Genomic DNA, 288358 nt, shown 5'->3' on the forward strand with positions numbered 1-288358 from the left:
ACTCTATTCCCATTTTAGCACAATTCTAATTCTTAAATATCAGCTCCCAATACCATAAACCCATTCTATCCAGAACATTCAGTGGCCACATCTAGCAGGATATCAGATAATTTCCTTAACAGGCAGTACAAAGACTGCCCCCCAACTTTCCTATGAACCAGACAGAGGAACAGAAAACAAGGACAAAACACACACCCAATAAAGTAAAGACCAGATATGAATATCTAGAATTATATTTATCTTAAGTTCAGATTTGTAGACAACACATACATATGCAATAAGTAACAGACAGGGCAATCAATATGTGGTCTCCAGAGCCTAGGAGCTCTACTAAAGTAGGCTCTGTGAAGTGTTTGAAGCTCAAGACAAGCAACTTAAAATTGTCTTCATGAGTATAATAGAGGTCCTTTAAAGAAAATAACCAAATCTGTGAAAACATACAATGCAGAAAAATGAATAAATCGTTCAAGACATGAAAGTATGGGTAGAATATATAAAGAAAGTCCAAACTGAGAAAACATATGGTAATGAAAAATTTAGGAAATGAAACAGAAAACTCAGAGTCAAGCCTCACCAACAAAAAGCAGGAGATGCAAATGAGAATCTCAGGGACTGAAGACAAGATAGAAGAAATCAAAACTTGGTCAAAGAAAGTGTACAAACCGTAGAAAGTTAATGTCCAAGAAAACTGGGGACACTAAGTATAGAATAAATATACAAATAAAATTATAGGCATAGAAGAAGGAAGAGAAACCCAGGACATAGGCACAGAAAATATTTTCAGCAAAATAGTAGAAGAAATTTTTCTAATTTACATGTAGAAATGTCAATAATTGTACAAAAAACATAATGATCACAAAATAGACTAGACTAGACCAGGAAAGAAACTCTTCTTGGTACATAATGATTGAAAAACTAAACACACACACACACACACACACACACACACACACACACACACACACACTCACACACACACAATAGTGAAAAATATAAAAACTGAAAGGAAAAAATTAGAGTAAGTAGCATATAAAGCCTAGTTTGCCCTCATGCAGAATCTTCCTCAACTCAACCCTTGTCTCTTTTTCTTATTTATTTTATTTATTTACATTCCAGTCATTGCCTCCCTCATTCCCTCTCCCACAGTTCCTTATTCCATTCTTCCTTCCCCTTGCCTCCAAGAGGTTGCTCCCCTCCCCACACCAGGTCTTCCCCTTCCCTGGACCTCAAATCTCAAGGATAAAGAACATCTTCTTCCACTGAGGCCAGAGCAGTCAGACCTCTGCAACATATATGCCAGTGACTTCAGAACATCCCATACATATGCTCCTGATTGGTGTCTCAGTCTCTTGGTGTTCCCTGAGGTCTGGGTTAGTTGAGACTGTTGATCTTTCTATGGGGTCACTCTCCCTTTCAGCTTCTTCAATCTTTCCCCTATTTCTGTCCAATGGTAGGGTATGAGTAACTGCTTTTGTTTCAGTCAACTGCTGGGAAGGCGTCTCAGAGGACAGCCATGACAGCCTTCCCTCTGTAAGCACCTCATAGCATAGCAGTGTTAGGCTTTGGTGCATTGTTTCCCCTTCCCTCCTCCCCTGCCTTAGATGGATTGCAAGTTGAGCCAGTCATTGGACCTCCTTTCCTTCAGTTTTTTCTAATCTTTTATCCCTGTGGTTTTTTTGGGAAACAATTATGGGTCTGAGTTTTTGACTGTGGCATGGCAACCCCATTTCTCTGCTTGATGCCCTATCTTTCAAATGGAGGTAGACTCTACAGATTCCCTCTCCCCACTGTTGGTCAGTTTATCTAAGTTCCCTACCATTGAGTCATTGAGTCATGATAGTCTTTTACCTTCTAGGTTTCTGGAACTCTCTAGATGGTCCCTCCACTTTGCATCCCCCACCCTTGAAGTTACATATTTCCATTCATTCTGCTGGCCTTCAGGGATTCTCTTCTCCACAAACTCCCATATTAGATCAGGTCCACCTTTTCACCTCCTGCTTTCCTTTCCACACAGCTCCCACCTCCCTCTGGCTACTGTGATTATTTTCTCCTCCCACCCAAATGGGATTGAAGTGTCATCACTTGGGCCCTTCTGCTAATTGTACTTGCCTGTGAAATTAGAAAGCATATCACATACTTTCAACAAATGATGGCACAGAATATACATTATCAGCTCAAAAGATGGAAAAGTGAGCATAATGAGGAAATATTATAACAAAGTAAGATCTAAAACCAGAATGGCAATCTCCAAAACTTGCATCTTTGTCTGATGTCAATGCACTCTACCGAACTAAAAATTCTTGCAGCTTTGTTGACTGGAAACACATTTCTTTCTTGGCCTTCTACCACATTTTGTCCATCGCTTTCCTTATCATATGTACCACAACCCTGGTATCTCCAATTTCTAAAGGTTTCTAAGGCATTCCTGGCCTCACATTCAGACCTTTACGCAATGGTTCCTCTGGGCCTCCTTGTGGGGACACCCTTAAAGCTGGCCTCAGTAGTAGCTTTCTTTAGCTGAAGAGGGAGATTCCACAACCCCTTTCATGTATCTGTGACTCTAAATCAGAACTACATGCCAAAAGCTTCCAAGATTTATTGTTTGCTGGAGCTGAAACTTGGTCCCCTGATTCAATTAATAAGCTTTTTCTTTTCAGTAGCTTCCTTCAATACATAAGTTTTTCTTTCATTCATTTTCATAAGTTGAAATCTTAGCTGAGTGAGGTAACCATTACCTTATTGCATTTTGTATCAGGGTGTTCTTTAAACTTTTTGTCACCTTTAGCCCTTGAATTAACTTTATATACTTGTTGATTCTTCTTTTCCCTTCAATGTGTAAATTTTATATTTATACTTGCTTAACTTCTCCTTTAATTATAGGTCTGCATGAGACTTCCCACTAAAAAGTGCACAACTCAATTTAAGTATCTAGAATTCTCTTCTATCAATGCCATTGATCCATATGCTTTTACTTAGCTTCAGGAAGATGTTTTGGACAAAGGTAGAACACAGCCATATACCTCTCCAAACTATTACAAGATCAGTCTCTAGACCATTTACTAATAGTCTTCTCCTCTGAAGCTCTATAAGCCTGGCTCCTAGAGGCCACATTACCACCCTCAGTATCACTGTCTTCCTAAGCCATGCTTAAAGCATTCAACTGTCCAAGCAACACAGTCAGGCTTGTAACAGCAATACCCTAATGCCTGGTAATGAATTCTGTCTCAGTGCTGCATTACTGTGAAAAGATATTATGAGCATCTCCACCTGTATAAAGGAATTCATTTAGTTGGGACTTGCTTATAGTTTCAAAGGTTTAGCCCATTGCCATCATGGCAGGTAGCATGATTGCATTTAAGCAGTTATGGTGCTGGAAAAGTAGCTACGGAGTTCTACATCTGAATCTGTAGGCAGCATGAAGAGATTGGAATGTTTTGTTTTAAACCTGAGCTTGCAATCGTCTGTTTCAAACATCAAAGCCTATCCCCAGTCACCCACTTTTCCTGTAAACCCACTCCTATGAATCCTTTCAAATAGTCCCACTCCCAGGTGACCAAGTATTCAACTCTCTAATCTAACATGGTCCATTTTTGTTCAAACCAGGACCATCATAAAAAAAGAGACATTGTGATTCTTAACATCTATGTACCAAACACAAAGGAAACCACGTTCATAAAAGAAGCACTACTACAGCTAAACTTACATATCAATTCTCATAGACTAATACTGAGTGACTTTAATGCCAGGCTCAGGCTAATAGACGCGTTGTCCAGACAAAATCTAAATAGAGAAGTGATGGAGCTACACCCTGCATCCCATCAGACCACCATAAATTAAACCATTTAATTTTCAACAGCCAAAGGAAGAGAGCTAACAAACTCATGGAAAATGAACACCTCACTACTGAACAAAAATAAATGGATTCAGACTGAAATAAAAAACTTTCTAGCAAAAAAAGTAAACAACAACAAAAAATGAGGAAAAACTTTCTAGCATCGAAAGAAAATAAAGCATATGCAAGCTTATGGGGCACAATAGAAACACTTCTAAGGAGAGGAAGTTCATTGCAATAAGTGCCTAAATAAAGAACTTGGGGAGATCTCATAAAAGTACTTTAACAATGAACTTGAAATCCCTAGAACAAAAACAAGAAATTACAGCCATAAGGAGTAGTTGGCAAGAAACAGTCAAACACAGGGCTGAAAAAAAAATAGAAATAGCAGCAACAAGAAGAGAATTTTAAAAACAATAAGTGAAACAAAGATTTGGTTGTTTAAGAAAATAAATAATGCTGCCAAACACTTAGCAAATTTTGCTAAAAGGTGGGGATAGAAGATCCAATTTAAGGGAACAGTAAATGAAAAGGGAATGGTGGTAGATAATGAGAGACACTGGCAATTCAGAGAATCATAAGGACATTCTTTAAAAACATGTATTCCATAAAATTGGAAAATGTGAAAGACGTGTAGTTTTATCTGTCTGTCTTTCTATCTATCTATCTATCTATCTATCTATCTATCTATCTTTCTATATCACCTACCAAAGTTAAATCAAGATCTGAGACGCGTAGATCTGTACCTCACAGTGAAATTGAAGCAATAATAAAAATCTCGCAAGAAAAAAAAAGAAGCAGATGGTTTTAGCATAGATTTTAGCAAATGTTCAGAGAAGAATTAATGAAAACACTCTCAAAATTATTCCACAAATAGAAATAATTGGAATATTGCCCAATTTGTTTAGTGAATTACCCTAATACCTTAACCACTTAAGCCATCCCCAGAAGAAGGTAAGTTAGGCTATATACTGTCATGAATATAGATGTAAAACTTCACAATAAATTTCTTGCAAATGAAATTTGAGAGCACATCAAAGAGATGATCCACCATGGTCAAATAACCTTTATTTCAGGGGTACAGGGATGGTTCAAGATATGTAAATCAATAAATATAATCTACCATGTAAACACACTGAATGACCAAATCTACATGATCATTTCATTACATACACAATGACCCTTTTCCTCCATTGTTTCATTCATTTATTCACATTGCATACCAATTACAGCTGCCTCTCTTCCCAGTCTCCCCTCACATGATTTGTCTCCTACTCCTTCAATTCTGAGAGTGGGAGGTAGCCCTTGGGTAGTAATTCACACTGTCACTCAAAGTCACTGCAGGACTAAGTAAATCCTCTCACACTGTGGCCAGTCAAGATTATCCCAGGTAAGAAAACAGGGTTCACAGTCAGGCAACAGATTCAGGGGCAGTCCTCTCTCTATCTTTGGTGAGACTCACAGGAAAATCATACTACACTGCACATTTGTTCTATATGTACAGGGGGCTTCAGTCCAGCAGTTGTATATTCTTTGGTTGGTAGTTTAGTCTCTGGGAGCCCTAATAGTTAGGGTTAATTAACCCTATTGGTCTTCTAGAGTCTCTACTTCCTCCAGATCCTTCAGTCTTTCTCCCAACTCTTCCACAAGACTCCTTGGGCTCCATCTAATGTTTGGCCATGGATCTGCATCTGTTTAAGTTAGCTACTGGGTGGAACCTCTCAGAGGAGAGTTATGCTAGGCTTCTGTCAGTGAATCCAAGCTGACAGATGCAAACATAGACTGAGGCTCAAAGATAGCTGAAGAAAGAAAGCAGACCTACAATGTGTGCCTAGTGATACTCTGATGGCAGCTCAGCACATTACCCTGCCCCAAATTGGCAGAGGTTGCTACTGCATTCATTTATGTCTGTGCCACAAAGAGTACTTGTGCTTCCAGGTCAGCAGTGAGAAATATTGCTCACAAGAGTGGCTTCACATGTTGTATTATTGTGAGATGGCTTTGGCAACTAAATGGCATCAAAATCTCAGTGTATCCCTGTGAATTGACTACCCATGCAGTAAGAGCAGTAGTTTTTTTCCTCCATCCTCACTTAGACCTCCGTGGAGATATGGCTGAACAATGATCAAAGTTGATTTTACAGTAGTCTCCAAGGACTCTTGGTACCTGGTTACATAAGGAAGCCACAAGAGCATCCTGAAATAAGGGGCACACTGTAGACATGGCTGGGGTAATTATTCATCAATTTCCCACACATAGCTCACACCAGAGTACTTTTGCAGATAAAAATGCCAGTGTCTTCCTATGTCATTGAAGCACATTCCTCATTCATGCAGGGAATAGAAACACATTCATTTCTACCAAATCACAGTGCCTGCCTTGCTATCCAGGCACACAGTACTAGGAGTAGCTATACTTTCCACCCAGAAGTAGCCTCTTTGTGGCAAGGGCTGGAAATACACTCATTGTGATCCGTCTCACAGAACATTCCTCCGTCACCAGCAGGGCAGATACAGGCATAATCGTTTCAATAGATGCAGAATAAGACTTTAAAAGAATTCAGCACTCCCTCAGTTAATTAAAGTCCTGGAGATATTATGGGTACAAAAGGCATATCTTAACATCATAAAGGTAGATACATAAATCTGACAGATAACATCAACTTAAATAGAAAGAAACTCATAGGCATGCCAATAAGCTCAGGAACAAGATTATACCTAATCTAAACATAACTTCAAAGGGTTCCTCAACATAAAACCAGACACACAGAGTCTGATCAAAGAAGAGTGAGAAAAGACGGCCTTTAATTCATTGGCACAGGCAGACATTCTAAACAAAACATTTTTAGTGCAGGTACTAAGAACAACGATTAATTAATAAGATTTCCTGATCCAGAAAGCCTCTGCATGGCAAAAGACACAGTCATTGAAAATAAGCAGCAGTCTGAATAATGGAAAAAAGGGTTTTGTTGTTGTTGTCGTCGTCATCATCATCATCATCACCATCATCATCATCATCATCATCATCATCATTATTATTATTATTACACATATGATAGAGGGCTGACATCCAAAAATATAAAGAACTAAAATACCTAGATATCAAGACAACAAATATCTCTATTAAATGGGATACAGATTTAAACAGAAAATTTACAAAAGAGGAGATTCAGATTTCTATGAAGCCCTTAAAGAAATTATCAACATCCTTGGTCACCAGGGAAATTCAAATCCAAGAAGCTGGGCAGTCTATAATGAACATTATATATATATATATATATATATATATATACATTTATATATATATATAAACATTTATATATATATATATAAATGAACGTGTGTGTGTGTGTGTGTGTGTGTGTGTGTGTGTGTGTGTAGTATCTTGTTTGTATGTCTTTGGTCACAGAACTTTGAAGGTTTTACCTACTTCTGTTTCTAGCCTCATTTTCACTCCCTCATCCTCTATTGTGTTGAGAGTTAACAACAGAAAGTCCCATTAGATTAGACACATCTAATCCTTGTTCCATGCCTGACTTGCCATGATAAACAGAACTCTCTAAAGCAATTAAACATAGAACTACTCTACTAAGTCTTTCTTCTCAGGTCATTTCTCACTATCAAGAGAGAAGTAGCAAATGCAAACACAGAACAAATTTTTCCCCTTCAAGAGATGGCATTATTTGGATCTGTGTGTTGGTATGTTTGGGAGAGCCTGTTAGAAAAACAAACACTTGAATTGAGTTTACATGAAAAATAAAATATTTTTTAAAAAAACCTGTAGCCCACGAGCGAACCTGAGCCTCGGGACCACAGGTAAGACCAAATTTTCTGCTGCAAGAAAGCTGCCTGGTGAGCTTGGGACACAGGAAAGCAGAATTTCTCTAGGACCGGGCACGTTCTGTGTTTACCGGAAGTCCCACAACCACGGATCCCGGCCCGCAGCAGCTCTCTGCTCCCAGACCCGGTGAGAGAGAGACCCAACCGCCTGGTCAGGTGGGCACTCCTGAGGCTGCAGAGCGGAAGAGACCACCAACTCTGCTCACCCCTGCCCACATCCCTGGCCCAAGAGGAAACTGTATAAGGCCTCTGGGCTCCCGTGGGGAAGGGCCCAGGAGCGGCAGGAACCCTGTGCCGGAGACACCGCTGGAACCTGAAGGAAACAGACCGGATAAACAGTTCTCTGCACCCAAATCCCGTGGGAGGGAGAGCTAAACCTTCAGAGAGGCAGACAAGCCTGGGAAACCAGAAGTGACTGCTCCCTGCACACACATCTCGGACGCCAGAGGAAAAAGCCAAAGACCATCTGGAACCCTGGTGCACTGAAGTTCCCGGAAGGGGCGGCACAGGTCTTCCTGGTTGCTGCCGCTGCAGAGAGCCCGTGGGCAGCACCCCACGAGCGAACCTGAGCCTCGGGACCACAGGTAAGACCAAATTTTCTGCTGCAAGAAAGCTGCCTGGTGAACTCAAGACACAGGCCCACAGGAACAGCTGAAGACCTGTAGAGAGGAAAAACTACACGCCAGAAAGCAGAACACTCTGTCCCCATAACTGACTGAAAGAGAGGAAAACAGGTCTACAGCACTCCTGTCACACAGGCTTATAGGACAGTCTAGCCACTGTCAGAAATAGCAGAACAAAGTAACACTAGAGATAATCTGATGGCGAGAGGCAAGCGCAGGAACCCAAGCAACAGAAACCAAGACTACATGCCATCATCGGAGCCCAATTCTCCCACCAAAACAAACATGGAATATCCAAACACACCAGAAAAGCAAGATCTAGTTACAAAATCATATTTGATCATGATGCTGGAGGACTTCAAGAAAGACATGAACACACTTAGGGAAGCACAGGAAAACATTAATAAACAAGTAAAAGCCTACAGAGAGGAATCGCAAAAATCCCTGAAAGAATTCCAGGAAAACACAATCAAACAGTTGAAGGAATTAAAAATGGAAATAGAAGCAATCAAGAAAGAACACATGGAAACAACCCTGGATATAGAAAACCAAAAGAAGAGACAAGGAGCTGTAGATACAAGCCTCACCAACAGAATTCAAGAGATGGAAGAGAGAATCTCAGGAGCAGAAGATTCCATAGAAATCATTGACTCAACTGTCAAAGATAATGTAAAGCGGAAAAAGCTACTGGTCCAAAACATACAGGAAATCCAGGACTCAATGAGAAGATCAAACCTAAGGATAATAGGTATAGAAGAGAGTGAAGACTCCCATCTCAAAGGACCAGTAAATATCTTCAACAAAATCATAGAAGAAAACTTCCCTAACCTAAAAAAAGAGATACCCATAGACATACAAGAAGCCTACAGAACTCCAAATAGATTGGACCAGAAAAGAAACACCTCCCGTCACATAATTGTCAAAACACCAAACGCACAAAATAAAGAAAGAATATTAAAAGCAGTAAGGGAAAAAGGTCAAGTAACATATAAAGGGAGACCTATCAGAATCACACCAGACTTCTCGCCAGAAACTATGAAGGCCAGAAGATCCTGGACTGATGTCATACAGACCATAAGAGAACACAAATGCCAGCCCAGGTTACTGTATCCAGCAAAACTCTCAATTAACATTGATGGAGAAACCAAGATATTCCATGACAAAACCAAATTTACACAATATCTTTCTACAAATCCAGCACTACAAAGGATAATAAATGGTAAAGCCCAACATAAGGAGGCAAGCTATACCCTAGAGGAAGCAAGAAACTAATCGTCTTGGCAACAAAACAAAAAGAATGAAAGCACACAAACATAACCTCACATCCAAATATGAATATAAAGGGAAGCAATAATCACTATTCCTTAATATCTCTCAATATCAATGGCCTCAACTCCCCAATAAAAAGATATAGATTAACAAACTGGATACGCAATGAGGACCCTGCATTCTGCTGCCTACAGGAAACACACCTCAGAGACAAAGACAGACACTACCTCAGAGTGAAAGGCTGGAAAACAACTTTCCAAGCAAATGGTCAGAAGAAGCAAGCTGGAGTAGCCATTCTAATATCAAATAAAATCAATTTCCAACTAAAAGTCATCAAAAAAGATAAGGAAGGACACTTCATATTCATCAAAGGAAAAATCCACCAAGATGAACTCTCAATCCTAAATATCTATGCCCCAAATACAAGGGCACCTACATACGTAAAAGAAACCTTACTAAAGCTCAAAACACACATTGCACCTCACACAATAATAGTGGGAGACTTCAACACCCCACTCTCATCAATGGACAGATCATGGAAACAGAAATTAAACAGTGATGTCGACAGACTAAGAGAAGTCATGAGCCAAATGGACTTAACGGATATTTATAGAACATTCTATCCTAAAGCAAAAGGATATACCTTCTTCTCAGCTCCTCATGGTACTTTCTCCAAAATTGACCATATAATTGGTCAAAAAACGGGCCTCAACAGGTACAGAAAGATAGAGATAATCCCATGCATGCTATCGGACCACCACGGCCTAAAACTGGTCTTCAATAACAATAAGGGAAGAATGCCCACATATACGTGGAAATTGAACAATGCTCTACTCAATGATAACCTGGTCAAGGAAGAAATAAAGAAAGAAATTAAAAACTTTTTAGAATTTAATGAAAATAAAGATACAACATACCCAAACTTATGGGACACAATGAAAGCTGTGCTAAGAGGAAAACTCATAGCGCTGAGTGCCTGCAGAAAGAAACAGGAAAGAGCATATGTCAGCAGCTTGACAGCACACCTAAAAGCTCTAGAACAAAAAGAAGCAAATACACCCAGGAGGAGTAGAAGGCAGGAAATAATCAAACTCAGAGCTGAAATCAACCAAGTAGAAACAAAAAGGACCATAGAAAGAATCAACAGAACCAAAAGTTGGTTCTTTGAGAAAATCAACAAGATAGATAAACCCTTAGCCAGACTAACGAGAGGACACAGAGAGTGCGTCCAAATTAACAAAATTAGAAATGAAAAGGGAGACATAACTACAGATTCAGAGGAAATTCAAAAAATCATCAGATCTTACTATAAAAACCTATATTCAACAAAATTTGAAAATCTTCAGGAAATGGACAATTTCCTAGACAGATACCAGGTATCGAAGTTAAATCAGGAACAGATAAACCAGTTAAACAACCCCATAACTCCTAAGGAAATAGAAGCAGTCATTAAAGGTCTTCCAACCAAAAAGAGCCCAGGTCCAGACGGGTTTAGTGCAGAATTCTATCAAACCTTCATAGAAGACCTCATACCAATATTATCCAAACTATTCCACAAAATTGAAACAGATGGAGCACTACCGAATTCCTTCTACGAAGCCACAATTACTCTTATACCTAAACCACACAAAGACACAACAAAGAAAGAGAACTTCAGACCAATTTCCCTTATGAATATCGACGCAAAAATACTCAATAAAATTCTGGCAAACCGAATTCAAGAGCACATCAAAACAATCATCCACCATGATCAAGTAGGCTTCATCCCAGGCATGCAGGGATGGTTTAATATACGGAAAACCATCAACGTGATCCATCATATAAACAAACTGAAAGAACAAAACCACATGATCATTTCATTAGATGCTGAGAAAGCATTTGACAAAATTCAACACCCCTTCATGATAAAAGTCCTGGAAAGAATAGGAATTCAAGGCCCATACCTAAACATAGTAAAAGCCATATACAGCAAACCAGTTGCTAACATTAAACTAAATGGAGAGAAACTCGAAGCAATCCCACTAAAATCAGGGACTAGACAAGGCTGCCCACTCTCTCCCTACTTATTCAATATAGTTCTTGAAGTTCTAGCCAGAGCAATCAGACAACAAAAGGAGATCAAGGGGATACAGATCGGAAAAGAAGAAGTCAAAATATCACTATTTGCAGATGACATGATAGTATATTTAAGTGATCCCAAAAGTTCCACCAGAGAACTACTAAAGCTGATAAACCACTTCAGCAAAGTGGCTGGGTATAAAATTAACTCAAATAAATCAGTTGCCTTCCTCTATACAAAAGAGAAACAAGCCGAGAAAGAAATTAGGGAAACGACACCCTTCATAATAGACCCAAATAATATAAAGTACCTCGGTGTGACTTTAACCAAGCAATAAAAGATCTGTACAATAAGAACTTCAAGACACTGAGGAAAGAAATTGAAGAAGACCTCAGAAGATGGAAAGATCTCCCATGCTCATGGATTGGCAGGATTAATATAGTAAAAATGGCCATTTTACCAAAAGCAATCTACAGATTCAATGCAATCCCCATCAAAATACCAATCCAATTCTTCAAAGAGTTAGACAGAACAATTTGCAAATTCATCTGGAATAACAAAAAACCCAGGATAGCTAAAGCTATCCTCAACAATAAAAGGACTTCAGGGGGAATCACTATCCCTGGACTCAAGCAGTATTACAGAGCAATAGTGATAAAAACTGCATGGTATTGGTACAGAGACAGACAGATAGACCAATGGAATAGAATTGAAGACCCAGAAATGAACCCACACACCTATGGTCACTTGATTTTTGACAAAGGAGCCAAAACCATCCAATGGAAAAAAGATAGCATTTTCAGCAAATGGTGCTGGTTCAACTGGAGGGCAGCATGTAGAAGAATGCAGATCGATCCATGCTTATCACCCTGTACAAAGCTTAAGTCCAAGTGGATCAAGGACCTCCACATCAAACCAGACACACTCAAACTAATAGAAGAAAAACTAGGGAAGCGTCTGGAACACATGGGCACTGGAAAAAATTTCCTGAACAAAACACCAATGGCTTATGCTCTAAGATCAAGAATCGACAAATGGGATCTCATAAAACTGCAAAGCTTCTGTAAGGCAAAGGACACGGTGGTTAGGACAAAACGGCAACCAACAGATTGGGAAAAGATCTTTACCAATCCTACAACAGATAGAGGCCTTATATCCAAAATATACAAAGAACTCAAGAAGTTAGACCGCAGGGAAACAAATAACCCTATTAAAAAATGGGGTTCAGAGCTAAACAAAGAATTCACAGCTGAGGAATGCCGAATGGCTGAGAAACACCTAAAGAAATGTTCAACATCTTTAGTCATAAGGGAAATGCAAATCAAAACAACCCTGAGATTTCACCTCACACCAGTGAGAATGGCTAAGATCAAAAACTCAGGTGACAGCAGATGCTGGCGAGGATGTGGAGAAAGAGGAACACTCCTCCATTGTTGGTGGGATTGCAGACTGGTAAAACCATTCTGGAAATCAGTCTGGAGGTTCGTCAGAAAATTGGACATTGAACTGCCTGAGGATCCAGCTATACCTCTCTTGGCCATATACCCAAAAGATGCCTCAACATATAAAAGAGACACGTGCTCCACTATGTTCATCGCAGCCTTATTTATAATAGCCAGAAAATGGAAAGAACCGAGATGCCCTTCAACAGAGGAATGGATACAGAAAATGTGGTACATCTACACAATGGAATATTACTCAGCTATCAAAAACAACGAGTCTATGAAATTCGTAGGCAAATGGTTGGAACTGGAAAATATCATCCTGAGTGAGCTAACCCAATCCCAGAAAGACATACATGGTATGCACTCATTGATAAGTGGCTATTAGCCCAAATGCTTGAATTACCCTAGATCCCTAGAACAAACGAAACTCAAGACGGATGATCAAAATGTGAATGCTTCACTCCTTCTTTAAATGAGGAAAAAGAATACCCTTGGCTGGGAAGGGAGAGGCAAAGATTAAAACAGAGACTGAAGGAACACCCATTCAGAGCCTGCCCCACAGGTGGCCCATACATATACAGCCACCCAATTGGACAAGATGGATGAAGCAAAGAAGTGCAGACCGACAGGAGCCGGATGTAGATCGCTCCTGAGAGACTCAGCCAGAATACAGCAAATACAGAGGCGAATGCCAGCAGCAAACCACTGAACTGAGAATAGGTCCCCCGTTGAAGGAATCAGAGAAAGAACTGGAAGAGCTTGAAGGGGCTCGAGACCCCAAAAGTACAACAATGTCAAGCAACCAGAGCTTCCAGGGACTAAGCCACTACCTAAAGACTATATATGGACTGACCCTGGACTCTGACCCCATAGGTAGCAATGAATATCCTAGTAAGAGCACCAGTGGAAGGGGAAGCCCTGGGTCCTGCTAAGACTGAACCCCCAGTGAACTAGACTATGGGGGGAGGGCGGCAATGGGGGGAGGGTTGGGAGGGGAACACCCATAAGGAAGGGGAGGGGGGAGGGGGATTTTGCCCGGAAACCGGGAAAGGGAATAACACTTGAAATGTATATAAGAAATACTCAAGTTAATAAAAAAAAAAAAAAAAGAAGAAAAGAGACTTCTTTGGAAAAGATTTATAGAATATAAAAACAAATTATGAATGGTAGAAATTGAAATTTCCTTCAAATTATATTTGTATTAAATAAAAATTCAAAGTATATATGTAGACTTACATAAAGACAAATACAATGAGAACATGGATAAAAAAAAAAAAACAAAAAAAACAAAAAAAAAAACCTGTAGCATATTAACCATAAAAATACAAAAAAAACCTTTATGGCTTTCTAGAAACTTGTTGATAAGAAAGGCTTGAGAATTTAATATAATTTCTTATGAACTTACCATGACCATATTAGTATGTATGTTTTAAATTTTAAAGCAAATAATGCTAAACACTTTAGTAAAGTGAAAAGCAAGGGGTTTCAACGAAGTCACTACAATAAAATATTTTATGTCTATGGTGATGGATTTTCCAATTGCCTAGAGTTTTGAGTATGCAATGTTCAAATAAACCAAAACATGATACTCTATCCCCCAAATAGCTAAAATATCAGAACAACCCATGGGCTTTTAAAAAAGAATTCTCCAAAGTAAAACTTAATAAATTTATTTCATAATAAATGTTAAAATATGATATATGTAACAAATCATACTCATTATCATATAAAATATACCATAACATGTTTCAAATGTAGGAAATATAATATCAAATATTTTATTTTATTTAAAATAGTGTATTTAACTAACTTTAAACTTTTATTTTCCATTCATAAACTATATTACTCTCATATAATTTTAAGGAAAATGCATGCTGTGTGATTTTAAGTTTTAATGAAAGAGTGAATTTTGTGCACCAAATAAAATGTAATTTTATGGAAAACAACAGGATTATGTTGGCTACTATTTGTTTACAATAAATGTTCAAAAGCATGAAGTACTATTAAATGTAAATTATTACTGCCATAACAATGTATAGAATAAATCATTCCTACAGCTTAAATCAGACTTATCCTGAAGACTTGGAAGGATGGGTCAGTGAGTTTGTCATTTTAAACTCCTAATTAAGTGAACCTCTTTTGAATATTGTGCTGTAGAGTTGATGTCAACTTGATGCAAGATAATGTCATCTGAGAGGGCAGAACCGCAATAAAGAAAAAATCCTTTACATAACCAGGCTGGAGGCAAGCCTATAGAGCATTTTTCTTAATGAGCCACGGGAGAGGACCCATCCCTGTGTGGGTTTTGTTATCCCTGGGCTGTTTGTTCTGGGCTCTATAAAAATGTCCCAGGGTAGGGGAATACCAGGGAAGGGAAATGGGAAGGAGTGGGTGGGTGGTAGAGCACCCTAATGGAGGCAGGAGTTTGGGGCATGGTATAGGGAGTTTCAGGAGGGAAAACCACCAGAAAACGGGATAACACTTGAAATGTAGAAATAGAAAATATCTAATAAAACAAAAATGCAGCATCAGAATCCAATGAAAATCTAGTCAGTATAGAGTATTCTTCCATTGTTTCTGTACCAGTTCTGCCTCAGGTTCCTGGTCAGCTTCAGTTCCTGTCCTGACTTCCTTTGATGAAGAACCGTGATGTGGAAGAGTAAGCTGAAAACTCCTTTCTTCCCACACTTCCTTCGTCATGGTGCTTCATGACAGCAATAGAAACTATAACTAAGACAAATCTGCTAGGAAGCTTTAGAATCACACACCCGGAACTAACTAGCACAAATGATGTTCCTTTGAAACTTGTACTTATGTATCAAAATAAACTTTTGCTGCCTATAAAAAAGATTTAATAACTCAGTCAACTGAAGGGCTGGAATGAATAGTCTATCATGTGATTAAAATAATGAAAGGCAATGTATCAGCATAGTTTTGTGAGAAAAAGGTTATTATTAAGCTAAAGAGCTAAGTACCCATGTTATATAAGAAGTTTTTAATCTTAATAAAAGTATTTTAAAATTTAAAATAACATTGTCAGAGACATTGACATTAATTTCCAAATGCATTTCAGAAAAGCCTATGTTGAATGCATTGTTTTTACAGTTCTTATGAAGTAAAAATAATTTCTCTTACAAATATTCTTTGTAATTCTTCATAAATTCTTCCTAACATTTATATTAATAATGCTACAAATTATTTATTATGTTAAGAAGGGTGTTATCATGTATCTCATGATATAATTTTGGAACTTTAAACTTTTATAGGCATAGAACTGCATATATTTTATTCAGATATGCCTGATACAGATCTCAAAAGGATAAATGAAGGAAAAATTAATTTTCCTTTTGGGAGTATTTCTCATTGCTAGGACTTAATAAAAGCCAGGACTCAATTTTAATTACATAAAAATTATTTGAAAAGAAATCTATAAAGTAATACCAAAGGCTTTTCTACAGAAGAGTGAATTCCTCATTTAAGAACCTGCTATTAGCTCTCATGTCCTGCGAGATCCTTCTTAAACTATAACCCTTGCCTCCAAGTGGTCTTAGTATACTTTCAATCAATCAGTATTATTTTGAACATGCTTTTTAAATATTCTATAGGTTGCCACCATGCTCTGAACAGTTTCAAACATGTCTTTGCTGTGTGCTACATATAGCATTGATTTTTCTATTTCCACATAAAAATAGTCTCCCCTAAGATGCAAGTCTTCATCACTTCTAATATTATTTCTCATCTGTGTGATTCTCTTAGAGGTGACTTTTCTTTACAGTGTATTTGGAAGTTGAGCTCACTGATCTTATGGCATTGCCGTTTAGCCATTCAGTATTTTGTCTGCATAGAAAGGCATGTTTCAGTGTCTCAAAGTCAGGGACACTCTTCAAATTTCATAATTTCCAAAATTCCTAACAAGTGGAAAAGCTTACCGCATTCAGAAACTTTATACTAATTCAGGTTAAGAATTTGCTTTCTCAGGAAAAATGTCAGAGGAACTCTAATCACTTAGCTAGGAAAAGCTTGAAATATAGCACAGTACATGAAAGTTTCCTGGTGTTAGCATGGAATAATAAAAAGCAGACCGAAGTAATGAAATGAAACTTGGGTGATAGAAAAGAATTGTAATTGTGGATTTCTGCCATTTCCAGATGTTTCTCTTTTTAGATGGTCAAATCAGGCAGTATTGTAGTTCATAAAGTGATGTTTCTTTTGTTTTTATGTTTGTTTTAATGTGGTTCTCCAGTAGAGGATATACATTTAGTAGTATTACGCCAGATTTATTCTATTCCTGCATTTACATGCTCCAGAAAAATTGCAGGATAGCTATGATAATTGTAGAAAGTAGAAGACAGCTGAAATTAAAATGGTCATGACAACTTTTGGTGCATGAAACTGAATCTCCAAGACAATATGTAGTGTGTTCTTTTTATCACTAATACACGTGCAGTAGCACGAAAGAAATTTTGCAACAAGGTCTGTCAATGTCTCATTTGCTGTAAAGTCACTCTGCTTATTATCATATTATTTATAAGAGTTTAGATTTTAATTAAGAAAGTAATTATTGACAGTGATAGGTGAGAATTCATAAATAAAACTATTTCCCTATTTGAAACATTAAGTCCATGTCCAACACTGAAATAATTTAAAGAGTTTTTCAAACTTTTAATGACCTAACTCTCTGCTCTGTCTTGAAACTTTCACAATGCTTTCTAAATTGAATATTATGACATGTGATGTTCAGTCAAAATTACTCAGCTTTCTCTATTGAAAAAAGTTGCTAATGTTATATCTTGGGCAAGTAATTAAGCTTCTATTGCAATAAATCATGCATACAGTGACCACATATGCATCTGTAAGTATATGTGAATATCGTCCTATCGTCATGGGCATCTGGATGGCCATTGTCTCAGACATTACTCGAGATTCATTTGAATTTATAATAGATGGGAGCTTAATCATTTCAGATAGATCCAAATTGGAAGAAGCCAGGAATACCTCTTACATATATGTGAAAGGATATTGTATTTAGGATCTGGTAGTCATTTCAAATATTTCTGTAAGTCTAGACTCTTCTACCTTTGCCCCAGTTTCCAAATAATGACTCAGAGGCTTATGATTTCTTAAAAAATTAAGTATTTATTAATTTAATGCTTAGACCATAAGTTGTAACTGTTACCACCACCCAATAAATTATATTCACCTGTTTATACTATTCTACCTTCCTCATGCCTAGTTACCTCTCCTGTTTTATATTTCCAATTTGCTCTGCAGTCATAATCCTCCAAAGAGGGAATCATCCCTTGCTTGACTCTTTTCCAGAGTTCCACTTTCTCATTCTACACATGCCTCAGCTTATTGGCCACCAGGCTTTTAATGACAAATGATGCTTCCACACAGAACCAAATGTGGAGATTATCCCTCTACATTTCACAACATCCTAGTGTAATCTTTGTGGTTGCCTGTGCTTGCCACACTCATTTAAGGATGAATTGCCTATTTCATGTCACTAGAAGGTTTAGGGTAATTTTACCAGCAAAGTTTATTGTTTTACTCTGGAAGGTAATAAATAAACATTTTGATATGGGGGCTTCCTAATGGGCAGAGAAGCCCTGTCAAAGTTCAGACATTAAGGCAAATAATACAGATAACCCATAAGGAAAGTGCTCACAAAACATTCCTCTGAGTATTACTGTTGAAAGGGAACGGAGGGAGACTGACTATCTTAGTGCCTGGGATAATTTTATGAATAAAATCATATTAAGGGTAGAGAAAAGCTGCATTTAACCATAATGATACAGGTTGAAGGCAAAGACTTGTTAAATGTATTGAAATACTATTATTAGTGATTATGAGTGCCTCCTATTGCCATACCTTTACTTTAATTGTATTAATATAAGTGCATAATGTATGCGGTGACATAATCCTATCTATGTCATTCATATATATGACCACATCCTTAAAACACACACACACACACACACACAAGCACACACACACACACACATATATATATATATATATATACATATATTTCTTCAATTGTAGTCAAATAAATTGTGTTATCATCTCAGCTATTCATCTGGGATATTCTCATGTTAAATCCCAACTACAATGTGCAGTGTTCCCTCCTTCTCCTTTTCCACTTCCTATCTCCCATCTCTGTTTTCAGGTAGACCCACTCTTTTTGAGTTTTTCTTCAGAAAAAGAGTAGTCATCCAAGGGATCTCAACCAAATATGGCACGAGAATTTATAATAAGTCTAGGAATATACCCTCTTATCAAGGCTGGAAAAGATAACCCAGTCAGAAGAAAAGGTTCCGAAAAGCAGGCAAAAGCATTAGAGACACCCACTGCTCCTCCTCTTTGGAGTCCCACAAGAACCCAATCTAAACAACCATTTCATACTTGCATAGAAAATAGGTCTCCGGTTCCCTGATTGCTGCTTCAGTCTCCACGAGCCCATTTGAGCCCTGTTGATTCTGTGAACCATGTTCTTCTCAGTGCCATAAACTCTCTGGCTCCTAAATAAATCCTGCCCTTCTTTTGTAGGATTTCCCAAGCTCCACCAAATGTTTGGCTGTGGGTATCTGCAGCTCCTCATTTAGATGATGCATTAAACCTCTCTGATGATTATGCTAGCTCCATTCTAAAAGTATAACAGAATATCATTAGGAATCATTTCATTGACTTTTAAAAATTAATCCTTAAAATGAATATTAATATTTCAGTGTTTAACAGTTATAATTCCAGTATAACAACTTCTTTAATACATATCCATTTTAAATGAAACATGCTAATAAAGCAAAATAAACCTGTGAAATTCTAATAAAATATTTATAGTAAATTTATGATTTCTGTATGATAAAATATCAATGAAGTGATTTAAGTACAATTCCCATTGGTTTCCATTGAGTTAATAATATGCCATTAGTATAGTATAATATATTCTATAATATATATATGTATATATAATATCTGTAATTTATTTGAAACAGGTACTTCCATAGTAATCAATTAATTTATTTCAGCAGAACAAATGTTTATTACTCAAAAGTTAACATCTAGTTTCAGAGAAGATTAATAGTTGCTTAGATAGCCTTTTTTACCTATAACCATTTACATTGGTATTATAAGGCTTAATATATTATGGATTTATTACATGGATACACATTATAAAGTATGTACACATGCATGCCTATAAATCACACATCAATCAGAAGTTCAATATTGTTGTTTTTGATATAAATAAAAAGGAAAGAATCTAGAAAAATCATTGACATATCAAACTTCCTATGCTCTGTAAAGACATTAACTCTTCTAGATTTATCTGATAATGAATACACTGGACTAAAACAGACAAGCTAAGATTTTTATTCTGAAAGCAATAACTTTTCTAATTATTATACATGATACTGTCCAGTGTAATTGACCAAATAACATAGCCTTATAAGATTTATTAAATACGTATTTTTTTGCTTCAATGACCTTCCTATATGGTTCTTACATTTGGATGTCTATGGGGATCACCCTGATCCATGACTTGTTTATAGCAGCTGAATCATGAATCTTCTAAAATAAATACACTTCTTACAATGTACTATGCTGGGGTTTAACTGTTTTAGCTGTGGTAATGTTAAATTTATACCTTGGGTATAGGTAACATTCTCTTGAATATATTATACAGATGAACCATGCTATTGAACTTAGAGTTGTCATGATCCTCATTCTCTGGGAAACTCTTTCCACAGTTATTCTGGATGAGCCACCTTATTGTACATTGCATGAACCCCTTTTCTTTTGGCCTCATATACTGGGACTAGAGTGGACACCCAAATTAGGAATGGTTTAGTCAGAGGTAAATAAGAATAATCTGGTTATCTTTGAGAAGATTATACTTAGATAATTAGATTGTAGGAGGTGACATACATGAAACTTGAAATGTATTGAGGAGGTTGTAATAACCGTGATAGATTACTTTATAATTCCTACATTTATGATTTCCTACATTTCTTCCAAATGTTGCAAACAACATGATTTTTGCAGAAATCTATCATTCAATTTCCTGAATAAGATGTTTTCTCTCAGTCACTTCTATTAATTTTTAGCAAGGAGCCTTATGATATAATCAGTTCATTCTGTTTCTTGCAATTTTGAAAATCTCATTCCTCTTAATTTATAAGAATTTTGCACCCATGAGAAATATCTTTCACTGTGTTGGTCCTATACTGTGATTAGTGTTTATTTTTTTTTTTTGTCTCTGAACTTCATCTCTCATTTCTGTGTTGATTCTTTGTATATGTCATTATATTATGTGCATAGCTAAATCTAAATATTACAGTAAGAATCACATGGTACAATTTAAATTAGGTAAAAATTAAGTTGCGTATGTCCTTAATTTCCATTGCTTCCTAACTGAACCAACAAACTGTTCAATAGTACTGTGTGGCTGTATCGGCCGTCATCTTATTGCCACTGACTGCTGTGTCTTATCCCACTGTAAATCTCATCACGTTTTATTAGTGGAATGTGTAAGGAATGGAAAACTATGCTAATGCATTCTCTATTAAGTGTGTGCTGATGTGTCTTATTTAACTAATTACTAACAGATTGTTCTCCACAAGAGCAATTTACATATGTAGTCTTATGTAACAAACCCACTTTGCTAATTAATGCATTTGATTTTTGGCTTCTCCCCATTGCTACAGTATATGCTTATAGGAACAGAAATATTCTTATTTGGTAATCTTTCTTTCTATAGCACCAACTTCATTGTGCCAAAGCTATACATGCTATTCAAAAGGTAACTGCAGAGAATAAGGAAAGAAAACTTTAAGATAAAGCTCTATGTTATTATATTTTATTTAAGATGTACTTACAATATCTCTTCTAAAACCACTTACTACCTTATTTTGAAATTATACTAGAAAGTTTTGGTAATATAGAATCATCTCACTTTAAGGATACTGTGCATATAATGCCCTGAGTTCAATTCTGATTGTACAAGCATGCACGCAGACACAAACACACAATCATACATACATATACATACAATCACTTGCAAAACAATATGCTCTAATTTAAAAAATAGTTCAATTTACAGAAACAAATAATAGAATACAATATGGGATGTTTTTGTAAAAGGATTCACAATAGAGTTCTTTAATATATGTTCTTGTAATTTGTAATTAGCCTATGAGTGTTGAAAGGAGATAATTGAATTTTTGGTAGAATGGTCAGAGAGTGAAGAAAGTTAATAAGAAATCATTCCATTTGTTGCTGCAGACTATTACAAGAAATATTAAATATTTGTAGACATGTAATTTAATAGATTCAACAAATTTATTTACAAAAGAATTCTCTCCATAATAAGCAGCATATAGAGGTAGTGTGTAAAAGCCTTTTCAGTTTATAATATTTCCAATACAAATACCTTTTCCATCTATCTTCAAACACTTTTCAGTCCTGAGGAGTCATGTGACATCATCATTAGAATACAAGTGACATGGGCCATAATGCAGCCAGCTTTACGGAGTTATAATTCATTCTTACAGTGATAGCTATTTGAATTTGAAGATTGTTTCAGGTTAAAAACTCCCTTTTCAATGAACACTTGAGTAATTACTTCAATTTTATGTTTCATGGAAGAGCATAGCTTCCAGTTGTCTTCCTGAATGTTATGATGTGAAGGAGTTACTGAGTAATTCAGTGGAGCATCGAGGAAAAGAACACAGAGAATTATTTCTTTTATTCTGAAAGAGTTGACTGAGGGAAGGAATTTTAGACTAAAGGACAAGTCATTGCTTCTACAGATTAAAATAACTTGGTAATAATATGACTTGTAGACTATATCATAAGAGTATTGTTTAGAGATAGTTGGATCAATAAATTTACTATTCACATGTTTTTATGATTATCTGTTTTTTTAAAAATGTTGACATTTGAAGTATTGCTTCTTATAAAGCATAATAACATTTAAAACCACCAATTACAAAATATTGTCAACTGCTTTCTATAATTCTAAAATGACAGAAAGGACAAAAGTATAGTTTATGAAGAAATTTTATGACAATAGTAGTTGGTAGAAAAATATGCACTTGTTAATTGATACCGATGAAAACCTTCTGGACAATGAGAAGCTGATGTTAGAAACTAAACATTCATCCAGAAACAGAACTTTAAAATAAGGTATGTACTAACATCCAGAATGCTTCATTTCCATCACCTAGAATGTAGAATTCCTATTGTGAGTGAATATAAAGAATCTAGATACTTATCTCTTTCCTATGTCACTGTGTATGTGTGTGCATGTGTATGTGTACATGGGTTTGTATGCCCATGTCTGTGTATGGTTTCTTGGATATGCTGTGTAAATATGAAGACTCAAGATTGGTAGCTAAATTTTTGGTATGGATGAAATAATATCAAATACACAAAAAGTAACTGATAACTCAGAGTCACAGCAGACTGAGGAATACAAGACATATCAAGAGTATTTGATTTTTTTTAATTGAATTACCCTGAATCTTGTAAAATATGAAAAGAAATTTGAAAAATGAAAGCTGGGGATGAGGAATCTGAATAATATTAAGGGTGATTAAGAATAATTAGATGTGGTATGTGTGTGCATGTGTGTGTGTGTGTGTGTGTGTGTATGTATGTGTCAACAAAGAAAACACTAAGGTGCTAACAGAAGCTACAAATTCTAAGCATATTAAGAGACAGAAGCTGAATATGGAAATTATATCATGAAGGTGTACAGTGACCTAACTAAAATTTTATTAAGCACTCTCTGAATCTGTCAATAGACACTGGACCATTTATAGAATGTGTATTTGCATTATTGAAATAAACAGCAGTGATACCCAACACAGTGCTCTTCCTATTTTTATTTTCGTTTTAGTGGAGAGGTCCACAATGCTTTTCTGACCTATGTTATGTGGACGGATCTGTATGGTTCAAGAGACAGGCTATATCAGTCTTGAGAATATGCAATTCAAATCTCTAACTACATACAGCACAGGTGTGAGCTGATGTAATCTAAAACTCTTTACTTCATTGTTCTTCTATTTTCATGTCTCTTTCAAGTTACGGAAAATCAGATACTTAAGTGCAATAGGCTACCTGAAGCAGCTTTCCTATTAGATACAAAGAATTTTGCTGGTAGTCAACTTTGCCCTGATGAGTTGATCAACTTTTAAGTTTCCTGAAGTGTGCAGTGTGTCCATAAATCTTTTATTTTCCCTAATGGTCAGAGTTCATTGAAGTCTGATAGCTCTACGAGTTTTGACAACCTTGTTTTACTTTCTTTCCACAAGCAGTTCCCTTTATAAAATCATGCACAGCCAATCTCACACACCTTCTTGAGGCTGACGTCCAAGTAAACAGTAAAATAAAGAAAGAAACAAATGGGGCTGCAAGAGCCTATATGGGATTTGATTAAATATATTTTTTAAGTCTTCAATCCCCTAGGGAAATGTTCAACCTGGTGATTTATTCAGATGCTCAATGGTCAATAGATGTCCACTGGCGTTTGTGACATGGAATGTACATAACATCTTAGACTCTGAAGCAGATACAGAGTGTATAAAAAGTAATTTTGTAAATTAGTTACTAAGTATCATCTTTGCAATGCTTATGAAACTAAAACTTAATTTCTCTTTATTAAAATTTTCAATGGTGGATAAGTACAAACTAAGATCTCAGTTGAAGTACAGGGAAGGAGAAGATAATAATGCGAATGAAGTGGTTCTAGCACTTCAAGAATGAGACTTACAGAAAGTTGGAAGAATATAGAACTCCTTTAGTCCCATACATGTGTCATTTCAGTAACAACTTTAGTAAATTTTACTTGAACATAAGATAATTAAGAAAATATCCCTGTAAAAAACTTGTATTCCTTCCTTGTTGAAAATACTACCAACAGCTTTCCCTACATGATTTTCCTGGAAAGTCGTTATTGCAGATATTTCCAGAAACATTTTTTATGAGAGGACTTAGACCCAGCAACAATTAGAGAAAGGATTGAAAGAGCTGAAGGGGATAAGAATAACAATGCCAACCAACCAGAGCTTCCAGGGACTAAACCACTACCCAAGGACTATACATGGTCTGACCCATGTCTGGAGCTGCATATGTAACAGAAGATGACCTTGTTGGGCACCAATGGAAAGAGATGCCCCTGGTTCTGCCAAGGTTGGACTCCCCAGTGTAGGAGAATGTCAAGGGGGGCAGGGAGGCGGAGTGGATGGGGAGGGGAACACCATTATAGAAGAAGGGAAGAGGGATGGCTTAAGTGGCTTATATGCAGGAAAAGGGAATAACATTTGAAATGTAAATAAAAATATTTAATAAAAGAAAATTTGAGTTCTTTGCTACAAAAAACGAAGCAAAACAACAAGCCAACAAAAAACTCTAAAAACTTCCTGTCTTAGAAAATATTTCAAATCTTTAGGCAAACCAATTTAGAGTCTTTTTCTTATTTAGCAACTAATTTGACAGCTAATATTCAAAAATATTGTAATTTATTCAGACACATCAGACTCTTCTGGGAAATTTTAAGATACTTTTCAATTCATAATCAAGATTGACTTTGCTTGAATTAAATTCCATTAATATGTGGAAACACCATCTTAAATAAAAGAATGAGCCTGTTACATTTTCAAAATTGATTATGTTAATATAGATGAGTAGTAGTAGTGAAGTTTTTGATATAGTTGCAATTAGATTTTAATCATATTGATTCATTTCATTTTCCTCCCAAATAACTCTTCTAATTAGAATTCATTATCTTTGGGTTACAATCCTAAGATTAAACTTTTCAAAAATTAATTTTATAATCAACTAAATTTAATTATTATTTCAGAATGAGTATAGTAGATGAAATATATTCTTAATACTTAGATAAATAAGAAGACAATGTAGGTTTTAGTCCTTTGTACTAAATATAGATTGATAGTCCATGCTCTCAAAACAATAATCACTGGTAACTTCATTGTATCTCAGGAGTCTGAGAAGGTTGATTTTCTAGCATTTGTGATAGTCTTTAGTCTTGTCTATCAATTTGTAATATCTTTTATTTTAGGTCACTAAGTAAAAGAACCTAGCAGTCTTAAAACAATATGATTTTTCTTCCCAAACTTTCTTCCACTTAAGTCAGTCCCTCATAGCAGCTATGATATTAAGCTGACTCTACTTCCCTTTCTGAGGAAATGTAAATATGTTTGTAAAATCCCTAACATTTTGGTCTTCCTTACTCTTTTTTTTTTTTATTAACTTGAGTGTTTCTTATATACATTTCGAGTGTTATTCCCTTTCCCAGTTTCTGGGCAAACATCCCTCTAATCCCTCCTCCTCCCTTTTTTTATGGGTGTTCCCCTCCCCATCCTCCCCCCATTGCCGCCCTCCCCCCAACAATCACTTTAACTGGGGGTTCAGTCTTAGCAGGACCCAGGGCTTCCCCTTCCACTGGTGCTCTTACTAGAGTATTCATTGCTACCTATGAGGTCAGAGTCCAGAGTCAGTCCATGGTCTTCCTTACTCTTTTTCTAAAGCTCCCACCTCTGATATGTGGCTGATAGTCTGGATGCCTTTTCTTTCTTCTCATCTTTAGTGTCCTCCCCTAATGCAAGTAACTGTGAGAATTACAGTTAGCCTGCCCCGAAATTTTTCTTTCAATAAATTTTCTTTATGTTTTAAAATTACTCTTCTCTCATATATCATATCACAACTGCCGTTTCCTCCCCTTCCTCTCTTCCAAGTCCCCCATCCACCCTCCCTTCTCCCCCACGTCCACCTCTCCTCTATTTCTTCCCAGGTATGGCAGCCTAACATGACATATCAAGTTGTAATAAGTCTAGACAAATTCCCTCAGGTTAAGACTGGGCAAGGCAACCAGTAGAGGAAAAGGGGTTGAAAATTTGTGAAAAGAGACAGCCCTCACTCTTGCTGTTTATTGAATAACTATAATATAAGTGTAAGGGACCCATGACAGATCAATGCAGGCTCCTTAATTGTCAGTTATGTCTTTGTGAGCCCCTGAGAGCCCTTGTTAATTGATTTTGTAAATCATTCCTTGTGGTGTTCTTGACCCTTCTGGCTTCTGCATTTTTCCTCCTCCTCTTCCACATGATCCTCCAATTTCTATCTAATGTTTCTTTGTGCTTTTAATGCATTTTAAAAATATTTTTTTTATTGAGGTTAAAACACTGGAGTGAGATACCCAGTTTCCATAGTATTTTATGGTGGCTCTATTGCAAATCAAGCAAAGTTCTATTAACATCTCTCCTCTGGCTTTTAAATTTTACTTTAAGAAAATATAGATATATTGTGTAATCTACTTCCACACTTCTATTCTTTCTCTCCCTAATTCATGTCCTCTTCCTTAATCTTTAATTTCAGAGACAGAACTGACAATTAGGAAGACTTCAGTAGTTATTACTCATACAAATAAACAAATGAATATATAAATACAACTTGTTAAACTAGCCTAATTCTAGCATGACTCTTCATATTGGATAGTCAGGGGTCTCATCTTTAGTGAACAGTAATTCTACTCTTAAAAGTTATTAACTGATTGTAGTTAATCATCTAGGGGTGGAACCTTGTGATATTTCTTATACCAAAGGTTATGTGTCAAATACTTATGTAATTGTTCATGTTTTATTTAGGCAGACAAGTTGTTGAGAGGGCATGAGTGCTACTTCATATCATAGATAAAAGGAAAAATCTCACTGAAGATTTCCTGGAACTCAGGTCTTTACAATCTTTTCATTTGACCCTTTAATAGACGGATAAAATGAAACCTTTCCTGGCATATGTTGATGACAGAAATATTACTTCTTTTATTCTCTTTCTACTCCTGCCAAATCATTGCTTTGCCCAGTAAGTCTCTGATTTCATGTGTATTTTTCAAATAGATATAGATATAGATATAGAGATAGAGATAGAGATAGAGATAGAGATAGATAGAGATAGAGATAGAGATAGAGATAGAGATAGAGATATTCAAAACTTGTAACTGTTTGAATTATTTAAGTTTCATATGGGGCTACAGAATATTAATTCAATAGGCCTTTGCAGTGTCTCTTATGTAGAGAAATTCTAGTCTTTCCTTACTTCTAATTACTGATTACTTTAGAAAACTGCTTAACACCTTTGTATAATTTTTCTGAAGTGGAGTTCATCTGATATCTTTTTTATAATTATGTAGTGATTATGTATTTCAGGTACCCAATAACAGACTTACTGACCACATTTCATCTCATTATTTCAGTAGTAATAGTGCAACTGTGTACTATTCTAGCGAAGAATGCCAGTTGGCAAAATGAGGACTAATTAACTAATGTCTGATGTAAAGAATTTCTAGAGAGGATAGCACCTAGGTGATAGTGTCTCTACTGCTAACTGGACTAATCCTTGTTCACTATAAAAGAACAAAATGTAAAATAGTTGAGGAGATTGATGCCATTCTGGACAAAATATATTTGCTTAGTTAGAAGGGATGATGCAACAAGGGAAACAAACTACCAATGGGATCACACAGAAATTTCGAAGGATCTCAGTTTAGTTCCCAGCACACTTGTCCTGTGCCTCACAAAGATCTGTAACCACAGCTCAAGAAGGCTTTGATGCTCTTTTGTGTCATCCACATGCATATGTAGGGAAGTGTATGGAAGTGATAGATGCACATACAGGTGCATATGTTAAAAAGTAAGTCTTTTGTAACAAAGGTAATAATATGTCACCTAGCAAACACTTCATTTTTTAAAAATGCTAACTCATTTGAAGGAAGGGATTCTAAACTAAGACTGCCAATGAAGGAGGTACTGTTCAAACAATGACCTAGCATAGAGTTTCTGCTGTGTCAGACTGGAAGGCACATAGAGACTATTGTGGCTCAAAGGGGCTAGATTTTATCCCAACTTAGCAATGTTCTTTTGCAGCTTAATCCACGTGGTATTGGTTTTTCAGGGAAAAGGAAGCATAATGGAGAGGTGTCATCGAATCTAGCACCACAATTTCGGTAAGTCACTGATGTGCCAGGTTGTATGTGACAGAATTTTTTTGTCTTTGCAAGGAAAAACCTAGAGGTCACTGTGCAAAAGTCAAATCTGAATACCCTAATTTGAAGTAGGGACACCCAGAATTTGAAAGATTCTAGGACAATGAGATGCTTCTAAGAGCAGATGCAAGTGTAGAGTTGAGTTACCTGAAGCAACAGACTGTGTCATCTGCATAGCAAAGCCAGATTTGGAGATACACAAGTCAGTTAAAGCATAGCTGATTTAGTCACAGATTCCAAATTCTGAAATGCTGGAAATGGGGCTGCAGGATTGCATAAATGGGGTGTGTGTGTGTGTGTGTGTGTGTGTGTGTGTGTGTGTGTGTGTGTGATTTTCCTGATTTTTTTCCTATCCTTGCTTTGGTGTAATCATTCTGTGTTATACATTCATTTATTCTCTTTTGTAATTGCAAAATTTATTACATGATGTACATTTTATGTATAGATTATTGTATGTATGCATGTATGTATGTACATATATAGCTTGATGATATTTTACTTTATATGATTCCACAGTTATAGTTACAAGATTAACCTGGGTTTCAGACGAGTCTTGAGTTAAAATTATGTGATAGTAAATGTTTTCTCTTTTAAGATTCAACGAGTGAGAAAGAGTCCTCAGGTACACACATTTCACCATGTGAAGTGGAGTGTTTTCGTATACTCAATTTTCTTTAGTTTTTAAGAACTCATTCCTACAATTATAGGCATGAGTTGATTTAAGCTCTAATATTTCTAGTTATTAGAAAAATCAATGACAGAATAAGATCATCACAGTAATATTAGATGATCAGATTCTATGTAATTGTAAATGATTTTTTAAAAAAAATTATAACTTACTGGTTGAATATTTTCATGGTATTATGTACCTGTTTTTTTTTTTTTCATGATGCCACTTACAATATCACTCTTTCCATAATATGCCCTCTGTAGCCTTGGCAACCACTACTCTTCTTTATTGTGAATTTAGCTTTTTCTCTTCCAAAATGTCACATGATTGAAATAATATGAGATTATAAAATACTATATTGACTGTCAGAATAGACCTTTTAATTTAGAGTCTTTCATGTGTTAAGCATTTATGATTTTCTGTGTCTTGTAGCTCACAGCTTTATAATGCTGAATAATTTTTCATGGTATAAATTCAGCACAATTGATTAATCCTTTATACTTATTGTACAAAAACCTAAATCATTTAAGCGTTTTTTATTATGAAAAAAGCTACTATGCACCTCAATTGACAGGTTTTTGGCTCAGAAAAGGTTTTATAACTGAAAGATAAATATGGAGGGAAATCTAGACACTATTTATGAGTATGTAATAACTATGTGAGCAGAAGATGTGAGTTCTCATGTGATATATCAAGTCATTTATTACAACATTGTGAAGAATATGTATTTTCAAAAAACTGAAATCACAAAGCTATATAATATATAGATCTACAGGGGAGAGTAAAAAATTGAGGATAATTTTATATATTTGGCAATTTTTTCTATTAAAATGAGTATAGATTTTATTTTTATTTTCCACTGAAAGAGTTTTTTATACTAACCCCCCAAACACCCCTTAATTCCAGTTGTGGTGCCTCATAACCTTTCCTTCCATACTTCCCTTTGCCACATGATCCCTCCCAATCCCATTTTACTTTGAAAAACCACAATAAATATCACATATTAAATAGAAAATAAAGATATTAAGGATGAAGACAAGGATGACTTTCTATTCAAAGTATGGTGATTAGCACATGATATTAAATCAAAATATGAATAATGTTTAACTATTTCAGATTGAAAACTTGGTATAAAGGTAAACAAATTGCATATTTTTTATTAAATAGTTCCAAACAAGATGCATCCTGAAGACCCAACAATACTCTTGGGAATATACCACAAAGATGTCCCACTGTGGCACAGGGATACATGTTCCACTATGTTCATAGTGACCTTATCTGTGATAGCCAGAAGTTAGAAACCACCCAGATGTCCCATAACCGAAGAAAGGATACAGAAAATGTGGTTCATTTATACAATGGAATACTACTGAGTTATTAAGAACAAGGATATCCTGAGTTTTGCAGGCAAATGGATGGACTTGATTCTAATGAGGTAATTCACAACCAAATGAACATGAATAGTATGTACTCACTAATAAGTGGATATTAGGCAAAAAAAATGCAGAATACCCAAGAAAAAGTCCACACAGAACTCAAAAAGGTCAACAAGCTGAAGTGAGGATGCCTCAGTACCACTTGGGAGGTAGAAGAAAGCAACCACAAAGGGGGAGCAAGAGACTTGGGAGGGAGAGTGGATGGGAGCATTGAACATGATCTGGTATTGGGGGGGGGGGAAGGACTGAAGCCCTGAGGGCCATCAAAAAGACTGAAAACAGGCAATCTCGGGATGTAGGAGGTTGGAAGGATCCTCCAGAACATATCAGATACCTGAGAAGTGAGAGGCTCTCAGGACTTAAAGTGAGGAGGACCCTAGATGAAATGCCCTACAGTGGGGAGGGGTAACTTGTAGAGCACACCTCCAGCAGAAAGACAGGGTATCAAGTTAGGGATAGGGTTGCTATCCCACAGTCAAAACTCTGACCCATATTTCTTCCTGTCTGAAAGAAATGCAGGAATGGAAATGGAGAAGAGCCAGGGGGAAAGAAGGTCAAGCAACAGGCCCAAAGTGGGATCCATCTCAAGGGGAGGCCCAAGACCTGACACCATTACTGAGGCATGGGGCATTCATAAAATGGGACCTATCATGCATGACTGCCCTCCAAAAGACCCAACACGGAACTGAAAGAGTCAGATGCAGATATGTGCACCCAACCAATGAACAGAAGCTGCTGACCCCTCTGCTTGAATTAGGGAAAATCTGGAGGAATCTAAGGAGGGCAATTTTGTAGGAGAACCAGCAGTCTCAATTAACCAGGACCTCCAAGATCTCTCAGGCAGTGGATCACCAAACAAGCAGCATACACCAGCTGATAAGAGCCCCCTCCCCCTCCAACACACACACACACACACACACACACACACACACACACACACACACACACAGCAGAGGACTCCCTGGTCTGGGTTCAGTAAGAAAAGTTGCAGCTAACCCTCAAGAGACTGGAGGACCCAGGGAGTTTAGAAGTCTGGTGTGGTGGGTGGGATAGGGAAATCGTCGTGGAGACAGGTTGGTGGGGTAGGGCGTTTTTTGGGGTTTTGGGGAGGAAGTATGGGATGTGGTATTATCAGAGGGGTGGACTGGGAGAAGAATAAAATCTGGAGTGTAAAAAAATAAAGTAAAATTAAAGCAAGAATTAGCTAAAGAAAGAAAACCTTCACACAAAACAGGAAGACTTCTTGATATTATTACCTGATATTAAACCAGATAATGATATAACAAAAAAAGAAATTTTAAAAAAGAGGCATCCTTTTGATTTCTACCGATAATAAGATTTGTCTCCAAAGGAAATATAATTTATAGGATAAATAGAGAGAACAAAAGAAGGGATTTCAAAAATTTTAAAGAGTACATTATTAATTGGTGTCTTCTAGAATGTGTTTTCCAAAACTTAATAATGTCTAGACACTAATGTCATTCACTGTGGGTATACTGAATAGAATTTTATGGAACTTTGTCATTGTGTTTTATATGGTAAATAATTGGTACAATTTTAAGTTTTCTTATTATATCTCAAAGATCAAGTACAACCACACCACCAAAAATTGTACATATCCTGTTCACAAGATTTTGATAACCTATATTCATAATAAATTAAGGAAGCATGTCTATTCCCTCCCCTCCCCTTCTTTTATAAGTGTGTTCCCCTCCTCATTCACCTCCCTTCCTGCCCCCTGTTGACATTCCCTTACACTGGGGGTCCAACCTTGGCAGGACCAAGGGCTTCTCCTTCCTTTGGTGCCCAATAAGGCCATCCTCTGCTCCATATGCAACTGGAGCCATGAGTCAGTCCATATATAGTTTTTTTTTTTTTTTTTGTAGTGTTTAGTCCCTGGAAGCTCTGGTTAGTTGGCATTGTGGTTCTTATGGAGTTTCAGGCCCCTTTAGTTCTTTAAATCCTTTCTCTAATTCCCCCAATGGGCGCCTGTTCTCAGTTCAATGGTTTGCTGATAGCATTTGCCTCTGTATTTGACATGCTCTGGCTCTGGCTCTCTGGAGACATCTATATGCAGTTCTTGTCAGCATGCACTTCTTAGCTTCATCAATCTTACCTAGTTTTGGTGGCTGTATATACATGGGCCACATTTGGGACATAGTTTCTTAATATGATATTTGACCGAAATATTTGTTCCCTAAAAAATCGCAACCAAATATGTAGTAAGTGTTTATACATATCAGACTTCTTCAGCTTATCAAGTTAAATGTGATTTATCTCCTTTCAAAGTTGAGTTGCAAACCACATACTAGAAAATTTATTTCTGAACACATAGTTTGCAAGACTAAGGTTGAAGACTAAGTCAATGGAAGAAAGGAAAGGAACTGAAACATATGGAGAGTCACTTAGCACTCATTCAAGAATAAATGTTGATAGCTTTGATATATATCATGACCAACTTACATAGAAGCTTCAAATGTCATTTTAAAAAGTACATACATTTAAATATTTTGGAAAGTATCATTTACATAGGAATTTTGCAGCATACATAGTATTTCCAATTTAATTTGAGGAAACTTTATTTAAAAGTTTATCACTCCTTTTATTATTCTGCCAGTATTTAATGCTTACCGGGGTTTGAACTCTGTGTCGCTGTGACCAGTACCCATAGTTCATGTATTAAAACAGTTTTTAAATGACATCTATATGCTCTAAATGGTGCTCTTGTTTATGTCAGCTCATTTATCAAGCTCTTCAGGAAGAGGCAGTTGCTCAAGATTAACACATTGCACCTGTGTTTTGAGCAGAGCCTGCCTCTCACAATTGATATCTGAGGTTGCAGATGAAAAATTATGCTCCGAAACACATATAGTAAAATTATAACTAATCTTATGTCTAAAAATGAAGGCAAAATAGTATCTGTCACCTTCTGATCTTCCCAATGACAACCCTACTAAATTACATTTTAGGTACCCTTTATGGCAATATTTACCAGCATTTCAATGAGTCCTTCCTCTACTACCCATAGCCCATTCTTTTAGGGTTTTTTTTGAACTTTATTTAGAGTCCTTATCATGCTTTATTTTTGTGTCTTTTTACTACATTAGGATTGAAGAGTCTAGTATGGGCCCAACCCATACCATGAGAGACAGCGAGTCCATCCCTGACACTATAAAAATACTATACTATTTTTGCAGACAGGAACTGATGGAAACCAAATACAGGAATCAAAATCAGGAGAGGGCGAATATGGATCTCCACCCACAATGGCATATCAAGTTTGAGTATACTAGGTGTATTGTCTTCTGTAGACAAGGAAACTCAGTTAAGCTAAAGGGATCTAAAGACAGACATCAAAATCAGAGACAGCCCATTCTCCTGCTGTTAATGGAACCACATCAAGTGCACATTGTAAGTCTCTTACATAAGTGTAGGGGTCCTAGATCCATCCCATGCTTGTTCTCTGGTCGGTGGTTCAGGCTCTCTTTAGTACCTGTGGGCACAGGATAGTTGATTCTGTAGGTTGTCTTTTGGTGCCCTTGACCTCTCTGGGCACATTATTTTCTGAGTTCCACCTAGTGTTCGGCTATGTGTCTCTGCATCTGTTTTCATACTTCTGTACTGCTAAAGATACCCAGCTTTGTGACTGACTAACCACACAAGTTGACTTAGGTGATGCAGTCATCTTTGAGTCATTTCTGTTCCTGTAAGGATCCCCTCATCCATATAACTGTAGGTAGGTCAACCCATAAATCTCATTGACTCACATGACATTATGACATCTATAAGTAAAAACCTGGTACGGAGGATTGTCCAGACAAGAAAATATCAAATCCACTTTCATAACAAAGAGTGGGGTTACAAGATAATCTTGAAGCATTCTGAAAGTCCATTGTCATCTGTTCTCAACAAGTGTCAGGTGATCCCAGAAATTCCCAACTAAGAAGACACTAAAATGGAACATAAGAAAGATATATATCAGAAATTTTCCATCCATATGTATCAGTTATTTTCTTCATAGTCTGAGGTTGGAAACAAAGCATGGATAGGAAGTGGTTATTTAATTAGCTCCTTGTAGCCCTCAGTTATTTTCTCTGAGCCATTACATTCCCATATCCTAAAGTTCTTCCACTGAGCCTCCCTATATTTCTCTTCCCTTGACTTAATATGCTCAGGCTTATTCAAGGCCAAACATGGCATAACAAGACTCAATAAGACTAAGGTCAAACTCTTGTATCAAGAGTGGATGAGGCAACCCAGTATTCCATAACAAGTCCCACAATCAAGAAGAATCACTTCCAGTGTTTGGAGTCCCACAAAAACTACAAGCTAAACAACCACAGCAAGGGTCTAGCACAGTCTCATGCAAGCTCAGTGGTTGCCATTTTAATATCTGTAAGCCCCATATGAGTCCAGTTTACTTGATGCTGTGGCCTTATTTTTTTAGTGTCCTCAACCCTCTCTTTCCTCTTCTTCTGTGGGGGTTACTGAGCTCCACCAAATATTTGCCTCTACCTTCCTGTCTAAAGAGCTTTTCAGAAGATGGAATGTTTCAATCTCAGAAGACGTAGTTAGACAACAGATGTAAGACTGGCAAAAACTTTTCCTGCTTTCTAACCTGTGTTTTGTTAGAATGTTGGTGTCCTTTGTCATACAGAGTTTAAGATTCATGTGGTCTCCTTAATTAATTGTTGTTCTTAGCCCAGGTGTGTTGTTGTAAAAGTATAAAAATATAAAAGTAATGGTTGTCTTTTACCTCTCTGGGTCTACACCTCGGGTGCCCCAAGATATCTGCTAGATATCTTGGTGGAAACACATCCCAGCCGCACACTCTCCTACACTCAAACCCTCACATAAAAGAACACACAACACAGTAATCTTAGATCCAATTAATAAGCTATAATTCCCCACCTAAACATACAAAGCCTGGTACCATCCATCCCTTAGGAACATTGATAACAACCTGTAAATACATAGAGCAGAATCTTAACATCACCTGCCATGGCTTCTCTCTCTCTCCTCCGCCCTGTCTCCTCCTCTCTCGCCTCATCTCCTCCTCTTCCTTCAAACTTCGCTCCCGCCCATCCTTCCTTCTCCTCCAATGACAGGCCTCCTTCTATCCTGTACCTGCCTCACCTGTGACATCATCATACACAGGTGCTATCAGTGTTCTGTGTGAAAATGTGATGTAGAATCTATATATGCTCCTTGAACATTTTATTTGCTCTCTTTCTTCTGTTTTATATTTGTTATGTTTTATATTATTTTTAATATATACCTTTGTATGTCCTATTTCATTTTATATTTTCTCTTCATGTTCTTGGTTTTGCTCTTCTCTTTCTTCTCTTTTCTTCATTTATGATCTTTGTATTTTAATGAGAGAGAGAAAGGAGAGATATGAGTCTGAGTGTTTGAGGAAAGCACAGAATTTGGAAGGATTTGGAGAAGGGAAGATTATAATCAGAATATAATATGTGAAAAATGTAGTTTCAGTAAAGAAATAAATAAAAGTTAGTAGGTCAGAAATAACAAGACATATCCCAAAAAATGAAGACAATTTACAACAAGCCAGAAGTTAATATTATAAATAGAAAAAAACCTCAAACCAGTTTTACTATAATCAAGATTAGACAAAGATGTCCACCTTCTATACCTTTTAAGTATAGTGCTTGAAGTTCAGCTAGAGCAAAATTACAAGTGAAGGAGATACAAATAGGAAAAGAGGTCAAACTATCCTTATTTACACACAATACAAATTTGAATATGAAACCTTAATGAATGATTCTACCACAATATTTGGAAAACTCATAAATCCTTTCAGTTAAGTAACAGGATGCAAAAATCAACATGTAAACATCTCTTGAGAGAGAGAGAGAGAGAGAGAGAGAGAGAGAGAGAGAGAGAGAGAATGAATTATGGAAAATAATGTCTCACAATAACCTAAGACAAATCAGAATAAAACACTTCGGAATAACTGTGTCTAAATAAATGAATGAGAACATTTTAAGACATTGAAGAAAGAATTTGGAGAAGATAACAAATTATAAGATATCCTATGAATTGAGGCTTATGGACTGAAGGATTAATATAGTTAAAAAAAGCCACACTAACAAGCACTATCTACATATTCAGTGAAATCCTCATCAAAGTTTCATGCAAAGAAACATGTAAATAATATTCACTTCAATTCATCTTATACATTGTTAAAATATCTTTATAACTCATTTACAATAGAACATCTCTGAACACATAAATCTAAAAAAATAATCAGTATATCAGTTAGGGACATTTAATCCTAAATCAAGCAACAAAATATTCATTATCTACTAATTAAATATTTTCTATGTAATTATACTTTAAACTGTGTGATTTACTATAACATGATTTTTTTTTGGTTCTTTTTTTCGGAGCTGGGGACCGAACCCAGGGCCTTGCGCTTCCTAGGTAAGTGCTCTACCACTGAGCTAAATCCCCAGCCCCATGATTTTTTTTATAAATTGAATCAATGTGAGGTCAATAACCTTAGCAATTTTCAAAAAACATTTATAAACTTTAAGTTTTAATAAAGAATTATATATATCTAGCAGAATCTAACAATGTTTTGTCAGCCTGTTGAATTTAGGGTTTATTTGACAAAACGTCATATAGTTTTGCATTTTATGACTCACATGAACTTACTTGTTCTCTAAATTGAAGTACAAGACAACCTAGTGTTCTTTCTGCTCTGTCTTTAATGTACTTTGCATTTTAAGAATATGTCATTTAGAGACAAAGTTGTATTTGTATATTGTAAAAAGGCTCTAAAATTTGGATAATATAATATTGACTTGTACAATAGATCATTTTGCTCTTATCTTTTTAAATTTTCATACAGTGTTCCACAGTCTAGGCTAGAACACTGTATAATTTACTGTGCAGTACAGACCTGACTCAGTGCAATGCCATCTCTTTGTGTCAGCCTTTCAGTTGCTGGGATTATGGGCATGTACCATAACATCAGCTTTCCATGTTTCCATGCTGTACTTCCCTCTCTAAATTCCACATATTAATGCCAAAATGTGACTGTAGTTTGTGTCTTTGTGATGTTAATTTTGGATTGCACTAATTTACCTACAAAGGAAATTAAAATTTTCTTTTGGAATCACTACTACTCACTTGTGCACATGTGCCACATGTATTGTGTATATGTTTCTTCTCTTGTTAATACTAAAACTGACTTCCTATGTGGTTGATGAAAATCCCTTTACTAAAATGGCATATGTCTTCTCACTTTCCACACTGAAAGATTTGATTAGCCACAGATAATTTTACTTATAGACACTTGACATGTCTTTTTGTTGACCTTGAATCATTACGGTTTGGGTATAGATTTCGAATTCCAGGTTAGTATCTTTCCCCAGATACATAGATACTTTCTTAATTATTGTGGATAACAACTTGTTATAAAAGTACTCTTTTCATGTGAAAAATTGAAGACATTTGGAATAAATGTACAGAACAATGCACAACTTATAGAAACTTACTTTAAGATGCTTTTGCCTAGAACAAGTTGAACAAGAGAAAGAAAAAATATGCCCTTGACATTTCATTGAGTTGTCGACAAGTAGACCTTGAGTATTCATAATTGCTTAAAAACTCTTTCTGAAAGAATTAAGATGTTAATAGAATAATTGAATAGACAGCTTAAAAACTCAAATATAATTTTAAATGTAGTACCAGAAGATTATTTACTTTTATAATCAGATTTAGTGTAGGAGTGAAATATTCATCAAAACTGGTCAATTAAGTAAAATTTAGTTGATTATATGTTAAACAACAAAATTGTTTTACAGGCACGGTATGGGAATATTTTTTAGGATTTAATGAAGTAGTGTTCTCTGAATTGTATTTTAATTAATTACCTTCCATAGAGGTTTCAATCAATAATAACATTTACAACTATAAAAGATTGTTAAAATGTCTACCTTACAGTATGGAAAAATAATTAAATTAACCTTTAGAATCATAGGTAAAAGTAGGAACTTCTTTGCTGGCCTAGATGTTTCTCCTACTCACAAAGCTCTCAGTAGTGTCTCAGGTCAGACTTTCTGAGGGACTTTTTTTTTGTTTTGTTTTGTTTTTTTATGCGTAAAGATTTGAACAATCCCTTGTCCCTTTGGCAGGTCACAACCTAGAAATAGGCTTATGATATTCTGGGAATAGAACATTCTTGCACTGTTCTAGTTGTAGAAAAGTATTAAAATAGTTTATCTCCCACCAGCTGCCATAGGTATTGTTCTTTTTCTGGAGCAACTGGTTTGTGATGTCTGAGAGTCTGACTTATAGGTGCTGGCATAAAGGGGAACAAGAGCTTGGATTTTCTTCCTGCTTTGGACCTGCAATCCAGTTTCCTCTTTGGTCCTAAAACACACCTGAGGCATGGAGTGGATGTTTTGTTGTTTGTTTGTCTTACTTGACATCTTTTCTGAATAACAAGAAATGACAATTTCCTGGAGAAATTTCCTTAGAACTGATCCCAAACAAGGTAACACCCTCTTTACTACTTTATAATCTTCCCTTTGTGGGGCTTTCTTTTCTTGGCAACCCATGTTCACATAAAGCAGTGCATCAGAATGCTAGGTGCCAGTCCCAGCAGTCAGACAGGTCCCAGAAGAGAGAAGCTAAGAATAAGGCAGTGTGGAGTAATGGATGAATGAGTCAGAAACTGTGCCTTAGAGAATCTTGCATCTCTCACTGGCTAGAAACCAGAATGTTTATTTATACAGATTCCAGAACAGAGGCAAACTTCATATTTCAAGAGCAATGGAGATCATATTATATTGTCCTTGGACACGTGTTACAATATACAGACAATAGGTATTATCAATCTCAAATAATTTTAAATTGCATGAGCATTTATGACATAGGACAGAGGGTTCTTTAGGAAAGTTAAACATTTAACAGGAAAATATCTGAATTCAGTCTAGACAAGTTCTCAAACCTTGAACAATGCATAGTGGTTGAAGTACAACTTGCGAGTGAGCCTGGCTTAAATGTTTGACAGCTCTGCCAGGCTACAGGCTGACTTATTCTATTAATTTGTTTTTCTTATATTCTTTAGTTAAAAAAATCTCACTACAATATTATAGTATTACTATATATTATATATACTATATTATTTTATACTATAGTATTATATATACCATACATAATAGTGTGTGTGTGTGTGTGTGTGTGTGTGTGTGTGTGTGTAAACAAAGCTTATTTTAGGCAAACTAATTTCGTATTAAGTCTTTATTTTCTGGGGGGCAATGTCCTGTAGACTTTTCATAGGAGGAATCCTGTAATCTGGTCTGTTACATCATTTTCATATTCTATTGTCTGAGTTTGCTTAGGGTAGGTGTGTCAAGAGAACTTCTGGGCTATCCTTTTATCCTTTTATATTTCCACTGCAAGGTAGACTCCAAAGCAGGATGAGGTAAGGCTACTTCTTTGAGAGCAGAGATTGTTTCCAAGGGAAAACATATAAATTAATCATGTTAAAATTCACCAACAAATACAACACGTAGAGATCAGAAAGCCAAGGTGAAAGACAGGACAATGATTCAAAGAGCACCAAGCTCAGCTCTGTTGGACTGTATCACACAGGCGTGATGCCTTCATCTTTCTTGCTATTTTTCACTAGACATGGTTGTGCCACTGGAGGGTCATTTAGATATTTTAAATTTGTGTTTTAATTGATATGTATTAATTGTAAACATCTCTACAGTACACTTGTGACTTACCTAGTCTATCTCTTTGAACTTCTGTTATTTCTTTGTGTTGGGAAATTTTTAATTTCTTTCTTCTCCCCCTCTCCCTCTTTTCCCTCTCTATCTCTGTCTCCATCTTTGTCTCTCTCTCTCTCTCTCTCTCTCTATATATATATATATATATATATATATATATATATATATATACATATATATATATATGAGGGTAAACAGGGTTTATGTTTATGTACCTGGCTTTCTTAATGTAAGATGTGGTTCCATTTCTGTTGTCACAAGTGACATAATTGTTTACATTATGATTGAATCGTGTGCAATTTCGTGTACACATTGTTTTTCCTGGACTGAGGTAGTAAAGTTTTGAATTTTGTTCATGCATGAAAATGAGAATTCATATATAGTTGTTAATTATTTTTGTCATTCTTCAAAATGTCTATTCTGTTAAATGATCATCAAAGTGAACATCTAACACAAAGAAGAAAGTAAATGTTGTTAAAGATAAACCTTTAAATGTGGATTAAAATGAGGGTAGTAACAGTCACATCTTTACAGATTTTCTTATCCCCATACATTCCCTCTTTTTCAGAATAAAGAAACCTAAGCTTTCTTAGATTATTACTGTAATAGTTATGTACCTTAATTGCTCCCTCTAAGATGCTTTAATTAATGCACACACACTGTATTTGCACAATATAGAATAATCTGTACACAGACATGACCTGGGATTTACCTTTTGCAAATTGTACTGATAAAGTTTTTAAAGGACTAATGAGATTGTGCTAGTCAACTAAGGTACTAACTCAATAACCCAAAAAAGTGATTATCCCATCATATGAATTGTGTACTAATTAAATAAGTAGTTGTTTTAATTTCTTGCTTATAACTTAGTAGTATTTCTAATTTAATGGGGATTCAAATATAAAGACTGAAAGAAAAGAAAAATATTTTACAATTGGGGAAAGGAACATGTACATTATATAAACTACACGAATGTCTTTATGTCCTTTTTCAGGGACAAGGTTACAAATGTCCTGAGCAGCATGCATCCACTGATACACTCAGTTTCTCACCTGGTGCACATCAGCCATCTGGAGAAGAGATGAGAGCTCGTTCCAGTTTACTGTATTTCTCTGAGGGTGAAGGATGGAGAGAGAAACACTTAAAGAAATAGGGGGTGGTGGAGATTCAAAGTGGGATGTGGGGTGAGAAAGCCCATGTTCCTGGTGACTAGAAACTTGAAATAACTGTGTTGCTGGTGGGAATTTGTGCCATTATCAGTCATAGGTCATTTAACTTAATCCTTGAACACACTGAGTAGTGAGAAGTCAGATCCATTGAACCTCAGGGCTCCCAGTAAACTCAGAATTGACCATTAGCCTCTGACTGTTCAAGTTCTTATCCGTAGGTTCTCTCAAGAGAAAGGACACATTAGACTTTGAAGAAATATGTCACAAATATTAGAAGTGCCCTTTTCCCCAATTACTAACCAGACAGTGGCAAAACTTCACTATATAATAAAAGATTACTCTCAAATCATGATTTTCAAAGAACAAGCTTCATAAAGACCTTATATGCTCAGAAATGTTATCAGTTCCCAGTATCCCCCGGTGACTAAGATCCAGGGCTCCCAGTCACACTGTGCACACAAAGAGAGGTGACTGCTAAGTGAGGATACAGCCTTGAGAATATCTCTCTGGGTCCTCTTATGGTTAAAATAAAGATAATAGTATTCAACGTTACCAATTTTTACTGTTTGATTAGGCATGCAAAGCAACTGAATTCTCCGTGATAGGATATAGAGATGGCTCAGAGGTTAAGAAAAGTACAGATTTTAAAGAAAGACATTAGATTCCAAGCACCTATGTAGGGCAGCTCACAGCTGCCTATAACTCTGGCTTTATGGGTTTCTTATGCCCCATGATAGCCTCTCCAAGGCACGTATTTGCTCTCAAACATATAATTGAAAAAACTTAAACATGAAATCTTAAAATTCTCCTTCTGCCTTCTTGCATCAACTCTGTCCTTGAGGACTGACTAAACTCTATTTCATGAATGTTCTCAGTCTAAATTTAAATATATAAACACTCTAGTAAGTAACTTTAGACAATGTTCAATTATAAAGGAATCATGGGAGTACTTTTTTTATAACTTACTTGAGGATAATTTATTCAGTTCTGCCTATACCCTATACTCTTATTTATTTAGTTTTTACCTGTTTCTTTTTAACATCTTTTCCCACCCAAGAAGGTTCATTACCTTTACTGTGATTTTATTTTGGCTGCTGGCTAAAAATGACTGAATATTGCTAAAAGTTGTTGGCTATGAGGTGCTCTTGTATCTCGGGTACTTCAGATTTATGTCTGTCACCTAGAACGTTTAGGTTTAGCTCTATTCCAGTATACTACGTCCTCAGTCCTTCTTGGTTACTGTCTAGCTCTGAGTCACTTATCACAGAATGCCAGGATTCTTGATTATAAATCATATTAGAGAACAATTAGAAATCAGGTTTTAAAATCATTTCCTACTTTTGCTTTACTAACCTGTAGAGGTCTGAAATAAAGGCTTTCATATACTTGACAAGTGCTCTACTGAGCTGTTTCCAGACCTATTTGTGCCTTTTTTTTTGAGACACTCTTTGTTTTTCATTTGTTTGGTGACTTGTTTTAAGCTGCCCTGGCTCTCCAGGAAGCCAGTGTACACCCCTAGGGATGTTCTGAGGTTTTTATATCCTTATCTTTGCCCTCTTCATAGTTGGTCTCAGAGCTGCTCCGTCAGGGCTGCTGTGCCCTTTTAATGAACCACGTGATGTCCCCCTTGCTATTGGTTATTGTTTGTGCTCTACTTCTGAGCCACTTATCACAGAATCCCAGGATTCATGATTGTCAATCATATTAGAGAACAATTAGAAACCAGGCTTAATGTGTGGGACCCTAAGTTCTGTTCTCTGTATCATAAATATAAGTGGCAAAATAAAGTTACAAAGGTCTAGGCAGGCATTCCTTGTAAATATTCTAATAAACTATTTTATATGGAAATTTATTTCAAAGCTTTTGTTTTCCTAAAATACATGTAAATTTAAACTAAATATAAACTCACATTCAAGTTTCTATGCTATTATGTAAACCAAGACTTTTAAAAACAAATTCTGAATATTTAACAAATTCTGCTGGGAAGAAAGATATATAAATATCAAATAATGGTATCAATGATTTTATTGCTTATGGTTTTAGTACAGTAAATTATTTTAAATACAAAATTGAGATTTTTCCAGACTTTATTTAATTTTCAAACTCTTAATTTCATTTATATTTTATACTGTCCAAATTATAGTTTGCATTGATCCTTCAGCATAGTTGAATACTAATGTTCAGATATCAAGGGTTCATGCTCAGGTTTAACCATCATGACTCATGATAAGTAGTATCTGGGATCCATATTGCAGTTTTCTGTTACTACTGTTCTTACTGAATGAGAATGGCAAAAAATTTATTAGGTATAAAAATTACCTGAGTGTCTTACTGATCATAAAGATTATGGTAAAGCTTGCACCTTTTTTCATATTTCCTATAACAAGCAATAAGTATATAATGGCTTAAAAACATGCATATATTGCCTCACAGGTTCAGTGATTCCAGACTGTGAGTACAAGATATCTAGCTCTCTGCTTAGCATATCAATGATCTGAAATAAAGGAATCATGAGGTACTACAATTTCATATAATGTATGAAATCCTCTATTAAGATTAATGATAAATATACTTTCCTTTTAGTAAAAGAATCAATTGTCTCATATACAAGGCCCTTCATCCAGTCCTGGTATGAGATAATCTTCAAAGAGTAGTTTTTTTTTCAACCAGTGAAATCACAGTACTTTTTTAAAGCTTCAGTGGCCTCATTAGTTTGGAATGAACCTTCCAGCATACTTGCACTTTGGAGTGATTCAAGAGCAACTAATTAGGAACCTTTATTGTATATATCTAAAATTCTTTTGAGCTTTTCAACATAATGCAATGAAATCATTAGAATGAACTTAGCTTGTTAAAAACTCCTACTCGTAGCCATTTGCCTGTGTCACAGTATTGGAAATGCTCATGTCATCTTAATGATTATTAATGTATCAGAACACAGAGAATAAATCCTAGAGTTAGGAATTTCTGACATAGTTGCCACAAAAATAACTTTCAAATGATTCATAATATTCTAATTAATGGTGTCACATTCCTCAGAAACACTATGGATATATATATATATATATATATATTCATTGGCACATACTACATGCATGAACAAAGACACACAGACACATATCATGTTCACTGTGTATCCTGACAATGGGAAAATTACATATTTTTATGAGAAAATAGGAGGAATCAGTTATCTATAGAAACTTTAAGGCAGGTTGTTAAAGGCAATCAGAGACAAATATCCTATAGCAACACTAGAAGTATCATCATTTATTTATTAGATATGGAGCAATGAATGACCACTCAGATGCTCCAGATATATTTTCTTTGCCCAGATCCCTGTGAAAGATTATTGTGATATTTATTTTACAGGGAAGAACATTGAAGCTCTGAGAAGTGAAATTGTACACGCTATGCCAGAAAAGAACATGTGCCTACTTAGAACTTAGTACACTGAGTTTTATGTTATGGCAGATAACTAAATGTGACTCTGACCCAGAACAGTGGCTAAATGGAAGTTCATCCCGAGAGAGTTGCTCAGAATGCAGGGAAGCATAATGAACTGTGAGATGAGTCTTTTGCCTGAGGTGATGCCTACTGTGCCTGCCACAAATGCACTCCAGCTTCCCTGCCATGCTGGCAGCGAAGGGAAGAATATGAAGAACTCACATCTGTCTTGTCTTCTCCTTCATAATCATTAGAAAGGAGCCAGGGTAAAAATAACATACAGGAGGGAAAATAAGTCAAAGACAATTTCAAGAAGTTGCCAAATGAAAGGAAAGAAGAAAAAAGAAAAAGAAAAGCTCCCCATTAGAGTTAAACTGAACATGCATGACTATTTCCAAACTCAATAATTATAATCAGTTTTTGGAGAATTGTTAAGGAAAAACAATTTTGTGGGAAAGGTGGCATTGTTGTCAACTGTAGACATGTAAGTGGATTGCTCTAGTCATGTTTAAAAATTGACAACTAAAGCTAATTATAGGTATGTTATGTCCCAGAAATATGTTTTTGTTTTGTAAATGAATGAAACGTATCTATGTTTCAACTACATAGATACACAAAAATATTCATTAGCCTCAATCTGGAACCTGCAAATGTCCAACACTGATACATAGATTAAGTTAGTCAAAACAGCAAATAAGAATGGATTTTATCTACCAAAGCTGAATAATGATGTGGAACTAATATCAAACAAGAAAAAGTCGCATGTGCCATACAAAAACTAAAATGGACATAAATTTAGTGAAATATACTGTAAATAAAAGTCACATTTAGTTTTTAGAATATACATTAAGTGAGGGGTCTGAATGTAAATATTTTTCTACCTTTTGATCTGGATGCATAATTATGGTATATAATATAAAGATTACTTTGAGGATACTTCCTGACTTGTTCTCTTGAATAGATAGATAATATGACAATCGGTTTTTCAAAAAGCATTAAGGTTTTCAATTTGCTATTGTGATAATAAATTCTAGTAAAAGTTGTAACCGGACTAAAATGAGAGTTCTAAAATAAAGTTCCAGTCCATGGAGTACTATTGTTAATTACATACTTAGAGATTGCAGTACGACCAAACTGTGAAAGAAAATGTTCCTTCAGATGGGATCACACATATGTTGAAACTATTATCTATCCATGTGCATGCTTAAGGATATATTTTAGAAGTCTAAGGCATACACTGAGAAGCTTGGAAAATGTTATGTGCAAAAAAAGTAGTTTGAACTATTAGAAGTTAAAAAGAAGAAAGAGAAGATGAGGCCAACATTTATTGCAATGAGGAGAGGTAAAATTTTTAAATTTCTTTTGCCTCTTTGTGTGTATCTTGAGTGTGCTCAGATATGTAAATGTGGAAGGTACACATGTGTGCACCCACTCATGCCTGTAGAGATATGAATTTGATGTGCTCCGATAAGATTGTTCTCCCTTTATTTTTTGAGACAGTTCTCCCACTCAGCCTGATGGTTCACATTTTTAGACACTTTGCTGTGTGTCTACACCATGTTTTTCTTTTACTGAATACAGAGTTGAAGAACAGGGTATTCATCTGGAAAAATACATTGTATATGCTCTCACAAATTAATATTACTATAAGTAACCAACTAAGCACCAAGAGGATTCTCTGTGTTTGCCCTTATAGAGATGCTTCTGAAAGGAGAGGTTTCTGATTTTAGACTCCCCCAAGTCCACTCATCCCCGCTCAATCCAGAAAACCTATTCTAATTCTCCATTTTAAGAAAAATCTTTTTTAGCAGCATATGTAGGAGAGGACAGCCTTATTGGGCACCAATAGGTGGAGGAGCCCTTGGTCCTGCCAATGCTGAACCCCCCAGTGTAGTGGAATGTCAGGGCAGGGAGGCAGGAAGGGGTGGGTGGATGGATGGGGGAGCACCCTCATAGAAGAAGGGGGAACGGGGATGGGATGGAGGTTTATGGATGGGAAACCGGGAAAGGGGATAACATTTGAAATGTAAATAAAAAATCCAATAAAAAGTAAACAAAGAAACATAGTTTAGTTAATACCACAAAACAAAAACAAACAAAACAAAACAAAAACAAACAAAAAAACCCTGTCTATGAAATGTAGCATGACTTATCTTTTATTTTACAACTAATATCTGCTTATAAGTGCAGACATATCAGAACATGTCAGTTTTTGTGGGTATCGTTCTATGGGTACAGGTGTATAATTCACCTATAAGGATAAATGTTTAGAAGACATTTTAAAAAAATTCTTCTCTTATATTTTTACATCCAACTACAGTCTCCTGTACTTTCCCTCTCTCTGTCTCTCCCCTCCACCTCCACACCCTCCCACCCCCATGATCCAACTCCCTCAGAAAAAAGCAGATCTTCCACCGACATCAACCAAATATGGTGTATATCATCAGCAGGGCTGGATAAGGCAATCCGGGATGAGGCAAAGAGTCCCAAAAGCAGGGAAAAGAATCAGAGACAATCTTTCCTCACACTATTATGTGATTGCACAATGATAGCCAACTACATAATCATAGTATATATACAGAGGAGCTAGGAGAGACTCTTGTTGGCTCCATGAGCTCTTCTAGCCCATGGAGCTCAGTTGGTCCAGTGCACCCTGTGATTTTTGTGTTTTTGATTTCTCTGATTCCCACAAGACTTCCTCCCTCTTCTCTGCATGACTACCTAGTACCATCTAGTATTTGTCTATGGGACTCTGCATCTGCTCCCATCAGTTGCTGCATGAGTTCTTTTTGGTCACTCTCTCTGATAATGATCATGCCGGGCTATGGTTCCAGTACATCCTGTAGGCGTGACAAAATACTGTAAGTCTGAGGTTTTCTGATTAGGTTGGCACCACAGTTACTTCAACTGAGGCCTTGCCTGGTTACAGGGGATGGGTGGCTCAGTCTCAATGTCACACTGTACTAGGATTATTCGCTTGTATCTCATTTGTAGACTCTATGGAGTATCCATTGCATTAGGTTTTTATCTTAGCCCTGAAAAGCCTCCAGTTGCCTCTCGCAATATTCTCTCCCTCATCTTCAACTTCACCTCATCTCTCAAGTTTCTATCCAAATTCATCCTCACTCAATGCAGAAAATCTATTCAAATTCCTTTCAAAGAAAAAACTTACTTTTCCCACATAAAACCACCTTTTTGTTTAGCCTATCAAAGTCGGTGGAATGTAGCATTATTTATATTTTATTTTACAACTGATATCCACTTATAAGTGAGTAAACGAGGAAATATCAGAACATAAAGGACCATGATAGTTTTTGTGGGTCTGGACTACCTCACTGGAGATTTTTTTTTCTAGCTCCATCCATTTGCCTACAAATTTAATGATGCCATTGTTTTTAACAGCAGAATAAACACTCCATTGTGTAAATGTACCATATTTTCTTTACCCATTTTTGGTTGAGTGATTTTTTTCAGTTTTTGGCTATTATGAATAAAGATGCTATGAACATAGTTGAAGGATTGTCCTTGTGCTATGAAAGAGCATAGGCTATTTGCCGAGGAATAATGTAGCTGGGTCTGGAAATAGATCAATTCCCAACCTTCTCTGCAACCAACATATATATTTCCAAAGTAGATACACAAGTTTGCACTGCCAAAAGTAGCACACAAGTGTTCTTCTTGCTCCATGTCTTCACCAACATGATATTGATCTTAACCATTTGGAAAGGTATAAAATGGAGTCTGTGCGTTCTTTTGACCTGCACTACTTTAATGACTAACAGTATTGAAAATTTCTTTGTTTCTCTGTAGTTTCAAATTGTTTTATTGAGAATTCTTGTTTACTCCATGATTTAATTGGATTATTTGGTTTGTAGATGTCTAGTTTTTTGAGTTCTTTACATATTTTAAAAATCAGCTCTTTCTCAGAAGTGGGGTGTATAAGAGCCTTTCCCTTTCTGTAGGCTGCTGTTTTGTCTTAATGATAATGTGCTTTGTCTTATAGAAGCTTTTCAGTTCCATAAGGTCCCATTCATTGATGATCAATTTTAGTACCTAGGCTATTATGCTATTTTCATAAAGTTATCTCCTGTAAAATGTATTTAAGACTATCCTCCACTTTCTCTTCTATTGGGTTCATTGTGTCTGTTTTTATGTTGAGGGATTATTCCATGTGAACATGACATTTTTGCAAGGTGATAGACATAAATCTGTTTGCATTCTTCTACATTCTTTTATCCAGTTAGACGATCAATATTTGTTGAAGTTGCTGCCTTTTTTCATTGTACATTGCTGGCTTCTTTGTTAAGAATTACGATACCAAAATTATGTAGATTTGCTTGTGGATCTTCCATTTAATTCCATTGATCTTTTTGTCTGTTCTTATGGTACTGGGATATAGTTTTTATTGCTATAGCTTTGTAATAGGGCTTAAATTCAGGAATGGATATATCTCCAGAAGTTCTTTTATCATACACGATAGATTTAGCTACCCCAGGTTTCTTGTTTATCCATTTAAAGTTAAGTAAATGGTTGTTTTAGCTATTCTCTACTTTGGTTTATGCAGACACAGTTGGGTGCTATTCTTACAAGATCTGTAAAGAACTGTGTTGAAATTTTGATGGGGAATCAATTGAATCTGTATTTTCCTTTTGATAAGACACCCAATTTAGTACAACCTATCTAAGATCATGGCAGGTCTTTCCATCATTTGAAATCTTCAATTTCTTTCTTCAAAGGCCAAAAGTTCTTACTATACAAGTTATATACCTGCTTGGTTAGAGCTACACTCAAGATATTTTATATTTTTTGTGGTTATTTTAAAGGGTATAGTTTTCCAGATCTTTTTCTCAGCCTACTTCTCATTTGTATAAAGGGGAACTACTAATTTTTTGAGTTAACTTTTTATCTAGCAAAATTATCGAAGGTATTTATTAGCTGTAGAAGCTCCTTGGAAGAATTTTTGGGATCACTTAAGCATAATATCATATATCTGCAAATAGTGATACATTGAGCTCCTTCTTTTCAATATATGTCTACTTGATCTTTATTTGTCCTTTTGCTTCAACCAGAATTTCAAACAGTATATTGAATAAGTATTGACAGAGAGGGACAGCCTTACCTTGTTGATGATTTTACTGGAGTTGATTTCAGCTTCTCTCTAATTTGTTGTTGTCTATAGGCCTCATATACATTGCCTGTTGTTTATGTATATCTCTTATATATCTGACCCCTCCAAGACTTTTACCATGAATAGATGTTGGATTTTGTCAAAAGGCTCTGTAAAATTAGCTTTTGTTCATCTGATATAATTTTCATCTCTGAGGCTCACTGCCTGTGTCTGCTTTCCTAGGCCTATTTCAGGAAACTTCTGGCCTCTATACATTCTGATCTAGGCTTAGAATATTTTAAGCCTCTGAGACTTACTACTGAATATACTTACCTATTCTAGTTTTCTGAACTCTGTTAATTTGTTTAACTCAACTAACTTGTTCAAAAATTTCTTCAGGATGACTGATTCAAACTGTAACCTTTCTCTGTGGCACTGTTTTGGTAAGACTCTCTCTCTCTCTCTCTCTCTCTCTCTCATGTGTATGTCTCTGTCTCTGTCTCTCTCTGTCTCTCTCTCTCCCCCACCCCTTTCCTGCATGCTATGCTACTCACTTAAATAGCTTCTCTTTTTGTGCTGTACTCATGAGAGTTGGGCATATTATGTCTCTTAGTCTGTCGAATCTTTTTCTGATTTGTCATTTTGCCTGTGCCTCAATTAGACAGCACTTTAAACATGGGTGCTTCCTTCTACAAACTAAATTTACCTTCCTTGTTTTGAGTTAATGGTTTATAATAAGCACATGTCTGCATTCTAAGCAGAGGGATTAAAAAAATGTGCTCAGGCTAGAGCCACAGAAGCACTAGAAACAGGTAGTTCATCTGTTTTTGTTTTTTGTAGATTTGTTTTGTAAGCTTGTTACTTTATTTTGTTTTTTGGTTTTGTTTTTTGTTTGTTTGTTTTATTTTTTGCTTTCCTTTTGTAATAATCTCAAGATTATTTATTTGGTGAATTATATAACAGATTTTCACATGTTGAGCCACCCATGCATCTCTGGGATGAAGCCCACTTGGTCATGAAGGATGGTCTTTTTGTTCTTAATTTTGGGTGGCAAGTATTTCCTTGAATAATTTTGCAAAAATAATCATGAGGGATATTGGTTTACAATTTTCATTCTTTGTTCTGTCTTTGTGTGGTTTGAGCATCAGGATAATTATGGCCAATGTTTCTTCTTTTTCTATTTTGTAGAGTAATTTGAAGAGTATTATTATTAGATATCCTTTGAAACACTGGAGTTATTCTTCTCTAAAACAATCCAACCAAGGGATTATTTTGATTAGGGGATTTTAATGAAATCCTCTATTTCCTTAGGGGTTATAAGTCTAATTATATTCCTGATCTTTCTTTCCCATATTTTTGTTTGATATTATTTACATTATCCCCCTTCCAAGTTTCCCCTCTGGAAACCCTCCATGTCATTCCATAGTTCCCTGCTCCTATGAGGGTGCTTCCCCACCCACCGCTGATTCCATCCTGCCTCCTTGCCCTGGAATTCACCTATATTGGTGCATCTAGCTTTCACAGGACCAAGAGCATTGGTGCCACTGGAGCCAGGGATCACTCCATGTGTACTCTTTGATTAGTGGTTTATTCACTGGGAGCTCTGGGGGTCTGGTTGGTTGGTATTGTTTTCCTTCCTATGATGTTGCAAATCCCCCTCAGGTACCTCAGACCTTTCTCTAATTTCTCCATTGGATAATTTGTCCTAAGTACAATAGTTGGCTGTATGCATCTGTTTCTGTATTTGTCAGACTCTGATAGAGCCTCTCAGGAGACAGCTATATCAGGCTCCTGTAGGCATGCACCTATTGTCACCACCAATAGTGACTGGGTTTGGTGACTGCATGTGGAATGAATCCCCATGTGAGGCAGTCTCTGAATGGCCTATCATTCAGTCTCTGCTTCACACTTTGTCTCCATATTTCTTCTTGTGAGTATTTTGTTTCCCCTTCTAAGAAGCACTAAAGCCTCCAGACTTTTGGCATTCTTCTTCTTGAGCATCATGTGGCCTGTAAATTTTATCTTGTGTATTCCAAGCTTTTGGGTTAATATTCACTTATCAGTAAGTATATATCATGTGAATTCTTTTGTGATTGGGTTACCTCACTCAGGATGCTAGAAAATTACTTCCATCCATTTGCCTAAGAATTTCATGAAGTCCTTGCTTTTAATAGCTGAGTAGTACTCCATAGTGTAGATCCATATTTTCTGCATCCCTTCCTCTGTTGAAGGACATATGGGTACTTTCCAGCTTCTGGCTACTATAAATAAGGCTGCTATGAACATAGTGGAGCATGTGTCCTTGTTATATGTTGGAGCATCTTTTGGGTATATGGCCAGGAGTGGTATAGCTGGGTCCTCAGGTAGTACTATGTCCAATTTTCGGAGGAACTGCCAGACTAATTTCCACAGTGGTTGTACCAGTTTGCAATCCCACCAAAAATGGAGGAGTGTTCCTCTATCTCCACATCCTAGGCAGCATCTATTGTCACTTGAGTTTTTGATCTTAGCCATTCTGACTGGAGTGAGGTTGAATTTCAGGGTTGCTTTGATTTGCATTTTCCTGATGACTAAGGATATTGAATATTTCTTTAGGTGCTTCACAGCCATTTGATATTCCTCAATTGAGAATTCTGTGTTTAGTTCTGTATCACACTTTTAATAGGGTTATTTGGTTCTCTGGAGTCTAACTTTTTGAGTTCTGTGTGTTTTTTGAATATTAGCCTTTTTATTGGATGTATGATAGGTAAGAAACATAGGGAACACTACACAAATCATTCTATTCAGCCACAATTATGATTATACCTAAACCACACAAAAGCCCCACAAAGAAAGAGAATTTCCAACCTATTTCTTTTAAGAAAATTAATGCAAAATACTCAATAAATTTCTTGCAAACCGAATCTAAGACCACATCAAAATGATCATTCATTATGATCAAGTAGGTTTCATCGCAGAGATGTTTGGATGGTTCAATATATGTAAATCTATCAATGTAATCCCCTATGTAAACAAACTCAAAGAATAAAAACGAAACAAAACAAACAAACAAAAAAACCCACATGATCATCTGTGTTGTATACCTGATATTAATTTAACTTTGTTAAGTGGTTTTTATTGTAAATTGTCCACTTTACTTAGATTCCCAAATTTTGTTCAAGTCAGGCTTTTTTTCAAGATGATAATTATCCTTATAGATTTTTCTCAATGCCTCCTACTGTGAATCCCCTTTCTTTTCTAATTTCATTAATTTGAATACTCTGTCGTCTTTCAGTTTATTTAGAGAAGGTTTTATCTATCTTTCTTTAATTTTTTTTTCATAGAACCATCTCTTTGTCTCATCGATTCTTTGTATTGTTCTTTTTATTTCTTTACTGATTTCTGCTCCGAGTTTGATTGTTTTCTGATGTTTGTTCTTCTTGGTTGTGTTTGCTTCTTTTTGTTCTAGAATTTTCAGGTGTGCTGGTAAGTCACTAGGAGTAGATCTCACCAATTTCTTTATGAAGGCATTATGTGCTGTGTACATTCCTTTTAGCACTGCTATCATTGTGTTCTATACATTTGGGTGTCTTGTACCTTGATTTTCATAGAAGTCCAGTTTGTTTATTTCTTCAATAATCCAATAGCAGATTGTTCAGTTTCCATGAGTTTGAAGATTTTCAGTTGTTTTTGTTGATGTTGAAATGAAGCTTTAATCCATGTTGGTCTGATAGGATTCATGGGGTTATTTCAATGCTTTTGTATCTGTTGAATTTTGCATTGTGACCAATTATCTGTCCTATTTTTGAGAAAGTTCTGTGAGATGCTAAGAAGAAGGTATATGTTTTTGTGTTAAGGTAACATGTTCTATAGACATGTATTTTAGATGCACTTAAGTTATAATATCTATTAGCTTTGATATTTTCCTATTTAGTTCTTTTTGGATGACTTGTTCATTGCTGACATACTATTAATGTATGGAGTTCTGTGTATGATTGTAGCTTTAGTAATATTTCCTTTTTAAAGGGGGTACTCTTGCATTTGTAAATAGATGCTCAGAATTAAGATGTCATGTTGTTGGAGTTTTCCTTTGATGAATATGAACTGTCCTTCCCCATCATTTTGATGATTTTTTTTATTTTTACTTCATTTAAAAGATAATAGAATGACTGCACCAGTTGGCTTCTTGGGTCCATTTGCTTGGAAAGTCTTTTTTCCAACTCTTAATTCTTCTGTAATATCTATTTTAAATACTTAGGAGTGTTTTTTTGCATTCGTATCAGAATGAAACCTGTTTGAGCAACCATTCTGTTACCCGGTGTAATTTATTGGGTAGCTGAATGCATTTATATTGAGAGATATCAAAAGACAATGACTGTTAATTCCTGTTATATTATAGATGTTGCTGCTGCTGCTGGCAATGTATGTGTGTGTGCCTTTATTAGGTTTCGCTGGTGTGGGATTATTTATTTTCTGTGTTTTCATGGGTGTAATTAACCACCTTGGGTTGGAACTTTTCTTCTAGTAGTTTCCCTAAGGCTGAATTTTTGGAACGAAATTGTTTAAATTTAGCTTTGTCATGAAGATCTGGTTTTCTCCTTCTATGGTTATTGAGATTGTTGCTAGGTAAACAAGTTTGGGCTGAAAGCTGGAGCCTTTTAGAGAATACAGGATGTCTTCTCAGGTCATTTTGGCTTTTAGATTTTATTGAGAAATCAGATAAAATTGAAATTGGTGTGACTTTAAATATTACTTGGTGGGGGAAATTTTTTTTCTTGTCCAAAATTTTGGTGTTCTCTAAGCTTTTTGTAATTTTAGAGTCATGTCTTTCTTTAGGTTAGGGAAATTATCTCCTGTGATTTGTAAAATATATCATCTGGGTCTTTAAGCTGGTAATCTACTCTTTCTTCTAATATTATTATTAAATTTGGTCTTTTCACAGTATTTTAGTTTTCTTGTTTGTTTTTTGTCAGGAACTTTTAAGGTGCAAAATCTTCTTGACCAATATATCCATTTCTTCTATTGGGTTTTTGATATCTGAGATTGTCTCTTCCGTGTTTTGTATTCTGTTGATGTTTGAGTCTATAGATTCTGTTTTCAAACATAGAATTTTTTCATTCCAGGAATTCCTCAATTTGTATTTTATTTATTGCTTCTAATTCTAGTTTTAGGTCTTCAACTGTTTTACTAACTTCCTTCACTTGTTTGTGTTTTCCTGGAATTGTTTATGGTATTTGTTCATTTCTTCTTTAAGGGCTTCATAATCTTCATAAGATTGGATTTTTGGTCATTTTCCAGTGATTCAGCTATGTTGGAATATGGAGACCTTGTGTGGTAGGATACGTAGGCTGGGCTGGTGATGTAGTGTCCTGGGAATTATTGATTGTATTCTTATGCTAGCTCCTTACCATCTGGTTTTGAGGTTACTATAGGATTAGCTGCCAGTTTCTGAGTTTATCTTTGATGGATTTGTGGTCCTTAGATGTTTTCTCCCTTGCTTTTTGTTTCCTGTTTATTCTTTTGGCCTAAGTGGCCTATGAACAATGACCCTTCAATTCTAGTAATGTGTCCCTATTTGGAATTTAGGTTGCCTGAGTGACCTCTGATGATTTGGGTGTGTACGTTGCTGTTGGGATTCTGCAGTTCTGGATACTACCATGACTTCTGGGTTTTTGGATATTGGTGTACTCTGGAGTTCCAGGTACCTGGAGTTCTTAGTAATGGTATGGCTTCCAGTTGAAGGTAAGTTTTTTGCTGGTTGGCTGAGACATTGAAAACCTGTGTGTGTGTGTGTGTGTGTGTGTGTGTGTGTGTGTGTGTGTGTACATACATATGTATATATTAAACAGAGTAGTTTAAAACAGGAGGAGCAAAGCTCAACTAGACAGACATCATGCTAGGAAGTAAAAACCATAGTACCAGGAATAGGTTATTCTTTCTTCTTTTAATTTTAGTGAGTGTAGTTCTCTAGACTCCTCAAACATTACAGACAATAACTACTTTTCTTATTAACCTTTCAGAACTTGATAGTAGGACCCAATTTCTGAGGACAGCACATACTTAAGACAAAGGATATGCAAAAGTTAAGCTATGTCTTCTAAGCTTCAACCTTCTTGGTTTGCTTTTTTAGTGATGGAAAGTGTTGTGGATACTTTTGGGGAAGAAAATTAATCATCAATATTATTTGACTGTAAATTCTATGAGAAACAATAATGATTGATCTAGTGTGATATGCTCACTGACATAACAGTGACATTAAAATTATGAGAGAAACAATAAATTTATGATTTAAGGGCTGCTTCTAAAAGAGATAGCATACCTATCACAGTAATAAGTTTCACTGTCCTGTTACTAAATAGGTCGCATGTTCTAGTGAGAAACCTAATCTTCTGGGTCATTTCCATTCTCTAGCTTGTTCTGCCAACACCTGAAAACTGACTTGGTCAAACTGTCCCAGTAAAACTGCATTCAACACTCTTCATTTTTCGGCACTGTTTTCTTAAATAGATTCTCTTTCCTGTGCTGTTCTTGTGAGAGTTGAACATATTCTACCCTGACTAATTCTGTCAAATCTTTCTCTGATTCATCACATTATCTGATTCTCAATCAGACATCACTTTTAAACATGGCTGCTTCCTACTACAAACTAACCTTACCTACACTACAAAATTTTGTACTAAGCATGTGTCTGTATTCCAGCTAGAGGAATTATATAGGTTTGTGGTGTATCTGCACTCCAGACAACTATACAGACAATGATGGTTTAGAGTGTGGTTTCTTGTCAAAGCAGCCATTTTGCTGGATTAAATTTTATCTAAAAGGCATGACACTAATTTTAATTCATAATGATATCAATGCTTGATTAGTTAATGTTAATACATAGTTTGTGCACTATTTCACATTAGATATGCTTAGAAGTTGTGAATTTGGGTCACAGTATTGTTTTTTCTTTCATGTTGCATTACTAGGCAAATAGTATATATAAAATACACTTTAACATTTTTGTCTCACGGGAAATGAATCAAAATAGTATTTTAGGGAAGTATATATGTAGATTAATATCACAGCTAAACATTTTCTAAAGTATTCAAATTTTTAAAACATTATCAGGGTATTGTTTATTCCTTAGTTAGGACTATTTCCAATTTTCCGAGAAACCTCCAAATTGATTTCCAAAGTGGTTGTACCAGTTTGCAATCCCACCAGCCCAGCACGCTTAGAAATATAACCAAAAGATGCCCTACCATGCCACAGGGCACATCTTACACTATGTTCATAGTGACCTTATTTGTGATAGGCAGAAGTTGTAAACAATGCAGATACCCCATGACAGAAGAAAGGATAAAGAAAATGTAGTTTGTTTACACAATGGAATACTACTCAGCTATTAAGAATCAGGACATCCTGAGTTTTGCAGGCAAATGGATGGAACTAGAAAATATCATCCCGAGTGAGGTAACTCAGACCCAGAAAGACATGCACAGTATGTTCTCACAAATAAGTGGATATTAGCCAAATTTAAAAAAATGGACAGAATACACAAGATACAATCCACAGAACTCAAAAAAATTCAACAAGCTGAGGATTTCTCAGTTCCACTTGGGAGGTAGAAGAAGGCAACCAAAAGGGGGGAGGGAGGGAGGAACAGGGAATGCAAAGGGGATGGGGCATGCGGGGAGAGAGGAATATGATCTTCTATTGGCTTGGGTGGGGGGACATTGAAGCCCTGAGGGCCAGGAGAAAGAATGGAAACAGGTGACCTAGGAAGGTTGGGAGGACCCTCTACAATGTACCAGAGACCTGGGAAGTGAGAGACTCTCAGAACTCAAAGGTGGAGGTGCTAGATACAATGTCCTACAGTGGGGAAAGGGAACTTGTAGAGCCCACTTACAGCAGAAAGATAGGGCATCAAGTTAGGGATCAGGTTGCTATCCCATAGTCAAATCTCTGACCCATATTTCTTCCTGTCTGAAAGAAATGCAGGGGTGGAAATGGAGAAGAGTCTGCGCAATAGAAGGTCCATCAACCAGCCCAACGTGGGATCCAGCTCAAGGGGAGGCCCCAAGACCTAACACCAATACTGAGGCTATAGCACACTCACAAAAAGGGACTTATAATGACTCCCCTCCAAAGGACCCAACAAGCAGCTGAAAGAGTTAGATGTAGATATGTGCACGCAACCAATGAACAGAAACTGCTGACCCCTCTGGCTGAATTAGGGAAAAGCTGGAAGAAGATGAGGAGCGGGATAACCCTGTAGGAGGACCAGCAGTCTCAATTAACCTGGACCCCTGAGATCTCTCAGACACTGGATGATCAACAAGGCAGCACACACCAGCTGAGATGAGGCCTCCAACACATTTATAGCAGAGGACTCCTGGGTCAGGGTTTAGTCAGATAGGATACACTTAACGATCAAGAGACTGGAGGCCCTAGGAATTGAGAGGTCTGGTGGGGACACCCTTGTAAAGACATGGGGTGGGGCAGTCAGTATGGGATATAACTGTGAGGGTTGGAATAGGAGGAAAATAAAATCTGGAGTATAAATAGAAATAAATAAAAACATCAGTGTAGTTTTGCACCTTTCCTATACATAATATTAATTGACATCAAACATTGGCAAGTTACTGGCCTACCGCATTATATAACCCAGGTCCTACATTAATGTCTTTACTCAGTACAGTTCTAAATAAACAGTGTTCAGCCCCAGTCACTCTTCTTTCTACATAGAGGTATACTCTCATATTGTATAGCAAACATGACATCTAAAGCCACAAAGCATTGCATTTTCTGTTATATGTCATTCAGTATATGACTGCATTCAATGTGCTACTTTTAATTTCTTAGTTGCTAAGCTTGCTAAGTCATGGGAAGAAGGAAATGGCCTATTAGGAATAAGAAACAATAGATAGAAAAGACTTAATAAGAACATAGAATAATATAGTATAGGTGAAGTTCAGTAGCCCTTTACCAAGAAGATCATAAAGAGCTTGAATAACTATCAAATATATAAGTGCATTTTATTTTCAATAAGAAATACCATATTTAAGGTTGAGTAAGTATCTATATCACATGCAGAATTGTTTGTTTGTCTGCCTGTAATTTACATAGAAATGCATATATATTCCTGTCAATCAGACAAGCAGATGACATATAACACACTAGGGATAACTATTACAAAGAGTTGTAGTCATAGAATATACTTATAGACAAAATAAATTATGTTTATGATTTTTAAAATTGTGCAGATGATAAAAGGCACCTCATTGAAGGCAGGAAACAGAAGGAGATAGAGAAGATGGTAGTATTCCAGAAACTCCCTCAGGTGTTGAAGAGTCTTTGACAAGTTAGGAAAACTGAAGTCTGGAAATCAAGAAAAGATTAAATAAAGTCATAATTGTATCTCCAAGTATCCAAAGACCTTTCATTTGGAAGTGGCTCTGTGTATCATGTGCCCTTCTGGAGCTTAGAACTAGAAGCAGTAGTCAGGAAAAAATTTAATCCAAATGATACAGGACTTTATGAGAATAATTTATGTCCCAGTAAAGAAACCATCTCCACAACACACTTGGCACCATGGACTTACTTAACCGGAAATGGATGAGTACTTCTTATAATAATATACCAGGCATTCCATCAACCAGATGAAGGTTGGACTGAATGACCCTTCTATGTCTTAGAGGCAGGCTGCAATTATGTGTTCTTGTACTGTTGTCCTCTGTATTGTGCTGTAAAACAAGGACAGTAAAAGCTTGATGTGTTTTCAAACTAATGTCTCCATTGTAAGTTTCTGATGTCAGGACACTAGATGCTGTGGTTTAGTTGATGAGTCAATTTTTTTTTAGAGATAAAGGTCTTGAATGTGATTATTATTATTATGTAGGAGAACCTTATGTCTAAGTGACATTTTAATGGTATGACTGATACAAAAAAGCAAGTAACTACTGTTCTGTGAACTAAGTCAGATCCACTATCCAGTGTGGCATGATAATCAAGAAAAAAATACTTAGAGCAGTATGTGGTTCCATATTTATTATCTGGGTGTATAAACATTTCAAATGGTTTAAGTCTGTATTGCACTTGATATTATACATTTTAAGATATTCGATCACAGAAAGGTCATATTCTCCCACAGCTTCCTAGTTACTTAAAGTTTTATGTTTTATGTTACTATGAATATATATATACGCATATATAAAATATACATATATGATTGTGTTTATGAGTGATATGCAAAGTGTTTATTGAATAATCTAGTACCCAATGGTTGCCTCTGAATGGTAAAAAAGACATACTCAAAATATGGATTCACAATTATGAAGTCAACATGCACAAGTCTATTTTCTAATACTAGGTTTAGACTTTTCTCAAATTTACATTTTAATTGAAGCTTTAAAATAGTTTAATTTTTAAAAGAAATATACTGATAGATATATGAGTTTAATATTACATGAATTTTAGTTGGCATAGTAGAATTTGGTAACTCACCTAATGAATTAATAACAGCTCATAAGTTATCTTAATTTTAGGTATGCTATCAGGAATGAAGTAGCATGAAATCTGAAAGACATGTACATTACTTTGGTAATATGTTTTGTAATGTCTCATTATAATTATTATAATTAGTAAATTCAGCTACAGAATGGCATTGATTTGGCATTTTAATTCTGTTTTATGTTTTGCTTAATTTTACATTTGATTACTTTATCAGTGTTTAATTTGACAAATTATTTTTCATGTATTTTAAGCTGGATAAGAAATATATATTCTCATTGTAACTTGCTTTTCTCACCAAGAATAGCTAATATACTTGGGAAACACTCTGATGATGGTGCTAACTTGCATGTTGATTATTTTATTTTGAAGTCTATAATTCATATTAAGCTATTCTTCAGAATCTCTGTTAATGTGATATGTAGTATATCAAAAAACATAAATATAATGTATCACAAAAATTATTACTTTCACTGCATATATGAAGAGTATAATTTTAAAAGTAGAAAAATTGAAACTCAGACTTGGATTCAGCTCTCTAATCTACTATATTTGGAACGTTGTTCACATGAAGAATTTGAATCTGTGGCAAAATAGAACTCTCACCTCTATTATATGATATTCATGATACCAGACCACACTCTGAATGCTGCAAAATAGAAAAGTAGCCATTACTGTACTGTGCATGCTACCAAAGGAGAAAGGTAAACACCCACCCAGGTACAAACCATAGGATCTATAACTGATCTACCTGCATGAAGTGCAGGTGTAATAATGACATAATCATTATGGGAATAACCCATCACCCTCTAATAGGATTTTTAACTCATTCCATGAGATGGGAGCAATGATGAGTTTGCCAAGAATTTGAGATTAAATAGTTTATAGTCCTAGGGAAAAATAAATACTACTATTCTGTTAAAGTAATGCAGCCATTAAACAATACTAATGACATTCTGCTACACTCATAGATCAGTACCACAGTCAATCATCATCAGTGAAGCTTCATCTTATAGGAAATGAGAACTACAAAAGATATCCACAATTAGACAAAGTGCTGAAAGTGAAAGAATTTGGAACACTGAGTTGTAATGGGATGTCTTTATCAATGCTCTCCTCTCAGGCATCAGGAAGCTGTGAGGAAGAAAAAGCAGAGTGGTTGTAAGAAGGGATGGAAGAAACCAAAGAAACAATTACTTCCAGGTACAGCAGGACTGATGCACATATGAACTCATAGACAATGTGCAAGCATGCACAGGGCTTACACAGGATTAAGGAAGATGGGGTTGCTGAGAGGAGAGTGAACAAAGGTTCCCATCCCTAAATAAAAGGGCATTTCCGATTGACCAACATTTGTAAAGGAAAATTTACTTTTCTCCAATGTAGTCTCATTGGATATATTAGTCACACTTAAAAATAGGTCCATGCCCAGCTGTAGATGGCAATCAAAAAAAAATGAACCCAGTAGTGTTTCTGTAGATTTTTTGGCCCATATTGTTTTTAGGGGGGATTTTTTTTTATCTTACTGGTTTTATGCTTACATATTATGGCTTCTAACTTAGTGATTTTATGGGTTTTGTTGGTGTGTGTGTGTGTGTGTGTGTGTGTGTGTGTTTCTTGTGCATTTTTTGTATTTTTTTTATTTGTTTGTATGTGAGTTTTAATTTACCTGTTTGAGAGAGAAAGAAGGTTTGTATGGGTGGAGAGGTGAAAGGAGATGGAAGAGGCAAAACTGTGATCAGAATCTATTCTATGAAAAATGCATTTTAAAGGATAAAAATATGTTATGCTTTTTAAAAAGAAATTCAAACCCTTTTGCATTGCGAAATAAACTAAAACCTGCTTTGTTACTCGGTTGCCTTCTCAAGACCCATGCATTCCCCTCTTTCTGCCTCAGTCCACCTTCACAGTGTTCTTTAACTATGAGCAACTTTGTTCAAAGTCACACTTACTTCTGCTGATTATATAAAATCTTAAAAGTCCTAATATCTCAGCTTAATCCAAATCATTAGGAAGTCATATTTGCATGAGAGTAGAAGTCTACTGCATCAATTAATAATAATAATAAAAATAACCCTGTAGACATGGCATGGGCCAATCTGAAGTAGGCAATTCCTCAGCTGGTATCTCATTTAACTCTGGGTTATATCACGCTGACAGCTGAAGATAAGTAGGAGAAATACCAAGTGTTCACAACCCATTTTACAGTGTATATGTTTGTTTCAGTGTAGATGTATTCTGTAAGAAGAACATTTAACCATTTCAATATGCTTCTATTTAAAATAGCTAATGTTGTGTATTATTAAAAGCAACAAGTTGAAGCATATCTGAAATAAACTTAAGAATGTATCCTGCTATATGTACCTTCTGATACTTTGTTGTGGAAATATTTCTAGTTATACAGATACCTGATGAGTCAATTAATTGTCTGTTAGGAAGTGAATTCATAAAATATCTATATTTTATATAAAATGTTTAATCAACGATTTAAATGTATAAACCTGTTTTGTCAAAAACTGATTTCATATGACCCCAAGTACATTCTCTACTGTAGAGATAGTGAGAGTAGCTATAAAAACAAATGACTTTTTATTGTACTTTCACATGTCAGGATAAAAAATAAAGAAAAGCGTATACTTGTCTGAGATGCATAATTTACATTAAAATTTGGATGGTTTACTAACATGAGCAATGACTACATAGTTTTTATTCAACACCATTTATTTCTTAATTGCTTTTTTTCTGTGAAAAATATTCTGCTTAAACCAGTTTATGGTTTTCTACTATTTATCCTTGTTTCAAAGGTAATAAAAATGTATCAGTAAAACCTTAATCACTCATTAAATATTTGTAGAAAGTCATGACATTTTTTCTTTGTCTCCTCATTTCATTTCTAACTGACTCTAAATTATTTCAATTTTTCTCATTTGATATAATTTCCCCTTTTCAAACAATTCCCTTGTTCATCTTTTCAATTTTAATATGATCTATGGATCCAAATGAGAAAGTACTAACACTCGTAATGTGAGAAGAAGCAAACAAATTTGGAGAGCTCTGAAATTGCCTTATGCCAGTTTTGAGTGGAAAACTTATTTTCTAAAAGAGCAACATATGCTTCATTCAGCTTTTCAGAAATCTGATTCCCCACACTCTCATTACCTAACTTAGGTTAGGGTAGTTGAAGTTTTTTCCTCACAATTTGATTTTGCAGCTTAATAGTTATTAGAACATACAGCTTTTCAATTTATATCCATTTGCATTTTCTTTTATGTGTATGCATTTAAAGTAGAAAAATCATTTATGTAAAACTGCAGCATCATGTTTTCTTTTTCTTTTGCCAAGGTCAAGTTTTATTGTTCGACCTAACTGATGTCATTAGTCTGCTAAGTAATCCGTCCCACATCACTATGCATTCTTGTAGACATGCACTGTATTATTTTTATAAAATATACTGGTACTTAGCATTTTTTTACATTTTATATTTCAACTTTAGCTTACGTTTAAACCATTACCGAAATGTTGGTGTCATACCTATACAAGTAGCATTCAGAAACCAAATGTGAGGACTCGGGAGCTGAGCACCGTTGACCTACAACTTGGGCTTCTGTTGTGAATATGAGCATGGACAAGCAAAGACTGTTTTCCAGTGTGCCTCCCCATCTGCCTGACTGCCACACTGACTGCTATGGGGGTTGTAACTATTTGAAACTACTTTATCAAAATATATTTACTAAATTAGAACCTGTGTTCTACAGAGAATTTAACAAACCATCTAATCAAATACAAACAAATTGAAAACAAGTACACCAAATTTCAGTATGGTTACCTTTTTTCCATAATATTAGAGTATCACATTTTCCATTTAATTTAAGTCTTACATTAAATCTCCGATGACTTGCTGATAACATCTGGCTACGGAAACAATGACTGTATTTTCTTAGAAAGTACACTGATTTTGAGTTTGAGTGAGAGAATAGAAATATTCACTTACAAATTTAACAAATTCACAAAAGTACCCATTATTCTTTATAGGAATAATTTTTTTATTGACTTAGCTAAGGAAATATTGAACATGAGGAAGGACTTTAAACTTGTCTTTCTTATCTTCATTGTGGAGAAATAAATAAGAACATTTAAATTTTTAGCTTCTTTCCAAGAATAGAATAAGAAATTTCATGAATTTTCTAAAGCATTGTTAAAATCACTACTTAATTATTTTTTTGTAATAGCAATTTCTCAATTGACCAAGAAGACAAAAAATATAGTTTATAAGCTACTATAAAAAAGAGCTTGAAGGGCCTTGAAACCCCATACGAACAACAATGCCAACCAACCAGAGCTTCCAGGGACTAAACCATTACCCAAAGACTATACATGGACTCACCCTGGGCTCCAACTGCATAGGTAGCAGTTAATAGCCTAGGAAGGGCACCAGTGGAAGGGAAAGCCCTTGGTCCTGCCAAGACTGAACCCCCAGTGAACGTGATTGTTGGGGGGAGGGCGGTAATGGGGAGAGGATGGGGAGGGGAATACCCCTAGAGAAGGGGAGGGGGAGGGGTTAAGGGGATGTTGACCCGGAAACCGGGAAAGGAATTAACAATTGAAATGTAAATGAGAAATGCCCAATTTAATAAAGATGGAGAAAAAAAGTTATGAAACAAAAAAAAGTGTTCAATATTGTTTATTGTTCTGCCAACGGGGCTGCAAATGCCTTCAGCTCTTTCAGTCCCAACCAGATCCCCAAGGAGCTCCCAAGAACTAAACTATCAACCAAAGAGTACACATGGAGGAACCCTTGGCTCCAAAGCATATGGTGGCTTTGTCTGGCTTCAACAGCAGGAGAGCCCCTTAGTCCTGTGACAGCTCAATGCTCCAGTGTTGGGGAACGCCAGGACGGCAAAGGGGGAGTGGGTGGGTAGGTGGGTTGTGGAGTACCCTTATAGAAGCAGGGGGAAGTGGCGAGTGATAGGAAATCAGGAAAGGGAATAATATTTGAAATGTAAATAAATAAAATATTCAGTAAAAAAGATGTTTAATAAATGCTCATATTGCAGACAACTATTAATATCTGGTGACAGTTAATTATTAATTTTCTTATTTGTTTTCTAGTTAGTACCTTTAGAAACTTTGTTGTATTTCATAAGGAATAAAGTACACAACATATTTGAATGAAAGTCCAATAAATATTGCATTCCGTTAACCACGAAAAAAAAGTATATGTTTTATAGGCTGGGAATATTTTCTCCTCCTCCTCCTCCCCCCCCTCTCTCTCTTTCTTACTGTCTTTCTTTCTTCTCCCTCTCTCTGTTCCTTCTACTTCTCTTCCTCCTTCTTCGTTTCATGGCATATTATTAATTACATTTTTATTAGGAGGTAGAAAGTAACTATATTATTTTACTTTATGTTTACTAAATTATATTTTATTCTTTCTTATATGATTATATGTATGCAAGTAACAAGGCTCTTTTTTTAAAATAAAATATGTTTTAAATCTATAATAAGATATATATATATATATATATTTCTGTGAAATAGCTCTGAATTGGAACATAACACCTGTCTGTAATATTATGACTTTAGCGTGCTGTTATTTTAAGAGTGTTTCTAATTTATATTTCATCTTTTGATCACAACAACATGATCATTCACAGACCTGTGTTTCCCTGCAAATCACACTTTCTCTGCAATCTGTGTTGCTGATCAATAGAGTTGGGATTTAACAGGTTAGGTTACATGAACAGGGAGAGAATTCAGGATATGTAAAGATCCTCTTGCCTATGTCTAGATAACCTTGATAAATTCAAATTAGCAATAGTTATTCATTCATGCCTGCCCTAATTCATATTTGGCATTGATCTGTACTCAGTAGTCTCTTTTGCTGTGAGACTGAACCTTTGTGTGGTTCTTTTATTTCCTCAGATGCACTTCTAATGGATCCTCACCCTGTATAACCAAGGGAAGATGTCACTTCCACCCATACGGAATATGAGCATGTCCTACTCACATATTTTTATTTAACTTTTTATTAGATATATTTCTTTACTTATGTTTCAACATTTTCCTTCCTTGTTTCCTGTCCATACTCCAACTGCATGTATAGCAGAGAATAGCCTTGGTGGGGCATCAGGGGAAGGGGATGCCCTTGGTGCTGCTCACTTTTACATGGGGCCTTCCTATTATGAATTGTCATTGTTTTCTAGAAAGCATTGCAGAACATAGTTTCAATCTGCAGGAAATAGTCTTATAGTTTTAGTGTACAGTAGGTCATTTGTTGAAAAAACTCTTAGTAATATATTTATTCTCATAATTACTATATCATAGTATTTGAGAGTTATAGAAAATAATGGCAAAAAAGGATTTTAAGAATCATCCTCAGATAAATAAATTTCAGCTTTCTGACATTAAGTACATGCACTAGATACAAACTGTGAAGAAAACAATCATATTATTGTCTTAAATCTCAGCTCGGCTCCTATATCTAAGGGCTCACTGATAACCTAATCATACTCTGTCAATAGATCCAAACCTATTTACTTATTTGTATGAATATAGTAATTGCCCATATTCTCAAAGGAAGCCAGGTTTCTGTGGGAAATTAGTTATGCTATGGTATTCATTTCATTTCAGCAAAAATTCATAATATTAATAAGTTCTTTTATTTCGGAGGCAATTTCATCCTTATGTTTTTCAATGATGTTGATAAAATTAGACACAGTTTCAAATCAAACCTTGAGTTGACTCATTAAAGTAAATTGATACTGGAATAATTAGTTTTCTCACATCGTAGCATATGTTGTAATTTCTTTCTGAAAAATATTCTTTATTTACTCGTATTTATCTTATTACCAGAGTCATATGAACATCTGTGCCTGCTGGTCTGTATATTGCAGAAGCTTTTCAAACTTTGAAAGCTTCCATTTAAATATCAGAAAACATGTAATGAACTTTGTAGATAACATCAAAGAAAATGGTGATGTAGATCATGTGAAAATTAATTTTTTTTCTTCACCAATTTCAATGTTTATAATTTTAAATATATGTAAATATTTCTGGGTGTTCATGTAGGGTGTTCATGCACATGAGTGAACATGTGATAATACCTTTCTGCCTGTCTGCATCTCAGAAAGAAATAGCTAGAATTGATTTTTGCCTTCTAGCATATGATTCCAGAAATCAAGCTAAAGCTGATCTTCAGGCATGACAGGAAGTACCTGCTCAGACTTCCTGTCAGACTAATATTTTCTGATTCATTGATTATAGAATTATTGGCTTGGCAAATGCTATTGCAGTGCTGTACATATTTCCCCTCAAATTTTTACTTGTTTTGCTTCAGTCTCGTTAAGTTACACTAAGCATATTTGCCCATAGGGAATACAAAAGAAGCTAATTTGCATGTACGCCAGTCAAAACAAAGACTTTACTATAACCAGGATCAGGAGCCCCATTTTGTTTTCTCTGTTTATGGTGGTTCTTTGGAGTTGTTTTTTATGTTTCATCTATCTGCATTTCATCTTCAATAAAATACCTCTTTAGAAGCTCTACTAAATTTAAAAAACTAGGTTATTTCCTCATTATTGAGATGATTGAGTTCTTAATTTTCAGAATCATGTCTTTATTAAATGCATAATTCTACTTCAACATTTCATTAAGTTACTTCCTTCTTTTGAAAAACTGTGTATATGCACATGCACTTTGTCCACATGCCCTTGCTATGGCCAGAAGACAACATCTGTGAATCAGTTTTTCCATTTACTTAGTTTGATTTTTTTGTAATGGCTTATACTTCACAATGTGCAGGAATGTCTCATTGCTGAATATTTGATTTTTTGATACTTAATACATATGGAAAGCTTGATATTATAAAAACAAATAAAACAGTGTGAATACCATCACCAACGCTGCTCCTTACATATATTGCAAGGCCAGGAAAGAACAGAATGAAGTATAGTAGTCTAAGGAAAGAACCAGGAAATGATTTAAACCATTTCCTTATGCCATAACCCAAGAATACTGAGGCTTCTGATAATTATGACTTCACTTTTCCCTCTTTCCTAAGCAGCACATGGTTCATAGGAAGCAGAGTTCTGAACTTTACCTTTCAACTCAGTTAAGCTGTGCCGGGTATTTCTCCCATAGGTATTCTTTTTACCTCTTTTCTATTAGTCTGTTTCTTCTGTTAATTTTTTACTACTTACTGATACTTTGTGAATTTTACATTATGTATTTTAAACCTACTCATTGTCCCATCCTTCCTCCCATTATGCCCTATGTTCTTGCAAAAAATAAGAAATAAAATAAAGTAGTCCCAGATGCCAGGGAAGCAAGAGGTTGTCAGGACCGAATAGGGATGATATCAGTCAAAATACCCAAAACAGGAGAAATAGAACCTTTAGACGCCATATCCACTGGATAGGAACAGCCTCCAGTTGAGGGATTGAGCCATCCAACCATCTCAAAAATTTTAACCCAGAATTGAGCCCTTCTAAAGAAAATAAAGGGACTGAGTGGAAAAGAGACTGAAGGAAAGGCTGTTCAGAGACTGACCCAGCTTGGAATCCATCCCATCTGCAGACATCAAACCCAGACATTATGGCTGATGCCAAAAGGTACATGTTGACAGGAGCCTGTTATAGTGGTCCCCTGAGAGGTACTGCCAGAATCTGGCAAATATAAATGTGGGTGCTCACAGTCAGCTATCAGACTGAGCATGGGGACCCCAAGGGAAGAGTTAAGAAGACTGAAGAAGCTGAAGTGGATTGCAACCCCATAGGAAGAACAATATCAAGTAATAAGATCCCCTGACCCAGAGTTCCCAGCCTATAAACCACCAACCCAGGAATACACATGGATGACTTCAGCTACGTAAGTAGCAGAGGAAGGCCATGGTCCTGTGGAGGTTCGGTGCGTCAGCATGGGGGTATGCTCAGGTGGTGAGGTGGGAATGGGTCTTGCAGAGGGGAATCATGGAAGGGGAACATTTGAAAAGTAACAAATAAAATAACCAATAAAAATAAAATAAATCTTGCTGGTGAAACTGTGGTATATCATAAAGTGTCACCTAGCATACCATTTTTCCCCCAAAGAGCTTTATTTGCAAATGTTCATTGAAGTGAGTCATTGTCCTGTTTTTGAGGACTCTGACTTCTGCTACACTAGCAATACTGGACTACTTTTGGATATTCTCTTGTTAGTACATTGATTTATTAGGTGTTAAGACTAAGGTTTCTGTTTCCTCACCCAGACTATTATAAACCCTTCATTCCTGTGCTCTAGACACATTTCATGCACTCTTTCCCTTCCTATGTCTTTTCCACTCTTCCTCTCATCCTTACTGCCTTTCTCCTCCTTAATTACAACATTCTCAGCTTTAGCAAGCTCTAAAACTCTTTGGATCATTAACAGTACACTGATGCCTCCCTCCCAGCCATGTAACTCACTTAGTTATTTTTTTTCTTTTTGAGGTTAATTGAATACTTTATCCTTAACATTAAATTTTCTACAACCTATGACATTCCTAACTCCATTAATTAGGCTTTTAATTAACTCTATACTATTCTTCGCCGTTGGTCCTCCAATAGCTACTGAAGTCAAAGAGTGTGTTACTATCAACTGGTTAGGTTTGCAATACATAGTGCTAAGAGCAAATAGCTCCAGTTGCTCTCCCATTTGATACTCTACTGTAGACTAACATTGAGCCTTCACCAGGAAAGGAGAGCTCCATCTCCAAAGAGTTACTTTCTATGGCTCACGCTCAACACCAAGTCCCACCTGAATACTGCAAGTGCTTCACTTGAAATGCTACAAATGATAAAAAGTAAATGAAAAATTTATAGTAGATATGCAAATCCAAGCACAGTGACTTAAGAGACATAGAAGCTAAGGCTTGTTCTTCAATTCAGATGTTCTCTTCTATTTGTGATTCTATTGGTGATTCTATTGCTGAAACTTTCCACTTTTTTAAAAAATTATTTTACAATTATTGTTTTTTTAAGTCCAGGTTTCCTTTAGCCCATTGACCTGATTTTAATTCCTCTTTCATATCCTATGTTATCTTGTTTATCATTCAGGTCCTTGTTTTTGTCTTTGAACATCTAATCATTCTTTCGATTTCCCTTTCCTTAAGGTTTCAGCCAACTCACTTTTTCTATGCGGTAGTGTTAATAATTTTTTGGAGGAGGATGAAGCAAATTAGTACCTGTATCACATAAGCAGAATATGTGACTTTCATATCAAGGCTATAGATATCACTCGCCAGATGATAGGGTCCATTAAACACCTGATACGTTCATGGAATAGATCACTAAGGATTAACTAAAGTATTAAACCAGAAAAAAGTTGAGCTCACTATAGGTAGCCTGCCACTATATTCAAGGCTAGCAAAAAGCTTGACTGGTACTGTGGACCTTACTAACTTGCTTACCTCTCATAAGTTTCTTAGGCCTATAATACAGGTGGATAATTGGTGTGGTCTTTTACTTCAATTTTTGAAGGAATCATCTAATGAGATCTTTGGAAGAAATTTTCCTTGGGACACAAAACATTCTGAATAACTTTTCCAGAAGACCTGTCTCATATACTGAGCTCCTTTTAAATTTATAGCTCTGAGCCTTGGCTGTTTGTGAATGAAATCACGGTGATCCAGTTGTTTAAATCAACTCATGGGGGTTTTCTCATTCCTTGTAATGAACAATCCTTCACTGTCACTACACTTCAATCATGGTAGAAATGACTTAGCTTTGACGAGCCAAACTTAAAAACTTTATACAATATTGAAAATGCAATGGAAGAAAATTATTTTACTCTATGTGTGTGGTTGCCATCCCACGGTCAAAAACCCTGACACAGCAATGGTTCTGTCTAAAAGAACTGCAGAGACAAAAATGGAGATGACTGAAATAGATGCAGCCACTTACACCCAACTAATGGAAAGAAGTCGGGGAGCTCTGCGGTTTAATTGGGGAAAGGCAGAAAGAAGCTGTGGAGGAGGGAAACCCCATAGAAAATCGAGCAGTCTCAATAATCCTGAACCCTCAAGGTCTCTCAGACACTGAGTCACCAATCAGATAGCATATAATAGCTGGTCTGATGCCTCAGAGATAGATATATACGACAGAGGACTACCTGCTGTATATATCTCAGTGAGATAAGTGAGGAAAGATGCACCTAACCTTGGAGAGACTTAAGGCTAGGGACTGGGGAGGACTGGCAGGGTGGGGTTGTTGGGCACATCTTCTTTGAGATGGAGGGGGAGGAGTGTGGTGAGGAATAGTTGGAGGCAGACCAGGAGGCAGATAATGATTATAGTGTTACAAATATTACAGGTGATTTTTAAAAAAATTCATGTAAATGAAAATGGCTTTAATATTTTACTTTTCATGACTTGATGAATCTGGAAAGATATTGTTTAATTTAAATATTGTTCAGATTTTCTGGCCTTCTGTTAGTGGTATCTAATTTAACTCTGCCATAATAAAGGTATGCATTGATTATTTTATCACATTTTGAGAATTCTTTTCATTGCTTACATTATTATTTTTATGAAGGTTCCATGTAACCTGCACAATATATCAATTAGTTTTTCTTGTATAAAGAATTAAACATTTGTATTTATGACAACTTCTTTGTTAGCATTCACCAAGAATTTTAATCTACAATTATTTTAGGTCTCCTTTATATATGATGGGAGTTTTATAACCTGGCCTTTTTATTTTTGTTAACACAAACTAGAATTACCAATAAAAGCAACCTTGAAGATGCTCCTCCATCAGATTTACTTGTGGACCAGAATCTGGAGCATTTTATATGGTCAATTTTGGAGAAGGTACCATGAGGTGCTAAGAAGAAGGTATATTCTTTTGTTTTAAGATGAAATATTCTATAAATATCTTTAAAATCCTTTTGGTTGAAAACTTCTCTTCATTTCTCAACGTCTCTATTTAATTTCCGTATCCATGATCTGTCCATTGGTGAGAGTCGGTTGTTGAAGTCTCTCACTACTACTGTGTGAAGTACAATGTGTGCTTTGAGCTTTAGTAAGGTTTCGTTTACTAATGTAGGTGCTCTTTCATTTGTAGCATAGATATTCATGATTGAGAGTTCATCTTGTTGGCTTTTTCGATCCTCCTGTATCTTTTCTCATAACTTTGGTTTAAAGTCGATTTTATTTGATATTAGAATGGCTAATCCAGCTTGTTTCTTGGGACCATTTGCTTAGAAAATTGTTTTACAGCCTTTTACTCTGAGGTAATGTCTGTTTTGTCACTGATGTGTGTTTCCTGTATCCAGAAAAATGCTGGGTCTTCTTTACATACCCACTCTGTTAGTCTTTATCTTTTTATTGAGGAATTGAGTCCATTGATGTTAAGCATTATTAAGGAATAGTGATTATTGTTTCTTGTTATTCTTGTTGTTAGAGGTGGAGTTATGTTTGTGTGCCTCACTTCTTTTGGGTTTGTTGCAAGATTCCTTTCTTGCTTTTTACAGGGTGTAGCTTCCCTCTTTGAATTGGTGTTTTCCATTTATTATACCTTGTAGGGTGGATTTGTGGAAAGATATTGTGTAAATTTGGTTATGGAATATCTTGGTTTCTTCATCTATGTTAATTGAGAGTTTTGCTGGATATAGCTTGGGATGGCTTTTGAGTTCTCTTAGGGTCTGAATGACATCTACTCAGAATCTTCTGGCTTTCATTGTCTCTGGCGAGAAGTCTGGTATCATTCTGATAGGTCTGCCTTTATATGCTACTTGACATTTTTCCCTTACTACTTTGAATATTCTTTCTTTGTTTTGTGCATTTGGTGTTTTGACTGTTACATGACAGGAGTAATTTCGTTTCTGGCCCAATCTATTTTGAGTTCTGTAGGCTTCTTGTGTGTTTATGGGCATCTTTTTCTTTAGGTTAGGTAAGTTTTCTTCTAAAATTTTGTTCAAGGTGTTTACTGGTCATTTACATTGGAAATCTTTGCTTTCTTCTGTACTTAGGTTTGATCTTCTCACTGTGTCTTGGATTTCCTGGATGTTCTGGGTTAGAAACATTTTGTGTTTTACATTTTCTTTGAAGGTTGTTTCAATGTTTTCTGTGGTATCTTCTGCCCTGGAGATTCTCTCTTCCTTCTCTTGTCTTTTGTTGGTGATGCTTGTATCTATGACTCCTGATCTCTTTCCTGGGTTTTCTATCTCCAGAGTTGTCTCCCTTTGTGATTTCTTTACTGTTTCTATTTCCATTTTTAGATCCTGTATGGTTTTGTTCAATTCCTTCACCCATTTGATTATGTTTTCTTGTAATTCTTTAAGCGATTTTTACGTTTCCTCCAAGTGTTTTTTAAGTATTTTAAGTCTATTTGTTTACTTGTGTTATCCTGTATCTCTTTAAGGGAGTTATTTATTTCCTTCTTAAAGCTATCATCATCATAGATGTGATTTTAAATCCATATCTTTCTGTTTCAGTGTGTTGGGATATCCAATATTTGATTTGGTAGGAGGTGTGGGCTCTGATGATGCCAAGTAGTCTTGTTTTCTGTTGACTAGTTTCCTGTAATTGCCTCTCACCACTGTTTGTCTCTGGTTTTAGCTGGGCTTGCTGTCTCTTACAGTGACTTTACCCTCCTGTAAGCCTGTGTATCAGCATTCCTAGGGACCTGCTTTTTCCCAGCAGTATCTGGGTACAGGGAACTGTGTCACAGGGTCATCTCTAGATGCAGGCAGAAACTGGAAGTATCCTGTTCCAGACTGCTCCTTGTTTTCTTTTTCCAGAGGGCTCCTGGCTGGTCACTTGGGCCAGGATTATGAGCAGAAGTGAAGGTATCCCATGTGCTCTCAGGAATGTTTACTTTTCTGAGAATTCTGCTTTTTCCCACGCAAGATTTGGGTACTGAGAGCTGTGTCCCGGGGTCAGGTTTGAAAGCAGGCTGGAACTGGGAAGATTCTGTTCCAGACTATTCCTGGGGTCCTGTGACCTGAGGGCTCAAGGTGGTCGCTTGGAACAGAAGTGGTGGTCTTACCTCTGCTCTCAGGTGTGCACCTTTTCAGGCTTTCAGCTGCAAGCAGAGGGAAGCTGGAAGCATCCTTTCCATGACTGCTTCTAGGTTCCTGTGTCCAGGGGGCTCTGGGAGGATTCCTCTTGGGCCAGGAATTTGAGCAAAAGTGTTTGTCTCCCCTGAGCTCTCTGGATTGTCCTCATTTCTGAGAGTCCTAATCTCTTCCCAGGGGATCTGGGTATAGAGAGCTCTGGGACTAAGTCAGCTCTGGTCTCAGTAGGAAATGGGAAGCTGATTACCATTTCTGTGCCCAAATCTTACTGACTCCTATTTTGTCTAATAACACAGCATGTTTTTGTTTTTGTTTTTGTTTTTTCTCTCTCTTTTCATACTGTCTTCAAGTTTTATCTTTTAGGATAACAATCCAAGATATGGTTTCTGCAGGACTTTCTGCCTTTGCTGGAGTGCCAGTCAGTTTCCAATTCCTTCAATTTAGCACCACCACTGATCAAGAAAACGCTTTGTATATGGGTCCAAGGAACTCCACGCCATCACTACAACATACACTTGACCCTTAGCAATAAATTTAAAAATAGTAAAAATTTAGATTAATTCTTAACATGTGGTAAGATTCCTTTGGTATCATACTTTGTTCTGTGTGATACTTATCTTCATAGCCTGTCATTCCTTGAAGGTGGCAGTGGTTCTTTACAATTTTACCTAATCTGAATGATCTTGTCTACTACGTATAGAATACAAAGAGACCTTTAGCTGATTTTTGAAATTATCTCACTTCTAGTTTACAAATATCACCAAATGCTGATAATTTGTTCATTTTTATCCCACTGACCACCAAAACATTCAGGAATTTTGGTTAAACTTGATATATATATATATATATATATATATATATATATATATATATATATATATATATATAAAATATTGTAGAGTCAGAATAAAATAAGTAATGATATGACAACTTTAATTTATGAAGGTTCTTCAAATCTGGTTCTGCATTTCATGTTTCATTCTTTCATTCGTTGTTATATTTCTTTTTCTATCTTCACAATTGAACAAATTATATTATAAATATCTTACAATATTTTAAAGGTAATCTGTCATGATTTTTCTATAAGCACACCTGGTTTGAAGTATTATTTTCAAAGCTAAATGCAAATGCAAAAAAAATGTTAAAACATCTATATGAGTGACCTGTGACCCTCAACAGATAAAGACAGCTAGAGGTTTAGTCTTTACTACTCAAGGAAAAAATAGTTTCTCATGGTATTATATGTCTTGCTTATTTTCATTTTGTTTCTTATTTTTTAAGGAGCCAATTCACTCTCTTATACTTCCTAAGGATTATGCCATTAAAAATGAGCCTGGAGACAGTGTTAGCATTCAGATCTTTTGAATTATGTCTGAAGGATAGAAGAATGTATGCAAAAGTCATTTAAAATTCACCACCACCTTTAATTAGACTTATTTAACCTTGCAGGCTCAACAAATGAACATAGCTAGATCAAGTGAATTTTTGTTAGTGTTTCTACCAGGATTCCAGATATTAATTGAAGGGCTCCACACCGACTGAGAATTGATGAAGCATGTGATGTGAGAGTGCTTGTAACTCTAGGGAAAGCGTGACCTTTTTAAGGATGAGAATACGTAAAGGTTACAGGGCAGATTTTTCCCCTAGCTTCCTGTTGGAATTTATTATAGATTTGCTTAGACTTTTTTTTTGGCTTAATAGTCAGTTATAGCTTTCAGAGCTAAATTATCTGACATAAGCAGAAGTAAAATTCTCATTAGAACAAATTCACTACAAGCCTGCCCTGTTTTGCATTTGATTATCATGCTTATTTTCTCTGATTAAAAGTGATTCATACATTGAAGTTCAATGCAAAAGGCATCTTAGCACAAGGGCGTAGTACTAGACAACCTTCAGAATTCTGTTGCCGAGATGGAGATTATTCTTCCTTAGCCTCATTTGCAAACATGCTGATGTATTGCTTGTTCTATAAAACCAGAAATGTTTAAAACATGCTAAGTTAATCACATAATGTTAAGTGTCTCAGCATTGATGCTTGCAAAACTACTGCAAAGTCACATTACCAAAGAATATTAAGGCACATTCAATACTTTCCTCTACTAGGAATTACTTTATAATGACACAGTACTTATTTTTTAGACATTTCATCAAGGATTTAAAAGTATGTTACTGATGATGAAACTTTCCATGTCCTTGCAAAAACTGGAATTTAGAGGAAAACTTCAATAAATCAGACATCAGTGTTTCAAATTTTTTCTGAAATGTTGAGAAGCAGGAAAACAACGGTGTCTTCTGAGAATCGGTTTCATATCAAACCGATCTGTGTTTTCAGATTATTTTTATTAATTGGTACCTGATTCCTAAGTGTCAGTTTTGATTTTACAATTGAAGTTTTGGAGCAGTGCATAATGTTGTATATTTAAGTGGAAATCTTTTCATAGTGAATGCTATCTCTTTTGGTATTGAAGGATAGCGACCCATTGTTGTAGACCTGTTCTTCAAACTGGTTACTGTCCCTGGAATTTCACCTAAATCATTATGATGTATTGATGGGTATATTTTAGAATGGTATCACTTCTTTCAGTAAGGTTTTGTCATTGTTTTAATTGCTTTTGTTACTTATTTTTTATTTAGTTATTTGCATCCCAAATATTGCCACCCGTTCAAGTCCCTCCTGGCAGAGTTCCTCCCCAATGAATGCTCCACTTCATCTCTGAGAGGGAACTCCATCTCCCTCAACCCCTCCCCCCACCCTGTTATCCACCAACCCTGGTGCATCAAGTCTTTGCAGGATTAGGAGCATCTTCTCCCTCTGAGTCCAGACAGGGCATCCGTCTGCTACATATGATATGAGGGGGGTCTTGTTCCAACCTGTTTATGCTCTTTGGTTGAAGACTCAGTTTCTGAAAGCTCTCAGTGGTCCAGGTTAGACACTGTTGGTCTTCCTGTGGAAAAGCCATGAACATATTAGCATAGGAGAAAATTTCCAGAATAGAACATCAATGTCTCGACACTAAGAATAACAATTGATATAGGATCTCACTAAACTGAAAAGATTCTGTAAGGCAAAGGACTCTTTGATTAGGACAAAATGACATTGTACAGATTGGGAAAATTTCTTCACTAACCCCACATATGACACAAGGGTAATATACAGAATATACAAAGAACTTAAAAACTTACACTCCAAAAACAAATAACCCAATAAAAGAAATTGGGGCAAAACTCAACAGAGAATTCTTTTTTTTTTAATTTTTTTTATTAACTTGAGTATTTCTTATATACATTTCGAGTGTTATTCCCTTTCCCGGCTTCCGGGCAAAAATCCCCTTCCCCCCTCCCCCCTCCCCTTCCTTATGGGTATTCCCCTCCCAACCCTCCCCCCATTGCCGCCCTCCCCCCAACAGTCTGGTTCACTGGGGGTTCAGTCTTAGCAGGACCCAGGGCTTCCCCTTCCACTGGTGCTCTTACTAGGATATTCATTGCTACCTATGAGGTCAGAGTCCAGGGTCAGTCCATGTATAGTCTTTAGGTAGTGGCTTAGTCCCTGGAAGCTCTGGTTGCTTGGCATTGTTGTACATATGGGGTCTCGAGCCCCTTCAAGCTCTTCCAGTTCTTTCTCTGATTCCTTCAACGGGGGTACTGTTCTCAGTTCAGTGGTTTGCTGCTGGCATTCGCCTCTGTATTTGCTGTATTCTGGCTGTGTCTCTCAGGAGCAATCTACATCCGGCTCCTGTCGGTCTGCACTTCTTTGCTTCATCCATTTTGTCTAATTGGGTGGCTGTATATGTATGGGCCACATGTGGGGCAGGCTCTGAATGGGTGTTCCTTCAGTCTCTGTTTTAATCTTTGCCTCTCTCTTCCCTGCCAAGGGTATTCTTGTTCCCCTTTTAAAGAAGGCGTGAAACATTCACATTTTGATCATCCGTCTTGAGTTTCATTTGTTCTAGGCATCTAGGGTAATTCAAGCATTTGGGCTAATAGCCACTTATCAATGAGTGCATACCATGTATGTCTTTCTGTGATTGGGTTAGCTCACTCAGAATGATATTTTCCAGTTCCAACCATTTGCCTACGAATTTCATAAAGCCGTTGTTTTTGATAGCTGAGTAATATTCCATTGTGTAGATGTACCACATTTTCTGTATCCATTCCTCTGTTGAAGGGCATCTGGGTTCTTTCCAGCTTCTGGCTATTATAAATAAGGCTGCGATGAACATAGTGGAGCATGTGTCTTTTTTATATGTTGGGGCATCTTTTGGGTATATGCCCAAAAGAGGTATAGCTGGATCCTCAGGCAGTTCAATGTCCAATTTTCTGAGGAACCTCCAGACTGATTTCCAGAATGGTTGTACCAGTCTGCAATCCCACCAACAATGGAGGAGTGTTCCTCTTTCTCCGCATCCTCGCCAGCATCTGCTGTCACCTGAGTTTTTGATCTTAGCCATTCTCACTGGTGTGAGGTGAAATCTCAGGGTTGTTTTGATTTGCATTTCCCTTATGACTAAAGATGTTGAACATTTCTTTAGGTATTTCTCAGCCATTCGGCATTCCTCAGCTGTGAATTCTTTGTTTAGCTCTGAACCCCATTTTTTAATAGGGTTATTTGTCTCCCTGCGGTCTAACTTCTTGAGTTCTTTGTATATTTTGGATATAAGGCCTCTATCTGTTGTAGGATTGGTAAAGATCTTTTCCCAATTCAACAGAGAATTCTTAACAAGAATCTCCAATGGCCAAGAAGTACTTAAAGAAAAGTTTAACAACCTTAGTCATCAGGGAAATGCGAATCAAAATGACCAGATATTCAACCTTATACCAATTAGAATGGCTAAGCTCAAGAACTCAGGTGACAGCACATGCTGGCAACGATGTAGAAAAAGGGGAAAACTCCTTCATTGCTAGTAGGATTTCAAACTTGTGAAACCACTCAGGAAAACAGTCTGACAGTTTCTCAGAAAATTGGAAAAAGTTCTACCTGAAGACCCAACTGTACTACTCCTGGGCATATACCCAAAAGATATTTCACCACTCCACAAGGGCACAAGTACCAATTTATTGTGTATTTTTATCTTTATCAAATTCGGTATTTCTTATTTACATTTCAAATGTTATTCCCTTTACCAGTTTCCATGCTAACATCCCCCTAACCTCTCCACCTCCCCTTCTATATGGGTGTTCCCCTCCCAATCCTTCCCCCATTGCTGCCCACCAAGAATCCTGTTCACTGGGGGTACAGCCTTGGCAGGAACAAGGGCTTCCCTTTCCACTGGTGCCCTTACCAGGCCATTCATTGCTACCTATGAGGCTGGAGCCCAGGGTCTATCGATGTATAATCTTTGGGTAGTGGCTTAGTCCCTGGAAGCTCTGGTTGGTTGGCATTGTTGTTCATGTGGAGTCTCAAGTCTCTTCAGCTATTTCAGTCCTTTTTCTGATTCCTTCAACGGGGGTCCCGTTCTCAGTTCAGTGGTTTACTGTTGGCATTCGCCTATGTATTTGCTGTATTCTGGCTGTGTCTCTCAGGAGAGATCTCCATCCGGTTCCAGTCAGCCTGTGCTTCTTTGTTTCATCCTTCTTATCTAGTTTGGTGGCTGTATATGTATGGGCCACATGTGGGGCAGGCTCTGAATGGGCGTTCCTTCTGCCACTATTCTAATCTTTGCCTTCCTATCCCCTCCCATGATATTCTTGTTCCCCTTTTAAAGAAGGAGAGAAGCATATGCATTTTGGTCATCATTCTTGAGTTTCATGTGTTCTGTGCATCTAGGATCTTTCGAGCATTTGGGCTAATATCCACTTATCAATAAGTGCATACCATGTGTGTTTTTCTGTGATTGGATTACAGTGTGTATGTGTGTGTGTGTGTGTGTGTGAGAGAGAGAGAGAGAGAGAGAGAGAGAGAGAGAGAGAGAGAGAGAGAATTTGTGGGGTGGTCTTGTGTGTATGTGTGTGATGTTTCTATGGTTTAATCTCATATAAAATATAGAAATATACACATATCAAATAATGTCTTCTAAGCAGTACATTATTGTTTATCACTTTATGTAATAAAATATTAGTAATTTAATTGCACAGATTTTTAACTGGACTCAGGCTACACTAGTGATAACAGGGTTCCTAGCAACCACCCACAATGCGGAGCAGGTTGGCAGCTTTGAAAAACACACTGTCAATGGTGGCTGGCTGCCCGAATAATGAATGCATTCTCCAAGCTTCTTCTTAATCCCTTGATAATATTTTCCATTTTATAAAATCAATTATTGATAAAGTGATAGTTCATCTAAACAAAATGAATAAATACAAAATGCATTTTTCTCCTGGTATTAACACCGTTCAATCCAACAGCATAAGTGGACCTTATAAAACCGAAATCCAAACCAACAGAAGTACTTATACATTATTCAAATATTCAATCTAGGATCCTGAGAGCACCACCTACAGCAAATGAATTCAAGTTCACATCCTTTCTGTACTACCAGGTAAAGGAGAGTTAGTCTTACAGTACAATTTAGAATATACACATTTTAATTCTGAAGTGAATAGCGTTTCAATATCATCATGCATAACAAGTATATCAATTCATCTTTGGTATTCAAAGCATTCATCTGAAAATGTTCTGTGATACTTTCTGGTGTCAGTGTCTGCACTAAGCATTATTCTAAAATTTTTGTTGCCATTTATTTTAACGATTATTGAGACAAAGCCTACATTCTCATTTGTAATACAGAACTTTGATGCTATTGTTCAACACTTAAGCAACAAAAGCAATTGATTTCTTGTGCCTTTCTTACTCTGGACCTGAATAAAATGTTTATTTTTAATACTTTGCAATGGATCATCTCCAACTATGAACGATGTCCAGATCATTCATTCATATGACATTCCTGTTTCCTCAGATACTTCTCCACAGTCTTACTGCACATCGTGCAGGCTTCAAATTCCTCTTTAAGTACAGCATTCTTAAATATGACTCTAGACACCTAATTGCAAGTTTGGAGCAGCAAAATTTTGGAAGAGTAACTATGATTAAGTAGGGCGATCTCTGCATTGACAAGAAGCATTCTAGTGGTTTATTACTCCTCACAAAGCCACTTCCACAAATAAATCACTAAAACACAGAGTATCTCTCTACATATTTTCCACTAAAGGAAAAACATACTATCATAATAAGTAATAATAAGTAACTGAAGAGACAAGCACTTATCTCACTAGAGGAGCCAAAACCTTTTTCCACTGAGGTCAACTTGTGCAAAGTATGAAATAAAAAAATCATAATGATTAGGAAATTAGCTGCTTAATTAATCACCCCATACAAAGTAGTCATCATGTATACTCAATGTTAATTTAGCAGTTTGTATTTGTATACTTATGCACACACATACACATCCATACACGCCATGCATTACATATATGCAAAGGAAAAGAAGTATCAATGTGAGAGGGGTCATGGAAAAGTTGAAGGCAGAATATGGATGGAGAGAGATGATGTGATTATATTTTAATAAAAATTAGCTTAGATAGAGCAAAACAAACAGAAATACTAGTATTTGTTCATTAAAAACTGAAACATAAATCTATATATTTTGGCAAATCGAACACCTTATTAGTATGTGGTTATAAATTACTGGTCATAATATAATATTTGTTTTTATTCTTGAAACCCATATTAAGGAGTTACCACATGAAATTATTATAGGATATTATTAAGTGTAGTCACCATTCACTAGGAATATAACACTGCAAGAAATGAGTAGTGAAGATAATTCTAATTTGTTTATGTAGAAAAAAATATTCTACACAGCTTTTCTTTACCTAGCATTAACTATCTTTTTATTAGTATTAAATAAATGTCATCACAGACACAAAATTATACTAGGTTTTTGCACTTATAAATGTGGCTTTAGAAATGCAACGTTTAGATTCAGAATTTTCCTAAGGAATAAAAATCACACTATACATAAATATATACATAAATATAAATAAGTACTATACTCATCTTTACAAACAGACTCATTCACTGGTTTGCTCAGGCGGAGGAAGCCCTGGATACTGACATACAATAACTAATTAGTAAATTTTCTCAATATATAAAAGGAAACTATTTTAATGTCAATTTGTGAAGAACACAGGCCCCCTTGCTGGAGACAACGCTTATAAAATTCATTGAACGTAAAGAAGTTGAACTGGTGACTACATAAGAGTCTTTATCCAAAAGTTCTAATATCTTTAATAGAGGCTTCCACTGTCCATACTACCGAAGAAGAAACATAAACACTATTCTAGCCTCAAATTATTTAAACTACAATGGTGTCCTTCCTGTAAGATGTGTCAGGACAAAGTGGCCCAAAGCTTACACGAATGAACAAACAATATTTGCTTTAACTTAAGGCCTACTCCTCAAGATAGAACTCATACCCGACTCTGTTGTGTGACTCCTAACAATGTTCTGCTCTACTTACAGACCAGTGCTTTTTCCAGCCATCACCAGAACGGTTCCTCCTAAAGCAGAAAGGGAAAAATATGAGAAGGTAGAGACCCGCAGCCAGACATTATGCAGAGAGTGAAAAACCTTGGAACATTCCATCGTAAATTTGATATCTCAACTACGTCTCTCGCCAACAACTTCAGAGAACCCGGCAAAGGCAGAGGCAGGAAGAATGTAAAAGTCAGCGGAGAAGGAGGACACCAGAAGACAAAGCTTCTAAAAACACATGATCAGAGATTGCAGCAGCATACGTAAGTCATGTCTGCGTCTGTACCAGGTCATCTGTCTGTATAGTGTTTTGGATTGTGGTCTATATGTAGGTGAAGGGAGGCATAAGATAAGGCAAGGCCTGTGATTGGGCAGTGAAAAAGTAGGGCAGGGCAGAATTTTGGAGAAAGGCGAGAGAGGAGGGGGGGGGGAAACAAGATGGAGGTTGAGAAGGACACCCCAGATCTCTGTGGCCTTAATGGGTCACAGGTAATTATGAATATGTCATATGGGATGGAATTTTACAGGACAATATGTCTTATCTAGGCGGGAAGTTTATATAAATATTAACTGGCTCTAAGTTTATTGTGTGGACATTTTGTGGAGTGAGAATTTAAGATAAATCTGATTTATAAATTACAAGCTTTATAGAGTTTCGATTTTAATGGGTTACTGGGAGTTGGGACTATAACCACAGGGGTTGGATGCTGGGGACGTGATTAGAGTCCATAGCAAGACAGTTGTGAAGTAGGCAGTCTGTGTATGTAACTGGCATGGGAACAACCTGCCTTGGGAACTAGATAGATGGCAAGATCACTGTAGGGTACAGAGAGTAGCTGGTGGCGACATGGGATAGAAGTTGAGAACTTAATGAGTTCGGTGGGGACGTTTTGCTGATTGAAATGAAAATACTCCTCAGATGTAATGTAGCCTGCCAGAGCCAGCACTAGTATGGTTGGTGAATCCATTAATTATTATTTACCACTACATAGTCTATCACCTAGTTTAGTGTTTTTATGGGATCCATAAGTATAGGAATAAATGGTTCTCTGGTATTTGTACTTCTGAGGGCCCTTTTCTCTCTGTTCCTTTGTCTTGCCCCACTTCAGTGTGATAGTTTTCTATATTGTTATATACTTTATTTTGTTGTATTTTATTATTATTTTTAAAAAGCCTGTTATTTTTCAAAGAGAAATAGAAAAAGGGAGGATCTAGGTGGGAAGGAAGTGTGGAGAAACTGGAGGGAGTAGAGAGAGAAGAAAACATAGCTGGGATACATTAAGTGAGAAAATAATCTATTTTAATAAAAGTAGAATCAATTATTATATAAGACAAATACAAAATAAATTATGTGTAGAATTAAATGTGTAACACCAATATGAAAACAAATATTAAAAACACCAAATTCAGTGATTTTTTTACTAAATTATAGATTGCATATATTTTCTTCAAAGTATTTTTGCATATAGAATCTAAATGTCTGAATACTACAGATGGGTGAAATGCCACATTTCCTTGCTTCTCTTTCTTCAGCAGCATCACTGCCCTGGCTTGATAGTGGCTAGAAACCGAGTATTTCAAGCACCCAAATCAGTATATACTATGTAGCGAGATTATTGGTTTTCCAGTGAGCGGGGAAGTAAACATGTATGTTCTATGCTGTGTAGTTATACAGTAATTTGAATTAAGTCAGTATTTACCATATCAGAAACATCAGTGCAGCTGACACATGAAACAGATGGAAACAAAAATACAACTTTATTAATGATGAACCTGATTACAGACGCTGCTTTTAGATTTGTAGCCTAATGTGCCTTCTAGTCCTCTGCTGTATAATTAGATAAATTTACTGCTGGTCATGAACCCAGCTGACACCTGCAAACTACCCTTGAGCCATCAGTCCTAAATACAGCTACTTCGTGAGCAGAGATATCAAAGGATGTGGATAAAGAGAGCAGAGGATAAGTCATCCCTGCTTTACTGTTTCTATCAAAAATCAGAATGAATTTGTTCAAGTTGCATGACTTTGTAGAGAAAAATCAAGCTAAGGATGGTTAAGTGAACAAAACACGTATGGCAGCTTTTTGATACAACTATTCTGTATTTAATATGCTATCCTGATGTTCAAAAAGGTAACTACAGAAACGCATTTCTATTTACATGAAGGAGAGAGAGAGAGAGAGAGAGAGAGAGAGAGAGAGAGAGAGAGACAGAGAAAGAGACAGAGACAGAGACACAGAGGCAGAGACAGAGAGATAGCCTTTGTTTCCTTAGAGAGAAATTCTCTAAAACATCACTGACATCCAGATCACATAAGAAAAAATAAAAATATCAGCAGTTACAGATCACGTTCACTGCTTTGAAAACTAATAAGTGTCATGTTTTCAATTAGCACTTTCATATTCAAAATTAAATTTATATTTCATTACTAAAAGTAAGGAAGAGATTTATACTAATCCTTTGTTATTTTAGGAAAAGACCTGATTAATTGAATTGGGAAGAAAAACCAGATGTTTTAGTCTATAAATATAAAACACTGTAAAGCAATATTCTGCCAAATATCTTCTTGAAACTGATAGATTAAATATGGCAGAAATCTCATTAATAAGTTATATCACATTATAGATTACAGTATGAGATCATCATAGAAACATTAACCCAGATAAAAAACTATGAAATAAACATAATTCTAATCATGGTTTATAACCAGTCCTTGTGTTAATAACTTAAGAAAAGAGTCTTCAGTTCTTCCCCTATCTCTTCCACAGGGATCTCTGACCTCCATCCAATGTTCGTCCATGGATATTCATATCTGTCTCAGTCAGCATCTTTGTAGCACCTCTTTGAAGGTTGCTATGCTAGGCTCCTTTCTATTAGCACAATGTAGCACCATTAATAGTGTGAAGAATTGGTGCCTGCCCATGGGATGGGTCTCAGCATAGACTTATTTTGGTCAGCCATTCCTTCAGTCTCTGTTCCTTATTTGCCCTTGCATTTCTTTTCCACAGGAACAATTGAGTAAAATGATTTCTAGGTAGTTTGGTGTTCCATCCCTCCACTGCAGGTGCTTTCTGGCTACTGACAGTAGTCTATTCAGGTTCCATATCCTAACTGTTGTTATTTCTGCTAAGGCCACTTGCATTGACTCCTGGGAGCCTCCTTTATCTCTCTGAAATGTCCTAGACTATCCCCCAATCCCAATCGTCAGCAGCTGTATATTTCTATTCATTCTCTTGGTCCTCTAAAACTCTCTCCTACCTCTCCCCATTCTTGATCCTGCCCCCTTACCCACTCAGGTCTGTCACTCCCTCTGCTTCCCATAACTATTTTGTTTTCCCCTTCAAAGTGGGACTGAAGCATCCTTTATTGGGCCTTCTATCTTGTTTAACATCCTTGGGTCTCTGGGTATGTCAGGTATGTCATGTATATTCTGAAATTTTTGGTTAATATCCACTTACCAGTGAGTACATGACATGCATGCGTTTTTGGGACTGGGTTACTTATTCAGGATGATACTTTCCAGTTCAATCATTTTGCCTGCAAAATTCATGATGGCCTTGTTCTTCATAGATGAATAATATTCCATTCTGCAAATGTACTGCATTTACTGTATCCATTCTTTGGTTGAGGGACATATGGATTGCTTTGGTTTCTGGCAATTATGAATAAAGCTGTTAAGAATAAATTGGTTTTGGCACCTTTGTCAAAAATCAAGTGACCATAGGTGTGTGCGTTCATCTCTGAGTCTTCAATTCTATTCCAGTGATCTATCTGCCTGTCTCTGTACCAATAGCATACTGTTTTTATGACTATTACTCTGTAATACTGCTTGAGTTCAGGGATAGTGATTCCCCCAGAAGTCTGTTTATTGTTGTAGATAGTATTAGCTATCCTGGGATTTTCGTTATTCCAGATGAATTCGCAAATTGTTCTGTTTAACTGTATGAAGAATTGGATTGGAATTTTGATGGGGATTTCATTGAATCTGTAGAATGCTTTTGGTAAAATGGCAATTTTTATTATATTAATCCTGCCAATCCATGAGAATGGGAGATCTTTCCATCTTCTGAGATCTTCTTCAATTTCTTTCTTCAGAGGCTTGAAGTTCTTATCATACAGATCTTTCACTTGCCTGGTTAAAGTCACACCTGATTTTTGAAAAAGGAGCCAAACCCATCCAATGGAGAAAAAGATAGCTTTTTAAGCAAATGGTTCTGGTTCAACTTGAGGTCAGCATGTAGAAGAATGCAGATCGATCCATTCTTATCACCCTGTACAAAGCTTAAGTCCAAGTGGATCAAGGACCTCCACATCAAACCAGATACAATCAAACTAATAGAAGAAAAAGTGGGGAAAAGTGTAACCCAAGGTAGTGAGAGGGCACTCTTGTATTGTAATGTCTTGCAGTGCTTTGGTGGTTTTCACTGATGGCCAATAGCCATGCAACATTTTGCCAAACATTATTAGTGATGCAACACTTCTCTGATTTTTGCTGGTCTTCACTTGATAGAGAGAAAAGTACTAACGAATTTCTTGTGGTATTCAGACTGATTCTTGACACTTCTGCTGAATTGAACTGATTTGTCATATCCTTGAAATTTCTGCTGGATCGAGCTGCTGCTATTGATTTGTATTTGGTGTTTGCTATTGGAAAGAACTGCTGATATCCTGACAAGGAAGATTGGAATTGCCCTTAAGATCAACTTCTAAATAGGCCCACCACCACCTTGCCCTATTAACCATCTTTTTCCTTACCTTTGGTCACTGTGCTAGAAGGAAGGTTGAAGCTTTTAAGAACAATAATTAAAGTGGACTTTAAGAAATAAAAGTCAAAACCCCAGTTACAAACTAATGCTTTCTTAATTCTAAATTTTCTTAATATTGATGCAAAAGAAACCATAGCCACCAAGAGATACTGGGTTATCAGGAAGAAAGAAAAAAAAAAACTGAGGAACTAGGTCAACCAATGTACTATAAGGATATGTTAATATTAGACTGGAGACTTGCAATTGTCTTAAGGTGTGAATGTGGTGGTTATACTTATGTATCTATAGGGAATGAAAAGATATGGTTACCAACAAAACTTATAAAAATCAGAAGTAACAAGGGAAAACCACACATCAGTGGAGATACTACGAATATCTTCACAAAGCAAGAGCCTAGTTCCTGAGTCTCCAAGATATGCATTAAAAAAACTTCAAAAGGGCAGGTCTGAATATTTGATCACAAGCAGCTGGACAACACACAGACTGGACAGACAACACAGAGACTACATATCACAGAGCCTGAACAACAAATGAAACAGCTAGCTTTTTTAAGACAAATAACTTTTTCCTTGGCCCCCGAACAGGAATTCTTTACCTCAATTTAGCAGGAAGCTCTTGTAAAAAGACTGTCATGTCATCTCAATCCCTTTAGTTGAGGTGAGCGATTATGGTCATTTGATATGTTATGGTTGTCATCTAGGTGTTGCCATCTAGGTTGTTATTGGTTACAATCAAAGAGCAAATAAATTAAAATTTAAATCAAGAATTTCTCTCCTATAATTTTTCTTTTCTTTTATCTTTCTTTCTTATATTTAGTGATGGGGCAAACAGGAAATGGGGGAAAATAAAACAATAAATAAAAAGTTAATAAAAACTAGACTCTGCTAATCTTAAGTATTTTACTTTGGCATGGATTAATGTGTCTTGATAGAAATTTTGTTTATTTTTTGTATATTGATAGAAATTTAAGGTTGTTTTCTTTAATCATTGTATCTAAATAGAAATATAAGGTTATTTTGTTTAACTACTATATATTATTTAACTATTATTATATATTATTTATTATTATATATTGATAGAAAATTTACGGTTGTTTTATTTGACTTCTGTTCAATATATTGTACATAAGCAGCTTATGGAAAATGTGATGCAAAGTCTAGTTTTACTGTTCTTATAAATATTTCTGTTGTGCGTAGACTTTTAATATTAGAAAAAATGATTTTAAAAAAAAAGGGAGATAGAAAGTGAAATTTTCTGGTTTCTTTGGAAACTCAGTTGTGTCCCATGATGTTTTGCTCGAAGCTATCTTTTGAATGTATGCTTTGTTGGAGCAGACACATGAGAGGGCATATATTTTGCTGGAGTGGATGCTTAAGAGGGCATGTGATATTTAGAAAGAATATAATGAGAAGACACTTCCATTGCTATGTCATGCAACACTTTGCTAATATTCGCTGTTCTTTAATAGCTGTGGAAAGCTTTATTGGTCTTCTCTGGTCTTCACTTCTTGGAAACTAAACGAAGATTTTTCTCCTGGTATTTTACTGATTGTTGCTGCTTCTGCTGATTTCTGCTGACTTGGCAGATTCTTGCTGCATCAAGCCACTGCAACTGATTCAGGTTTGGTGTTTTCTACTGGACTGAACTGTTGATATATTGACAATGAAACTTGGAGCCACCCCAAAGAACTACTTATAAACAGGTCCATAGCCCCCTTAACCATATTTCTCACCTTCCTTTTGTCCATGGTTTAGAAGTGAGGTTGAAGCATTTAAGAACACTAAATAAAGTAGGCTTTGAAAAATCTAAGCCTACAGCTGCATAGTAAGTAATACAATGAGTTTTCACTATCACAATAAAAAGAGAAATAGGCTCAGAACAAATGTGTGATAAAGGAAAAATACTCATTCTAAGTCAGGTCCAATAATGAAGTCAAAGGCATGTACTATGATATAGTGAGGCCACATGAAACGGTTATGTTTTTGTTCAGAAGGATTATTTATTATTTATTAAGTAAAAATATTATTCATTCTCCCTGCCTTCATCATGTCTTATGTTAGAGTATAGCACAGATGACCATTACCTGAGATTAATCTTCACTTCTGCATTTTTTAATGATTGATTTTTAACTATTTTTTTTCTTTTTTTTTTCGGATCTGGGGACCGAACCCAGGGCCTTGCGCTTGCTAGGCAAACGCTCTACCACTGAGCTAAATCCCCAACCCATGATTGATTTTTAATGATTTTTTAAGATTTATTTTTCTTGGATACTTTATGCATTTACATTTCAAATGTTATCCCTTTTCCCACCTCCCATATCCCCTCTGCCTGCTTCTATGAGAGTGCTCACACTCCCATCCACCCATTCCCACATCAATGCACTGTCACCCCTCTCCATTTTAACTTATAATGAGCTTATAGAATGAAACTGCTTTGAACTCACTATGGACATTTTTCTATAATTCCCTTTTTGAGTAATATTTTATCTAAAAGGGAATTTTCTAAAGTACTTTTGTCTACAAAGTTATGAAAAGGTGAGAAAAATAGTGGCTTTGGGCTGCCCCATCCAACAAATGTATATTTGTGTGTATATATCTGTTTGTCTCTATGTATATATACATATGTAAGTATATATGCATGAATGTAAGAATGCATGAACACTTGTGGGTTTGATGAGACAGGTAGACCCAACTAGATTATGGATATATATGAGTGTGTATATGTCTGTGTGTTGCTTCTTTTCTTCCCTTTTCTTTTTTCTCTTGTTATCAGAGTTCATGAATTTCAAGCATTTGGCCTGGCCATGGATTTTCCTAATCTCCTGCTGCTACCTAAAAGAGTTTAGTATTAGAAACCAATGGTTTTGGGCCTTTGAATAGCAAAGAGTTGAAGACAGATGAATAGCCAAAGATAAAAAAGCTTTGGTCTCAATATCTGACTCTATACCCCTGGCAACCTTCCTCAAAAAACTGATGCTGTGGCTAGACTGTGCCAAAACAGAGTTGCTTGTTCTACAAGAAACCAATGGCCATTTGTAGAACTGCTAGGCTTTTTCTCCCTACACAATTACTGTTCTCTGTAATTGGTTGAGAAATGCCTAATGGTTACTAGAGTCTCTTACTGAATTTACACCTCAAATTCCATTTGTGTTTGTATATCTGAGTACGATAAATCAATAAATTTTTCTACAGATAATTTTCTCATATATATATATATACATATATATATATATATATATATATATTCCCACATGGGATATACAATAAAATAAGGAAAGTATTTCTAGCACAATGTCAATGGTTAGTTTATGCTGGTATAGTTAAGTCTAAATAATAAAAGGTCTCTCTAAGTTTAAATAGCAACTCATGACATTTTGGTCAGTTATTCAAACTTTATTTCTTCTTATGATATATCCATTTTTTCTTTTGTTCGTGTTTTTCTTTCTTCTTTTGTTATTTTATTTTATTTTTATTTATCTTCTTTATTATTGAGAATAGATTCTCTTACACAATTCATCCCAACCACAGTTTCTCCCTGCCTAATCCTCCGAACTTCTTACCATCTCTCATTTGGCATGATCTATCCCACCTGCATATCCACTTCAGAAATGAGCAGGCCTTCAAGGATTATCAGTCAAACAGGAAAAAATCAAGATAAAGATACAAGAAGACCAGGCAAACAACCTTCATAAGGAAGCTGGGCAAGGCAATACAATAGCATGAATAGTGTCTCAAGGGCAGGCGAAAGAGGAAGGGACACAATGCTTCAACTGTTAGAAGACCCATGAAAACACCAACAAAACAGCCAAAACAGAAACACAGAGCACCTGCTGTAAACCCAGTGCTTGCTGCTTCAATCTCTGTGAGCCCATAGCGCCCATGATTTGTGAAATCATGGGTGTGTGTTCCAGGTATCTGTCATCCTGTCTGATTCCTATAATCCGTCCTTTCCCTTCTTCCATGGACTTCCCTAAGTTCTGTGAGGAGGGACCTGAGGCAGTCCTCCAATTTAGACCTTTCTCTGTATAGTGTCTGGCTATAGGTCTCTGCACATGCTCCCATCTGCTGCTGAATGAAGCCTATCTAATGGCAACTGTTCCATGTACAAATCTATAAGTATAGCAGAATATCATTAGGAATCATTTATTGCCTTAACGCTTCATTCCTTCCTTAATTCTTTAATTTCTTCCTTTCTTTTTTTTCTTTCTTTGGATGGGGTGCATTTATATTTGGTTCTATTTTCAGTCTCTGGGCAATCCAGTAGCTGGTTCCTAGCCATACAGGTAGTGTAGTAAGTATATGAGTTTCCTCATGCTCCTCATTTTAAATTGGACATTGATGGCTATTTTCACAAGTTATACATTATTTTTCCCCCTCTTCTGGCAATCAGACAGACTTTAAGTTGAGGGTTTTGTGGCTGGCTTGCTACACAGTTTTCTATTGCTATAGTTTGCAGAGTGCCACCTCATGCCAAAGAGCCTAAGAAGTAAAATAGCAGGAAACAATAAATAAAGCAAATATAATTAATTCCTAGCTAGAAATTTTTATTATTTATTCCAACTCATAAATATACAAGGTTATCTATTTTTTCTTTATTTTAGAATTAGCTAAATAACCTTTTTCCTGATACAAGTAAAATATACTACTACTCCTACTAGCACCACCACCACCACCAACAACAACAACAACACCACCACCACCAACAACAACAACACCTCAACAAGGTATTCAGGGCTTTAGGCATAAAGTTTGATAACTCCAGTCTAAAACACAAAAGGGCTTGATTATTAATGATTATGCCACTATTGGAAGTTTAGGTCCATTTAAAATACAGAGCCTCAGGGACCTTTGTGGAAGAAGAAGCAGAAGAGTGTAAGAAAGAGAGCCAGTGCTGATGGAGGACACCAAAGAAACATAGCGTTCTAAACACATCAAGACTGGACAATATATGAACACACAGAGACTGGGCAGCACGCACAGGGCCTGACAGGTCTAAGCCAGAAGGGTTCCTAGTGATAAGAGGGTATGTATACATAAGACACCATTTTTAATCATGAAGCTATTTCCAATTGACAACAGCTTGCAAGGGAAAAATTAGTTTCCAACAGCATCTCACTAAGTATACAAACTGCACATATGGTTAGACCCCATGGAAAACATACACACACACACACACACACACACACACACACACACACTCAAAGAGCTCAGTGATATTTTGGAAGTATTTCTGTTTCATAATCCTTTGGCCATTTTTTTGTTACAGAATTTTGTCTCAAATATGCATTTCTGATTTTGTATTTTTATGGAATATCTCTCTCTCTCTCTCTCTCTCTCTCTCTCTCTCTGTGTGTGTGTGTTTGTGTGTGAGAGTGTATGATATGTGCGTATGCGCACAAAAATCCACATATATACAATTTTGTACATGATTTGTTTCTTATGTTTTATTTATTTGTTTTGACTTATACTATTTATTTTTTAGTTAGCTACTCCTTCATTAATGAAAGAGAAGTAAATGGTGTACATTTGGCTGGTTGGGGAAGTACAGAGAATCTGGGAGGAGATTTGGGTGGGGAAATAGTGATCACAATATATTATGTGATACAAAATGCATGTTTTAAGGATTAACATTTAGAGAATGCATATTCTCTTAAGACATTGAAATGTTAGTCATGGGCTAAGTGACCATTCCAAATCTTTCTTCTCATTATTGTTACTATGTAGTTAGAAATGTGTAGACATTCCTGAAAAGATATAGACTTTGCATTTGATTAATTTTAAGGGGTAGCATTTATTATATTTAGAATTTTTTTATTAACTTGAGTATTTCTTATATACATTTCAAGTATTATTCCCTTTCCCGGTTTCCGGGCAAACATCCCCCTCCCCCCTCCCCTTCCTTATGGGTGTCCCCCTCCTAACCCTCCCCCCATTGGCGCCCTCCCCCCATAGTCTAGTTCACTGGGGGTTCAGTCTTAGCAGGACCCAGGGCTTCCCCTCCCACTGGTGCTCTTACTAGGATATTCATTGCTACCTATGGGGTCAGAGTCCAGGGTCAGTCCATGTATAGTATGTAGGTAGTGGCTTAGTCCCTGGAAGCTCTGGTTGCTTGACATTGTTGTACTTTTGGGGTCTCGAGCCCCTTCAAGCTCTTCCAGTTCTTTCTCTGATTCCTTCAACGGGGGACCTATTCTCAGTTCAGTGGTTTGCTGCTGGCATTCGCCTCTCTATTTGCTGTATTCTGGCTGTGTCTCTCAGGAGCGATCTACGTCCGGCTCCTGTCGGTCTGCACTTCTTTGCTTCATCCATCTTGTCCAATTGGGTGGCTGTATATGTATGGGCCACCTGTGGGGCAGGCTCTGAATGGGTGTTCCTTCAGTCTCTGTTTTAATCTTTGCCTCTCCCTTCCCTGCCAAGGGTATTCTTTTTCCTCATTTAAAGAAGGAGTGAAGCATTCACATTTTGATCATCTGTCTTGAGTTTCGTTTGTTCTAGGGATCTAGGGTAATTCAAGCATTTGGGCTAATAGCCACTTATCAATGAGTGCATAGCATGTATGTCTTTCTGTGATTGGGTTAGCTCACTCAGGATGATATTTTCCAGTTCCAACCATTTGCCTACGAATTTCATAAACTCGTTGTTTTTGATAGCTCAGTAATATTCCATTGTGTAGATGTACCACATTTTCTGTATCCATTCCTCTGTTGAAGGGCATCTGGGTTCTTTCCATTTTCTGGCTATTATAAATAAGGCTGCGATGAACATAGTGGAGCACGTGTCTCTTTTATATGTTGAGGCATCTTTTGGGTATATGCCCAAGATATAGCTGTGTCCTCAGGTAGTTCAATGTTCAATATTCTGAGGAACCTCCAGACTAATTTCCAGAATGGTTGTATGAGTCTGCAATCCCACCAACAAAGGAGGAGTGTTCCTCTTTCTCCACATCCTCGCCAGTATCAGCTGTCAGTGAAGGTATTGATCTTAGCCATTCTGACTGGTGTGAAGTGGAAACCCAGGGTTGTTTTGATTTGCATTTCCCTTATGACTAAAGCTATTGAATATTTCTTTAGGTGTTTCTCAGCCATTCGGCATTCCTCAGCTGTGAATTCTTTGTTTACCTCTGAACCCCATTTTTTAATAGGGTTATTTGTTTCCCTGCGGTCTAACTTCTTGAGTTCTTTGTATATTTTGGATATAAGGCCTCTAGCAGTTGTAGGATTGGTAAAGATCTTTTCCCAATCTGTTGGTTGCCCTTTTGTCCTAACCACAGTGTCCTTTGCCTTACAGAAGCTTTGCAGTTTTATGAGATCCCATTTGTCGATTCTTGATCTTAGAGCATAAGCCATTGGTGTTTTGTTCAGGAAATTTTTTCCAGTGCCCATGTGTTCCAGATGCTTCCCTAGTTTTTCTTCTATTAGTTTGAGTGTGTCTGGTTTGATGTGGAGGTTCTTGATCCACTTGGACTTAAGCTTTGTACAGAGTGATAAGGATGGATCGATCTGCATTCTTCTACATGTTGCCCTCCAGTTGAACCAGCACCATTTGCTGAAAATGCTATCTTTTTTCCATTGGATGGTTTTGGCTCCTTTGTCAAAAATCAAGTGACCATAGGTGTGTGGATTCATTTCTGGGTCTTCAATTCTATTCCATTGGTCTATCTGTCTGTCTCTGTACCAATACCATGCAGTTTTTATCACTATTGCTCTGTAATACTGCTTGAGTTCAGGGATAGTGATTCCCCCTGAAGTCCTTTTATTGTTGAGGATAGCTTTAGCTATCCTGGGTTTTTTGTTATTCCAGATGAATTTGCAAATTGTTCTGTCTAACTCTTTGAAGAAATGGATTGGTATTTTGATGGGGATTGCATTGAATCTGTAGATTGCTTTTGGTAAAATGGCCATTTTACTAAATTAATCCTGCCAATCCATGAGCATGGGAGATCTTTCCATCTTCTGAGGTCTTCTTCAATTTCTTTCCTCAGTGTCTTGAAGTTCTTATTGTACAGATCTTTTACTTGCTTGGTTAAAGTCACACCGAGGTACTTTATATTATTTGGGTCTATTATGAAGGGTGTCGTTTCCCTAATTTCTTTCTCGGCTTGTTTCTCTTTTGTATAGAGGAAGGCAACTGATTTATTTGAGTTAATTTTATACCCAGCCACTTTGCTGAAGTTGTTTATCAGCTTTAGTAGTTCTCTGGTGGAACTTTTGGGATCACTTAAATATACTATCATGTCATCTGCAAATAGTGATAATTTGACTTCTTCTTTTCCGATCTGTATCCCCTTGATCTCCTTTTGTTGTCTGATTGCTCTGGCTAGAACTTCAAGAACTATATTGAATAAGTAGGGAGAGAGTGGGCAGCCTTGTCTAGTCCCTGATTTTAGTGGGATTGCTTCAAGTTTCTCTCCATTTAGTTTAATGTTAGCAACTGGTTTGCTGTATATGGCTTTTACTATGTTTAGGTATGGGCCTTGAATTCCTATTCTTTCCAGTACTTTTATCATGAAGGGGTGTTGAATTTTGTCAAATGCTTTCTCAGCATCTAATGAAATGATCATGTGGTTCTGTTCTTTCAGTTTGTTTATATAATGGATCACGTTGATGGTTTTCCATATATTAAACCATCCCTGCATGCCTGGGATGAAGCCTACTTGATCATGGTGGATGATTGTTTTGATGTGCTCTTGAATTCGGTTTGCCAGAATTTTATTGAGTATTTTTGCATCGATATTCATAAGGGAAATTGGTCTGAAGTTCTCTTTCTTTGTTGTGTCTTTGTGTGGTTTAGGTATAAGAGTAATTGTGGCTTCGTAGAAGGAATTCGGTAGTGCTCCATCTGTTTCAATTTTGTGGAATAGTTTGGATAATATTGGTATGAGGTCTTCTATGAAGGTTTGATAGAATTCTGCACTAAACCCGTCTGGACCTGGGCTCTTTTTGGTTGGGAGACCTTTAATGACTGCTTCTATTTCCTTAGGAGTTATGGGGTTGTTTAACTGGTTTATCTGTTCCTGATTTAACTTCGATACCTGGTATCTGTCTAGGAAATTGTCCATTTCCTGTAGATTTTCAAGTTTTGTTGAATATAGGTTTTTATAATAAGATCTTATGATTTTTTGAATTTCCTCTGAATCTGTAGTTATGTCTCCCTTTTCATTTCTGATTTTGTTAATTTGGACGCACTCTCTGTGTCCTCTCGTTAGTCTGGCTAAGGGTTTATCTATCTTGTTGATTTTCTCAAAGAACCAACTTTTGGTTCTGTTGATTCTTTCTATGGTCCTTTTTGTTTCTACTTGGTTGATTTCAGCTCTGAGTTTGATTATTTCCTGCCTTCTACTCCTCCTGGGTGTATTTGCTTCTTTTTGTTCTAGAGCTTTTAGGTGTGCTGTCAAGCTGCTGACATATGCTCTTTCCTGTTTCTTTCTGTAGGCAGTCAGCGCTATGAGTTTTCCTCTTAGCACAGCTTTCATTGTGTCCCATAAGTTTGGGTATGTTGTATCTTCATTTTCATTAAATTCTAAAAAGTTTTTAATTTCTTTCTTTATTTCTTCCTTGACCAGGTTATCATTGAGTAGAGCATTGTTCAATTTCCACGTATATGTGGGCATTCTTCCCTTATTGTTATTGAAGACCAGTTTTAGGCCGTGGTGGTCCGATAGCACACATGGGATTATTTCTATCTTTCTGTACCTGTTGAGGCCCGTTTTTTGACCAATTATATGGTCAATTTTGGAGAAAGTACCATGAGGAGCTGAGAAGAAGGTATATCATTTTGCTTTAGGATAGAATGTTCCATAAATATCCGTTAAGTCCATTTGGCTCATCACTTCTCTTAGTCTGTCGACATCACTGTTTAATTTCTGTTTCCATGATCTGTCCATTGATGAGAGTGGGGTGTTGAAATCTCCCACTATTATTGTGTGAGGTGCAATGTGTGCTTTGAGCTTTAGTAAGGTTTCTTTTACGTATGTAGGTGCCCTTGTATTTGGGGCATATATATTTAGGATTGAGAGTTCATCTTGGTGGATTTTTCCTTTGATGAATATGAGGTGTCCTTCCTTATCTTTTTTGATGACGTTTAGTTGGAAATTGATTTTATTTGATATTAGAATGGCTACTCCAGCTTGCTTCTTCTGACCATTTGCTTGGAAAGTTGTTTTCCAGCCTTTCACTCTGAGGTAGTGTCTGTCTTTGTCTCTGAGGTGTGTTTCCTGTAGGCAGCAGAATGCAGGGTCCTCGTTGCGTATCCAGTTTGTTAATCTATGTCTTTTATTGGGGAGTTGAGGCCATTGATATTGAGAGATATTAAGGAATAGTAATTATTGCTTCCTGTTATATTCATATTTAGATGTGAGGTTATGTTTGTGTGCTTTCATTCTCTTTGTTTTGTTGCCAAGACGATTAGTTTCTTGCTTCTTCTAGGGTATAGCTTGCCTCCTTATGTTGTGCTTTACCATTTATTATCCTTTGTAGTGCTGGATTTGTGGAAAGATATTGTGTAAATTTGGTTTTGTCATGGAATATCTTGGTTTCTCCATCAATGTTAATTGAGAGTTTTGCTGGATACAGTAACCTGGGCTGGCATTTGTGTTCTCTTAGGGTCTGTATAACATCAGTCCAGGATCTTCTGGCCTTCATAGTTTCTGGCGAGAAGTCTGGTGTGATTCTGATAGGTCTCCCTTTATATGTTACTTGACCTTTTTCCCTTACTGCTTTTAATATTCTTTCTTTATTTTGTGCGTTTGGTGTTTTGACAATTATGTGACGGGAGGTGTTTCTTTTCTGGTCCAATCTATTTGGAGTTCTGTAGGCTTCTTGTATGTCTATGGGTATCTCTTTTTTTAGGTTAGGGAAGTTTTCTTCTATGATTTTGTTGAAGATATTTACTGGTCCTTTGAGCTGGGAGTCTTCACTCTCTTCTATACCTATTATCCTTAGGTTTGATCTTCTCATTGTGTCCTGGATTTCCTGTATGTTTTGGACCAGTAGCTTTTTCTGCTTTACATTATCTTTGACAGTTGAGTCAATGATTTCTATGGAATCTTCTGCTCCTGAGATTCTCTCTTCCATCTCTTGTATTCTGTTGGTGAGGCTTGTATCTACAGCTCCTTGTCTCTTCTTTTGGTTTTCTATATCCAGGGTTGTTTCCATGTGTTCTTTCTTGATTGCTTCTATTTCCATGTTTAATTCCTTCAACTGTTTGATTGTGTTTTCCTGGAATTCTTTCAGGGATTTTTATGTCTCCTCTCTATGGGCTTCTACTTGTTTATTTATGTTTTCCTGGAATTCTTTCAGGGACTTTTGTGTCTCCTCTCTATGGGCTTCTACTTGTTTATTTATGTTTTCCTGGAATTCTTTCAGGCATTTTTGCGATTCCTCTCTGTAGGCTTCTACTTGTTCTCTAAGGGAGTTCTTCACGTCTTTCTTGAAGTCCTCCAGCATCATGATCAAAAATGATTTTGGAACTAGATCTTGCTTTTCTGGTGTGTTTGGATATTCCATGTTTGTTTTGATGGGAGAATTGGGCTCCGATGGTGCCATGTAGTGTTTGTTTCTGTTGCTTGGGTTCCTGCGCTTGCCTCTCGCCATCAGATTATCTCTAGTGTTACTTTGTTCTGCTATTTCTGACAGTGGCTAGACTGTCCTATAAGCCTGTGTGTCAGGAGTGCTGTAGACCTGTTTTCCTCTCTTTCAGTCAGTTATGGGGACAGAGTGTTCTGCTTTCCGGCGTGTGGTTTTTCCTCTCTACAGGTCTTCAGCTGTTCCTGTGGGCCTGTGTCTTGAGCTCACCAGGCAGCTTTCTTGCAGCAGAAAATTTGGTCTTACCTGTGGTCCCGAGGCTCAAGTTCGCTCGCGGGGTGCTACCCACGGGTTCTCTGCAGCGGCAGCAACCAAGAAGACCTGTGCCGCCGTTTCCGGGAGCTTCAGTGCACCAGGGTTCCAGATGGTCTTTGGCTTTTTCCTCTGGCGTCCGAGATGTGTGTGCAGAGAGCAGTCTCTTCTGGTTTCCCAGGCTTGTCTGCCTCTCTGAAGGTTCAGCTCTCCCTCCCACAGGATTTGGGTGCAGAGAACTGTTTATCCGGTCTGTTTCCTTCTGGTTCTGGTGGTGTCTCAGGCACAGGGGTCCTGCTGCTCCTGGGCCCTCCCCCACGGGAGCCCAGAGGCCTTATACAGTTTCCTCTTGGGCCAGGGATGTGGGCAGGGGTGAGCAGTGTTGGTGGTCTCTTCCGCTCTGCAGCCTCAGGAGTGCCCACCTGACCAGGCGGTTGGGTCTCTCCATATTTAGAATTTTTTAGAAACAACATTTATGGAATTAAAAATATGTACCTCATAGCACGTAGCAGATTTACATACATGTGTATTCAATTCATGCCCAATAGGTGCTATTAATCTTTACTTTTGTTTTTTAATGCCAATACTGTCTACCTTTGCATGTTAGCATTTTGGACTTTTCTCTGTGAGTTCAGGGGTGCTTTTTTTTTTTAACATGGCATAGACTGAGTGCATAATATATGTGGATATGTCTATAACGTTCAAGGTTGTGACAATGTAAATTATTTTTTAATTCAACTCTTATAATTGTTATTTCAGAGGCTTACTGTTGAGTAAGCTCATTCGTCTTTAGTTCTTTCTGAAATCTGGCTGGTTTGTTCACGTCAGCTTTCTGGACCAACTCCTTTCCAAGCTGACTTATTCAATCTGGATTCTCACATCATCTCACCAAATTGCTCTGCTTGGCCTCAAACTAACTCTGCCAATTTACTCTAATGTTCTGACTCCTTATTCTCTGGCTTCAACTTCCTCTGATGCACAAAGTGAACTGAACTGAACTCATGTCTGCTGCACTCCCTCCAGCACTGACTGATTGAACTGAATTCAACTAACTGAAAAGAACTGACTTACTACACTGTTCCCAGTGTGGCTTTAAATAGCTTTTCTTCCCTGTGTTGTTCTCATGAAAGTTGGCTATCTACTATCTCCGGATCATTCTTCTAACCTTCTCTCTGATTTTTCACTTTGACCCTCAATTGGATGCCACTTTCAAACATGGATGTTGCATTATACAAACTAATTTTATCTTAAAGTTCTGTACTAAGTGTATGTCTTTATTCTAGCAAGAGGAATTAAAGGAGTCTAGTCTCTTGCCAGAGCAGCCATATTCTGTATCAAAATTCCTCTTCACACACACATATGACATCTTTCTCTGGAGATAGCAAAATGTGCACTTTCGATTGTCGAACATAGCAGACACCTCTTCTTCAGGTTTTTCTTGGCATAGTCAGAGATTGTCAGGGGTCACATCTTGCTCTCTTCGGTACTGTGTTTATAATGCTGCCTAGAAGTAGTCACAGTACATACAAAGGTTCAATATTATTAGATTTTACATGGAGGGAATACAATGGCTGTTTAATGAGCTTTGAAATTTCACATTAGATATTTTGAACAACTTTAGAAATTTTTATTTTAAATACTTTTCTGTGTTTAAAATGTGATTACTATTTTGACATTATGTAAATAACTAGTCATATCCATTTTAATGGCTTCATAATTCATAATTTTTCTATTACATAGTGAAAATCTTTAGTTTTATGATTTGTGCCATATTAAGTATTCCTAAGTTATTCAATACAATACAGAATAATTAAATTAAGTTAACTAACACTCAGAATACCTCAAATACTTGACATCTTGTTATGAAAATTTGGAAGTTATTTTAGTAACAACAGAGCACATAAAATTTAATGATCAAATACAGTCAATGTCATTTGCGGTAAGTATAAAGAATTAGATATTTTCCTTCTATATGATACTTTTACACTGTATCTCATTTCCATTTCCTCATGTTATGGTATCTGATAATAGCAAACTATGAAATAATTAACTAATTTCCCATAAATACATTGGAATTATATGATACTCCATAGGCAGAAGGTTTTACATTTTATTGTGCATTAGAATCACATATAGTAATGATTTTTCTAGCACATTCAGTAGAATTTCTTACCAGGGACATATTTCAGGAGTTGATGTTTCTATTAAGTGGCTAGATGATGCTGATATTATAAATCCTGGCTCCCAGATGAGAATTGGACTTAGCCATTATTTGATCCCTGATTATCTGATACTTAATTTGCTTAGTACCTACATTTTTTTCTATATCTGAGAATCTATTCTTTTCAATTCTCTTGGTAAAAGTATCACTAGAAGAATCATAATGACTTAAGTCCAAGAGAAATTTAGAACATACATTATAAGATACTTTAAAATGTAATATATCAATTGGCCAGTTCAATTAGTTTTTTACTACCATCGCCCCATCACATATTTGGGCATGACAGATTGTGGGTCAAGGTTTTAGTGGCTGGGTTGATGTCCAGATTTCTGTTTCCGTAGCCTGTAGGTTACGTTCCATTGTAGAGACAAGAGCTGAAGGATCCACGCAGGCACCATCTATAGCTATATTCAATGCAATGTATAGGAGCTGCTCTTTGCAATGGCCCCTGCTGTCAGTTTCAAAGAGCAATTCTCTGTCCCAGCATCATCCCTGGTGGTTTTGGTATTTACAGAGGACCCACTCAGCCAATAATTCAATTGACCCCAACTCAGTCCCACTACTGGAAGCCTTGCCTAGCTAGAAGAACAGCCAGTTCAGAACAATCTTTGGATTACTGAAAAACCTCACTAGTGTCACCCTCATGGATTCCAGGAAGTTTATACAATGTTTACTCTGAGGCTTGCACCAGAAGAGGAAGTCCATGGCCTATAGTTTCTGTATGGCCAGGGAGTGAAGACTGGACAGACGTGAGACCTAGAAAAGAATCAAACACAAATGGAAAAAAAGTTAATGCAATGATTGCTAGTGGTATTCTGCTTATTAAAAGATTTATACTTTATCCTAACAATATAAAAAAGATTTCCTCCCACAAGCTCTTAGCTCAGTGGTTTTTGTGTGAGACTAACAGTGGGAGCAGGTGAGCCTCTGACTTTTTGCCTGCTCCTGAGACTCTTTTTTTTCTACTGGAAGTCTTATCCAACTTCTAAATGAAGGTCTTTCCCTTGTCTTACTATATCTTGTTTTGCCATGTTTGGTTATTTTCTCCTGGAGGCATGGTCTTTGCTTATGAGGAAATTGAGATGGAATAAAACTGGAAAAGACCATGTAGGTGGGATAAGTGGACAAAGGCAAAACTGTGCTCAGGATGTATTTTATGAGAGAATAATCTATTTTCCATGAAAGAAAAAGAGAGATGAAAAACTAAACAAAAAGACATCCTTCTACCCAGTCAAAAAACAGGCTAACAAAACCAATACATTATCTATGAACTATAAAATTAAAAGTGGCAAATAAACATAAGAAAAATTTAAGTCTGCTAGTCATTATAGAAATGCAAATTTGAGCCACCCTGCAATTGTATCTTACACCAATAAGGATGAAAAATGTTATCAAAAAAATAGTTCTTCACTCTTCCCTGAAAATGTAAAAAAGACCAGACACACACACACACACACACACACAACACACACAACACACACAACACACACACAACACACACACACACACACACACACACACACACACACACACACATACCAGCAGCAACAACAAAAAAGCAGTGTAGAGATTCCTGGATGTTTATCCAAAAGTCTCCAGCTTAATATACCTCAGATACCTGCACATAAATGCTTATGGCTGAACTTGTCCAACAACTGCGCTGGGAGATAGCTGAGGACAAACCTTAGAGTGTATAGACAGACAGACAGACAGACAGACAGACAGACAGATGTGAAATAAAGTTGTCCCTAAAAAATGAAGGCATATTTCATATAAAGTAAATTAAGCTCATCATAGAAAACTAAACATCAAATATTCAGCTACATGTGTCTCTGAGATTATTATACAAGTATGTAAAATCAAATATGTACACAGAACATAAGTAAAAGTTGAAATACCTATGGAATCAAAGGGGATTAGCAGAAAGGAAGGGGAAAGTACAGGGAAAAGTCCTCAGTGTTCAACATAAATTCTATAAAAATGTTCTTATTTAGGATAGAACCATGAATTATATACTGTGAAAAATTAAAAGGATAAATAACCAAAAAAGTAACTCTCATGCGTATCATGTTCTTAATCGCAAATATATTGTATTTGTTGTATTTAATCATTTCTTTTATTAACTTGAGTATTTCTTATTTACATTTCGAATGTTATTCCCTTTCCCGGTTTCCCAGCAAATATCCCCCTAATCCCTACCCCACCCCTTCTGTATGGGTGTTCCCCTCCCCACCCTCCCCCCATTGCCGCCCTCCCCCAACAATCACATTCATTGGCGGTTCAGTCTTAGCAGGACCCAGGGCTTCCCCTTCCACTGGTGATCTTACTAGGATATTCATTGCTACCTATGAGGTCAGAGTCCAGGGTCGGTCGATGTATACTCTTTAGGTAGTGGCTTAGTCTCTGGAAGCCCTAGTTTCTAGGCATTGTTGTTCATAAGGGGTCTCGAGCCCCTTCAAGCTCTTCCAGTTCTTTCTCTGATTCCTTCAACGGGGGTCCTATTCTCAGTTCAGTGGTTTGCTGCTGGTATTCGCCTCTGTATTTGCTGTATTCTGGCTGTGTCTCTCACGAGAGATCTACATCCGGCTCCTGTTGGCCTGCACTTCTTTTCTTCATCCATCTTGTCTAATTGGGTGGCTGTATATGTATGGGTCACATGTGGGGCAGGCTCTGAATGGGTGTTCCTTCTCTGTTTTAATCTTTGCTTCTCTATTCCCTGCCAAGGGTATTCTTGTTCACCCATTTAAAGAAGGAGTGAAGCATTCATATTTTGATCATCCGTCTCAAGTTTCATGTGTTCTATGCATCTAGGGTAATTCAAGCATTGGGGCTAATAGCCACTTAACAATGAGTGCATACCATGTGTGTTTTTCTGTGATTGGGTTACCTCACTCAGGATGATATTTTCCAGTTCCAACCTTTTGTCTATGAATTTCATAAAGGCATTGTTTTTGATAGCTGAGTAATATTCCATTGTGTAGATGTACCACATTTTCTGTATACATTCCTCTGTTGAAGGGCATCTGGGTTCTTTCCAGCTTCTGGCTATTATAAATAAGGCTGCAATGAACATAGTGGAGCAAGTGTCTTTTTTATATGTTGGGGCATCTTTTGGGTATATGCCCAAGAGAGGTATAGCTGGATCCTCAGGCAGTTCAATGTCCAATTTTCTGAGGAACCTCCAGACAGATATCCAGAATGGTTTTACCAGTCTGCAAACCCACCAACAATGGAGGAGTGTTCCTCATTCTCCACATCCTCGCCATCATTTTCTGTCACCTGAGTTTTTGATCTTAGCCATTCTCACTGGTGAGAGGTGAAATCTCAGGGTTGTTTTGATTTGCATTTCCCTTATGACTAAAGATGTTGAACATTTCTTTAGGTGTTTTTCAGATATTTGGCATTCCTCAGCTGTGAATTCGTTCTTTAGTTCTGAACCCTATTTTTAATAGGGTTATTTGTCTCCCTGCAGTCTAACTTCTTGAGTTCTTTGTATATTTTGGATATAAGGCCTCTATCTGTTGTAGGATTGGTAAAGATCTTTTCCAATCTGTTGGTTGCCGTTTTGTCCTAACCACAGTGTTTTTTGCATTACAGAATCTTTGCAGTTTTATGAGATCCCATTTGTCGATTCTTGATCTTAGAGCATAAGCCATTGGTGTTTTTGTCAGGAAATTTTTTCCAGTGCCCATGTGTTTGAGATGCTGCCCTAGTTTTTCTTCTATTAGTTTGAGTGTGTCTGGTTTGATGTGGAGGTCCTTGATCCACTTGGACTTAACCTTTGTACAGGGTGATAAGCATGGATCGATTTGCATTCTTCTACAGGTTTACCTCCAGTTGAACCAGCACCATTTGCTGAAAATGCTATCTTTTTTCCATTGAATGGTTTTGGCTCCTTTGTCAAAAATCAGGTGCCCATAGGTGTGCGGGTTCATTTCTGGGTCTTCAATTCTGTTCCATTGGTCTATCTGTCTGTCTCTGTACCAATACCATGCAGTTTTTATCACTATTGCTCTGTAATACTGCTTGAGTTCAGGGATAGTGATTCCCCCTGAAGTCCTTTTATTGTTGAGAATAGTTTTATCTATCCTGGGTTTTTTGTTACTCCAGATGAATTTGCAAATTGTTCTGTCTAACTCTTTGAAGAATTGGATTGGTATTTTGATGGGGATTGCATTGAATTTGTAGGTCGCTTTTGGTAGAATGGCCATTTTTACTATATTTATCATGCCAAACCATGGGCATGGGAGATCTTTCCATCTTCTGAGGTCTTCAATTTCTTTCTTCAGAGTCTTGAAGTTCTTATTGTACAGATCTTTTACTTGCTTGGTTAAAGTCACACCGAGGTACTTTATATTGTTTGGGTCTATTATGAAGGGTGTTGTTTCCCTAATGTCTTTCTTGGCTTGTTTCTCTTTTGTGTAGAGGAAGGCTACTGATTTATTTGAGTTAATTTTATACCCAGCCACTTTGCTGAAGTTGTTTATTAGCTGTAGTAGTTCTCTGGTGGTACTTTTGGGATTACTTAAATATACTATCATATCATCTGCAAATAGTGATATTTTGACTTCTTCTTTACCAATCTGTATTCCCTTGATTTACTTTTGTTGTCTGATTGCTCTGGCTAGAACTTCAAGAACTATATTGAATAAGTAGGGAGAGAGTGGGCGGCCTTATTTAGTCCCTGATTTTAGTAGGATTGCTTCAAGTTTCTCTCCATTTAGTTTAATGTTAGCAACTGGTTTGCTGTATATGGCTTTTACTATGTTTAGGTATGGGCCATAAATTCCTATTCTTTCTAGGACTTTTATCATGAAGGGGTGTTGAATTTTGTCAAATGCTTTCTTGGCATCTAATGAAATGATCATGTGGTTTTGTTCTTTCAGTTTGTTTATATAATGGATCACGTTGATGGTTTTCCGTATATTAAACCATCCCGGCATTGCTGGGATGAAGCCTACTTGATCATGGTGGATGATTGTTTTGATGTGCTCTTGGATTCGGTTTGCCAGAATTTTATTGAGTATTTTTTCGTCGATATTCATAAGGGAAATTGGTCTGAAGTTCTCTTTCTTTGTTGGGTCTTTGTGTGGTTTAGGTATAAGAGTAATTGTGGCTTCATAGAAGGAATTCGGTAGTGCTCCATCTGTTTCAATTTTGTGGAATAGTTTGGATAGTATTGGTATGAGGTCTTCTATGTAGGTCTGATAGAATTCTGCACTAAATCCATCTGGACCTGGGCTCTTTTTGGTTGGGAGACCTTTAATGACTGCTTCTATTTCCTTAGGAGTTATGGGGTTGTTTAACTGGTTTATCTGTTCCTGATTTAACTTCGATACCTGGTATCTGTCTAGGAAATTGTCCATTTCCTGAAGATTTTCAAGTTTTGTTGAATATAGGTTTTTATAGTAAGATCTGATGATTTTTTGAATTTCCTCTGAATCTGTAGTTATGTCTTCCTTTTCATTTCTGATTTTGTTAGTTTGGGAACACTCTCTGTGTCCTCTCGTTAGTCTTGCTAAGGTTTTATCTATCTTGTTGATTTTCTCAAAGAACCAACTTTTGGTTCTGTTGATTCTTTCTATGGTCCTTTTTGTTTCCACTTGGCTGATTTCAATCTGAGTTTGATTATTTCCTGCCTTCTACTCCTCCTGGGTGTATTTGCTTCTTTTTGTTCTAGAGCTTTTAGGTGTGCTGTCAAGCTGCTGACATATGCTCTCTCCTGGTTCTTTCTGCAGGCACTCAGAGCTATGAGTTTTCCTCTTAGCACAGCTTTCATTGTGTCCCATAAGTTTGGGTATGTTGTACCTTCATTTTCATTAAATTCTAAGAAGTCTTTAATTTCTTTCTTTATTTCTTCCTTGACCAGGTTATCGTTGAGCAGAGCATTGTTCAACTTCCACGTATATGTGGGCGTTCTTCCCTTATTGTTATTGGAGACAAGCTTTAGGCCGTGGTGGTCCGATAGCACGCATTGGATTATTTCTATCCTTCTGTACCTGTTGAGGCCCGTCTTTGACCAATTATATTGTCAATTTTGGAGAAAGTGTCATGAGGAGATGAGAAGAATGTATATCCTTTTGCTTTAGGATAGAATGTTCTATAAATATCTGTTAAGTCCATTTGGTTCATGACTTCTCTTAGTCTGTCGACATCACTGTTTAATTTCTGTTCCACGGTCTGTCCATTGATGAGAGTGGGGTGTTGAAATCTCCCACTATTATTGTGTGAGGTGCAATGTGTGTTTTGAGCTTTAGTAAGGTTTCTTTTACATATGTAGGTGCCCTTGTATTTTGGGCATAGGTATTTAGGATTGAGAGTTCATCTTGGTGGATTTTTCCTTTGATGAATATGAAGTGTCCTTCCTTCTCTTTTTTGATGTCTTTTAGTTGAAAATTGATATTATTTGATATTAGAATGGCTACTCCAGCTTGCTTCTTCCAAGCATTTGCTTGGAAAGTTGATTTCTAGCCTTTCACTCTGAGGTAGTTTCTGTCTTTGTCTCTGAGGTGTGTTTCTTGTAGGCAGCAGAATGCAGGTTCCTCATTGCGTATCCAGTTTGTTAATTTATGTCTTTTTATTGGCAAGTTGAGACCATTGATGTTGAGAGATATTAAGGAATAGTGATTATTACTTCCTGTTATATTCATATTTGGTTGTGAGGTTATGTTTGTGTGCTTTTCTTCTCTTTGTTTTGTTGCCAAGACGATTAGTTTCTTGCTTTTTCTAGTGTGTTGCTTGCCTCCTTATGTTGGGCTTTACCATTTATTATCCTTTGTAGTGATGGATTTGTAGAAAGATAGTGTGTAAATTTGGTTTTGTCATGGAATATCTTGGTTTCTCCATCTATGTTAATTGAGAGTTTTTCAGGATGCAGTAACCTGAGCTGGCATTTGTGTTCTCTTAGGGTCTGTATGACATCTGTCGTGGATCTTCTGGCTTTCATACTCTCTGGCGAAAAGTCTGGTGTGATTCTGATAGGTCTGCCTTTATATGTTACTTGACCTTTTTCCCTTCCTTTTTTTAATATTCTTTCTTTATTTTGTGCCTTTGGTGTTTTGACTATTATGTGTCAGGAGGTGTTTCTTTTCTGGTCCAATCTATTTGGAGTTCTGTAGGCTTCTTGTATGCCTATGGGTATCTCTTTTTTTAGGTTAGGGAAGTTTTCTTCTATGATTTTGTTGAAGATATTTACTGGTCCTTTGAGCTGGGAGTCTTCACTCTCTTCTATACCTGTTATCCTTAGGTTTGATCTTCTCATTGAGTCCTGGATTTCCTGTATGTTTTGGACCAGTAGCTTTTTCCGCTTTACATTATCTTTGACAGTTGAGTCAATGATTTCTATGGAATCTTCTGCTCCTGAGATTCTCTCTTCCATCGCTTGTATTCTGTTGGTGATGTTTGTATCTATGGCTCCTTGTCTCTCTCTTTGGTTTTCTATATCCAGGGTTGTTTCCATGTGTTCTTTCTTGATTTCTTCTATATCCATTTTTAATTCCTTCAATTGTTTGATTGTGTTTTCCTGGAATTCTTTCAGGGATTTTTGTGATTCCTCTCAATAGGCTTCTACTTGTTTATTTATGTTTTCCTGGAATTCTTTCAGGGATTTTTGTGATTCCTCTCTGTAGGCTTCTATTTGTGTATATGTTCTCCTGTGTTTCTCTAAGGGAGTTCTTCATGTCTTTCTTGAAGTCCTCCAGCATCATGATCAAATATGATTTTGAAACTAGATCTTGCTTTTCTGGTGTGTCTGTGTTTGTTTTGGTGGGAGAATTGGGCTCCGATATGTTATGTAGTCTTGGTTTCTGTTGCTTGGGTTCCTGTGCTTGCCTCTCGCCATCAGATTATCTCTAGTGTTACTTTGTTTTGCTATTTCTGACAGTGGCTAGACTGTCCTATTAGCCTGTGTGTCAGGAGTGCTGTAGACCTGTTTTCCTGTTTTCTTTCATCAGTTATGGGGACAGAGTGTTCTGCTTTCCGGCGTGTAGTTTTTCCTATCTACAGGTCTTCAGCTGTTCCTGTGGGCCTGTGTCTTGAGTTCACCAGGCAGGTTGCTTGGAGCTGGAAGGTTTGTCTTACCTGTGGTCCCGAGGCTCAAGTTTGCTTGTGGGGTGTTGTTTATGAGCTCTCTGTGGTGGCAGCAATCAGGAAGTTCTGCGCCGCCCTTTCCCGGAACTTCTGTGCACCCGGATTCCAGATGGCGTTTGGCATTTTCCTCTGGAGTCAGAGATGTGGGCTGAGTTAGTCTCTTCTGGTTTCCCAGGAGTGTCTGCCTCTTAGAAGGTTTAGCTCTCCCTCCCACGGGATTTGGGTGCAGAGCTAATCATTTTTTTACAATCTGGATTTATCCCCCTCCTGGTCTACCCTCTGACCATTCTATATCCGATACCTCCTCCCCCATATCCAAGAAGATGCCCCCACCTCCCACCCCCACCCCATTCTGGTCTCTTGAGAGTTAGGTGCATATTCTCTGACCCAATCCTAACCCAGCAATCCTCTGCTGTATATGTGGTAGAGGTCTTATATCAGATGCTATATGCTCCTTAGATGGTGGTTCAGTGACTGAGAGGGTGTCCAGGTTAGTTGAGAGGGCTGGTCCTCCCACAGGGTCTTTCTACTCCTCAGCTTCTTCCAGCTTTTCCCTTATTAAACTTCAGAGTTCAGCAGCAGGGGTCTGTCCTTTGGTTGGGTGTAAATATTTGCATCTGACTTAGCTGCTTGTTGTTTCTTTCAGAGGGCAGTTATAGTAGATCCCTTTGTGTGAGCACTCCATAGTATCAGTAATAGTATCAGTAATTGGGGCCTGCCCTTGAGCTGGGTAGCACTTTGTGCCTGTCTCTGGATCACCTTTTCCTCAGGCTCTACTCCTGTTTTGTCCCTGCAGATCTTTCAGGCAGAAACAACTGTGCATAAGGGTTTTTGAGAGTAGGACAGCAACGTGTCCCTGACTTGATGCCCTGTCTTTCTGCTGTCTCTTGACACTGGAGGGCAGTTCCTCTAAGTCCTAAAAGGCTCTCCCCTCTAAGGTGTACTCTGGAGGGTTCCCCCAATTCCTACCTCCTGAGGTCGCCTGTTTCCATTCTTTCTGCTGCCCTCAGAGCTTCAGTCCTTCCCCAAAACAATAATTGATCATGTTCCCCATTTATACCCCAGTTCCCTTTCCCAAACTAGTCGCTCCCTCTCTCCCCCATCCTGTGATTGCTTTCTTCTTCCTCACAAGTGGGATTAAGGCATCCTCACTTGGGCCCTCTGATTGTTATACTTTGTGCTTTTGAGGCCAGTATCCTGGGTATTCTGTACTTTTTTTATTTTTTTCGGCAAAAATTTTCCCCAGTGCCCATGTGTTTGAGACTCTTCCCCACCTTTTCTTCTACTAGTTTGAGTGTATCTGGTTTGATGTGGAGGTAATCGATTCACTTGGACTTAAGCTTTGTACATGGTGATAAGAATGGATCGATTTGCATTCTTCTGCATGCTGACCTCCAGTTGAACCAGCACCATTTGTTGAAAATGCTATCTTTCTTCCATTAGATGGTTTTAGTTACTATGTCAAAGATCAGGAGACTAGAGGTGTGTGGATTAATTTCTGGGTCTTCAATTCTGTTCCAGAGATCTATCTGCCTGTCTCTGTACCAATACCATACAGTTATTATTATTACTATTGCTCTGTAATACTGCTTTAAGTCAGGGATGGTGATTTCCCCAGAAGTTCCTTTATTGTTGAATATAGTTTTCACTATCCTGGGTTTTGCTATTCAAAATGAATTTGAAAATTGCTCTTTCTATATCTATAAAGAATTGAGTAGGAATTTTGATGGGGATTGCATTGAATCTGTAGATTGCTTTTGGCAAAATGGCCATTTTTATTATATTAATCCTGCCTATTCATGAGCATGGAAGATCTTTCCATCTTCTGAGAGCTTCCTCAATTTCTTTCTTCAGAGACTTGAAGTTCTTGTCATACAGATCTTTCACTTGCTTGGTTAAAATCACACCAAGATATTTTATATTATTTGGGACTATTGTGAAGAATGTAATTTCCTTAATTTCTTCCTCAACCTGTTTACCTTTTGAGTTGAGGAAGGCTACTTATTTGTTTGAGTTAATTTGATTTTCTCGAAGAAGCAACTCCTGGTTTTGTTGATTCTTTGTATAGTTCTTGTAGTTCCTACTTGGTTGATTTCAGCCCTGAGTTTGATTACTTCCTACCTTTTCTTCCTCTTTGCTATATTTGCTTCTTTATTTTCTAGAACTTTTAGGTGTCCTGTCAAGCTGTTAATGTATGCTGTCTTCAGTTTCCATTTAGTTGCACTCAGAGCTACAAGTTTTCCTCTTAACACTGCCTTCATTGTGTCCTATAAGTTTGGGTATGTTGTGCCTTCATTTTCATTAATTTCTAAAATGTCTTCAATTTCTTGCTTTATTTTTTTCAACAAGTTATCATTGAATAGAGCATTGTTCAACTTTCATGTGTATGTGGACTTTCTGTCTTTTATGTTTTTGATTTGGTTATTGAAGACCAGCCTTAGTTTCTGTTGATGTGATAGGATGAATGGGATTAGTTCAATCTTCTTATATCTGTTGAGTACTGTTTTGTGATAGAGCATATGGTCAGTTTTTTAGAAGGTAACATTAGGTGCTGAGAAGAAGGTATATTCTTTTGTTTTAGGATGAAATATTTGTTAAATATTTGTTAAATCCATTTGGTTCATAACTTCTGTTATTTTCTCTCTGTCTGTGTTTAGTTTCTGTTTCCATAATCTGTCCATTTATGGAGGGGGCAGTTAAATCTCCCACTATTATTATGTGCAGTGCAATGTGTGCTTTGAATTTTAGTAAGATTTGATTTACTAATGTAGGTGCCCCTGCATTTGGAGCATAGGTATTCAGGATTGAAAGTTTATCTTGGTAGATTTTTTCTTTGATGTATATAAAGTATTCTTCCTTAACTTTTCTGATATCTTTTGGTTGAAAGTTAATTGTGATAAGGAAGGATACTTTATATACATCAAAGAAAAAAAATCTACCAAGATAAACTACTCCAGCTTGTTTCTTGGGTCCATTTGCTTGGAAAAATTTTTCCAGCCTTTTACTCTAAGTACTGTCTATTTTTTCCACAGCGGTGTGTTTCCTGTATGCAGCAAAATGCTGGGTCCTCTTTCAGTATCTAGCGTCTATGTCTTTTTACTGTGGAATTGAGACCATTGATGTTAAGAGATAACAAGGAATAGTGATTGTTTCTTCCTGTTATTTTTGTTGTTAGAGGTGGATTTATGTTTGTGTGGCTCTCTTCTTTTGGGTTTGTTTCAAGAAAATTACTTTCTTGCTGTTTCTAGGGTGTTGTTTCTCTCCTTGTGTTGCAGTTTTCCATCTGTTATCCTTTATAGGACTGGATATGTGGAAAGATATTATATAAATTTGGTTTTGTCATGGAATGTCTTGGTTTCTCCATGTATGTTAATTAAGAGTTTTCTGAATATAGTAGCCTGGGCTGGCATTTGTGATCTCTTAATGTCTCAATGACATTTGCCCAGGATATTCTGGCTTTGATAATGTCTGTTGAGAAGTCTGGTGTAATTTCGATAGGTCTGCCTTTAAAAGTTACTAGACATGTTTTCTTTACTGCTTTTAATATTCTTTGGGGTATTTGATGTTTAGATTATTATGTGGCAGTAGGAATTTATTTTCTTTTTCAATCTATTTGGAATTCTGTGGTCTTCTTGTATGGTTATGGGTGTCTCTTTCTTTGGTTAGGGATGTTTTCTTCTATACTTTTGTTGAAGATATAATGGCCCTTTAAGTTGGGAGTCTTTCTTCCCTTCTATGTCTATTATCCTTAGGTTTGATCTTCTCATTGTTTCCTGGATTTCCTGGATGTTGGATTGGGATTTTTTTGCACTTTACATTATCTTTGATCATTGTTTCAATGTTTTCTATGGTATCGTCTGCCCCTGAGATTCTCTCTTCTATCATTTCTATTCTGTTGGTAGGGCTTGCATCTATGGCTCATGATCTCTTTCCTAGATTTTACAAATAATTGTGAAATATCTCAGTGTCACTCTAACCTAGCAAGTAAAGGATATTTATTATAAAAACTTTAAGTCTCTCAAGAAAGAAATCAAAAAAGATCTCAGAAAATGGAAATATCTCCCATGCTCATGGATTGGCAGGATTAATATAGTAAATATGTTCATTTTACCTATGTACAGATTCAATGCAAACCCCATCAAATTCCAACTCAGTTCTTCATAAAGCTACAAAGGGCAAGTTGCAAATTCATTTGGAATAACAACAAACCCCTGGACAGCCTAAAATACACTCAGCAATTAACAATCTTCAGAAGAAATGACCATCCCTGACCTCAGACTTTATTACAGAGTGATATTGATAAAAACTGCATGGTACTGGTGCAGAGACAGGCAGGTAAATCAATGGAAAAGAATTGAAGACCCAGAAATGAACCCACATACCTATGGTCACTTGATCTTTGACAAAAGAACTAAAATCATCTAGGGTGAAAAAGACAACATTTTCAACAAATGGTGCTGGTTTAACTGGGTCAGCATGTTGAATAATCTACCCATTCTTATCTTCTTGTACAAAGCTCAAGTCCAAGTGTATCAAAGACCTCCCCAAAACACCAGATACATTGAAATTAATAGAAGATAAAGTTGGGATAATTCTGCAATATATAGGCACAGGGAAAAGTTTTTGAAAAGAACACCAATGGCTTATACTCTCAGATCAATAATCCACAAATGACATCTCAAAAATTTGCAAAGCTTCTGTAAGATAAAGGACACTGTCAATAGGACAAAATGGCAACCAGCAGATTGAGAAAATATCTTTACCAATCGTACCTGTGATAGAATGCTAATATCTAATATATACGAAGAACTCAAGAGTTAGACTCCAGAGAACCAAATAGTTCTTTTAAAAAAAATGGGATATAGAGCTAAACAAAAAATTCTACACTGAGGAACACAGAATGTCTGAAAAGCACCTAAAGAAGTGTTCAACATCCTTATTCATCAGGGGAAGTGCATATCAAAACATTCCTAAGATTCCACCTCACACCAGTCAGAATGACTAAAATCAAAAACTATGGTGACTGCAAATGCTGATGGGGATGTGGAGAAAGAGGAACATATTCCCTCAATCTTGGTGAGATTGCAAGCTCGTACAACCACTCTGGTAATTAGTCTGTCAGTTCCGCAGAAAAATGGACCCAGTACTACCTGAGGTCCCAGCTATACCACTCCTGGACATATTCCCAAAAGATGCTACAAGATATAACAAGAACACATGCTAAGCCATGTTCATAGCCAGAACCTGGATACAACCCAGTTGTCCATCAACAGAGGTATGGATTCAGAAAATGAGGTATATTTACACAATATAATACTACTCAGCTATTAAGAGCAATAACTTTCTGAAAATTTTAGGCAAATGGATGGAACTAGATAATATCATCTTGTGGGGGTAACACTATCACAAAAGGACACATGTGATTTGCACTCAGTTATAAGTTGATATGATCCCAAATGCTCAGAATACCCAAGAAACAATTCATAGACCATATGAATCTCAAGAAGAATGAAAACCAAAATATAGATGCTTCAATCCTTCTTAAAGGGTAAACAAAATACTTAGAGGAGGATATAAAGGGACAAAGAATGGAGCAGAGACAGAAGGAAAGGTCATGTAGAGACTGCCCCATCTTGGGATCCATCCCATATGCAGCCACATAACCCAGTCACCATTTGTGATGCACCACACAATGGTGATCACACCAAGAAGTACCTGCTGACAGGAACTTGTTATAAATGTCTCCTGAGAGGCTCTTCCATAGCATTACTGATACAGATGTGGATGCTTGTAGCTAACCAATGGACTGAACATGAAGACCCCAATGGAGGAGTTAGGGAAAGGAGCTAAAGGGGTTTGCAACCCTTATAGGAAGAAAAACAATATCTATGTATATATACATGGACAGCAACATGCATACAATTCACTGAATTAGAAATGGAAATATATGAAGTTAAGGAAAACTTTTAATGCAGAAGTTGTAAAAGAAAACATGTGGCATAAAGTGAATAGCTGGTACTAGTAAATGACAGATGCCAGTATGGATACTGGGGTAAAAAAGAACTTTGATAAAGATAAAAATAAAGATAACCATGTTAAAATGAAATATTTGCATACTAATTATGCAAATTATATTATGTCTATTAGCTGGCGTTTCTGTGACACTCTAAACAGTGGTATCAGGAGTGTCTATGACTCTTTAGCCTGCTCTTGAGACTCTTCCTCCTCTTTGGTTGCTTTGCCCAGCCTTAATATATGGCTTTTTATCTTACAATTCTATCATATTTCATCCTGTTTTGTTGAAAACTCTTTGAAGATTGTTTTTTCCTGAAGAGGAAATGAAGCATCTGTCTCTCTTCTGCTTCTCAGCCTTTTCTCTGACAACTGGCAAAATGTCCAATAAACAGTGGGTGCTGGGGGAAAAATCTATGCAGGACAGAAGAAAGAGATGTCCATAAAAACATAAATGTTTAAGCATGGAGGATTATAGGAGTATTCCAAGAAAATTCAAGACATTGTAGGAGAAGTATATGAAGTAGAGGCCAGAATTAATTTTTGTATGTTTTTGTTTTTCTTTTTTATTGGATACTTTATGTAATTATATTTCAAATGTTATCCCCTTTCTTTTTTTCCCTTCTGATAACCCCCTATCCCATCCTCCATCCCCCTGCTTCTATGAGGGTTCTCTCCCACCTACCTGACCTAGCATTCTCCTACACTGGGGCATTGAGCATTCACAGGGCTAGGGACCATTCTTACCACTGATGCCTAAAGAGACCATCCTCTGCTACATATGCAGTTAAAGCCATAGGTTGCTCCATGTGCTCTCTTGGGTTGGTAATTTAGAGCTAGGAGATTTGGAGGATCTGGTTGGTTGATATCATTGTTCTTTCTATGGAATTGCAAACCTCTTCAGCTCCTTCAGTCTTTTCTCTAACTCCTCCATTGGGGACCCTGTTCTCAGTCCAATGGTTGGCTGTGAACATTGAGTATTTTTAAGGGGAAGTGTTGAGAGCAGAATAGATCAAGACAATGGGACAGGATTAGATAGCTGAAAAATTTGTTGCTGCAAACAACTTGGAGGATGTTCTCAATTAAATATTTTAAACATTGTGATGACTAATTAAAGAAATAGCTGAAGAAATTATGCTGGTGTAAGTAAAACAATACATTTATAAAAATTTAATATTTGTGAGAAAATAAACTAAAAATCCATCTCAGGAAATGCCGGCATATTAAGTCATTGAATACATTTTCATGTTTTCAAGACAACAAAATAATACCTCATGTGGAAATTTTCTTTGAATTAGGAAATAATTTAGTGTTTCATTGCCTAGAGTATTTATATTACAGAGATCTGATAATCACTTATTTTTCCTGTCACTTAGCATGTGCAACACGCATGAGAATATTTGTGTGTATTCATATGAATGGATGGAATCCTTGGGAATTGTAGTAAATGAATATGAGAACATTGTTCATGAAATTGCTAAACTTTTAACGTTTTTATACAAATGACCTCAAAAGTGTTTGATTATTTTTGGTGCACTTTTTGAACAGATGATTATTGTAAGTTAGAATTGAGTTGCACAGAAGGAAAAAACAAAATAAAGCAAAACGGGAACATTACAGATTTTTACATATATTAGCTAAAAGTCTACTTTTTCCCAACAGGCTATAATTGCTGTAGTGATCTCTTTTAATCTGTTAGTCTTGATTGTGTTTATTGTTACAAAGTGATTTCCTGGGACATTTCAGCATCTATTGTAAAAAATCTCAGGAGAAGCAATGATAATCACGTAATTACTGTGTGTCAACTGCTTGGTTATTATATATCATTTATAGTCACTTTAATTAAAAAGCTCACTGAATATTCTGGCATTATCTATGTAGTGTGAATGAATAGAAGAGTTAATTGTGAGGAAAAATACTTAAAATAGGATTGTCGAGATTTCATTTGCAATTGGATCCGTATCTCAGTACCTCTGAAAAATAAATCCTGGAAAATTGTTTGTACTACAGTTTGAATTTAGGATAAAGAGGCGAATTCTTTTTGTTTACTGTGTGTCTCCTTGTCCATATGATTTAAACTCTGATAAAATTAGCCTACTACTCATAAACCATGAAAAAGAAGTATGTACGTCATGCATTTTGTTCTTGATGGGCTCAGGTTCTAAGATCAACAATGAAACAATGGGACCTCATGAAACTGCAAAGATTCCGTAAAGCAAAGGATACTGTAAGTAGGGCAAAACAACAGCCTACAGATTAGGAAAGGATCTTCACCACCCCTACTTCTGACAGTGGGCTAATGTTCAAAATTTGCAAATAATTCAAGAAGTTAGGCAGCAACAATGCAAATAACACAATTAAAAATGGGATGCAGAGCTAAACAAAGAATTCTGAACAGAGGAATTATGAATGACCAAGAAGAAATATTCAAAGTCCCTAGTCATCAGGGAATTGCAAATCAAAATAACTCTGAGGTCCCATCTTATACCCAACATAATGTTTATGATTAAAATCTCAAGAGATATCACATGATAGTGAGGATGTAGAGCAATGCAATCAGTTTCTCATTGGTGGTTGGAGTGTAAACTTGCACAACCACTTAGAGATAAATTTCATATTTTCAGAGAAAACTGGAAAGAGTTATACCTTAAGACCCAGCTATACACACCCTTGGTTATATATCCGAAAGGTGCTTCAAGACTCCACAAAGACACTTAGTCAACTCTGTTCATAGCATCCTTATTCATAATAGCTAGAAACCGGAAACAACCTAGATGTCCCTCAACTGAAAAATGGATAAAGAAAGTATGGTACATCTACACAATAGAATACTATTCAGCTATGAAAAACAATCACACCATGAATTTCACAGAAAAATGAATGGAACTTGAAAGTCTAATCCTGAGTGAGGTAACCCCTTCTAAAATAATCTCATTCTCAGTTGAAAGGCTTGTGTATTGACCCATGTCAGGTTAGAGTACATCACATCTCTGATAGTTGTCTGGGTTATGGGTACCTTGTAGGATATTTTGAAAGCTATGATGATATGTTTTCAGGAATTCTACTTCATGTAGTTTTGCATTAAGTTTATTGGCATAATGTTACAATCCTCCATTTATCATTAGTACTGCTATTGAACCTTGGAAGATCCTTGACTAATTCTTTGAATGGTACAGGATAACAATACAGGTCTTTAACTAAGAGAGTGATAGGCATGTAGGTCAACTTTAGAAGAACCAATGCTGGTCAAAGAATAGGTTATATAGAGGTGAGGAAAGAAGCCAGGAGATAAGATAACAGGTATGTGTGATAAATTTGCAGATAAGTTATAATCATGACATCCTACTTGTATATGTGTTGTATGAATTCTGAAGCATTGTGTCATAAAAATAGCTAAATGTATTTTTTAATATTATTTAATCTTTTATTTTTTACACTCCATATTTTATTCCCCTCCCAGTCCACCCTTTGACTATTCCCCATTCAATATCTCCTCCCCCCCCTTTCTCCATGAAGATGTCCCCACTCTCACCCCATTAGAACTCCCTATTCCCTGGGGCATAAAGTCTCTTGAGAGTTAGGTGCATATTCCCTGACTGAACCCAGACCCATCAGTCCTCTGCTGCATATATGTTGGGGCCCTCATATCAGCTTTTATATGCTGCCTGATCCATGGTCAAGTGTCTGAGAGATCTTGGGGGTTCATGTTAATTGAGACTGCTGATCATCCTACAGGGTCACCCTCCTCCTCAGCTTCTTTCAGCTTTTTTCCTTCAACCACTGGAGTCAGCCACTTCTGCCCTTTGGGTGGGTATAAATATCTGCATTCGGCTCTTTCAGCTGCTCATTAGGTCTTTTGGAGGGCAGTCATGATAGGTCCTTTATGTGAGCACTCAATAGCCTCAGTGACAGTGTCAGCAACTGTTAGAGCCCACCCCCAGCAGGAGGGGCATCAAGTGAGGGATGAGGCTGTCATCGCATAGTCAAAACTATGACCTATAATTGTTCCTATCTGAAAGAGCTGCAGGGACAAAAATTAGGAGCCCGAGGAAAAGGAGGTATAGCGACAGGCCCAAAGTGAGATCCAGCTCAAGGGGAGGCCACAAAGCCTGACACTACTGAAGAAAACAGGTAAATCTTTTTCTCAAAATTATGTCAGGTGTATTTTTTACAGGTAGCGCTAGAGTTTTCCCTTTTAATTTTTAAAGTTATTCTGATTTAGTATTCTGACATAGGTAAATCTGCTTCATGTTTTCAGTGTAACTAGCCCAAGTTATCAATAAATGCAAAGTCTATTGCATATTTGAAAGCATGCTAAAGCCCTCTAAAATATGAGGTAGAAATGGTAGTTATTTTTTAAAGAAGTATTGTATAACATCCATTTTAATAACTATTTTTAAGCTTCTTTACTCTATTGTATGCACTTTTGGCATTTTCTAGTTTATGAGAAACTTGACTGTGATTTTATATAAAACATATATTTGCATTCAGCTATCCACATTCATCCCATCCTCTTCCTTATTTGCATCTGCTTTGGGGTTTATTAAAAATGTTACCAGCAGTTAATTTAGTCAGTCTTCAAAAGTGTCATCTACTCTTTTCTTTCTCATTGTATTCTTCATGTATGCTTTTGTACTTTATAATTTCATTCTTTCATCTTTTGATGCTGTGCTTTTCCATTATTCTAATTGCTGCCATAAGTGTAAAGCTCTTCTTTCTGTTTTTTTTATGAGAACCATACCCATGCTGTATTTCTATTCAAAATAAACAGTTGCTTCAAGTTACGTTTATTCTAAAACAAACAAATTAGCTAGTTGCACAAGTTTTGCAATGTATCTTATGCATTTTGGTGAGTTTGTTATTTGTGCTTAGATTTTAGTACTTTGTTTTGTTAATTTGTAGGCTTTTCACATTTTAAAGATGGTATTTGGTTATGGATTTCTAGTTTTATTCTGTCATGGTTCATTAATTTTCCTATTTACTAGGCACATATCACAATGGCGACACTTTAATCTGTTCATCTCAAGTTTTATTTAACATTTTCACCCACTATTTGTTGTTTATATTATTTTGAGTGAATTTCATTGTCTTCTTTCTTTGCTCTCTGTTTTCTCCTAACTCCGAATATACTCCGTTATTTACACAGGCTACTAGCAACTCATTTCTGTAATTAATATGTGCATATTCAGTGGCTTCTGTTGAACACTTTTAAGGGTAATACTTTTTCTTTATATATTCCACATATTTCTTATTCTTAACTTTATTTAGTTTATTCAAATTATAACTTCATACAAACCATTAGATATGCCTATTTTTCTATACAGAAATCAATATAAAAATTGTACAAATGGTAAAGAGGCAGAGACAACTCTAGCTAAATGTCTTAAAAAGAAAAGAGTGGAGTGGGTTGGGATTATATTCTGATCCCAGTGCTGAGCAAGCAAAAGTTGATAGGTCTTATAAAGTGTCAGGTGACATCATAAATGGTTAGTATTGGTTAACTGGCTTTTCGTAATTAGAAATAAGTTTTTTCATGTCTTTATGATGGAAGCTATTAAGACTTGGAACAGGTATCTGTTAAAGTTAGAGGACTTCTCTCCTACAGACAATAAGAAGTTTGGGTAATTTTTTCTTACAGATTATATTTCTGTACTGTGTAAATCAAAAAGAAAGGGATTTTGGGGGGGTTATAAAACTGGCTAGAGGTACTTAAAATATTGATATGTCAAAAAACTAAGAGACAAGATTTCTAATATGATGCATTTTAGAGTAAATTTCTTTTGACATTAGGAAAGACAGGCATAGATGGAAAAACTGTCTGAAGTTTAATCAAATTTTCACAGACATTGCATTTCTTAGCCCCTGTTGCCTGATTCTTCCATGGTGTTGACAATCTTCTGGTACCTTCTTATTTATCTCTATTAACTAACAGGTCCTGGAAAATAGAGATTTCTCAATGAGATAATGTAAATACTGTATTATGTGAAAGTTCAATGGAATATGAAGGTATATTTAGGGAAAATTCTGCTCACCAAAGTTGGGGACCAGGAATTCAAAGTAATAGAACAGATGGTGAGAAAACATCTTTTGATGCAACTAGTGTATGTTTTATTTTTAAGAGAGAAGTTTCTCACATTTAACATAAATATATTCATAATAATATGAGAGTTGGTTGTGAAGAATGAAGAGAGAATATAACATCTGTAGAGTATACCTAGTTCCATTTATTCTACCCAGAAGACCACGTTCTTCTATACTCCCAATGTTTCTTCATAGTTCACAGTTGGCTATGAGCAGGCAAAGCTGTTCATCTCTCCAAGTGAAGGCAGCAGTGACCTATCCATGCAATGAGGAGAAACATCAATGAAGAATAAATAACTGTGGGAGATACATTACCATTTGAGAATTCATTCCCTACACTTGCATGCTTCTATTCTTGTCAGAATAGATATTTATGTTTTGGTTTGGCCTCTATTTTTGTTGGCTTATATTGAATTTATGCAGTTAAATTCCACGAACATCTTAACTGAGATGACCTCAAAAGTTTGACCTCTAGAGTCTTACAGGAAGTCTGAATGTGAGCATGAACGACAAAAAAGTTGAGAGTTGAACTTCTATACTTACTTATATACTTATTTCTACTTATAACTATAGATTTTAAACAAAAGATTATTTTGATCTAAATTTCCATTCACTAATTTTTGACAGTATACACTGATAGTCAATGAATGATGTCATGTTGTATCTATAATGGAAAGTAAATCTGTCACTTAGGATTTTTCATGAACAATGAAGGTCTACCATAGGTTTATTGACATTAACTTGATCATGGTGCTATCCATGTGTTTACTGCAACTATTGCATCCAACTTAGCAGGAAAATATTTCTAATACTTTGATTCCAACTAGTTCTGCTTCAGTGCCTTGTAAATATTGTCCATATGCAATAACTCTTTACGTATTCAGGAAACTGCTTTATTTCCCTGTCCAGAAAATGAATAATATGATAGAAAACAAACTAGAAAAGTTAGAATCATGAACTTTACTGAGAATAATTCAAGTGGATGTTCTATACTATAAGATCATTCTCTTTTTTTTGTAAAAAACCCACATATATCTTCCTCAGAAATATTTTACTATTTTCTGTCTTTAATTTTAAAAACTCTTAATTATATTTTCAACTTCCCTTCATTGATTACCTTATAATTTAAGGCATTAAGTAGTAAGACCTGTTAGAGATATTGTGCCTTACTTCTCTGTGGGAAAATCTGTAAATCAATAAATGTGTTTACCATGCTCTCTGCTTTTTTTATTTTTTTATTTTATTTTATACAGAACCAGAAGTCAGTTTTAATTCTTGATCTTGTGTTTGGGGACACATTCACATAAGCCTTAGTTATTTTATTCTTAACTGCTCAGATATCAGCAGCCTCTCACATAGGCTCTCTTAGAAGCATCCCAAAAATTGTATGTATGTATTTGGATAAATTTCAAATTTAATGCTATATTTTTAAGTAAAATTAAGTGATACATGTATGAACTAGGAATTGTTTTAATTTGTCAGGTTATAATGATTATATTGACAAAAGTATTAGATGTTACAAATAGATATGGCATTTTAAGCCAATGTGTGAATTTACATAATATATTTTATATAATGAATTTACATAGTGATATCAGTTACAGGAAATAAATAGTACAATTTTATTCCAGACTTTCTTTAAATAAGGTATCATCCAAGAATGTGTCATTGAAGAAATGGGAGCTTTTCAGAAATATATATAAGCATATCAAATTATATATATAATGAGAAATTCAACATTAAGCATTAAGTAGTCTTCTTTTTATGATATAGATTATTAATTAAAAACCCAACATATAGTTCACTGTAAAGAATATTATTTAAATGCAAGACACATTCAGGAACTTCCCCATCACTTCTTTTTCTTCCTCCTTTCCCCCCTTTAGGGATTTTCATTGTTTAAAGAACTCAAATATTAAAATAAAATACATTTCAGCATAATATTTTAGGTTTGTATCTCTTATGTTTACAGAATACTGGCATTCTGAACTCTTAATTTGAAAATTTTGCTCACTTGCCTTTTTTCACAGATATGTGAGAATTTTAGGCAAAGAGGTGTTGGGGTGAGGAGGAATAAAAGGGATCAGAAGAAAAAGAAAAAAGAAAGTAATTATATAGAAGAAAGAAGAAAGAAAGTAAAAGGTTCAATTAAATTAAATGGCTTTATAATGTTTTTTGTTTTATTGCTTATTACCCAGGTACTTCAAGTCTTTGTGGAGAAAAGTGTTAAATCCAAACAATCTTACCCAAGGTACCAAGATAAGAGCATTTCTATTTCTTTGTTTATGGTAGATTGGGTGAAGATCATTTTCCAGGCATTTTATTGAATGAAGTCTGTGCAGTTTGGTTCTTTTATAGGATACATGGACTGCTAATGTAATCCTCAACTGCCTGTTATCTAATTGCAAAACATTCCATGAAGCATGTTTTAAGTTTTTTGAATCTCTAATTCATTTCTTTTCTCAAGTTTGACTTTTTTAAAGTAAGAAGTATGAGATAGGAAAAGGTAAATTGCAAAGAGTGATATCACATTGATGAAAAAAAAACAATGCTCATAATTTCAAATGTTACGGATTATAAGGAGGAAGTAATAGTTAATTTTACTTTAGTATTTCTTTCCCCAAAATATTTTTTCAAATTTAAATTAGTTTGAGTTCTCTTCTCCTCCAGCAAAAGACATGAAAGCAAGTTAGAAAATAACAGAAACTGAAATAAAAACAGAATTTTCCAGTTAGTGTAGTACATGCCTTGCTTTTCTAGACACTGTTAGTCAACTTACCTTGAGTATATTTTTTTAATTGATGGTGACATTTCTGTAAGGGCACCATGCTATGCAGACAGATGGCCTCGATAGCCAATGGCTTAGAGATAATGCTTATTGGTCAGATTTGCTTATAGCAGTTGGCATTCACAGTCAACACAGCACTGAATGTTCCCTCTAAGTTTCTTCAATTTGTTTCATAAATGTGGTATGAACTTTGGATAATGGGTCCAAGTCTTATAGAATCATCATTTCTGAAAGTTCTACTTTTTAGTGATTTTCAAATAAGGCATAAATACTTTGTAAAAGGTATGTATTTGTTAATAAAGTACACATGGAAAAATACAATATTCCATAACTAGCAGAAATTAACACTGATGACCTATTACAAAATGTACTTTGGGTGATAACATATTTAGGGAACATAAGAGTCATAATCTCTGGAAAGATATATTGGTTAAATATACTTCATAGGAATTATATTCTTGTAAATAAAACACTGGTAAGAGAATCAGAAGACATGCTACTGACTCAGTATATCTTGAACTTTGAAAAATCCATGATTAGCATTAGCAGCACCATTCCATAAGCCAGCATCTTGGACTTAATAAAAGGGAGAAATGGCATTGAGCACAAGTATTCATCACTGCTCTAGGACTACAGATAGAATGTAAGCAGCCAATCCTGTCACTATGCATTCCTGACGTAATTGACTATATCCTCTCAAGCATAAAGCCAGAATAAGGCTTTTTTTCCCACAAATTGTATCGTATCAGGTATTTTGCTATGGCAATGATACAGTAGCTAATGTAATAGCATGATTTGCTCATTGTTGGGGTTGTTCTTTCAGATGTTACTGTGACTTTAAAAGGCCATTTGATGTTTCTTTGCAAACTAAGTATGTACTGAATATTTGATTGAATAATCATACTTTTTGCTATTCCAGTCATAAATTTAAATATATTGAAATATGCACATAAATCATTATAGCAGCTTTATATATTTATTACTTTATCATATTTATTTATTTAGTATTATATTATGTTTATTAATTTTTAATTTATTATTTATTCATTTATTTATTTATTATTAGTAGTATTTGTAGGAAGCTAAATAAAGTCCTTAATTTATAAATGGATTAAATAAAATTTCATGAATATTATGATGACACAATTTCATCTTTTAAAATACAAAAAAATGTTAAAAAATAAATAAATAACAGCTTCCATGGTATTTTAGAGCATTGGAGAGACTCTTTATAACTATAAAATGTATTCATGATGTTGCAATTCATAAACCATTCCGTTTGTTGCAGAGGTCCTAATGTAAGCTACTAAAATTGAGTTGAAGTAATGTTTCTATTTGTGTTAATAATTTAAATAAATGTACCATTCTAGTAGGATATGCTTAAATGGAGAAAGAAGACATACATTTGTGCTGTCTATATAATTTTCTATGAATCATATTATTAACTTAATTGTGTTTTGCTCTGTAATTATTTATATCAAATTATTTCAGATATTATTTTATTAAAGCAATATTTTAAGCTATGTTTACTTAGGTCTTTTATAGTAAGTATATTAAAGTTAGAGATAAGTTCTAGTTATTGATACATCAATTTCTCATAATTGTATTATTAATTAAAATATCAGTGTATTAATATTCTGGGCACATAAGAAAATATATGCACATATAGTTATAATTTGAATGTATAATCTATAGTAGAGAACACAAATCTGCACTTATACTACAGAGTATTAAAAGCAATATATATGGTATATGTGGTAAAATCTTCCTTCAGAAATGATATCTCCTTTAAATGAAAAGGAAAAAAAGTATTTTATGAAATCTCAGGTAATCATACAAAGTAAATGTAAGACACATCTTCTCATTTTGAAATAAGTGTGCGATTTGTCCTCTTAGTAGGAAGATTCTTCTTCTAAAACTTTCAAAAGAAAAGAAATGTGATGTCTAAATTCTCAACAATTTATGTGATCCATAAAAACATGTTACTGCACCCTTTTCCCCTGCCTCATGCCAAGACCTCTGGGACACATACAGCTGCCCTGAGCAGACTGCTATCCAAACCAGATCTCCATTCTTGCTGATCTGGAACCTTGCAGCCCAAGGATAACCACAACATGATCATTAAGGTTAGGTGCTCCCCAATACCTACAAGAACTGGTACCTCCAGGGATGAAAGCTATCTAGATGGCTAAAGTCCCCCCAAAAAACACAGATAACAAATGCCAGGGTAGTGCGACAGCACCAGAGAACATTAACCCTGGTACAGCAAGTCCTGGGTTTCTGAACACAACTGAAACAAATGTAAGGGACTGCAATTCCAATCTTAAGGAGATGAAACAGGCCTTTAAAGAGGAAAGAAATAGATCCCTTTAAGAAATACAAGAAAACACAATTAAACAGGTGGAGGAAATAAATAAAGTTGTTTAAGACCTGAAAATGGAAATAGAAGCAATAAGTGGAACACCAAGTGAGGAAATCCTGGAAATGGAAAACCTAGGGAAGAGACCAGGAACGATATAAGCAAGCATCACACACAGAATATGAAAGACCAAAGAAAGAATATCAGGCACTGAAGATAAAACATGTCTTGTCACCTGGGGTTTTGATTTCAGAATATCCATTCATTTCATGTAGTTTTACTTTTCTAATGAGTTATGTCTATTGTCTAAACCAATGATTCTCAACCTGTGGGTTGATATATCCTGCCTACCAGGCATTTTACATTATGATTCATAACAAGATAATGAAGTAGCAGTGAAATAACTATGTTTGGATTCACCACAACATGAGAAATTACATTAAAAGTTCAGTGTTAGGAAGGTTGAGAACCATTGAAAATGAAACATGCACATATTGAGATATACTTAGAAGTCTTAGAATTTCCATGTTTTTAAACTACTGTCCTACTAGGATTAGGGGCAAAAGTTCACATAAACACGTACACTCACTTTATTGTAAGTTAATTTTACAATTTAAACATTTCTTGATGAACACAATATTTGTCAAACATTTCATAGATATGATGTGAAAACCTCATGGGTTTTATAATAGATTCTGTTTTACAAATTCCTTCATGTTTCCAACATGAATCTCAAAGGAAATTAAACTGGCCAGTATATAAACATTTGCAGACACTATGAAAACCTAAATGCTATATAATTTTTTTCAAATTGCAGAATAACTCCTATTAGAAAAAATACAGGGGCTGGGGATTTAGCTCAGTGGTAGAGCACTTACTTAGGAAGCGCAAGGCCCTGGGTTCGGTCCCCAGCTCCGAAAAAAAGAACCAAAAAAAAAAAAAAATACAGGTGATGGTAAGGTGTGTTAAAATGTGATTTTTGAAGCACACATTTCATTAAAACTGTTTTTTTTTTCACAAAAAGTTACTTCGTAAAGACTATTCATTTTCTATTTTGTCCCTTTCTACTTTATTTCTAAATTACGAATATTCTGCTTATATCATTTGCGTCTTACAAAGAAGAAAGTAAAGGCTTTGCCTGTGATATGAATACACATTTCTAGGAAATTTAAGTGTTATTTCATTTAACTATGTTATAGGGGAATTATATCGTTACTTATTTACAAAATTCCTATACATTCTAGAAGAAAATTATGTTATTTTCTTCCAGGTAACTATTGATCATCCTAAGTTAGAGTATATAAGTTGAGAGACACTAGCAAAGGTATCTACTGCTGTCAGAAGGAACATTATCTGCAAAACCAGTTGTAGAAAACGTATTAAGTAACTTTTTTAAACTTTTAGTTTAAAAACCCCCTTATCTAGGCACATTACTCAATACAAGAGCAGCTGTAATGTAGTCAAAAACCTATGTGAACTATTTTAAAATGATCCAGGTGGTGGTAATTTTGGCATGAAAGAATTTTCATGGGAGGACTGGAGAGATGACTCAGTGGTTAAGAGCACTGTCTGCCCTTGCAGAGGTCCTGAATTCAATTCCCAGCAACCACACGGTGGCTCACAATCATCTGTATTGAGATCTGATGCCCTCTTCTGGTCTGCAGGCATACATGCAAACAGGAAGCTGTATGATGAATACATAATAAATAAATAAATATTAAAAAAGGGGGGGCTGAGGGGTTGGGGATTTAGCTCAGTGGTAGAGCGCTTGCCTAGCAAGCACAAGGCCCTGGGTTCAGTCCCCAGCTCCGGAAAAAAAAAAAAAAGAAAAAAGGGGGGGCTGGAGAGATGGCTCAGTGGTTAAGAGCACTGAGCTCTTCCAGAAGTTCTGAGTTCAAATCCCAGCAACCACATCGTGGCTCACAACCATCTGTAATGAGATCTGATGCCCTCTTCTGGTGTGTCTGAAGACAGCTACAGTGTACTTATATATAATAATTAAATAAATCTTTTAAAAAAAGAATTGTCATGGGAATCTTATCTACATGTGGTGGGATGTGAACATGTGCAGGTGAAGCTATGTGGTAATAGAAGGTATCACTGAAATCAAAGACTTCTTCGGTAGAGTTAATATTGACGGAGTTCACATTTAATAAAAAAAAAAGTGCTAGGTATGCCTGATACTGATAATTCAAATTATTTTAAATACAGTTTTATTAGTCCATTTCTGATAGCTTTATTTCTGCATTTACTGAAAAGGTAGTGTGGTATTTGCAGGTCCTAAAGAAGAGCTCACCAAACAATCTGGTAGTCGATAAATTCTGTAACTCACTAGTGTAGACAGTAGATATGCATCTATGTACAAGTCGGTGAAGGCTGCTTTAGAAAACATTCAGGACCTTGCAGTAAGTGTGGGTATATTCCTCTCATCTCACTCTTCTGTAAAGGAAGAAAATTTATTAGAAAAAGTACAGGTCTACAGAGAGTGGGGTAGGCATAGGGTATAGTCATTATTTGCAAAGTTTGTTTTATATGTTAATTCAACTTATGACACTTCCAATACGATTTATTTTTGGGAGTTGAGAGCAAACAGTTTTCAAAAGTGAGAACTTTGGTGTTTTGTTTATAACATACTGCATGCCTGTAAGTTATAACTCTCTTGAAAGACTATATCTGATTGACATGGCCCTGAAAGTTCCTATAGTCTATAAATTGTCCCTACATGGACCCTGAAGTATTTATCCCTCTTTCAATACAGAAGAACCCTTCAAAAGCAATGTGGTAGTTTGAATAAGAATGGCCCAAGAAACATGTGTGTGTGTGTGTGTGTGTGTGTGTTGACTGTGCTATTAGGAGATGTGGCGTTTCTTTTATTGGATATTTTATTTATTTACATTTCAAATGTTATCTCCTGTAACAGTTCCCCCCCTGGAAACTCCCTATCCCATCCTCCCTCTCATTGCTTCTATGAGGGTGCTCCCCCACCCCTGCCACACACACACTCCCACCTCCCTGCCCTGGCATTTCCTTTCACTGGGGCATCAGGCTTTCCAAAGACCAAAGGCCTCTCCTCCCACTGATGTCCAACAAGGTCATCTTGGGATACATATGCTGCTCGAGCCATGGGTCCCTCCATGAGAACTCTTTGGTTGGTGGTTTAGTCCCGGGGATGTCTGGGGGATCTGGTTGGTTGATATTGCTGTTCTTCTTATAGGTTGCAAACCCATTCAGCTCCTTCAGTCCTTTCTCAAACTCCTCCATTGGGGAATCCATCATGTTCAGTGCAGGAACACTCCTCCATTGTTGGTGGAATTACAAGCTTGTACAACTACTCTGGAAATCTGTTGAGGGGTTTCTCAGAAAATTGGACATAGTACTACCTGAGAACCCAGGTATATTACTCCTGGACATATACTCAAAAGTTGTTCCAACATATAACAATGGCAATTCCACTAAGTTCATAGCAGCCTTTTTTATAATAGCCAGAAGCTAGAAAGAATTCAGATGTCCTTCAATGAAGACATAGTTACAGAAATTGTGGTACATTTACACAATGGACCATTACTCAGCTATTAAAAACAATGACTTTAGGAAATTCTTAGGCAAATAGATGAAATTAGAAAATATCATCTTGAGTGAGGTAACCCAGTCACAAAAGAACGCACATGGCATGTACTCACTGATAAGTGGATATTAGCCCCAAAGCTCAGAATACCCAACATATAATTCACAAACCACATGAAGCTCAAGAAGAAGGAAGACCAAAGTGAACATGCTTCGGTTCTTAGAAGGGGAAGCAAAATACTCAAGGGAGGTAATATGGAGACAAAGTATGGAGCAGAGACTGAAGGAAAGGCCTTCCAACGATTGCCCTACCTGGTGATCTGTCTAATAAACAGAAACCAAACTAAGACACTATTGCAGATATCAAGTTTGTGCTTGGTGACAGGAGTCTGATATAGCTGTCTCATGAAAAGCTCTGCCAGAGTCTATCAAATAAAGAGGGGTGACATTTTTGGAGTACGTGTGGCCTTGTTGCAATAAGTGTGACACAATAGTTGTGGGCTTTGATATTTTACAAGCTGAGGTCTAACCTGTGTGTCCCAGTCTGTTGCTGTTTTCTTATCAAGATGTGGAACTCTCAGCTAATTCTCCAGCATCATGTGCACATGTATGCAGCTATACTTCCCACATAATGATAATGCAATAAACCTTTGAAATTGTAAGCCATCCCCAATGAAATGTTTTCCTTTATAAGAGTGGTTATGGCCATGATATTACTTCAGCAATAAAACCAGAACAAAGACAAACATTTTCTTCCAATGTCCTCTTTTCAGAGTTGCCTGTGACAAAATAGGACAAGAAGATTATCAAGAGAAACCTAGAAGAATGTGTTAGCATTGTTGTGGAAGTGTGTCTCAGTAAGAATATAACCTCTCTATGACCTCTCTAGTCTATACCTCCTTTCAGTAGGAGGCAGAAATTTCCGATTGGAAGAACAGAGAATGGCAGTAACCTGTGAAAAATGATGCAGGAAACCCAGTTTACTTGATAATTCTAGACGACAGAACAAAAAGAAATATAGATGTTAATACAGTCATGTTTTATAAAATGAAAACATGAGCATCTTTAACGTGCTTTGTAAAAGAATTCTGGAATAAGAGGAACTGTCCATGAAGCTAAAAAAATAAAAATTCCTCAAGGTGGCAAGAGAAACAGTATACCTGTGAATAACGGGACCATGATTTGAACTCAAGCAATCATTCTAGTTCTGTGTAGAGAGCCATAGAACACAGAAATTAGACAGGAGACCTCAATAAACTTTCTACCACAGAAAATCTTTGTAGTTAAAAAAAACAAAGCCAATAATTCAAATTAATTTCAAAGAAAATTAAAATCTTTCCAATACACTACAAAAAAGCAATTTACTTTATGGCTGTTTTATTGATTAACCATATGTATGCTACCAAAGTATTAACAGCCACAGGCATTGCTTAAGGCATAAAAATCATTATTTGTTTTTCTCTGGAGAGATAATTTGTATTTATTCCTAGAAGGAATAAAATAAATCACACAACTTGGAGTTTCTGTCAAGATGATGTAAGTATTATCCTTATTTTCCAAATCTCACATAAGATGTATTCTCACATTCACAGCTGCTAAATCATTATTCACTACATGAACGCACAGTCCAGATGTTCTTTCCAATTAATGAGGTATAGCTATATTTATGGTAGTTTCCATGTGGTAACTACACAATTACTGATGCTGTCAAGATATGCATACTCTCTCCTGATAATGGAACACAAACTCCTAGAACAGTGCTGTTTGTCTGTCTTCTTGCCTGACATAATCCTGTGCCTCAATAAAACCTTTACTGTCTACGACTTTCAGCCACAGCATTCTGCCTAATGCACTCAGTGTGCATATTCAGGAGGAGGTTGTTTTGTTTTGTCTTGTTGCACATCACTTATTCAGTGATATCCCTAACTCTTGGAAAGAGCAAAGAAAGGCAGCAAAGCCTCTATTCATATTCATTTGTTCTGGTTTAGTGATCTTACCAGTTTATTTGTGAGATATTTTCAAGTTTTTGGATTGTGCATTCAATTAAGTTCAAGTAAAGATACCCAAGTAAGATATGCAATAAAAAGGCCCTGTGAAAACTGTAAGCAGCAAGATAATTTTCTATTGCTTCATGTACATTTTATTTCAGCTCATTTGTATTCTCGCCCACTAGGCAATAAATGTTGATTAAGTTATTTTTCTGTTCATAGCCTTTGATTTTAAATGAAGATGATGTGATAAGTTGGCAAGGTAGAGAAATAAACTTTCCCTCAAGCCTGACAACCTGAGTTTGATCCACAAGACCCTCATGGTGAGAGAGAAAAATGACTTCCACAAGGTGTCCTCTGATGCCTGAATGAAAGCCATGACACTTCCATGACCGTGCATGTTTATGTAGACACATACATATATACACATACATATATACACATACATACATATGCACATACAACATACATATATAAATGTATACATGCACACATATGCACATACATTCCTACTAACATTCATACAAATACACATACATAACACACATATGTACATACATACACATACATATATACATACAGATACATATACATGCATACACACATATAAATAAATAAATGTAATTTAGTAATTGAAATAAAGACAGGTTTGTGAAGTACCTCATGAGATACATTATGTGTAGCAGTTATTCCCTTTCAATTGTTTGCTCAATTTCAAAATAACCATCCAAAATATAGTGAAGGGCTTTGTTCTTTGTTCAGCTTTTCAATACGAAAGTTCACTACTGTGTAGCATGTAGTCATTCTTGTACCAAGTAGGTGATTAATAAACGTTTGATGGGTGAATGAAGAAACACGGGTGAATGAACGGACACAAAGTACTCCTTACCATGTTGTCTGACCTTTTAGATATCTATGAATTAGATAGTTGATAGCATTTTATATGCTCGCCTTAAAAGGGAGTGAAAAAATGGCCTCTCATACCACCTTTGTGATTTCCTCTGATCAAAGGCATTTGAGTAACTTCAGCTTGAAATGTGTGCTTCTTTAAAATTAAGGAGTGATTTCTCCAGTTGAATGATAGTACTTTAGGATGGTGATTCAGAAAGAGTACAGAGGCTTTATTGATCTTGTGTCATATGTGTTTTATTGAGCTATGTGCCTGAGGAGACTCAGGGCCTGGTACTTCCTTCTGGAAAGGAAATATAACTACAGAAAGCAATTTGAGTTGAGAGGAAACAAGAATAGATATAAATGATGCAAATGCCTAACTTGTGGCCACAAAATTGCTCCAGGGTTATAAACTGCGTGCTCTCGACATTGTCTGATAATCCTTCCAGCTGCCTTCCCTCATCTCTGCTATGAAATTAGTAATGGTTCCCAATTTTGAGCAGATCTGAATGTAAAACAGACCTCAAAGCAAAAATGACACATTTTAGGTGTTAACCTTTGAAAGACACCTGAAGACAGCCTGAGAGTGTGCAGACACAAATAATGTCTTGTTTTACCCCAGGGGAAGGGCAACAGGAGGTGCAGCCTTCATAGCAGTGGGGCACAGCAAAAGAAAAAATGCAGAAAGTAAGCTGATATATACTTCTGCTCCTTACCGAAACTAAAGGAATCAACAGGTGCAGTCAAAGATTCTTGTGTCCAACTGGCTATGGGATGCTGCTTGCAGAAGGGAAAATGAGCACACAGAGCATGAAATACCTTGTGAAGAATGTCACGTAAATGGGACAGCATTCTACTGTTCTTCACAAGAAAGAAGAGGCAGGCTGCTGAACCTGGGTGTATCAACAAGGGCCCTTTAAAAGAAGGGGGAACAAAATCCTCTATGTTTTCATGCAACATCAGATAAAACAGAGGATGTTTCATAGAGTAATTAGAAAGCTCAGAAAATAGTAGCAAAGTAGGCTTTTGTGTCAGGAAGTCTGAGGCTTACTAGTGGGGATCCACTTGGGTAACAAGAATTCTAGTTGATGTTAGTCCTCTAAACACCATGTGCCAATCATTTAATTCTCACCCAATCCTGGGAACCAGGCCCATGACCACTAACCAAGCTTCCTTCCCTTGGCAATTGTCAGAGACTTATTGCATGTTGGGTGCCTTCCCATGTTATTTACTTTCCCTGCATTGGGTTGGTTTGCTGGCTACTCGCCACTTAGCATAATTCCCTGCATTTATTATACTAGACTCAAATGGGGATATCTATAAATTTAGTTGACAGAATATGCAATTTAGAGATTAAAAGGCTATGAAAGAGGAGGAGACAGGTAATTGTCATCACTGGGTAGCAAATGATCCCTTGTAGGCCAAACTAACAGTCTTCTCACAACCACATAAAAGGGCAGAGAAATAGTGGCCAGAACATAATGCAAGCCACTGCACTTGGGTAGTTGAAAGTTTGATGGCTTGTAAAATGACACCAGGCTCTGTTAACTAAGAAATATGTGGTTGGAGTGGGTTTCTTAGATATCTTACTTTCTCTGTCTCTGTTGCCCATCCCTCCCTTCTTCTCCCTTTTCTTCTATCCTCCCTATCTCTTTCTTTCCTCCCACCTCGTCCTTCTCTGTCCCTATCTTTTTCTCCAGAAAGAAGATATAGAAATATGCAAAAGAAGGAAGCATCTTATTCTAACAATACCAGCGTGGTCTCTTTTGTGCTAATTGCAGAGGCCAAACACTGGTTTAAAGTAGAGGATCTGGAAATGGTCTTCAGACTCTGTGATTATTATCTTTGTTGCTGTTAACATGTAAAAAGAATATTTATTGTATTTTATTCCATTTCAAATAAATCATGTTACTTTTTTTTCTCTTTTTTTTTACATTTTATTTTATTTTTTTATTAACTTGAGTATTTCTTATATACATTTCGAGTGTTATTCCCTTTCCCGGTATCCGGGCAAACATCCCCCTCCCCCCTCCCCTTCCTTATGGGTGTTCCCCTCCCAACCCTCCCCCCATTGCCGCCCTCCCCCCATAGTCTAGTTCACTGGGGGTTCAGTCTTAGCAGGACCCAGGGCTTCCCCTTCCACTGGTGCTCTTACTAGGATATTCATTGCTACCTATGAGGTCAGAGTCCAGGGTCAGTCCATGTATAGTCTTTAGGTAGTGGCTTAGTCCCTGGAAGCTCTGGTTGCTTGACATTGTTGTACTTTTGGGGTCTCGAGCCCCTTCAAGCTCTTCCAGTTCTTTCTCTGATTCCTTCAACGGGGGACCTATTCTCAGTTCAGTGGTTTGCTGCTGGCATTCGCCTCTGTATTTGCTGTATTCTGGCTGTGTCTCTCAGGAGCGATCTACATCCGGCTCCTGTCGGTCTGCACTTCTTTACTTCATCCATCTTGTCTAATTGGGTGGCTGTATATGTATGGGTCACATGTGGGGCAGGCTCTGAATGGGTGTTCCTTCAGTCTCTGTTTTAATCTTTGCCTCTCTCTTCCCTGCCAAGGGTATGCTTGTTCACCCTTTTAAAGAAGGAGTGAAGCATTCATATTTTGATCATCCGTCTCAAGTTTTATGTGTTCTATGCATCTAGGGTAATTCAAGCATTTGGGCTAATAGCCACTTATCAATGAGTGCATACCATGTATGTCTTTCTGTGATTGGGTTAGCTCACTCAGGATGATATTTTCCAGTTCCAACCATTTGCCTTCGAATTTCATAAACTCGTTGTTTTTGATAGCTGAGTAATATTCCATTGTGTAGATGTACCACATTTTCTGTATCCATTCCTCTGTTGAAGGGGATCTGGGTTCTTTCCAGTTTCTGGCTATTATAAATAAGGCTGCGATGAACATAGTGGAGCACGTGTCTCTTTTGTATGTTGAGGAATCTTTTGGGTATATGCCCAGAGAGGTATAGCTGGATCCTCAGGCAGTTCAATGTCCAATTTTCTGAGGATCCTCCAGACTGATTTCCAGAATGGTTTTACCAGTATGCAATCCCACCAACAATGGAGGAGTGTTCCTCTTTCTCCACATCCTCGCCAGCATCTGTTGTCCCCTGAGTTTTTGATCTTAGCCATTCTCACTGGTGTGAGGTGAAATCTCAGGGTTGTTTTGATTTGCATTTCCCTTATGACTAAAGATGTTGAACATTTCTTTAGGTGTTTCTCAGCCATTCGGCATTCCTCAGCTGTGAATTTTTGTTTAGCTCTGAACCCCATTTTTTAATAGGGTTATTTGTTTCCCTGCGGTCTAACTTCTTGAGTTCTTTGTATATTTTGGATATAAGGCCTCTATCTGTTGTAGGATTGGTAAAGATCTTTTCCCAATCTGTTGGTTGCCGTTTTGTCCTAACCACAGTGTCCTTTGCCTTACAGAAGCTTTGCAGTTTTATGAGATCCCATTTGTCGATTCTTGATCTTAGAGCATAAGCCATTGGTGTTTTGTTCAGGAAATTTTTTCCAGTGCCCATGTGTTCCAGATGCTTCCCTAGTTTTTCTTCTATTAGTTTGAGTGTGTCCGGTTTGATGTGGAGGTCCTTGATCCACTTGGACTTAAGCTTTGTACAGGGTGATAAGCATGGATCGATCTGCATTCTTCTACATGTTGCCCTCCAGTTGAACCAGCACCATTTGCTGAAAATGCTATCTTTTTTCCATTGGATGGTTTTGGCTCCTTTGTCAAAAATCAAGTGACCATAGGTGTGTGGGTTCATTTCTGGGTCTTCAATTCTATTGCATTGGTCTATCTGTCTGTCTCTGTACCAATACCATGCAGTTTTTATCACTATTGCTCTGTAATACTGCTTGAGTTCAGGGATAGTAATTCCCCATGAAGTCCTTTTATTGTTGAGGATAGCTTTAGCTATCCTGGGTTTTTTGTTATTCCAGATGAATTTGCAAATTGTTCTGTCTAACTCTTTGAAGAAGTGGATTGGTATTTTGATGAAGATTGCATTGAATCTGTAGATTGCTTTTGGTAAAATGGCCATTTTTACTATATTAATCCTGCCAATCCATGAGCATGGGAGATCTTTCCATCTTCTGAGGTCTTCTTCAATTTCCTTCTTCAGTGTCTTGAAGTTCTTATTGTACAGATCTTTTACTTGCTTTGTTAAAGTCACACCGAGGTACTTTATATTATTTGGGTCTATTATGATGGGTGTCGATTCCCTAATTTCTTTCTCGGCTTGTTTCTCTTTTGTATAGAGGAAGGCAACTGATTTGTTTGAGTTAATTTTTATACCCAGACACTTTGCTGAAGTTGTTTATCAGCTTTAGTAGTTCTATGGTGGAACTTTTGGGATCACTTAAATATACTATCATATCATCTGCAAATAGTGATATTTTGACTTCTTCTTTTCCGATCTGTATCCCCTTGATCTCCTTTTGTTGTCTGATTGCTCTGGCTAGAACTTCAAGAACTATATTGAATAAGTAGGGAGATAGTGGGCAGCCTTGTCTAGTCCCTGATTTTAGTGGGATTGCTTCAAGTTTCTCTCCATTTAGTTAATGTTAGCAACTGGTTTGCTGTATATGGCTTTTACTATGTTCAGGTATGGGCCTTGAATTCCTATTCTTTCCAGGACTTTTATCATGAAGGGGTGTTGAATTTTGTCAAATGCTTTCTCACCATCTAATGAAATGATCATGTGGTTTTGTTCTTTCAGTTTGTTTATATAATGGATCACGTTGATGGTTTTCCGTATATTAAACCATCCCTGCATGCCTGGGATGAAGCCTACTTGCTCATGGTGGATGATTGTTCTGATGTGCTCTTGGATTCGGTTTGCCAGAATTTTGTTGACTATTTTTGCGTCGATATTCATAAGGGAAATTGGTCTGAAGTTCTCTTTCTTTGTTGTGTCTTTGTGTGGTTTAGTTATAAGAGTAATTGTGGCTTCGTAGAAGGTATTCGGTAGTGATCCATCTGTTTCAATTTTGTGGAATAGTTTGGATAATATTGGTATGAGGTCTTCTATGAAGGTTTGATAGAATTCTGCACTAAACCTGTCTGGACCTGGGCTCTTTTTGGTTGGGAGACCTTTAATGACTGCTTCTATTTCCTTAGGAGTTATGGGGTTGTTTAACTGGTTTATCTGTTCCTGATTTAACTTCGGTACCTGGTATCTGTCTAGGAAATTGTCCATTTCCTGAAGATTTTCAAGTTTTGTTGAATATAGGTTTTTATAGTAAGATCTGATGATTTTTTGAATTTCCTCTGAATCTGTTGTTATGTCTCCCTTTTCATTTCAGATTTTGTTAATTTGGATGCACTCTCTGTGTCCTCTCGTTAGTCTGGCTAAGGGTTTATCTATCTTGTTGATTTTCTCAAAGAACCAACTTTTGGTTCTGTTGATTCTTTCTATGGTCCTTTTTGTTTCTACTTGGTTGATTTCTGCTCTGAGTTTGATTTTTTCCTGCCTTCTACTCCTCCTGAGTGTATTTGCTTCTTTTTGTTCTAGAGCTTTTAGGTGTGCTGTCAAGCTGCTGACATATGCTCTTTCCTGTTTCTTTCTGCAGGCACTCAGCGCTATGAGTTTTCCTCTTAGCACAGCTTTCATTGTGTCCCATAAGTTTGGGTATGTTGTACCTTCATTTTCATTAAATTCTAAAAAGTTTTTAATTTCTTTCTTTATTTCTTCCTTGACCAGGTTATCATTGAGTAGAGCATTGTTCAATTTCCAAGTATATGTGGGCATTCTTCCTTGATTGTTATTGAAGACCAGTTTTAGGCCGTGGTGGTCTGATAGCACGCATGGGATTATTTCTATCTTTCTGTACTTGTTGAGGCCCGTTTTTTGACCAATTATATGGTCAATTTTGGAGATAGTACCATGAGGAGCTGAGAAGAAGATATATCCTTTTGCTTTAGGAAAGAATGTTCTATAAATATCTTTTAAGTCCATTTGGCTCATGACTTCTCTTAGTCTGTCTACATCTCTGTTTAATTTCTGTGTCCATGATCTGTCCATTGATGAGAGTGGGGTGTTGAAATCTCCCACTATTATTGTGTGAGGTGCAATGTGTGTTTTGAGCTTTAGTAAGGTTTCTTTTACATATGTAGATGCCCTTGTATTTGGGGCATAGATATTTAGGATTGAGAGTTCATCTTGGTGGATTTTTCCTTTGATGAATATGAAGTGTCCTTCCTTATTTTTTTTGATGACTCTTAGTTGAAAATTGATTTTATTTGATATTAGAATGGCTACTCCAGCTTGCTTCTTCCGACCATTTGCTTGGAAAATTGTTTTCCAGCCTTTCACTCTGAGGTAGTGTCTGTCTTTGTCTCTGAGGTGTGTTTCCTGTAGGCAGCAGAATGCAGGGTCCTCGTTGCTGTTCCTGTGGGCCTGTGTCTTGAGTTCACCAGGCAGCTTTCTTGCAGCAGACAAGTTGGTCTTACCTGTGGTCCCGAGGCTCAAGTTTGCTCGTGGGGTGCTGCCCACGGGCTCTCTGCGGCGGCAGCAACCAGGAAGAGCTGTGCCGCCCCTTCCGGGAGCTTCAGTGCACCAGGGTTCCAGGTGGCCTTTGGTGTTTTCCTCTGGCGTCCGAGATGTATGTACAGAGAGCAGTCTCTTCTGGTTTCCCAGGCTTGTCTGCCTCTCTGAAGGTTTAGCTCTCCCTCCCACGGGATTTGGGTGCAGAGAACTGTTTATCTGGTCTGTTTCCTTCAGGTTCAGGAAGTGTCTCAGGCAGGGGTCCTGCCGCTCTTGGGCCCTCCCCCACGGGAGCCCAGAGGCCTTATACAGTTTCCTCTTGGGCCAGGGATGTGGGCCAAATCATGTTACTTCTAATCAACAAGTATTCAATCTTATTCCCTTTCCACTGCTGCTTAATCTTTTATTTCCACGACCTTTTTGTTTGTTCATATATTTTTGGAACCAGGTATGTTTTTAAGAATTATTTCTCTTTTTTTTTTTGAGATTTAATAGAATAGCACTATTCTCCCTTTTCTTTCTTCCCTACCTGCTCATCTATAGACTTCTCTTGTTTCTCTTTCAAATTTGTGACCTCTAGTTTCTTTATGTGTGGTTCAGATCATATTTGTGTTTTCCTAAATATTATATTTAATTAGGGAGTTTTCATGAGAATAAGTGTGTGGGGTGATCATTTTCCTGATGTTACAAGGAACACCTCCTCTCAAGTTGCAATTGTCTCAGGGATGAAGGTTTGTTTCAGTGTGGTCTGGACAGAACTTTCATGAATAATTATAGATTCTGCAGGTTATTGCAACAGCCCTGTTGCATGCAGAAGACAGCATTTCCACTACTGATCCTCAGCCTCTAGCTCTTTCATAAATTCTTTCTACACCCTATTATGTCATGTACTGTTAGCCTAAAGAATTGATTATATATATTCACAATCCATGGATTCCAAATTACAGGGTCACATTTTCTCTTCACTCTGGACTAATATGAATTTCTGAATTCACTACTACCTACCACAAAATGGTAGCTTTTCTGACAACAGCTAAACTATATCTATAAACATAAATATTTAGAGGGAATGTTACCTGATTGATGGCTATTTACCAAAATGCTAGTGATAGATTCTCTCCTGAGACTTTGACCTCCCCTAGTACTTACTGGGTTTTGACCAGGTTACACTCTCAGGCATGATTTCTCTCCAGCGGAACATGTCTCAGTCACTGCTCTATTGCTGCGGAAAGCATGATGAGCACTGTAAATCTTATAAGGAAGAGCATTTGATTGAGGTATGCATGCATTTTAATGGTTTAGTCCACTGTCACCATAGCAGGAGGTATGGTGACAGGCATCCCGACATAATGGTAGAGGAGTAGCTGAAAGTTCTACATTCAGATTCACAGGCACCAGGAAGACAGAGCCATTGACAATGCCTTGAGTTTTTTAAATCCCAGAGATCATTCCCAGTGATGTATTTATTTTAGAAAATCCACACCCATCCCAACAAACCCATACCTTCTAATATCTAACGTAGTGCCTCTCCCTGATGATCAAGCATTCAAATATATGAGTCTTTGGGGGTTCATTCTTCTTGAAACCATCATAGGGCAGTTCTCAAACTCAATTTTAAAGTGATTTGCTATTCTCACAACATCTATACTATTACTCTATCATTAGACACATCTTGCCTGGTGATTTAGTCTCACAGTTAGCTAAGAACATTGATGAATTTCCTCCCCTAGCAGATTGCTTAACAGCATCCAACACTATGAGAGTTACTCTGTGTGAGGAAACTTCTAGACTAATTCCATCTTAATTTATCTGTGCCCTACCAACAAATTGTGGGATGTCTTTAACAATGTTGTTTCAGAATATTGATGATAGCTATATTGTCCAGGGGGTGGCTTTGAGGTCTTTATGACTAACGACTGATACGAAATCGTTCCATACTTTACAAAGAGATTTTCATTTGGCAATATATGCCTTCTATGAGCATCATTATCCACCTATAAAGCCCCTTTTCTTTCCAATTTAAAACAATGTATATGCTTGGTTATGCAAGAGCTCTCTCATGCCTGGAAGTAAGCAATTCACATAGCCATTAACTTCATTTGGCTTATGGATTCATTCTTCCTCTTCTTCCACGATGTCCCCTGAGACTTACATAGAGGATTAATCTAATTGTCCTATTTATGACTAGACCTACAACAGTTATTTATTCTCAGTTCTTTTACTATTCCAGGTTCTCTGCAGTCACTACTGACCATGACAAAAATATGTTCTCTAATCAACACTGACAGCAGGTCTACAGGCTGAAGCAGTATGTGCTTCATCACAGTTGTTTAGAATCCACATTGATAGGCACTTATTACCATTAAGCAAACCAGAGCAGTAGCTTCACAGATATGGTCTATAACCTCTCTAGGCACCTTGGAGTTTTGTTCGCTCTCTCTCTCTCTCTCTCTCTCTCTCTCTCTCTCTCTCTCTCTCTCCTTTTTCTCTATGTCTGTCTCTCTTGAGTATTCAAACACATGCTTGCTCTGTGTGTGTGTGTGTGTGTGTCTGTGTCTGTGTGTGTGTGTGTGTGTTATGTACTTCTTTGTGTCAATATGAACACATGAGTGTGGGCACAGAGGTTCAAAGTTATGATTGGATGTCTTCTCACACTCATTCTCATAATTTTCAGGGGATGAATCCTAAGAGTTTCTTCTATTCCATCAAGTTTATCAGGTTTTTTAGATAACAAAAGTCCATGAGTCTAACAATATTTGGCCTTAAAATCTACATACTAGACAGCATTAACCTAGCTATCGAACTTGTGTGAATCATAGTTTCACAGGTTTCTTTCTTTCTCTCTTTCTTTGTTTCTTGATCGTTTGCTTTCTCTTTCTTTTTATATTTCTTTAGCATCATTTTATTTTCCATTGAAAATAGATCTTTCCTCATATAGTATATACTCTGATTATAGCATGCTGTTCCCAAAATTCTCTCAGATTTCTCTCCATTTCCCCAGCCAATGAAACTCACATCTTTTTTTCTTTCTGAAAGGAAATTATCCCCCCCCCCACCAAAAAAAAATGAAGCTTACTGCTTTCGCCAAATTGGCTGGCCAATGAGTTGCAAGTGTCTATCAGTTTCCATTGCCACCTTTGTACATTTTTCTGGTGTTAAGGAGACATTTTTCCATGAGGAATATTTTACCCAAGATCTGGGCATCCTAACTCAAGTCTCAAGCCTAACCAACAGATATTTTACTGAATAAGCCATCTCCCCAATCTCTCTGCACACTTTGAGAAGGTTTTAACCACAACCAAGTACCGGATCTGAACTCTTTTCCATGTAACAAGCATCCGATTCAGTCAATGTTCATTGTATATTTTCACAAGAGACTTTCTACTTCTATTTCTGCACGAGGGTTAATTTTGCCTGGCCAGTCAGTACAGTTTCATTTAGTGTTTCCAAATGAGAAAGACTGTGGACAGCAAATATCTCCCCTCTTATCCTACATAGCACCTTCTAGTATTATGATAGTTAATCTGCAAGGAGAATGCTTCCTTCTCAGTTATAGCTCAATCTATCCAGCAAGTCTTTCACTCTTCCTTTCTATCTCCCACCCATTGTTCTACACATACATTTGGTGAGATGTACCTAAAACTTTGTTTTCAAAAGTTGGGACATGGAAGAGTTATATAAATTGATGCAATATTTCTTTAGAAAAAAAATATATACATGAAAACAAATGCTCAATATTAGCTTACAGGGCAAGATTTTGCAACTTTGTATTTCAGGGGGAAAGTAGTTGAATTAGTGAAATTACAAAGAACTAAGTCTCTTCCTCTAAGTACACCAATACTTAAGAAAAGGGACTCTGTGCTTTGATTATTCCTAAGTAACAAAGGTCAGGGTAAAAACCAGGCATATTCAAGTTATCTGGAAGTAAGAATTAGGAAAATTCTAAGCATTATGCATCCTGAATATTTTATAATACACAAATTTAATGAAGTGGGTAGTTTTAAAATGTTTCCCCTGAAATTTTCAAGAAGTTGTAACAAAAATAACTCTTTGAGGTAGACATATGACAGCCTGATAAAAGTAAAATTGCATGACTATAATATTTCTAGGATTTATATCTCAGACAAAAAGTCTTTATCTCTGCAGAATTTTACTGGCAATAATATCACCCTTACTCCTATATTAGAAATGCATTTTCTTTTAAATTATTTATGAATTTAAATAAACATAAATGTTTTCATATTTTTTTTGCCATGTGGAGGACTGAATACAAGTCTTCCCATGTGCTAAGAAGGTAAGTAGGCCAGTATCCTTGAATGAAACTATCATATCTCATTTATTATTTTAGTTTTTAACAAAAACAAATCTAAGTCCAAATATTTACATAGGGTTAATGTTGCACAAAACTTTTTAAAATTGCACTGCATGTTACTATAATATTTGACTTGAAGTGTTCTAAGAAATTTCAATTTGGTCTGGAAGACGTGCATCTAAGTAAATATTTTTCATATTTGTTACTGAAGTTTCTGACATATCAAAATGGATATGGCACATACAGGCATAGAAGTTGCTAAACCATTATTCCGGGGCTTAAAGACACTGACTAACACTAACTGAGCAATGGGAAGTTGATTGTAAGACAGTGACAGACACTGTCACCGCTTCGTTGTTTTCAACTGGTTACTTGTAGATGACTTTACACTTAAGTCTTTAACATGCCCACCACACACAAAGGCAGTATAATGTTTAATATTTGCTTTCCAATTTTGATGCCTGCGAAAAACTATTCTAAATATTCCCAAGGAAACAGTAATGGAGTAAGTTTCACCTTTTAGCTCCCGATATTTGATCACATAATGTAATCAGGTTCGGTTGTTATTGTCAGTAATATTCTAAAATTAGCATTTGTTTTGAATGGAGTGAACTAAAATTCATCAAATCTTACTAATACTCGGGTATTCCTGAAAAATGTAAGTTAAACCTTATAAAAAATTCTCCTCCGAATTTCTGCTTCATTGCCTTACTTTACTTCATTTATAACGTGGGTGCTTGAATATTCACATGAGAAGGAACTGAGAGAACTGAATTACAATTTTTTTTCCATTACAGAAACATAATGAGGATTAAAGGCATAAGCATCTGGCTAAAAAAGAGAATTTTTTATTATTAAGTGGATTTTTATCTTTATCCTCTCACTCCAGGCTTTGGCAACAAAACCAACCACATCATGATTTTATGTCAACTAGACTTTCAACATGATTTTCTCAAACTAAAAGCAACATAAAGAATAGCACAAGTTTCTTTAAAAGTAACCGTTCATAAAGAAAAGAAATTGTGAGATAAAAGAATTGATTTTCATGAATTTGCATATGCTCCATATTTATAAAAGTCATTATAACATTTTTTCAAACTTCAAAATGAATAATATTAAACCTACTATTTACCATGAACAGTGCCAAAGAGCATAGGATTCACCACTTTTTTTAAATGTGCAGGTGTGGCCACAATTTATATAGTAATCAAAGATTGTATGTGCATAATAATTTAAATTTCTCATATATTTATATGCACAATTTACAGTTTTAGTAATATTATACACTTAAAATGATGCTTTAGATATTACATAATATTCCTAAAATAAAGTATACTCCAGTTATATATTTTAGTTACATTTCAAATATGTACACACACACACACACATATATATATATGATTTAGATTTTTAATACTATATATGAATGTGTATGTGTGTATAAATTATATTCTAAATGGATATTCTCTTATATGTCCTAATTTATATTTAAATTTCCATAACTTTATACTAAATTTCACATATGTTATCTTCATCTATATTTTAAATATGTATACTATTTCATATGTATGTATATATGTGTGTGTTTATATATAAACATATAAACATTTATATATTTGCATATATATGCGTTCTCATAAATCCAGGTATTCATTAAAATGCTAGGTAAACTAATTTGCCATGGTAATTAGGCTTAATCTTAAGCTTTTGCTTCTAGGCTGTTTCTATGGAAAAACCAGTGTCATGTGAGTTGAAGAAGAGTCAGCAGCTAGCTCCCAAACCATGCCTTCCCCACCCTTACCCTTGTTGGGGCTTAGATCATGAAAATGCAGCCATGCTTTTGAACTCCCAGGTTCAAACCAGCTATGACCTCCTGGAGACCATGATGATGTCTCTAACACATTTCTACCGAGGGCTGTGTAGAAATCTGTGCTCTGTGCTGGGGGTTATGATGAGATCTGGTGAATGATCCAGGTGGAGATGAACAACCAACAGACCATGATATTCTTGTTACCAAGAGTCACATCGAGGTCCTAGGCCCTGCTCCAGCTGAAGTCTGTGTTGATGTCTGTGCTATGGGTTGCCGATTTGGACTGCCCCCAGGGGCCATGTGTGGTCAGTGCTGCCACTTGAAGCCACATTGCTGTTTGTAGGTTGTACATCTTCTGTGAAGCCACCTAAGTCCATAGTGATGTCTGTATCCTTACTACAGCCGAGTGTTAAACCTGGGTCTAAGGCCCTATTTTAGCTGTGGAATGTGTTTATGTCCATGGTTCCAGTTACCACCAAAAGGCAAGAGGATGTCTAGGGAGGTGTGTGCTGCGACCTGAGGCTATGTCCATATCCATAAACCATGTTGCCAGAGGGGCCTCACTGAACTGAGTGAAGTGCTCTCAGACCTGAGGCTTTGGTGATGCCAAGCCCATGCTGCCACTGGGGGACATGTCTAGGTTCATGGTCCTTCTGCAGCCAAGGTGTGTATTGATGTCCTTAGTCCATATTAAAACCAGAATGTAGTGTGTTCTGAAGCCGGAAGTCTCTTAGATGTGTAGTTCTGTGCTGCCTCCGGGGGTCACGTTGGTGTAGGTGATCTGAGCTGCCACCTGAGGCAATGTTGATGTCTGTGGTCCAGGCAGCCTCTGAGGGTCTTGTCTAGGGCTGTGAACCTTTGGCAGAAGAGAGTAATGTTTTTGTTCTGAGCTGTCACAGAAAACTGAGTACAGGGCCATGATTCATGCTGCCCCTGACTTTGAAGAGCAAGGAATGTACGTTTACAGTATCAATGACTGCAGGTTCATACTTGAGAAGGACTGACACACTGGCTTCCATAACAAATGGATTCCCAGCTTCCCCCTCCCAAAATATGTAGCAGCCTAGACCGAAAGCCACCAAAAAAACTTCTTAGAGTATGAAAGAGAGCAAAAGAGAAGCTCTCCACAATCAACAGCTTCTAATGGAGCTATGGGAGAGAAAGGACTTAGTTTTTTTTTTTTTCAAGGAGCCTACTTTTAATAATTTGACCATGCTCCAGCAAGCATGTGAGGATATAGATAAAACCAAATAAACAAAAAACAAAACGAAACAAAAAACATGGAATTTTCTCTTTTTCCTTTTTAAAATTTTGATTTTTTTAACCTTTTTTTTTTTAAGGGTGGGGGGAATGCTTGAGAGAGCTGAGAAGACACCGAAGGTCTAGGAAGGTATTATGACTAGACTATATCATATGAAATTTCAAGAGAATCAATAAAAGGTTATTTGAAAAAATAACGTATTTTGAAAATATAAAAATTATGGTTGTTGGACTTATTTTATATTCTATTATACAGATAAGGAATTATTTTACATGCCTGATATGGGTGGCTCTTGAGAGGCTTAGCCAGAGCCTGACCAATACAGATGTGAATGCTTGCAGCCAAACATCAGACTGATCACAGGGACCACAATAGAGGAGTTAGGGGAAGGACTGAAGGAGCTTGAATTAGTTTGCAGTTCCATAGGAAGAACATATCAACCCCAGAGCTCCTGCACACTAAAACACCAACCAAATAATACACATGGACTGACCCATGGCTCCAGCTGAATATGTAGCAGAGGATGGGCCTTAATCTGGCATCAATGGTAGTGGAGGCCTTTTGGTCCAGTGAAGGCTCAATGACTCAGACTCAGAGTAGGGGAATGCCAGGGCAGTGAGGCAAGAGTGGGTGGGTGAGTGGGTGGGGAAGCACCCTCACAGAAGCAGGTGGAAAGGGTATGGGATAAGGTGTTTTTAGCGTGGAAACAGGGAAGTGTTGTAACATTTGATATGTAAATAAATAAAATAAGCAATAAAATATTTTTACAAAATTACTTTACTCAGTACATCTGGAGACAAATTCTCATTACCTAAATAGTTATCTCCCTTCTAAATTATACAAATACTGGCGAGCCATGTCCTCTTCCTTTGTAGAGGTTCAGTCACATTTAAAAAGTCATGCTGTGATTATTTGAAATAAACAGCGCTGAAGGTATGAAAATGGTTGTTGTTTAATTTAGAAGATAAGACCCAAGTCCTGTGCTGGATCTTTCAATCTTTGTATATTCATCTCTTTTTAAAGAGGCTTTACTGGATATAAATATCTTTTAAATAATTAACCTGTGTATAAACACACAAATATGTATGTATCATATTTAAAAGCACAGCTATGTTATTCTTATATTAGTGAGAACAATATCCAATAAGAATAACATCTACTGGTCTGGAGGTAGTAAACACTTAAAAAAATCATTTAGAACCTTAAGGGATAGAGACCATGTTGTGTACTAGAATTGGGATAGAGTTCAAGGAGATACTATTGTGACCAGAATTGTATGATTACATATGTCATGATCTGAAAAATAGACATTAATAAATATATATTCTCATGGCACCATTTCCAAAGAAAAATTCAAACCAATATTGTCATTTTATAATCATTTTACCTGTGCAGATATATTGATGAAATATATTTTTGACTTTTCATATTAATTTTTAAGTTTAATTTATTATGAATAAAATTAACAGGCCAAGTTAACCAGTTTACTATACTTGTATTCAATTTGCTATTATGTGCATGATGTGAATAACAAACCATGATCCCATTGTATACAGTCTATACATAAGTAATAAAAGGGAAAATTTTAATAGGCCAAAAAGAAATTGTATAGATAAATGCTTTGCTGTAAGCTGGATAAAAACAGCCACTGACAGCATTAAAACAAGATAGAAAAGAAAAAATGTTAACATTATTTTAAGATATTCTCAGTGAAGTTTGGGATAAATGATAGCTTTCCCTTGTAGAAAATTATTTTAATATTTATATTCATAAAATTGTATGTTTCAATAGCACTTTTAGTCGATCTTTCTGTAGATTAAACATTTGCATAAATGTATTTTAATAAAACTTTAGCACCCCATGTAAATGAATACTATTCTGAATATTGAAGTGTTGATTGCATAGCATCTTTGGGTCCTAACAATATTAAATCAATTCATACACAATAATTGTTTTTAAATAGAGGATCTGAACATTAATATCAATTATCTGGGTTTTCTATTTTTGAATAAATAATTTTAAACGTAAAAAGATACTTTCTATTGTAGTAAATGAAAAATAATCTTAAAAATGTGAAAATTTTCTCTTATACTTAGCAATGAATGTATTCTTGCTTAAAGTGTAGGTAAAGAGTGAACTAGACTATGGGGGGAGGGCGGCAATGGGGGGAGGGTTGGGAGGGGAACACCCATAAGGAAAGGGAGGGGGAGGGGGATGTTTGCCCGGAAACCGGGAAAGGGAATAACACTTGAAATGTATATAAGAAATACTCAAGTTAATAAAAAAAAGTGTAGGTAAAGTTTGAGGTAAGAAGAAAATAAGGACAGGTCACCCAATTCTATTAATTATACAAGGCATGTCACTGCCCATTACACTTTAGGATTCATGAAATAGTCTCATTTATTTTTAAATTAAGCAGCTTTATATGTTATGTTCAAGTAACTACTTTAATACAGTATCAACCAACTTGTCTTTATACTGTTCAAGTAGTGATAGGTGGTGGGTAACTGATGCATAGATAGGTAGAAAATAGAAAGATAATCATATATATGATAGATAGATGAAAGATAGAAAAATAGGTAGGTAGACAGACAGACAGATAGATGATAATAAACTGCTGACTGTGGTTTAGGAATACCATAGTTTGTCTTTGGTTAAAGTATTTAAATCCATATGCTGTCTATATGTAAATATATAGGAAATATTTGATATAAGTTTTATTGTCTCTGAAGAACATTCTTTAGTTTGGACTAAAATACTTGACATATTTTAATACAAAGAATGCTTCATAAATTTTTTGTCATCAGTGCTGGCTGGGTGAAAACAGTTAGAACATGTATTCTCCTGAGTGACTGATTTACTTGACATTCAGTGCGGTGCTCTGACAGGTGGCTAGCCTTAGGGCTCAGGTAAAATGGCTAATCATAGAAAATGACAGTACAGCTCTGTGCCTCCTATTTCAATAATTTATTAAAAATTATACATTACATTACAGATTTTATAAAAGATATAACAGCTACTTATGAAACCCATGAAACTGTGATAAATACTAAAAGTGACAAAACATTCTCAAAGCAATTAAACCAAATCATACAAATAACTTCATGAAAAAGAAACATGGTCACGGAGCACAAGAACATAAAGTAACGTGAAGCTGCTTTAGGTGGAGAAGCATGTTTTAATATCATCTCAAAGAGAATGATTAAACTGAAAAAACAGCATACAAGAAAAATTAACTTAGACAGCTGTATAAAGAGAATGGGAATTATGTATAAAAATAATAAATGGAGAAACTTTACAACATTATTTTGTCTGTTATTTACTCAAGTTATTAGGAACAATCTTGAACAGGATAGACAAATCTTTAGCCAAGCTAACTAAAAAGCAAAGAGACCGCATCCAAATTAACAAAATCAGGAATGAAAATGGGAATATAACAACAAACACTGAGGAAAACCAAAGAATCATTAGGTCATACATCAAATTGTACTCCCCAAAATTAGAAAATCTTTAAGAAATGGAGAATTTTTTGATAGATTCCACTTACCAAAGTTAAATCAAAATCAGGTAAGTTATCTAAATCAATCAATAAACCGAAGGAAAATGAAAGAAGTCATTAAAAATCTCTCTGCCTGTTGAATTGAGAACAGGGTCCCCATTAGAGGAATTAGAGAAAGGACGGAAGGAGCTGAAGGGATTTGCAACTCCATAAGAACAATAATACCAACCAACCAGAGATCCCATGCACTAAACCATTACCTAAAGAGTACACGTGGATGGAAACGTGGCTCCAGCTGCATATGTAGCAGAGGATGTGTTGGGTACTAATGGGAGAAGAAGCCCTTGGTCCTGCCTAGGCTGGACTCCCCAGTGCAGGGGAATGTCAGTGGGGCAGGCAGGGGGATAGTTGGGGAGGGAAAATACCCTTATAGAAGAAGGGGAGTAGAATGGGATAGGGGGCTGATGGATGGGAAACTGGGAAAGGGAATAACATTTGAAATGTAAATAAAAATATCCAATAAAAATTGCTCAACCCGTTTATCCTTTGAGTAGAAGGCTACTGATTTGTTGGAGTTAATTTTATATTCAGCCACTTTCTGAATTATTTATCAGGTTTAGGAGTTCTCTAGTAGATTTTCAATTAAGTATACTATCCCATCATATATAAATAGTGATATTTTGACTTCTTTCTTTAGAATTGGTGTTCCTTTGACCTCCTTTTGTTGTTTATTTGCTCTGGCTCCAACTTCAAGTACTGTATTAAATAAATAAGGAAAGAGTAGGCAGTCTTTTTTAGACCCTGCTTTTAGTGGGATTACTTCAAGTTTCATTTCATTTAGCTCAATGATGGCTATTGGTTTGCTGTATATTGGGGTATATTATGTTAAGTTTTGGTCCTTGAATTCCTGAACTTTCTAAGATTTTTAACATGAAGCAGCCTTGTATTTTGTCAAAGTCTTTTTCAGGATCTAATGAGATGATCCTGTGATTCTTTCCTTTGAGTTTGTTTATATATAGTGGATTACATTGATGGATTTCCAAATGTCAAGCCATCCCTTCATCCCTGAGATGAAGCCTACTTGATCATGATGGATGATCATTTTGATGTGTTCTTGAATTTGGTTTGCAAGAATTTTATTGGGTATTTTTTGCATCGATATTCATAAGGGAAATTGGTCTGAAGTTCTTTTTCTTAGATGGCTTTTTGTGTGGTTTAGTGTAATTGTGGCTTCATAGAAGGAATTGGGTAGTGCTCCTTCTGTTTATATTTTCTGGAATAGTATGGACAATATTGGTATTAAGTCTTCTATGAAGGTCTGATAGAATTCTATACTAAACTCACCTGGTCCTGGGCTCTTTTTAGTTGGGAGATTTTAATGACTGGTTGTATTTCTTTAGGAGTTACAGGAATGTTTAAATGGTTTATCTAATCCTGATTTAACTTTGGTACCTGGTATCTGCCTAGAAAATGATCCATTCCATCCAGATTTTCCACATTTATTGAGTATAAGATCTTGCAGTATGATCTGATGTTTTTTTTAAATTTCCTGAACCTCACACAATAATAATGAGAAACTTCAACATCCCTCTCTAATCAATGGACAGATTGTGTAAACAGAAACTAAACAGAGACATCAAGAAACTAACAGAAGTTACAAATCAAATGGATGTAACAGATATCTATAGAACATTTCATCCTAAAACAAAAGAATATACCTTCTCAGCACCTCCTGTCACTTTCTCCAAAATTAGCCATATAATTGGTCATAAAACAGGCCTCAACCGATACAAGAAGATTGAAATAATCCCATGCATCCTATCAGATCACTATGGACTGAAACTGGTCTTCAATAACAACAAAAACAACAGAAAGCCCACATACACATGTAAGCTGAACAATGCTCTACTCAATGACAACTTGGTCAAGGAAGAAATAAAGATAGAAATTAAAGACATTTTAGAATTCAATGAAAATGAAGGCACAACATACCCAAACTATGGGACACAATTAAAGCAGTGCTAAGAGGAAATCTTATAGCTCTGAGTGCCTCCAAAAATACACCCAAGAGGAGTAAAAGACAGGAAATAATCAAACTCAGGGCTGAAATTGATCAAGAAGAAACAAAAGGAAATATATAAACAATCCACAAAACCGGGAGCTGTTTCTTTGAGAAAATCAACAGAGAGAAAAGTCCTTTCTTTGCCAGACTAACCAGAGGGCATAGACAGTAACCCAATTAACAAAATCACAAGTGAAAAGGGAGACATAACAATAGAAACCAAAGGAGTCCTCTTTAGTTAATACTGTTTTTCTTCCTATGGGATTGCCATCCCCTTCAGCTCTTCAATCCTTCCTTCCTTAACTCTTCTATAGGGTCCCTGACCTCAGTCTAATGGTTGGCTGTAAATGTATGCATCTTAGCCAGCTGCTGCTAAGGCCCCCTCATAGGATAGCAGTGCCAAGTACCTGCATGCAAGCACAACATGGCATCAGTAATAGATCCTGTCTATGGGATGGGTCCCAAACTTGGCCAGTCATTGGGTGTCCTTTCCTTCATTTCCTGCTTCACATTTGTTCCTGAATTTCCTTTAAAACAATTCCAGGAACAATTCTTGGACAAACATTTTGATTACTGGTGGGTGGCCCCATCCCTCTACTGGGGACATTGTCTTCAGGTTCTGTCTCCCCACTGTTGGGCATTTCAGCTAGAGTCATCTCAACTGAGTCCTGGAAGCCTCTTACACCCCAGGTCTCTGGGACTTTTTGGAGGTTCCCTAATCCCATACCTGTAGCTTCTTATTCCCTTTCATTCTCTTGCTTCTCTGGGGTTTTATTCTTTCTCAACTCCCCCATACCTGATTCTGCCTCCCATTTAGCTTCCTCCTTCCCTCTCCCATCCATAACCTTCCCTTGCTCTGCCATACATGATTATTTTGTTCTCTATTGTATGTGAGACTGCAGTATCCTCACTTGAGCCTTCCTTCTTGTTAAACTTAAAACATTCTGTGAATTGAATCAAGAGTATTCTGTACATTTTGGCTAAAATCCACTTCTCAGTGAACACATACCATGCATATTCTTTTGGGTCTAGGTTACCTCGCTCACGATGATGTTTTCTGGTTTCATTCGCTTGCCTGCACAATTCAGGAAATGATCATTTTGAAAGCTGAAGATTATTCCATTATGTAAATTAACCACATTTTCTGTATCTGTTCTTCATTTGAGGGGCATCTAGGCTTTTTCTAGCTTCTGGAAATTATGAATAAGGCTGTTATGAACATGACAGAGTACGTGTCACAGTGGCATAGTGGAGTATCTTTTGGGTATATGTCTAAGAGTGGGATAGCTGGGTTTTTAGGTAGAACTATTTCCAATTTTTCTGAGAACTCACCAGATTGATTTCCATGGTGGATGTATCAGTTTGTAATGCTACCAGCAATGGAGGAGTGTCCTTCCTTTGCCACATTCTGGCCAGCATATACTATCACTTGTGTCTTTTACCTTAGCCAATCTGACTGGCACACAGTGGACTCTTAGGGTCCTTTTGATTTGCGTTTCTCTAATAACTAAGGATGCTAAACAGTTCTTTATGGACTTCTCAGCCATTTGAGATTTCTCTGTTAATAATTCTTTGTTTAGTCCTGTACCTCATTTTTATATTGTGTAATTTGGTTTTTGTTTGTTTTTTTTTTTTTTTTTTTTGGAATATAACTTCTTGAGTTGTATGTATTGTTTGGATATTTGACCTCTATTTGATGGAGGTTTAGTGAACTTTTTCCCTATCTGTAGGTTGCTCTTTTGTCTTATTGACACAGTCATTTGCCTTATAGAAGCTTTTCTATTTTGTGATGTCTCATTTGTCAATTGTTAATTGTAGAACCTGAGCCATTGGTATTCTGTTCTGGAAAATTTCCTCTGTGTTTGCGAACATATTCAAGGCTCTTCCCCACTTTCTCCTCTGTTAGATTCAGTTCTGGTATCTTGTTAATCACAGCAGATTCTTCATCCCCAGCTAACCAAACCCACAGAATCTTCACTATCAAATTAGCAACAGCCCTATTAAGAGTCTTTAATCTTTCCTCTGAAATTTTACAAACCAGGCCTCCATTTTCTGCACTGTTCTCAACATTATCTTCTGAGCTCTCACAGAACATCCCATAGAGCTCCTAACATCCTAATGGTACATCTAGTTCAAAGTTCCAAAGTCCTTCCACAGTCCTCCCCAAAACATAGTCAGGTTTTCACAGGAATACATTAACCCTGGTACCAATTTGTTTTAGTCAGGGTTTCTATTCCTGCAAAAAACATCATGACCAAGAAGCAAGTTGGGGAGGAAAGGGTTTATTCACCTTGCACTTCCACATTGCTGTTTATCACCACAGGAAGTAAGGACTGGAAATCAAGCAGGTCAGGAAGCAGGAGCTGATGCAGAGGCTATGAAGGAATTCTGCTTACTGGCTTGCTTCTCCTGGCTTGCTCAGCTTGCTTTCTTATAGAAGCCAAGACTACCAGCCCCCAGGGATGGTACCACCCACAGGAGGCCCTACCTCCTTGATCAATAATTGACAAATGCCTTATAGCTGGATCTCATGGAGGCATTTTCTCAAGCGAGGCTCCTGTCTCTGTGATAACTCTAGCTTGTGTCAAGTTGACGCACAAAACCTGCCAGTACACATGCTCTTGAATAGGTGGGAATAACATAGGCATATTGGCAAAGCTATCAAAAGAAATCTATATATTCAATGCAATTCCCATAAAAATTTCAACATAATTCTTTACTGAGCTTGAAAGAATAATACTCAATCTCATTTAGAAAAACAAATACCTGGAATAATTAAAACAATTCTATACCATAAAATATCTTCTGGAGTTTTCAGCATCCCTACTTTCAATCTGTCCTACAGAGTAATAGTAAAATGGCAAGTTATTGGCATAAACATAGACAGGTTGATTAATGGAATCTAATTGAATACCCAGGGAAAAAAACATATACCTGTGGATACCTGATGTTGATAAACAAGCCAAAATTATACAATGGGAAAAGAGAAAGCAAACATCTTCAACAAAGGTGCTCACGTATCTGGATGCTTGCATGTAGAAGGATGCAAATAGATCCATATTTATCACCTTATATAATGCTGAAGTTCAAGTGGATCAAAATCTCAACATAAAACCCTCTTTCTGATAGGAAATCCGAAAGAAGAAAAGTGGGGAAGGCCTTGAATGCATTGGCACAGGAGACAATTTCCTGAAGGGAAAACCAACAGCTTAGACACTAAGATAATTTGACATGAGGGGCAACCAATGGCTGGCCAGCTTAAAGCACATTCCATGAAAGGGATCCCACCTGTGACACTATTGTAGATATTCTCCTTTACTTGAAGACATTAACCTAACATAAATGTCATCGGAGAGGCGTCAGTCAACAACTGATGGAAACTGATGCAGAGACCCACAGCCAAACATTATGTAGAGCTTAGAGACTCCTATGCAGGAGGAGGAGGAAGGATTGAAGGAGTCAGAGGTTCCAAGGACATCACAAGAGAGTCTCCAGAGTCAACTAACCTGCGTCACAAAGTGCTCATAGAGACAGAACTGCCAACCAGAGAGCATGAATGGGATGGACCTGTGCCCTCTGCACATATGTAAAAGTTGTACACATGTCTTCATGTGGCAGTCCTAAAGTGGGAGAAGGAAGTGTCTCTGATTCTGTTGCCTGACTTTGGATAACATTCCCTTAACTGGACTGCCTGTCTAGCCTCAATAGAAGATGTGCCTGACCGTACTGCAACTTTACATGCCTGGGTTGGATGATATCCGTTTGGGACACCTCCTTTTCTGAGGAGGAGAGATGGAGAGTTGAGTATGGGGAGATGAGGAGAGAGGTGGAGGTATAATTGGATATAAACTGAATAAATAACTTAATAAACGTATTTAATTATAGCTCAAGTTTATAAGTATTTTGCTGACCTTGGCTTTGGGCCTGAGATTAATTCAAATATTGGTGAAAATAGAAAAATGGTGTGCAGTAGAGAAAAAAAACAAGACCCAAGTTTCTCAGAATGGCCTGTGGAACCCCCAGTGTCTCTCACTGAGGGATATGCATTATACACACATAGCACCAGCCCTCAAATGCCTATCATCTCTTTTTTTAAATATTTCTTCATTTTTAGGTTTATCATATAATTGCATAATGCCCCTTCTCTTTACTCCCCTCAAAGACTCCTCTATACCTCTTCATTCTCTTTCCCAATTCATTGCCTCTCTTTTCATTAATTGTTACATATGTCACACATATCATTGTGGATGAATAGATGAAAAAGATTATGAGACAGAGCAGAACAGGTGGTTTACTGTGAGATTGTACCTTCTTGGAGTGCTAGAAAATACACCAATAAACTAGTACCACCATAACTAGCCCTCATCTTTTAAATTACCCTCAAACTTTTGACGCCGACATAGTTGAAAGGAAATATTCAAGAAGTGTTTTTCTCAAATTCCCATTGTTGATGAAAACACTGATATTAAAGTTTGAATAGCACTGTATATCAGTCAAGAAAAACTGAAGAAAATCTATACATTTTTAATATGAATAAGGAGAAAGTTACAAGCCATGCTGTGGAGTGTGAGGTGACAGTTTCTCAACTTCTGGAAGATGAGGAAATAAAGACTGGTAGAAACCAGGAATTCAAATATAACCACAGAATACCCACAAATTGACTACTTCTGATAGGACATGGACTTCCATTGTCTAATGTTTGTAGTCTCAGAAACTCACTTCACATTTTGGGAAACAGGTACTCAAACTTTGTGGCTGTGGTGGACATTTTGGAGTCAAATTACTTAGGCAACAGTTTCATTTCTAGGTATAAACTCAAAAGTATTAAACTATCTTAAAGATTTATTTGTGCACCCATGTTCATAGAAGCATTGTAATCAATAGCAAAAATCTAGCAATTGCCCAAATGGCCATGAATTTATGAATTGATACACATTGGAATATTATTATCCTCCAAAAGAAGCAGGTTCTGATATGTGATCAAGCATTGGTGAACTTCGGAATGTTATTTCAAAATGAAATAAACCAGATACAAAATGGAAAGTGCCTTATGATTTTAATAATAGACTTAATTGAATTGTGTAGTTAAAAACTCAATAGAGGACAAATTTTTCAACAGACTTGTCAAAGAGAAGAATGTAGGAATATTGATTAATATCTGTGTTATATATAATTAAATTATGATGAGGTGGTAATTGCAATATTACAGGTTAGAAATGTTAAATTCTCCTTCATCATGATGGAGAGTGATCATATCCAAAAGGTTGTTAATATATTGACACACTAGAAATAATTTGTTGGTAATATGGAGAGATTGCTCATTGAGTAAAGCACTCCCTGTTCATCTCTGAACTTGGAATGGCTTACAACTGTCAGTAACTATGGTTCCCTTACATCCAGAGCATTTTTCTGGAATGCAGGCAAAACCAACTAGGACACATAATTTGGAAATGAATCTATCTTTTAATAAAACCTTTTGGTATAAGTATAATTGAGCAGGTCCTGAATTATATTGAACTGGTTCCTATTTATCTATTAAGAGGACAGACTATCCGTCGTTATTTGGATATGTACAAGAATATTTCTGAATATAGTAGTTAAACATTTTCTTAATTTTCTTAAATAGGCATGGAGATATCATTCTGTGGTAAAGCAATTTTCTTTTAAATGCCATAGAGACAGGGACAGTGTTTTCATTTCTTATTTTACTTAGTAGCTAACACAGCCTGCCTGTAATTGCTGCTCAGTCGCTGTATTCTCCAATGCCCTTAATCTATATTGGCCTTCAGTTCCATGTATGTGATATACAAGGTTAATGGCTGTCAGCAGCCCTACACTGCACAATGTTATCTTTGAAAGTAGCTCTATTGTGTAACAATTCAATGAAGCTGCTATTTTAGAAGGACAGTGCAGTTTTCCATTTCTTCTGCAAGAAGATGAAAACATTTCTATAAAAAAAATTGTGCAGCAATTTCTTGTGAGCACCTAAAGAATTTAAGGCAGCATTCCACGTTTCCCTCATTTATTTATTTATTTATAATCATAATGCTTTTTTCCGCCAGCTGCACACTATTTTTCCCTGACACCGAATCAGAAATTCAAATTCGGGCAGAACAAAAGCCTTCGAGTAAGAGGGTAAAGCAACCTAAGTGGATTTACCTATTGCTCTCCAATGCAGGAGACTTTGTATTTTTAAAAATGGTGAGAAAATGCCCTTTCAGTTTATCTTTGAAGTTGAACTACAAGCTTTCTTATGTGTCTTTTAAATTGAATGTTTAGAGACAATTTTCTTTGAAGCTCTGAAAGCTACAGGCCCGCAGAGCTGGCAAAGAACATTGCGTGTCTACGAGGAACACACTGATGGCTATCATGGGGAATTAAAAAAAAAAAAACCTTGGCTTGGCTTCTGCCCATGTTCCCCTCATTGTCCAGAGCTTTCTCTGCCTTCCTCAAGCTTTCTGTCATTCTCCTGACCATTTTATCCTCTGCTTGCTAGAGATTTTCTGTGTTCTCACAATCCCATAATGTTCTTGTACTTCTTTTCAATCCTCCTTTCCCCCATCTAAAATATTCATGAAGGCAATATTGTTTAAGTGTGAAAATTTATCTTTATTTTAAAAACACCTTCAGTTTACAGAGCAACTCCCGACTAGTAAGACTGATCCACAGACACTCCTCAGCTCCTGTATAGCAAAAAAATATCTCTGCTGCACACGGGTTTGATGAGCGTGTCTCAGGATTTCCTAGACGCAACACACAGCCCAACATTGAGGCATATGCACTGCACAGACGAAGATGAAGACGTACCATTCCTCAAGGCCGAAGTTCTTGAGATTTAGGGCAGAAGTTTGAGGTCAGACTGCTTGTCCTGTGTGCATCTTCTACACTGTGCCCTGATGATTTTCCCAAGTCCATTTAATGCTGCTGATTATTGTTCATAGATCAAATTGTATTATATTATATTTTAGCCCCCTAGGTTTACTCTTGTTTATTTGGTTGTATAATATTCTATTATTCTTTTATTATTTTTAATTATTGAAAGCTGTAAGTATAGATTAACTTTAGTATGTATTTATTTCACATAATGAGCTTTATTAGAATTTCATGTAAGTATATCATGTTTTTAAATTAAGCCTTTCATTTCCTTTCCTGTCTTCTTATGTGCTTTTTTTTTTTTTTGCGCTTCACATATGCTGTGCTGTTCTGCATTCATTCCAACCACTATTTCGTTTTATTTTTAGTTGAGATTCCAAGTGTGACAAACAAACTAAACCCCTGATGCTTCCTTTCTGAGCCTGGCTTACTTTGATTAACCTGATGGTACCATTTTTAATCCATTTTCTGAAAATGACATGTTTGTTCTTTTTAACGACTCAACACTCCACTGTGAATTGCACCATTTTCAAATGATGCATCTTTGGTTGATGAAGATCTTGGCTAACTTCGTTCTTTGCTTTGTGAATAATGCCTCAGCAAATATGTACATGCAGTTACCTCTGTTGCATGCTGACTTGGGTTCCTCTAGGAATAGGCGTAGGAATACTGTTTCTCAATTATAAGGTCAGGGTGCTTTATATATTTCATAAAGTTGTGAATTGTTGTCCATCATGATGGCTGCAGTATTTTTATTAAAACCAGTACTACACCCCTTTTCTTTACCCCTGATCTCTATCAATAATGGATACGTAACCACTATGAATAAAAATACATACAAAGAAGTGCAGACTGACAGGAGCCAGATGTACATCTCTCCTGAGAGACACAGCCAGAATACAGCAAATACAGAGGCGAATGCCAGCAGCAAACCACTGAACTGAAAATAGGACCCCCGTTGAAGGAATCAGAGGAAGAACTGGAAGAGCTTGAAGGGGCTCGAGACCCCATATGTACAACAATGCCAAGCAACCAGAGCTTCCAGGGACTAAGCCACTACCTAAAGACTATACATGGACCGACCCTGGACTCTGACCTCATAGGTAGCAATGAATATCCTAGTAAGAGCACCAGTGGAAGGGGAAGCCCTGGGTCCTGCTAAGACTGAACCCCCAGTGAACTAGACTGTTTGGGGGAGGGCGGCAATGGGGGGAGGGTTGGGAGGGGAACACCCATAAGGAAGGGGAGGGGGGAGGGGGATGTTTGCCCGGAAACCAGGAAAGGGAGTAACACTCGAAATGTATATAAGAAATACTCAAGTTAATAAAAAAAATAAAAAGATCTATTAATAAGGAAAAAATACATACAAACAAAAGTCAATGAAATGATTTAAAAATTTATAAACATATCTAAATTGCAAAAGTTTATCCAACATATGCAATCTGATAATGTTATGAACTTTGATAACACCTCATAATAAAAGCATTGAAGAAAACTAAAAAGAAGAAACATATTTCTATACAATAAAAGCTATGACAAGCCCCCACTCAACTTTAAAATAAGGGTGACAACAGCATCTTCAGACCATGACAATGTTACGGAAAGTGTCCTATAACTCACAATTTCTAGCAAAATTCGAATGGCATTCATTCTCCACAGTAATAAAGTCCCTAAATACTAGTTAGATCATAGAGATATCCTAACAACCAAAACAATCTTTTGGAGAAAATGGAGAATGGAAGGTTTCTTAACAGCTCCTTTAGAATTATACTTCAAAGTTTAAAAGTATCATTGTTCTATCCACAAAATAACCATAGAGATAAATGGAACAAACTAAAAAAAATGAACTTGCAAAGCTACAGACTTCCTATCTTCTAACCACACACCAATAATACATGCTGAATAAAACACATGCTTCTAGCCAGATAGCACTCTTTAAACCCCATCACTCAGACAGTAGAGGCAAACAGATACCTGAGTGAGGGGATGATTTGTTCTAGAAAGCAAGTTCCAGGATCGCCAGGACAACACAGAGAAACCCTGTCAGCAAAACAAAACAAAACAAAACAAAACAAAAACAAAAAACAACAATGGCAACTTAAAGAAGCATCTTCTTCATCATGTGGTGTGTAGAAAATAGACATCTCCTGAGAACAATCAGCCTAAACCCTGCACCTCATCCTGAAAGAGAAATTTACTTGACATTGATTGAGTGCCTTTGTTTATGATCTGAAACCCCAAAACCACAACAATAAAAGTGTTTCATATGTCCTTCAAATGAGTCACAGCTTACATTTCGACTTATTTTTGCATTTGTGTTTCAAATTCTACTTTGACAAATGAGAAATTAAAAACAGCGACTGTTATATATTAATGTTCAAAATAGACATATTTATTCTGTGTGTTGGGGTAGGGTGCTGTGTGCATGCATGTTATAATTCTCATGTGGAGCTAATGGAACAATTATCTATAGTGTTTTCTCTCTTTCCTCCCTTTTACCATGTTCATTCCAAGGATCAATATCAGGCAGTTTGGCAATAAGTTCATTTACCCATTTAATCATCAAACTGTTCTGTTAAGGCTTTCAGAATCTATGTGTTTAAATCATCTGTCCATTTATTAGTAGCCTCATATATTTTTATCCAATTTCTTAGCTTTTTACTTCTTTATTGATTCTATGTAATAATCTTTAATCACCCAAATATCCAGAAAGGTTTTATTCTTTCCTTCACAATGTTTTCTTTCCCCTCTGTTACTTGTTTCTTTGCTATTCAGAAATGCTATTCTATTACAATTCATTTTCTCACATCTTTCTAGTATTGCCTGACCAATAGTGAGTTGTTGGAATGAGTCTGCCGGTAGTTTAGGCCATTTGAATACTTGCTCTCAAACTTGATGCTGGTAAGGAAATGTGGCATTGCTGGAAGACAGATGTCTCTGAGGGCAGATCTGATGTTTCAAAATTCAAAGGCCATTCAGAGAGCAGCTTTCTGTCTCTGCTTCCTGTTTGTGACTCACAGTGTGATTCCCTCAGCTAGTGGCTTCAGTTGTCATGCTTCTCAGTGACATTTCTCTGTGTTAATGACAATGGCCTGTTACCTCCTGGAAGCATATGCCCAAATAAACACTCCCTTCTCTAAATTTTCTTGGTTATTGTATCAGAATAATAGAAAGGAAATTCTTACAGTATTTAAGTGTTATTGAAAAAAATATTACTTGTACTTTCTAATAGACTCAAACACTTAAGGGAATTTAGAGCAGATCTAGTTGTGCCCCACTCTAACCAAAACCAAGAGATTCTAAAAGTTTTGTCATATAACTCTCAATATTACCCAATAATTCACAACATAATCATGTTTTGGGGAAAGGACCAAATTTTGATTCAATTTCTGGAATCTCCGTAGACATTTCTTATTTTCAAAATGAGCAAAAAATCATATTTTTGAGCATTTATTCAATTCTTGTAACACAGAGTAATCTAGAGTGGAGAGTGTTGTTTTTTCTAGCATATTTTTAAAAACCTAAATTAGGAATATCAGAGTCTATATGCTATATAGAATACATATCATACTCACTTATTTTTTATGAACTGCACGATTTTTGAGTTGGTATTTATTTTACCCATATTTTAGATTAATGCCTGAAATTTATATTTGATAGGACCAAATGATTGGCTGGTTTAAACCTTATTTCTTTTTTGTTGTTATTGTCTTTTTGTTGTTGCTGTTTTGTTTTTATTGGATTTTTATTTACATTTCAAATGTTACCTTATTTCTACATAGAAACTGTCAACCCTCCTTCTTAATGGCATCTCTACCATATATGCATCTGTGGATATTGTCTGCTGGTAGCCAATGTGCTTTACTTATAGTTTTAAGAAACAGGTGTCACCTTGACGATAACCAGTAAGTGTCTTCTTTCTTTGTTCCGTGTACTATGAGAAGCTATTTAATACTTCACACTGCTGTCTCGGTTGCTTTGAGAAGACCCAGATGGATTTAATAAACAGTTTTTCATTGTATTAAATAGGATTGTCAAGCCTCGGAGCACAATTCATTTTTCCTAAAGAACCAATTTTGTTTTGCAGTAATGAATGGAGAGACTATCCCCTAAACAACTGCAAACATCTTTTGTCTGCCAAATTGGGGACCAAGGGATTCATCTTTGGTTTGTATTCTATTCTATTTCCTTTCTTTCCTCTATCTGTAAATATAGCAATTTATAAATCTGAAGACAGTAGCAACTCCTGAAGAAATGTGTTTTATCGCAATTATTTTTAGCACAAAGAGCAAGTGGTTTGATAATATGCATTCATCTGGACTTATGGGTCAATTTATTCTACAAAATAAATAATAAGTAGGTTAATGAAAGGCACTAGAGCCTGAACGTTTCAATTTACATATTTACACTGAGACTCTATAATTGTGTTCTACTTAGCTTTTTAAAAGAATGCTTTTCGAATGCAATGTTGCAAAGTCCAGGGAACACTCCAGATTTTCGTTAATTTTAGCAACACACACACACACAAGCATCACATACCACACGTATGATATATATGGTGTGTATGCACAGTATATGAGTACACACATTATATAAACATATAGTACACCAACATATATAAAATTTCAATGGAAGCTAAGAAACAAAAGTATTCAAAATGACTTCTAAATCTAATTTTAGCTAGAGTAAAAAATGTTCTTATCTCAGGGCAGAGGCGAAATACTTTCTTGTATACTTTGCTTAAACTAATGAATAATGAAATGGATTAAAATACAAAAATGTACGAAATCACTATTTATAAAACTTGGGCTGAATGACTGAGATGAGAGTACAGTTGTGTGGATTATAGCACCCATTTTATTGGGAATACTCCTGTAGCTAAAGCATGCTTTTATGTGTGCTCAGAGAGAAAATGATTTAAAGACACTACTGATATTTAACCTTGGGTGGTATTGCAAAACAGCCACAAGACAGAAAAACTTATTTGTTTCATTTACTTATCGAGTAAATATATTTAAGTTGCCTAAATTCTGACAAGATGTCAATTCTCCTAGCAGTGGAGGATTTATCTAAAGCTTTCTTCATGTGTCACAGATCTTGACCATTTCCTAATTGTATGTTAACACTCATCGTTTTAAACACGTCGAAAGCTATACATGCCATAGAGATCCTGATTCTGCCTTTGGAATCATTTGTTCTATTTTCTTGTTAAGTCAAATATACACTGCATTTTATAGAACTTTGAGGTTTAGAGAAAAAAATAGTAGAAAGAAAATATCTTGAGACACACTACTGATGTAGTAGTTAGGTTTGAGGGAAAGACTGTGTCAGTCCATACAGACAGCTAATCTTTTAGCAACTGCACATCCTAAACTCATGAATTAATTTCTATTAAGAGTTATTGCTACACTTTCAGTAACATGAAAAGGGAGAACTGTATTCTATGAATTCCAGAGAGTTTCAATAGTTTTATTGACAATGCACACAGGATTTCACTTCAGTATGGGCTAAAAAATTAATGTTTCAAAATATCAACTTCGGAAGATAGATTTTTGTAGATTATCAATGACTTACCTGTATTCCACACTTATCACTGCAGATATCTCTAAGCGATATTTATGCCATCTTCCTGTGGATGTTAGAATTTTAAAGTTTCACAATGTAAAGCTTTTTTATTGGTTTCACCCTTTCCTTGAAAAAAGTACTATCCAGACGCAAGGAGGGGGTTTGGTTAAACTCTGTAAAAAAAGCAAACAAAATAATCAACACTTTTGTAAAAATCTGTGAGCAATGTTTAAACTTATCCCTCCAAATCCCATAATCATAATATGCCGGTGACACCTTAGTGTTTAGGGGCAGGTGTCACTCTTCCTGAGGACCTGAGGTAGGATGCCAGCATGAAAGTACGATCACTCATGTGTCTCTCTATACTTACCTATGTCCCTTTTCTAGAAAGATGTATTTGTCACTTACCCACATTTTTTATTCTATATAACACGTTCTACTGATCACAGCTTAATTGTCATTGAATTAGAAACTGATAACTTGATAACAGCCAATATATACCATACGTTTTATTCCTCATTTGGTATGTGTACACCAGGATGGACTTGTCATTTTCCATCATTTACTTACCAAGTTCATGATTCATACTCTAAATGCTGAGTAATGGTCCATTGTGTAAATGTACCACATTTCCTTTTCTATTTATGTTTTGAGGCCGTCTTGGTTGCTTTTAGTTTCTGGTCATCATGAAGAGAGCAGTGATGAATATGGTTGTGCACATGGCCTTATAGTAGGATGGACTGTTCTTGGGGTATATGTCCAAAAGTGGCATACGTGAATATTGAGGTCTATAGGTTCCCAACTTTCTCGGAAACCACCATAATAATTTCCGGAGTTACTGTAAAAATGTACAGTCTCACCAGCAAGGAACAAGTGTTCCCATTACTTTATATCTTCACCAGCATGAATGTCACGTGTGTTATTGGTCCATACCATTCAGACAGATGGACAATGAAAAACCAAAGTAGTTTTATTTGCATTTCCCTGATTATTAAGGATGCTAAACATTTATGTAAATACATCTAAAACATTTGAGTTTCTTCGTTTGAGAATTCTGTAGTGCAATTTTAATTGGGCTAATTTTATTAGTATCTAAAGTTTCAGTTCTTTTTATATTTTATATATTGGTCCTATTTAAAAGCAGGTGTCCACATGTGTGTGGATTTAAGGCTGAGTCTTCATTTCAATTTTATTGATCAGTGTGTTTATATGTTTGCCAATACCATGCTGTTTTGATTACTATAGCTCTGTTGTTCAATTTCTTTTCAGCAATGGTAATATCTCCTGCAGTTCTTTTATTTTTCAAGATTGATTTAGTAAGTTCTCTCTCTCTCTCTCTCTCTCTCTCTCTCTCTCTCTCTCTCTGTGTGTGTGTGTGTGTGTGTGTGTGTGTGTGTGTGTGTATTTCCCTATAAAGCTGATAACTTTCCTTTAATGATAAATGCAGTATTGGTTGGAATTTGATGAGGATTTCATTGTATCTGTAGATTGCTTTTGGTAGAATGGCATTAGTTTCTATGTTAATCCTACTGATCAATCTTCCCAAATTTTAGTATCTCCCTCAATTTCTCATTTCAGTGACTTGTTCATGTACTTGATTACAGTTAGCTCAAGTTATTTTATGTAATTTGAATTTTTTGCAAAGGCTGTGTTTCCCTAATTTCTCTCTTAGACTGCTTGGCATTTGTATAAAGGAAGGCTACTGTGATTTTAGTTCATTAGGAAGCCAGCTACAGGACTAAAAGTGCCTATCCACATTAGAAATAGCTAGGTGGAGTTTTAGAGTCACTTATATTTATATGATCATATCATCTGAAATTATGCCGAAAGTGAGAGTCCCTGGAAAACTTAGTCCTAAATAGGATGTCGCTATAAAATTCCTCCTTTTATCAGTAGGAGTATCTGGTGCAAGAAGAGTTAAGAGGATTGTAAAGTCAGAGGGGTGGAGGGCAGCAAAATAATAAATAAATAAATAAATAAATAAATAAATAAATAAATAAATAAATAAACAAACAAACATCTAAATCAATAGGATTGAGATATATATGAAGTCATAGAGACTGAGGCAGCATTCCCAGGGCATGCAATTTAGTTTGTTCCAAGGAAGTCTTGCTGGAGAAACAGATTACTCTTTATTTTTAATTTTTTCTTTTCTTTTATTGGATATTTTCTTTATTTACATTTCAAATGTTATCCCTTTTCCAGGTTTACCCTCCAGAAACTCCTATTCCATCCCTCCTCCCTCTGCTTATATGAGGGTGTTCCCTCACCCACCCACCCAGGCCCTCCTGCTTCCCTGCCCTGTCATTCCCCTACACTGAGGCATCAAGCCTTGGCAGAACCAAGGGCCTCTCCTCCCATTGATGCCTGACAAGACCATCCTCTGCTACATATGCAGCTGGAACTGTATGTACTCTTTGGTGTTTTAGTCCCTGGGAGCTCTGGGTGGTGGTGGGGGATATATGCTGGTTGATATTGTCGTTCTTCTTATGGGGTTGCAGGCTCTGGCAGAGCCTTTCAGGAGACAGCTATATCAGACACCTGTCAGAATTTACTTCTCGGCATCCAAATAGGGTCTGGGTTTGGTGACTATATGGACTAGATCCCCAGGTACAGCAGTTTCTGAATGGCCTTTTCTTTAGTCTCTGCTACATGTTTTATCTCTTTGTTTCCTCCTGTGAGTATTTTGTTCCTCCTTCTAAGAAGGACTGAAGCATCCACATGCTGGTCTTCCTTCTTCTTGAGCTTCATGTGGTCTGTGAATTATATCTTGGGTATTTTGAGATTTTGGGCTAATATCCACTTATCAGTGAGTGCAAACCATATGTGTTCTTTGTGATTGGTTACCTCACTCAGGATAATATTTTCTAGTTCCATCCATTTGCCTAAAAATTTTAAGAAGTCATTTTAATAGTTGAGTAATACTCCGTTATGTAAGTGTACCACATTTTCTGTATTCATTACTCCATTGAAGGACATCTGGGTTCTTTCAAGTTTCTGACTGTTATAAATAAGGCTTCTATGGACATAATGGAGCATGTGTATTTGTTATGTGCTGGAGTATCTTTGGGTATATGTCCAGGAGGGATCCAGGGACTAAGAAACCCCAATACAGCTATTGGCACTGGTTCCTTCCAGTTTGAACCTGCAACCGGAGCAAACCTGGGGTGCTGGCTCTACACCCACTCCTACAACACCCAGTGGGAACCCGACTCCCCAGTGCTCTGAAATGCCCAGGATCCCAGGAGAGGCCACAACATCTGCCCCAACACCCAGAGTAACTGGGTCTCTCAGGATCCAGGGATGTAGGAATCCCCATTCAGTCAGTAGCGTGGGTTCCTTCTGGTCTAACCCTGTGCCCTGAGCAGACCTTGGACACTGGCTTCCAACCCAGTCCCACAATACCCAGAGGAGGAAGCTCTCGACTCCCAGGGACTCTGAAAGGTCCAGGGTCAGAGGATTACAGGATCACAGTATCACAGAGGAGGCTTGACTCTCGACTCTCAGGAGGTTTCAAACACCCAGGAGTACTGCAGTTCTGACACACTCAAATCACTGTTGAGGTCACAACATCTTTCCCAACACCTAGTATAACAAGAACCCCACAGGAACCAGGGAAATGCAAACCCCAACAGACAGAGGCACTGGTTCCTTCCAGCTTGCACCTGTGCCCAGAGTAAACCCAGGGCTCTGGGTCCCCACCCACTCCTTCAACACCCAGACAAAGCATGACTCCCAGGAGTTCTGACACAACAGGATCTCTGGAGCTTGGTCACTCTTGGATTTCCAGACCCCAGAAGCAGCTTAACTCTTAGGAGCTTTGCCACACCCAGGATCTCAGGATTACTGGATCTCAGAATCACAGGATCCTTGAGACAGCTGGATTCTGGCGAGTTCTGACACAATCATGATCCCAAGAAGGACAGGCTTCAGTCAGAGACAGCAAGCACAGATAGAGCAAGACATAACTAGATATGGAAAGACAAGCTAAAGAACAGAAACAGCAGAAACTAAAGCTGCTTGGTGTCATCAGAATCCAGTTCTCCCACTACAGCACGTCCTGGATAAGCCATCGCACTGGAAAAGCAAGATTCAGACTTCAAATCACATCTCATGTTGATGATAGAGGACTTTAGGAAGGACTTAAATAACTCCCTTAAAGAAATACAGGCGAACACAGGTAAACGGGTAAAAGCCCTTAAAGAGGAAATACAAACATCCTTTCAAGAATTACAGAAAAACACAAACAGGTGAAGGAATTGAACAAAGCCATCTAGGATTTAAAATAAAAACAGAAACAATTAAGAAATCACCAAGGAAGACAACCCTGGCAATAGAAAACCAAAGAAAGAGATCAGGAGTCATAGATGCAAGCATCACCAACAGAATACAAGAGATAGAAGAGAGAATCTCGGGAGCAGAAGATACCACAGAAAACATGACTCGACAGTCAAAGAAAATGAAAATGAAAAAATATCCTAGCCCAAAATATCCAGGAAATCTACGACACAATGAGAAGATCTAACCTAAAGGTAATAGGTATAGAAGAGAATGAAGATTCTCAACTTAAAGGGCCACTAAATATCTTCAATAAAATTATAGAAGAAAACTTCCCTAACTTAAAGAAAGATTCCCATGAACGTACAAGAGGCCTATAGAACTCCAAATAGACTGGACCAGAAAAGAAACTTCTTCTGTCACATAATAATCAAAAGACCAAATGTATAACAAAGAAAGAATATTAAAAGCTGTAAGGGAAAAAGATCAGTAACATATAAAGACAGACCTATCAGAATTACACCAGACATTTCACCAGAGACTCTAAAACAGATTACTCTTATTGGAAGGCTTTATGCCAAAAGTAGATGGCTAAAGTAAATGAACTCAGTAGCATCTTTAATGGTTCCTTATCCCATAAGAGCATGCCAGGGCTTCCCTTTTTTATTCATGTTTAAAACAATAACTCTTAATTTTTGTTGAATATTATATATACTCAATTTAAATGCAAATATATTTGTTTGTATCCTTTTACCCTGATGCTCCTTGGCATTAAATTTACTTGTTTTATGAAACTACTGTCTGTCCAAACAAGTGGGTCTCTATGTCTGTTTCTGTTTTTTTTTCACCTTTGTCTTATTTTTTCATTCTGTTTGTTTGTGTACTATTCAGATATGTTAGTTTTAGTTTCTTTGTTTTTAGATTATTTTTATTTGTATTTTTTCTCGAACCAACATAATGGGATGATTTTCCCCTCCTTTCTAAATTAATAATTCTATCCATTTACACCTCAAATGATACCTCATCTCCTGGTTACCCCTCCAAAACCCCCAATCCCACATCTGCCCTCTCCCCCTCTCCTTTTCTTCTATGAGGGTGCTTCCCCACCCACCTACCTTCTCTTGCCCAACTGTTCCAGCATCCCCCTGAGCTGGATAATCAAATCTCCACGGGCCCAATGGTCTCCCATTCCACTGATGTCAAACAAGGTTATCCTTTGCTACATATATATCTGGAGCCATAGTCCACTCCTTCTAAACTCCTTGGTTGGAGGTCTATTTCCTGGGAGCACTGGGTAGTCTTGCCAGCCTACATTGTTCTTCCTATGGAGTTACAATCCCCCTCTGTTCATTGTTCCAGTCCTTCAGTCATTTCTGCTTATTTTATTTACTGTGTTAATATCCCTTAAAAACCTGTTTGCTTTCTATTAAGAGACAAAAGGGAAGATTGGTGGACCTTGGAGAGGTAGGAGAAAAAAATTGTAATATGAGAAAAAAATTGTTATATGAGAAAAAGTATTTCCACTGAAAGGAAAAAATACAGTCTCTCTCTCTCTCTCTCTCTCTCTCTCTCTCTCTCTCTCTCTCTCCCTCTCTCTCTCTCTCTCTCTCTCTCTCTGTCTGTCTGTCTCTCTCTCTCTGTGTATGTGTGTGTGTGATTCTCAGTAATCTTTCTAACTTGTCCTAACCAGTAACATTAACTCAGAGTTAATGATGAGACATTGAATACTATAAAAAATAGAATTAAAATGTCTATTAATATCAGACAAAATTATTTTGGAACAATTTTAGTATAAATAAATTGACTCAATAATGATCAAGTAATTATGACATAAAAATAAATAATTATACTGGTATGACAGCACATAAAATATATGAAATAAAAGTAGAGCCTCAAAAATTAGTATACAAAGCCACAATTAGTATTTGAAATTTGAAATATTTTATCAGTGTTCCTTTTGAATTATCAAAAAACTAATACTAAGCCAATAATACAAAACCCAATGCAAACCAGAATATGTAAGAGAAATGATATCAGTCAAAATTGCATACTTGGGTAAAATGTGATAGAAACCACTATAAATATTTTATAGAGTATTTATTTCATCTGAATACAACTTTGATGAAATGGACAGGTTCATTTTAGTAAATATTTAATGTTATTCTGTAAAATTGTAGACTGCCTGAAATCTACTTTATTGAATATGTTGCATATATAAGTTGAAAGCATCCTAAGAGTAAACTTAGATTATTTAGCCAAATATGTCTATTGAAGATATTAAACAAAAATAATGGCACTTCTATATAAAGCTTTGTAAACAAAGATATAAAAATAGTCCCCTAATTATTTTGAGTCCAATGTTAAATTGATTCTAAAACTATAGAAAAGTATTAGCTGTGAAAATAGACACAGAAATCATGTTTTAATCAATAAAACAAAGGTAATTAAACATTGAAAAATAACTGTTGAATATTTCAATACTTAATGAGGCTTTTCACATAAGACAATTTTGGTTTAACACTTGAATAAATTAGTTCACGATAAAAAATTTCATGACAACTTCATTTTGAATGATAGGAACTTCTCTCTTTGTTTTGCTTGTTACTTCAACATTACTAGGATATTTTGATGAAACCTATAGGACCATATTTCCCAATGCAATACTAAGTCTATGTAAGCCATCATTCTATATTTCTCACGAAAATTGTGTTTGTCAAATTGAAATGTGAAATGTGTTGGGAATGATATTTGAATTGTGCATTCAGTGATATCGTTATATGGGTTTTTTGATATTTTATTTAAATGATCTATACTTCACTCTTTTTCTGATTATAAAATTTAATTTTGAGTAGTAATTAATCAAACATTCTCTTTGTTGAGGTATAAAACTGAGCACAATGTTTCCTGCCATAAATCTCTTGTCCATATGGTAAAGGTACAATATTGGCACTGAAACCTGGTGTCCATCTGGACAGAGATACATTTCCTACATTAGGCGAAACTTTCAAAATCAACCATCTGTTTCTATGCAATTTTCCAAAAACTTGTAAATAAAATGATATGAATATGAAAGAAAAGTGATCACAAAGATAATGGATCATTTACTGGACAAGGCAAAATCTCTTTCAAAAACATGTTTTATATTGTCAAATGGACTTTGTAACTTTGAAAATATAAATGCTACTTACTGTGAGGACAGTAAGAGTGTATGAATACACCATCAAATTCAAAGTCATCAAATTAGTGCTCAATTATCTTTCTTTTAATTAGTCATCCCTCATTTGTACCAACCCAGCTTTTTGTTAACCTAAAGTATCCAGAGTGCTCTCTTTCTCTCTCTCTCTCTCTCTCTCTCTCTCTCTCTCTCTCTCTCTCTCTCTCTCTCTCTCTCTCTCTGTGTGTGTGTGTGTGTGTGTGTGTGTGTGTGTGTATTTCCCTGAGGATTGCTAAGTGCTAGGATAATTTCATAAAGTATGTTGCTCATGATAAATTTACATCATTTAAATGAATGATATTTTCACAAGCAATCATGTGAATTAATATACACTTTGATGTCATCTATTTGTCAGCCCAAATTCTGTGCCTTGTGTCATGTTAGGCAAATCAATATTCTGTCCCTTAATTATATCTTATGTGAAAGAAGACTAGTAATCCCAGCTTCTTGATAGCTGATGAGATTTAATTTATCATGAGAAAGCTCTAATGAGCTGGGCATTAAACAAAGCACTATAGGTTTGTATGCCTTAAAACTACATGAACTAATACTCCACAGTTCTGGAATCTGAAGTTGCAGGATCAAAGCTTTAGCATGGCTGAATTCAAGGGACAAATTATTCCCACATTACAGACGCCTAATTTACCCTTGCTCACATGGCATAAAGAGGGTATGGTATCACTCTAGACCCTTATAAAGACATTGCTACCATTTTGTAGTTTTCACTATATTAACTAACTACATATTAACTATGCAAAATACTGCCATATTAAAAACAGTGTTTCACAGGTGGGGGCATACAGTATGCCAATTGAAGTGTGTTGGGTCATTATTTTTCACGATTGTTTTATTATTGAATATACTTTAAAATACTTGTTACCCATGTAAGCCTTAATGGATCCTGAATGCTAGTAAAGAAAATTTTGTGATTGCTAATTGAATCATGCACACATACGCTTTCATCCAATGATCATGCTCATGTATTCTGAGGGAAGCAGCTATCCCAATCACCACTTAATGCTTGTGTATTCATTGCCCTAACCTGTAGTCTGCACAAAGAAGTACACCTTGCGTTTCTCATATCTTCCGGAGATGTTCATGACAGTGGGTAAACTAGCTCCATTCTGTGTGCTCCAAGATTACACTGGAGGTCACCCAGGTAACCTTAGCTCAGCTGGACCTGAAGTTCCCTTGTGTGTCATCACTGTGTCGCTGCTAACTCCCATAATGGGTGAGGACGTGATTGAGTGTTGGACTTTGTTGTAGACCATGCAAGTAGAGAAATGCATCAGATTTAGTGATGTGGAATTGATCCATAATTGACAAAGCCGGAAGATTTGGTCTACTGAGGTTATGAACTCAGTCGGAAAAGCACAACGATTTTGAAGTACGGAATGACACCAAAAGGAAAACGGCATTAATCATGGGAGACTGAGGTGTCATTTCCATGCCGAGACAAGTCACATCTATTCTAGCTTGTCTGTACATAAGCCACTGTGTTTTTCAATTTATAAAATAAATAAATGAATTTATGTTTTGTAGTCAGATCCTTCAAGATGTGAGACATGCCGAAAAGCACCCAATGCCTCTGCTGACAAATTTCCAAATTTTTCAGATTTATATTTCTGAATCATGCACAGGTTCCATTCTGTCACCACAGAAGAAAAGAAAACCCACAATAAATAGGTATGTCTTGATATGATGAAGTGTTTCATGATACATTTTGAGGACAACAGTGACAGAAATAAGAAATACTTCTTGGTCTACAGTTCTTTCAAATGTACTATCAAAATATAGTGAGTTTGGACCTATGGATAAAGCTGGCCCAGTGGACAAAGGTGCTTGCTGCCAAGTCTGACACCCTGAGTCAGATCCTTGGGATCCGCACGAGCAGAAGAAGAAAAAGGCTATCATTAAACTTTGCTCTCTAACCTCAGTGTATGCACCAACAAAAGTGTAATAAAAAAGACTGGTTATTATTTGGTACCCTAAAAATTTGTTTTGTCGGAATACTAGGAACAGTTAAATCTAATGGAACAATATGGGTGGCATTAATTATCTTTATATTACAAAAACTAAATAGCCAGCTTTCTTCAAATTTTTGCTTGCAATAAAAGCATCAATCTCTCTCAGATACATGTGAGGTTCGAAGTATTATGTTGATATGTGTGTGCTTTGTGAATGATTAAATCAAACAGATCCATGCACCCAATTGCTTTGTATACTTCTTCACATGATAAAATTGCTAAATGTCCATTCAGTTAATAATTGAAAATACAGAATAATTTACTATTCAATGTGTTTACTAGCACACATTGTTCCTACATAAAATCCAGCTGCCGCCCTTTCTTCATCTTGTCCATTCATTTTTGAGCCTCTTGTAATCAATTAACTTTCAACTTTTATATTTAATGCTTTTTATTCCACATGTAAGTGATATCTATCAGCCAGTGTTTATTTTTCTTTGCCTTGCTTATTTCACTCATTATTGTGACCTCCAAGGTCATGCATGTTCTTGCAAGTACTGAGATGTCCTTTGGAGTGGTTTAGTTTTACTGTTTACAGTGTGTTTACATTTCTTTTGCATATCTCATTAGCCACTGAAATATTTAAATCAACTGCATACTAAGACATAATATCGCTATATCTCATATTAGTTTTACATTTAACTTCATTGTGAATCTGTATAACCCCAACTAATTCCCCCCTTCTTAAATGGTTCTTCGTTTTCCCATATGTTCTCTTATCCTGTTATGTTTTATCCTTTGATAATATTTGCCCTGATGATTATGAAGTTGAACAGGTGGCTTTAATTTGTCTTCCCATTATGATTACTGATGTGAATTAGCATTCGTATACGTGTTTGCCATCTACATACCTTCTTTGGAGCAACATTTATTTAAATCCTCTGCTTATTTTTAAAGTAAGAATATTTACTTTCTGCTATGAGATTAGTTTACATATACTTTGGATATTAACACCTTGTCAGCTGTAAGATTTGTAAATATATCTCCATCAACTTAGATTGTCTCTTCTCTCCGATTTTTCCAGTTTTACAAAGACTTTTAATTGATGCAATGCTACCAATCATTTTCTCTTGTTTTCCGTGTTTTAGTGTAGTCTCCAAGAAATGATTGACCTTAACTAATGCGTTAGAAGAGTTCCCATTTTCTTCAAGTTAGTAAAATGTTAATATGCACAAAATTTTATTGATTTTCTTGTGCTATACTTATTTTCATTAAAATGTTAAACAATAGTAATATAAGAAGTTATCATCATACCTTAATTCATTTGTTTTTTATGACTTTGCTTATAATAGTCTAAATTTTTTGAGTATAATTTATAGAGTCTAAAAGCAAGTTTTGAGCAGAGGATTAGACTCCCATACCAAATAATAACCAGTTTAATTTTTTTAATTTGTTACTTCTAATTTACGATTGTGACAGATGCCTCCTCTCAGAGAATATTAAAGCACATATTTGATCATGAAGTAGAAACAATTTTGTTATTGCTTAGTGAGATCTTCCTGGGAAAACTGTGTAAAAGCATCTTACTTTTGGTCTTATGGTTACGCTACTGGAGATAATAAGTAGTTAAAATCATTTTTCTTGATGAATATTTCTACTTTTCTAAAGCATCATCACTATGTAAGTGTCATCCAGAGAACATAATGTCTGTGGTTCTGAAATTCTTCTTCCATTTCTATTGACTAAGAAAATGCATGGCATTATTTTAGAACTTAATATTCCAGTACAAATGTGCAGTACATTTTTATTATCCATTCATCTAATGAAGGACAAAAGAAATAAAGAAATTTCAGATAAAAGAAAGACAAACGCTGCATTTCTTTCTCATCTGCATGTCACTGTTCTAATCCCTCATATATGAATATACTTACTACACACAGAAACCAGGAATATATTAAAAGACCATGAATGGGAACTTGTGAGATAGAAAATAGTATACAGATGATATTCAGTGGGAAATAGAAAAACTGAGAAGAGGAACCATTTGGGTCCTGAGACTAGTGGTCAGTAAAAGCAAGGGAAATACAAGGGACAAATAACAGAAATGTAGTTTGATAAAATTTTATTGACTCTTATTATTTTATACTTACCTAAAATTATTTATACTATATATGCCTATAAGTTGATATGTGCATATTTAAATCACATGATAATACTACCACAAGTACCATGAACTAACAAAAAGACCTAGTACTTGAGATGAAAAAACATCCTTTGAATTATTGGTCATGACAGTACATATGACCCTAAAGAAAACATAGATTTTCAATGTAGCCTTTGGTTGGCTCTGGGGGCTACTCTGGTGAGTACTGATTGAGTTCTATGGGTTGGATAAGACCTGAAGGCTTCTGTACTGCAGCCTAGCTTTTATTTTTTCAGAAAATATTATGATACGCACAAAGGGAATGAATCAAGCAATAGTCCTACCCAGCTACAACACCTATGAACCACAACAATGACCAGCATGACAAGTATAAAGGACCCAAAAGTAGCAGTCACATATCAGTGGCAACCAACAGCATTCTAACTGAAGTTCCCTCAACAGGAAGGAAACTTCCCTGGGTAATAGAAATTTAACCAAAGTCAGTGCCTGGTGAGTTCATGGAACTTAGAAGTGAGTCTACTATCACTATTTAGATATATCATCCTAATCTTCACTCCACACTAAATTCTACATACTTATAGATAATTACAACTCTCACCACTACTCAAAGAAACTTCTCTTTCTAGCAAATGTAGCCCATTGCAGAAAACAATACACACAACGCAAAGATTGATATAAGTAATCGATGAGCACAGTCCCAACAGACAGATCTACACTACAGTTTCTGCATTTATGCTTCAGGGGGCATCAAGGAAGATAAGGTGTAAAGATGGTGACAGCCTTCACAAAGGAAGTTTGTTGTGAGACAGTTTCTGATAAACATGGATTATTATAGAAGACCAGAGTGGTGGCAGCATCAGTCAACTTATTCATGTGAAAACGGAAAAATTTCTGGGTCCCGTTTCCAGTCAAAGATCTTTAGACAGCTACGGACTGGGAGCATAAAGAGCTGCTCCAGTGGTGCACAAAGCTTCATCTTCTTTTCATTTGTCTCAGCATATTTTTCTTGATTTTAAATGTTTTTGTTAGTGTTATTTTCTTTTGATTCTAAAACTTATTCTACTGATGACTAGGATGGTGCATATTGTCGAAAAACTGCCAGACCTCTGTATATATTCTATTTCCTTATCCTAGTCCTGTTTGATTTTTAGTATGTGAGTATACTTACACACACACACGCGCACACACACACACATGCACACACACACACACATACACACACACGTATATACATATATATGGATATATGGAGTTCGAAGAATAAACTTTGAGTCTCGTTCCACCTTGTTTTTTGTTTATTGGTTTGGTTTGTTTTGTTTTTTTCAGACCTGACTATTCTCATTGGTTTAGGAGTTTTCAGGTTAGCAAGACCGAAGATCTGACTTTCTCTACTTCCTGAGCACTTGTATTGATGTGCGTGCTGCCATGCCTAGTTCTCTCTCTATATATATAGGTGGAATCTAACTCAGGTCTTTGTAATAGCCTGGACACCATTTAACATACTGAGTTATCTCCCGACTTTCAAGCTTCCCAGCAGTCCTGGCTCTTACTGTTGAGACATTTGCAATCCTTTCTTTAGTTAAATTTATTCTCATTCATTAATAAATCCCCCATTCTATTTGTTTTTCTAATTCTGTATTACCTGATTGAGAATTTCATGATAGTCATCCTTTCCCAACACCTCTTAGACACATTCACCTTTACTGATGTACCCAATTTTGTGTCCTAATTAGAAAAATGTCTATTAATATTTGTACTACTATATACTCTTGATTGGGTGGCATTCACTGGAGGGTAGTCTCCTATTCAAACTGCTGCGTGACAGATTTTTATTGAGGAGGTTTAACACACTCAGACACACACACACACACACACACACACACACACACACACACACACACTCCACTAATCTCCCCAGGAAATGAAAATGACTTGTCATCAGACTATAACAATGATTAATTCATCATCTAATTTGATAAACAAATGACTTTTGTTTTTCATTTTGAGTGTGTGTGTGTTTGTGTGTGTGGTGTATGTGTGTGTGTACGTGTGTGTGTATGTGTGTGTGTGTGTGTACGTGTGCGTATGTGTGTTAGGAGCAGAAGTGTTGTTGATGAGTAACAGGTTGTTTATAAGGACAAAGGATAGCTCAAACTTGACTCAGTCACCAGAAAGCCATACATCATGAATGACTATGTTGAAGGGTACAAACATGGCGTTATCCATGAACTTATAGGCAGGTCTATGATGTCTTCTTTCCTTTCTTTTTCTTTTTTAAATTTAAAATATATTCTTCTTTCATATACATCCTGAAAAGAGACCACAATTTCCCCTCTCTCCACCCCTCCAAGTTGTAACCCTCTAACCCCAGATCGACTGCCACTCAGTTTCTCTTCAGAAAAGAGCAAGCCTCCAAGAGAACAACCAAAAAAAAAAACAAAAAACAAAAAAAAAAAAAAAAAAACAAAAACAAAAACAAAAAATAATAAAATAATACAAGGTGAAAGCCCTCTTATCAAAACTGGACAAGGCAACTTAATACAAGTAAAAATGTCTCAAACTGAGACAAAAGCATCAGAGAAACACCTGCTCCCACAATTCCAAGTCATGCAAAATTACCAAGCTAACAGGCATATAAGAAGATAGCATGCACCAGACCCATTCAGGCCACATATTTCCTACTTCTGTCTCTGTTAGCTCATGTGAGTCTTGCTTATTTGATTCCCTGATCCCTGTCTTCCTGGTATAGTTCATCCCTTCTAACTGCTACAATCTTTTTTTGTGATTCCACAGTAACAAGTAGAGAAACTCTAATTTAGACTCTATGCATGTCTGCTGTGGGTCTCTGCACTTGCTCGCCACCTGTTGGCAGAGAAAGCCTTGATGATGATAAATAGACAAGGAACCAATCTATGACTATAGCAGAACAGCTTTAAATACCATATCATTGATTATTTTCCTGGTCATATTTAGTTCTATGTGGGTCTCTGGCCTATACATTTTCTAGTTCCTTACCATCCAGGTCACTGGATCCCAAGTTCAATCAGATATTGATTGGCTATCCTAACAAGTTCTCTGCCACCATTGCCTCATCACACCTTACAGGCAGGGCAGTTTGTAGATCCACAGTTTTATGGTAAGTTTGGTGTCCAGTTTTCTTTTTCTGTAGCCTTCAGACTACCTTCCTGAACTGTAGAGTTCATGCAGTTTCTCTAGTCAGACTCTCTATGCTTGGCAGTTGTTTTCTCCTTTAACTCTTAGGTGGGGTTCCTCTTTCCTCTTCCAAGTTCCTATCTCCTGGGCACCTGACATTTGTTTGCTTCCTGGGACACTCAAGCTCTCCTTCCCTTCTCTAGAAAGTATTGTAATTAGTAGAGAGCATTTCAATTCAAAAGAAGAGACCGAGACCATGAAGCACACTAAACAAGGAGCACCAACTTACACACACACACACACACACACACACACACACACACACACACACACAAAATCATCTGTTTTTCCCTCTCAGAATCTGTCAACTAGCCAGGAATGCAACTCCAAGTCTACCTCTCCTCTATACAGGAATTTGGCTTGACTTGAGACAAGTCTTGTACACACTGTCTAAGTTGTTGTGAATTTATATGTTCAGCTGAACTTTTGTGTCCAGAAAATAGTTTCGTTGTATTCATTCACCACCCATCACTCTTACAATTTTTCCAAATCATGACCCCTGAGTCATTGGGAAATAGTTTGGTACGCGCGCGCGCGCGCGCGCGCGCACACACACACACACGCACACGCACACGCACACGCACACACACACACACACACACACACACACACACACATATATAAACATTCCGAAGCCTCTTATTCTATTATTCTCTACACCTTGGTTAGTTGCAGGTCTCCCTGAGGTCTTCAAGACATCCCTAACCTGAAATTACTTCAAAGGGAATCAATTAGTTGTGGTTAGAATTCTTAGTGGTTTAACTTTCTCTAAATAATTCAGCAAGAGACACATTTTGTTTAGTGGCTATAATATTCACATTGCTTTCCAAAGTGAACTTGATTTTTTTTTCTTTGCTTAATTAATGTCATGAAGTAAATGCATTTGTCTATGCTTCTTCTAAGGAATATCCAATATATAAATCCTAATATTATTTTATATTTTTGTATTAAATGTATTCTTGAAAGGTATAGAAGAGAACAATCATAATTATTTTTAATAAAATTATATGTATTTTTAATACACTCAATGTGAAGTTATCAATGATTAAAACATGAAACACCTTCTTAACCATACTTACTTTTGTTGTTTTATGTCTTGATAACTTTTATATTTTTTTACTGCTTTGCAAATTATGAATACTCCATGTATACAAGCCAATGTAATAGATGACCATTTATATTTTGTTTATTTTAATTAGCATTCTGCCTCAAGTTTTATTCACATAATAAACATATTCTCCAAACAATCCTTTCATTTCAAGGATTGATACAATCATATTGTTTGCATTGACTTTATTTTCAACTCATTCATACCTTAGTTATAATTTCTTCCAATGTATTTCTGAATTTTCTTCATTGTAATTAATTGAGTTTTGTGTAGGTATATATTTTTATCCTTCAAATGTTTGAAAAATTCTTCCTCTAATAAGCTATTCAATGCTTAATAGATGGTTCTAGAAATGAAGCCAATTCCTAGAGATTGTTATTCTTGTCCTTTATTAAGACACTACAAATTGACCCATTTAATTGTTTTTTTTTCCCACCAGCTTTTACCTGATGTTTCTAGAGAGTGCTCTCCTTGAGTGACTTTAGGTGAAGTAAACATCATTGGCCCTTTTCAGTAGGAGAATTGGTAAGTAGACATAGTCAAAATAAATTCATGAAAAATTTTATCCCTTTTCCTATTCCTTTTGCTGGTACGTCTATGACAAATATGCTTAGATAATGGACAAAGTTTCTCATTTTCTTCAATTATTTCTTGTAATTTGCTTTTTAGTTTTTCACAGTCATGAAGTACAGTAGGTTATACTTTTCACAGTTATGTAAAGCTCATTTAGTGAATATTTTAGTTTTACATTATTCAGTTCTAAATGTTGAATTGAATCTTTTGGTATTTTATAATTACATACTTTCTGTTGAGATTACCTATTGTGTTAATCTTGACAATATCATTTCTCCCTACTTCATTGAATATAACCTTTAAATTAATTGAGCTAAATAATATAAAGTCATGATCATGTTATTGACAACTTTATTCCCAACGTTCTGTAATTATTATAACCTTTGTACCTGAAAATGATGACATGAATGAAAATTTGTTAGAAAGTACACATTTTTTTAAGTCATCACTTTTCTCTTCTACTATCTCATCCTTTTCTACATAGCTCTCTTTGTAAAAAAAAACAATTCATGAGCTTAAGTTGGGAAATGTGACCCCTAGAGAAATTTTAACAATTTACAATATATATGTCTGAAAAAGTACAAGGAACCACGAATTGGCTTCACTCTACATGAACCAATCACAGTCAATTTATAAAATGACTTAAACATCAACCAATGAACTATCAAGCTTTCCTTTGCATACATGATTCATCTAGACTGCTATGTCTCCTGCTATATTCATAGACATTAAATTTACAGAAAAATTGAAAACTGGACAGCCACAGTATCTTAGACAACGTTTCCTACACTCCTGAATGAATGCAAAAAAATGGGTATATTGCTAATTTTTATTAGCCAAAATATACCTGGTGATACATAGTAAAGCAATAAGGGGACTGTAATTAACTGAAAACAACTGTCTTAAAAGACTGTGGGGCAGGATCCCACACGTGGCCCATACATGTACAGCCACCAAACTAGATAAGATGGATGAAGCAAAGAAGTGCAGGCCAACAGGAACCGGATGTAGATCTCTCCTGAGAGACACAGCCAGAATACAGCAAATATATAGGTGAATGCTGTCATTAAACCACTGAACTGAGAACAGGACCCCTGTTGAAGGAATCTTAGAAAGGACTGAAAGAGCTGAAGGGGCTTGAGACCCCATATGTACAACAATGCCAAGCAACCAGAGCTTCCAGGGACTAAGCCACTACCTAAAGACTATACATGGACTGACCCTGGGCTCCAACCTCATAGGTAGCAATGAATAGCCTAGTAAGAGCACCAGTGGAAGGGGAAGCCCTTGGTCCTGCCAAGACTGAACCACCAGTTAACGTGATTCTTGGGAGGAGGGCAGTAATGGGGGGGGAGGATGGTGAGGAGAACACCCATAAAGAAGGGGAGGGGGAGGAGTTAGGGGGATGTTGGCCCAGAAACTGGGAAGGGGAATAACAATCGAAATGTAAATAAGAAATACTCAAGTTAATAAAGACGAAAAAAATAAAAACAAACAAACAAAAAAAAAAACCCAAACCAAACCAAAACCAAACAAAAAGACTGTTACTTAGTTGCATTACTACAAAGTTTTGCACTTTAAGTGGCATTCAATATACATGTATGAACTCTATATTGGGCTATGTGTTATCACTGAACAGAATTCATAATATTAGAATAAGCCTTTCTAGTTGTCACAATGTCTTGATTGTTCTGTGTAGTATTTCCAGAAGTATTTAGACCAGGTATAAATAACTCATTCAGGAATAGTTGACAATTAAAAGACAGGAGTTCAGTTTTCCCTGTTGTGCTTGAAGGAGCTTGGTAATTCACTTAGTTTGAATTTCAACAACCTCATCACTGATCAGAGGATCTGGACAGGGAGTATGGCAGTCATCACCAAATGTTTCCATTACATTATACTTTATAACACATTTGTTTTGGGATTGCACTCTAAGATTCATGGAAAGTACAAAAAAGGGGGAAAACCCTGGATTTAAACTTAACTATAAATCCCATGTGAACCTAACAATTCAATTATCACCATTTACTTCCAAATTCATTTTCCTTATGCAATCTCTAAAGTAGAAAAATATTTTATTTTATATATATGAAGCAGATTGTGTGTGTGTGTGTGTGTGTGTGTGTGTGTGTGTGTGTGTGTGTAATATGTTTTCAGGAAGAAATGTCTTTTTTTCATCATTGATTATAATGCATAACTATTCACTAGGTAGAATTGCTGTAGGTATTACCATTTCTTTTGAAAGAAATTTGCTTCTTTGTGAACCTGCTGACACAGCCCTTTCTGTATGAGTCTGAAATGGATGACAGTACAGAAAACCCGAGAAAATCCTTGCAATAGTCAACTTCTTGTGTATTCCTAATCTCAGAAATCATTTCACTTTTGATACTGGTTTACCACAGACTTCCTTTTTAAATGCCTATTATTTAGGAGAAGAGAGAGAGAACATTGTACAAGATAAGGTCTCTGGATATATGTGAACTCAAATTGGCAGAAGAAGCACATGGTGATATGTATGGACATTAAAATGAAACCCAGTAGCAATGAAATATAATAGCCTTTGAAAAACTCCTGGGTTATCAGACTATGATCTCAGATACTTTTCACTTCATAGATTATAAGTGACATTTGAATATAAAACTTTGTGTGCTCATTCTAGAAATGCAGTGAGTTAAGATGAAGTTCCTTTGAATAAAGCTGTCATTGAGGAAAAAAGTAACAGCATAGCTTTGAAAACAATGAAGGGAGATAGAGATATGGCTCAGGGTTTAAAAGGACAGGCTGCTCTTCCAAAAGATTCACATTCACTTCCCAGAGCCCTTTGCAGTTCACAAATATCTGTAATTCATGTCTCACCGGATCCACTCTTGTAGACTGATTTCAAAAGTCACCGAATATACATGTGCACAGATATAAGTATTCAGACAAACACTCATGGGTATAAGACCTCATATGCTCATGGATTGCTAAGATTAATGTAGTAAAAATGGCCATGTTGCTAAAAGCAATCTATAAATTCAATGCAATTCTCATCAAAATTCCAACTCAATTCTTCATAGAGTTAGGAAGAACAATTTTCAGATACATCTGGAATAACAAAAATAATCCAGGATAGCAAGTACTATTCTCAACAATAAAATAACTTCTTAGGGAATCACTATGCCTGACCTCAAGCTGTATTACAGAGCAATAGTGATAAAAATATTCAGTATTGATACCGAGACAGGCAGGTAGATCAGTGGAACAGAATGGAAGATCCAGAAATGAACCTACACACATATGATCTTTGACAAAGGAGCTAAAACCATCCAGTGGAAAAAAGACAGGATTTTCAAGAAATGGTACTGGTTCAACTGGTGGTTCCCATGTAGAAGAATGCAAATTGATCCATTCTTATCACCTCAAGTCCAAGTGGATCAAGGACCTCCACATAAAACTGAATACACTCAAACTAATAGAAGAAAAAGTAGGGAAGTACACTGAACATGTGGGCTCATGGAAAAAAAATTCCAGAACACAACATCAAAGGCTTATGCTTTATGATCAAGAATCAACAAATGGGGCCTCATAAAATTGCAAAGCTTCTGTAATGCAAAGGACAGTGTCATTAGGAAAAAACAGCAAACAACAGATTGAGAAAAACATCTTTACCAACCATACATCGGATAGATAGCTAATATTAAAAATATACACAGAACTCAAGAAGTTAGATTCCAGAGAATCAAATAACCCTATTAAAAATGGGGTACAGAGTTAAACAAAGAATTCTCATTTGAGATATATCAAATGGTCATGAAGCACCTAAGAAATGTTCAACATACTTTATCATGAGGGAAATGCAAATCAAAACATCCCTGATATTCCAACTCACACCATTCAGAATGGGTAAGATCAAAAACTCTGGTGACAGCAGATGGTGGCAAGTATGTGGAGAAATAAGAACACTCTTCCATTGCTGGTGGGATTGAAAGCTGGTACAACCACTATGGAAGTCAGTCTGGTGTTTCCTCAAAAATGTGGACATAGGACTACCTGATGACCCAGCTATACCATTCCTGGGCATATACCCAAAATATGCTCCAACATATAACAAACGCACAAGCTCCATTATGTTCATAGCCTTATTTATAAGAGCCAAAAGCTGGAAAGAACCCAGATGTACCTCAATATAGGAATGGATATAGAAAATGTGGTACATCTACACAAAGGAGTACTCTTCGGCTATTGAAAACAATGACTTCATGATTTTTTATGCAAATGGATGGAATTAGAAAGTATCAACCTGAGTGAGGTAACCTAATCCCAAAAGAACCCACATGATATGCACTGGCTGATAGGTGAATATTAGCCCAAATATCAGAAGAGCCAAAATATAAATTTACAGACTACAGAAGCTTGAGAAGAAAGACCAAGGTGTGGATGCATCAGTACTTCTTAGAAAGGGAAATAAAAGTCACAGGAGGAAATGTGGAGACAGTGTTGAGCAGAGTCTGAAGGAAAGGCCATCCAGAGACTGCTATACAGGGAGATACATCCCACTTCCACAGTCACCAAACCCAGTCACTATTGGAAAGACCAAGAGGTGCAAGCTAACAGGAACCTGATGTGGCTGTCTCCTGAGATGGTCTGCCAACTCCTGATGAATACTGAGCAGGATGCTCTCAGCCAAACATTGGGCTGAGAATGGGGTCCCCAATGGAGGAGTTAGAGAAAGGACTGAAGTAGCTGACGGGTGCTGCAAACCCATAGCAAGAACAACAATACCAACCAATCAGACCCTCCCAGAGTCCCCAGGGATGAAACCACTAACCATAGAGTACACATGGAGCAACTCATGGCCTCAGCCACATATGTAGCAGAGGATGGTCTTGTCAGGTATCAATGGGAGGAGAGGCCCTTGGTCCTGTGAAGGCTTGATGTCCCAGTGTAGTGAAATGTCAGGACAAGGAGGCAGGAAGAAGCTGTTGGTTGCTTGGGGGCAACATTCATGGAAGCAGGGGATGGAGAATGGAATTGGGGGTTATGGGAGTGGAACAAAGAAGGGGGATAACATTTGAAATTTAAATAAAGAAAATAGCCAATAAAAATAAATCAATTAAAAAAGAATAGATACAAAATGTCAAAAGATTGAAAAACTATTAGAAGGTGGATATTGTGATACAGTCAATTATGGTTTTCTATCTAGTCCAGGAGTATTTTAGACAGCTGGCCGATGACATCTCAGAAAATAATACAGTTAGGCAGAAGTAATCACAAAAGGCAGAATGATCTGGAAAGCAGGGCAGTATCCTAATTCATTAATAACTTAACTGTATTTTATATCCATCACACATTGTGAGAAGATAAATGTGATGAGAACAAAATTCTGTACCGTTTATGTCCAAATTTGTTACTGAAATGTATGAGAAAGAAGGTTTTGTCATCAGCTCTTCAAGTAGGTTCTAATGAATTGAAACAGTAATGGTGCAGTTCCGTGATCTACTATGTTTCAAGTTTCTTCAGTCTGTATGATGTCATTAATTCCAGTATTGGTTTCTGAACCATTTCTAGATGCAACTTCTAAAGCCAAGCTCACCTAATTCCTCCATATCTTAGCATGTCTGAAATAAAGAGAGAACATTTTAAAATAATGTTCATCAAATTGGTTCTTTGACAGTTTCATACATGTATACGGTATACTGTGATTAATATAACTTTATGTGATTTAGAATAGGCTGATACTGCCAAAATACGACCTACCATGTTAGAGAATAATCGCCTCACAGCTTTTCAATTTCTTAACTGTAGAATTTTATTCTTAATTAGTACACACTTCTACCCTTTCAAATGAGCATTCCTAAAAGTACTTTAGTTAAAATGAGCTATTGGTAATGAAGCTAAATTTACTGAGCCAAAAATCTTCTTTAACTTAAAATGTATAAATAAAAGAGTTGATTAAAATGAAGTTATTAAAAGTGTTTTTCTTTGATAATTACACAATTTTTATTAAGCCTGGGAACTGCTCAATGTGTCCCTCTTTCAGTTCAGATAGTCCCACTTGTTGGTGAGGACCGTCTGCTTTCCCCTATGTAGGCCTTGCACATCCATGACAGATGACAGCAATTATCTCCTCTCACCTGCAGAAAGCAGGAGAGATACACTCTGATTAGCTACTAGAGTCATCAGAAATCAATTAGAAGCCTGGGGCTGAGCCAAAGAGCTGTCCAGTACGTTCAGCAATTGTGTGTGATGGGGCCTTGTTGTTACTTCACAAAACTTTACTCTTCTCCTGAGTTTGTCTTGGCTTCTGCTTTGGCCATGAATATTCAGCTGTGCACTTTGTACATTTTGTAAGGTCCATTCCCATTTTTCTCCTATTCTGGACTTCATACCCTGCCTCACTTCCTGGCATTTTTCTTCTTGGTACTATTGTTCACCTGCTTAATTCCTGCTTTTGTCAGTGTGAGTCCTCCAAATAAATAAGCAGACCTTAGCATTGCTGTGACATTTCTTCATCTTAATGTAATTATTTATTGGCAGATTATTTTCTGAGTAACAGGTTTTATAACTTTTCTTGAATGATATTAGAACAGCTGTTTATCGTTTTCACAGTTTACTGTGGGGGATAGGAATTAGTGTTTGTGTTTAATATAGGATTGTTGGATAAATACATCCTTTATATTAGGGTTTAGTTCATTTCCTCTATGAAATCAGATTCTCCTTACTTACCAAAAGAAACTATTTATCAATGAAGTAGTCCTGCATATAGTTGCTTTTTACCTGGAAACCAAAACTTCTGTGAATTTTTTTACAATTTTATTAAGAAATGTCATGTCTTTTGGACCACAGAGACTTATGCAATGTGAGAAGACATATGGCAGCAGTGATTTGACATCTCTGCCCTGAGGAATTTATGGTTCATTTCCCTTAATATTTTTTTTAGTAAACCTTAACACTGGGTACAATCTTTGACACAAGGAAATAAAGGTTGACTTTTTGATCTTGATAGATTGGTCCAAGAGTTTTGGTTTCACTTTGTGATCATCTACTTTTAAATAAGTGATTATCTAACTTGAAGCCTTCTTTCTGAAATTTTTAATGTGTAGGCCTTGGAAAATTTACCTAATCATGCAAGATTACTTTTACCAATAAGAAAATGGAGATTAGGAATCAATTCCATTTTTGAATGAAAAAAATCAAAAAATCTAAAATATAAAGATAATGTTCAGCATTATTGTCAGGATTTGGTGCAGGAGCTATATCACAATGATAAATAATTATTCATGATGAACTTACTGGAGACCAGGCAATAAATAGGCACTTTAAAATTATTGCAGTCCTAGAGATTCAGGGCACAATTCAGTGGTAGAATGATCAACTAACACTCATGAGATACTGAGTTCAATTCTAACACTAAAAACCAAACATCGATTTCCTGATGTTTTTACAATCATTCCCTTTGGGCAGTGAGACAAATTACCTCACGTTCAGTATAGAGTAAATTTAATTTTCTGTCCTTCCAGAAAACATATGTGATCTCTATAAGGCATAAATAAATGCTACCCTCTGCACAAAACTGGGATGTTTCAATGCCCTTAATACTCCAAATGCCTACAGCACATTGTTATCACCTGGCAGGTATTAAAAGTGAAAACTTGGATTCTACTAAGAAATAGTTGATGATTTATTAACTGCAGTTTCAAAGACATTTTTCTTTGAAGTGTTGTGTATGCCAATTAAAACCCACATGCCCTGAGTTCTCTGCCTCCCTGTGGGTCCTCTAGACAATTCCAGCATTTGCAGGTTCTGCCCTGTCCCTTCTACACACCATTGCCAAGGCCACAGTTCTGTCTTCATTCCTGGAGGTCTGCTGTCACCCAGCACATTTAGGTAAGATACCCATGACCCGATCCCTTTCTTGCTGTGTTCCCAGCAAGCTTAGTAACATCTTGAGGATTGTTCTGCTCCGTTGGTGCTTAAATCTAATTTTATAAAGATGATAGAGGCCTTTTAAAGGGGAAATGAATAAAAACCCTTAACAAATACAGGAAAATACAGTCAAACAGAATAAGGTCTTTAAAGAGGAAACCAATAAATATAAAGAAACACTGGAAATCACAACTAAACACATAGAGGAAGTGAATGAAACTTTTCAATATCTAAAAATGAAATTAGAAGCAATAAAGAAAACACAAACTAAAAAAAAATCCTGGGAATGGAAATCCTTGGAAAGACAATAGGAATGGCAGAGGAATGCTTCAGTAACAGAATACAAGAGAGAATGCCAGATATGATACAGGAAACTGATAAAATGAACACAATAAATAGTAAATCTAAAAAATTTCTAACATAAAACATCCAGAACTTTTGGGACCCTATGGAAAGACCAACACTAATGTTTAATAGGAATAGAAAAATATCACCATTTCAAAGTCCCAGAAACTATCTTCACCAAAATCATAGAAGAAAAATTCCAAAGAATAAGAAATATACAGGAAGCTTACAGAACACTAAACAGACCAGAAAAGAAAATCCTATAGTCACTTAATAATCAACACACTTAATGTATGGAACAAAGAAAGAATATTAAAAACTGCAAGGGAAAATGTCAAGTAATATATAAAGTCAGACCTATCAAAATGAAATCTGGACAGATATCTTTCAGTCTCTTAGAACAAAAGGTGTGAACCCAGTCTACTGTATACACCCACATATGCACTCACCATAGATGGAGAAAACAAGACATTTCCTGAGAAACCAAATTTAAGTATATCTTTCCACTAATCCAGACTAATGGAGGATGCAAAAAGGAAAGACTCCAACACAAGAATGTCAACTACACTGAAGAAAACACAAGATATAATTTCACACCTGAAAAACTAGAAGAAGAGAAATATTCTCTCCCTCTCCCTCCCCCTCTCCCTCTCCGTCTCCCTTAACCTTCTCCTCCTTCTTTCCCTCTCTCTTCACCTCCCTCTTCCTCACCCCCCTCTCACACACACATATACACACACTACCAACACCAACATCAAAATAATAGGAATTAACAATCATTAGCCATTAATATCTTTCTACATCAATGGACTCAATTCCCAATAGAAGGTATGGGATAAGAATAGAAGTGAAAACAATATCCATCATTTTGCTGCAGATGCTTATCTAACATGCAGAAGAGTCAATTCTCTCATTTGATAGGTTGGTTTTATACACAAGTACCCCATGAACATTCTAAGCCCAATAAATGCCTTGATTTCCTCAACAGATTCATCTTTGAAGTCCCAGCAATAATAGTACTTTGGTTTTTCTGTATGTATTTGATGCCCATGTAATTTGTCTTTTCGCTCAAATTCTGCCAGAAGTTGTTTATGATAAACAGGGAAAGGAAAATCTATACTGGTGCTTTCTTCAGTATTGTAATCTGAAATGTTCACTAGCCCTTTATCATCCTTATTTGGCAGAATTAGGTGTAGAAAGAGCAGGGGAGAGAGGACAAGAAGAGTGAATGGGAATCTATGATAGGCAGGGTGAGAGGGTATCATCTGTACAACATGCCAGAAACTTCAGATGTTGGCGGCTCTAGGGAGTCTTTGACAGTAACTCTATTTGAGACTCCTAGCAGTGAGGAAACATGAAATTGCCACCCAATGTAACCAGGGAGAACTCCCAGTGGAGGAAATAGGACACCAAATTCACTTGGAAAACCGTCAACCAAAACTTTCTCTTCTGTAAAATTACTGCAGGGACACAGGTGAAACAGGTTGAGGAAAAGGCCATTCATTGACTGTCCCATCTTGAGACAGATCCCATGGGCAAGAACCAATCCCTGACACTATTAATAACACTCTGTTAGGATTGCAGACAGGAGTCTAGCATAACTGTCCTCTGAAAGGCTTCACCCAGCAGCCAGCAGAAACAGATATAGAGACCCACAGTCAAACATTAATGGAGCTTAAGGCTTCTGGGAGAGTTGGGGGAATGATATATTGAACCAGGAAGGGATATTGACTCCACAAGAGGTCCAACAATGTCAACTAATCTGGATTCTGGGAGGCCCCCAGAGACTAAACCAACAACCAAAGAGCATGCATGGACTGAAAAAAGGACCCCAGGATATATGTATCAGAAGTGTAACTTGGCCTACATGTGGGTCCTTCAACAACTGGAACTGAGGCTAAATCTGACTTTATTGCCAGTCTGTGGATCCTGTTCCCATTACTGGGCTGCTGACATGGTCTGACCTCAGTGGGAGAGGATGTGCCTAGTCCTGCAGTGACTTGATGTGCCCTGGTGGATTGATACCTAGAGGGGTTCCTCTCTCATCTCAAAGGAGAAGCAGAAGGGAGAAGTGGGGCAGAGTTTTATGAGGAGGGAATAGGGGGAAAGGGGTGTTTACAATTGGGAGGTAAATTAAATAAATAATGAATAAACGGAAAAACTAACATGCTCTATTTTTCAAAAATTTTAAGTTACATTCCCATGCCATTCTATCAAACCAGCATACATGATCTCTAAGTGTTTTAAATTCATTGTAGATTTTAGCAGATGTTCAGTGAGCCTTGTGGTTTAATCTTAATCCATAATATAGAAGCAACTTCACTAATATTCACTGCTGGCAAAAAGGAAGGAGTTTAGTTCAAAAGAAGAAAATTGAAGCTTTGTGAAGAAAGAAGATATTTTTAGTTATTTACATATATCTTCTGGTGATCTATCATCACATCCATTTAACTTGACTTTAAGAAAAGTGTTAAGTAGAAATAAATCTTACCTTCTTACTGTCTATGTTTCCTTTCACACAAGTGTGTAAATCTAGATTAGATCTACAGCAGAAACACTTGGTTTAAGGTTATTATTATTGCTGTTGCTGCTGCTACTGTTGCTATTATGCAAATTCCTGGTACTTATTTCCTTCAAATAATTTATTTAAATATTTAGTATGAGATCTATGTTGTTCAGTTCATAAATGTTATACTAACTAGAAACCTGCTGAAGAAAATACATAATAATCCTAAAGAGAATCTTAGTCATAGTATTGTTAATATCCAAGCATAATAAATCAATCCTAAACTTGAAAGGATTATGATAATATCAATAAATAAAGTACTACATTAAATTGAATGAACGTAATGGAAATAACTAAAGGGTAAATTAATCACAGAAATTTCTCTAATCATCGTAAATTTGAAGGAAGAACACGAGTATACTTGTTTCAATATGGAGTTGTCATGGGACACATAAAAGAGAGATTAACCTCTGAAATCTAGACATACAAGAAGACGAGTAAAGGAGTACAAAGATATACTGACAAATGGGTATCAGAAAATGTCACAATGCATGAGTACCTCAAAAGCATTCAGAGAGATGATAAAGACTTAAAAGGTAAAAGAAGAACATAGAAGACTATAAAAGGCTTCAGTTATTCTCTGCCGAAAATTGTCATGAGGAATTTGAAGGGCAAAATAAAACTTAAAAGTTTTCTTCTATGGTTGCTTTAGATAGTGTATTTGATTGGCTTTTCCTAGTTGTTTTTGTACTACAAATAGAGGCAGAACATTGAGAAGCAGCCAGTTATGAACTACCTTCCGATTGTTCTGGACCAATGTTGACAGAGAGTACCGCTTGGCTTGCTGTGATGTCTACTTAGAGGCTGTGGGTCAGTTTCATGCATATTTAAAACCTAACCATTTCCCTTGTACTTATATAAGAAAGATCCTAAAACATGTCTATTATCCCTAAATAGTTTTCAAACAGTTAGTTACATAAGATGCGTATTTGATTATTCAAAATTGAAGAAATGCTACTAATCAGGAAAATAGGACAAGTGCCAATAGTAGCAAGTCAGCTACCATTATTATGACAGTTTTATATTGAATATGTAGTTCCTATCTCTTTAGATATCAGAGTGAAGCTATGTTTGTGATTTAGAATGAAAATTCTAAAAAATTATACATAGAGACTGAGATTTATATCAAATACACAATTTTTCTTGGTTAATGAATGGCCAGGGTAGAGAAATGTTATTTGAGCATTGCAACAAAGTGGGTCATTACCTGTGGGCGACCATGAAGACTAAAGAACTAAGGTGATCTATATATCTAGACTATAATATATACTGTTTTTTTTTCTTTTTTTTTATTAACTTGAGTATTTCTTATATACATTTAAAGTGTTATTCCCTTTCCCGGTTTCCGGGCAAACATTCCCCTCCCCCTTCCCCTTCCTTATGGGTGTTCCCCTCCCAACCCTCCCCCCATTGCCGCCCTCCCCCCATAGTCTAGTTCACTGGGGGTTCAGTCTTAGCAGGACCCAGGGCTTCCCCTTCCACTGGTACTCTTACTAGACTATTCATTGCTACCTATGGGGTCAGAGTCCAGGGTCAGTCCATGTATAGTCTTTAGGTACTGGCCTAGTCCCTTAAAGCTCTGGTTGCTTGACATTGTTGTACTTTTGGGGTCTCGAGCCCCTTCAAGCTCTTCCAGTTCTTTCTCTGATTCCTTCAACGGGGGACCTATTCTCAGTTCAGTGGTTTGCTGCTGGCATTCGCCTCTGTATTTGCTGTATTCTGGCTGTGTCTCTCAGGAGCGATCTACATCCGGCTCCTGTCGGTCTGCACTTCTTTGCTTCATCCATCTTGTATAATTGGGTGGCTGTATATGTATGGGCCACATGTGGGGCAGGCTCTGAATGGGTGTTCCTTCAGTCTCTGTTTTAATCTTTGCATCTCCCTTCCCTGCCAAGGGTATTCTTTTTCCTCATTTAAAGAAGGAGTGAAGCATTCACATTTTGATCATCCGTCTTGAGTTTCGTTTGTTCTAGGGATCTAGGGTAGTTCAAGCATTTGGGCTAATAGCCACTTATCAATGAATGCATACCATGTATGTCTTTCTGTGATTGGGTTAGCTCACTCAGGATGATATTTTCCAGTTCCAACCATTTGCCTACGAATTTCATAAACTCGTTGTTTTTGATAGCTGAGTAATATTCCATTGTGTAGATGTACCACATTTTCTGTATCCAATCCTCTGTTGAAGGGCATCTGGGTTCATTCCAGTTTCTGGCTATTATAAATAAGGCTGCGGTGAACATAGTGGAGCACGTGTCTCTTTTATATGTTGAGGCATCTTTTGGGTATATGCCCAAGAGAGGTATAGCTGGATCCTCAGGCAGTTCAATGTCCAATTTTCTGAGGATCCTCCAGACTGATTTCCAGAATGGTTTTACCAGACTGCAATCCCACCAACAATGGAGGAGTGTTCCTCTTTCTCCACATCCTCGCCAGCATCTGCTGTCACATGAGTTTTTGATCTTAGCCATTCTCACTGGTGTGAGGTAAAATCTCAGGGTTGTTTTGATTTGCATTTCCTTATGACTAAAGATGTTGAACATTTCTTTAGGTGTTTCTCAGCCATTCGGCATTCCTCAGCTGTGAATTCTTTGTTTAGCTCTGAACGCCATTTTTAATAGGGTTATTTGTTTCCCTGCGGTATAACCTCTTGAGTTCTTTGTATATTTTGGATATAAGGCCTCTATCTGTTGTAGGGTTGGTAAAGATCTTTTCCCAATCTGTTGGTTGCCGTTTTGTCCTAACCACAGTGTCCTTTGCCTTACAGAAGCTTTGCAGTTTTATGAGATCCCATTTGTCGATTCTTGATCTTAGAGCATAAGCCATTGGTGTTTTGTTCAGGAAATTTTTTCCAGTGCCCATGTGTTCCAGATGCTTCCCTAGTTTTTCTTCTATTAGTTTGAGTGTGTCTGGTTTGATGTGGAGGTCCTTGATCCACTTGGACTTAAGCTTTGTACAGGGTGATAAGCATGGATCGATCTGCATTCTTCTACATGTTGCCCTACAGTTGAACCAGCACCATTTGCTGAAAATGCTATCTTTTTTCCATTGGATGGTTTTGGCTCCTTTGTCAAAAATCAAGTGACCATAGGTGTGTGGGTTCATTTCTGGGTCTTCAATTCTATTCCATTGGTCTATCTGTCTGTCTCTGTACCAATACCATGCAGTTTTTATCACTATTGCTCTGTAATACTGCTTGAGTTCAGGGATAGTGATTCCCCCTGAAGTCCTTTTATTGTTGAGGATAGCTTTAGCTATCCTGGGTTTTTTGTTATTCCAGATGAATTTGCAAATTGTTCTGTGTAACTATTTGAAGAATTGGATTGGTATTTTGATGGGGATTGCATTGAATCTGAAGATTGCTTTTGGTAAAATGGCCATTTTTACTATATTAATCCTGCCAATCCATGAGCATGGGAGATCTTTCCATCTTCTGAGGTCTTCTTCAATTTCTTTCCTCAGTGTCTTGAAGTTCTTATTGTACAGATCTTTTACTTGCTTGGTTAAAGTCACACCGAGGTACTTTATATTATTTGGGTCTATTATGAAGGGTGTCGTTTCCCTAATTTCTTTCTCGGCTTGTTTCTCTTTTGTATAGAGGAAGGCAACTGATTTATTTGAGTTAATTTTATACCCAGCCACTTTGCTGAAGTTGTTTATCAGCTTTAGTAGTTCTCTGGTGGAACTTTTGGGATCACTTAAATATACTATCATGTCATCTGCAAATAGTGATATTTTGACCTCTTTTTTTCCGATCTGTATCCCCTTGATCTCCTTTTGTTGTCTGATTGCTCTGGTTAGAACTTCAAGAACTATATTGAATAAGTAGGGAGAGAGTGGGCAGCCTTGTCTGGTCCCTGATTTTAGTGGGATTGCTTCAAGTTTCTCTCCATTTAGTTTAATGTTAGCAACTGGTTTGCTGTATATGGCTTTTACTATGTTTAGGTATGGGCCTTGAATTCCTATTCTTTCCAGGACTTTTATCATGAAGCGGTGTTGAATTTTGTCAAATGCTTTCTCACCATCTAATGAAATGATCATGTGGTTCTGTTCTTTCAGTTTGTTCATATAATGGATCACGTTGATGGTTTTCCGTATATTAAACCATCCCTGCATGCCTGGGATGAAGCCTACTTGATCATGGTGGATGATTGTTTTGATGTGCTCTTGAATTCGGTTTGCCAGTATTTTGTTGAGTATTTTTGCGTCAATATTCATAAGGGAAATTGGTCTGAAGTTCTCTTTCTTTGTTGGGTCTTTGTGTGGTTTAGGTATAAGAGTAATTGTGGCTTCGTAGAAGGAATTCGGTAGGGTGCCATCTGTTTCAATTTTGTGGAATAGTTTGGATAATATTGGTATGAGGTCTTCTATGAAGGTTTGATAAAATTCTGCACTAAACCCGTCTGGACCTGGGCTCTTTTTGGTTGGAAGACCTTTAATGACTGCTTCTATTTCCTTAGGAGTTATGGGGTTGTTTAACTGGTTTATCTGCTCCTGATTTAACTTCGATACCTGGTATCTGTCTAGGAAATTGTCCATTTCCTGAAGATTTTCAAGTTTTGTTGAATATAGGTTTTTATAGTAAGATCTGATGATTTTTTGAATTCCCTCTGAATATGTAGTTATGACTCCCTTTTCATTTCTGATTTTGTTAATTTGGACGCACTCTCTGTGTCCTCTCGTTAGTCTGGCTAAGGGTTTACCTATCTTGTTGATTTTCTCAAAGAACCAAATTTTGGTTCTGTTGATTCTTTCTATGATTCTCCTTTTTGTTTCTACTTGGTTGATTTCAGCTCTGAGTTTGATTATTTCCTGCCTTCTACTCCTCCTGGGTGTATTTGCTTCTTTTTGTTCTAGAGCTTTTAGGTGTGCTGTCAAGCTGCTGACATATGCTCTTTCCTGTTTCTTTCTGCAGGCACTCAGCGCTATGAGTTTTCCTCTTAGCACAGCTTTCATTGTGTCCCATAAGTTTGGGTATGTTGTACCTTCATTTTCATTAAATTCTAAAAAGTTTTTAATTTCTTTCTTTATTTCTTCCTTGACCAGGTTATCATTGACTAGAGCATTGTTCAATTTCCACGTATATGTGGGCATTCTTCCCTTATTGTTATTGAAGACCAGTTTTAGGCCGTGGTGGTCCGATAGCACGCATGGGATTATTTCTATCTTTCTGTACCTATTGAGGCCCGTTTTTTGACCAATTATATGGTCAATTTTGGAGAAAGTACCATGAGGAGCTGAGAAGAAGTTATATCCTTTTGCTTTAGGATAGAATGTTCTATAAATATCCGTTAAGTCCATTTGGCTCATGACTTCTCTTAGTCTGTTGACATCACTGTTTAATTTCTGTTTCCATGATCTGTCCATTCATGAGAGTGGGGTGTTGAAATCTCCCACTATTATTGTGTGAGGTGCAATGTGTGTTTTGAGCTTTAGTAAGGTTTCTTTTACGTATGTAGGTGCCCTTGTATTTGGGGCATAGATATTTAGGATTGAGAGTTCATCTTGGTGGATTTTTCCTTTGATGAATATGAAGTGTCCTTCCTTATCTTTTTTGATGACTTTTAGTGGGAAATTGATTTTATTTGATATTAGAATGGCTACTCCAGCTTGCTTCTTCTGACCATTTGCTTGGAAATTTGTTTTCCAGCCTTTCACTCTGAGGTAGTGTCTGTCTTTGTCTCTGAGGTGTGTTTCCTGTAGGCAGCAGAATGCAGGGTCCTCGTTGCATATCCAGTTTGTTAATCTATGTCTTTTTATTGGGGAGTTGAGGCCATTGATATTGAGAGATATTAAGGAATAGTGATTATTGCTTCCCGTTATATTCATATTTGGATGTGAGGTTATGTTTGTGTGCTTTCATTCTCTTTGTTTTGTTGCCAAGATGATTAGTTTCTTGCTTCTTCTAGGGTATAGCTTGCCTCCTTATGTTGGGCTTTACCATTTATTATCCTTTGTAGTGCTGGATTTGTAGAAAGATATTGTGTAAATTTGGTTTTGTCATGGAATATCTTGGTTTCTCCATCAATGTTAATTGGGAGTTTTGCTGGATACAGTATCCTGGGCTGGCATTTGTGTTCTCTTAGGGTCTGTATGACATCAGTCCAGGATCTTGTGGCCTTCATAATTTCTGGCGAGAAGCCTGGTGTGATTCTGATAGGTCTGCCTTTATATGTTACTTGACCTTTTTCCCTTACTGCTTTTAATATTCTTTCTTTATTTTGTGCGTTTGGTGTCTTGACAATTATGTGACGGGAGGTGTTTCTTTTCTGGTCCAATCTATTTGGAGTTCTGTAGGCTTCTTGTATGTCTATGGGTATCTCTTTTTTTAGGTTAGGGAAGTTTTCTTCTATGATTTTGTTGAAGATATTTACTGGTCCTTTGAGCTGGGAGTCTTCACTCTCTTCTATACCTATTATCCTTAGGTTTGATCTTCTCATTGAGTCCTGGATTTCCTGTATGTTTTGGACCGGTAGCTTTTTCCGCTTTACATTATCTTTGACAGTTGAGTCAATGATTTCTATGGAATCTTCTGCTCCTGAGATTCTCTCTTCCATCTCTTGTATTCTGTTGGTGAAGCTTGTATCTACAGCTCCTTGTCTCTTCTTTTGGTTTTCTATATCCAGGGTTGTTTCCATGTGTTCTATCTTGATTGCTTCTATTTCCATGTTTAATTCCTTCAACTGTTTGATTGTGTTTTCCTGGAATTCTTTCAGAGATTTTTGTGTCTCCTCTCTATGGGCTTCTACTTGTTTATTTATGTTTTCCTGGAATTCTTTCAGGGATTTTTGTGTCTCCTCTCTATGGGCTTCTACTTGTTTATTTATGTTTTCCTGGAATTCTTTCAGGCATTTTTGCGATTCCTCTCTGTAGGCTTCTACTTGTTCTCTAAGGGAGTTCTTCACGTCTTTCTTGAAGTCCTCCAGCATCATGATCAAAAATGATTTTGAAGCTAGATCTTGCTTTTCTGGTGTGTTTGGATATTCCATGTTTGTTTTGATGGGAGAATTGGGCTCCAATGGTGCCATGTAGTCTTGGTTTCTGTTGCTTGGGTTCCTGCGCTTGCCTCTCGCCATCAGATTATCTCTAGTGTTACTTTGTTCTGCTATTTTTGACAGTGGCTAGACTGTCCTATAAGCCTGTGTGTCAGGAGTGCTGTAGACCTGTTTTCCTCTCTTTCAGTCAGTTATGGGGACAGAGTGTTCTGCTTTCCAGCGTGTAGTTTTTCCTCTCTACAGGTCTTCAGCTGTTCCTGTTGGCCCGTGTCTTGAGTTCACCAGGCAGCTTTCTTGCAGCAGAAAATTTGGTCTTACCTGTGGTCCTGAGGCTCAAGTTCGCTCGTGGGGTACTGCCCACGGGCTCTCTGCAGCGGCAGCAACCAGGAAGACCTGTGCCTTCCAGGAGTTTCAGTGCACCAGGGTTCCAGATGGTCTTTGGCTTTTTCCTCTGGCGTCTGAGATGTGTGTGCAGAGAGCAGTCTCTTCTGGTTTCCCAGGCTTGTCTGCCTCTCTGAAGGTTTAGCTCTCCCTCCCACAGGATTTGGGTGCAGAGAACTGTTTATCCGGTCTGTTTCCTTCAGGTTCCGGCGGTGTCTCAGGCAGGGGTCCTGCCGCTCCTGGGCCCTCCCCCACGGGAACCCAGAGGCCTTATACAGTTTCCTCTTGGGCCAGGGATGTGGGCAGGGGTGAGCAGTGTTGGTGGTCTCTTCCGCTCTGCAGCCTCAGGAGTGCCCACCTGACCAGGCAGTGGGTCTCTCTCTCATGGGGTCTCATATACTGTTTTTATACTAAGGCAAACACTGTTTCATAAGATGGCAATTTGAAATAGAATAAATGAGATGTTGGCCTTTACTGTACAGAAGTTAATACAAAGAGGACATCTTAACTTTCATCTAGATGCAGGAATCCTCTAACGCTGACAATATCTTTTTTTTTGAAAGTGTATTTTCAACATTTAATGAGACGTCATGCTACTGTAAAGGATGGTGTGACTCTCTTCTTTAAAGAGAAACTTAGAGAAACTGTGCTCTTTATACAAATAAGAAGCACATAAATTTTAATGCAAAAATAAAATTGGTCTCAGTACTAAGCTATTAAAATCTTCACTCTTTGAAGTTTGGCTAGAAATGTTCCACATAAAATACATTGTGAGAGAAATAAGGTGAAGAAAATACAGTTTTCAGGAAGTAGCTACTATATAGTCCCTGTGAGAGAGAGGAAAAAAAGCAAGACAGAGCACCCCTTCTCTTTAAAGATCACTAAACACAAAAGAGCTGAAGATGAAAAGAAAATGCATGGTTATAGTATCATTTTGAAGCTATAGGATATAAATGGAAATAACACTAATATGTTCTGAGCAAACACTTCTCAAAAACATTGTGTGGAGACAATGTAAGTCAATCATGAGAACTACTCAATTAGTCAAACACTAGAATTAACAAGCAGATGCTTTTTTTGATAGAAGTTATTTCTTTATTAAATTAACTTAGAATTTTAAATGAAATAATTTCATGAACCTCACATGGATGATATTGTCTCTTCTGTTTGACCAATTGACCTATTTATAACTAGAGGGAAAAATCAACTCTAGGCCCCAGCTCAATCAGTAAATCATGATAATCGGTCTCCTAAACTCATTCTTCCTATTAATCTCATAATAGCAATGTCAAACAGAAATACTATAAGGTACAATTATGAGTCTCATATACAAGTTAACATTTTTGATAGCTATATTAAAAATGAAATTAAATATATTTTAAAGTAATGTTGAACTTATTTGTCTTACCATGTAGTCAAATATAAAAATAGAGACAAATTAAATTCTATCTCTTTAGATTTTTCATTTTTTTACTTAAAGTCTATGGTATGACAATTTTCTAAATGTATACAATATATTCTAATTTCTCTCCAATCTACATTTTCTTATCTCCTTTCCACACCTGCTAATAGTTTCTTTCCCATGTTCATGTCCTTTTCTTTTGTCTTCTATTCACTGGCTATGCCCAGGGCTGTCTGTGGAGCCATCCAGTGGAGACTGGAAGACTCACCAGACATTAAACATCTGATGATATCCTCCTCCTGTCCCACAGGAACCTTTGCCAGTAAATATTTCTATAGAGAGCAGTAAAACTTGATCATCTTATTTTTTCAGGTGCAGGTCTCAGTCTACCATTCTTGAGAAGTTGCAGAACTCACGCAAGTAATCACATCATATTCATAATCAAAAGCAGAAACAGAATAATTACATGCTTGCTTAGTTTCCCCTCTTTTACAAGATTCAGAACCCTTTGTCTAAAGCAGCAGGTCTCAACTTGTGGGACACAACCTATTCATGGCTATACTTAGATATCCTGTATATCAGATATTTGCATTATAATTCATAACAGCAAAATTAGAGTTATAAAGTAGAAATGAAATAATTTTATAGTTGGGGTCACTACATGTTATGAATTGTATTTAATGGTCACATCATTAGGAGGGTTGAAACTCAATGGACTAAAAAACAGTGCAGCCCACAATAAGCTATGTCTTTCCACACCATTTAACAAGCAAGACAAACTCTCATAGATATGCCACAGGTCAAAGTATTTTAGACCATTATTTATAGACACTTTCTTCTCAGGTAAATCTAGGTTATATCAAGTTGATGAAACTTAGTATCTTAACAGTTGTGCCATCATTGCACAACTGGCACATATTGGCTTGTCTGTTTATACTATAGCTTACAAGCTACACAGGTAATAATACTTTTCTTTCCTTGCCGCCTGCAATACAAATTTCAGCATGACAAAAGCTAGTCAATAGGGAGGAAGTTCCCACCTCAGTTCCAACTTGAACTCTTCATACCTTGCAAACACAATTCATAGTGTCTTCAGCAATAGAAATCAGTCAGCTACTTCTGGAAGATTATGGACTGAATTTTTGGCACCCTTTGGGCATTTAATTTTGACATATTCTTTTTTATGTCTTAATAGGTGTGAATCAGATGGTACACATTGTAGAGCTGATGTCTATACCTAGTCATCCCAATTTTTGAATAAAAGTAAAAAGCTTTAGCAAAATTTAAGAGTTAGAACTTTGACAATCAAATAAGGTGAAGAAAGAAGAAATATTAAATAATTTGAAACTATCTCTTTTGGTGAAGTGAACAAATAACACAAAACTTCAAATTTTATCTTATTTATGATATTTTATTAATGATTCTGCAGAGATTCTGCATTAGACAGATTATTAAAAAAATCATATGTATATATGCTTTTGAAATGTATACATCTCTTTGTGAGTTTGTGCGTATGAGTACTGGTGCCTGTGGAGATCATAGGGACAGAACCTGCCTGCAGCTTGGAAAATAAGCTCTTGAAAGCTACTTTATGCAAGTACTGAGAGTCATTCTAGTCTTCTGCGAAAGTAGTATGTGTTCTTAACCTTGAACCATCACTCCAGAACACAGAAAGGTAGTTATTTGACTTCTTTTAATAAATATCCTTGAAAAATACTAAATTTTTATAAATTTGTACAAGAAAATGCCTACCATTTTAAAACAAAAACCAGAACCATGTTAAGAAAAAGCATTTTTATAACAAATATAAAAAATTTAAAGAATTTAGATTTCTGAAATAGGGTATGAAATAAAATTCCTGTGAAGAAGTTGTGTACAAAGTTAAAACATATCAGCAAATATGGAGAGATTGAGATGTTTCGGTTTCAGAGAAGAATTAATTCATATTTTATCTTGGAAAGATATTCAGCCCACCTAATAGCCATTTCTCGTCTAGTGCCATGTCAGATCTAACATCCTCATAAAAAGTAAAAATCTTTAGGATGTGTTAAGCTAACACAACACTAATTCTCTACCAATGAACCGTTTATGAATGCTATCATATAATAACTGAGGCCTCTAGGTCTGTCTGTGATCTCTTTATTTGCTCTACCCACCAGTGTATTTTATAGTTGCCATGGTTTATGACTTTTCTCTACAACTGCAAAGCTTCACGGCACTGCCTCTGCAGTAGACCACAGAAGCTGGGGAAACTTGCTTCTACTGCCCTGGGCCTTGGTCACTCAGAGCTGACCCTGGAATGAGCTACCTTTTATTCTCTTTGAGGTGAAAACTGTGCTTTTTTCATTTTAAGGGTTTTCCTTTAATTTCAATTAGATATGTTAAAAATCTTAGATAGTTAACAAAAGAAAATGATCTAAGGATCACGTAGAGTGACCCGTACATAAATCTGGTTATTAAAGCTGTTCAGTTGATTAATATGTCATTGATACTTCTTTTTCTTGACCTATTGAATTTCTGTAAAATATCCAAAATTGATTTTATGATCTTCAGACCAAATGAAATTAGAGAAACTACTTTTCATATGTGGGATGACTTACTCCTTTCATATTTGGTTATCTAGATTTTTATTGACCATACAGTGTACAGAACTGGTTTTTTTTGAAACAATTATTTTATACACAATTTTATTTCTTCTTAAAGCATTGTTAAACCTAGAGAAAGCAGAAAGGATTCAATGATTAAGAGCAGTAGTTATGTTCACATTTAAAAATGAGGGAGCATCTAAATATCTCAGAACTCTTCTAACATCCTTTTGTTTTGCTTTCCTTTTCTTTGCTTATATACTTTTTACACTGGACATATTTCTGTCTTCACATTATTTCTAACACTCAAAGATTGAAATATTCTTTTTTCTCTTTCTTTTTTTTAATTTGGATATTTTTATTTACATTTCAAAAGTTATTGCTTTTCCTGGTTTCTCACCATGTGAGTGCCCTAACTGTTTCTCCAGGGGCTGCCTCTGACTCTATTGTCTTCCTTTGGATCCCTTTCCTTTAGCTATTCTGTCATCTCTGGCCTCAGTGGGAGAGGATGTGCTAAATCCTGCTATTATTTGTATTATAGATGTACCAGGATGGATTGGTACCCATGAGGACCTCTGCTTCACAGAGGCAAATAAAAGGGGAGATAGAGGAGGAATTGTGAGGGTAGAAGAAAAAGGAAGGTGACTGTGTTTGGCATGTAAAGTGAATAAATGAGTAAATAAATGAGGGAAAAATAGATGCCTTCTTTCAACTCTGACTTGTTAGGTACCCAACACTTCTTAGAGCTTTCAAAGTCCAAAGTACTTAGAAGCTGGAGTACTCTTTTATTTATCTCAAGTAGTGACTTCCCAAAAGACAGCTCACTAGTTGATGCTATTGGTATAAGGGTATCTAGAGGCTGTTGAATGAATGAACTGTATGCTTTTTTCTCAGTAAGCCCACTTTAAATGATCCTTAGGTCACTTTCTTCTGATAACTATCAAAAACTCTTAATGCTTTCTAGTTGAAATTACAGGATAACCTCTTTAAATGCAAAAGGCACAGCTCTCACCTCAAAGAGATTGAGAGATACTTTTTTTCCAAAGTTAAATATGAATGACCAGGCCCAGGAAGAAGGAGCTACTTTCCCCAGATGGTGATTATTGAATAATGAATGAATAAAATTAATAATGGTGATTATTGAATAAATGAGCAGTGTGCTTTCCTTCTCACCTAGGCTTCTTCTCATAATATTTTTAAATAGATATAAAATATAAAGAAGTATTTATTTTCCCTTAATTTAAAATGAATCCAAAACTTAACATTCATTGAAGTTGTTTTTCCTCCTTCCCTCCCTCCCTCTCTCTGTCTCTGACTCTCTCTGTCTTTCTGTCTCTGTCTCTTCTGTCTCCTCTCTCTCTCTCTCTCTCTCTCTCTCTCTCTCTGTGTGTGTGTGTGTGTGTGTGTGTGTGTGTGTGTGTGTGGGAGAGAGAGAGAGAGAGGGAGAGAGAGAGAGAGAGAGAGAGAGAGAGAGAGAGAGAGAGAGAGATTGTGACTTTGCTTATATTCCAGAGAAGGCAGAAAATAATATATTAAAATGAGATTCACTAGTGTTTTTTATTAGTTTTTCATTTTTTTCTTTCTTTGTGTCATCCACTATACTTAGATGAACCAGATATCAGGTATCAGATTGAGTGTATGTGAGTAATTATATTATTTGTTAGACTCAGATATATTTAGCTGTACTCTCATTCATCACAATTTTTGTTGGCTAGGAATTGAAATCTAGTTTGAGTAAGTGTACATTTCTGCCCAGTCCAAATTCAGAGCAGTCACTTCTCTCTTTTAAGACCATTAGTTTCCCACCAGGCCATTGTTTGCATAATAGTTGCAGAAGCATTCCAAGAAACACTAAAACTGTCTGTGTAATCATTGCAAAGAGTGATTTTTTTACAGCTACTTATTTGTTCGAAAGTAACTAATGATCCTGGACCTTTTCCAGGCAACATACACATTCAGAATATTTATTTTTATTCAGAAAACAAAAAGAAAATCTCTCTTTTCTTAAAGTAAAGCTGTCTTAGTTTACCTCATGCATGGACTTAATAAACTCTCCACAATAAAGAAGTGTTGATTATTGCTTTGCACAGTGGTAGCCGCCTCATTAGTCTCACTCTGTAGCTTGAAATGGTCTTGTGCCAAATTAAAAATGTAAGTCATTCAAAGGACTAATGAAGCTACTTCAGTGTGAAGTGATTTCAAGCTTACCCGTATAGAGCAGCATTTCATCTTTTTCCATTGTAAATTTTTTTGCAATTACTTGTCATTTTTAAGAAAGTATTTGTAATTGCTTTGCTAGAGACACATGCCTTGCATGTCCACCAGCTTTTGAAATGCTTAAAGCTATAATTGCCAGTGGCTGATAAACTACTCAGAACTTTATTTTTCTTTTATGTCATGGATTATTTTGAATTGCACATTATCTCCACATGCATTCATTGAACAATAATTCTATTATCTCTGAGTATATTCTATTTGAAAAGTAGCAAATTGTCAAACAATTTAGGAAACTTGTGAATGGAAATCTCATTTTGCTTTCAGTAAAGCAAGCCAGGTCAGAGTGACGTACACATTGACCAATCTCACGAATTTCATGATAATAAAATATTTCATTCTTCCTTTCCCTCTATTTACTTACCGTTTTAACATTACTAAGTGTTAAAATTTTAAATTCCTAATTATATTTTGGTTCATCAGCCATATAATTGTGTATTTCAAATATCAAAAATTATAAAGATGCATACAGTGAGAAGTATTCCTGGGTTTATGTCACTGTTTCTCTTCTCTGCTTCCTTGTTACCTGTACTTTCAATATTAGGAACATAAATGCATTTAGGCATGTACCTATGCATGATTGTAATGTCTATAGATATTTTTCTTTTAACCTAAAATGAACATACCAGGTTTATTATTCCTATTTAACAGGTTCATAAATGCCTATATTCATATTTGACTTTGAAATTTTGAATTGAAATGTTTAACTGTAGATTTATTTTCTAATTTTATTTTATTATACGATTCTGACCAAGATTTTCATTCATTGTTAAATTTCTTTCAGAACAATTGGAAAAATACATTTATAAAGATAAAATTGAAAAAAAACTATTTTAATTTCAATTTATTTGGAACCTTCACACATTTAACTGAATTGTGCAAAAATACATGAAATCTACAATTTTCTAGAAAATATTTTTGGAATACTTTTGCACAACTCATCAGAAATTAGGTGGATAGTTTGAATATTTTTCTCTGGAGCTAGTATTGACAGAATACTGTCATGCACTCAAGATCAATGAAGTATTTTATCTGAATACAATTAATACTCTTTTCTTATATTCTACTTATTTAATTTGTTATACTTCCATAATTTTTGTATACACAATGTAAATATTTACATTTTCCTATATTATCCTATGTCCCTCTAGTGCCAATAAATTTTTGTTCTTCTCAACAAATTTTCGGTCTTTTAGTAAATTTTTATTCTTCTTTTATTTTTTGAGATCAACCACATTTGATTGGAGTTGTTTGCTTGGAGGAGGAGGCATTTTACGTGAACAAAGTCAATATTGTGGGCATACCACTGAGAAATTTCCCTCGCCCACATCAACATGATTGAAGTCACATTAAAATTGTTTCTGGATAGTATTATTATCCAATATCAACATATTAGGATCAGAACTTGAAGATTTAAAATGTTATTGAGATGCTGGAGTGATGGCTTGCTGGTTCAGAGAATCAGCCGCTCTTGTAAAGGACACAACTTCAGGCACCCACGTGACTTCTGACAACTGGGGTTCTAACACCTCCTTTGGCACCAGAAACAAAAGATTTACCTAAATATATGCAACATGAACACTCATGAAAAGTTTAAGTATTTAAAATAAATTGACTTTCACACACACACACACACACACACACACACACACACACACACACACACGGAACCAAGGAGACCCTTCAAAGGGTCATCCTTTTTATTCAAATCCCTTCAGTGATTGCTATTTATATGCAGCATCTGAAGCTAAAGAACAAAATTTCATTCAGTCAGATGTTCAAAATTTGGACTGTATTACAAGTGGCCACCTGTCTTGCCACAGGCACCAAATCCTTGAGAAAAATAGCAATGTTGTATGCCTAAAAACATCAAAAAGCACCACTAAGACAAACTTGTTTTTATAGATAATTTGGGTTTCAGTATTCAGTTTTCAATGCAATTATATATATTCCATGTTTTACTTTCTACATTTTAATATCAACTATTTTTATTTTATAATATTGAGAATGACATTGAGTTACCAGACTAGAGTCATAGGCACTTACACTCTTTTACTTGGAGAGGAAGTTAGGGTTATTGTTATGGGACATTTGAAATAAGATACTTAATCTAGAAACTGATTGGTTATACTTTATACAATGTTATTATGAAATATACAAACAAAATTTTATATTGTAAATATCAGCTTTTCAAAGAGTAGAGGAAATGCATAAATGTGACTATGTAATTATAGATCTATAATACCTATAATATAATATAGATAAAATTATAATATAATATAATATAAGTTTATAATATTATATATCTATAATATAATATGATATAGATCTAGTCATATCTATATTATAATATCTTAGAACATAAGTAATACAATGACAAAATTCAGACTCTCAAACTACACTCTCTGAATGGAATCATGTTGTGTTAATAGTTTTGTGCTTCTAAGGGTTCACTTCTATATTAGTGACTTTTCTTATCAATCAGTAAATATAGTTGGTTAAATGGGAATGATTTTTACTACATCATGTTGGTAATCAGGTAGAGGAGAGAAATCAAGTCATAACCAGATTTGGCATAGAAACCATATGTCCGACCATTCAGTGACTGTGATTCCAAGGAAGCCTCCTCTCCTAAAGATATATAGCTTTTGACAACAGTACCACTGTCTGAGGACCGAGTCTTTAAATGTGAATTTTGAGAGAAAATTGCACATCAAAATTACAACTTTCTGTACTGGTTCCATAAGTTCATGATCTAAAGATATTTGGACCAATTTCAAATCATTCCACCAGAGTATTAAAATTATGACATCTCAAAACTCACTTCACAAAGGATTCTTAATTATAACTACTTCCTAAGTTAAAAAAAAAGAAGGAAGGGAAAGTAGCATAGGTATGTTCCATGATGTCATAATCAAGAAGAAAGCAAAGAAACACCAGGTCAAAACAAGACTAATATCACTTATGCAACACACCAAGACTTGGTGCTTTATATCTGATATATGAGGCTCATGCTGGAGTTCCAAAATGGCCCCAGGATGTCCATAACACAGTCTCATTTCCTCATAACCATTCTTTTGGTTTGGCCCCACTTGGTGCCTGCTTCTTTCCTCAGCACATGTCTCACATTCCAAGCATCTCCGATACAAGAAGGTTATCTCTCACCACACAAACTACACGACAGCAAGCACAGACCACTCACATATTCCGCAAAAAGAAGTGTACCCCACCACATATTGTTCGTCCTGAGTGGCTTTCTAGAACATTTCAAGTATAATGACTTTGTGATGCTTGCATTGTACATGCCTGAAAATGCTGACACTCTCATGAACCATGGCTGCAATGGGCAAGTGTTTGCATACTTATACTGTGGAAAACAAATTCTTAGGCAGACATTATGCAGCAAGGTAAACTGTGGGTGTTTTTTCTTTTCAAATAATTGTTTTCAAAATCGGTTGTAGTTCATCATAGATGGGGTCGTGCCCCTAAGGCTCTACTGGTTCTGCAGTGCTACGTGCTACTTGCTGCTAATTGGGTTGTTAAAGTCTTGAGTTCCTTTGTCCTTATCCACCTTTTCTGTTCCATCCAGAAATGTCATTGCATCCTTGCTCATTTTATTCCAAAGATATGCACTGCCCATGTCTTATATTTCTCATGGCAAACTCATGAGCAAAAGCATTGGGCAATACCCATGACACAATCAGGATGGATTTTTTTTTTGTTTTGTTTTGTTTTGTTTTGTTTTTCAGGATGGATTTTTGTATTGATACTTTCCCTGCCAAGCAATTGGCTTGTTACACTTAAATTCAGCTTCACTCACATTTTTAGGTGTAATAATGTAACTGTGGTTATAGTTTTCTACGGTTTCTGTAGCCTGAAGCTCCCACCTCTCCAATATTCTCAGAATACACTATTTCCAAAACATAAAGTGACAAATATCGTAGCAATAGCCCCACTTCTAGTTCCAGTTTTCTGTTTTGGTTACTTTACTTTTCCATGTGACCAAATATCCGACAAGATGCAACCTAAGAGAGGAAGATTTTTGTTTGTTGGTTTGCTTGTTTATGGTATGAGAGATACAGTTCCTCCTGATAGATAAGACATAGATAACATCAGGACTAACTCCAATCTATAGTAGTCAGAAACAGAGATTTTTGCTATATTGACTCAACGGTTAAGAAGCTGAGGGAACTGAAACCAGAGATGAGGCTATTTTATATCCTATGAAGACTTTAAGTCATTTTCTCTAGTAAGGCTCTATTTGCTAAATTTTCCATTGTGTACCATTCAGTGCCAACATCTGGGAATCAAACATGATTAGATTTCCTTATTTTATGGTGAGGATAAAATCTTGTCTACATTATTCATTAAATCTTTTAAAATTAAGAACTAAAATGCCTGCCCTATTAGATGACTGCTACTATTACTACTACTGCTGCTGCTGCTGCTGCTGCTGCTGCTCCTGCTCCTGCTGCTGCTATTACGACCACTACCACTACTGCTATTATAACCACTACCACTAATACTATTACAACTATTACTATTACTATTACTACTATCACCACCACTACCACTATTTATAACTTTAATAAGTTGTTTGTTATTTAGTTCAGTAATGGACATAGTTTTAGAGGCATGTAATTGTACACTTAAACTTTAAATTTTTTAGATAAGAGGAGAAATCCACAGTATCCCATAAGAAAATGATATCTTATTTCATCCTATGGTATATTATGTAAATAATACATTTAACATTTCATTAAACTCATTTCATTTAACTTGATTTTTAAGTTTCTTTTCAGCATTCAAACACGTTATGTTAGACATACTAATGTTTCTTGTACTGAAGCAAATTATTTCTTATTGAAGAACAGTGTTTATTGCACCTTTTAAAATATTTTCGGGTTTGATTAATCTCAACTGCCATATTTGTATTTTGGATGTCTTTTCTATTGAGGTATCAATTTTTCCATTGAACATTTCTTTAAGACATAAAGATATTGTGTGAACTTTTAAGTAATAACAAAATACCATTAAAACAACAAAAATAAAATATAAGAAGGTATAGAGTTTCAGAATACCAATTTTAATTTAACCAGAAATTATTTCTGGGTCAAACTTAATTTTATTTAAGGGTATACAGAATCACCAGTGTCCAAAAATAAATATCATATGCCCAGTACTGTCTAAAACACTTAATGAAAGGTGAGAAATTAATAAATGAATAAAGAAAGGGTCTGTTGAGATGACTCAGCTTGTTTTCCATCCCAAGTGATACTTCACAATCGTCTATAACTTCAGTTTGAGGCAATCAAGGACCTGGTTTTGACCTCTGGTTCACCAATCACAGATATGGTGAACAGACATACAATAAGGAAACAATCACACACATAAAAGAAAATAAACAAACAAATAAATAATTTTAAAAATGTAGCTCATGCCATCAATCCCAATGCAAGAGAAGCTGAGTTAGGAATATAATGATTCAAGTCAGCTTGGGTTATATAAAAATACAGTATCTCAAAACAAAAGATAGAAACAACAGAAGGAAGAGAGGAAGGCAGGCAGGAAGAAAGAGAAGGGAAGGAAAAAAGGAAAGCAGATCATATTTGGTCATATGTATGTGGCCTTTCTGAATTATCCTTTGTCTGTGATGGATATGCTGGTCAAATGATAGAAATTTAATTTGCTTGTTCTTCGTAGAGGTCCTGAGTTCAATTCCCAGCAACTACATGATGGCTCATAACCATCTATAATCAGATGTGGTGCCCTCTTCTGTCCTGCATGCACAAAAGAAACTTACTAAAGCTCAAAGAACACATTGTACCTCACACAATAATAGTAGGAGATTTCAACACCCCACTCTCATCAATGGACAGATTATAGAAACAGAAATTAAACCAAGACATAGACAGACTAAGAGAAGTCATGAACTGAATGGACTTAACAGATATTTATAGAACATTCTATCCTAAAACAAAAGGATATACTTCTTCTCACCACCTCATGGTACTTTCTCCAAAATTGACCATATAATTGGTCATAAAACAGGCCTCAAAGATACAGAAAGATAGAAATAATCCCATGTGTCCTATCAGACAACCACGGGCTAAAGCTGGACTTCAATAACAATAAGGGAAGAACGCCCACATATACATGGAAGTTGAACAATGCTCTACTCAATGATAACCTGGTCAAGGAAGAAATAAAGAAATAAATTAAAGAATTCTTAGAATTCAATGAAAATGAAGGTACAACATACCCAAACTTATGGGACACAATGAAAGCTGTGCTAAGAGGAAAACTCATAGCTCTGAGTGCCTGCAGAAAGAAACAGGAGAGATCATATATCAGCAACTTGACAGCACACCTAAAAGCTCTAGAACAAAAAGGAGCAAATACACCCAGGAGGAGTAGAAGGCAGGAACTAAACCTGATAAACACCTTCAGCAAAGTGCCTGGGTATAAAATTAAATCAAATAAGTCAGTAGCCTTCCTCTACACAAAAGAGAAATAAGCCGAGAAAGAAATTAGGGAAACGACACCAAAATTAGGGAAATGACATCCTTCATAATAGTCCCAAATAAAATAAAATACCTTGGTGTGACTTTAACCAAGCAAGTGAAAGATCTGTATGATAAGAACTTCAAGCCTCTGAAGAAAGAAATTGAAGAAGACCTCAGAAGATGGAAAGACCACCCATGCTCATGGATTGGCAGGATTAATATAGTAAAAATGGCCATTTTACCAAAAGCGATCTACAGATTCAACGCAATCCCCAACAAAATACCAATCCAATTCTTCAAAGAGTTAGACAGAAAAATTTGCAAATTCATTTGGAATAACAAAAAACCCAGGATAGCTAAAACTATCCTCAACAAAAAAAGGACTTCTTGGGGGATCACTATCCCTGAATTCAAGCAGTGTTACAGAGCAATAGTGATAAAAAAAAACAAAACTGCATGGTATTGGTACAGAACAGACAGATAGACGAGTGGAATAGAATTGAAGACCCAGAAATGAAACCACACACCTATGGTCACTTGATTTTTGACAAAGGGGCCAAAACCATCCAATGGAAAAAAATAGCAGTTTCAGCAAATGGTGCTGGTTCACCTGGAGCTCAGTCTGTAGAGGAATGCAGATCTATCCATGCTTATCACCCTGTACAAAGCTTAAGTCCAAGTGGATCAAGGACCTCCACATCAAGCCAGATACTTTCAAACTAATAGAAGAAAAAGTAGGGCAGCATCTCGAACACATGGTCACTGGAGAAAATTTCCTGAACCAAAAACCAATGGCTTATGCTCTAAGATCAAGAATCAAAAAATGGGATCTCATAAAACTGCAAAGCTTCTATAAGGCAAAGGACACTGTTGTTAGGACAAAATGACAACCAACAGATTGTGAAAAGATCTATACCAATCCTACAACAGATAGAGGACTTATATCCAAAATATACAAAGAACTCAAGAAGTTAGACAACAGGGAGACAAATAACCCTATTAAAAATGGGGTTCAGAGCTAATCAAAGAATTCACAGCTGAGGAATGCCAAATGGCTGTGAAACACCTAAAGAAATGTTCAACATCTTTAGCCATAAGGGAAATGCAAATCAAAACAACCCAGAGATTTCACCTCACACCAGTGAGAATGGCTAAGATCAAAAACTCAGGTGACAACAAATGCTGGCAAGGATGTAGAGAAAGAGGAACACTCCTCCGTTGTTGGTGGGATTGCAGACTGGTACAACCATTCTGGAAATCAGTCTGGAGGTTCTTCCGAAAATTGGACATTGAACTACCCAAGGATTCAGCTCTACCTCTCTTGGGCATATACCCAAAAGAAGCCCCAACATATAACAAAGACACATGCTTCACTATGTGCATAGCAGCCTTATTTATAATAGCCAGAAGCTGGAAAGAAACCAGATGCCCTTCAACAGAGGAATGTATACAGAAAATGTGGTACATCTACACAATGGAATATTACTCAGCTATCAAAAACAATGACTTTATGAAATTTATAGGCAAATGGATGGATCTGGAAAATATCATCCTGAGTGAGGTAACCCAATCACAGAAAAACACACATGGTATGCACTCATTGATAAGTGGCTATTAGCCCAAATGCTCGAATTACCCTAGATGCACAGAACACATGAAACTCAAGGATGACCAAAATGCAAATGCTTCACTCCTTCTTTAAAAGGGGAACAAGAATACCCTTGGCAGGGAATAGGGAGGCAAAGTTTAGAACAGAGGCAGAAGAAACACCCATTCAGAGCCTGCCCCACATGTGGTCCATACATATACAGCCACCCAGTTAGATAAGATGGATGAAGCAAAGAAGTGCAGACTGACAGGAACCGGATGGAGATCTCTCCTGAGAGACACAGCCAGAATACAGCAAACACATAGGTGAATGCCAGCAGCAAACCACTGAACTGAGAACAGGACCCCCGTTGAAGGAATCAGAGAAAGAACTGGAAGAGCTTGAAGGGGCTCGAGACCCCAAATGAACAACAATGCCAAGCAACCAGAGCTTCCAGGGACTAAGCTACTACCCAAAGACTATACATGGACTGACCTTGGACAACCTCATAGGTAGCAATGAATAGTCTAGTAAGAGCACCAGTGGAAGGGGAAGGCCTTTGTCCTGCCAAGGCTGAACCCCCAGTGAATGTGACTGTTGGAGGGGAGGGTGGTAATGGGGGGAGGACGGGGAGGGGAAGCCCATATAGAAGTGGAGTGGGAGGTGTTAGGAGGATGTCGGCTGTGAAACCGGGAAGGGGAATTATAATCAAAATGTAAATAAGAAATACTCAAGTTAATAAAGATGGGGAAAAAAGGCAAAACTTTGATCTCACATTAAATATAAATTAAGATTAGGCACAGCTTTTGAGAATTAGCACCATCATTTATGTTTTTAAAGATTTATTTTTATGAGATATATAATGTATATTACATCCTTGTGGAGGCCAGAAAACAGGTTTGGCTCTGCTAGAGCAGACAATAGTGAGCTGCCTGGCATGTGTTCTAGGCACCAAACTCTGGTTCTCTCGATAAGCATCAATTGGTGATCACCACTGATCTATCTCTCTAGCCCTAAACTGATTATTTGAAAGGAAACAAACTGTAAACATTTTCTTTCTTTTAATTTTTGCAAACATTTTCAAAAACAGAAACAATATTAAAATAATCTTTTTAAAAAGCTTTCATGGGTTATTTTTTTCTCTCCTTCCTGAACTCTGGAATTACAGACTTTTCTCATCATGCCTAGTGTATTATTATCACTTCCATGATCTATATTGAAATTATTTTTTATTAGTTTTGTTTAAAAAAGTTTCCTTCAGTACATGGAAAAATAAAAATCAAATTGTGTTAGGCACATAGTTATCAAGTGTGTAACTTATTAAACCACATGAAAGGGAGAGAGAATAAGACAAGGGGGTGGGCAAAGTCTAGCCCATGCTTACTCTTTGGTTGGTGGTTCAGTCTCTGAGGATCCCAAATGTCCAGGTTAACTGCCTCTGTTGATTGTCTTGTGGAAATCCTATCTCCTCCCATACCCTCAATCCTTCCTGCAACTCTTCTACAAGATTCCCAGAGCTCTGTCCAATGTTTGTCTGTGGCCCTTGGCATCTGTTTCCATCAGCTGCTGGGTAGAGACTCTAAGATGACTATTATTCTAGGCTCCTTTCTGAAAGTACCACAGAATATCAATAATATGTCAGGGCTTGATTCTTGGCCATTGGATAGGCCTCAAGTTGGGCAAGTCATTGGTTGACCATTCACTCAGTCTCTGTTACATCATTTTCACTGAAATTCTCTTAGGCAGGACAATGTTTGGTTAGGTGACAAAGATCTTTTTGTGTGTGCTACAGATCAGGTTCCATATATGAAGCTACTATTACATGTAAGCTCAAATTAAAATCACAGTATGTCTATTCCTGTATTTAAAGATGAGTATCTTAGTATAATTTAAAGGTTTCAAGATTCCAAAATGAAGTATTGCCATTTGTTGTCATGAGTGGTTAAACAGAAAAAAAATGTGCATTTCCAAATAGAATAAGAATCCCCCCCCTCTCTCTCTCTCTCGAATACTCAAGTATATTACTTGAAGGATATCAATGACCTAGGTGATTGTGACTCTAAGTTCATGCATGTAATCAAAGTGAAATTTGTGATTCTGCCAAGTAAGTTAAACAGAATTATTTTAAAAATACCAAGAATAAAGAAACAAAACCAACAACAAAAAAAAAAACAAAAACAAAACAAAACAAAACAAAAAAAAACAGCAGCTCTGTCGGTAATGGTAGCAGCTACTTTTGTTTGGGGCAAAAAATTTTACAGTAATAAAACAAATTTAATGCACTAGTTCACTCTTTTTCAATCATGCTGTTACATTTTACAATTGAAATTTTTCAATTGAATACCCAGCACTTTATTATATTTGCAGCCTCTGTCCTATATAGCAGCGGGACATTGTCTCCCTCAGAAAGACTGAACTGCAATAGTACAGTGAATTTCACACAACAAAAGCAGTTATATTTTCTAAGTTCTTAAAACTTTGTATTGTAAGAATAACATTTAAATCAGAGAATGATTAAATTTATTTGTTTAATTGACCACAGTAGGTTCTGAATTTAAAGACTGAAACTCTAAGAAAACAAAACAAAACAAATTGCAAAATTGGTAGGTCAAGCATTAGATATAACCCATATTCACCAACTTTTAGAATTCTTAGCTAATTAGAAAAAATACAAGTAATATATATTTGTCTGGAAAATCATTGTTAATAACAAAGCATTTTGAAATAATTCCTTTAAATTTTAATATGTTCTTGTCTTATATTTAAAAAGAAGACAGTTGTCTTTTGTTATTGAAAATGGTTTAATATACATTTATTTTTTCACTTTATTCATAGAAATCTTTTATTTTTCTATCTCTTTTGTTTCTTTTCACCTTTTTCTTTATTCTTTTTCCTGTGATCTTTCCTATTTTTAAAGGTTTACACATATCTCAAACCACGACATGGAAATGAAATGTACTACAATGAAATATACCAGCACACATGCACCGCTCCCATATACACATACACACAAGCACATATACACACAGATAGATGGACTCACACACACACACACACACACACACACTAGGATTCTACACAGATAATACAAGTTTTAGAAGATATCATGTTACTTATATTTTTTTACTTTTTTCACTGTTAACAGTCATTAAGAATACACATAAGGCTTACTTTTAAAGTTAAAGACTAGTTATGATTTGCATAATAATGAAGATGTTAGAAATTCCAGTCCAATATCCTGTAAGACACTGAAATGTATGGAAAAACATTTCCTGGGTGTCTATTTTACCATTGAGCAATAGAGAAAGCAGATTTTTATCTACTAATGTACAGGATAAAGTGGCAGTTTTCATTTATTCATTTTGAGAGACAAAACTTTCACTGTTGACAGAGATAGTGTGAGAAGAATCCAGGGTTTTCACACTAATCTTTTGGAATGCAAACGAATTTCTGTAAGTGCCTGATAAACTCTGCTTCTCCTGAGATTAGGATGCAAACTTATCTCTGTGAACTTTGACCTCACTTTCTATTGAAATGTAAACACATGTCAACAAAATCTTTGTGGACTTTACTCATTATCCTGGAGTTGTGAAGTATTTACTGAAGGTTTGCAGTCTGATATCCAGTTTCAACACTGTTTGTTCATAAGACTCCATCTCTGCGCACACACACACACACAAAAGATGTTTTTCTCTGTGCTTTAGATTTATTACTCATCAGGAAAATTCAAACTATTATGACAGGGTGATTAATGTGATCCCGACATGCTCAACACAGATAAAGATGGAGAATTAGCAAATTGTAAAGCCTCGATTCAATGAACATTTAAAAGTTAATTCATCACTACAAAAGTCACTCAAATCAAGTGCTATGAACTAGGAAAGCCCCTGCCATGTTATTTCAATTCAATTACAAACATCGCCTGATTCAGTAATCTACTCTATTTTTCATATGTTTTAAAATTATATGGAGCAGAATGCACTGGAGATACTTTTTTCCTTTGTGTTAGTTTTATATGATATTATTTTTGTGAAAATATTATGAATTGTACTTTGACAGTGCTTTCGGTATCTCATTCTACCTCTTTACGCACTACACATTATGTGAATTGCAATAACATTTTAATTGGCTTCCAACACACATATATGGGCATATATATTTCATTGTATGCCAGAGGAATATATTTATATATGTGTGTATACTATGTTTAATAAATTGATCTATACAGTGTAGAGGATTGGCAAGTTTTAAGCATGGAATCTTAACATAAGCCAACAGGCTGACAAGGAATTTGATTCTGTAGTGTATCCACTGAACTTTCTCTGGCTGGGAAACTGCAGTTTTCATCTTTCACAGACTTTGACTGACAAATGGCTTCACCTCAGAATTAAGACTAATCTACTTTGTGGAAATTCAGTTGATTGTAGAAATTAAACATGTGCAAAATGATTTCTTCTGAACACCTACACTGTTTTATTAAATAATGGCTTGTAGCTTAACTAACGCATAAAGTTTACCATCTCAGAACAGTTGTAAATACTCCTTCTTAGAAAATAGATATACATGTTATGGTTTTAATGTGAAATGCCCTCATAGACACTTAGTCAATGGCAGGTGGCGCCACTTTTGGAGGCTGAGGAAATAGAAAGATCTAACTGGTATTCATTATTATTGAAACAGGTATGCACTTATGAGGGTTATCACTTACCTCCACGTCCAGTCTTTATATCATGTTACCCAAGGCCTGTAGTACAAATGTGTTTTCTTCTGTTCTTTCTCTGTCTTTTACTTATTTCTTTTGGTTTGTAAATACACTTTATTGGCCAGAACATAAAGGGAAAGAAAACAACTGTGCCAGTCTTAGTTTTAATGTGTTAGGTAACAACAAAGTAATCTCTTAATCTTTGAATTCCTTCAACTATCTTGTGATTTACCCATTTCAAAGATGAACAAAGGAATCAAGAGAGATTTAACATGTTAGCTCTGGTCACATGGCTGTCATGTAAAAGAACTAATGTTTGAACATTGAGGTCCAACAACCTTTATTCATAACCACTAAGTGATCACATTTTCTATAACTAAACTAGTTACTTAGTCATTGGATTTTTAAGATAGAAAGTATTATAAATAGTCTTGAGATACAAAATAATATTCAATTAAATTTTAATAAGGCCCAACATAGAAGTTAGCAGGGCTAAGGTCCTGCAATTACTCCTCGAGGAAACAATTATGCATAAACGACACTTTTTAATGTTTTACTTGGGAATTTGTAGAATGTATCTTGGGACAATCTTTTCATCATTCAAGAGGGACTATCTACAGAATAATTGCAATGAGTGAGGAGGCACTAGTATATTGGTCAAATATTGGCAACACCTTCATAAGTATTGTGCCTTGTAGCAGAGATGACACATTGAACTAAACAGCTATTTACAAAATGTACAAATGAATGGAAAACTCATATATAATCCTTTGTTTCAGTATAAACTTTATCTCATAACTGCCTAACAAACTCAAATTTCAAATTCCCAACCAATCTCAATTGGGCAATATTTAGAAATAGAACCTTTCAGAATGTAATTACATTTAAATACTAAATTAAACCATAATTTAAAAGTCTGATGCAATACTCTTCTGATAATCAATGCTAATGTCTTTAAACCATTTCCTGTCTGTCTGACTTTTCTATATTCGTTTGTATGTATACCTCTAACTCATTACTTTTATCAAATTTTCCTTTGATTCCCTTTTATAAGGATACTTGCAATATGATATCATCCATAGAGTAGTCCTATGCAATGATAAACTTAATGAATACTATATAAATTTTGAATAATTAGTACTAATTCCACATATACTTTCCAAAAGATCATTTATCATTTAATTTTTGATAATATTAATTACTCCCAAATACCCATACTCAAAGATGAGAATGCACTGTTATTCAAGTAGCAACAATCCATAGAAGTTTGTAGTTTAATTATATACTATTGTGATGTTCATACTGAATTTGAATGCTTTTTCATGCTATATTGTATTAGTCCTGTAGGGATGATATTAATCAGGAATGAATGCTGAAGGTCCTGTTGTCTTGTTCTATCAATAAAGATGCCTGTGACCAATAGCTGTGTGGAAGAGGTGGAACTTACAGGTTCCCACAGGTAGGCTTGCAGACACAGGAGGAAGAAAAGTTTTGCTCAAGCTCCAGAGAGGGAGAGAGAGAGAGAGAGAGAGAGAGAGAGAGAGAGAGAGAGAGAGAGAGAGAGAGAGAGAGAGAAATCCACTAGCTATATCAGATCTCAAGTAGAGTGGCCATTGGCCAATTCCCCTACTGGGCCTGGGGTAGTAGGTGGTAGATTAGAAATACAACTAAGCTGAGGGCAGACTAATGATAACTGTGCTACTAACCTGATGGTAGATTTAGAGGTGGTGATCTGGGAGGCTTAGGAGAGTTCAAAAGTTGAGCTAAAAGAATATTAAGAAATAAGTGTGTGTGTGTGTGTGTGTGTGTGTGTGTGTGTTTCATCTGCAGATCAGGGTTGGTTTGGGGGGGGGGGAGATGGTAGTGTGGTCCACCTGGAGCTCAAACCACGGTAGTAGAAACTACAAGCTACTTATTTCTATGTAGTTCCATACTATTTAGATTTTAAGAATGTTCCACTTATTATATAAACTGGAAGCCACAAAATATGTAATATGGTAGATGCTGTAAGCTGAGTTTAGTAATAAAAGTAAAATGTTGAATAAAAACTCATAGGCAATTTTAAAGCTGAAAAGATCCAACACAATGTCTGTTTTCCTTACAATAGAGAAATAACTCCTTATAATTTGCATCTCTGAAAGTAATATTAAATGTCTCTAGTCATATTTTTAATGTGGAAAGATTAGTAAACTAATAAACTGAGCAGCAGATATTTGTCATAAAAATCATCAAACAACAGTTAAGTCTTCCTTCTGGCATCATTAACTACAGCGTAACTCATTCTTCTCTAAAAATTAGTTTTTACTTTTAATTTAACTACAAAATCACATATACAAAAGTCATATAAATATGTTGTATTTCATTTACTACAATAAACATGCAATGATCTCAAAATTAGAATATATCACTCTGCATTAACAAAAAAATTCTTTTATGTAATCTAAGAAAAGTTTAGACAAGTAAAATCTATGTGCCCTGAAACTACAAAGATTATGCTCTGTTAGGTTTAAAGTTTATTTTTTATGCATGAGGGAGAATATGCTGGTTATGAGCATACAAGCCATTATAAGAGGTTTCTTATGAATGCATTATTCATCTGAAATTAAACTTTTACATGACATTCCCATAGCATCAGCATCAAATTTCTGTTTTGTTCTGTGAATCTGATTGTGTTGAAGAATTGTTAGCTCATAAAAATTAGCCACTTCTTCCTTTTACAAAATGTAATTGAGACACTTCTGAGTAGTTTCTATTTCAAAAAAGTAGTGCTTTCAGGGTGATCAGGTCTTGGGTTCCCTGTTCCATCTTCAGTGTCTATACTGACAGCATTTCCTATTGGAATATCACATGGTTTTAGCTGTAAATCAACTGCATCCTCTTGAATCTTGGATTTAGATTTACCAGTTTTGAGTGTTGTATTTCTTTAATTGAGTTATATTTATGTCACTTTCTCTTCCTTTTGCTCTCCATCCCTAAGTACCCCCGAGTACTGTCCTCTCTCCAACTTCTTCTCATATGTATTAAATCATATTCACTGATATATGTATACACAGATACATAAAAAATTCCTCCTTCTACTATTTTTTTGCTGTTTGTGTGTTCATGGTTGTTATATGACTGTCTAAATTATATTGAACTACCAGTTAAGAGGCTTATCTGAGGAAGAGGCTAACTCCCATCTATCACCATTTATCTTCAGTTCCTGTACAGAGGTATAATCCCAGGAGTCTTTTCTCCTGTATCAGTATTCCTATTGATATTTCCATGTTTCAGAGCAGGTTTATCCAGTCATGACTATGTTTCCAGTTGTGGTTTTCTGTGATGATCTCAATTTACTGTAAAAAGAGTCTTCTTAGATAATGAGTAGTAGCTACATTTATTAGTGGTATAAATATAAGTTTTGGAATATAGTTAGAAAATACGAAGGTCCAGAAAAGTCGTGATAGTCAATTATTTTCTAAGAGATATGACCTCACATGTTCCAGAAAGTTGGCTAAATTTCTAGTGCCAGGCATAGCTCTTCTCCTCATGAGTATGCCTTAAATTTAATGAGACAACCATTAGTTATCACAACCTTTTGAATGCCATTAATTACACCTTTGTATATATCTATCATTCTGGTTATTTCTGTGGTTCATGAGTGGCACTGATGTGTAGGAGTGTTAATTGCTGCCTTTCTTTGGCAGATTGCATAGTATATTGTAGTAGTTCTGGTAAGCTAGACCTCAACAAGGATTTAAGATTGAACCCAGCTTGAATCACAGGTGTGTTTTGGCATAATTGTGGGGATGCTGTTGACAATAGGGCATATTTGAGAGGGAACCAAGAGCAACAACTGTATTCTACAATGTTTAAGAAACTGCTAGCATTACCCTGGTCCAATATGCTCAAACAGAGTTTTCCAGCCTGGTACTGGAGTTTCTTGTGAGGAGCATTATTATCTCCAGGGGCAATATAACTTCCTTTAAGGCAATATATATATATACATATATATATATATAATCTTTAATTGTTTCATCCATCTGTAGTTGGAGTCTCCACAAAATTTCATTTTTTTTCTGTTTCATTACACCTTTATTTTGTTGTTATCACTCAAGATCAACCTCCATGATCCTGTTACAATTTTCTTGTTTCTGAAATTATTCCATGTTGTATATTCACATCTGAATATTTGGCACTAGGCATGACAGTCATGAGAGAACACACAGTACTTTTTATTCTAGGATTATTCATTTAACTGAGAAATTCACGACTTATTTTTCTTTAAAGCTGAATAATATCCCATTGTATTTGGGCATTTTGGTTGTTTTAATTTCCTAGCTATCAAAAATCTGGTGGCAATGAGCATTGTAGAACATGCATTTGTGGAGTAGGATGTTGTGTTCATTGAGTGGTGTAGCTGGGCTATCTGATAGACTTATATTTGTTTTGAGGATTCTCCATTTGGAACTTTTCAGCAGGTCCACCACTTTGTATTTTAATATGATTTAAAATATTTACAGTCATTATCTCTTTCAAAATAACTTCATTAGCCACCTTTACATCACAGTATTTATAGCTGGAGCGACATGTCTGCTAATTTTAGCAGGATAATTACGTTTTTTTTACATTTTATTTATTTTTTATTAACTTGAGTATTTCTTATATACATTTCGAGTGTTATTCCCTTTCCCGGTATCCGGGCAAACATCCCCCTCCCCCCTCCCCTTCCTTATAGGTGTTCCCCTCCCAACCCGCCCCCCATTGCCGCCCTCCCCCCACCAGTCTAGTTCACTGGGGGTTCAGTCTTAGCAGGACCCAGGGCTTCCCCTTCCACTGGTGCTCTTACTAGGATATTCATTGCTACCTATGAGGTCAGAGTCCAGGTCAGTCCATGTATAGTCTTTAGGTAGTGGCTTAGTCCCTGGAAGCTCTGGTTGCTTGGCATTGTTGTACATATGGGGTCTCGAGCCCCTTCAAGCTCTTCCAGTTCTTTCTCTGATTCCTTCAACGGGGGTCCTATTCTCAGTTCAGTGGTTTGCTGCTGGCATTCGCCTCTGTATTTGCTGTATTCTGGCTGTGTCTCTCGGAGCAATCTACATCCCGCTCCTGTCGGTCTGCACTTCTTTGCTTCATCCATCTTGTCTAATTGGGTAGCTGTATATGTATGGGCCACATGTGGGGCAGGCTCTGAATGGGTGTTCCTTTAGTCTCTGTTTTAATCTTTGCCTCTCTCTTCCCTGCCAAGGGTATTCTTGTTCCCCTTTTAAAGAAGGAGTGAAGCATTCACATTTTGATCATCCGTCTTGAGTTTCATTTGTTCTAGGCATCTAGGGTAATTCAAGCATATGGGCTAATAGCCACTTATCAATGAGTGCATACCATGTATGTCTTTCTGTGATTGGGTTAGCTCACTCAGGATGATATTTTCCAGTTCCAACCATTTGCCTACGAATTTCATAAAGTCGTTGCTTTTGATAGCTGAGTAATATTCCATTGTGTAGATGTACCACATTTTCTGTATCCATTCCTCTGTTGAAGGACATCTGGGTTCTTTCCAGCTTCTGGCTATTATAAATAAGGCTGCAATGAACATAGTGGAGCACGTGTCTTTTTTATATGTTGGGGCATCTTTTGGGTATATGCCCAAGAGAGGTATAGCTGGATCCTCAGGCAGTTCAATATCCAATTTTCTGAGGATCCTCCAGACTGATTTCCAGAATGGTTGTACCAGTATGCAATCCCACCAACAATGGAGGAGTGTTCCTCTTTCTCCACATCCTCGCCAGCATCTGTTGTCCCCTGAGTTTTTGATCTTAGCCATTCTCACTGGTGTGAGGTGAAATCTCAGGGTTGTTTTGATTTGCATTTCCCTTATGACTAAAGATGTTGAACATTTCTTTAGGTGTTTCTCAGCCATTCGGCATTCCTCAGCTGTGAATTGTTTGTTTAGCTCTGAACCCCATTTTTTAATAGGGTTATTTGTTTCCCTGCGGTCTAACTTCTTGAGTTCTTTGTATATTTTGGATATAAGGCCTCTATCTGTTGTAGGATTGGTAAAGATCTTTTCCCAATCTGTTGGTTGCCGTTTTGTCCTAACCACAGTGTCCTTTGCCTTACAGAAACTTTGCAGTTTTATGAGATCCCATTTGTCGATTCTTGATCTTAGAGCATAAGCCATTGGTGTTTTGTTTAGGAAATTTTTTCCAGTGCCCATGTGTTCCAGATGCTTCGCTAGTTTTTCTTCTATTAATTTGAGTGTGTCTGGTTTGATGTGGAGGTCCTTGATCCACTTGGACTTAAGCTTTGTACAGGGTAATAAGCATGGATCGATCTGCATTCTTCTACATGTTGACCTCCAGTTCAACTAGCACCATTTGCTGAAAATGCTATCTTTTTTCCATTTGATGGTTTTGGCTCCTTTGTCAAAAATCAAGTGACCATATGTGTGTGGGTTCATTTCTGGGTCTTCAATTCTATTCCATTGGTCTATCTGCCTGTCTCTGTACCAATACCATGCAGTTTTTATCACTATTGCTCTGTAATACTGCTTGAGTTCAGGGATAGTGATTCCCCCTGAAGTCCTTTTATTGTTGAGGATAGCTTTAGCTATCCTGGGTTTTTTGTTATTCCAGATGAATTTGCAAATTGTTCTGTCTAACTCTTTGAAGAATTGGATTGGTATTTTGATGGGGATTGCATTGAATCTGTAGATTGCTTTTGGTAAAAAGGCCATTTTTACTATATTAATCCTGCCAATCCATGAGCATGGGAGATCTTTCCATCTTCTGAGGTCTTCTTCAATTTCCTTCTTCAGTGTCTTAAAGTTATTATTGTACAGATCTTTTACTTGCTTCGTTAAAGTCACACCAAGGTACTTCATATTATTTGGTTCTATTATGAAGGGTGTCGTTTCCCTAATTTCTTTCTCGGCTTGTTTCTCTTTTGTATAGAGGAAGGCACCTGATTTATTTGAGTTAATTTTGTACCCAGCCACTTTGCTGAAGTTGTTTATCAGCTTTAGTAGTTCTCTGGTGGAACTTTTGGGATCACTTAAATATACTATCATACCATCTGCAAATAGTGATATTTTGACTTCTTCTTTTCCGATCTGTATCCCATTGACCTCCTTCTGTTGTCTGATTACTCTGGCTAGAACTTCAAGAACTATATTGAATAAGTAGGGAAAGAGTGGGCAGCCTTGTCTAGTCCCTGATTTTAGTGGGATTGCTTCAAGTTTCTCTCCATTTAGTTTAATGTTAGCAACTGTTTTGCTGTATATGGCTTTTACTATGTTCAGGTATGGGCCTTGAATTCCTATTCTTCCAGGACTTCTATCATGAGGGGTGTTGAATTTTGTCAAATGCTTTCTCAGCGTCTAATGAAATGATCATGTGGTTTTGTTCTTTCAGTTTGTTTATATAATGGATCACGTTGATGGTTTTCCATATATTAAACCATCCCTGCATGCCTGGGATGAAGCCTACTTGGTCATGGTGGATGATTGTTCTGATGTGCTCTTGGATTCGGTTTTCCAGAATTTTGTTGAGTATTTTTGCGTCGATATTCATAAGGGAAATTGGACTGAAGTTCTCTTTTTTTTGTTGTGTCTTTGTGTGGTTTAGGTATAAGAGTAATTGTGGCTTTGTAGAAGGTATTCGGTAGTGATCCATCTGTTTCAATTTTGGGGAATAGTTTGTATAATATTGGTATGAGGTCTTCTATGAAGGTTTGATAAAATTCTGCACTAAACCCGTCTGGACCTGGGCTCTTTTTGGTTGGGTGACCTTTGATGACTGCTTCTATTTCCTTGGGAGTTATGGGGTTGTTTAACTGGTTTATCTGTTCCTGATTTAACTTCGGTACCTGGTATCTGTCTAGGAAATTGTCCATTTCCTGAAGATTTTCAAGTTTTGTTGAATATAGGTTTTTATAATAAGATCTGATGATTTTTTGAATTTCCTCTGAATCTGTTGTTATGTCTCCCTTTTCATTTCTGATTTTTTTAATTGGACGCACTCTCTGTGTCCTCTCGTTATTCTGGCTAAGGGTTTATCTATCTTGTTGCTTTTCTCAAAGAACCAACTTTTGGTTCTGTTGATTCTTTCTATGGTCCTTTTTGTTTCTACTTGGTTGATTTCCGCTCGGAGTTTGATTATTTCCTGCTTCTACTCCTCCTGGGTGTATTTGCTTCTTTTTGTTCTAGAGCTTTTAGGTGTGCTGTCAAGCTGCTGACATATGCTCTTTCCTGTTTCTTTCTGCAGGCACTCAGCGCTATGAGTTTTCCTCTTAGCACAGCTTTCATTGTGTCCCATAAGTTTGGGTATGTTGTACCTTCATTTTCATTAAATTCTAAAAAGTTTTTAATTTCTTTCTTTATTTCTTCCTTGACCAGGTTATCATTGAGTAGAGCATTGTTCAATTTCCACGTATATGTGGGCATTCTTCCCTTATTGTTATTGAAGACCAGTTTTAGGCCGTGGTGGTCCGATAGCACGCATGGGATTATTTCTATCTTTCTGTACCTGTTGAGGCCCATTTTTTGACCAATTATATGGTCAATTTTGGAGAAAGTACCATGAGGAGCTGAGAAGAAGGTATATCCTTTTGCTTTAGGATAGAATGTTCTATACATATCCGTTAAGTCCATTTGGCTCATGACTTCTTAGTCTGTCGACATCACTGTTTAATTTCTGTTTCCATGATCTGTCCATTGATGAGAGTGGGGTGTTGAAATCTCCCACTATTATTGTGTGAGGTGCAATGTTTGTTTTGAGCTTTAGTAAGGTTTCTTTTACATGTGTAGGTGCCCTTGTATTTGGGGCATAGATATTTAGGATTAAGAGTTCATCTTGGTGGATTTTTCCTTTGATGAATATGAAGTGTCCTTCCTTATCTTTTTTGATGACTTTTAGTTGAAAACTGATTTTATTTGATATTAGAATGGCTACTCCAGCTTGCTTCTTCTGACCATTTGCTTGGAAAATTGTTTTCCAGCCTTTCACTCTGAGGTAATGTCTGTCTTTGTCTCTGAGGTGTGTTTCCTCTAGGCAGCAGAATGCAGGGTCCTCGTTGCGTATCCAGTTTGTTAATCTATGTTTTTTTATTGGGGAGTTGAGGCCATTGATGTTGAGAGATATTAAGGAATAGTGATTATTGCTTCCCGTTATATTCATATTTGGATGTGAGGTTATGTTTGTGTGCTTTCATTCTCTTTGTTTTGTTGCCAAGACGATTAGTTTCTTGCTTCTTCTAGGGTATAGCTTGCCTCCTTATGTTTGGCTTTACCATTTTTTATCCTTTGTAGTGCTGGATTTGTAGAAAGATATTGTGTAAATTTGGTTTTGTCATGGAATATCTTGGTTTCTCCATCTATGTTAATTGTGAGTTTTGCAGGATACAGTAACCTGGGCTGGCATTTGTGTTCTCTTAGGGTCTGTATGACATCAGTCCAGGATCTTCTGGCCTTCATAGTTTCTGGCGAGAAGTCTGGTGTGATTCTGATAGGTCTGCCTTTATATGTTACTTGACCTTTTTCCCTTACTGCTTTTAATATTCTTTCTTTATTTTGTGCGTTTGGTGTTTTGACAATTATGTGACGGGAGGTGTTTCTTTTCTGGTCCAATCTATTTGGAGTTCTGTAGGCTTCTTGTATGCCCATGGGTATCTCTTTTTTTAGGTTAGGGAAGTTTTCTATGATTTTGTTGAAGATATTTACTGGTCCTTTGAGCTGGGAGTCTTCACTCTCTTCTATACCTATTATCCTTAGGTTTGATCTTCTCATTGAGTCCTGGATTTCCTGTATGTTTTGGACCAGTAGCTTTTTCTGCTTTACATTATCTTTGACAGTTGAGTCAATGATTTCTATGGAATCTTCTGCTCCTGAGATTCTGTCTTCCATCTCTTGTATTCTGTTGGTGAAGCTTGTATCTACAGCTCCTTGTCTCTTCTTTTGGTTTTCTATATCCAGGGTTGTTTCCATGTGTTCTTTCTTGATTCGTTCTATTTCCATTTTTAATTCCTTCAACTGTTTGATTGTGTTTTCCTGGAATTCTTTCAGGGATTTTTGTGACTCCTCTCTATGGGCTTCTACTTGTTTATTTATGATTTCCCGATATTCTTTCAGGGATTTTTGTGTCTCCTCTCTATGGGCTTCTACTTGTTTATTTATATTTCCCTGGAATTCTTTCAGGCATTTTTGCGATTCCTCTCTGTAGGCTTCTACTTGTTTATTAATGTTTTCCTGTGTTTCTCTAAGGGAGTTCTTCACGTCTTTCTTGAAGTCCTCCAGCATCATGATCAAATATGATTTTGAAACTAGATCTTGCTTTTCTGGTGTTTTTTGGACATTCCATGTTTGTTTTGGTGGGAGAATGATGCCATGTAGTCTTGGTTTCTGTTGCTTGGGTTCCTGCGCTTGCCTCTCGCCATCAGATTATCTCTAGTGTTACTTTGTTCTGCTATTTCTGACAGTGGCTAGACTGTCCTATAAGCCTGTGTGTCAGGAGTGCTGTAGACTTGTTTTCTTCTCTTTCAGTCAGTTATGGGGACAGAGTGTTCTGCTTTCATGCGTGTAGTTTTTCCTCTGTACAGGTCTTCAGCTGTTCCTGTGGGCCTGTGTCTTGAGTTCACCAGGCAGGTCACTTGCAGCATACAAGTTGGTCTTACCTGTGGTCCCGAGGCTCAAGTTTGCTCGTGGGGCTCTTTGCGGCGGCAGCAACCAGGAAAACCTGTGCTGCCCCTTCTGGGAGCTTCAGTGCACCAGGGTTCCAGATGGCCTTTGGTGTTTTCCTCTGGCGTCCGAGATGTATGTACAGAGAGCAGTCTCTTCTGGTTTCCCAGGCTTGTCTGCCTCTCTGAAGGTTTAGCTCTCCCTCCCACGGGATTTGGGTGCAGAGAACTGTTTATCCGGTCTGTTTCCTTCAGGTTCAGGCGGTGTCTCAGGCAGGGGTCCTGCCGCTCCTGGGCCCTCCCCCACGGGAGCCCAGAGGCCTTATACAGTTTCCTCTTGTGCCAGGGATGTGGGCAGGGGTGGGCAGTGTTGGTGGTCTCTTCTGCTCTGCAGCCTCAGGAGTGCCCACCTGACCAGGCGGTGAGGTCTCTTTCCCACTGGATAATTACGTTTTGTCTTAGTGCTTTATTTAATTATTTCCTGCTTTTCCTCACATATAATTTCTCTGACCTCTTATCTCCTTTCTTCTGTTATTGAAGTAACTTTTTGAGTGCCCCATTTCAGTTTTAAAATAATCAAATCTTTATTATATTTAATTTTTATTATTTTTAAATTATCTTCTATAGTTTTTCATTGTCCAGTCATTTTCCCTTCCCAGTATGCCCTCTGACAGTTCCTCATCCCATTCCTCTTTCTCAGTCTTCAAGAGAATATCCCCCCAGACCTAACCACTCCCTGGGAACTCAAGTCTCTTAATAACTAATGTGTTTTCTCTCATTGAAGGCTGACCATGCAGTCCTCTGCTATATATGTGTAGTGGGCCTCAGACCAACTATTGTATGCTGCCTGGTTGGTGGCTCAGTGTCTAAGAGATCTTGGAGGTCTAGGTTAGTTGATACTGCTGGTCTTCCTATGGGATCACCTCACCTCAAGATATACTACAGAGCAATCATGATAAAAAATGAATGTTATTGGAACATAGACAGATAGGTTGATCAATGGAATAGAACTGAAGATCCAGAAATAAAACCACAGACACTTATGGAACCTTAATCTTTGAAAAAGAAACCAAAAACATAACATAAAAAAGAAAGCATCTGCAGACTGGTAAAACCATTCTGGAAATCAGTCTGGAGGTTCCTCAGAAAATTGGACATTGAACTGCCTGAGGATCCAGCTATACCTCTCTTGGGCATATACCCAAAAGATGCCTCAACATATAAAAGAGACACGTGCTCCATTATGTTCATTGCAGCCTTATTTATAATAGCCAGAAAATGGAAAGAACCCAGATGCCCTTCAACAGAGGAATGGATACAGAAAATGTGGTACATCTACACAATGGAATATTACTCAGCTATCAAAAACGAGTTTATGAAATTCGTAGGCAAATGGTTGGAACTGGAAAATATCATCCTGAGTGAGGTAACCCAATCACAGAAAGACATACATGGTATGCACTCATTGATAAGTGGCTATTAGCCCAAATGCTTGAATTACCCTAGATCCCTAGAACAAACGAAACTCAAGACGGATGATCAAAATGTGAATGCTTCACTCCTTCTTTAAATGAGGAAAAAGAATACCCTTGGCTGGGAAGGGAGAGGCAAAGATTAAAACAGAGACTGAAGGAACACCCATTCAGAGCCTGCCCCACATGTGGCCCATACATATACAGCCACCCAACTGGACAAGATGGATGAAGCAAAGAAGTGCAGACTGACAGGAGCCGGATGTAGATCGCTCCTGAGAGACACAGCCAGAATACAGCAAATACAGAGGCGAATGCCAGCAGCAAACCACTGAACTGAGAATAGGTTCCCCGTTGAAGGAATCAGAGAAAGAACTGGAAGAGCTTGAAGGGGCTCGAGACCCCAAAAGTACAACAATGTCAAGCAACCAGAGCTTCCAGGGACTAAGCCACTACCTAAAGACTATACATGGACTGACCCTGGACTCTGACCCCATAGGTAGCAATGAATATCCTAGTAAGAGCACCAGTGGAAGGGGAAGCCCTGGGTCCTGCTAAGACTGAACCCCCAGTGAACTAGACTATGGGGGGAGGGCGGCAATGGGGGGAGGGTTGGGAGGGGGACACCCATAAGGAAGGGGAGGGGGGAGGGGGATGTTTGCCCGGAAACCGGGAAAGGGAATAACACTTGAAATGTATATAAGAAATACTCAAGTTAATAAAATAAAATAAAATAAAATAAAATAAGAAAGCATCTGCAATAAATGGTGCTTATCTAATTGTCAGTCAATACGTAGAAAAATGAAAATCAATCCATATATGTCACCTTTCACAAGCTCAAGTCTAACTGGATCAAGGACCTTAGCATAAAACCAGATTCACTGAAACTAATACAAGAGAAAGTGGTAAAGACTCATAGGCATGAGTGGAAGTTTCCTAAAGAGAACTCCAATAGCTAAGGCTCTAAGATCAGTAATGGATAAATGGGACCCCATGAAACTGAAAAGCTTCTATAAGGCAAAAGACATAGTCAATAGGACAAATCATCAACCTACAGATTGAGAAAAATCTTCACTAAACTCACATTTGATAGAAGTCTAATATCCAAAATAAATAACTCAAGAAGCTAAGCTTTAACAAGCTAAAGAACCCAATCAAGAAGCGGGATCAAGAACTAACAGAAAATTCAAAACAGAGGAATCTCAAATGGCCAGGAAGCACTAAATGTACAATGTCCTCAGTCATTAGAAAAATACAAATCAAAATTACCCTGTGATTCCACCTTACAAGAATCAGAAGGACTAAGATCAAAAACTCAGGTGACAGCACATGTTGGCGAGAATGTGGAGAAAGGAACACTCCTCCATTGCTGCTGGAATTGCAAACTAGGGCAGCTGTTTTGGAAATTGATCTAGAGTTTCCTTGGAAAATTATAAATAGATTTACCTTAAGTCCCAGCTATATCACCCTTGGGCAAAAGATGCCACACCATGCCACTGGGCAAATTCTTCACTATCTTTATAGCAGCCTTATCTGTGATAACCAGAAGCTGGAAATAGCTGAGAAATCTGGAATAATGGATATAGAAAATGTGGTTCATTTACACAATGGAATACTATTCAGCAATTAATAATGACGACCTCCTGACTCTGCCTCCTTCAGAAAATCCTACCAATGTGCTCCACCACAAACCAGAAACACTCAAACTAAAAGAACAAAAAGTAGGAAAGAGGCTTGAACACATGAACACTAAAGAACATTTTCTGAACAAAACACCAATGGCTTATGCTCTAAGAACAAGAATCAACAAATGGGACCCCATAAAACTGAAAAGGATGCTGTCATTAGGACAAAACAACAACCAACACACTGGGGAAAGATCTTTACCGATCCTACATTTGATAGAGGCCTAATATCCAATATATACAAAGAACTCAAGAAGGTAGACTCCAGACAGCCAAATAAAACTATAAAAATGGGGTACAAATCTAAACAAAGAATTATCAGCAGAGAAATATCGAATGGCTGAGAAGTACCTAAAGAAATGTTCAACATCCTTAGTCATCAGAGAAATGCAAATCAAAACAACTCTGAGGTTCCTCATCACATTTGATCTTGGATAAGATCAAAAACTCAAGTGACAACAGATGCTGGCAAGGATGTGGAGAAAGAAGAACACTCCTCCATTGTTGTTGGGATTGCAAGCTGGTACAACCACTCTGGAAACCAGGCTGGTGGTTCCTCAGAAAACTGGGACATAGTACTGACTGAGGGCACAGTTATACCATTCCTGTGCATATTCCCAAAAGATACTCTAACATATAACAAAGACACATGTTCTACTATGTTAATTGCTGCCTTATTTATAATAATGAGAAGTTGAAAAGAACCCAGATGTCCTTCAGCAGAGCAATAGATACAAAAAAATATGGTACATCTACTCAATGGAGTACTACTCAGCTATCAAAAACAATAACTTCATGAAATTCATAGGCAAATGGATAGAACTAGAAAATATCATCCTGAGTGAGGTAACCCAATCCCCAAAACAAAAACAAAACAACAACAAGAACAGCAACAATAAAAACATACATGGTATGTACTCACTGATAAGTGGATATTAGCCCAAAAGCTTGAATTCCCCAATATGCAATCCACAGACCACATAAAGCTTAAGAAGAAGGACAACCAAGTGGGGATATTTCAGTCCTTCTTAAAAGGGGGAACAAAAATATTCATAGAAGGGGATATGGAGATAAAGTTTAGAGCAGAGACTGAAGGAATGTCTATTCAGAGCCTGCCCAACCTGGGGATCCAGCCCATCTACGTGTAACCGTATAACCATCAAACCCAGACAATATTGCTGAGGCCAAGAAGTGCATATTGATAGGAGCCTGATATCACTTTCTCCAGAGAGGCTCAGCCAGAACATATCAAATACAGAGGAGAATGCTAACAGCAAACCATTAAACTGAGAAAGGGCTCACTGTTGGAGGAATTAGAGAAAGGATTGAGGAGCTTAAGGGACTTGCAACCCTGTAAGTAAAACAATACCAATCAACCAGAGCTCCTGGGGACTAAATGACTACCCAAAGAGTGCACATGGACAGACACATGGCTCCAGTTCCATATGTAGCAAAGGATGGCCTTGCTGGCAGCAATGGGAGGAGAAGCTCTTGGTCCTGCCAAGGCTGACCCCACCCCCACCCCTGCAGTGTAGGGGAATGTCAAGGCAAGTAAGTGGGAAGGGAGTGTGTTTGGGGAGGGGGAACACCTTTAAAGAGGAGAGAAGTGGGATGGTATAGGGAGCTTATGTGTGGGAAACCAGAAAAGGGAATAACATTTGAAATGTAAATAAAAAATATCCAATTAAAAAATGTCAAAAAAATGAGGACATCATGAGTTTTGTAGGAAAATAGACAAAACTAGAAAACATTATCCTCAGTGAGGCAAATCAGACCAAAAAGACATGTATTGCATACAATCAGTAATAAGTGTATATTAACAACAAAAAAATACAAAATACCCATGATACAATCCACAGAACTCAAGAAGCTTAACAAGCCTAAGGCCCAAGTGTGGATACCTCAATCCCACTTGGGAAGGACAAGAAAGAAATCACGGGTGACAATCAGAGGGAGGGACCTGGGTGGGGAGGGGTCAGTGAGGAGAAAAGAGGAACAGGTATTTGGGGTGAGGGGTGAACTGGAACATATAACCTTGGGAGGTCAGAGGTAGATGGGATCCTCTATAATCAATTCTTTAACTCTTCCTTTTTGTGAAGGGAAATTTTCTTAATAAAAATTTCTTAAATTGAAAACTTACTGTGGTATAGAAAACAACCTTTTTTTCTCTCAATTAGAAGCTTTGTAGACTTTGTTTGGGTGTTTACATACACAGTGAAACATTTTATATGAATTATTCACTTCTATAATTAACAAGACAGATTCAGTACAAACTGTCTTGACCATTAGCATTCTTGCAGTTGGAATAAAGTATTAAAATTCTAACTGCATAATAAACTAAACTTTCTTACTTTATAAATTATGCATGTTAGAAATGACAAAAAATAACTGTTATTTTTCTTATTAAAAGGAACTATTTTTTTTCCTTTTTTCAGACAAACTCCTGCACTTATGTGATCACCTGGCCTCAGCCTGCTAAATTATTGGTTTACAAGAATCATTACCTTTGGCAACTGAAGAATTAAGAGATACATCAATATATTTAGAGAATAATTTTGAATATACATAGTTGTTAAAAGTCAATGTAGATCTTGAACCATACAGGTAAGCTTCCCTACCTCACACACTGGAGAAAGCAGAGCTTCCCTGAGCAGCCTGCTAGCTCAGACAGACCTCCAATCTCCTGCCACCTCACTGCCTACCTCCATTGGGTAGAGGGCTTTAAAGAGAAAACAAATAAATCCATTAAAATACACAAGAAAATACAATTGAGCAGATAAAGGAAATAAATAAAATTGTGCAATTAGAAATAGAAGTGATAACAGAAAACAAACTGGGGTAATCCAGGAGATAAAAAACTTAGGGGAGAAAACAGAAACAACAGATGCCAGCATCACCAACATAATACAGGAGATGGAAAAGAGAATATAAGGGGTAGAAAATACAATAGAAGAAATTTATACATCAATAAAAGATAATGTAAAATCTAAAACAAAAAAATCCAGGAAATTTGAAGCACAATGAATCGGACAAAATTACAGCCTACAGATTGATAATCTACACCAACACTGCATCTGACAGAGAGCTAATATCCAAATTATAAAAAGAATTAAAGTAGTTGGACACCAATAATTCAAATGACCCAATTTTTAAAAATGGAGCACCAAGCAAGTCAAAGAATTCTCAACAGAGGAATCCAAAATGGCTAAGAAGCACTTTAAAAATTGTTCACAGTCATTAGTCATCAGAGAAATGCAAATCAAAACAATTCTAAGGTTCAAGCTTATACACATGATAATGGCTAAGTTAAAAATGTCAAGAGAAAGCATACATGATGGTGAGGATGTAGAGCAAGGGGATCCATCCTCCATTTCTGATAAGAGTGCAAATTTGTACAACCACTTTGGAAATAAATTTGGTATTTTTTCCAAAAACTGGGAATAGTTTACTTCAAGATCCATCTATACATCTCCTGGACAATAACCAAAAGATGCTCCATGATCCCACAAAGATGCGCTCTCAATTATCTAGCAGCTTTATTCATAATAGGTAGAAAGTGGAAATAACATAGTTGTCCCTTAACTGAAGAATGGATAAAGTGTGGTACATTTATATAATGGAATACTATCCAGCTATTAAAAATAAGGAAATCATGAATTTTGAAGTTCAATGATTCTGGACAATATCATCCCAGGTGAGGTAACTCAGTTGCAAAAGTATATGCATGCTATGTACACACATTTAAGTGGATGTTAGCCATAAAATGTAGGATATCCCTGCTATAATCCACACACACAAAGAAGTTAAAATAGAAACACTGCACAAGAGAGGATAATTGAATCTCACTGAGGAGGGGTAATAAAATAGTCATGAGGCAGATGGAGGAGAGAACTGAGTGAGAGAGGAGATGGCCAGGGGATGAGAGAGATTAAGAATCAGGGGTGTTAGAGACAGGAGGAATGGCCAGATGGTCATTAGAATGAATAGAAATACAACTATTTGGGGTGGGGAGATAGGCAGCTTCTCCAGGTGAGACAAATCCAGGGTAAGCGAGTTGCCCAGTAATGAATGGGGATGTTCTTAACTGTAACTTATTGGTAATCTCAAGAGGCTGCATCCTGTAGCCATCCATGCATGAATTCCAGTGGAGCGATAAAGACATCAGTCACTCCCAAAACTTTCAATGTGAAATTTATCCTGTCTGCAATAAATACAGGGATGGGGGATGGAGCAAAGTCTAGGGGAATGGCCAACCAATAGCTAGCCCAATTTGAGTCTCATCCTATGGCCAAGCACTAATCCCTAACACTAGTAATGATACTCTGTAATGCTTGTAGACAGGAGTCTAGCATGCCTATCCTTTGAGTGGCTCCACCCAGCAGCTGACTCAGATAACTCAGCTGACAGATACAGACAACCACGGTCAAACAGTGGATAAAGTTTACACACTCTTATAAAAGAATAGGAGGAAGATAGCGATAGGAATCCTCAGAGTTATAGGAACTCCACAGGAAAACTAACTGAATCAAATAACCTGGACCTTTGGGAACTCTCAGAGTCTGAACTACTAACCAAAGAACATACAGGGCTGGATCTAGGCCTCCCCACACATATGCAGTAGATATACAGTTTGATCTTCATGTGGGTCCTTAACAACTAGAAAGGGGCTATCCCAAAAGCTGTTGTGTGCTTATGGGACATGTCCCTCAAGCTGAGCTACCCTGTCTGCCCTCAGTGGGAGAGGAGTGGCTTAGCTTTGAAGAGACTTGGAGTGGCAGGATTAAGGAATATCCACGAGGGTCTCACTTGCTCAGAAAAAAGGGGTGGGGGACAAATTGTGGGAAGGGTGACTTATAAGGAAACAGTGAACAGGAAGTAGTTTTCTAATGGAAACTAGTACAGTTAAAAGTTGAAAAATCAACATATGAAACCACAACCTATATTACTAAGCTATTCACAGGACAATCATCTGTAGTAGTTAGATGATGTTTCTTTGTTTATTTTAAATTGGTGCATGTGCTAATCACTATCTGCAGTAGATGTGATATGACACAGTCCTATATTTCCCATGCTATTCATCTCCTGTCTCTTGTTTTTCACTCTTGGGCAGCTCTATTCATGTGTTTCTCTTGTTCAGTTTTGAGATATTTCAAGAACATTGTCCAGTACAACTCCATGAGAAATGCAGTATGGCTAATAGATGTCCCTGGCTACAGCTGGCTATATCTACAATCAGAAAAATTATTTATCTAGTCACAATTCTTTAGACCTTTTGTAAGCTCAGCATGAGGATTAAGCATGGCTTACATATGAACGTTCAGTTTATCCTGAAACATACTATGTCTCAAGTTTTTTAATGCTGCCATATAAATTCTCTTTTGGAGTTATGTTAGTTACTCCTTGAAGTGTCTAAATAATTGGGCAGAGCTAGCGCATGATTTAAAACCTTCCCCCACCACAAACAGCTCAGAATGCAGTATAAATCCCAGTTTCCTTCCTTCCTTCCTTCCCTCCTTCCTTTCTTTCTTTCTTTCTTTCTTTCTTTTTTTCTTTCTTCCTTTCTAGGTGAAAGAAAAAAAATATGTAACTGTTACAGAATCCTTGATCACCATGAGGCTTTAAAATTTAAATCATGGATTTTCTTTAAAATCCAAAATTTTCTTTAAAATCCAAGTATTAAAATGACCTTAAGACAATGACCACTAATATATTGTTTTAATTATATTTCCTGTAAAGTATCTGGTTTTGACCTGGAGAGTCGTTTCAGCTTGCCAACTTAACAATCATTTCTGCTACCTAATTGCTTGAATGAACAGTGGAAGTTAAGATGGGATAGTAACATACTGTATAGCGTACTTACCCTTTACTTTGTTGATTCTTGATAAAGCTGTCCTCAGATTACTTCATTGTCTTTTCTAGAAGGAAATTATCATTCAGGTTGATACTATCCAAACTATTCTACTTCAATTCATTAAATTAGGTTAGAGCACAGACAACTCTAGAAAATGAAGCATGGGTTGTATTGCATTGCCTTGCAGAGGAAAACAGTTAAATCAAGAGATCAGTGAACTTAGAATCAACAGAAATACTGGAATTAAGTTGAAAAAGCTGCTTTGAATTTGGTGGCCCTGTAGGAAAAAAGAAAAAAAATATTTTGTGCAGAGAAACATCTACTTACAAATGTAATTTACTTTTGAAGTCATGGATTTTATTATACTTTGGGATTATGAGGTAGAAAGTTAAGCATTCTTTTGAAAGTCAATTTTTTTTTGGATGGTGTTTTGCTGGGACAAACACAGCAAGGAACAGTTCAATGAAGCAGATACAGGTAAAAGATGTTTTGCTATAGCAAGCACATGACCTTTCATGTGATAAAGCACCCTTCACTAATGACAGCCATGCATGGGTGTGCCTTATATGGGTTGTTGAGCTCTATTTGTCATTGCTCCAAACAGAAAAATGCACCAAAGACACTGCTGGTTGTATGCTGTGATTTCTTGCAGCTTTTGTGGACTCAGGTTGATTGGCAGAGTGATGTCAGCTGAGGCAGATACTTCCTCTGATCTTCACTGATCTTTGCTTCCTGCTCCTGGTGTTCCTTGTAATCTGAATTCTTCCAGTTGACTCATGCCACATTGGATGCAGCCCAGCTGTTCCTGCTAGATTATACCACCTCTGCTGCAATCCGACACTACTGAATTGGACTGTTGGTATATTCATGAAGTGTTTGCATGTGGATCGAGCTACCTCTGTTGACTGGTGAACTGAACCACTGAATTCCTGACAATGCAGATGGGAATTGCTCCAAAGAACAATTTTATTTCATTCTTTTTTTTTCCATTGGATATTTTTAATTTACATTTCAAATGTTATTTTCTTTCACGGTTTCCCTTCCATAACCACCCTATCCCACACCCCTGCTTCTATGAGGGTGTTCTGCCATCCACCCACCCACCCTTTCCCCCCTTCCCGCCCTGACATTCCCCTACACTAGGGGGTTGAGCCTTAGCAGGATGCCCAACAAGGCTATCCTCTGCTACATATGTAGCTGGAGCCAATGGTTTGTCCATGTATACACTCTGGATGGTGGTTTCATCCCTGGGAACACTGGTTGGTTGCTATTGTTCTTTTTTTATGAGTTTGCAAACCCCTTCAGCTCCTTCAATCCTTTCTCTAACTCCTCCATTGGGGACCCAATTCTCAGTTCAATGGTTGGCTGTAATCATCTGCTTTTGTAATTGTCATGCTCTGTCACAGCCTCTCAGGAGACAGCTATATATCAGGCTTCTGTCAGCATGCACTTCCTGGCATCAGCAATGTTTTCTGGGGTTGGTGTCTGTATATGGGCTGGATCCCCAGGTGAGGCAGTCTCTGGTTGGCCTTTCCTTCAGTCTCTGCTCCAAACTTTGTCTCCATAAATAGATTCGTTTCTCTGGATTCTTTCTTTTCCAATACTTCTAGTATGCAGTGAGTTATAAGAGGGGTTAATGCATTTAAGTACAATCATTAATAGTAGGTTTTGAAAATATTAAAGTTACAGGATTACTGCTATATTTCAAAGGTTTTTTTTTATTATTAGCAATGCCATGTATCCTAATTTAAACCAAGAAATATCAAATAACATTAAGAAAAATAATTTGAATTAATACTTCTATATATTTAGAAGTATATTCTTAATATGCTTGTGTATATAGTATCTCAATGTCAGAGATATTTTATGATTTAATAATGAAAAAAGGTTATGAAATTCACTAATTTCTTTTACTTCATTTTCATGTGAGTACTACATGTCTGAAATTCACTTTTATGGTCTATATTCTCATTTGCCAAATGAATACGAACACCAAATCATCACATTCTTATTCCTGTAGTAGTCTGAGACAAAATTGATCAATGGTCAGATGAAAGAACAAAACTAAATATATAAACACATTTTTGGTGCCCTCTAGAATTTTGGTTTTGGAAACTTATTAAGAGAAAGTTCATCATACAATTTTTAATTACTCTTTGATAGTTGTATCCATTTGTATCAATGTATATGTTTTTCAATTTGTCCACAACATAAGTAGCCTTCTAATACCCCTCTACAACTTTACTAGATTACCCGAACAGAGTACATGATAGGTACTTATCGTATCTAGCTCTCTGCTACAATTATACAGCTCCACCCGGATCATCTTCAATGCATGTACATAAGGTATCCTCATGATTTCCAACATTCTAATATACTGCACCTTTGTTGCCCCCAAAATTAAACCTTCACAAGTACATTTTTCTTTTCCTTTAACCCATTATGTTCAGTTACTGGTCTTTACACAAGATGGTGTGGAGTCATCTACCGAAGAAAGGACAATCTTAGTAATCTCTTTTCTAAAGGGAGAATATTCCTGCTTCCTTGGGTGGTATCTCTTGACTGACATTCCTCAACAAGGAATGAGATCTTAAGTGCCTCTTGCTTGTTCATACTATCATGCTGACAGACTTGACAGAGTGTAGACCATTTGCAGGTAATCAGAGCTACTGTTATTCAAGGGTGTGTCAGTCATTTCATGAAATAAAATATTCTGAAGCTCTTCTCTTCTGCCTTTGATTTTTACAAACTTTCTGTACAATGTTCTAAGAGTCATGGGATAGTAAGGAAGGGTAATATATGGCTGTATATCATAATATAGATAAGCCTTCCAGATTATTCAATCTGTACAACTTGCCCATCTTTTAGTCTTTGTGTTAACTGTGGTATATTACAAAAGGAAGCTTCTCTGGTGAGGCTGAGAATTTACTAATCTATGGGTATAAAAATAAATACTCTAGTACTGACTTTAAAACTTTCTTTTTAATTGCTAGCTTTCATATATGCTTTTTGCTGCAATATGACCTGGCAGGCAAGCTGTTCCAATTGGTAAAATAGAGACATGAAAGATATGTGAGTAATCAACCACTTTGACTTTATATTTAAGGCCTGCTCTATAAGGGGATGTTCATTACTAATACTTTAAGCCAACTCAAAAAAAATGTCTTGGGAAATGACAGGTAATAGGACACAGCAGTAATTTTGATGTCTTGCTAAATGGACATGTTGTAGAATTGATTTCTAAATTTTTACATTAATATAAAGAGTGTGTCTTCAGCCTTGGCCAGACAAAGAAAAAAGGCAAATAGTAACTGATGAACTACAATCAACATTTTTCTCTGTTTCTACATGTATTTCCACACATAACTAAACATTGCATATGCTTAAACACAAAAGGTTACATATACTAAAATGGAAAAAGACTGGCATTCTGTATATTTACATGGAACCAAGAATGAAAAACATTCTACAAACTATAATTGGATGGGAAAATATAGACTATTGAATAAATAATGAAAGAAAAATAATGTGGTATATTTGTGGCATTGAGCACTACTATTCTCCAGATTCTCATCCCTGAGTTTCAGCCACTGTATGCTAAAAGAACTGTATGAAGATGTTTATTTACATGACCAGAGATGTGTGTCAATTTAAGTGGTATCTTTATTCAGAACTCAGTCACTTAAAGGTGTATAACTCAATTGACTTATTTACCCAAAAATCTGTGAATGCTAAAACAATCTCTTTTTTGAATTTTGTGTATTTCAATACAAGAAAACTAGAAAAATAATTTAAAACTTAGCATCTGTAACTTTACCCATTACAGAATTCTATGTCTGATGTTGCAGGGAGAGCAAAAGTTTCCAGAAAATGTTTACATAGCTCTCAGTGAATCACAAACATCAAAGATGTAGATATCACAGAAATAATAACTTTATGTGCCTTTATAATACTTGTGATGGATAAAATTTACAATAATGCCTGTTTTCCTGAAAAAATTAGATGCCAAGGTAGCATAGAAGATTTAAAAAAATACTTCATGGAAACTGCTGCTTCACTACATAATAGGGAAGAAAATGATTTTCTAAGTTCAAAGGAAAATGAAAGTGACTGTAAATAATTTAGACCTATATGCAGAATAGATCACCATATGATGATTTTCTGAAAATACAAATGGAAGCAGACAGCTTTCTGAATATTAAAATATGAATAGGTGGAAATGTAGAAATTGTGTAAGGATAAACAGATATGGCAAATATGCTCAAAGCAACGAAATTTCCCATTTATTTATCTTAGTTCTCATTTCCTGTGTGAGAAAAATGATCTTTATCCTAAAATATCAAACAACATGAACATTTGATTGTCTTCCATTGTGATTGAATGTTTCCTCAGAAACTAAGAGGTAAGAGAAATAATATGAAAAGTGTTTTGCAGATTCCCTTAAAAAGTTTTAGACATGGGTAGTAATATTTACAAATATCTAAAAAGAAAACATTTAAACAGAATGAACTGCCAGGTCTTGGAGAGGATATATGAGGTGTTAACAATCTTTCTTAGATTAATTTGATTTCTTATAAAAAATAAAGATTAGAGGTAAATATAACAGTATATCCCTGGACCACCTAAACAAATGACACAATGTATTGAAACTGTATTTTTAAATGAAATGTACCAAGAACATCCAAGCCCAAAAAGAGAGTTGTTTTTAAAACTTTGAGAAAATTAATAAAATTTCATAACATTTCCAATGATTAATGTGATACATTTGAACTTGAGAGGGACAAGAATGTTGTAAATTAATGACATAGTACAACGTGGATTTGAACATATCTGTAATTGTGATATGACTCATGACTTCTGAGACAACAGAAGAGAAAATACAAAATTTAAGTTCATAAAAAGTTCATTAAAGGAAGGGACCCACTCAAACAGCTCCCTGAACCCAAATCCTGTGGGAGGGAGAGCTAGACCTTCAGAGGGGCAGAATCCCCTGGGAAGACAGAAGAGACTACTCTAACCCACATTTCTGACTCTAGAGGAAAACGCCTAAAGCCATCTGGGCCCCCTGTGCAGAGGGACCCAAGAGAAGGCAGGGCAGGCCCTTCTGGTGCTGGGCACAGAGAGAGCTGAAACCCAGCTCCAAAGACCAACTTCAGGCTCAAGACCAGAGGTAAGACCAACTTTTCCGCTTCAAGTGACCTGCCTGGTGGACTCAGGACAGATGCCCACAGAAAAACCTGAAGACCAATAGACAGGAACGACTACACACCTGAAAGCAGAACACTTTCTTCCCATAACTGGCTGAAAGAGAACAGGAAAACCAGTCTACAGCACTCCTGGCACACAGGCCTATAGGACAGTCTAACCACTGTCAGAAATAGCAGAAGAGGGTAACACCAGAGACAACGTGATGGCAAGAGGCAAGTGCAGGAACCCAAGCAACAGAAACCAAGACTACATGACATCATCGGAGTCCAATTCTCCCACCAAAGCAAACACTGAATATCCAAACACACCAGAAAAGGAAGATAGATTTTAAATCACATTTGATCATGATGATGGATAACTTCAAGAAAGACATAAAGAACTCCCTTAGAGAAATTCAGGAAACACAAATAGACAAGGAGAAGCTTATAGAGAGGAAATGCAAAAATCCTTGAATGAATTACAGGAAAACACAATCAAACAGGTGAAGGAATTAAAAATGAAAATAGGAGGAATAAAGGAATCACAAGGGATATAGAAAACCTTAGAGCCCTGGATATAGAAAACCAAAGAAAGAGACAAGGAGCCATAGATACAACATCACCAAAAGAAAACAAGAGATAGAAGAGAGAATCTCAGGAGCAGAAAAATCCATAGAAATTATCGACACAACTGTCAAATATAATGGAAAATGGAAAAAGCTATTGGCCGAAAACATACAGAAAATTCAGGACACAATGAGAAGATCAAACCTAAGGATAATAGGTATAGAGAGAATGAAGACTCCCAACATAAGTACGAGTAAATATCTTCAACAAAATCATAGAAGAAAACTTCCCTCACATAAAGAAAGAGATACGCATAAACAAACAAGAAGCCTACAGCACTCTAAATAGATTGGACCGGAAAAGAAACTCCACCAGTCACATAATATTCAAAACACCAAATGCACAAAACAAAGAAAGAATACTAAAAGCAGTAAGGGGAAAAGGTCAAGTAACATATAAAGGCAGACCTATCAGAATTACAACAGGCTTCTCACCACAGAATATGAAAGCCAGAAGATCCTAGACAGATGTCATACAGACCCTAAGAGAACAAAAATGTCAGCCCAGGTTACTGTATCCAGAAAAACTCTCAATTAACACAGATGGAGAAACCAAGATATTCCATGACAATACCAAATTTGCAAATTATGTTTCTCCAAATCCAGCCCTACAAAGGATAGTAAATGGTAAAGCCCAACATAAGGAGGCAAGCTACACCCTAGAAAAAGCAAGAAACTAATAGTCTTGGCAACAAAACAAAGAGAATGAAAGCACACAAACATAACCTCACATCCAAATATGAATATAACAGGAAGCAATAATCACTATTCCTTAATATCTCTCAAGATCAATGGTCTCAACTTGCCAATAAAAAGACATAGATTAACAAACTGGATACGCAACAAGGACCCTGCATTCTGCTGCCTAGAGGAAACACACCTCAGAGACAAAGACAGACACTACCTCAGAGTGAAAGACTGGAAATCAATTTTCCAAGCAAATGGTCAGAAGAAGCAAGCTGGAGTGGACATTCTAATATCAAATAAAATCAGTTTTCAACTAAAAGTCATCAAAAAAGATAAGGAAGGACAAGTCATATTCATCAAAGGAAAAATCCACCAAGATGAACTCTCAATCCTAAATATCTATGCCCCAAATACAAGGGCACCTACATAGGTAAAAGAAACCTTACTAAAGCTCAAAACACATATTGCACCACACAATAATAGTAGGAGATTTCAACACCCCACACTTCATCGATGGACAGATCATGGAAACAGAAATTAAACAGAGACGTAGACAGACTAAGAGAAGTCATGAGCCAAATGGACTTAACAGATACTTATAGAACATTCTATCCTAAAGCAAAAGGATATACATTCTTCTCAGCTCCTCCTGGTACTTTCTCCAAGATTGACCATATACTTGGTCAAAAAATGGGCCTCAACAGGTACAGAAAGATAGAAATAATCCCATGCGTGCTATCAGACCACCACGGCCTAAAACTGGTCTTCAATAACAATAAGGGAAGAATGCCCACATACACGTGGAGGTTGAACAATGCTCTGCTCAATGATAATCTCGTCAAGGAAGAAATAAAGAAAGATATTAAAGACTTCTTAGAATTCAATGAAAATGAAGGTACAACATACCCAAACTTATGGGACACAATGAAAGCTGTGCTAAGAGGAAAACTCATAGCGCTGAGTGCCTGCAGAAAGAAACAGGAGAAAGCATATGTCAGCAGCTTGACAGCACACCTAAAATCTCTAGAACAAAAAGAAGCAAATACACCCAGGAGGAGTAGAAGACAGGAAATAATCAAACTCAGAGCTGAAATCAGCCAAGTAGAAACAAAAAGGACCATAGAAAGAATCAACAGAACCAAAAGTTGGTTCTTTGAGAAAATCAACAAGATAGATAAACCCTTAGCCAGACTAACAAGAGGACACAGAGAGTGTGTCCAAATTAACAAAATCAGAAATGAAAAGGGAGACATAACTACAGATTCAGAGGAAATTCAAAAAATCATCAGATCTTACTATAAAAGCCTATATTCAACAAAAAACCTGCAGGAAATGGACAATTTCCTAGACAGTTACCAGGTACCAAAGTTAAATCAGGAACAGATAAACCAGTTAAACAACCCCATAACTCCTAAGGAAATAGAAGCAGTCATTAAAGGTCTCCCAACCAAAAAGAACCCAGGTCCACACAGGTTTAGTGCAGAATTCTATCAGACCTTCATAGAAGACCTCATACCAATACTATCCAAACTATTCCACAAAATTGAAACAGATGGAGCACTACCGAATTCCTTCTATGAAGCCACAATTACTCTTATACATAAACCACACAAAGACCCAAAAAAGAAAGAGAACTTCCGACCAATTTCCTTTATGAATATCGACGCAAAAATACTCAATAAAATTTTGGCAAACCGAATGCAAGAGCACATCAAAACAATCATCCACCATGATCAAGTAGGCTTCATCCCAGGCAAGCAGGGATGGTTTAATATACGGAAAACCATCAACGTGATCCATTATATAAACAAACTGAAAGAACAAAACCACATGATCATTTCATTAGATGCTGAGAAATCATTTGACAAAATTCAACACCCCTTCATGAAAAAATCCTGGAAAGAATAGGAATTCAAGGCCCATACCTAAACATAGTAAAAGCCATATACAGCAAAACAGTTGCTAACCTTAAACTAGATGGAGAGAAACTTGAAGCAATCCCACTAAAATCAGGGACTAAACAAGGCTGCGCACTCTCTCCCTACTTATTCAATATAGTTCTTCAAATTCTAGCCAGAGCAATCAGACAACAAAAGGAAATCAAGAAGATACAGATTGGTAAAGAAAAGTCAAAATATCACTATTTGCAGATGATATGATAGTATATTTAAGTGATCCCAAAAGTTCCACCAGAGAACTACTAAAGCTGGTAAACAACTTCGGCAAAGTGGCTGGGTATAAAATTTACTCAAATAAATCAGTAGCCTTCCTCTACACAAAAGAGAAACAAGCCGAGAAAGAATTAGGGAAACGAAACCATTCATAATAGACCCAAACAATATAAAGTACCTCGGTGTGACTTTAACCAAGCAAGTAAAAAATATGTACAATAAGAACTTCAAGACTCTGAAGAAAGATATTGAAGAAGACCTCAGAAGATGGAAAGATCTCCCATGCTCATGGATTGGCAGGATTAATATAGTAAAAATGGCCATTTTACCAAAAGCGATCTATAGATTCAATGCAATCCTCATCAAAATACCAATCCAATTCTTCAAAGACATACACAGAACAATTAGCAAATTCTTCTGGAATAACAAAAAACCCAGGATAGCTAAAGCTGTTTTCAACAATAAAAGGACTTCAGGGGGAAATCACTATCCCTGAACTCAGGCAATATTACAGAGCAATAATGATTAAGAGCTGCATGGTATTGGTACAGAGACAGACAGATAGACCAATGGAACAGAAGTGAAGACCCATAAATGAACCCACACAACTATGGGCACTTGATTTTTGACAAAGGAGCAAAAACCATCAAATGGAAAAAAGATAGCATTTTCAGCAAATGGTGTTGGTTCAACTGGAGGTCAACATATAGAAGAATGCAAATCGATCCATGCTTATCACCCTGTACAAAGCTTAAGTCCAAGTGGATCAAGGACCTCCACATCAAACCAGATACACTCAAACTAATAGAATAAAAACTAGGGCAGCATCTCGAACACATGGGCACTGGAAAAAACTTCCTGAACAAAACACCAATGATTTATGCTCTAAGATCAAGAATCGACAAATGGGATCTCAGAAAACTGCAAAGCTTCTGTAAGGCAAAGGACACTTTGGTTAGGCAAAACGGCAACCAACAGATTGGGAAAAGATCTTTACCAATCCTACCACAGATAGAGGGCTTATATGCAAAATATACAAAGAACTCAAGAAGTTAGACCACCTGGAGACAAATAATCCTATTAAAAAATGGGGTTCAGAACTAAACAAAGAATTCACAGGTGAGGAATGTCAAATGGCTCAGAACACCTACAGAAATGTTCAAAATCTTTAGTCATAAGGGAAATGCAAATCAAAACAACCCTGAGATTTCACCTCACACCAGTGAGAATGGCTAAGATCAAAAACTCAGGTGACAACAAATGCTGGTGAGGATGTGGAGAAAGAGGAACACTCCTCCATTGTTGGTGGGATTGCAGACTGGTACAAACATTCTGGAAATCAGTCTGCAGGTTCCTCAGAAAATTGGACATTGAACTACCTGAGGATCCAGCTATACCTCTCTTGGGCATATACCCAAAAGACGCCCCAACATATAAAAAAGACACCTGCTCCACTATGTTCATAGCAGCCTTATTTATAATAGCCAGAAGCTGGAAAGAACCCAGATGCCCTTCAACAGAGGAATGGATACAGAAAATGTGGTATGTCTACACAATGGAATATGACTCAGGTATCAAAAATAATGCCTTTATGAAATTCATAGACAAATGGTTGGAACTGGAAAATGTCATCCTGAGTGAGGTAACCCAATCACAGAAAAACACACATGGTATGCACTCATTAATAAGTGGCTATTAACCCAAATGCTTGAATTACCCTAGATGTATAGAACACATGAAACTCAAGACGGATGATCAAAATGTGAATGCTTCACTCCTTCTTTAAAAGGGGGAACAAGAATACCCTCGGCAGGGAATAGAGTGGCAAAGATTAAAACAGAGGCATAAGGAACACACATTCAGAGCCTGCCCCACATGTGGCCCATACACATACAGCCACCCAATTAGACAAGATGGATGAAGCAAAGAAGTGCAGGCCGACAGGAGCCAGATGTAGATCTCTCCTGAGAGACACAGCCAGAATACAGCAAATACCTAGGCGAATGCCAGCAGCAAACCACTGAACTGAGAACTGGACCCCCGTTGAAGGAATCAGAAAAAGAACTGGAAGAGCTGGAAGAGGCTCGAGACCCCTTATGAACAACAATGCCAAGCAACCAGAGCTTCCAGGGACTAAGCCACTACCTAAAGAATATACATGGATTGACCCTGGACCCTGACCCCATAGGTAGCAATGAATATCCTAGTAAGAGCACCAGAGGAAGGGGAAGCCCTTGGTCCTGCTAAGTCTGAACCCCCAGTGAACGTGATTGTTGGAGGAAGGGTGGCAATTAGGGAGGATCGGGAGGGGAATACCCATAAAGAAGGGGAGGGAGAGGGATTAGGGAGATGTTTGCCTGGAAACTGGGAAAGGGAATAACATTCGAAATGTAAATAAGAAATACTCAAGTTAATAAAAAAAATTGAAAAAAAATTTCATAACTCTGATGAAAGAAATTGAAGAAATTCTCAGAAGATGGAAAGATCTCCCATGCTCATGGATTGGCAGGATTAATATAGTAAAAATTGCCATTTTACCAAATGCAATCTGTAGATTCCATGCAATTCCCATCAAATTTCCAATCCAGTTCTTCATAGAGTTAGACAGAAGGATTTGCAAATTCATCTGGAATAACAAAAAACCCAGGAGAGCTAAAACTATCTTCAACAATAAAAGGACTGCCAGGGGAATTACTATCTTTGAACACAAGCAGTAATACAGAGCAATAGTTATAAAAACTGTATGGTATTGGTTCAGAGATGCAGATAGACAAGTGGAATAGAATTAAAGGCCCAGAAATGAATCCACACACCTATAGTCACTTGATTTTTGAAAAGAAGCCAAAACCATACAATGACAAAAAGATAGCATTTTCAGGAAATCTTGCTGGTTCAACTGGAGGACAGCATGTAGAAGAATGCAGACTGATCCATTCTTATCACCCTGTACAATGCTTATGTCCCAGTGGATCAAGGACCTCCACATCAAATTAGATATACTCGAACTAGTAGAAGAAAAAGTCGGGAAGAATTTCAAACACATGGACCCTGGAGAAAACCTCCTGAACAAAAAGCAATAGCTTATGCTCTAAGATCAAGAATTGACAAATGGGATCTCATAAAACTGCAAAGCTTCTGTAAGGCAAAGGACACTGTGGTTAGGACAAAATGGCAACCAACAGATTTGGAAAAGATCTTTAGCAATCCTACAACTGATAGAGGGTTTATATCCAAAATATACAAAGAACTCAAGAAGTTTGACCACAGGGAGACAAATAACCCTATTAAAAACTGGGGTTCAGAGCTAAACAAAGAATTCACAGCTGAGGAATGCTGAATGGCTGAGAAACACCTAAAGAAATGTTCAACATCTTTAGTCATAAGGGAAATGCAAATCAAAACAACCCTGAGATTTCACCTCACGCCAGTGAGAATGGCTAAGATCAAAATCTCTTAGGATGTAGAGCAAGAGGAACACTCCTTCATTGTTGGTCGGATTACAGACTGATACACGCACTTTGGAAATCAGTCTGGAGGTTCCTCAGGAAATTGGACATTGATTTACCTGAGGACCCAGCTATAGCACTCTTGGGCATATACCCAAAAGACACCCCGACAGATAACAAAGACACATGCTCCAATATGTTCATAGCAGCCTAATTTATAATAGCCAGAAGCCAGAAGGAACTCAGATACCCTTCAACAGAGGAATGGATATAGAATATGTGGTATATCTACACAATGGAATACTACTCAGCTATCAAAAACAATGACTTCATGAAATTCATTGCAAATGTATGGAACTGGAAAATATCATCCTGATGAGGTAACCCAATCACAGAAAAACACACATGGTATGTACTCATTGATAGGTGGATATTAGCCCAAATGCTCGAATTACCCTAGATGCACAGAACACATGAAACTTAAGAAAGATTACCAAAATGTGAATGCTTCACTCCTTCTTTAAAAGAAGAACACGAATACGCTTGGGAGGGGATTGGGAGGCAAAGTTTAGAACAGAGACAGAAGGAATGCCCATTCAGAGCCTCCTCCACATGTGGGAATACATATACAGCCACCAAACTAGATAAAAATGGATGAAACAAAGAAGTGCATGCTGACAGGAACCGGATGTAGATCTCTCCTGAGAAACACAGCCTAATACGGCAAATACATAGGTGAATGCCATCATTAAACCATTGAACTGAGAGAGGGACCCCCGTTGATGGAATCAGAGAAGGACTGAAAGAGTTTGAAGGGGCTTGAGACCCCATATGAACAACAATACCTACCAACCAGAGCTTCCAGGGACTAAGTCACTACACAAAGACTATACATGGACTGACCCTGGACTCTGACCTCATAGGTAGCAATGAATAGCCTAGTAAGGGCACCAGCGGAAGGGGAAGCCCTTGGTCCTGCTAAGACTGAACCCCCAGTGAACGTGATTGTTGGGGGGAGGGTGGTAATGGGGGAAGGATGGGGAGGTCAACACACATATAGAAGGGGAGGGGGAGGAGTTAAAGGGATGTTGACCTGTAAACTGGGAAAGGGAATAACAATTGAAATGTAAATAAGAAATACCCAATGTAATAAAGGTGGAGGAAAAAAATAAAAGATTTAAAAAATTTCATAAAAGTGGATGAATTCAATGTGACATTAAAGTTCTGAAAACTAGTCACAAGATTTTTACCGATAGAAATAAAATCATGAACCAAAAGTTTAAATGACTGTTTATATGCTCTATTATAATAAACATAAATATTGTAGAGTAAATAAATATATGATAAACTACATTAAATTATCAAAAGTGATCGGTTGACTTTGCATCCAGCTTACTAAAATATGTTAAGGCCCACAGCTCCCTTCTCCTAAATCGTGTGGGGGAGAGAGCTGTGCACTAGAAGTGCAGACAATCCTGTGACCACAAGACAGACAATCACTTTTGCCCACGTTTGTCCACATCCTGGGCCCAAGAGGAAACTGCATAGTTCCTCTGGATACAGGAATATAGGAGCTGTCAGAAGCAGGAACCCCTGGTCCAGGTCTGTGCCCAGAACTGAACTGAACCAGTCAAACAGCTCCCAGCCTGTTTATGCCCGCACCAACAGGGCACTGAGAATCAGGCGAAAGCCTGCAGGATTAAAGAAACACACACGCACAGGTTATTCATGTTAAGCTAGAAAAGTGAAGGGCTCTTGTAGCTTTATTCACCAAATATATGCCCCAATTTGACCAGGTAGAAAAATTCTGGGAAGCACAGTGGGAAACCCTGGGTGGAGACCTCAGTAACAAAAGACTGACTACATGCCCTGAATTAACTAGGGCGAAATCCAGGAAGACCAGCCTAAATCTCAAAAACAAAAGCCTGGAAGACAAGGACAGGAACAAATTGACCACCACCCAGGTGTGTAGGTACTGGGTCAGACTGCTCCTTTGTTAGGAACAAAAGACTTCCACATGCATCAGAAGGGCTCAGCAGGGGTCAAACCCTGAGAGACCCAGAAGGGTCTGACAAGGGGGATGAAACATTGCAGGGGACCCAGGAGACTCTGACAAGTCCCCCTATTTTATTTTATTTTTTATTAAGCAAGTCCCCCTATATTAATTTCAAGCAGCGCCTGTCTTAGGACGCTTTGAGATATCAAGCCTCTTTCCCATCTCTGGAAAATTCTGCCAGTCTCAGAATTTCCTGCCTTAGGCGAGGTCTGGTCCCAAAGTGTTGCCTGTCCTCAGCTAACTGCTTCTAGTGAAGGCTGAGCCCAATTTGGGCAGAAGGTTTGTCTCCTACAAGGAGAACAACAGCTGCTTAGTTGCTGCCCAGGACTGGAAGTGCTGTTTGCGCATGCAATAAGCACAAAGTCCTGAGGGCCGGAACTCTGAGGGCCATAACACAAAGGGCCATTGTCAAGCCATTCCTGTAATAAAATTTAGAATTCCCAATCATCAGCAAGTACTCAGAAAGTTCACCCTCTGTGCTTGCCTAACAATAGATTGAGGGAGGGTAACCCAAGACACTGCAGACACAGTGACTGCAGCAGCAATGGCTGTCATAATAGCATCGAAAATGCCAAAGTCGTTCCCAGGACTGTTCAGGATCCGCCATTCTTCCCTGGAACAACCAGCAGGCAATGGAACAGCACCCAAATCCTGCCTGGAGTTCGGGGGCAGTTGGAAGCTCAGAAGTGCGGACACTCCCGAGAAATTGCAGTAGAATACTCTCTGTCCATAGTCCTGAACCAAGAGGAAAAGGCCTAGTGCCATCCATGGTCCCTGTAAACAGGGACCTGGGAGCAGTCAGGGGCAGGACATTTCCAATTCCTGCCCTTGCCAAGAGCTGAAAGCCAGCCACCAGGAGCACCTACAAAACTGGAGCAGAGGTTAAGACCAACTTTTCTGCTCTAAGTGACCTGCCTGGTGGACTTAGGGCACACAAAGTTAGAAGTCCTTGGGGACAGGGCACTTCCTGTTTCTGGCTGTGCACGGAACTGAACTGATCCCATGCCACGGCTCCCTGCTTCTAAATCCTGTAGGAGAGAGAGGTGAACACCCAGAAGTGAGGACAATCATGAGACCACAGGATAGACTGCCACTTCTGCCCATTTTTGCCCATGTCCCTGGCCCAAGAGAAAAGTGCATAATGCCTCTGAACACAGGATATAGGGGCAGCCAACAGCAGGAAACCCCATTCCAAGTCTGTGGCCATAACTGAACTGAACCAGTCATACAGCTCCCTGAACCCAAATCCTGTGGGAGGTGTGGGTGGGGGAGAGTTGGATGCTCAGAAGTGCTGACACTCCTGAGAAATCAGAAGAGACTACTCTCTGTCCACATTCCTGACTCGAGGAAAACACCTAGTGCCATTTGTAACCCCCTGGGCACAGGGACCAAGGAACAGTCAAGGACAGGACTCTCCCTTCTTAAAAGACAACAGGAAAACAGTTTTATAGGACTGCAGACACACAGGCCTAGAGGAGAGCCAAGACACTGTCAGAAGTAGGAAGACAAGCTAACACGAGAGACAATCTGATGGGAAGAGGCAAGTGCAGGAAGCCAAGAACAGAAACCAAGATTAATTGGCATCATCTGAGCCCAGTTCTCCCACCAAAGCAAATATTGGATATCAAAACACACCAGAAAAGCAAGATTTAGATTTAAAATCACATTTTATCATGATGATGTAAGACTTTGAGAGGGTCATACATAACGCACTTAAAGAAATATAGGACAACACAAGTGAACAAGTAGAAGTCCTTAAATAGGAAACACAAAAATCCCTTAAAGAATTACAGGGAATCACAACCAAATGGGAAAAAAGGATTGAACAAAAGAATTCAGAATTTACAAATGGAAATGGAAACAATAAAGAAACCACAAAGGGAGACAAACCTGGAGATAGAAAACCCAGGGAAGAGATCAGAGTCATAGATGTGAGCATCACCAACAGAATATAAGAGATAGAAGAGGGAATCTCAGGGGCAGAAGATATAGCATAGAAAACATAGACACAATCATCAAAGATAATAGAAAATGGAAAAAGCTCCTATCCCAAAATATTCAGAAAATCCAGGATAATATGAAAAGATCAAACTTAAGGATAAAAGGTATAGAAGAGAGGGAAGAATCCCAACTTAAAGGGCCAGTAAATATTTTCCACAAAATTATTGAAGGAAATTTCCCTAACCTAAAGAAAGACCCATGAAAATGTAGGAAGCCCACAGAACTCCAAATAGATTGAATCAGAAAAAGAAATTCCTCCTGTCACATAAGAGTCAAAATATCATGTGCACAAAACAAAGAAAGAATATTAAAAACAGTAAGGGAAAAAGTCAAGTAACATACAAAGACAGACCTATGAGAGTCATTCCAGACTTCTCAACAGAGACAGTGAAAGCCAGAAGATCCTGGGCAGATGTCATACAGACCCCAAGAGGACAAAAATGCCAGCCCAGTCTACTATATCCAGCAAAACTCTCGAATACATAGAGTAAGAAACCAAGATATTCCATGACAAAACCAAATTTACACAATATCTTTCTAGGAATCCAGCCCTACAAAGGATAATAGATGGAAAAGCCCAACACAAAGAGAGAAACTACACCCTAGAAAAAGCAAGAAAGTAATCCTACAACAAAACCAAAAGAAGAGAGACACACAACGTAATACCACCTCTAAATAGGAAAATAACAGGAAGCAACAATCACTAACTCCTAGTATCTCCCAACATCAGTGGACTCAATTCTCAATAAAAAGATATAGACTACCATACTGGATATGTAAAGAGGACACAGCAATTTGCTGCATACGGGAAACATATCTCAGAGTCAAAGACAGACAATACCTCAGAGTAAAAGGCTGGAAAACCATTTTCCAAGCAAAAGGTCCAAAGAAGATAGCTAGAGTAGTCATTATATCGAATAAAATCGACTTTCAATCAAAAGTAATCAAAAACGATAAGCAAAGAAATTTCATATTTATGAAAGGAAAAATTCACCCAGATGAACTCTCAATCTTAAATATGCTCCAAATGCAAGGGCACCTACGTTCCTACATTCATAAAAGAAACCTTACTAAAGTTCAAATCAACACATTGCACTTCACACAATAATAGTAGGCGATTTCAACACCCCACTCTCATCAATAGACAGATCATGGAAATAGAAACTAAACAGAAACATACAGAAACTAACAGAAGGTATGAACCAAACGGACTTTACAGATATTTATAGAACATTCCATCCTAAAACAAAAGGGTATACCTTGTTCTCAGAACCTCATGGTACTTTCTCAAAAATTGACCAGGTAATCCATCACAAAACAAGGTTCAACAGATACAGTAAAATAGAAATAATCCCATGTATCCTATCAAATCACCATAGACTAAGGGTGGCCTTCAACAACAATAATAATGAGTTTTGATGAGTATAGGCTTTTGTAGTGGGATTTGATATTTTCTTTTTAAATTTCCGCAGTTTCTGTTTTTTTATGTCTTCCCTTTCAGTTTTGATTTTGTTAATTTGAATACTGTCTATGTGCCTTCTGATTAGTCTGGATAAGTTTGGACGTATCATGTTGATTTTCTCAACGTATCAGCTTCTAGATTTGTTGATTCTTTGTATACATCTTTTTGTTTCTATTTGGTTGATTTCAGCTGTAGTTTGATTATTTCCTGCCATCTACACCTCTTTGGAATATTTGCTTCTTTTTGTTCTGGAGCTTTCTGCTGTGCTGTAAAGCTGATAGCATATTCTCTCTCCTATTTCTTTTTGGAGGCACTAGGAGCTAGAACTGCTTTCATTGTGTCCCATAAGTTTGGGTATGTTGGACCTTCATTTTCATTAAATCCAAAAAAATTCTTTAATTTCTTTCCTTATTCCTTCCTTGACTAATTAATCATTAAGTAGAGCATTGCTTAACTTCCATGTGTATGTGAGCTCTCTGTTTTTTGTTTGTTTGTTTGTTTGTTTGTTTTGTTTTTATTGTACACCAGCCTTAATTTGTGGTATCTGGTATGATACATAGGAGTATGGAGGTTCTTCAGAAGATTGCACATTTCACTACCAGAGGACCAAGATATACCTCTCCTGGTCATATACCTAAATGATGCTCTAATATACAATAAGGACACATGCTCTACAATGTTCATAGAAGCCTTATTTATGATAGCAATAAGCTGGAAAGAACCTGGATGTCTTTCAACAGAGGAATGGATACAGAAAATGTGGTATATATCCACAATGGAGTACTACTAAGCTATCAAAAGCAACGACTTCATGAAATTCATAGGCAAATGGATGGAAGTAGAAAATATCATCCTGAATGAGGTAACCCAATCACAAAAAAATATACATGGTACACACTCACTGATAAGTGGATATTACCCTAAAAGCTCGAATTACTCAAAATGCAATCTATGGACCACATGAGGCTCAATAAGAACTAGCAAAGTGAGGATGCATCAGTCCTTCCTAAAAGGTGGAACAAAAATATTAATAGAAGGTGATATGGAGACAATGTTTGGAGCAGATTGAAGGAATGGTCATTCAGAGCTTGCCACACACACACACACACACACACACACACACACACACACACACACACACACACACATATATATATATATATATATATATATATATATATATATATATATATATATATACACCAAAACTATATATACCAAAACTAGATAATAGCCAAGGAGTACATGCTGACAGGAGTCTGATATAGCTGTCTCCTGAGAGGCTCAGGCAGAACATGTCAAATACAGAGCCTAATGCTAACAGCAACCCATTGAACTGAGAATGAGGTACCTGTTGGAGGAATTATAAAAAGGACTGAAGAAACTAAAGGGGCCTCTAACTTTTTATAAACAATAATATCAACCAATCAGGGCTTGCAAGGTCTAAACCACTATCTAAGGACTACACATGGGTAGATCCATGGCTCCAGCTATATATGTAGCAGAGGATCGACTTGTTGGGCACTAGTGGGAAGAGAAACCCTTGGTCCTGGAAAGGCTGATCCCCCAGTGCAGGGAAATATCAGGGGGCATGAAAGGGGGTGTAGGATAATGTCACCATGCAGGTAAAGGTAGGTACAAGATAGAATGTGGCTTGTCATTGGATGAGAAGACAGGATGGGTAGGAGAAAGAATTTAGAGGGAGGAGGAGACTGGAGTGAGGGAGGGAGGCAGCAGAGAGAACATGGAGGCAGATGTTAAGATTCCACTCTGCACATTTACAGGTTGTTATTAATATTCTTAAGGGATAGATGTGTACAGTGCTTTGTATATCTCTGTTGGCAAGTATATCTTATCAAATGGATCAGAGGCTATTGTGTTGTATGTTTTTTCATGTGCCAACTTAATTGAATTCAAGAGAGTATGTGGTGGCTGGAGACATGGGGCCACCACGGAATTGGGATGTCTGGCATAGTGGCAACCTGTCTTAGGAACTAGATGGGTTGAGAGATTTTTGCCAGGGTCTGAGTGCAGCCATTGGCAATGTGGTTTGGGATGGATCAAAGTGGGTAAGTCTTTGCTGACTGAGACGAAGATATATAATAGATATCTTAGGGCACTATGTTGCTGGACCTAGTGCAGGATAAAAGACAGCCTGTTTTATAATTTTACAGCAACAGGTAGCACCAAACGTGGGGCAAGAATCTACTAGTAATCTTATGAGTTGAGAGAAAGTTTTATTTTCTAGGTAAGAGTAGGCCAGCGCCATGTTGAATCACGTGATATCTCAAGCAGGGGAGTGGGAGGGGACCTTAAACAGAGAAATAGCATAAACAGGCTTGTGGGCTGTAGGTCCCTAGCTGTGATAAGTAGTGGCAGCACAGAGAGTTAGAGGTTAAAAGCTGCTTCTGAAAGAAAGTTGTTTAGAAATACTTTCACCATACTCATATTCCTTCTAACATGGGCTCCTCAGGAATTTGGGGTTGAAATCCTAGTTAGAAATGCTACTTAATATTGACAGGTATTATTAGAAGTTGATTAACTTTGATTAAGAAGAAGAGGGATTTCCTGTATCTCATGGATATTTTCACCCATGGTTCGGAACTTAAGGAAAATTAGTCACGACTCCAAGTAGAGAGTTGTGATGAAAGTGAATACAGGCAGAGTGAATACGGACATATGTTATAGAAGTTACTAATAACTAAAATCTGAGACTCTGTTTACAGAGCTTAACAGATCAATATATTTTGGGTATTAAGGTTAAATAAAAATCTCAGGCTCTGGGTAGAGAGCTCAGCAGATCGATATATTTTGGTCTAAAGTCTTGGTTTGATAAATTGCTTACTTACTAATATTAGAATTGATAGAAGGTGTTTAATTTGTATTATAAATTACCACAATAAAGGCCACATGACTCGTTGATGTCAGCTAGTAAGGTTTTGTTGTTATTTTTGATATTTACCAGAAAAGGAAGCTCATGTTCTTTTAACGTGGGCTCCATGTGAATTTTGGGTTAGTTTCCTGATAGAACAGATTAAAAAAGCCTGGCAGTCTCATGGACTATTATTTGGATTACTTCCTTCTTTAAAGTTGTTTAATCTTCATAATAGGTTTGACTATGAAATTTATGGTTATATTATTACTCTGGAAGAGAATGCAAAATACAAGCTTTTTTGGTTACAGACTAAGGAACACAGTATTTTGAGAGAAAGTTTGTCTTTGTGTTTCTGAAATGGATGATTAGGCTCAGGACACTTTCCAGAGTCATACTGACCATATTTGATAGAGGGAGACTGCCTCAATAACTAAATTCAAGAGAATCAAACAACAAGACATCTCAATTCTAAACTTTTTGTTTTGAGAATTATATTTTCCAGAATGTATCTACTTGGATTCCTGATCTCAAGGACTTTCATCTGAGTCAAGTCAAGACAGGCACATCAATCTATAACATTGCTCGGTTTTCCTTACCCCTTAACCCCCAAGGGTATTTCAACCCGTATGTACAGTTTGAAGAATGGGGCGAAAGTGATTGTTCTAGGGTTGTTTTTATGAGGAATTTAGAATTGCTCATCATTTAGCAGGGAGGAATTTTCTATATTGAGTTGTACAGCCAAGACCTCATTTGGTAACTAAGCTAAAATCATATGTTTGATTTTGTATAGAATTTATTTGTTGAAAACATTTAAAAGTGCAAGGTTTAGAGCCAGTCATTCTATTGATACCATTTCAATCTTCTGAGTTGATTACACATGTGAGTTAAGAGTCAAATAGCAAATTCATGGCTCTGAGTTTGTTCGAATGCTTTACAAGATAATATAATAAGATAAGTTAGCAGACAACGGTCCCGATTACCTTATATAGATAGATGGTTTTCAAAGACGTCAGAAATCCACAAAACATGGGATTTAAAGTTATCTATCATTTATTGAGACATATCTCTTCCTAACAGTTCCCCTTTGGCAGATTTAATGAAGAAATTGAGCATCTCTACCTCCAGGTAAGGCAAATACTTTGTGGCTAGGCAGCCACTGGGCGGAAACTGCCAATTTCATCTACAGACTAATACTGTCCAAAAAGTGATACCTTTATACAGAATAGTCAACTGATAATCTTTGCCAAGCCAGAATTATTAGTCCTTCAAGTTTTCTACATTTGAAGATACTGTCAGTTGATTTTGGGCCAGAAGGCTGAAGACTTGCATTCAAAAGATGCTAACAGAGGACTGTGCTAGTGGAGATTTGTCTTAGAACTTCTCATTCTGGAAGCAGCACTAGTCTTCCTTTGTTTACAGATAATTGCTCATCCTCAGATTTCTAATGGGGTTGAAGGCTGATTATTGTCTCATAAGCTATCAGGCTGTTTAACTTGGAAAATACATATTTTATTAGCTACTTATCGGATAATATACAAGTTAGCCAGAATATAACATAGATTTTTAATCATTTCTTAAGCTGCACTGGATAACTACATGTTCTGCTTAACTGAGAAAATGTTGGACTGGGTGTTATGTATATTTTATGCTTTTAATTGCAAAATGATAATAGTTGTGCTCAGTTTATATTTGAGAGAAAAGTTTTTTTTTAATTAGACAGAAATGATGAAATATAAGATGATGTCATCACACAGGTGAAGGCAGGTACAAGATAGAATAAGGCCTGTCATTGGACGAGAAGGCAGGATGGGAAGGAGAAAAGTTTCAGAGGGAGGAAGAGATTGGAGTGAGGGAGGGAGGCAGCAGAGAGAACATGGAGGCAGATGTTAAGACTCCTCTCTGCACATTTACAGGTTGCTATGAATATTTTTAAGGGATGGATGTGTACAGGGCTTTGTATGTATAGGTTGGCAACTATATCTTATCAATTGGATCAGAGGTCATTGTATTGTGTGTTCTTTCACTTGGCAATTTAATTGAATTCAAGAGAGTATGTGGTGGCTGGAGACACTAGGCCACCACGGAACTTTGATGTATATTTATGGCATGGTGACAATCTAGTTCTTGGGAACTGATGGGTAGAGAGATTGTTGCCAGGCTCTGAGAGCAGACATTGGCAAGGTGAAATGGGATGGAGCAGATCGGGTGAGATGCTTTGCTGACTGAGATGAAGATATCTACCAGATGTCCTGGAGCACTATAGTGTGGGGCCTAGTGTGGGATTAAAGACAGCCTTTTTTTATATATGTACAGCAACAGTCAGGTGTTTGAGGAGGGGGAAACACTTATAGAAGAAGGGAAGGGGGATGAGATGGGGCTTATGGCTGGGAAACCGGGAAAGGGATTAACATTTGAAATATAAATAAAAAAATCCAATAAAAAATAAATAAAAAGGACACATAGGAATATTTTAATCTTCTTTTATCTGTTGAGGCCAATTTTGAAATAGATTATATGGTCAGTTTTGGAGAAAGTACCCTAACATGGTGAGAAAAGGTATATTCTTTTGTTTTAGGATGAAATGTTCTAAAGGTATCTAAACCATTAGCTACAATAGATAAAACCACTTGGTTGATAACTTCTGTTAGATTTCCTGTGTCACTGTTTAGATTTTGATTCCATGATCTGTCCATTGATGAGAGTGGCTGTTGAAGACTTTCACTATTGTGTGAGGTACCATGTGTGCTTTGAGCTTTAATAAATTTCTTTTTTTGAATAGTAGTACCCTTGCTTTTGGAACATAAAAGCTCAGAATTGAGAGTTCATCTTGAAAGAACTTTCCTTTGATGGTATGACATGTTCTTCATTATCTTGTTTGATAATTTTTGGCTGAAAATCAAATTTCTTTGATATTAGAATGGCTTTTCCAGCTTGCTTCTTGGGACCACATGCTTGGAAATTTTTTCCCACTCCTTTACTCTGAGGTAGTGTCTGTCTTTGTCAACAAAACTTTGGGTCCTGTTTACATATCCAGTGTGTTAGTATATATTAGATTATTGAGGAATTGAGTACATTGATATTAAGAGGTATAAAGGAAAAATGATTGTTGCTTCATCTTTTTGTTTTGTTTTTAGAGGTAGAATTATATTTGTGCAGATATTTTCATTTGGGTGTGTTGAAAGATTATTTCTTGCTTTTTCTAGGGTGTAGTTTCTATGCTTGTGTTGGAGTTTTCCATGTATTATCCTTTTTAGGGCTGGGTTTGGGGAAAGATACTGTATAAATTTGGTTTTGTCATGGAATGTCTTAGTTTCTCTATCTATGTTAATTCAGAATTTTACTGGGTATAGTATCACATGCTGGCATTTGTGTTTTCTCAGAGTCTGTGTCACATTTACCCAGGATTTTCAGGATTTTGGAATTTCTGTTGAGAAGTCTGACATAATTCCAATAGGGCCAAATCCATATATTTCTTCACATTTTCCCATTACTGCTTTTCTTCCTTTGTTTTGTACATTTGGTGTTTTGATTATTATGGGACAGAAGGAATTTCATTTTTTGTCCAGTATATTTGAACTTGTGTTGCTGTCTTGTATTTTTATGGGCATCTCTTTCTTTAGATTAGGGAAGTTGACATTTATAATTTTGTTGAAGATATTTACTGGCCCTTTAAGTTGGAAATCTTTGTTCTTTTCTCTACTTATTATCCTTAGTTTCTTCTTCACGTTGTGTCCTGGATTTGCTAAATTTTCGGGTTGGGAACTTTTTGCATTTTGCATTTATGAGTATTGTTTCAATGATTTCTATGGTATCTTCTACACCTGAGATTCTGTATTTCTCCTCCTCCTCCTCCTCCTGCTCCTCCTCCTCCTCCTCCTCCTCCTCCCCTCCTCCTCCTTCTTCTTTTTAGATGACATAATGAGTACGATTTATTTTAAATTGATGTCCCACCTTTAATTAAAAGATTCTCTTCTCATACAAAACAGTCTGAATATTGTTTCCCCTCTTCCTACACCTTCCAGTTCTTCCTCTCTTACATCCTTAGATAATTTTTTTATATTTATAATTCTTTATTTTTATTGGATATTTTTAAATTTAGATTTCAAATATTATCTCCTTTTCTGGTTTCTTCTCCATAAACCCCCTATGCTTCACCCTCCCCTTGCTTCTATGAGGGTATTCTGTCAACCACTCACCTCTTCCTGCTTCCCTGCCAGACATTACCCTACAATGGGTTATCAAACCTTGGCAAGACCAAGGGCTCCTCCCCCCATTGATTCCCAATAAGACTATCCTCTGCTACATTAGCACCTGGAGCCATGGGTTTGTTCATGGCTTTTATTGGTTCAAAGAGTTTTGGATGGTGGTTTAGTCCCTGGGAGCTCTGGTTGGTTAGCATTGTTATTCTTATAGGGTTGCAAATGCGTTAGGTTACTTCAATCTTTTTTCTACTTCCTCCACTGGGGACCCGATTATCAGCTCAATGGTAGGCTCTTAGAGCTGTCATGTTCTGGCAGAGCCTCTTAGGAGACAGCTATATCTGGCTCCTGACATCATGCACTTCTTGGCATCAGCAATATTTTCTGCATTTGGTGGCTTTATGTATATGGGCTGGAACCCCAGGTGGGGCAGTCTCTAGATGGCCTTTCCTTCAGTCTCTGCTCCCAACTTAGTCTCTGTATTTTCTCCTATGAATATTTTTGTTGCATTTTCTAAGAAGGACTGAAGTTTCTGCACTTTGCTTGTACTTCTTCTCCAGCTTCATGTGATCTGTAGAATGTACCTTGCTTAGTCTGAGCTTTTGGGCTAATATCCACTTATTAGTGAGTGTATAATATGGGAGGCGTTTTGTGATTGTGTTGCCTAACTCAGAATTATATTTTCTAGGTCCATCCATTTGCCTAAAAATTTAATGAAGAAGACTCCCTTGTGTAAATGTACCACATCTTCTGTATCCATTCCTCTGTTGAGATATATCTGTGTTTTTTCCAGCTTCTGACTATTATAAATAAGGCTACTATTACCATAGTGGAGCAGGTATCCTTGTTATATGTTAGAGCATCATTTCAGTATATGCATAGGAGTGATATAGTTGGGTCCTCAGGTAGTACTATGTCCAATTTTCTGAGGAGCCTCCAGACTGCTTTCCAGAGTGGTTGTACCAACTTGCAATCCCACCAGTAGTGGCAGAGTGTTCACCTATCTTCTCCACATCCTTGTCAGCATTTGTTGTCACCGGAGGGTTTTTGTTTTTGTTTTTGTTTTTTCATCTTACTTACCCATTCTGACTTGAGTGATGGGGAATCTGAAGGTTGTTTTGATTTTCATTTCCCTGATGACTAAGGATGTTGAACATTACTTTAGGGGCTTCTCAGCCATTAGATATTCCTCAAGTGAGAATTCTTTGATTAGCTCTGTAACCAATTTTTATAGGGTTATTTGATTATCTGTAGTCTACTTTCTTTTGTTCTTTGCATATATTGTATGTTAGCACTCTATCAGATGTAGGATTGGTAAAGATATTTTCCCAGTGGGTTGGTTGCCATTTTGTCTTAGTGACAGTGTCCTTTGCCCTATAGAACGTTTGCAATTTATTGAGATTCCATTTGTTGATTCTTGATTTTAGAGCATAAGTCAATGGTGTTCTGTTCAGGAAATTTTCCCCAATGCCCATGTTTTCAATGCACTTTCCTAATTTTTCTTATATTAGTTTGAGTGTATGTGGCTGTATGTGAAGATCCTTGATCCGCTTGTATTGATATTTGTACAGGATGATAAGAAAGCAGGTCAAAGTGATACAACTTGGAAAGGAAGAAGTCAAATATCACTATTTGCAAATGACATCATAGTATACTTAAGTGACATGAATAATTCCACCAGAAAACCCTGATAAACAACTTCAGAAAGGTGGCTTGCTAAAAAATTAACTCAAAGAAATAAGTAGCCTTCCTTTCCTCAAAGGAAAAACAGGCTGAGAAAGAAATTAGGGAAATAACACCCTTCACAATAATCACAAATAATATAAAATAAATTGGTGTGACTCTAAACAAGGAAGTTGAAGCTCTGTATGACAAGAAGTTCAAGTCTCTGAAGAGAGAAATTGAAGAAAATCTCAGAAGATGGAAAATCTCCAATGCTATAGGATTGGCAAGAATAATATTGTAAAAATGGCCATTTTACCAAAAGCAATTGACAGATTCAATGTAATCCCCATCAAAATTCCAACTCAATTCTTCATAAAGCTAGAAAGAGCAATTTGCAAATTGATTTGCAATAACAAAAAACCCAGGATAGCGAAAAGTATCCTCAACAATAAATACAACAACAACAACAACAACAACAACAACACCAACAACAAAAACAAAAGACTTTTGGAAGGAATCATCATCTCTGGCCTCAAGCAGTATTATAGATCAATAGTGATAATAACTGTATGGTATTAGAACAGAGACAGACAGGTATATCAACGGAATTAGATTGAAGATCCAGGAATGAACTCATAAACCTAGGGTCATTTGATCTTTGACAAAGGTGCTAAATCCATTCAGTGGAGAAAATACAGCATTTTGAACAAGTGGTGCTGGTACAACTGGCAGTCAGTATGTAGAGGATTTTCTCTCCTGTCTCTTGTCTTCTGTTGATGATACATGCATCTATGACTCTGTATCAATTTCCTTGGTTTTCAATCTCCACAGTTGTCTCCCTTTAAGTTTTCCATATTGTTTCTTTTCGCATTTTTAGATCCTTTGATAGCTTGTTTAAATTCCTTCGCCTTTTGGTGTTTTTTTCCCCCATAATTCTTTTAGGGAATCTTAGTGTTTCCTCTTTAATGGCTTCTATCTGTTTACCTGTGTTACTTGAAGGGAGTTATGAAGTCCTCCTTAAAGTCCTCTATCATCATGAGATGTGATTTTAAATCAGACACTTGTTTCTCTGGTGTGTTGCAGTATCCACTACTTGCTGTGGTAGGAGAACTGGGTTCTGATGATGCTATGTAGCCTTGGTTTCTGTTGCTTTGGTTCTTGACCTTGTTTCCTGAGATCTGTTTATCTCTAGTGTTAGTTGGTCTTGCTGTCTTTGACTGGTGCTGGTCCCTCCTTTGGGCCTGTGAGTGTGTGAGACAAAGGTTTATTATATAAGATCAAGATTCGACAAATTGGACCTCATAAAATTGCAAAGCTTCTGTAAAGCAAAGAACACTTTCAAATAGGACAAAATGATAACCAACAGATTAGGAAAAAACATTTACCAATCCTACATCTGATACAGAGTTTATATCTAATATACACAAAGGCCTCAAGAAATTAAACTCCAGAGAATCATATAACCCTATGAAATAGTAGAGTACACAGCTAAACAAAGAATTCTAAATTTAGGAATACCAAACAGCTGAAAGTCACATGTAAAAACGTTCAACATTCCTAGTTATCAAGGAATTGTAAATCAAAACAACCCTGATATTCTATCTCACACCTGTCAGAAATGGCTAAGTCCAAATCTTAGGTAACAGTAGATGCTGGCCGGGATGTGGATAAATAGGGATATTCCTTTAATGTTGGTGGGATTACAAACCACTCTGAAAATAGAGTCTGGTGGTTCCTCAGAAAATACAACATAGTCCTAACTGAGGACCCAGCTATACCACTCCTGGGCATACACCCAAAAGATGCTCTAACATATAACATATACATGCTCCACTATGTTCATAGTAGCCTTATTTATAATAGCCAGAAGTTGGAAAGAACCCATGTGTCCTTCAAAAAGGGAATTGATATAGAAAATATAGTAATTTACACAATGAAGTACTACTCAGCTATTAAAAAATGACTACATAAAATTCTTAGACAAATGGATAGAACTAGAAAATATCATCCTTAGTGAGGCAACTCAATCATAAAAGAACATACATGCTATGTACTCACTGATAAGTAGATGTTAACCCAAAGGTTGGAATACCTAAGAAGAAATTCACAGATCATATGAAGTTCAAGAAGAAAGTAGACCAAAATTAGATTCTTCAGTCCTTCTTAGAAGGGAGAACAAAATACTCACAGGAGGAAATATAGGAACAATGAGTGGAGCACAGATTGAAGGAAAGGTCATCCAGAGACTGCCCCACCTGGGGATCAATACCATATTCAGCCACCAAACTCAGTCACTATTATTAATACCAAGAGTTGCTTGCTGACAGGAGCCAGATATGGATGTCCCCTGAGAGGCTCTGCCAGAGTCCTTCTCATACAAACACAGCTAACCATTGGACTGAGCAGGGTGATTCCAATGGAGGAGTTAGAGAAAAGATGAAAGGAACTGAAGGGGTATGCAAACCCATAGGAAGAACAACAATATCAATGAACAAGATTTCACCAGAGCTCCCAGGAACTAAACTACCTACCAATGAGTAAACAAAGAGGTACATGGCTCTAGCTGCATATGTAGCAGAGGACAGCATTGTCCAGCAGCAGTAGAATGAAAAGCCTTGGTCTTGTGGAGGTTCATTTCCTCAATATAGGGGAATGCCAGGGTGTTGCGGTGGGTGTGAGTGGGTGGTAGGGGCAGCATCCTTTTAGATGCAGGGGGAGGGTTGTGAGAGATGGGGAAAGGGAATTACATTTGAAATGTAAATACATAAAATATCCAAGCATAGTAAAATTTTAAAAAATAGTTTAAAAATACTCAGTTGACACCAAATTGGGGTGAGGATATTGAGAAAGAAGATCCCCTACACACATACATTGCTGGTAGGACTGCAAGCTGGTACAACCACTCTGGAAATCAATTTGGTGGTTCCTCACAAAATTCAACATAGTACTGCCTGAGGACCCAGCTATACCACTTCTGAGCATATACCAAAAATATGCTCCAAAATATAACAAGGACACATGCCCCACTATGCTCATAGCAGCCTTCTTTATAATACTCAGAAACAGGGAAGAACCCAGATGTCCTTCAACAGAGGAATGGATACAGAAAATGTGGTACATCTACCAATGGAGTACTACTTAGCTATTGAAATCAACAACTACATGAATTCTTATGCAAAGGGAGGGAACTAGAAAATATCATCCTGAATGAGGCAACACAGTCACAAAAGAACACACATGGTGCTGAGGCAGGAGTTTGTAGGTGGTTAGGGGAACAACTTCATAGAAGCAGGTGGAATGAGGATGGAATAAATGGTTTCTGGAGGGGAAGCTGGGAAAGGAGATAACATTTGAAATGCTAATAAAATAAATTATCCATTTTTTTGTAAAAAACTGATCTCTGAAAGCATAATATTGGAGAAACTAGAGACATAATGTTAGAAAGAACTGTTTTAAGGATATCTTCCATATTCTATTACATATGTTAATATGTATAACATGTTTATGGAAACACTAATTTTTTGCAAAGCAGATAATGCTATGTTAAAAACACAGACAAAAATTAAAATGTATTATAGAATATTCACTAAACTGTCAATAAATTTTGGTGTAATGAAACAGTTGGAAATACTACGTTATATTTAAATGAAATTTGTCACCTGAGACCATAGAATAAATTAGGACTTTGTTCTTTTTCTGGAGTTGAATTTTTAATAATTTAAAAAATCTTAACATTTTTCATAAACAGATTTTTCATGGTGCATCTTGAGAAAATGGTGTTCAAAAACACTTCATTTTAGTCTAGTCTATTTCAGTTTTATGTCAGTAGGGTATTTTGCCTACATATTTGTCATTGAACTACATTGATATTGAAACTTGTGAGACAAAAAGTATAAATTAGATTTACTGGAAATGAAGATACAACAATTATGAGCTACCAAGTATGTGCTGAGAATCAAATCCAAATCCCTCTGGAAGAGCAGAAAGTGTGTTTAATGGCTGAGAGATTTTCATGTCACAGTAATATAGTTTATAAAAGCAGTTTTCAAATTGTTAGTTCCTATTACTTCCTTATATTATTTGCTTTCTATAAATGATGAAGTCTAACAGATGAATCCACATAAACACAAACAGTGAAAGGAACTCTGAAGGTTGTTGACATTTTTGACCTGCCTTTAATCCTATTCTCATGATATTGCATGTAGATATCCTAATCCTTAAATATTTTATCAATTTTATCAAATGAAGATCCCCTCCCAGATTTCACTGTACCCCACAATGTTCATGGTATATAATGTTAACTTGTAACAATTAAAACATGCCTGCTGCCTGCAGGTTTTTACATATGGTAGTACATGACATGTGACATATAAGTTAGTTAAAAATTTAACAAGGAGAAATAGGCACATAAGGTAGCAAACAAGAACCAGGTCCTTAATATTGCACTTGACACATTACAAGACAACAACCAGCATTTACCAAATATAATAGATAAGGTGACTGACAGACTGTCACATATATGCACTGCCAGGAGTAATATTTGCCAATACTTACCCACATATTTCTTTCAATCTCCCAAATATGTTTCACTCTTTTCATGTTTACATCAATTAGGCATCTAAGATAGACAAACCAGTTTTCTGGAAAGAAACTCAGAAAATAAGAATATCACTATTATCAAAAAATTGTCAACCTTTACCATTCTTCTTCTGTAATGTAAAATCATTCTAATCAGAATTAGATCAATTCAATGAGGTGAACCAGGTACTCATTGGATGGCACAACAGTTTGTGTATTTTCAGTGAGCACATAATAAAGTATCCACAGACTTGGAACTACTTGATATATTTCTGGGAAATTCAAATGTGTGGTTAGATTTGCTAATGGTATATTAAAATTATTTAAAATAAATTATTATTTATTATTTATTTATTTATTAGAAAGTGTTTGCCATATTTGTGAGCTGTTATTCTTACTTATATATTCTGGGGAGGACTCCATTTCATTTTCATATATAGGTTTTACTTAAGTTATTTGAGAATAAAATACTCATGTGAGAGAGGCATGGGAGGTTATATAAAAGGCATGCATGAATAAGACTTCAAATATGCACACAGCACAATATGAAGCAATGTGGCATCGAATGTCAATTTCAGGGAGACATCAGCATCATTGTGATACAAAAGGCACAAGGTGCCTTTACAAGTAAGAAACAGCCTTGCTAGAAATAGAGACAGGCTCTCCCGGCAGAGCCTAAAATAATAATTTGTCAAAGAGCTCACAAGTTTGTCAGAAGAAAAGGCACATCTGATCACTGAGTATTTTATCAGAGTTGCACATAAGGAGAATAATAATGGCAAAATAATCATCTATATGAGGGACAGAGGCACCATTACAACATAAATAAAATACACATTCATATCAGAATACACTGAAACACCAGCTCCAAATAACTCTGTTAATGTACCCTTTATATTTAATATTAAATATTTGTATATTAGTATAACCTAAACATGTTTCTGGATTATAATGTATAAATTACTACTAACATAAAGAGAGTTCTGACTATTACCATGGTCAAGAGAAATGTTCAATTTTTATTTTCCAAATGAGGAAAGGTTAAATAACCTTTTGTAGGATGATGCCATCACACAGGTGTAGGTAGGTACAAGATAGAATGAGGCCTGTCATTGGATGAGAAGGAAATATAGGCAGGAGAAAAGGTTGAGGGAAGAGGAGGAGTCTGGAACGGGAGAGAGAAGCTGCTGAGAGAACATGGAGGCAGATGTTAAGATTGCACTCTGTACCTTTACAGGTTGTTATGAATGTTTTTAAGGGATGGATGTATATAGGGCTTTGTATATTTAGGTGGGCAATTATGTCTTATCAATTGGATCAGAAGCTATTGTGTTGTTTGTTCTTTCTTGTGGTGATTTGAGTTTGAGAGAGTGTGTGGCGGCAGAGCCACTGGGTCGGCATGGAGTTGAGATGTTTATTTCTGGCATGGTGAAGCCTGCCTTGGGTACTGGATGAGTAGAGAGATTGTTGCCAGGCTCAGAGAGAGGCTATCAGTAGTGTGTTATGGGATGGAGAAAAGCAGGTGAGAGACTTTCCTGACAGAGATGAAGATATCCAGCATATATCTTAGGGCACTGCAGTGCTGGATCTAGTGGTGGTAAAGAAAGCCATTTAATATAATTTTACAATATCCTTTAATACCAAAAGTAAGAGGATTTGAATGATTTTACATAATTCACTTTATTTCCTCTGTCTACATGTTAATCATTTAATAAAATATGATTATTAAGAGAGTTGGATAATGAAGATGCATTTTCTCCAATATACTTATCAATAACATATTTAAAATATTTTAGTTTCAATTTTGTTTTTAAGTGTAAATATCCTGTGGCATCCAGCACTCCATGTTGCTTCTTTCCCCACATTCCCCAAAGAGGTTGGAGTAATGTAACTGTGATATTCAATATTTCAATGTTCCATAGACGAGGAAATGTGCATATGCTCACTGATCTACAACTGCAGTATCCTGGGCCCAGAACCAAAGTTAAGTTCAAATCTCTGCAGTTAACAGAGGTAATGCTAAGCAGCTCTGAAAATGTGATTAGTATTCTATGCAAACTTTTTGGAATTGAAAAGAGAAAGTGGAAATTTCAAGATCCAAACAGTAAAAATCACAGAAGGTACTGACCTTACCCGGACACATTATCACTTTCACTTCATAGAAATATCTCATGATGCATTGTTTATAAGTTGTAAAAAACTGCATGGCTATTTAATTAAATAGATTGGACATTTTAACAACTATTAAGGAAAAAAATTGAATTGTTCTTCCAGGATTTACATAGCAAACAATGATGAACTCTGTATGGATAGTAAATAGTCTAGAATGTATCTTGCATCACAGTAGCAACTCACCACAACTCATGAACATTTCAAAAATGATGAGAGATAGTAGCCAATGGAAAGAAGTTGAAGAAAATGAAACAATGCACTATAGGTGGACAGTTGCTGTGGAAAACAATATAGAGATGGTTCAAGAAACAAATACAATTATTTCCATAGACTTATCAATTACACATTGTAGACTTAAAAATGTAGTCTAAATTTTCTACACTCATGTATTCACTGCAAGGTCATTTATAAACATTAAGACATAGCAACAACCCAAGAGATCACTGAAGACAAATATATAGACAAAATGTAACATATGCTAGTGTAGTATTCATGCATAAAACTGAAGAAATATTAAAATTAATAAAATAGATGAACTTTAAAAGCATTATAATGAAAGAAAGAAATCAAGTAATGAAATGTTTATTAATTAATAAACTATGAGTTTATTATTAAGTGATATCTGAGGAAATTGAACATAGAAGACTGAGGCATGTGAGGAATTGGAAATGATGAAATTTGGGTTTCAGTTCCATCAGATATGAGAAAGATAAGTTCTGAGGATCAATTTCCAAATTTCTCAGGAACCACCCAAATTTCCAATTTGTTTTTCAAGCTTGCAGTCCCAACAAAAAATGGAGTAGTGTCCTCTTTCTCCATATCCTCGCCAACATCTGCTGTCACCTGAGTTTTTAAACTTAGCCAATCTGACTGGTGTGAGGTATAATCTCAGGGTCTTTTTGATTTGCATTTTCCTGATTACTAAGAATGTTGAACATTTCTTTAAGTACTTCTCAAGCATTTGCGATTCCTCAGTTGAGAGTTCTCAATTTATCTCTGTACTCCAGTTTTTAATGGGGTTGTTCAGTTCTCTGGGATTTACTTTCTTGAGTTATTTCTATATTTTGAATATTAACCCTTTATCAGATGTAGATTTGATAAATATTTTTCCCAGTTATCCTGCTTCTGGGCATATACACAAAAGACGCTCCAACATATAAGAAAAAACACATGCTCTACTATGTTTATAGAAACCTTATTTGTAATACCCAGAAGCTAGAAACAACCCAGATATCCCTGAGCAGAAGAATGGATACAGAAAATGTTGTACATATATAAAATGGAGTACTATACAGCAATTAAAAACGATAACTTGCAGGCAAATGGATGGAATTAGAAAATATCATCCTGAGTGAGGTAACCTAGACACAAAAGAACACACACGGTATGTACTCACAAATAAATGGATATTAGCCCCAAAGTTCAGAATGACTATGATATACCCCACAGACCATATGGAGCATAGAAGGAAAACCAGGGTGTCAATGATTGAGTCCTTCATTAGGGTGTAAGAGGATGATTTTGGGAGTAGAAGGGAAAGGGGAATCAGAGAGGCAAAGAGGAAGGGGAGGAAATAAGGGGGGGCAGTGTCAAGAACTGAAGGAGATGTAAGAGAGGTGTAGAGGGCCAGGTAATCAAAAATATGTAGCAGAAGGGATGAGGAACTTGGAATAGCCACTAGAGGGTCTCAGATTTTAGGAAAACATAAGGCTCCCAGGACGCAATGGGGATGACTTTAGCTGAAATTTGCAGACAAGGGGGAGATAGACCCTGTTGAGACTACCTCCAGTAGATAGGGATGGTCCCTGGTTGAAGGATGGGGCCATCTTAATGTTTTTAACCCAGAAATGTTCCTGTTCAAAAGAAGAACAGGAACAAAAAATATAACAGAGACTGAAAGAAGGCCCAACTAGGCACTACGCCATCTGGGATCCTTCATGTCTACAGACACCAAACTCGAAACTGTTGTGGTCAAGAGGCACTTGCTGGCAAGAACCAGCTGTGGCAGTTCCTGAGGAGGTCTGGCCAGCAACTGAACAATGCAGATGTGGATGTTTAGAACCCACCATCTGACTGAGCTCAGGGAACCTCTTTAGGGAACTAGCAGAAGATCTGGAGGAGTAGAGGAGAATTGCAACCGCACTGGAAGAACAGCATAGGCTGTCCTGACCACCGAGTTGTCTCAGAGTCTAGACCACAAACCACAGAATGTACGTGGAGTTTCAGGGCTCCAGATACATATGTAGCATATGATGGCATTGCCTTACAACAATGAGAGGCTTGGTACTGGGGAGGATTGATGCCCCAGGATAGGGGAATGCTGGACCTGAAGGGTTGGAGAGTATGAGTGGGTGCGGTAGCACCCACAGATAGGCAAAGAGAAGGGGAAGGCAGGCAAAGAGGAAGGGAAGGGAGGTGTGGAATGGGAGGTTGGTGGAGGGAGTAACCTGGAAGTGGAATATGATTTGAGATGTAAACAAGTGGAATGATTAATAATAACATATTCTGAAGATAAAGTGTACATTACAGCAACTACATCCAATAATACTGGATTGTATATTTGACATTTTTTTGTATTAACTTGAGTATTTCTTATATACATTTCGAGTGTTATTCCCTTTCCCGGAATCCGGGCAAACATCCCCTTCCCCCCTCCCCTTCCTTATGGGTGTTCCCCTCCCAACCCTGTCCCCATTGCCGCCCTCCCCCCACCAGTCTAGTTCACTGGGGGTTCAGTCTTAGCAGGACCCAGGGCTTCCCCTTCCACTGGTGCACTTACTAGGATATTCATTGCTACCTAAGAGGTCAGAGTCCAGGGTCAGTCCATGTATAGTCTTTGGGTAGTGGCTTAGTCCCTGGAAGCTCTGGTTGCTTGGCATTGTTGTACATATGGGGTATCGAGCCCCGTCAAGCTCTTCCAGTTCTTTCTCTGATTCCTTCAACGGGGGACCTATTCTCAGTTCAGTGGTTTGCTGCTGGCATTCGCCTCTGTATTTTCTGTATTCTGGCTGTGTCTCTCAGGAGCGATCTACATCCGGCTCCTGTCGGTCTGCACTTCTTTGCTTCATCCATCTTGTCTAATTGGGTGGCTGTATATGTATGGGCCACATGGGGGGCAGAATCTGAATGGGTGTTCCTTCAGTCTCTGTTTTAATCTTTGCCTCTCTCTTCCCTGCCAAGGGTATTCTTGTTCCCCTTTTAAAGAAGGAGTGAAGCATTCACATTTTGATCATCTGTCTTGAGTTTCATTTGTTCTAGGCATCTAGGGTAATTCAAGCATTTGGGCTAATAGCCACTTATCAATGAGTGCATACCATGTATGTCTTTCTGTGATTGGGTTAGCTCACTCAGGATGATGTTTTCCAGTTCCAACCATTTGCCTACGAATTTCATAAAGTCGTTGCTTTTGATAGCTGAGTAATATTCCATTGTGTAGATGTACCACATTTTCTGTATCCATTCCTCTGTTGAAGGGCATCTGGGTTCTTTCCAGCTTCTGGCTATTATGAATAAGGATGCTATGAACATAGTGGAGCACGTGTCTTTTTTATATGTTGGGGCATCTTTTGGGTATATGCCCAAGAGAGGTATAGCTGGATCCTAAGGCAGTTCAATGTCCAATTTTCTGAGGATCCTCCAGACTGATTTCCAGAATGGTTGTACCAGTTTGCAATCCCACCAACAATGGAGGAGTGTTCCTCTTCCTCCACATCCTCGCCAGCATCTGTTGTCCCCTGAGTTTTTGATCTTAGCCATTCTCACTGGTGTGAGGTGAAATCTCAGGGTTGTTTTGATTTGCATTTCCCTTATGACTAAAGATGTTGAACATTTCTTTAGGTGTTTCTCAGCCATTCGGCATTCCTCAGCTGTGAATTCTTTGTTTAGCTCTGAACCCCATTTTTTAATAGAATTATTTGTTTCCCTGCGGTCTAACTTCTTGAGTTCTTTGTATATTTTGGATATAAGGCCTCTATCTGTTGTAGGATTGGTAAAGATCTTTTCCCAATCTGTTGGTTGCCGTTTTGTCCTAACCACAGTGTCCTTTGCCTTACAGAAGCTTTGCAGTTTTATGAGATCCCATTTGTCGATTCTTGATCTTAGAGCGTAAGCCATTGGTGTTTTGTTTAGGAAATTTTTTCCAGTGCCCATGTGTTCCAGATGCTGCCCTAGTTTTTATTCTATTAGTTTGAGTGTATCTGGTTTGATGTGGAGGTCCTTGATCCACTTGGACTTAAGCTTTGTACAGGGTGATAAGAATGGATCAATTTGCATTCTTCTACATGTTGCCCTCCAGTTGAACCAGCACCATTTGCTGAAAATGCTATCTTTTTTCCATTGGATGGTTTTGGCTCCTTTGTCAAAAATCAAGTGACCATAGGTGTGTGGGTTCATTTCTGGGTCTTCAATTCTATTCCATTGGTCTGTCTGTCTCTGTACCAATACCACGCAGTTTCTATCACTATTGCTCTGTAATACTGCTTGAGTTCAGGGATAGTGATTCCCCCTGAAGTCCTTTTATTGTTGAGGATAGCTTTAGCTATCCTGGGTTTTTTGTTATTACAGATGAATTTGCAAATTGTTCTGTCTAACACTTTGAAGAATTGGATTGGTATTTTGATGGGGATTGCTTTGAATCTGTAGATTGCTTTTGGTAAAATGGCAATTTTTACTATAGTAATCCTGCCAATCCATGAGCATGGGAGATCTTTCCATCTTCTGAGGTCTTCTTCAACTTCCTTCTTCAGTGTCTTGAAGTTCTTATTGTACAGATCTTTTACTTGCTTTCTTAAAGTCACACCGAGGTACTTTATATTATTTGGGTCTATTATGAAGGGTGTCGTTTCCCTAATTTCTTTCTCAGCTTGTTTCTCTTTTGTATAGAGGAAGGCAACTGATTTATTTGAGTTAATTTTATACCCATCCACTTTGCTGAAGTTGTTTATCAGCTTTAGTAGTTCTCTGGTGGAACTTTTGGGATCACTTAAATATACTATCATATCATCTGCAAATAGTGATATTTTGACTTCTTCTTTTCCGATCTGTATCCACTTGACCTCCTTTTGTTGTCTGATTGCTCTGGCTAGAACTTCAAGAACTATATTGAATAAGTAGGGAGAGAGTGGGCAGCCTTATCTAGTCCCTGATTTTATTGGGATTGCTTCAAGTTTCTCTCCATTTAGTTTAATGTTAGCAACTGGTTTGCTGTATATGGCTTTTACTATGTTCAGGTATGGGCCTTGAATTCCTATTCTTTCCAGGACTTTTATCATGAAGGGGTGTTGAATTTTGTAAAATGCTTTCTCAGCGTCTAATGAAATGATCATGTGATTTTGTTCTTTCAGTTTGTTTATATAATGGATCACGTTGATGGTTTTCCGTATATTAAACCATCCCTGTATGCCTGGGATGAAGCCTACTTGGTCATGGTGGATGATTGTTTTGATGTGCTCTTGGATTCGGTTTGCCAGAATTTTGTTGAGTATTTTTGCGTCGATATTCATAAGGGAAATTGGTCTGAAGTTCTCTTTCTTTGTTGTGTCTTTGTGTGGTTTAGGTATAAGAGAAATTGTGGCTTCATAGAAGGTATTCGGTAGTGATCCATCTGTTTCAATTTTGTGGAATAGTTTGGATAATATTGGTATGAGGAATTCTATGAAGGTTTGATAGAATTCTGCACTAAACCCGTCTGGACCTGGGCTCTTTCTTGAAGTCCTCCAGAATCATGATCAAATATGATTTTGAAACTAGATCTTGCTTTTCTGGTGTGTTTGGATATTCCATGTTTGTTTTGATGGGAGAATTGGGCTCAGATGGTTCCATGTAGTCTTGGTTTCTGTTGCTTGGGTTCCTGCGCTTGCCTCTCGCCATTAGATTATCTCTAGTGTTACTTTGTTCTGCTATTTCTGACAGTGGCTAGACTGTCCTATAAGCCTGTGTGTCAGGAGTGCTGTAGACCTGTTTTCCTCTCTTTCAGTCAGTTATGGGGACAGAGTGTTCTGCTTTCAGGCGTGTAGTTTTCCTCTCTACAGGTCTTCAGCTGTTCCTGTGAGCCTGTGTCTTGAGTTCACCAGGCAGCTTTCTTGCAGCAGAAAAGTTGGTCTTACCTGTGGTCCCGAGGTTCTAGTTTGCTCTCGGGGTGCTGCCCACGGGCTCTCTGTGGCGGCAGCAACCAGGAAGACCTGTGCCACCCCTTCCGGGAGCTTCAGTGCACCAGGGTTCCAGATGGCCTTTGGTGTTTTCCTCTGGCGTCCAAGATGTATGTACAGAGAGCAGTCTCTTCTGGTTTCCCAGGCTTGTCTGCCTCTCTGAAGGTTTAGCTCTCCCTCCCATGGGATTTGGGTGCAGAGAACTGTTTATCCGGTCTGTTTCCTTCAGGTTCCGGTGGTGTCTCAGGCAGGGGTCCTGCCGCTCCTGTGCCCTCCCCCACGGGAGCCCAGAGGCCTTATACAGTTTCCTCTTGGGCCAGGGATGTGGGCAGGGGTGGGCAGTGTTGGTGGTCTCTTCTGCTCTGCAGCCTCAGGAGTGCCCACCTGACTAGGCGGTGAGGTCTCTTTCCCGACATTTTTAAGAGAATAAACTCAAATGCCCTCCCTAAACAAGTGCTGAGTTTTTAAAGTATTATATAGGTAGATCAACTTGATTATTAATCATTTCACAATATAATAGTAATTTCTTACGTATACCTCTCCCTAGGTTAAATAGTACAGGAAACTGTAATCTGAAATTAAGTACTGGAAAAAAATTTTAAACTGAATATTGCTATAATTTATTAGTTTAGTATTAATATATTTAAATTCCTTATTATAACTAATTTATGAATTAAGCTTTATTGTAAACTTTTCAGGCAGGAACATAATATATAATTAAGTGCATATGTGTAGTCATGTATGGTTCAGATTCATGTGTGCTTTTTCACATGAAATTGGGGTCCTATTCTACTGTAAATAGATGTTTACAGTAGAAAATATACAAACTATTCAAATAGTTTAAAATGTGTATAACTTATTTTCTCAATAAAACAGAGTAGAGTAATCAAGAAAACAAAATGTGGCTGACCGATTTGTCAAAATCTCAACTCTACTGATGTCAATCAACTATAAAATTTATGGATATATGTACCTAAACTTTCATTCACTAAGAAGTGTAACATAATTCGGAACAGCCAAAAATCTTAGAATCTGCCCAGGAGTCCATCAGCAGAAATCTGAAATGTATGTACTATTACTGAGACATTAGGAAGAAGGAATTTATACCATTTTCAGCAAAAAACAGAAAGAAAAAAAGAAAGAAAAAAAGAAAGAAAGAGAGAAAGAAAGAGAGAAAGAAAGGGTAAAGAGGACATTCATCAGTAAAAAAAAGTCAGACTGAGTTAGATAATTATGACTCTTTTGTTCTTTCTCTCATAAATAAAAGCTAGAAAAGTAACAAAAACTATGAATGCAAAAAGAAAATGAAGGGCATATAGAAGCACAATAGAAAATGAGGAAATTAGAAGAATAACATAGGAGGTGATTATGAACAAAGGACAATGTATGCAAAGGTGTAAATGTCATAAGGAGCTTCATATTATTCCTTCATATTATTGATTTGCATAAAATAATTTTGTGGAAATTTTTAACGGATAATAATGCTATAGGTGTAATTGCCAGTATTGTGCAGTCTCCAGAGACCAGTTGTGATTTATCCCTGCCTCAGAGGTACTGTTATATCCGTGTAGCTATTTCCACCCTATTCCTTGTACTAGAGGCTAAAAAAAGAAAACAGCAAGTTGATAAAAAGAAAGAAATACTGCAGTTCTCTTCTCAAGAACTGCAAACACTATGAACTTCAAAGAACTGGTGTTATGTTCTTCATCCCAGGAGAGTGGTAGATGCTTGATTGTTACCTTAGAACCCTATGCAGAGAGATGTTATATCATAGAACCTTAGAAACACTTTTCTCGATTGGAGCATTCAGTTTCTAAAGTGAAAGTGATCCTCGAGGAGGAAAAAGGATAAGTGCTGCAATCAATGGGGAGTCAAATCTCTCCTTCTGATTGTCCACTAGATGAATCGGAGATGCTTCAGGAGGGCAGAGACAAGTGTTTGAAGGGACAACTTACAAAGATAACAATGGAAAAGCTCTACCATTAAATGAACCAAAAATTCCAACCCTATGGGGAAAAATGGTCAGATAAGTGAAAATCACCTGGTAAGCTTGGACTCTTATTTTAACTTTCTTATATTTGATAGAAATTAACTAGAAAAAAGTGAAGACATAGAATAGGGGATAGCCTTCAAAAATAAGTTTCATTATATTTGACACAAAAACAGAAATACACGAAATAAACTGTGTGTGGTGGTTGTGGAAGAGGTTTTATACCATACAGAATATCCAATTTTGGTTCATTAGAAACTTCACACTGAAGAAAAGCGGACACATGCAGTCACGATTAGAAAGTACTCACTTGAAACTCTTTTAATTGGCATATATGATATAAATCTGTGAACTTGTTCGTGGAAAAACTCTGCTGTAATCCATACCATTACTGTTCTAGTTTTATACTGCAGGGAGCTTCATCAGTATACTGTTTGTGACAATGCCTGTGGTATCACTTTAGTACCTGCTACACATTCAAGTACTCAGACAGGATGGAAAACAAGAAAATAATGAATGTGTAAAAGCCTACATGAGAAAGTTGCATCTACTCTGACATCAACTATCTTATAAGAGAGGAAAAATCTATAAATGTAGTAAATGTGATAAAGCATTCCTCCTGAAATCACATCAGATTATTCTCATCTAATATTAAATTTTAAATAGACACAACATATCCAAACTTATGAGACACATTGAAAGAGGTGCAAAGAGAAAAAACTCATAGCTCTGAGTGCTTTATATAGCAATAAAGAAATTGGAGACTGCTTACACTGGCAGTTTAGCATATCTTAAAGCTCTAGAACAAAAAGAAGCAAATACACCCAGGAGGAGTAGACAGCAGGAAATAATCAAACTCAGGACTGAAATCAACAAAGGTGAAATAATGAAAGCTATAGAAAGGATCACCAAAACCAGGAGCTGGTTCTTTGAGAAAATCAACAAGATAGATAAACCCTTAGCCAGAATAACCAGAGAGCACAGAGACATTATCCAAATTAACAAAATCAGAAATGAAAAGAGACACATAACAACAGAAATTGAAGAAATTAAAAATTCATCAGATTCTATTAGAAATACCTATGCTCAGTAAAACTGGAAAATCTAGATGAAATGGATAACTCTCTAGGCAGATACCAAGTACCAAAATTAAAATCAGGATCAGATAAATTATCTAAACAGTTCCAAAACCCCTAAAGAGACAGAGTCAGCCATAAAATGTCTCCTAACTAAAAAAAAGCCTAGAACCAGATGGTTTTAGTGCAGAATTTTATCAGACCTTCAAATAAGACCTAATACCAACCCTTCTCAAACTATTTCACAAACTAGAAACAGAAAGAATACTACCCAATATGTTCTATAGATTACACTGACACCTAAACCACGCAAAGAGCTAACAAAGAATGAGAACTTCAAACAAATTTCCCTTATGAATATTGATGCAAAAATACCCAATAAAATCCTCAAAATTGAATCCAAGCACATATTAAACTTACCAGTCACCATGATCAAATAGGCTTCATCCCATATGCAGGGATGATTCAATATATGTAAATCCATCTACATAATCCACTGTATAAATGAACTTAAAGGGAAAAATGATCATCTCATTAGATATTCATAAAGCCTTTGGGGCAAAAAACACCCCTTCATGTTAAAAGTGTTGCAGAAGCCAGGAATTCAAGGTCTATACCCAAACATAGTAAAAGCAATATACAGCAAACCTGTAACCAACATTAAAGTAAATCAAGAGAAACTTGAAGCAAACTCACTAAAATCAGGAACTACACAAAGCTGCCTACTCTCCTGCTATCTATTCAATATAATACTCAAACTTCTACCCAGAGCAATTAGTAAACAAAAGGAGATCAAAGAGATACAAATTGGAAAGGACATCAAAATATCACTATTCATAGAAGATATGATAGTATACATAAGTCACATCAAAAATTCTACCAGATATACCAGCTGATAACCAACTTTACCAAAGTGGGTAAATATAAAATTAAGTTGTTCGAGACTTATATGAAGACCAAGCTGCACATCTGCTACATATGTGTTGCGAGACATACGTCTAGCCCATATATGTGCTTTGCTTGGTGGTTCTGTCTGAGAGCACAAGTGTCCAGGTTAGTTGAGGGTGTTTGTCTTCCTGTGGTGTTACTATCCCCTCCAGGGAACTCAATTCTTCCCCCAGTTATTCCATTAGAGTTCACAAGCATCATTTACACTGTTTGGTTGTGGGTCTCTGTATCTGTCTGAATCATGGCGCCTGGGTGGAACCTCTCAGAGGTCAGTCATGCTAAACTCACATCTTCAAACATGTCAGTATCGAGAGTCTCAGCGAATTCTAAATACTGACCAAATTTTTCAAAAAAGTAGAAGCAGATTATGAGATGACACAGGCTCATGATTAAAGCTATAGTGTAAACTCAGGTTCACAGTTCATAGAACATCTGAGGTTTTACAAAATAAACACTGGGAGTCAGTTGTAGTAGAATACTTTGTAGTGTCTCATGATAGTACACTGTTGCGGGGGAGAAGGCAGTTGGATGGGGAGGGGAACACCCTTATAGAGGAAGGGGAGGGAGATGGGATAAGAGGCTTTTGTCCAGAAAACCATGAAAGGGAATAACATTTGAAATGTAAATAAAAAAAATCCAGTAGAAGGAAAAAGATATTGACTATCACACAATGGAATATTACTCAGCTATCAAAAACAATGACTTTATGAAATTCATAGGTAAATGGATGGAACTGGAAAATATCATCCTGAGGGAGGTAACCCAATCACAGAAAAACACACATGGTATGCACTCATTGATAAGTGGATATTAGCCCAAATGCTTGAATTACCCTAGATGCACAGAACACATGAAAATCAAGAAAGATGACCAAAATGTGAATGCTTCACTCCTTCTTTAAAAGGGGAACAAGAATACTCTTGGGGAGGAATAAGGAGGCAAAGTTTAGAACAGAGGCAGAAGGAACACCCATTCAGACCCTGTCCCACATGTGGCCCATACATATACAGCCACCCAATTAGACAAGATGGATGAAGCAAAGAAGTGCAGGCCGACAGGAACCGAATGTAGATCTCTCCTGAGAGACACAGTCAGAATACAGCAAATACATAGGTGAATGCCAGCAGCAAACCACTGAACTGAGACCGGGACCCCCGTTGAAGGAATCAGAGAAAGGACTGGAAGAACTTGAAGGGGCTCGAGACCCCAAATGAACAACAATGCCAACCAACCAGAGCTTCCAGGTACTAAGCCACTACCCAAAGACTATACATGGACTGACCCTGGGCTCCAACCTCATAGGTAACAATGAATAGCCTAGTAAGAGCACCAGTGGAAGGGGAAGCCCTTGGTCCTGGCAAAACAGAACCACCAGTGAACGTGATTGTTGGGGGGGCAGTAATGGGGGGGAGGATGAGGAGGGGAACACCTGTAGAGAAGGGGAGGGGGAGGGGCTGGGGGATGTTGGCCAGGAAACCGGGAAGGGGAATAACAATCGAAATGTAAATAAGCAATACTCAAGTTAATAAAGATTGAAAAAATATTGACTATCAAAAGAAACCTACAAATTCAGCTCAATCTCTATCAGAATCCTAACACCATTCATCACTGCAACAGAAAAAAAACAAATTTACAATCAGAAAAAATGATTTGGATTTTAGTTTCTTATATCAACATGTAATATTTTGTGATGAAGGGAAGAACTTTTGCTGTATATACAAAGAACAAACAAAATTATTGAAAGAATATTATTTACTAAAATGGGCATATGAATGTTAGGAAGTAAGAACTGTCTAATATTTACCATTTTCCCCACCCAACATTGTTAAAGGGTTACTTTTCTCAGGACATAATGCATTGAGGCTTATCTGCGTAATTCGTTCTACTGATGTCTAAATCTTAATGAACTGATGTTTCCAATTTTTTCGTTTATTACACTTTTCATATGGCCTTTCTATTGCTTATTAGCTCTAAAATTAACACAATAAAGAGAAATATTGAGTAATAACTTATCACTTACAAGCTATTAAGTAGCCTCTGAACATGGGTGTTTATATTTAAATATTCAAATCAAATGCAGAAAATGATACCAAGTTAAATAACTCTTGCAGTTAAGATTGCTAATATATATATTCACAGAGGGACAAATGAAATGGCATATGTAATTTTATGATAGAGTGTATTTAGGAGAGAAAAAGCATTTGCATTTCTATGATCTTTTTTGTGTTTTTCTAATAAGATTTCTAGCACCTTCATAGTGTGAAATTCTTTCATTCAGAATTTATTGTAATTTTATTCAGACATAGATGTTCATAAAACAGTAACTAATAAAATGAGAAATACATAAAAGTGTCATATTCCTGTCCAATGCATGAAAGACAATAGATTAATTTTAGGATTTAGCACAATTTTCCACTGCATAAAAGCTCTAAATATTTCAAGTGATTTTCTGTTCAGTAGATCAAAACTAAGTGAATCTCTACTATTTAACCTTTCACTGATAATGATTTTGTAACAAGTCTTTCACAGAAATAAAAGACCTTGTCTTTAATAAATTCATTTGAATTGCTTTCAGAATGTGTATGATTTCATTTCACATGAGAAAGAAATGATTAGATTCAAACCTTAAGCTTTTATGTGTTACAAAGAAATATTTAGCATTTTTCTGTCATTCAATACAATAAGAAAAGAAATATGAGTAGAATGTAGACTTAGTTATATTGATGAGACAGAAGATATGTTTTGACTTTTTATCTACACATTACAAATAAGTTTTAATAAGAATGCCTTGACTCACTGTCCTAGAATTATATTTATCAAACTTTATACACAAATTTTAATTCATTACCATACCTAAGTATTTTTAAACAGATTTTTGAAAAGGATATATTCCTACCTATATTGATGTTATTTTAATGGTTTCTCAACTAATTTCTGCCTGGTTACTTTTGCTACAGCCCTGGCATCCCTAAGTTAAATTCTTATTTTTGAAGAAAAATTAAAATTACTTACTGAGATATGGAACCTGTAATTATTTCATTTGACTAATCACACTTAGGTAGAATGGGAGTAAATACAGTCCAGGCACTAGTTTGAAAATGTTTCGAAGGTAAGAAACAAAACACAATTGCCATCATCATCTCTTAATCTACAGTTGGTTTGAATCTTTTTGAAAATTAGTCTCAAGTGACAGCTAATGATTCACAGGAAATTGACTTTTGCAAATAATAAATGGTAAATATCTTGTGATACAACAAATATTATTACCTCACTTTAAGTAACAAAGAACATTATTACATTTATTTATTTAGCAAGATGTCTGCAGCGGGGTACAAACATTGTCACAATGTGAAAGTACAAATTAGAGAACCACTTAACAGTGGTCTCTTTTATCACGAGGGACTCAGTACCCAAATCATATCATCAAAGTGAGTGGAAATTACCTTGACTCGCTGAACTGTCTTACCATTCCCACACAACAATTTTAAAGATAATGAAAAACTTTTCTAATATTTATACAGCCATGGACTTAAGATGCTTCTTTGGTTTTATACATACAAATTATATATATAAAATGTCTTGTTACTATATATCTAATAAATATCTTGTTATATATATTTAGCTATGGTAGGCTGTTTTGTTTTTCCCACTACTGCAGGTACTGGAGGAGTATTTAAGTAGTAGGCACAATTTTTCTAACGATGTGTTCCAGGTCATGTATTATGCACTCACTTAGAACTAAACCTCCGTCAGATGCAAATTCAGTTACCTCTTATGTGTGTACTAGATCCAAGAACCTTGTCTTTAACCTCAATCATTTTATTGTCACTTTGATTTTATTTTTAAATTAGGGTTTTCTGAATTCTTAAAAAGTGATCCACACTCAGAAATTGTAACTACATTGGAAAATCAGCTGAACATGCAAACGAATTTTTTTTGAAAAGGGAAAATTAAACTTCAAAGGGCAGAGTAACCTGACTTAGAAAGGTATTGAATACTAGAGTTCAGATTTAAAACCTATTAGTCTTGTCTAGATTTACTGTCCTTGTTTTATTTTATACATGAACAGATTTTTCTGACACACCTTTATTGCAAATTTATGAGGTTCTCTAATAGACCTGTTATAGACAAGAAAACTGTGCTGCAAGGAAATCAAGTGGCTTTGGGAGGTAAGCAACTGGTGAGTGAAGAGATAAACTGATACATATTCATCCACACTTCCTAAAATCTTCTCCATCACCACAGAATCTATTACTTGTATCATCATGTCAATGCACATTTAAGATTCAGTCATTTCAATGTAGGTCTACAAGTAAAATCTTTTGGGGTCGAACACTTGTTCACATGTACAAGGCCTTGCATTCAATTCCCCAGAAAACACACACACACACACACACACACACACACACACACACACACACACACACACTTGAGAGAGAGAGAGACAGACAGAGAGACAAAAAAAAGAGTAGAAGGGGGAAGATGGAAGGACAGAGAGGCAGAGAGACGAGTGACATAAAAAAAGAGTCAGTTACAGAGGGACAAAGACAGAGATATTTAGACAGATACAGACACCTACACACATAGAATTCTCAAAAATTGTAGACTAGAGAAAATAATTGAACAGTTGTTTTGATTCTGTGGAATATTATCACAATTTATACTACTTGTTCATATAATTAAAAAAAACTAATTGGAGGCTCAGTGCTTTATGAACTATGACTCTATATACTGAAAACTTTATTTCTAAGAAATGCCTGCAGTTTCAGTCCAGTAATTCTGACTATGTACCATGATCTATATTACATGTACTCTTTATTTAAATTCATAATACAGAGTATCCTATTATTTCACCGCCAGTGCACTCGGACATTTGGTTAAAGAAAGAATTTTTTATGTAAGTGTTTTATTCCAAAGAAAGAAAAGAAGGAAGTTAGAAAAGGTAATTAAAGATGTTAAAATGTTTTGAAGAGAAACCTGCATATTTTGAGGTTTCAACAACAAATTTCAACAATGAAAAACCTGAAAATAGTAATAAATTAAGGGCAAAATGACATGTGAGATAACACATGTAAATTATTTACACTAAAGTAGTGAGATATGCTAGGACCAATCAAAGATGAACTCATTCTACAAGGTACCTTTCAAACACCGATATAATTCCTAGGGAATAGTTTTCAATTATGTTATTTGTAACATTTCAAGAGAGTGAACTATAGAACATAACAGAAATAATATATATATGTTCATATATACATATATCACATAAATTTTATTTCTCTTATGAAGGGATGAGTATGTTACCCAAGCTATGCAAATAAATAAATGACTGAGCTCAGCCCAGAATATTTCTTTCTTTGTTCTAGTTATTCTTAGATCTAGGCCTGGAAGCTACTAGCATCCATATTATCCAATCTTCTGAACTGACTATTTTAAACTGGCCTGTCTCATATTCTGACTGAATATTTCTACTTGGCCTCAAGTGTGTTTAATAT

At 36.7% G+C, this 288358-nt stretch overlaps 1 long non-coding RNA gene across 1 annotated transcript; it reads left to right on the forward strand.

Moving 5' to 3' along the window:
* The first annotated feature begins 83719 nt into the window (after positions 1–83719).
* Positions 83720–242304, forward strand: LOC147994763 (uncharacterized). Its single transcript, XR_015687212.1, has 6 exons — positions 83720–83954; positions 89926–90077; positions 164675–164754; positions 182536–182621; positions 236164–236332; positions 240232–242304. It is a non-coding gene; the product is annotated as an uncharacterized LOC147994763 (long non-coding RNA).
* Positions 242305–288358: the final 46054 nt, after the last annotated feature.

The sequence above is a fragment of the Rattus norvegicus genome, chromosome 4, assembly GCF_021556685.1.
Source record: "Rattus norvegicus strain SHRSP/BbbUtx chromosome 4, alternate assembly SHRSP_T2T, whole genome shotgun sequence".
NCBI classification, from domain to species: Eukaryota; Metazoa; Chordata; class Mammalia; order Rodentia; family Muridae; genus Rattus; species Rattus norvegicus.